This window comes from Capricornis sumatraensis, chromosome 6, assembly GCF_032405125.1.
Source record: "Capricornis sumatraensis isolate serow.1 chromosome 6, serow.2, whole genome shotgun sequence".
NCBI lineage: Eukaryota > Metazoa > Chordata > Mammalia > Artiodactyla > Bovidae > Capricornis > Capricornis sumatraensis.
In genome coordinates this window covers 79,544,510-79,832,867 of record NC_091074.1, presented here as the reverse complement: position 1 = coordinate 79,832,867, position 288,358 = coordinate 79,544,510, and the positions used below count along the sequence as shown (strand labels likewise).

The 288,358-nt window shown below is 46.3% G+C and overlaps 4 protein-coding genes and 1 non-coding gene across 6 annotated transcripts; 2 read left to right on the top strand and 3 right to left on the bottom strand.

The window, feature by feature from the left end:
- The first annotated feature begins 57,483 nt into the window (after positions 1-57,483).
- Positions 57,484-94,408, top strand: ENTPD4 (ectonucleoside triphosphate diphosphohydrolase 4). Its single transcript, XM_068973507.1, has 13 exons — positions 57,484-57,606; positions 66,190-66,285; positions 67,463-67,660; positions 68,172-68,377; positions 74,427-74,577; positions 75,092-75,195; positions 81,317-81,376; positions 81,655-81,785; positions 83,427-83,593; positions 86,193-86,517; positions 88,373-88,458; positions 89,317-89,478; positions 90,579-94,408. Exons 2-13 carry the CDS (start codon positions 66,278-66,280, stop codon positions 90,805-90,807), a joined length of 1,827 nt encoding a protein of 608 aa, XP_068829608.1. The 5' UTR covers positions 57,484-57,606; positions 66,190-66,277; the 3' UTR covers positions 90,808-94,408.
- An 18,857-nt stretch (positions 94,409-113,265) lies between these two features.
- Positions 113,266-230,510, top strand: LOXL2 (lysyl oxidase like 2). Its single transcript, XM_068973883.1, has 14 exons — positions 113,266-113,451; positions 147,789-148,213; positions 157,177-157,352; positions 176,999-177,210; positions 183,120-183,342; positions 188,339-188,522; positions 197,287-197,438; positions 205,391-205,558; positions 207,526-207,691; positions 214,639-214,882; positions 221,772-221,887; positions 223,015-223,151; positions 228,209-228,320; positions 229,559-230,510. Exons 2-14 carry the CDS (start codon positions 147,859-147,861, stop codon positions 229,636-229,638), a joined length of 2,325 nt encoding a protein of 774 aa, XP_068829984.1. The 5' UTR covers positions 113,266-113,451; positions 147,789-147,858; the 3' UTR covers positions 229,639-230,510.
- LOC138081574 (small nucleolar RNA SNORA2/SNORA34 family) lies at positions 160,346-160,481 on the bottom strand. Its single transcript, XR_011145029.1, has one exon. It is a non-coding gene; the product is annotated as a small nucleolar RNA SNORA2/SNORA34 family (small nucleolar RNA).
- Positions 230,511-231,744: 1,234 nt separating the features above from the next.
- R3HCC1 (R3H domain and coiled-coil containing 1) lies at positions 231,745-239,993 on the bottom strand. Its single transcript, XM_068973625.1, has 8 exons — positions 239,867-239,993; positions 239,406-239,691; positions 238,852-238,989; positions 236,769-237,375; positions 235,760-235,932; positions 234,602-234,672; positions 232,973-233,068; positions 231,745-231,999 (listed from the first exon to the last, which is right to left on the bottom strand). Exons 1-8 carry the CDS (start codon positions 239,991-239,993, stop codon positions 231,863-231,865), a joined length of 1,635 nt encoding a protein of 544 aa, XP_068829726.1. The 3' UTR covers positions 231,745-231,862.
- Positions 239,994-256,622: 16,629 nt separating this feature from the next.
- On the bottom strand, positions 256,623-269,998 carry CHMP7 (charged multivesicular body protein 7). 2 transcript variants are annotated; one of them, XM_068974028.1, is made up of 10 exons: positions 269,664-269,998; positions 267,590-267,761; positions 261,742-261,927; positions 261,471-261,604; positions 260,275-260,323; positions 259,915-260,034; positions 259,530-259,628; positions 259,240-259,300; positions 258,300-258,479; positions 257,918-258,086 (listed from the first exon to the last, which is right to left on the bottom strand). In XM_068974028.1, exons 1-10 carry the CDS (start codon positions 269,960-269,962, stop codon positions 258,034-258,036), a joined length of 1,353 nt encoding a protein of 450 aa, XP_068830129.1. In that variant the 5' UTR covers positions 269,963-269,998; the 3' UTR covers positions 257,918-258,033. The 2 variants fall into 2 exon arrangements, with proteins under 2 accessions (XP_068830128.1, XP_068830129.1); XM_068974027.1 differs by lacking the exon at positions 259,240-259,300 and having other exon boundaries at positions 256,623-258,086.
- Between the last annotated feature and the right edge of the window lie 18,360 nt (positions 269,999-288,358).

Below are 288,358 nucleotides of genomic sequence, written 5' to 3'. Positions count from 1 at the left end.
TCTGTTTAATTGATGTGTATTCTGTTGCCAGCGTTATGTTAATTATTGTAATTACAGTGTAGGCAATTCTAGTATTATGGAAAGTTCTCATTTCTTTTCTTTCTTTTTCTTTTTTTGTGTCAAGATTAGTTTGGTTGTCCTTGTGTGCATATTCCTCCAGAATCATTCTGGCAATGCTCCCTTTTTTTTTTTTTTCTTTACTTGTAATATTATGAGCATTAATGATTTTTCTGAAACCCAACACGGCCCTGACCAAAACATGTGGTTGGAGAAGAGAGAAGTATAACAGTTACCAGGTTAGGTAAGATGTTATAGATTTTTCGCTATAACCATTTCCAAGTAACCAGACCTTAAATTCCTCTAATATGTTCCAAAGACCTACCACCCATGGCATAAATGAAAACTTTCTGTGTAAAAGGAGAGATAAAGAGAATGGAAGGACATATGGGTAGAAGTAAAAGAAAGAAAACAGAGTCTGAGAACACAAAGACACAGGAAATCAAAGTGCTGCAAGGAGCCTGAAAAAAATGATCTACGGTTTTCATTTTGGATCATCATTCAGTTTTAATTTCTATAAACAAAAACTCTCTATGTTTTTAAAAAGCCATTGAAATTTTTTATCTGTCCCCTAATTTATGATGTATAGGACTGACTTTTCAGAGAGTTACAAAAGAACAGAATCTTGGTGTTCATTTCCTGCCCAGTGCAGGAATCCCCCTGCAGCACTTCTCCTAGGAGTGGCTGTCCAGCCTCTGCTTGGTTGCTGCCTGACCCGGCCCTGACTCATCGAGCTCATCTCATGTTTAAACAGCCTAATTATTAGAAGGTTCTTGCTGCTAGAAAGTAAAAATCTGTCTTCCAGCATTCCTTTCCCCAACCCTTTGCCCTGATTCTGCCTTTCTGAGCCAACCTTGGCCTTCACTGCTTTGGACTTGACTCTCCTGTCCCCTCCAGTTTTATCTTCCCTGGACTTGTGATTGCTGATCAGTCCTTTTGGAACAGAGTTCTTGATCTCTCCACATCCCGGTCTCTCCTCTGGAAGTATAAAATAGACAGCATTTCTTTTAAAGGTGAAACGCAGAAGTTAACAGAATTCTCCAGATTGCACCTGACCAGTGCAGTAAGTTGGGAGAACTTCATTCCTTACTTGGCATTTTTTTTCAAATGGATACACCTCAGGTTACATTCAGGTTTAAGATAACAAGACTCAAGCTTCAGTTGTTCAGCCTTAATCAGGGAAAAATAAGGTCTTTCCTTGGTCCTTTTTACCTAAGCAAGAGAACAGATTTCACAGGTGAAATGAACTTTTTTCTTTAATTTTTATTGGCGTATAGTTGGTTACAATGTTGTGTAGTTTCTGTGTGTGTGAGTGCTCAGTTGTGTCCGCCTTCTAGACCCCATGGCTTGTAGCCAGCCAGACTCTTCTGTCCATGGGATTTCCCAGGCAAGAATACTGGAGCAGGTTGCCATTCCCTTCTCCAGGGGATCTTCCCGACCCCAGGATCGAATCCACATCTCTTTCGTCCCCTGCATTGGAAGGCAGATTCTTTACCATTGCATCACCTGGAAGCCCGTGTTAGTTTCTACTGCACAACAAAGTGAATCAGCTGTACGTATACATACATCCCCTCTTTTTGGGATTTCCTTCCCATTTAGATCACCACAGAGCACTGAGTAGAGTTCCCTGTGCTACCCAGTTTTATGCAAATTAGTATATATGTCAATCCCAACCTCCCAGTTCATCTCACCACCACCCCTTCCTCCTTGGTATCCCTACATTTGTTCTCTACATCTGCATCTCCAAATGGAGTATTCAGTTCAGTCAGTTCAGTTCAGTCGCTCAGTCTGTCCTACTCAGCCATTAAAAAAAATACATTTGAATCAGTTCTAATGAGGTGGATGAAACTGGAGTCTATTGTACAGAGTGAAGTAAGCCAGAAAGAAAAACAGCATTACAGTATACTAACGCATATATATGGAATTTAGAAAGATGGTAATGATAACCCTGTATGCGAGACAGCAAAAGAGACACAGATGTATAGAACAGTATTTTGGACTCTGTGGGAGAGGGCAAGGGTGGGATGATTTGGGAGAATGGCATTGAAACATGTATAATATCATATATGAAACGAATCGCCAGTCCAGGTTCGATGCATGATACTGGATGCTTGGGGCTGGTGCACTGAGACGACCCAGAGGGATGGTACGGGGAGGGAGGAGGGAGGGGGATTCAGGATGGGGAGCACGTGTATACCTGAGGTAGATTCATGTTAATGTATGGCAAAACCAATACAATATTGTAAAGTAATTAGCCTCCAATTAAAATAAATAAATTTGTATTTTAAAAAATGAACTCTTAACAGACTTTAGTGAAATTGGGAGAAGTCTTTAAAGCCAAGAATAAGGGCGGTAAGGAATGGTCTTCCCATGTAAAAGCGGGAAGAGTCCATGTTGTGGAATTTGGGGAGATATGAAAACTTCAGTGCCCACAGAAAGCCGGTGTTTGCCCACCAATGAAGAAACCCCTGGATGCCTCACTTGTGGGGGTGCCTTACTCCAGGCACAGGTCTCTTCCCAGGCAGTCAGAAAATTGAGTTTTTGCCACCTTTCAGTCTTTCCTCTCAGGACTGACTGGAAGCAAGGAGAGCTTAAATCTCTGCCTTATCTATGCCAACGTGTGTGCCTTTCTGTACAAAATGGAAATTACTACTCGGGACCCCAATTATTCTGAGTCTGGTACCCTTTGAGTCCTGCAGAGCTTCAATCAGGCCCTCCTGGCCACTTCTCATGAATCCACAGAGAACCTGACTCCAGAGATGCCCACCTTGGGCTCACCTTTCCATTTCTCTCCCCCATGGAGCTGTGCCATCAGCATCCCAAGCCAACTGTGCAGGTGTGGGCAGGAAGGCGGCTGTAGTGACCCTGCCATTGAGCTCTGGCCCTGAGGCTCACAAGCCACTGCAGTGGGGGCAAAGCAGGAAACTGGCAGCCTCACTAGCAGGGTGTGATTGGGCCTTGCCTGCTGCCTCCAGACCCGGAAAAATCTGGCATACTCACAAATCAGCCCTACTTGAAATCCAGGAAGAGGTGTAATTACAGTGCTCAGGATCTCAACTTTCTGTGTTGCCCTGAATCCTAGCATACAGCATAGTGAGTGACGTCAGAAAATAAACACTGGCTTTCCAGGCAGGGAGGAGGCCGGATACCCGAGGGAGGAGGGGACGGCGGAACCTCACTGAACTTCCATTGGCGGAACATGAGCATGTGGTCCTGAGACCTAGGATCTTCCCTGAGCAAGAGCGCACAGACGTTTACTCCACTAATTTATTGTCTGTGGGCCGAGTCCATCCCACCTCTGCTTTCTATTAATCTTAGAAGGTAAAATCCAGTTTGGAATATGTTACATACATGTCATACACTGGTAGTCTTCCTGGCAAGTAAAGTCACTGAAAAAACAAACGGCTGCCAGTTTTATCTGAATGTTTGCCACCATATAAGGATAAGAAGTGGTGTTGAATGCTGTGTTTTTTAAAAATTTTAATTGTAGGATAATTGATTTACAATGTTTTGGTCTCTGCTGTACAACAACGTGAACTAGCTGTTAGTATACATATATCCCCTCCCTCTTGAATCTCCCTCCCACCCCCTAGGTTGTCACAGACCAGGGGCGTGAGCTCCCTGTACTATACAGCAAATTCCTACGGGCTATCTGTTCTACATATGGTTATATATATGTTTCGATGCTACTCTCTCACTCCATCCTACTCTCTCCTTACCCCACTGTGTCCAAAGTCTCTTCTCTATGACTGTGTCTCTGTTGAGCAGTGCTTTCTTGTTTTGGTCTGGCTGGCTAGGAAGTAGATCTCTCTTTGCAAAGTGTACCATCTTGAGCCCTGTGTGTAGTCCTGAGCCTCAGGACAGTCAGATGAGAAGGATGTGAGTGACGAAAAAGAGAGCCATCTGGAATCCAGGCTCCAGGCTGGGTCCTCCTTCCTTCAGGAACTCTAAGCCCTTGGTTGGGGGACACACCCATGCTCTCCTCCCTTACCCCTTAGCTTCCACTAAGGTTTGAAACGACATTTGCTAAATGCTTAACTTTTCCTCTGCATATAAGTTAAATAAGCAGGGTGACAATATACAGCCTTGACGTACTCTTATTCCTATTTGGGACCAGTCTGTTGTTCCATGTCCAGTTCTAACTGCTGCTTCCTGAGCTGCACACAGGTTTCTCAAGAGGCAGGTCAAGTGGTCTGGTATTCCCATCTCTTTCAGAATTTTCCACACTTTATTGTGATCCACACAGTCCAAGGCTTTGACATAGTCAATAAAGCAGAAATAGATGTTTTTCTGGAACTCTCTTGCTTTTTCCATGATCCAGCGGATGTTGGCAATTTGATCTCTGGTTCCTCTGCCTTTTCTAAAACCAGCTTGAACATCAGGGAGTTCACGGTTCACGTATTGCTGAAGCCTGGCTTGGAGAATTTTGAGCATTACTTTACTAGTGTGTGAGATGAGTACAACTGTGCAGTAGTTTGAGCATTCTTTTGCATTGCCTTTATTTGGGACTGGAATGAAAACTGACCTTTTCCAGTCCTGTGGCCACTGCTGAGTTTTCCAAATTTGCTGGCATATCGAGTGCAGCACTTTCACAGCATCATCTTTCAGGATTTGAAACAGCTCCACTGGAATTCCATCACCTCCACTAGCTTTGTTTGTAGTGATGCTTTCTAAGGCCCACTTGACTTCACATTCCAAGATGTCTGGCTCTAGATTAGTGATCACACCATCATGATTATCTGGGTCGTGAAGATCTTTTTTGTACAGTTCTTCTGTGTATTCTTGCCACCTCTTCTTAATATCTTCTGCTTCTGTTAGGTCCATACCATTTCTGTCCTTTATTGAGCCCATCTTTGCATGAAGTGTTCCCTTGGTATCTCTAATTTTCTTGAAGAGATCTCTAGTCTTTGCCATTCTGTTCTTTCCCTCTATTTCTTTGCATTGATCACTGAAGAAGGCTTTCTTATCTATTCTTGCTATTCTCTGGAACTCTGCATTCAGATGCCTATATCTTTCCTTTTCTCCTTTGCTTTTCACTTCTCTTCTTTTCACAGCTATTTGTAAGGCCTCCCCAAACAGCCATTTTGCTTTTTTGCATTTCTTTTCCATGGGGATGGTCTTGATCCCTGTCTCCTGTACAATGTCACGAACCTCCATCCATAGTTCATCAGGCACTCTATCTATCAGATCTAGGCCCTTAAATCTATTTCTCACTTCCACTGTATAATCATAAGGAATTTGGTTTAGCTCATACCTGAATGGTCTAGTGGTTTTCCCTATTTTCTTCCATTTGAGTCTGAATTTGGCAATAAGGAGTTCATGATCTGAGCCACAGTCAGCTCCTGGTCTTGTTTTTGTTGACTGTATAGAGCTTCTCCATCTTTGGCTGCAAAGAATAGAATCAATCTGATTTCGGTGTTGACCATCTGGTGATGTCCATGTGTAGAGTCTTCTCTTGTGTTGTTGGAAGAGGGTGTCTGCTATGACCAGTGCATTTTCTTGGCAAAACTCTATTAGTCTTTGCCCTGCTTCATTCCGCATTCCAAGGCTAAATTTGCTTGTTACTCCAGGTGTTTCTTGACTTCCTACTTTTGCATTCCAGTCCCCTAGAATGAAAAGGACATCTTTTTTGGGTGTTAGTTCTAAAAGGTCTTGTAGGTCTTCATAGAACCGTTCAACTTCAGCTTCTTCAGCGTTACTGGTTGGGGCATAGACTTGGATAACTGTGATATTGAATGGTTTGCCTTGGAGACGAACAGAGATCATTCTGTCGTTCTTGAGATTGCATCCAAGTACTGCATTTTGGACTCTTTTGTTGACCATGATGGCTACTCCATTTCTTCTGAGGGATTCCTGTCCACAATAGTAGATATAATGGTCATCTGAGTTAAATTCACCTATTCCAGTTCATTTTAGTTCGCTGATTCCTAGAATGTCGACGTTCACTCTTGCCATCTCGTTTGACCACTTCCAATTTGCCTTGATTTATGGACCTGACAATCCAGGTTCCTATGCAATATTGCTCTTTACAGCATCAGACCTTGCTTCTATCACCAGTCACATACACAGCTGGGTATTGTTTTTGCTTTGGCTTCATTCCTTCATTCTTTCTGGAGTTATTTCTCCACTCATCTCCAGTAGCATATTGGGCACCTACTGACCTGGGGAGTTCCTCTTTCAGTATCCTATCATTTTGCCTTTTCATACTGTTAATGGGGTTGCTTATTTAACTTATATGCAGAGTACATCATGAGAAATGCTGGACTGGAAGAAACACAAGCTAGAATCAAGATTGCCAGGAGAAATATCAATAACCTCAGATATGCAGATGACACCACCCTTATGGCAGAAAGTGAAGAGGAACTAAGCCTCTTGATGAGAGTGAAAATGGAGAGTGAAAAAGTTGGCCTAAAGCTCAACATTCAGAAAATGAAGATCATGGCATCCGGTCCCATCACTTCATGGGAAATAGATAAGGAAACAGTGGAAACAGTGTCAGAGTTTATTTTTGGGGGCTCCAAAATCACTGCAGATGGTGATTGCTGCCATGAAATTAAAAGACGCTTACTCCTGGAAGAAAAGTTATGACCAACCTAGATAGAATATTCAAAAGCAGAGACATTACTTTGCCAACAAAGGTCCATCTAGTCAAGGCTATGGTTTTTCCAGTAGTCATGTATGGATGTGAGAGTTGGACTGTGAAGAAGGCTGAGCGCCAAAGAATTGATGCTTTTGAACTGTGGTGTTGGAGAAGACTCTTGAGAGTCCCTTGGACTGCAAGGAGATCCAACCAGTCCATTCTGAAGGAGATCAGCCCTGGGATCTCTTTGGAAGGAATGATGCTAAAGCTGAAACTCCAGTACTTTGGCCACCTGATGTGAAGAGCTGACTCACTGGAAAAGACTCTGATGCTGGAAGGGATTGAGGGCAGGAGGAGAAGGGGACGACAGAGGATGAGATGGCTGGATGGCATCACTGACTCGATGGACGTGAGTCTGAGTGAACTCCGGGAGTTGGTGATGGACAGGGAGGCCTGGCGTGCTGTGATTCATGGGGTTGCAAAGAGTCAGACATGACTGAGTGACTGAACTGAACTAAACTAACTTTTCCTTCATGTATCTTTTCTTCCAAACTCAGCCATCTCCCTCACAGCCTATCGCTCTGCTCAAGAGGAAAATAACAGTTCTTTTTTTAAAAAAGACATTTATTTTTAAAAAATTTATTTATTTGGCAGTGCTGGGTGTTAATGGTGGTATGTGGGATCCAGTTCCCTGACCAGGAGTCAAACCTGGGCCCCTGCAATGGGAGCTCGGAGTCTTAGCCAATGGACCACCAGGGAAGTTCCAAAAATAAGGGTTCCTGAATGAATGAACAAACCTCTAATGCTCATTTGACAGGTTTTTAATGAGAAGCTGTGCCCTGTGAGAATGTTTCTGTAGACTGAGCAACACTGGGGAAGCTTTTTAGGTCAGAATAGAAATAAATAATATTATTTTCAATTAAGAAGTTAGAAACCCAACAAAGAACTGGATCTTTATATTCTACTCTGAACCTTTATACTCTGGATTAGAATGTCCCTTCAGAGGTCATTCTTGAGCAATCTAATGGTTTGAGATTCTTTTTTTAAAACCTTTTTTTTGATGTGGGCCATTTTAAAAATCTTTTTTATTGAATTTGTTACAGTTGTTGTTGTTCAGTCTCTAAGTCCTGTCCCATTCTATTCCAGCTGGTGAACTGCAGCACTTTGTTACAGTATTGCTACTCTTTAGTGTTTCGATTTTTTGACCATTAAGCATACAGAATCTTAGCTCCCCAATCAGTGATTGAACCTGCACCCCTGCATTGAAAGGCAAGAAGTCTTAAACACTGGACCACCAGGGAAGTCCCTGATTTGAGATTTTTACAAAATAGTTTAGCATGGCAAATTTTCAGCAAATTCAAGAGAAGAAGGAGCCCTCAGAGATCTACCACTCAACTTCAACAAATTCAACTCACAGCTGATTTTGTATCACTTACACCCCACGTTTTCATTGTGCAACCCCACCCTGCTCCCAACCAGGATTATCTGGAAGCAAACATATCACATCATTTTATTCCTAGAGTGTCCCTCTAAAAGGTAACATCTCATTTTTTGTTGTTTTTATTTTTTTAATTTCTTGGCAGTACTAGGTGGCTTATAGGATCTTAGTTCCACCACCAGGGATTGAACCCACAACCCCTGCATTGAAAGTGGCGAATCTTAATCACTGGACCACCAGGCAAGTCCCAGATAACATCTCGTTTTGAATAATTATTTCTGTGCAGACTCCAAAGGCTAATGAGCTCCCTCAAAAATACACATGGGCCAGGTGCCTATTACCCATGATGTGGAACTCTGTGAATGCACTAAAATTATGGTTCATACTTACCCTACCACTATGCTCAGTTTCCCAGTTGCCTGCACTCAGCTGGACTGGCTCCGTGAGACAGAGTTATAGGGACTTTCCTGGTGGTCCAGTGGTTAGCACTTCACCTTTCAACGCAGTGGGTGCAGGCTTGATCCCTGATTGGGGAGCTAAAATCCCACATGTCTTGCAGCCAAAAGACCACAGCCTAAAACAGAAGCAATATTGTAACAAATTCAATAAAGACTTTAAAAATTGATCCACATCAAAAAAATCTTTAAAAAAGAGAGAGAGGGAATTATATGCAGAGACTTGGGAACCAAGTGGTTTAGAATACCAGCTCTACCACTTCCTGTCTCTGTGATCTTAGGCAAAGCACTTAACCTCTCTGTGCCTCAACTTCCTCATCTAAAAGCCAAGCTAATTAAGCCCAGGCATATGCATACTTGCTAAGTTGCTTCAGTCATGTCCAACTTTTTGTGACCCTATGGACTGTAGCCCGCCAGGCTCCTCTGTCCATGGGATTCACCAGGCAAGAATACTGGAGTGGGTTGCCATTTCCTTCTCCAGGGGATCTTCCCAACCCAGGGATCAAACCCATATCTCCTGTAGCTCCTGCATTGCAGGTGGATTCTTTTACTGCTGAGCCACCAGGAAAGCACAATTAACCCCATGCTGCTGCTGCTGCTGCTGCTGCTAAGTCGCTTCAGTCGTGTCCGACTCTGTGCAACTCCATAGACGGCAGCCCACCAGGCTCCCCCATCCCTGGGATTCTCCAGGCAAGAACACTGCAGTGGGTTGCCATTTCCTTCTCCAATGCATGAAACTGAAAAATGAAAGTGAAGTTGCTCAGTCATATCCGACTCTTAGCAACCCCATGGACTGCAGCCCACCAGGCTCCTCCATCCATGGGATTTTCCAGGCAAAAGTACTGGAGTGGGTTGCCATAATTAAACCCATACAACAAAGAAAAAAACAACCCAATTGAAAAATGGGCAGAATATCTAAATAGACATTTCTCCAAAGAAGACATACAGATGGCCAACAAGCACATAAGAAGATGCTTAACATCTCTAATTATTAGAGAAATGCAAATCAAAACTACAATGAGGTGCTACCTTACACCAGTCAGCATGGCCATCATTAAAAAGTCTACAAAGAGCAAATGCTGGAGAGTGTGTGGAGAAAAGGGAACCCTCCTGCATTGTGGGTGGGAATGTAAATTGGTATAGCCACTATGGAAAACAGTATGGAGTTTTCTCAAAAAGCTAAAAATGGAGTTGCTATATAATCCAACAATCTCACTCCCAGACATGTCTGGACAAAACCATAATTTGAAAAGATACACGCACCCCTATGTTCCTAGCAGCACTATTCACAAAAGCCAAGACATGGAAACAAGTTAAAAGTCCATTGACAGATGAATAGATAAAGAAGATGTGGTGCACATATGCAATGGAACGCTACTCATGCTATTTGCAGCAACATGGATGGACCTAGAGATTATCATACTAAGTAGGTCAGAAAGAGAAAGACGAATACCATGTGGTATCACTTACGTGTGAAATCTAAGCTGTTACACAAATGAACTTATCTATGAAACACACACAGACTCACAGGCAGAGAACAGACTTGTGGTTGCCAAGGAGCATGGAGTGGGGAAGGGAAGAATTGCGTGTTTGGATTAGCACAGGTATGGTGTGGCTAAAAAAGTTGAAAAATAAAGTTAAAAAAAAATTTTTTTAAAGACAACGTGAAAATATTACTGCTTGTTATTTCTCAAAGGAGCAATGATAAGTCATTTTTATTCTTTGTGTTTGAATTTTCTGAATGTTGTGCAATGAACATGAATGATTTGTTCATTATGGAAAGATTATCGTTTAAAAACGGGCTTCCCAAGTGGCTCAGTGGTGAAGAATCTGCCTGTTATGCAGGAACACAGGTTGGATCCCTGGATCAGGAAGATCCTCCAGAGAAGGAAATGGCAACCCACTCCAATATTCTTGCCTGGGAAATCCCATGGACAGAGGACTGGTGGGCTACAGTCCATGGAGTCACAAAGAGTCAGACAGACTGACAAAGAGTCAGTCAGACTGTGACTGAACACATTGTTTGAAAGCAGGATACATAATTGTATAGGCAGGGTGTTTCAGTTAATGGGAGAGTTGTGGGTGATTTTTTTCTTTATATTTTTTAGGTTTTTCCAAGTATTCTGCTCTGAGAGCAATAAGTTGTTTGAGGTTGTTGTTCAATCTCTCAATCATGTGACCTCATGGACTCTGTGATCCTAAGGACTGCAGCATACCAGGCTTCCCTGCCCTTCACTATCTCCTGGGGTTTGCTCAAACTCATGTGCACTGAGTTGGTGCCATCCAACCATCTCATCCTCTGTCATTTGAGGACATTGGTTCAAATGGGGAAACTGAGGCACAGAAGACCTAGGGGAAGGCTCTTGGGCTCCATGTACACCTCTGCCTGCCTGGCCCAAGCTAGAGCAGTGTGGTCAGTCCTCCCCAGTGACGCCTCCTTTTGGGTTCATTCCTGACCCCTGACTTAGAGCTTGAGGCTGTAAATGACTGTCACATGATAACAGGGTGCAATCGCCAAGCCTTTCATTCTCGACCAAAGAGCAGCAAAAAGAAGCCTCAGAAGGAGAGAAGAAACAGTCTTCGGGGCTCCACATGTGTGGGCGTGACATGGGGGATGCTTGACACAGCCAAGGTGTCATCCTGACCATCTGCAGGGGCAGGGAGCCAGCCCTCTCAGCTGGACCACTGCAGATTCCAGACTGCAGGCATCTCCCCACTGCAGCTGCCAGCTGCGAGGGAGGGGCGGGCCCTGCAGAGAGACTTGTGCACCAGAGATAGCAGCCCACCCATAGCCCAGAGATTCTGGGCCTCCCCAGTTTACTTCCCCAACCAGTGTATCTGGAACAAAATGAACAAGGAACAAATGAAAACAAATCGCCACAAGGACAGGGGAAAAAAAAAAGGAAGAACAGGAGAATAGTACTTTCTAGAAGAGAAGTTAGATCTGATGATGGCACAAGTGACAGCCAGTGGGGTTAGGGCAGGGTGGCCCTCTGGGCAAAGTTGGGAGTTAGAGCCACAGGCCAAGAGTCCCCCGCTGGCTCCCACTATATGATCCAAGGCATGTGCCCCTCCCAGGGCAGTGCCCTGTCTGTTGTTGTTTAGTCGCTCAGTCGTGCCCGACTCTTTTGTGACCCCATGAACTGTAGTCCCCCAGGCTCCTCTATCCATGGGATTTCCCAGGCAAGAATACTGGAGTGGGTTGTCATGCCCTTCTCCAGGGGATCTCTCTGACTCAGGGATCAAACCCATGCATTTTCTGCATTGGCAGGCAGATTCTTTACCCACTCAGCCACCAGAGAAGCTCCAGTGCCCATCTACAGGAGGCAAATGCCACCAAAGGTTAAAAAGGTGTCCTTGCTTCTGGAAGGGACATTACAGCTACATGTCTGCCCTAATACCCTCAGGAAGGGGCAGGTGGTTTGGTCTTCCCACCTCTGCCTGTTCAGACTTGAATGTCAGAGCAGCTTGCTATGGCTGTCACACTCACTGCTTCCAGGTCTACAGTGGAGGAAATAGCCCCCACCTCAGCAATCCCCACACAGGGAGGCTGCAGCTGGGTGGGCAGTCTCTGCCTTGTCTTGCACTGTGTGTGAGGACAAAGCCAGCCTGGACTGTCTTCCATGTATTCGGCTCTGAGATGCTCAGTTGTCCATGTCCTTGTCCACGTCCAGCAGCCCACATGGCCTGGAGGCCCTTCACATATCTGTCCATTGGCCTCAGAGTAAAGTGAACTTGAGGGATTTTTTTTCCCCACGTGGAATGGAGGCAAAAAAGCAATCAGTGGCTCATGGCCACTGAAACTTCAGATATGGTCCTGGCAGCTTTAGAGACATCCTCAGTCTGCTTGAGGGTAATTACTTACCTATCTTTAGACAAGAAATGTGTCTAGCAGTGATTTCAAGGCAAGTCTATGGAAGGAGAGCAACTCTGACAATGTGAATAGTAGGAAGACTCATTCTCCCTTACTCCCTAGCTTCTCAAGTTCATAGGTTGCTATTAAAATTCCACCAATGGCTTCCCTGGTGGTCCAGTTGTTAAGAATCTGCCTGCCAAAGCAGAGGACATGAGTTTGAGCCCTGATCCGGGAAGATCCCCCATGGCACAGAGCCACTAAGTCCATGCCTCACAGTTCTGAAGCCCAGGTGCATAGAGCCAGGGCTCTGCGACAAGAGAAGCCGCCGCAATAAGAAGCCCGTGCACTACAGCTAGAGACCAGTCCCTACTCACCACAACTAGAGAAAGCTCGCGGGCAGCGATGAAGACCCAGTGCAGCTGTAAAGGAATAAAAAATCAAGTCCCATGAAATCCTTCCACTGGCATCCGTTTAACTGTAATTTGGTTCAGGTCTAGGGTGTAGCCTTCTAGGCCTGTCACTGGGCAAGATAGGGAGGAGGATATAACAGAAGAGTGAGATGTGGTCCTGGGCTCCCCAGTCCAGAGAGGACCCAGCCCAGGAAAAGCTCACTTCATGGACTGAAACTGACCCAGGACAGGTCAGACAACAAGTTCTGAACCACACTATGTGAAACAGTCTTTGAGGACACTCATCCTAAATTACCACGAACCCCAAAGAACCCCCATTCAGGACCAAATCCTAAAATGCACCCCTTGTGTGTGAGTACCAGCCTGGAAAAAGAACATGCTGTAAGGGTGATCCTCTGCCTTGGAAGGAAGGTACTACAGGATGACACTCAGAACCATGTCTGGATTGAAGTAAGCCAGAAAGAAAAACACCGATACAGTATACTAACGCATATATATGGAATTTAGAAAGATGATAACAATAACCTTGTATGCAAGACAGCAAAAGAGACACAGATGTATAGAATAGTCTTTTGGACTCTGTGGGAGAGGGAGAGAGTGGGATGATTTGGGAGAATGGCATTGAAACATGTATAATATCATATGTGAAACGAATTGCCAGTCCAGGCTTGATGAATGATACAGGATGCTCGGGGCTGGTGCACTGGGATGACCGAGAGGGATGGTATGGGGAAGGAGGTGAGAGAGGGGTTCAGGATGGGGAACATGTGTACACCCATGGTGGATTCATGTTGATGTATGGCAAAAGCAATACAATATTGTAAAGTAATTAGCCTCCAATTAAAATAAATAAATTTATATTTAAAAATAAATAAATAATAAATGGTGGGAATCATGGAAAAAAAAAAAGGAACCATGCCTGGGCACTCTAGGTTATCAGTGTCCATCTACAAGCAACAGCAGCTGGGCCTTTAAAAATAGTATCTGGCAGTGTTTATACGTATTCTACCCTGAGGATAGCACAGACGGGATGAGTCAATGGACATGAACTTGGGCAAACTCTGGGAGATAGAGAAGGACAGGGAAGCCTGGTGTGCTGCAATCCATGAGGTCGCAAATGTAGACACGATGTAGACTCTGAATAACAACACCAACTTACTTCAACAGCCTGCAAGCTGCTTGTGGCCGCCACATCCAACCACCGGCCTCAGATACACCCAACGTGTCCACCTCTCATTTGTTGCGTTTATTCTCTTAGATGGCATCATATTTCTCTTTTTCTCATATTAATTTCTATTGGAGTATAGTTGCTCTCCAGTGTTATGTTAGTTTCTACTGTACAGCAGAATGAATCAGCTATACGTATATATACATCCCTTCTTTTTTGGATTTCCTTTCCTTTCAGGTCACCACAGAGCACTGAGTAGAGTGCCCTGTGCTACACAGTAGGTTCTCATTGTTGTCTATTTTAGACATCAGTTCAGTTCAGCTGCTCAGTCATTTGACTCTTTGTGACCCCATGAACTGCAGCACGCCAGGCTTCCTTACTGTTTTAGAAATAGTAGTGTATGTATGTTAATCTTTTCTTTTTGGAGGTCCAGGTCATGCCTTCACTGATGTCTCTGGTTGCTCTTCCAATTCTATGTCAAAATTAGTTAATGAATTTAACTAGCTCATTAACAGAACTGGTTAACGATTTATATTCTGTGTTTCATATTTAGGTTTTTATTGTTGTTCTTTAGGGTAGAACAGATGATACTTCTTTGAGCCCCATCTTGGTACCTCCACAAAGCCAACAGTCCTGTCACCAGGAAATAATGATAAAGGCCATTCTCAGTATCTAGTGATTGTCCATGCTCTGTCATTTGACTCATACAATGAGCTCTAGTAAACATTAACTAGCTGCTTCAGAAAGCAAGTGGGTTAATACTTAATGACAACACTGTTACCACTGAGTCCAGGCTCCTACTGCTCATGGTAAGATAGAACAATAAATCAAGATATGAGTTGTTAGGGCAAGGAATAGTTAGTGACTTTATTCAGAATGTGAAGTCAAGTTGGCCTCAGAAAGCATCGCTACGAACAAAGCTAGTGGAGGTGATGGAATTCCAGTGGAGCTATTTCAAATCCTGAAAGATGATACTGTGAAAGTGCTACACTCAATATGCCAGCAAATTTGGAAAACTCAGCAGTGGCCACAGGACTGGAAAAGGTCAGTTTTCATTCCAATCCCAAAGAAAGGCTATGCCAAAGAATGCTCAAACTACCACACAATTGCACTCATCTCACATGCTAGTAAAGTAATGCTCAAAATTCTCCAAGCCAGGCTTCAGCAATACATGAACTGTGAACTTCCAGATGTTCAAGCTGGTTTTAGAAAAGGAAGAGGAACCAGAGATCAAATTGCCAACATCCGCTGGATCATGGAAGAAGCAAGAGAGTTCCAGAAAAACATCTATTTCTGCTTTATGGACTATGCCAAAGCCTTGGACTGTGTGGATCACAATAAAGTATGGAAAATTCTGAAAGAGATGGGAATACTAGACCACCTGACCTGCCTCTTGAGAAATCTATATGCAGGCCAGGAAGCAACAGTTATAACTGGACATGGAACAACAGACTGGTTCCAAATAGGAAAAGGAGTACGTCAAGGCTGTATATTGTCACCCTGCTTATTTAACTTCTATGCACAGTACATCATGAGAAACGCTGGACTGGAAGAAACACAAGCTAGAATCAAGATTTCCAGGACAAATATCAATAACCTCAGATATGCAAATGACACCACCCTTATGGCAGAAAGTGAAGAGGAACTAAAAAGTCTCTTGATGAAAGTGAAAGAGAGTGAAAAAGTTGGCTTAACGTGCAACATTCAGAAAACGAAGATCATGGCATCTGGTCCCATCACTTCATGGCAAATAGATGGGGAAACAGTGGAAACAGTGTCAGATTTTATTTTGGGGGGCTCCAAAATCACTGCAGATGGTGATTGAAGCCATGAAATTAAAAGACGCTTACTCCTTGGAAGAAAATTATGATCAACCTAGACAGTATATTCAAAAGCAGAGACATTACTTTGCCGACTAAGGTCCGTCTAGTCAAGGCTATGGTTTTTCCTGTGGTCATGTATGGATGTGAGAGTTGGACTGTGAAGAAGGCTGAGTGCCGAAGAATTGATGCTTTTGAACTGTGGTGTTGGAGAAGACTCTTGAGAGTCCCTTGGACTGCAAGGAGATCCAACCAGTCCATTCTGAAGGAGATCAGCCCTGGGATTTCTTTGGAAGGAATGATGCTGAAGCTGAAACTCCAGTACTTTGGCCCCCTCATGTGAAGAGTTGACTCATTGGAAAAGACTCTGATGCTGGGAAGGATTGAGGGCAGGAGGATAAGGGGACGACCGAGGATGAGATGGCTGGATGGCATCACTGACTCGATGGACGTGAGTCTGAGTGAACTCTGGGAGCTGGTGATGGACGAGGAGGCCTGGCGTGCTGTGATTCATGGGGTCGCAAAGAGTAGGACACGACTGAGCGACTGAACTTTTTCACAAAGCCAGCAATTGGAGAAGATGGACTAGCGTCCCAAAAAACACTCTTCTCTTTTTGAATTCAGACTTCTTTTATATTAAAAAGGGAGGAAGTGAAGACCTCCTTTCAGCCAGACTTTGGTGGAAATGTGTTAATTTCTTCCTTCCTATAGCTATTCACAGATGGACCTGGTCAGGATGTTTCCTGTGAGCTAAACAAAAGTATTTTAGCTTAATGCTCATTACCTGGGGGGAAGGGTTCCTTCAGTCTTTGTGTATGACTTAAGTTTATAGGCAACATTCCTTTAGTGATTATCTTATAATAGGATACAAAGTTTCTTTCCTCCTAGAGCATGACTTGCACCTTAGCCTGAGCTGGTTAGATTTTTGTATGCTACTGTTCAAGCCTTTGCTCATCAGCAGAAGAATTACAATCAAAACAGTCATTATTCCAGGTAGTGATTTGTAGAGTCAGTGATAATTCCCATCATGTGTGATAAACATCATGTTTGTGAATAATAATTACATGTAAAGCACAAACATACCCAAGACATACTGCAAAACTGAAATCCACATGCTACCTCCTTCTCAGGGAAGAATGATAAGCAAACCATGCGTTTTGTTTTTATTTACACATCTGGTTCCAAAGCTAATGGTTAGTGTATCTGCCTTGTTAGAAGCCCTAGAATTATGAGCTGTTTATATGATGTATATGAAGTTGATAAGTTCGTGCCAAAGAAAGATACATGTTTCTATGTAGATGCCCCCATTTTGGACAGAATGGAACAAATAATTCTTCACTTGGATGGAAGTAAACACACAGGTAAGAGGAATTAACTTGCTAATTTTTTCTCCTTTCCCAGTAAATATATTAGTCTTTGTGTCCTGTATTCTAAAGCATGCATGCATTTATACTCAATTGCTCAGTCATGTCTGAGTCTTTGCAACTCCATGGACTGTAACCCTGCAGGCTCCTCTGTCCATGGGATTTTCCAGGCAAGGATACTGGAGTGGGTATACTAAAGTATACTTCCTTCCTAGATGCACTGAAGGAGGGGCAGTCTCAATCAGTACATGTCTGATACAGAGGTTTTAAAACTAATTTTCAAATACAAAAGCAAAAGTTTCATATCACCAATATAAAATTAGGCCTTGCCAAGTCTGGCTCCATTATAGTTTTGGCTTTCACCACTAATTTAAAATAATTTTTATTAAAATATTTTTATACTTATTTGGCTGTACCACACTGTATGTGGGATCTTAGCTTCCTGACTAGGATGGAACTTGCATTGTTTGCAATGGAAGCACGGAATCTTAACCACTGGACTGCCAGGGAGGTTCCTTTAAAATGAATTTTTAATCCAGATATCCAAGAACCAGCAAAGAGAAGCAATCATGCTTTCTGCTTACAATGAATTACTGTAAATTATATCTAAAAAGATGTATTTTAAATTGTTGTTTAGTGTCCAACTCTTTGCGACCCCATGGACTGTCGTCCACCAGGGTCCTCTGTCCATGGGATTCTCCAGGCAGGAGTACTGGAGTAGATAGCCATTTTCTTCTCCAGGGGACTTTCCCAACCCAGGGATCGAACCCACATCCTCTGTGTTGACAGGCATCCCCTGAGAAGCCCAGTGGATCTCTTTAGGGAGCCATCACTCAGCCTACCACAATCCTGATCTAACCTTACCTACACTGTGATTTATAGGCACCTTCTTAAAGAGATGGAGCAAAGATAAACCTCTGATGATGGAGCCATAATTACAGTCTGAGTGTCCTGGTCTGGTTCTGAAGACGGGGCTGGATTGGCAGTGGAAAGTTTGGATGACACTCCAACACCTGGAGTAGGTTGCCCGGAGAGCAACCACTGTGGGAGCTGCGTGTATTCCTACCCTGACGCCCTGAAGGAAAGGCAGCCTCCAAGTTGCTTCAGCTCCTCTTCTCCTAACCTGGAAGTGCCTCACTCCCTTCCCTCCTCCACACTCAAGCACTCTTTCTTGTTTCTAAGAGAAAGGCTTAGAAGTGACTCATTTTGTAGCCTCTCTGCTCTCTGGGCACCTTGAGGTCCCCTGGAAATGAAAGGATTGAAAGCAACCAGCTTACTTTTCCTTGAGTGCCCAAACACTAAGGGGAAATGCACACTGGGGAGACACTCTCTCCGGCTTTGTCAGATACAAAAGGACGGAGCAGTAAATGCACCCCTTCTCCCCTCGCTGGGCCCCCACTGGGCTCATTCTTGAGTGTTTGTCCTATTCTTAGCAACAAAGCCAGTTTCTCCAAGGGTCAAATCTTGTGGTTTTATTTTCTGGCTTTGCTCCACTCTTTTCTGGGATGGCCCTAATCCCTGGGCCTCAGCATCCCCACCTTGTAATTAAATGGGTTACACTCAGGTGATCATAGATGGGGAAGATTGTGTACTTGCAGCCTTCCAGTCGACTCCCTTATTGTGCAGATAAGGAGACTGAGGCTCAGAGAAGGGAAGTGGCTTGGCAGGGGTCACCCAGGGGTTGTGTGTTAAGTTTCTGTGTGTCTTTTATTATTTTCTTCTTTTAAGAAAATATTTATTTATTGGTTGCACTGGGTCTTAGTTGGGGCACGTGGCATCTAGTTGCCAGACCCCTGGATTGGGAGCATGGAGTCCTAGCCACTGGACCACAGGGAAGTCCAGTTTCTACGTGTCTTTGTCCTGTCTCCTCAGTAACTCCATGGCAGGGGCTATGTTTTGCCTGCTTTTTGAGTCCCTTCAGGGACTCGGGTCCAGAGCAGGGTTTGTAGACACTGGCTGATTTGGGAGGACTGATGGATGGAACACCAGACTGGTTGGAGAAAAGTTGTCAAGAGTGAGTCATGTGAAGCTGGCCCATGTAGGCAAGTGTGGTGGGGGTGCCAGGGAGCCGCTCACCAGCTAGGTGATGGTGGACAAGTTTCTTGACTTTTCTAAGCCTCCATTTTTTCAACTGTGAAATGCAGATGATAATTCTTACTCCACGTGGTTGGAAGAGTTAATAAGATTTAATAAGCCTGATACACTCAATTGTTGTTGTTTAGTCACACTCAGTTGTTGTGGTTTATTGCTAAGCCAGGAGCTTCCCAGATGATGCTCGTGGTAAAGAATCTGCCTGCCGATGCAGGAGATGTAAGAGATCCAGGTTTGATGGGGTCACAAAGTGATTGAAGAGACTTAGCACAAATGCATCGCTAAGCTATGTTGATTCTCTGTGACCCAGTGGACTGTAGTCTGCCAAGCTCCTCCGTCCATGGGATTCTCCAGGCAAGAATACTGGAGTGGGTTGCCATTTCCACCTCCAGGGGATCTTCCTGACCCAAGGATCGAACCTGTGTCTCCTGCTACAGCAGGCAGATTCTTTATCGCGGAGCCACCAGGGAAGCAGAGAAATGGAATAATTCCTGCTAAATCAGTACATGAAGTATGTCACTGCTGCTGCTGCTGCTAAGTCCCTTCAGTTGTGTCTGACTCTGTGCGACCCCATAGACGGCAGCCTGCTAGGCTCCTCTGTCTCTGGGACTCTCCAGGCAAGAATACTGGAGTGGGTTGCCATTTCCTTCTCCAATGCATGGAAGTGAAAAGCGAAAGTGAAGTCACTCAGTCGTACCCAACTCTTAGCGACCCCATGGACTGCAGCCTACCAGGCTACTCCGTTCATGGGATTTTCCAGGCAAGAGTACAGTCATCAGCAATTGCAGCCACCATGGATGGTGAGCTGGTGAGCCCAGAGGGAACTCAGAAAGGAAAGAATATCTGCCATCTAGCAATCATCAGACTGCAGCCACAGCGAGCCCCAAGGAAACTCAGGATTCTGGCCCCAGATAACTAAGGCACATTTCAAAAGAATGATTTCAGTGAACCCAGACTCTTTCATCTTCCCATACATAAAAAAGCACTAAATTCCTTAACTTGGGTTATCTGGTTTTCTTTAACTAGCAATAATCTTTTGATGTTCAGATTACCTGCCCTTTGTTGTGAAACTTCTATATAACTTGGCTCCCCCTCGCCTTCCCTCCTCCAACTCATCTCCTTGAGCAGTTCTCTCAGGGTTACTTGAGATGCTGTCTCCTGGGCTTAAGTCATAAAAATTCCCACTGAATAAACATAACTCTCAACTTTTAGGTTGTGAGTGTTTTTAAGTTTAAAGTTGTTCACTGGAGCTTTATGAACTTTTATTATGAAGCTTCAGTTTCATCATGTAAGTGCCATTGTGGGGGCTGTAATAGGAAAGAAACTATGATACACACACACACACACACACACACACACACACACAGAGGCTATGAAATTGCTGCCTCTGATCTCAGGAAATTGGAGGAGGAAGGATGACTGGAGAAGGACATAAGAAAAGAAAGCCATCACCAGTGAAAATAGTGGGGTAGCCCTTGCAGGAGGAGGAGAGACAGTATAGCTGAGAGCACCGGCTGGGTGTTCAGCCTGCATAGAGATGTTGGTTAAGGGCACGGACTGGGAGTAGTATTAACAACCAAATGGATCTGCCCCTCAGTAGCTGTGTGACCTTAAGGAGATGGCGTTCTCTCTGAATCTCCTGAGATCAGGAGTGAGGATTTGTTGTTTAGACACTAAGTTGTGTTTGACTCTTTGTGACCCCGTGGACTGTAGCCCGCCAGGCCCCTCTGTGCATGGGATTTCCCAGGCAAGAATACTGGAGTGGGTTGCCTTTTCCTTCTCCAGGGGATCTTCCTGACAGAGATCGAAATCGCGTCTCCTGCTTAGCAGGCAGATTCTTTACTACTGAGCCACCAGGGAACCCCAAAATGAGGGTACCTGTCCACATCTCTCAAGGTGGTACAGACCTTGCTGTGGATTCACTAAAATGTTCTACATGATGTGACTGTTGTGTCGAAGGAACTCGGTAAGATACACCATCCATTAGCATCAACATGGTTCCAGAAAGTGCCCTAGAGGAAGGAGGAAGAGCAGGGGAGGGTGACAATGATGGAAGGGGGATTTTTCTGGTTGGAGCAGGCTGGGGAATGAGTGATAGATGGCACCCTCCCCATCTCTGAGGATTTCAGGCAGTCACGGGAGAGACCCACATCCTGGGCTGAACCTTCATGGCCCAGGCTGTGTGTGGCTGGGAGAGAGTGTGTACCATCTGACAGTGAGAGGCTGGGGCCAGGGAGCCCCTGCTCTAGGGGTGGGGCCTCGGGCTCTTGGAATAAGGACAGCAGATTATTACTTTTGTCTCCACCCAACTCCGGGAGCCACCCAGAAAGAGATACGCTCAGTTGTCAGTCTCCCTCCCCTAGAGCAGATACTTTTTGTTTTAAAATAGTTGGGTTTTTTAATTTTTACAATACTTGCACACATAATACATGCATTTATTTGGAAAGCATATAAAAGTCAAGATAACATTTACCGTTATAGTCTCACCACCCAAAATGATCATCTCCTATATTCTAGATTTTTAGTGCTTTATATTTTGCTTTGTAAAAAATTATCTAGTTGTAATAAGAATATAATTTTATTCTACTTTCTCACTGAATATTACTTCATAATCTTTTGTGATGGTAGACTTTATATACACAATTTAAAAGTCTGCCTTTGACCACATGTATTTAACTTATCCATTGAAAGTTGTTTCATTTGGGGCCATTATGAAATTAGCAGTTAGTTTGGGATTAACACACACACTACTATATATAAAATAAATAATCAACAAAGACCTACTCTATAGCAAGAGAACTATACTAAATATTTTGTAATAACCTATAAGGGAAAATAATCTGAAAAAGAATATGTGTATATATATATATATATATATATATATATATATATATATATATATGAATCACTTTGCTGGACATCTGAAAGTTAATACCACATTGTAAATCAACTATACTCCAATTTTTAAAAAATGCTGTGGGAAAAAAAAGTCTGCTTTTGATTTCCGATAGATGATGAGTTCTTATCTAATGTAGCTAATCATTCCTACATTATTAGGCTGCTTCCAATTTTACACTACTATGAAAAAATCATATAACATGTTTGAATACAGTATATTCTGTAATTTAAATTATTTCCTTAGACTGAATCCCCAAAATGGAATTAGTATAGTTAAAATGCATAAATGGTTATAACTTTTTATATGTATATTAGGCCTATCAAAATGTTTTCTGGTTTTATTCTTCCAGAATATATAATATACACACATATAAAAATGTTAAAATGTAGAGCTAAGTAAAATGAATGGGAAAAATAATAATCTTAACACCCCAAATCACTTCTTTTGACATTTCCATATACTTCCCTCCACATTATTCTGGGATAATTTTGTATACATAAATTATATTTTTTATTTACTTTCACTTATTTCTTTACATCTTTAAAAATGCTTCTAGGGGACTTTCCTGGTGGTTCAGTATTAAGACTCCGTGCTTCCAATGCAGGGGTTGTGGGTTCAATCGCTGGTCAGGGAACTAGGATTCCACATGCTACACAGTGCAGCCAAAAGATTTAAAAATGAAAATAAATAATTAAAATAAAAATCCTTCTAAAACATGATTTTTAGTTACTGCAAAGTGGCCCATTTTTCACAATGGCCCATTGTGTCTGTATCATAGTTTATGTCTTATTGGTGGTTATTGGAATTCCACCCCACCACCCCCAGTGCTTCATTATTATAAATGACACTAGAGCAGATGCCAAAAGGCCACTGCTTTCATGAGGAAGACCCCATCCCAGTGGGAGTCACAGAACTATGAACTGGACAGATCTACTGTACCTCAAGGGGTTCACTCCTCCAGCACCCTGTAACTGGGTCCAGAATCACTCACATCCCCATTTTAAGGTGAGATACAGTACGCTCAAGAGAATTTCAGTGTCTAGTGCAAGTTCATAGACCTAGTAGGTATCAGAGATAAGAATGAAGATATAAAAATCCAAAAGCCTTGATGCTGCTTTCACATGTGATACAACTGGATTGTTTTCCTTCTGAAAACATTCTTATTTTTCGTGTTATTTAAAAACTAGGTGTGCATAAGACACATGGGCTACAGTGCATAGAGTTGCAAAGAGTCAGACATGACAGGAAATAAGCAACAACAAAGTACATATACAGCTGATTCATTGTGCTGTACAGCAGAAACTGATACAACATTATAAAGCAACTATACTCCAATAAAAATTAATTAAAAACAAGAAAAGAGGGTAAGGCAGACTTTATTCAAGGGGAATACTACAATGGGGCTTGATAGTAGGGGAGCAACATTGGGCTCAACTCCAAATAGAACAAGGGCCAGTGGAGATTTACAGCCAAGGAATGGGGTCATCTGATGGAAAATTACTAAGAAGAAACTTTAGGGGTAAGGGGGACTCTGCCTAAACCAACTCGACAGGATTGTTGCTAAAGGCAGGCCAGGGTGGTAAGATACTGAGTGTAGGGGATAAGGAATTTGCTCAGAAATCAAGGAAGTGTGATTTTCACTAAACTGACACAGCAGAATTCTTGCTAAGCCTAGACTAAGCAGAGATGAACACAGAAGTCCAAAAGTCACGGCCTGGCTGAGAAGAGGGTTCACAGAAACCAGACTAGAGTTAGGTCAAGGGGTAAATCTTTGTCAGGGTCCAAACCAATTATGCTTGGGACTTGCCTGGTGGTCCAGTGGTTAAGACTTTGCTTTTCAATGCAGGGGATGCTGGTTTGATCCCTGGTCCCAAGGCCACATGCCTTGTGGCCAAAAAACCAAAGCATGAAACAGAAGCAACATTGTAACAAATTCAATAAAGACTTTAAAAATGGTCCACATTTTTAAAGAATCTTAAAAAAAAGAAAAAAAAAAGTAATTGTGCTCATGTGGGCCTCCAAACTGGGCCACATTTTTAGAGGGATAATGACCAGCTTGAGGGCACAGAGAGAAAGGTGACCTGGATGATAAAAGGTCTGGGAAACATGACATGATTTCTTTCAAAAAACATTCATTTAGTTCCTACTATGTGCCAATTGAAGAGTACAGACAACAAGAATTAAATTCCTGTTCCAAAGCACTTTATATTCTGGTGTGGATATAGAGAAAGACTGAAAATAAGATAGCTTATGAAAAAAATTAGCAAGATAATTACAGTATGACAAACACTGAAATATAGGGGGAATGTGGAGTGTTGCATATAATCTCTAGAGCAATCTATGAGGTCGAGGAAAATCAAGAGTCTGGGGGGACTTCCCTGGCAGTTCTTTGGTGACGACTGTGCTCCCAATGCAGGGGGCAAAAGTTTGATCCCTGGTCGAGGAACTAAGGCCCCACATGCCACACAGTGTTCCCCCCCAGCAAAAAAAAGAGTGTGGCATATCACAGAAATAGAGAAAATTTAGGAAATGAGGGAAAGACTGATTGTGTTGAGTGCTGCTGCTGCTAAGTCGCTTCAGTCGTATCCGACTCTGTGCGACCCCATAGACGGCGGCCCACCAGGCTCTGCCGTCCCTGGGATTCTCCAGGCAAGAACACTGGAGTGGGTTGCCATTTCCTTCTCCAATGCATGAAAGTGAAAAGTGAAAGTGAAAGTGAAGTCGCTCAGTTGTGTCCGACTCTTTGAGACCCCATGGACTGCAGCCTACCAGGCTCCTCCATCCATGGGATTTTCCAGGCAAGAGTACTGGAGTGGGGTGCCATTGTTGAGTGCAGCTGGGAGGAAAGGGAAGATGGGAACAGAGAAGCAACTGCAGAATTCGGCAAGATGGATGTCGTTCGTGACCAGAACACAAGAGCAGCTTTCACTGGAATGCTCAAAAGGGAAACCCAGGTAGGAGAAGCTTTCAGAGAGAATGAGATGTGATAAAGCAGAAACAACTTTCTCCCAAAGTTTGCCCATGAACAGGGAGCAGAGAATGGAATGATATGCATAGGGTCAAGGAAGGATATACAGTTGACCCTTGAACAACATGGGTTTGACTTGTGTGGGTCCAATTACATGGGATACTTTTCAATAGTAAATATTTCAGTACTACACAATCCCCAGTTGGCTGAATCCAATAACATAGAAACACAGATATGAAGGAAGTATGCATACCAAGCACTGATTGTAAATTATACTTGGATTTTTGAATGCAAAGATGGTCCACACCCATAGCCCCCATGCTGTTCGAGGATCAAATATATTTTAAAAGATGGGAAGACACAATTGTATGCTTATGGGAAAGATCCACTGGAGGAAGGGGAAGCGATGATCAGGAGCGAGGGAAGACTGATAAACTCAGGCACATAATCTGTGCGATGGTAAGTGGAGATGGGTCCAGAGCATAGGTGGAGGACTTGGCCTTTGATTCGAGCAGAGAGATTTAGAATACTTATAAGGACAGCATTGTAACTGGAAAGAAACCGGAAAATATGAGTTTAGCTCCCAACAGGTCTGTAGATTTGGTGATAGGAAGATGTTAAATGCTTCCCTTTCCCTAGTGAAGTATGAGACTGAAGTTGAGCGGAACAGAACACAGGTTTGAGAAGAGATAAAATGATGTGGAATAAATTCCTTGGAATATGAGAATATATGTTGGCTGGGGAAAGTTAGCAGGATTGTTGGGCAGAGTGGGGTGCCCATCTGAGGTCTGTGCAAGCCTCAGACATCGGCTCTTACTAAGTTAAGTAAAAAAATCTGTTGGAAGAATGAGAGAGTTCACGTGGTCCTAGAAAAAGAAGGGCTAGAGCACCAGGGACTAGCTTAGCACTGCGGAATCTCAAGAGCAAGAACACATGGACGGCAATTGTAGAATGCAACAATTGGGATAAATAAGTTCCATTCTCCCCACATTGAAATCCCAAGGAGAGAGCATCTAATTGGCCAGATGGAAGCCAAGAACAATGATTTAATAAAAGTCTCATCAAGACTGTTCAGTGAGGGACAGCTACTTTGTCCAGGAAATCTGTGATGTGATTAAACAAAGAAGAGGGAGAGGATGCTGGACAGACAAAAGCCAGGTGACTACTATGTGGTCATGAATTCAAGTGAAACCAGTCAGTAGGACTGTGTGTTTTCTCCAGCAAATATTCAGCATCTCTGGGGCGAGCTCAGAGAAAGTGGGTCATTGGGACTGAGCTAAGTAAACACTGTGGAATAGGAGTTTATTACAGTAATTAGACCTTACACAACCGTAGGAGGAGCTGGGGAAGAAATGTCCAAATTTGGAGCTGCAGGATGAGAGAAAAGCCACTAACCAGCTCTGGCTCTGGTGACATGTAGACACTGGCAGGCTTTCTGTAAGCTAGCCACATCCAGCTTCTGTAGTCAGATTACAAACGGGGCTGAGACAGAAGTCCATACACAACTGTTGGTTCTCTGTGGCTACAGCCTTGGGGTTCACACCAATGTGTCCCAGGTGTCCTGGCGTCACTGTTGGACATCAGGGCCAGCAGTTGGGAAGAAGAGACCCAGAGCGAACCTCTGGCACTCTTGTGTCTGCCTCTAACCGACAACTGCATTCAGGGTGTTGTCACAACTGCTCTTGCACTTTGCCTCTCAATTCTTATACAGCTTTGCTTTTGATCAGCTCTAACCCTGAACTGTTCAAAGGGGTTCTGGGAAACATAGTTTCCAGTGTAAATAATGCAAAAACACATATAAAATAACATAAACGTTCAGTTCAGTTCAGTTCAGTCACTCAGTTGTGTCCGACTCTTTGTGACCCCATGAATCACAGCACGCCAGGCCTCCCTGTCCATCACCAACTCCCGGAGTTCACTCAGACTCACGTCCATCGAGTCAGTGATGCCATCCAGCCATCTCATCCTCTGTCGTCAGTGTCCCCTTCTCCTCCTGCCCTCAATCCCTTCCAGCATCAGAGTCTTTTCCAATGAGTCAACTCTTTGGATGAGGTGGCCAAAGTACTGGAGTTATAAAATATTATTATTAATACTGAATAATGTTATAATGTAATTAAATAATATAATCAATATTATATTAATAAACCTATTTAAACAATATAATTTTATAATGATAAAAATAATATAAAAACCCATATAGACATACAGCATAGTAAGGATAATAGAAAACAAGAGAGACAGAAGATTTAGCGTATTTTCGGGGGAGTTACTAGCATAATGGACCATATAATCCAGAATATGGGGACCACATGAATTGGCAGTGAGAAGCTCAAAGCATTATTGCATTAGAGGTGCTAGAGTATGCTAGCTGTAAGGATAAAAGATGATAGTGGGTTGTGAATTTGAGGTCTGGGATGTGTTCTGATTACTGATGATTGGGAGGTCTGAGGTGACTGAGGTGATGGAGACCAGAGAGTTGGAAGAATCACTCATGTGGAAGTTGAGGTCGCTGAAAATGGTGGCTAGGAGGGGACCAAAGAGAAAGTCCCTGAGCGAGCCTGGAGCTGAAGCCCCTGTGAGTATGTGGCGGTGACGGCAAGCTGCCAGACACAGCAGTTAGGACTGGTGGAGACTGAGCCTGAAAGAACCGGAGAGTTTCAAGTAGAAAAAAAAGAGAAGAGGTTTTAAAATGGCGACAGAAAGCAAGCAGAGCTCCTGTTCAGTTCATGCCTTGAGGTACCTGAAGATGAGGAGGGGTGGAATGGACTGTCTTCTGAGAGCACTGTGGGGGATGGGGAGTGGGGACCAGGGACAGGAGGGAGAGCCACATTTCACCCAATGAAAGGAGGCAGAAGAGGCATTCAGGGGGGAGGTGAGGATACAGAGGACCGTGCGCAGCACTCAACATGTGTTCTAAGAGGGCACAATGAAATGTATCCCCAGAGGGGATGGGTAAGTCGGGTTAGTTGTAACTATATTATAGCTTTTCAGTTGCAAATATCAGAGATCCAACTCAAACCAGATTAATTTAATTAATAAAAATTAATTAATTAATTAAGAGAATTTATTTGCTCCTATACAGGCAGACCTCAGAGATAGTGCGGGCTCAATTTCAGACCACTGCGATAAACTGAATATTGCAATAAAGTAAGTGACATGAACTTTTTTGGTTTCCAGGTATAAAAGTTGTGTTTTTACAACATACAAGCTGTACAGTATACAGTATCTATACACTATACTGTAGGCTATGAAGTGTGCAATAATATCACTGTCAAAGAAAGCAGAGTACACACTCTTAAAAATGTGCGTGTGTTCTCAGTTGCTTCAGTCGTGTCCAACTCTTTGCAACCTCATGGGCTGTAGACTGCCAGGCTCCTCTGTCCATGGAATTCTCCAGGCAATAATACTGGAGTGGGTTGCCATGCCCTTCTCAAGGGGATCTTCACGACCCAGGGAATGAATCTGTGTCTCTTGAATCTCCTGAATTGGAGGCAGATTCTTTACCACTGGGAAACCCTAATTTAAAATACTTTATTGCTAGAAAATGCTAACTATCTGAGTTGCCATTTTGCTGGTAGAGGCCCCGTTGTTAATGGCTGTTGACCGATCAGGGTGGTGGTTGCTGGGGGAGGAGGTGGGGCTAATTGTGACTATTTCTTTAAGAATAAGACCACATGAAGTGTGCCACGTCGACTGATTCTTCTTTCACAAATGATTTTTCTGTAGCATGCAATGCTGTTTGATAGCATTTTCCCACAATTCTTTCAAAATTGGAGTCAATTATCTCAAACCCGGCTGCTGCTTTATCAACCAAGCTTATGTAATGTTCTCAGTCCTTTGTTATCATTTAAAAAATCATGGCATCTTCCCCAGGGGTAGATTCCATATCAAGAAACTACTTTCTTCACACATTGATAAGCAACTTGTTGTCCACTAAAGTTTTCAGTTCAGTTCAGTTCAGTCGCTCAGTCGTGTTCGACTCTTTGCGACCCCATGAATCGCAGCACGCCAGGCCTCCCTGTCCATCACCAACTCCCGGAGTTCACTCAGACTCACGTCCATCGAGTCAGTGATGCCATCCAGCCATCTCATCCTCTGTCATCCCCTTCTCTTGCAGCAATTTAGTCCCATCTTCAGGCTTCATTTCTCATTCTCCTGCTATTCCCACCACCTTGGCAGTTACTTTGCTATGGAAGTCTTGAGCCACTCAAAGTCATCCATGAGGTTTGGAATCAGCTTATTCAAAACTCTTGTTAATGTTGATATTTTGCCCTTGTCTCATGAATCATAATTTCTTTCTTTCTTTCTTTCTTATGTGGACCATTTAAAAAGTCTCCATTGAATTGGTTACACTATTGCTTTGCCTTATGTTTTGGTTTTTGGTCACGAAGCATGTGGGATCTCAGCCTCCCAACCAGGGATTGAACCCACATGCCCTGCATTTTTGAAGGTGAAGTCTGAACCACTGGACAGCAAGGGAAGTCCCCATAATGTCCTGAAGGGCATCTAGAATGGGAAATCCTCTCTAGAAGGTTTTCAGTTGCCTTTGCCCAGATCCATCAGAGGAATCACTCTACAGCAGTGATAGCTTTTCAACATCTATTTCTTAAATAATAAGACTTGAAAGTCAACATGAACCCCTGATTCTTGGGCTACAGAATGAATGCTGTATTAGCAGGACTAGAAGCAACACTAATCTCATTGTTCACCTCCATCACAGCTCTTGAGTGACCAGGTGCGTTGACAGTAAGCAGTAACATTTTCCTGAGCAGTAGGTCTCGACAGTGGGCTTAGAGTTTTCGGTAAACCATGTTGTCCACAGATGTGCTGTCATCCTGGCTTTGTTGTTCCATTTATAGTGCACAGGCGGAGTCAGTTTAGCACTTTTTTTGGAATGGTCAGTGAGCACTGGCTTCAGCTTAATGTCACCAGCTGCGTTAGCCCCTAACAAGAGAGGCAGCTTGTCCTTTGAAGCTTAGGAACCAGGCACTGACTTCTCCTCTCTAGCCTTGAAAATCCCAGATGACATCTTCTTCCCATATGGGCCTGTTTTGTCTACAAGGATAATCTGTTGTTTAGTGGAGCCACCTTCATTAGTCATCTTAGCTAGATCTTCTGGATAACTTGCTGTCGCTTCTACACCAGTCCTAGCTGCGTCAGCTTGTACTTTTGTGCTATAAAAACAGCTTCTTTTCTTAAAACTCATAAGCCAACCTCTGCTACCTTTGAGTTTTTCTTCTGCAGCCTCCTTACCTCTCAACCTTTATAGAACTGAAGAGAACTGGGGCCTTGCTCTGGACTGCTGTTGCTGTTCAGTCGCTAAGTCATATCTGACTCTCCATGACCCCATGGACTGCAGCGCGCCAGGCTTCCCTGTCCTTCACCATCTCCCAGAGTTTGCTGCAACTCATGCTGTAGATTCAGTTCAGTTCAGTCGCTCAGTCGTGTCCGACTCTTTGCAACCCCATGAATCGCAGCACGCCAGGCCTCCCTGTCCATCACCACCTCCCAGAGTTCACCCAGACTCACGTCCATCGAGTCCATGATAACCTCCAACCATCTCATCCTCCATTGTCCCCTTCTCCTCCTGCCCCCAATCCCTCTCAGCATCAGAGTTTTTTCCAATGAGTCAACTCTTCACACCAGGTGGCCAAAGTACTGGAGCTTCAGCTTTAGCATCATTCCTTCCAAAGAAATCCAGGGCTGATCTCCTTCAGAATGGACTGGTTGGATCTCCTTGCAGTCCAAGGGACTCTCAAGAGTCTTCTCCAACACCACAGTTCCAAAGCATCAATTCTTCGGCGCTCAGCCTTCTTCACAGTCCAACTCTCACATCCATACATGACCACAGGAAAAACCATAGCCTTGACTAGACGGACCTTAGTCGGCAAAGTAATGTCTCTGCTTTTGAATATGCTATCTAGGTTGGTCATAACTTTTCTTCCAAGGAGTAAGTGTCTTTTAATTTCATGGCTGCAATCACCATCTGCAGTGATTTTGGAGCCCAAAAAAATAAAGTCTGAGACTGTTTCTACTGTTTCCCCATCTATTTGCCATGAAGTGATGGGACCGGATGCCATGATCTTCATTTTCTGAATGTTGAGCTTAAAGGCCAACTTTTTCTGTAGATTAGACCCTGGTTAAGGGAATGTTGTGGCTGGTTTGATCATCTCTCCAGACTATTGAAACTCTCTCCACACCAGCAGTAAGACTGTTCTGCTCTCCTATCATTCATATATTCAGTGAAATACCAGTTTTAATTTCCTTCAAGAACCTTTCCTTTGCATTCATAGCTTGCCTAAGTGTTTGGCCAAGAGGTCTGGTTTTCATCCTGTCTTAGCTTTCACTATACCTTCCTCACTAAGCTTAATCATTTCTAGCCCTAATTTAAAGAAACATGCAATACTTTTCCCTTGTATGCTTAGAGGCCGTTGTAGGGTTACTGACTGGCCTAATTTCAATATAGTTATGTCTCGGGGAATAGGGAGACTTGAAGAGGGTGGGGTGAGCAAGAGAGGGTGAGAGACAGATGGGGGTGTTGGATAGAGAAGAAGGAAAAAAAAGAAAAGGAGAGAGAGAGATATGAGTGAACAGCCAGCGGTGAAGCAGTTATACCATACTCAACCTTTATCCCTGCTAGCTTGGCAGTAAAGAATCCACTTGCAATGCAGAAGACATGGGTTCAATCCCTGGATTGGGATGATCCCCTAGAGAAGGAAATGGCAACCCACTCCAGTATTCTTGCCTGGGGAATCCCATAGACAGAGGAGCCTGGCGGGCCATGGGGTCGCGAAGAGTCGGACACAACAGAGCAACTGAACACATACACACAACCTTTACTGATTAAGTTCACGGTCTTCTGTGAGTCTGGCGCATCTCTTGTCTCTCAGCTTCTCTGTCCTCTGTGTTGGCTCTATTCTCAGGCAGCCTCGCCCCAACCAGTGAGCAGAGACGGCTGCCCAACATCTCCAGGTGGATGTGGTCCTCACCGCCCGCTTCTTCCCTTCCACACCAGTGAAATCCCAACCTGAGCCATACATGATAGTTAACATGGGGGCGTCTCTAAGTGGCCATGGTCCTGGGTCCGCTGCCCACCCCTGGTAGACAGAACCCACCAGAACCTCATGTTGGTGAGTAATGGAATGGTTCTTCAGAGGACGACTGTGATGCTGTCATCAAGAGGAGAAGGACAGGGTTCAGTTCAGTTCAGTTCAGTCGCTCAGTCGTGTCCGACTCTTTGCAACCCCATGAATCTGGATGGCAAAACATGGGCTGTTCACATGTTGTTGTTTAGTCGCTCAGTCGTGTCTGACTCTTTGTGACCCCACAGACTGTATTCCACCAGGCTCCTCTGTCCATGGGATTACCCAGGCCACAATACTGGAGTGGGTTGCCATTTCCTCCTCCAGGGGATCTTTCTAACCCAGTGATGGAACCCGTGTCTCCTGCATTGGCAGGCAAATTTTTACCACTGAGCTCCCAGGGAACTCAACAGGCTATCTACATGGGTACCTACATAGCAGGATGCAGCTAGGGTCAGGTTGATGCAGAATCACTGCAGAGGCTGGGATTTGGACTTCTCATGACCCCTGAGGAAACCAAGGATATGAGGCATGATGGGGTTGGTACTGATAACTTCTTAGGGGAAGTGGGCAATCTTCATGTTAGCCTGGAGCACTAGAATGGGAACTTGGGCATGGCGCCACCTAGTGCTGTGTCAAGGCATAGCAGGGGAAACCAAGGCACAAAATGGCCTCCCTGTAGTGGCCTGCCGCTTCAACTCCAGGGAGTTTGTGGTCTAGGAGACGTAGAGGGTCATTTGCAAATGTCTGAAAGCAGTGGAGAGAAAAAGTTAAGGGCCATGGGATTGACAGCGGCTCTTGGCAAGTTGCAGAACTCACCTCTGAAAGAGGAGGCAAGGTAATCTACGTGGCTCCAGAGCAAAATGAGCAGCTGTGTGAGAGCTAGAGGAAGGTTTTGAGCTAATAATTACAAGCAGAACTGTCTAATGAAGAAGTGGCTTTCTTCCAAGGCAGCGAGTTCCCTGTGCCTAGAACTGTTTAAGTAGTGATTTGAATGCTTCTAGTCAGACATAGTTTTCTATGATTGTGGTTTCAGTCTGTCTGCCCTCTAATGCCACCTCTCAGCGCCTACCATCTTACTGGGGTTTCTCTGACCTTGGACGTGGGGTATCTCCTCTCGGCCACTCACACAAGAACACAAGAGAAGACTCTACACATGGATAACACCAGATGCCCAACACAGAAATTGGATTGATTATATTCTTTGCAGCCAAAGATGGAGAAGCTCTGTACAGTCAGCAAAAACAAGACTGGGAGCTGACTGTGGCTCAGATCATGAACTCCTTATTGCCAAATTCAGACTTAAATTGAAGAAAGTAGGGAAAACCACTAGACCATTCAGGTATGACCTAAATCAAATCCCTTAGGATTATACAGTGGAAGTGAGAAATAGATTTAAGGGACTAGATCTGATAGACAGAGTGCCTAATGAACTATGGGTGGAGGTTCGAGACATTGTATAGGAGACAGGAATCAAGATCATCCCCAAGAAAAAGAAATGCAAAAAAGCAAAATGGTTGTCTGAGGAGGCCTTACAAATAGCTGTGAAAAGAAGAGAAGCAAAAAGCAAAGGAGAAAAGGGAAGATATACCCATTTCAATGTAGAGTTCCAAAGAATAGCAAGGAGAGATAAGAAAGCCTTCTTCAGTGATCAATGCAAAGAAATGGAGGGAAACAATAGAATGGAAAGAGTAGAGATCTCTCCAAGAAAATTAGAGATACCAAGGGAACATTTCATGCAAAGATGGGCTCAATAAAGGACAGAAATGGCATGGACCTAACAGAAGCAGAAGATATTAAGAAGAGGTGGCAAGAATACACAGAAGAACTGTACAAAAAAGATCTTCACGACCCAGATAATCATGATGGTGTGATCACTCACTTAGAGCCAGACATCGTGGAATGTGAAGTCAAGTGGGCCTTAGGAAGCATCACTACGAACAAAGCTAGTGGAGGTGATGAAATTCCAGTGGAGCTATTTCAAACCCTAAAAGATGATGCTGTGAAAGTGCTGCACTCAATATGTCAGCAAATTTGGAAAACTCAGCAGTGGCCACAGGACTGGAAAAGGTCAGTTTTCATTCCAATTCCAAAGAAAGGCAATGTCAAAGAATGCTCAAACTACCGCACAGTTTCACTCATCTCACACGCTAGTAAAGTAATGCTCAAAATTCTCCAAGTCAGGCTTCAGCAATATGTGAACCGTGAACCTCCAGATGTTCAAGCTGGTTTTAGAAAAGGCAGAGGAACCAGAGATCAAATTGCCAACATCCGCTGGGTCATCAAAAAAGCAAGAGAGTTCCAGATAAACATCTATTTCTGCTTTGTTGACTATGCCAAAGCCTTGGACTGTGTGGATCACAATAAACTGTGGGAAATTCTTCAAGAGATGGGAATACCAGACTGCCTGACCTGCCTCTTGAGAAATCTGTATGCGGGTCAGGAAGCAACAGTTATAACTGGACATGGAACAACAGACTGGTTCCAAATAGGAAAAGGAGTCCGTCAAGGCTGTACATTGTCACCCTGCTTATTTAACTTCTATGCAGAGTACATCATGAGAAACACTGGGGTGGAAGAAGCACAAGCTGGAATCAAGATTGCTGGGAGAAATATCAATAACCTCAGATATGCAGATGACACCACCCTTATGGCAGAGAGTGAAGAAGAACTAAAGAGCTTCTTGATGAAAGTGAAAGAGGAGAGTGAAAAAGTTGGCTTAAAGCTCAACATTCAGAAAACTAAGATCATGGCATCTGGTCCCATCACTTCATGCCAAATAGATGGGGAAACAACAGATACAGTGACAGACTTTATTTTGGGAGGGGAGTTCCATGAATGCAGCCATGAAATTAAAAGACACTTACTCCTTGGAAGAAAAGTTATGACCAACCTAGACAGCATATTCAAAAGCAGAGACATTACTTTGGCAACAAAGGTCCATCTAGTCAAAGCTAAGGTTTTTCCAGTGGTCACGTATGGATGTGAGCGTTGGACCATAAAGAAAGCTGAGCACCAAAGAATTGATACTTTTGAACTGTGGTGTTGGAGGAGACTCTTGAGAGTCCCTTGCACTGCAAGGAGATCCAACCAATCCATCCTAAAGAAGATCAGTCCTAGGTGTTCATTGGAAGGACTGATGCTGAAGCTGAAACTCCAATACTTTGGCCACCTGATGCAAAGAATTGACTCATCTGAAAAGGCTCTGATGTTGGGAAAGATTGAGGGCAGGAGGAGAAGGGGATGACAGAGGAGAAGATGGTTGGATGGCATCACTGACTCAATGAACATGAGTTTGGTGTTCACCTCCGGGAGTTGTTGATGGACAGGAAGGCCTGGCATGCTGCAGCCCTGGAGTCTCAAAGAACTGGACAGGACCAAGCGACTGAACTGAACTGAACTGAACTGAGTCAGAGATATCATATAAACGCTCCTATTGAATCTGAGCTAACTTCGGGAGATAGTGAAGGACAGAGCAGCCTGGTGTACTATAGTCCATGAAGTCACAGAGTGGGACATGATCCCATGGACTGTAGCCCCCCAGGCTCCTCTGTCCATGGGATTCTCCAAGCAAGAATACTAGAATGGGTGGCCATTACCTTCTCCAAGTGATCTTTCCAACCCAGGGATCGAACCCTGGTCTCCCACATTGCACCAGATTCTTTACCACCTGAGCCACCAGGAAGCCCCAACAGTCACTCTGGGACACAGTGGAGGACAGAGGAGCTTGGCATACTACAGCCCATGAGGTTGCAAAGACCTGAACAACAAACACCATTTTGGAAACCAAGCCAGACACTTTTAAGGTAGCTTCCAGATTTAAACTCTGTGACTTGATTCATACTCAGAAGAAATCATCAGTCAAATAGTACAATGGCTAACTGTTGCCTATGACACCCTCTCACTTCCCTTTTCTGACTCCTTTTATCGGTCTCCAGGAACTTCCATCCCATTCCCATGCTGCTGTCATGACATCCACTGGATTCTCAGCTGGGTCGGCTCTCTAGATATCATGTCCCTGCTGCAAAGTAAGTCCTCTTCCTCACCATCAAAATGTTCAGGCTCTGACAAACAGCCTCCTATTCACAAACAGGGAAAATGTAAACTGACAACGTGAACGGCCAAATTTGAGAAACTGAGCCCTATTGGAGGAACTATAAACTTATTTATAACCAGTCTGTATCATACATTCTGAATCATTGTTCATTTATTAGCTTCTGTGTTCACTCTTAAATGTGTTTTGGTTAATTTGGTCTCTTTTAATCAGAGAGTTAGCATCTGCAGGCAGGAGTGCTATGATGTAATCTTCTGAATCCTGCACAAAAACCTTGTATTTCAGTTATAGGAGGCTATTGGATTAAAATCAAGGCAAGTCCTATTCATGAACTAGCTTGTCCACTTGTTCACAATGCCTGCCATCCACACCCCAGGCACTGATATAGCTAGGGGGTATGGTGAAGGGGCTTTCCAGGTGGCTCTGCAGTAAAGAATCCGCCTGCCAATGCAGGAGACACAGGTTTGATCCCTGGGCTGGGATGATCCCCTGGAGAGGAAATGGCAACCAACTCCAGTATTCTGGCCTGGGAAATCCCACGGACAGAGGAGCCTGGTGGGTCACAGTCCTGCTGCTGCTGCTGCTGCTGCTAAGTCGCTTCAGTCATGTCTGACCCTGTGCAACCCCATAGACGGCAGCCCACCAGGCTCTCCTGTCCCTGGGATTCTCCAGGCGAGAACACTGGAGTGGGTCACAGTCCATGGAGTCACAAAAGAGTCAGACACGACTTAGCAACTAAACAACAAGAACAATGAAGGGGAGGAGAATAGGGCCCCTGCTCCCTGAAAAGAAGTGGGATGGAAAATGCCTTCTAAGTGCTAGGCTCTGTGCTTGACATGCTCCATCCTTGTAACACCTGGTGCTTGGACAACCCCATCAGGCAGGGATGGTTCATTTCCTTTTAGCTGGAAAACAAACAAACAAAAAACTGGAGCCCAGAAAAGATTGCCCAGAGTATGAGAGCCAAAGCTCAAACCCATGTCCCTCTGGCTGCCTGTTGTCCATAAGCAAACAAAATATGATTACTAAGCAAATCAGTTTTCAATGAGGACACATTATTTTTTTTTCCTTTCTGGAGCCCAAGGGAACGAAAGGATCATTTTTTTCAAACCTGTGACTGGGGCCAAAGAGTAGAGCAAAAACTGCTTAGGTTAGTCCTGGGGGGGATATTAAGATATAATTCAGTAATCCACGGACAGAAGCGTTTGTGTCTTACCAGGTGGAACTCCGTGAGCTACCGTGAGCCGCCCAGCACCTCAGAGGAACCTAGGATCAATCGGGTTCTGGCCCCGCTTGCGGAGAGTCACGGCTCGCCCGCCATCTAGTGGTGAGTCGGAAGCCTCGCTGTAGGCCTCGAAAAAGGATGTGGGGTCAAAATGCCTTCGCGATCCTTAAAGACCTCAGATTCAGAGTTCCCTGTAATAGGTGGGTCCAGAGCTCATCCCAGCGCCCCCAGAGAAATTCATCTGCTGCTCATTTGCCATCAGATGCGTGTTCCAGAATTCAGTGGCCTCTCTCAACTCCCACCTTCACTTTCAGGCTTTCTGGAAAGTACTTTGAATTTGCTTCCCTCCCTTGTATTTCCAATCATGTTAGTCACCCTGGGCGGGGGGGGGCCGGCGGGGAGCGGAACAACACACCTCTGTTAATCTAGTTCTTCAGCTACACACACACCACCACCACCACTTATTGGTAGGGCCACTAATCAGAGAGCCTCTCCATGGGAACTCTTCCTAAACACAAGATCCAGGTGCAGAGAATCCAGCAGCTTGGGGAGGCAAAAGAATGAGGATCACCAAGGAAGAAAAAGTTGGCTTAAAACTCAACATTCAGAAAACGAAGATCATGGCATCTGGTCCCATCACTTCATGGCAAATAGATGAGGAACAATGGATATGGTGACAGACTTTATTTTTGCGGGGGGGTGGGGGCCTCCAAAATCACTGCAGATGGTGACTGCAGCCATTAAATTAAAAGACGCTTGCTCCTTGGAAGAAAAGCTATGACCAACCTAGGCAGCATATTAAAAAGCAGCGACATTACTTTGCCAAAAAAGGTCTGTCTAGTCAACGCCTTGGTTTTTCCCGTAGTCATATATGGATGTGAGAATTGGACTATGAAGAAAGGTGAGTGCCGAATAATTGATGCTTTTGAACTCTAGTGTTGGAGAAGACTCTTGAGAGTCCCTTGGACTGCAAGGAGATCCAACCAGTCAATCCTAAAGGAGATCAGTCCTGAATATTCATTGGAAGGACTGATGCTGAAGCTGAAACTCCCAATACTTTGGCCACCTGATGTGAAGAACTGACTCCTTGGAAAAGACCCTGATGCTGGGAAGGATTGAAGTTGGGAGAGAAGGGGATGACAGAGGATGAGATGGTTGGATGGCATCACTGACTTGATGGACATGAGTTTGAGCCAGCTCTGGGAGTTGGTGATAGACAGGGAAGCCTGGTGTGCTGCAGTCCACGGGATCACAAAGAGTCGGACATGACTGAGAAACTGAACTGAACTGAGGAGGAAAATGCCATTCTTGAAAAGGAACCCCCATAAACAGAGCCCTGGGAACAGGGGCATCCTCAGCAGACACTCAAGTCACCAGGCTCCCTTCAGAGCCTCCCTTCTGCTGCTCTGCCCCTTCTCCTTGCCTGATACCCTGCTCCTCAACCCCAGTCCCCCTTCCAACAGTGTAGGTGGTTGTGCAGAGCCTGGATGTGGACAGGGAGGGAGACTGGCAGTTTCAATGGTCCAGAGATGCAGGTTTAACCTTGGTGTCAGAGGTGATGGAGAGGCATCCCAGAATATTTCCTCTGAGTATCACTGGCTGATGAAGAGTTCTCCAAGCTAATGCTGACTTTTGTTCTTGATTCACCCTGTTTAGTCATTCCTTATATAAGTGAATGAATAATGTTACATGTTCTGTCAATGCATATTGTTCTTTTAAGATTTTTATTGATGTGGACTGTTTTAACGTATTTATTGAATTTGTTACACTATTGCTTCTCTTGTTTATGTTCTGGTTTTTTGGCTGAGGGGCATGTGGGATCTTAGCTCCTTGATCGGGGATCAGACTCACACCCTCTGCATTGTAAGGCTAAGTCTTTAACCACTGAACCACCAGGAAAGTCCTGTATATAGTTTTAATTTTAAAATATATGTCCAGGTTAGATCTTGTGATTGGCACAATAATCCCTCCCTCCAAAAATACCCACATCTTTTATCCCCCAAACCTGTGAATATATTACCTTTCCGAACCAAAGAGACTTTATAGATGTGATTAAGGTTAAGGACACTGAGATGGTGAGAGTGTCTTGGATTATCCAGGTGGGCCTTATCTAAACACATTAATTCTTTAAAAACAGAGAACCTTTCCAGGCTATGATCAGAGAGACAGAGAGATGACGACACGACAAGGGTCTGGGAGAAATGTGATATTACTGGCTTTGAACATGGAAAAAGGGGTCCATACCCAAACCAAGGAATGTGGGCAGCCTCTAGGAGCTGCCTGGCTTCCCTGATGGCTCTGACAGTAAAGAAACTGTCTGCAGTGCAGGAAACCCAAGTTGAATCCCTGGGGCAGGAATATCCCCTGGAGAAGGAAATGGCAACCCACTGCAGTATTCTTGCCTGGGACATCCCACAGACAGAGGAGCCTGGCAGGCTGCAGTCCATGGGGTCCCAAAGAGACAGACGTGACTTTTCTGTCAAACACTTTCACTTTCTAGATGCTGAGAAAGGCAAGGAAAAGAATTTCCCCTAGAGTCTGCAGACAAGAGTGCAGCCTGTGGATTTTAGCCCAGCGAGGACCATGTCAGACTTCTGCAGAACTGTAAGATAATTTGCATGGTTTTAAGCCACTAACTTTGTGGGGACTTGTTAGAGGAGCAATAAAATTCATACAAACTTTTTTAGGTTTTGAGATCTCAAAGTCTCATTCAGCATCAAAGCAAGGACTGCCTTCCTTTGATGTTGCCTGTAAAGACGTTGCTCTGATCAGAGCCATATTTTTTTGGAGTTTTGTTTCAGGACCTAGGGAAAAGGCGCCATTTCTGTCAATAGACTATTTTATTACTTGGAAACCATAAGATCAACTCTATCACACCAAGTGAGCTTCTGATGAATGTTATTAGACTCGTCAAGGAGTTCTGAATTAAGGGTCTCTTGGGGATGGTTTCTGTGCCCCTCATCAATGACTAGGACACACTCTAGAAATAGAAATATGAATATATATCATACAGAAAGCAGAAATGGATTGTCTCTACCAGGAAGCATTGTCTCCTTAAGAATATTCACTGAGACTTCCCTGGTGGTCCAATGGTGAAGAATCCTCTAGTCAATGCAGGGAACATGGGTTCCATCCCTGGTCTGAGAATATTCCACATGCCTCGGGACAGCTAAGCCTGTGAGCCACAAATACTGAGCCTGTGCACTCTAGAGCCCCTGATCCACAAGAGAAGCCACCACAATGAGAAGCTGGTGCACTGCAACTAGGGAAAGCCCATGCCCAGCAACAAAGCCCCAGTCCTGCCAAAAATAAATAAATATTTTAAAAAAGAAATACTCACTGAATCATGACGTCGTCCAAACCTCTTTAATACAATCATTCTATTAGAATCTTTTACTTGAAGCTAATTCCCAAGAAGCTAAATGAAATGTACATGAAATTTTTTACAAAAAATTAGAACAGTAAAAATGACAGAGTCAAAATTATTTCATGCCATTAGGCAAACCATTAAAAATTACAGTTACTCTTGCTATGACAAATAGGGAGGTCTTATCATGTGAAATGAAAGAAGCATATGATAGAATGTTGTTCATTCAATGATCCTTTATTGACCACATGCTATATGCCAGGGATTGCACCAAGAACCAGGTCATTAAGGGGAGCCAGAGTAGATATGGGCTTCCCAGGTAGCACACTGGTAAAGAACTGGCCTGCTGATGCAGGAGACGAAAGGAAAGTGGGTTTGATCCCAGGTCAGGAAGAGCCTCTGGAGTAGGAAATGGCTACCCACTTCAGTATTATTGCTTGGAGAGAATTCCACGGACAGAAGAATCTGGCGGGCTACAGCCCATGGGGTCTCAAAGAGTAGGACATGACTAAGCATGCACACACATGGCACAAAGTAGATAATACTGCTCTTATGTACTGAGGTGTGCCATGATTACAAAAATGTAAAATGGTCTGTACGTAAGGAAGGAGACAGACCCAAAATAAAGCAAGGGGGAAGTGAAGTGAAGTGAAAGTCATTCAGTTGTGTCCGACTCTGTGACCCCGTGACTATACAGTCCATGGAATTCTCCAGCCCAGATTACTGGAGTGGGTAGCCTTTCCCTTCTCCAGGGGATCTTCCCAACCAGGGGAACAAACCCAGATCTCCTGCATTGCAGGGGGATTCTTTACCAGCTGAGCCACAAGGGAAGCCCAAGAATACTGGGGTGGGTAGCCTATCCCTTCTCCAGAGGATCTTCCCAACCCAGGAATCCAACTGGGGTCCCCTGCATTACAGGGGGGATTCTTTACCTACTGAGCTATGAGGGAAGCAAAGCAATGGCAAGGCATGGTAAATATTCTCCTTAACCTCCTTAAATTATCTTTTCAGGTATAATCATTATATTAAGGGATAGAACAGGAAGAAGCCTAAACCTCTGGACCAAAGTCCTGATGCAGGGTGGGAGAGGTCAGCAGGCTCCTGACTGGGGAAGCAGGGTCAGAACATGCTGTTTAGAAAAATAGCAAGCAACAGCCTGGCAGGTCAGAGGGCCACGGTCTTCCCCAGCAGGAATCCAGCTGTACACACAAGTCCTTTTCAGTGAGGTCAGTTCCAGGGGGCCACCACTGAGCCTGCCTGACCCCCTCTGTGTATCTGGCAGTTTTACCACACTGGGCTGTATCCTGAGGGTTGGCAACACCTGTCGCTCTCTGTCTGCAGGACACTGACAGGTTAACTGGGCAAGCAGATGCTGTATTCATCACTCGTGGTTTCTATGCTGCCGTCTGTGTCAGGTAAGCCACCTCGCCTGGATCTGCCTTGGTTTCCCTGTGTGAACAAGGAAAGTTGTGTGTGTGTGCTAAGTCACTTCAGTTGTGTCCAACTCTGTGCGATGCTATGGACTGTAGCCTGCCAGGTCCTCTGTCCATGGGATTCTCCACACAAGAACACTGGAACGGGTTGCCATGCCCTCCTCCTGGGATCTTGTCAACCTAGGGATCGAACCTGCATCTCTATGTCTCTTGCATTGGCACAGGGGTTCTTTACCCCAACGCCACCCAAGGAAAGTCAGGGCTTGTTAATTTCTAAAGTGCCTCCTAAAGGCTGCAGCCATGGGAGCGGTGCTGGGCTCTAGTCTCAGTGAGCTGAGTCCTAAGAAGGCACAGTCCCTGACCACTAGCTTCCTATCTGAAGACACTTTTGTGATGGTATTAATATGAAGAAAATTACAACAACCAAACAACCACAGAGCCTATGACAAAGTGAAGGAGAGACTCAGGAGCAATGAATATTGATTGTCCAACATGTATGCGTAGGGTAGGGTGTGGTTGGGAAAGGCATTTATAGAGATCTCATCTCTTTCTCTATTTACCTTCTCCTACCAAACTAGAAGTTGCTTTAAAAAGAATTACCAGGGACTTCCCTGGTGGGTCTAGTGGTTAAGAATGGAGATCAGCTATAAGTTACTTCAGTGTTCCTCTCAGTTTGGTTCAGTTCAGTCGCTCAGTCGTGTCCGACTATTTGCAACCCCATGAACCACAGCACACCAGTCCTCCCTGTCCATCACCAACTCCCAGAGTTAACCCAAACCCATGTCCATCGAGTCGGTGATGCCAGCCAACTATCTCATCCTCTGTCGTCCCCTTCTCCGCCTGCCCTCAATCTTTCCCAGCATCAGGGTCTTTGCAAATGAGTCAGCTCTTCGCATCAGGTGGCCAGAGTATTGGAGTTTCAGCTTCAACATCAGTCCTTCCAATGAACACCTAGGACTGATCTCCTTTAAGATGGACTGGTTGGATCTCCTTGCAGTCCAAGGGACTCTCAAGAGTCTTCTCCAACACCACAGTTCAAAAGCATCAATTCTTCAGCACTCAGCTATCTTTATAGTCCAACTCTTGCATCCATACATGACCACAGGAAAAACCATAGCCTTGACTAGATGGACCTTTGTTGCCAAAGTAATGTCTCTGCTTTTCAATATGCTGTCTAGGTTGGTCATAACTTTCCTTCCAAGGAGTAAGCATTTTAATTTCATGGCTGAAATCACCATCTGCAGTGATATTGGAGCTCCCCCAAATAAAGTCAGCCATTGTTTCCACTGTTTCCCCATTTGCCATGAAGTGATGGGACCAGATGCCATGATCTTAGTTTTCTGAATGTTGAGCTTTAAGCCAACTTTTTCACTCTCCTCTTTCACTTTCATCAAGAGGCTCTTTAGTTCTTCTTCACTTTCAGCCATAAGGGTGGTGTCATCTGCATATCTGAGGTTATTGATATTTCTCCCAGCAATCTTGATTCCAGCTTGTGCTTCCTCCAGCCCAGCATTTCTCATGATGTACTCTGCATATAGGTTAAATAAGCAGGGTGACAATATACAGCCTTGACTTACTCCTTTTCCTATTTGGAACCAGTCTGTTGTTCCATGTCCAGTTCTAACTGTTGCTTCCTGACCTGCATACAGGTTTCTCAAGAGGCAGTTTACTTCAAAATATCTCTTCCTTTTCACTCACCCTGCCCTCTTTCCCTCCTATTTCAAAAGGAGTTTTCAAAACCACCATGAGATTCCCCTTCATATCCATCAAGATGGCTATTTTTTTTTTAAATCACAAGTGTTGATGAAGATTTGGAGACAACGAACCTTTGTGCACTGTTGATGGGAATGTAAAATGGTGCCAACCTTACAAAAACCAGTGTGATGGCTCCTCAAATCAATTAAAAATAGAACTACTGTACAATCCAACAATCCAGCTTCTGAGTATATACCCGAAAGAACTGAAAGCAGAGTTTCAAAGAGATATTTGTACACTGCTATCCATTGCAGTAGCTAAGCTGTGGAAGCAACCCAAGTATCCGTCCATCACCAGATAAATGCATAAATAAAATGTGGTATGCGCAAACAAGGGAATATTGTTCAGCCTTAAAAAGAAAGGAAATTCTGACACACACTACAATATGGATGAAACTTGAGGACATGATGCGAAGTGAAATAAGCTGGTCACAAAAGATAAAATACTGTATGATTCCACTTACTTGGAGGTTTAGTGGCCACATTCATAGAGACAGGAAGTACAAGAGTGGCTGCCAGAAGCTGGGGAGAAGGGAAATGAGAATTGTTTAATGGATTGAGTTTCAGTTTGGAGCTTTTTCAGAAGGAAAATTCCAGAGATTGATACACAACAATAGGAAGATATTTAATACTATTGAACTATACACTTAAAACGGTGAAGTTGAAGGACTTCTCTGGTGGTCCAGTGGCTAAGACTACATGCTCCCAACGCAGGGGATCAGGGTGTGATCCCTGGTCAAGGAACTAGATCCCACATGCTGCAACTAAAGGGTCCTGTATGCTGCAACTAAGACCTGGTGCAGCGAAATAAAGAAACAAGTATTTTTAAAATAAAATGTTTTTCATCATTAAGTCATGTCTGACCCCATAGACTGTAAAAATAAATAAAACAGTCAAGTTGGTAAATTTTATATTGTGTTTACTTTGCCACAATAAAAAAAAAGTCTTTGTTGCCTCTCCTCATATTAACTTTTCTTTTCGCATCTGTGATCCTATCTTGTGTCACCCTTTCTGTTGGGCTGGATCTTCTCTTCACTCCCCTTCAGAACTGCCACAAACATCTGTAAGACTGGGGGTAAGACTATGGGCATTGTTTAGACCTGTTCAAGATTGTAAATCCAGATAACATATGAGTGAATAGAATGCGTTCTAACTTGGACATTTATCTTTGCGACAACAAAATGGCAAAGGGTATGAAGCTACAGTTTCTAGAATCCTGAAGGTTGGTAAACTGTCAAGGCCTGGCTCTTTCCCTAAACCACACTCTCCCAGACTTCCCTGGTGGCACAGTGGATAAGAATCTGCCTGCCAATGCAGGAGACACGGGTTCAGTCTCTGGTCTGGGAAGATTCCACTCGCCACTGAGCAAGTAAGCTCATGTGCCACAACTACTGAGTCTGAGTGCCTAGAAGCTGTGCTCCTTATCAAGAGAAGCCTCCACAATCAAGAGAAGCCTGCGCACCCCTGAGTAGAGAAAGCCAATGTACAGCAAAGAAAACCTAGTGCAATCAAAAATAAATTTAAAAAACCATCACAGTCCCCACTCCAGCAGCCTGTTTCTGCACAGCAGAGAGGCCCAGGCCAGTCCACATCCTTAACAGCAGCTTCCACAGATCCCAGCCAACCTGCCCCCTCTGCCAAATTTCTTTGCCACCAGCAGACTACTCAAGCCTGCAGTCACCAGAGAGCTACACAATTACACCGTCAGCCATGGGACCTAACATTCAGACAAGCCCTGCATTGACTGATGTCACGTTCTGCTGCCACTATCTTGAAATGCTTAACTGTGGAACAAGAAGCCTTGCATTTTTGTTTTGCACTGAGTCTGTGTATTATGTGAGGGCTTCCCAGGCAGTGCTAGTGGTAAAGAATCCCGCCTGCCAAGGGCATGAAACAGAAGAGGTGTGGGTTCGGTCCCTGGGTCGGGAAAATCCCCTGGAGGAGGGCACAGCACCCCATTCCAGTATTTTTGCCTGGAGAATCCCATGGACAGAGGAAACTGGCAGACCACAGTCAATAGGGTTGCAAAGAGTCGAACATGACTGAAGTAACTTACCATGTGCGCACTGTGTATTGTGTAGCCAGTATGGGGTAGTCACACACTCCTGAGAGAGGCCTGAACCACAGCCTGGGGATAAGAACAGAAAGTGGCTGGGCACTGTCCCCCCGGGTCCTCAGTTCCTTCCCGTCTACTCCCCGCCCGGCCCAGAGCTACTAGCTGCTTTTTTCATCTGTTTCTTCTGCAGCCCTTCGTGAAACCTCATCTTTTACCTCTTTTAGTAATTAACTGGAGAAGGCAATGGCACCCCACTCCAGTACTCTTGCCTGGAAAATCCCATGGACGGAGTAGCCTGGTGGGCTGCATAGGGTCGCTAAGAGTCGGACACGACTGAGTGACTTCACTTTCACTTTTCACTTTCGTGCATTGGAAAAGGAAATAGCAACCCACTCCAGTGTTCTTGCCTGGAGAATCCCAGGGACAGGGGAGCCTGGTGGGCTGCCGTCTATGGGGTTGCACAGAGTCGGACACGACTGAAGCAACTTAGCAGCAGCAGCAGTAATTAACCACCTTCTACTAGTCAACAGCTCTTTATGTTACATTTTTCTTGTTTCAGTAACCTAAATGCTTTCTGCCTCCTGACTGATACAAGGAGATGAAGAGTAAACTAACAAAATAAGAAAATCTGTAGTATGTCAGATGATGATATGTTCAACAGAGGAAAAAGAAAGCAGGGGATACACGTAGAGGGTGTGAGGTCCAAGGGGGACAGCTTGCCACTGCATTGGGTTGGCCAAAAAGTTCATTTTGGTTTTTCTTTAAGATGTGATGGAAAATCCTAATGAGCTTTCTTGCCAGCCTAACAAACGGGGGTCAGAGAAGGCATCCCAGGGAAGGATGTTGGGCTGAAAACACACATTTGACTCCTTATGTCCGATTCCAACTGAAATGAAAAGGAAATGTAAAAATAGGGTTCAACCTGCATCATACGAGCAAAAAATTCACCATCCAAGTCCAGAAACACTCCCAAATTTCCTGTTAGGCTCACAAGGCAAGTGGAGTCAGCATCTTGCAAAGACAGAGATAGCTCATCTCTGGATTATCCACTGCTTTCTCTCCCTTTTCTGCCCCTTCTCTTCAGGGAACTGGAAGGGTGGTAAACAGGGAAGAGACCTCTCTTGCCAAAATCTGTTAATCTTCATCAGTGTTTCTCTTTGCTCAAGAAGAAAAGTATGTCATTCATTCACTCATTAATCACTTAGAAAACATGTTTTGGGCACCTCGTATGTGCCTCACCCCATACTAAGTACTCCAGAGGGTATGATGTAGAAGACACAGTCTCTGCCTTCAAGGAAATTACAATCTAACAGGAGAAGATAAGAGGGATAAGATATGTCTATGCAAGTAAGTATTATTCAAAGCTAAGAAGCACAGGGCATTCCATGGTGGTGCAGTGGTTAGGACTCCACACTTCCACTGCAGGGGGCCAAAGTTCGACCCCTGGTCGCAAAGCTAGATCCCATAAGTCATGTGGCAAGCACTCAAAAAATAAATAAATAAAATGAATAAAACTCCTTAGGGAGGTGTTGGGAATGAAAGTTAAAAAAAAGCTAAGATGGATAACAAGAGAATTGGATAGCAGAATATGAATTCCAGAGATTCTGGCAGATGAAACTCAGCTTGACTTGAACAAGATGAACTCTTCAATTCAGTCCTAGTAGACATTCCTGAGAAGCTATGTTAAAAAAGCAGACCATGGATTTCAAACAGGGATGGATTTGGAGCTAGGGCAGAAGTCCATCACAGTAGAAAGGGGGTGAAATATACTGGGTTGGCCCAAATTTTCACATGAGTTTTTCTGTAAGATGGTATGGAAAAACTCAAATGAAATTTTAGGCCAACCCAATATTTCTTTCTGTGGAAGGCAAGGTAGCTACAACATTTTCAGTTCTGCTGGGATAGGAGGAATAGGTATGGGCAGATATAGCATGTGTTTTTTTAATTGAATTCATGTTTGCTCCAGGCTAGGAATACACAGAGAGCTTCCCCGACGGCTCAGCAGGTAAGGAATCCGCCTGCAGTGCAGGAGACACACAAGAGGCAGGTTCGATCCTTGGGTGAGGAAGATCCCCTGGAGAAGGAAATGGCAACTCACGCCAGGATTCTTGCCTGGAAAATCCCACAGACAGAGGAGCCTGGCAGGTCACAAAGAGTCGAACATGACTGAACACAAGGCGCAGAAATACACAGAGGAATAAGATGGCAGCAAAGACCAGCAGTGGTTATACCAAACGATGGTGCTGAGCTATAAAGGAGAGAGACTTTCTTGCCAGGGGAGGTTAGCAACCAAACGACTGCACACAATTGCAAGGTGCAGATTGAAGGATGAATAGGAAGGTTTTTTTCCCAGGCAGTCAAGAAAGAGGGAAGTATTCCAGCCATCGAAAATGTGTGTAAAGACACAGAGACATGAAAATAAGAAAGAATCTAGGAGAAGGCAAGTAGATAAGCATGTTAGAACACAGGGAATACATGAAGCAATTTTAGGACAAGAGGTTTAAAAAGCTGGAAGGGATTTAATCATGGCCTTGGGGTGTCATGCTAAGGAGATAGGTATGAGGTCAATCTGTCGATAAAAATCCAATCAGCCTACTGATTCCCAGGGTTGATTTGCTAGGAATTTCAACTCTGACCTAGAGGGGAAGAGGAACTAACAAAGGATGCTGAGAAGGAGAATGATATGGTAGCTGGGGTGAGGAAGGAACACAGAAACGTTGGGATTCAAGGAATTCAGTAAATAACGTGCTGCTTCCTGCATAAGTCTGAGTGGTTTGAGAAATGAAACAAAATCTGCACAAAAATCAAAATACCATCTTTTTTGCAGATGAATCTGATATTGAAGAATGTAGTTTTGGGACTTCTGGTGGTCCAATGGCTAAGACTCTGCACTCCCAATGCAGGGGACCTGGGTTAGAACCCTGGTTGGGGAACTGGATCCCACATACCACAACTAGGAGTTTGCCTGTCACAACTAAAGATCCCACATGCTGCAATGAAGATGGAAGATTCTGCATGCTACAACTAAGACCTGGCACAGCCACATAAATAAATTTTTAAAAAAGAATGTAGCTTATATCTAATCAGGACAGCTTGACTCATGTGCCAGTTATAATGGCCAGGGGATGAAATTACTCTTCTTAACAAGGCCAAGGTCCTGACCCAACTGGACTGAATGAGAGATAGGCCTGCATGCTAAGTGTCTTCAGTCGTGTCTGATCCTTTGTGATTCTAGGGACTCTAGCCCACCAGGTTCTGTCCACGAGATTTTCCAAGCAAGAATACTAGAATGTGTTGGCATGCCCTCCTCCAGGGGATCTTCCCAACCTGGGGATTGAACCCACATCGCTTATATCTCCTGGCCTTGGCAGGCAGGTTCTTTACCACTAGCACCACCTGGAAAGCCCCCAGAGATAGGCATTCTCCTTCGGAAATTCAAGGTACTGTTACCAAAAAAGAGAAAGATGGATTGTAGGCAGCAAAAGCAATCACATTTGTTCTATACTTCATGTGTTTGTTTAAAGATCCATATGCTGCAATGAGAAAAGGTTGAAAGAAACCCTGAATTTTGATGCCACTTTGACCAGATCCCTTTCTCTTTCTGAATCTCAAGTGGTTTCTCTCCATAACAAAGCACTATAAAATAAGACTTCTCCTGGCCCATTCCCTGCCTGAGGAATGCTGGGCTCATAAGTGAGGTCATGTCTGTAACGCTCTATGATCTTCTTGAAGACAAATGCTGTATAAATATATAGGGTTATTAGCCAAGTTGCTCAAAAACAAGTCTGTGCGTGAGTGCATGGAAGGCAAATAGGACCAGGGGAGGGAAATAGTGAAACAGCAGGACACTACAGTACTTGCCCTATGTCCTCTGCCTGCCTTTTGTCTGTGGAAAACTTTACTCAAAGAGTAAGTTTAATCAGAGAACGGATAAAATGCAGAAACAAAGGAAAGCAGTCAAAGGAGACCAAATAGTAATAGTATACTCATTAAGCTTAGGCAAGGACCTTTAGTTCCTTTTCAAGGGCCATAGATAATATTCTGAGTCATATCCTATGAGCTGTCTTATAGATACTGAAATCCTACCAGGTGGAAGATGTTAACTTCATGATGACCAGACTGTAGCCATGACATAAGCTGCCATAATTCCAAGAACTGGCCTCAAGGAAATGCAAACAGAGCAACCCTGAAACTGAAGATTCAGTTCAGTTCAGTTCAGTTCAGTCGCTCAGTCGTGTCTGACTCTTTGCGACCCCATGAACTGCAGCACGCCAGGCCTCCCTGTCCATCACCAACTCCCAGAGTTCACTCAAACTCAGGTCCATCGAGTCGGTGATGCCATCTAGCCGTCTCATCCTCTGTCGTCCCCTTCTCTTCCTGCCCTCAATCTTTCCCAGCATCAGGGTCTTTTCCAATGAGTCAGCTGAAGATAAAACAATCAAGATAACGCTTGTCAGACCACCACATGACCAATTTCAAGATGACTGTCAGAGCTGACTGTGCCGTTTCTGTACGTAGCCCCCTCTCTCTGTCTATAAAATTTCTTATCCCCTATTTGTTGGTGTGTGTGTGTCGGGGCGGGGAGTTGGCCTTTGGACAGATGTCTGACCTCCCCCGCAGTTGCCAGCATCTGAAATAAAGCAAACTTTTCTCTCCACCAACCTGGCATGTTCACTGGCTTTTGAGCGCTGAGCAGCCAGACCCCACCTTTCGATAACAATAGAACTCATTGTTTTCAAGGGCCATTTGATTCTTCTGTTTCTATGATATCCAGTGCCTCACAGTTAACTTCCTCCTCACACCCACAGACTACCAAGAGGGCCAGTTTGCCAATTTAGGCTCCCTGCCATGCGTGGTTGCTTAGTCACTTCAGTTATATCCAACGCCTTGTGACTGTATGGTTTGCAGGCTGCCAGGCTGCTCTGTCCATGGGATTCTCCAGGCAAGAATACTGGAGTGGGTTTCCCTGCCTTCCTCTAGGGGATCTTTCCCACCCAAGAACCAAAGCTGTGTCTCCTGCATTGCAGGCAGATTCTTTACTGCTGAGCCACTGGGGAAACCCAGGCTCCCTGGAATGATGGGTTAAAACATTTGGAAAGCCAATAAAATGCCAAGCTATGGCCATGTTGTAGTTTTGTTTTTTTTTTTTCAGAAAGATAACTAAAAGGAAATCCTGTTTGGGTTCTAAATACTGATGGTTTTTGATCTCCAGCCTGCAATGGCTTGGAGCAGGGCTTGGGTTCCCAGCCAGAGATTGCAGCTGGGTCACAGCAGTGAAAGCACTAGATCCTAGCCACTAGACCAGTGGTCAGTGATGAGGGCCCCGAACCTTTGGTTTTACAGAAAAGGATTTCCACAAAGACAGAAAGTAGTGAAGCAAGTAAAGTGTTTATTAGGAGGGAAAAGTGTACAGTATGTGTGGATAGACACACTGGCAGACTCAGAGGGGACTCCCTGAGTCGAAGCCTCATGGTGGTTTGAATTACTTTTATGGGGTGTTTCCTCTAGGTTTCCTTTGGCCAATCATTATGATTGTCTGGTTCACAGTCCAAATTTGGTATATCTCAGGATCCTCCTATGTGTGCTCATCCATCTCTTAGCCAAGTTGAATTTTACTGAAAAGGCATCTAAGTAGAGCATTCCTTGACATGACTCCCCTTTGGCCTCCAAGGAGCTTTTCTGTGCATGTGTGGTTGGGGAGGTATCCTGACTTCTGAAACAAGAACTATGTTGTCTGAGCAGGGCCCAGTCACCTTTCTTAATTGCCCTGCTATTCTTGAAGTTTCAATCAATAGAGAATGAATCTCCAATTGCTTTACCCTGGGGGGCCAATCTGCCTCCTGCCTCAGCTTTCATTGGCCTTAATCCATTCATCAAGATTCCTACAAGCACAGTTTGGAAAAAAAAAAAAAAAAAAACTCTGGAGTTCAATTTGTTTTAATTTTAATTTTATTATTATTTTTGGCCAGCATGTGGGATCTTAGCTCCTGGACCAGGAATTGAAATCTGCTCCCTGCATTGGTGGCCCAGAGTCTTAACCACTGGGCTGCCAGGGAAGCCCCTGGAGTTCAATTTAACAAGGAATGAGTTCTTCTAGCTTATCTTAGATTTCATAAGAAATCTAAAGGTGGAGGGGAAAGGGGGAAAAAAATCTCATTTGGTTAAGCTATCTTCCTTTTTAAAAATATTGCTGGGTTTGAATTGCCAATATCTTGTTAGAAAAAAGGATATTGATATGCATGTAATCAATATCTCCTCCTTTAGGTAGAGGAGGGAGAAAAGGGAAAGAGGAGGGGAAGACTTTGTTTCTGTTCTTCTCCTCTGCCTCTTAGAAACCATGGATCTCAGATCTTACAGGTCAACCTAGTCATCTCTCCACTCACTTTGTTTAGCTACATATGGATGGTGAAGACTAAGGAAGTAAACTAAATTTTTCGAAGTTTATGTGTTCATTTAGTAGGATAGCAGGGACTGGAATCCAGGTTTCTACGTCACAGTTTAGTACTCTTCATATTCAATCATCCTGTCTCCTTTCCAGTTTTAGGAACTTGAATATGACACATTGCCTCTGAGATCTTAGCTGTCTGATCTATAGAATGTACATGAAACCTAAACTGACTAAAGATGGTTAGGGAATATGATTTCTTGTGGTCCCTTCCAGCTTTTAATCAACCAGTCAACAAATATTTTAAAAGACCTAACGACAAGTAAATGAAGTATCTAGCCAGAAGTAATGTAAACAAAAAAGACTTTATTGTCCTCTCATAACAAAGAGTCAGAGGTACATCCAGTGGCTAGTATTAGTTTAGTGATTTAGTGATGCTATGATGGACCTAGGCAAATCTCTCTTTCTAGCTCCTCATGTGTAGTTTTGACTTCTTAGCTGCACAAATGTTGCCTCATGGTTGCAAGATGGCTTCTGTAATCCGGACATCACATCTCTTTTCATACTTTCACTTCATACTTTCAAAATACAAACATGTGATGACGAACTTAGATTTTGTGACCATGTTATCTGTGGTTCTTTTGTAGATAGGGTATCAAATTAAGGGATATGAAGGGAAGATCCCTTCATAGTTGATTAAAGCTTTTTTGTTTAAAATATGAATAAGTGTGAAACTCTGTCAGAAGTTTTATTCTACATTGATTGAGATCATGTGACTCATATGAATTATCTCTTCTATTGTGTTTATGTAGTCAATACACAGATCATTTTAAAATGTTAAACTAGCCTTGCATTTCTGGGGGAAAAAAATCTCATTTGGTTAAGCTATCTTACTTCTTAAAAATATTGCTGGGTTTGAATTGCCAATATTTTGTTAGAAAAAATGATGTTTATGTGTATGTAACTTTTGTTCTTTTTTAATCTCTTGGAGTGCAGGTTATTCTGACCTTATATTGTGAATTAAGAAGTATTCCCTCCTTTATATTTTTTAAAAAAGTTCATATAAGACTGGTATGATTTCTTTCTAAAATAGTTGATAAAATTTAGTCGTAAAACCATCTAGGAACCATAAAAGATATAGGGCTATTCAGATGATTTTTTTCTCAAGTCGATTTTGATAAATTGTGTTTTTCTAAGTTTTCCCATTCCATCTAAAGTATTGAAATTATCAGTATGAAGTTGTTCATAATGTTTTCTTATTATTAAAAAAATTTTTTGTAGGATCTGTAAGGATGTTTTTCTATTCTTCATTTTGATTATTTGTGTTTTCTTTCTTTTTTTCCTGATCAGTCTCACTAGGAGTTTATTAATATTTCTAAAGAACCAAATTGTGGCTTTGCTAGTTTTAACCTATTTTTAAAAACTTCTTCCTTTCTTCTACTTGCATTGGTTTTAATTTTCTTTTCTTATCTTAAATTCTTAAGATGAAGCTTAATTGATTTCAAATTTTTTCCCTTTACTAAAATAAGCATTTAAAGCTACAAATATCTCATGAGTACTGCTTTAGCTACATTCCATGCATTTTGATGTATTGTATTTTCATTTCCATTCTATTTGAAGTTTCTTTTTTTTAAGTCATTCATTTTTTTTTCCCTTAAATTTTTTTTGGCTGTGCCTCACAGCATGTGAGATCTTAGTTCCCCTACCAAGGATGGAACCCAAGTCCTCTGCATTGCAACCACCGAACCACCGGGAAAGTCTCTGAAACATTTTCTAATGCCCTGAGAACTGTGGCAGGCATAAAGTAGTCAGTAAGAGTTGACTCCTATTAACTTAGTTTTTTGTTTCTCCTATTAATAAGCAAGAATAAGTCCATGGCTCACCTGACAGCTGTGTTTCTCCCTCCTTCAGAACTTCTTTGCTGTATCCATTGCCTGAAGCTACTACTTCACAGAGACCCAGACTTCATCCCTCTTATCATTAATTCCTACTCATCTCGAGGCTGTGACCTCAAACATCATTTCCTCAAAGAAGCCGTCCCAGATAACCAAAACAGGGCTGGTTCTCTCACATACTGGGTTGAATAGTGTCCCCCAAAAGTTCATGTCAACCCGGAACTTATGAACATGACCTTATTTGGAAACAGGATCTTTGCACATATAATCATGTTGAGAAGAGATTATAGGGACTTCCCTGGTGGTCCAGGGGTCAAGACTTTGCCTTCCAGTGCAGGGGGTGTGGGTTCCATTCCTGGTCAGGGAGCTAAGATCCCACATTGCTTTGTGGCCAAAAAGCCAAAAGGTAGAAGCAATGTGGTAACAAATCCAATAAAGACTTAAGAAGAAAACAAATGAGGAGACTATGCTGGATTGGTTGGGGCGGGGGAGGGGAGAGAGGGGCTAAACCCAATATGACTGTGTCCTTTTAAGAAGGGATTTGGAGACACACACAGGAGAACTTCATGTGACAACAAGACAGAGATTGGAGTGATGCTTCTACAAACCGAGAAATGCTGAAGACTGTCAGCAACAACCAGAAGCTAAGAAAGTGCAAGGACAGATCATCTCCTATTCTCTTCACAGAGAGCATGGCCCTGCCAACACCTTGACTTCAGACTGTGAGCCTCCAAAACTGTGAAAGAATACATTTCTACTGTTTAAGCCACCCAAGTTGGGGTAACTTGTTATGATAGTTCTAGGTAACTAGAGTACCATGTTCTATGTTTTCATCCTTTATACTTTTCCTTCCTAGCTCTTCTCAGATTATTGTTGTTTATGAATTATCAAGAAATATTTTTAAATTTTTAATTTTTTTTACTTATTTGGCTGTGTTGGGTTTTAGTTGCAGCCTGTAGAATCTTTGCTGGGGCACATGGGCTTCTCTCTAATTTTGGCATGAGGTCTTAGTTGTCCCCCCAGCACATGAGATCTTAGTTTCCTGACCAGGGATCAAACCTGAGTCCATTACATTGGAAGTCCAACCACTGAACCACCAGGGAAGCCCCATCAATAAGTACTGATGATGTGATAATACTATGCTGGCTTTTCTTAAGAGAGGGTCTACTGTAATAAGAACCAGTATCTCAAATTGTAAGGACTTTGAAAGGTACATAATTTCGAGGGGGACTGGCCCTAAAATCACAGCATGTTTGTGACCAACTACCTCAGCTTCTCAAAACAAATCTTGGGTAGAAGTCACAGATGTTTCTAATGTGTAATCTGTCCAAACTGGTCATTTTTTCAGATAACAACTGACTGCCATAAAAGGGCACGAAGTAGGAGAACAACTGGTTTTGTTTCCCCCTCTGCCTCAGGGCATTTGGGCAGGACATTCAAACTCTCGGGGTTCCAGGTTCCTTAACAGAAAAAGGAGGTTTCGTCTAGACTAGATTCCCTGGTGGCTCAGACGGTAAAGCGTCTGCCTGCAATGCTGGAGACCTGGGTTCAATCCCTGGGTTGGGAAGATCCCCTGGAGAAGGAAATGGCAACCAATCCAGTACTCTTGCCTAGAAAATTCCATGGATGGACCGAGCCTGGTGGGCTACGGTCCATGGGGTCACAAAGAGTCGGACACGACTGAGCGACTTCTGTTGAGGTTGTCTTTCCTTTCGTCTAGACTGTAACTATGGCCCCTTTGTTGGAACATTCTGTGGCTTTATGATTCTAGTATGGAGTAACAATTAATAGATAGTATTACTTCTAAAGCACAAGCCTCCTTGGTCACTGCTAGCCTTCTTCCATGAACAGTATCTGACTCCAAGAATGAAATGTTACCACAAGATTTAACCTAAGCAGGTGTTGGACCAAGGATTCTGCTCAAAATATATAGCTACTAGTTTTGTCTAAGCTTCTTTTACTTGACACAATTAATAAGTAGACATTTCTAGGACTCTCATTTTAAAAAACTATATTAAAGTGGCTGAAGCTCCAATACTTTGGCCACCTGATGCAAAAAGCCGACTCATTAGAAAAGGCCCTGAAGCTGGGAAAGATTGAAGGCAGGAGGAGAAGGGGCTGACAGACGATGAGGTGATTGGATGACATCGGGGATTCAATGGGCTTGAGTTTGAGCAAGTTTCAGGAGATGGTGAAGAATAGGGAAGCCTGGAGTGCTGGAGTCCATGGGGTCACAAAAAGTCGGATGCTACTGAGCGACTGAACAATGACAATAATAACAAATTAAAGTGGCTAGGCTGCCTGGTCACTTCCTATCTCTGGGCAGCAGGGAAACCACTTTTTTTTTTTTTAAGGGGACGAAAGGATAAAAAGCTGCGATTCTCAAGCTTGTCTCCAGCTCTGTGACTTCAAGGCATTGGGTTTTTTTGGAGGGGGGAGAAGTGGGGGTTGGGGCTCGAGCTAGAAAGCTAAACAGTGTGTCCTTGACCTAAGTACCAGGTCTTGGGGTCAATGTAAGAAAATAGTGTTGTTCACTTACTTCACTATTTCTTCTCAAAACCATTACGTGTGTTGAGGGCGCTCTGTTTAACCTAGAATACGCTCTGGTATATGAAACTTCTGGCAACAATGAAATCTTGGTTCTTACTAATTACGTGGACCTTAATTAAGAGAGTCACTGAATGAGTTTGTGCTTCGTTTGTCCACCTGTAAAACAGAGATAGTTACTGGCAAAATTGAGCAAAAGTGAGCAGAAGTGCCCAGTTAAATTTTCAAGTGCTGTTGTCCATAATAATAAAGAGCACAAAGGAAAGATAAATGTGTCATGAGCACACTGATACTTGCTGAAAGCCGAAGGGCTACGATCTGCGGTATCCAAGCCGCCGTACGGGCTACTTTTCGTGTTGCCGCTTTCACTTTTGACATTCTGTGCTCGCAGCGGACTCCTCCTTGTGCTTCCGCGGATGCCAGTCATCACGTACAGGCCCCGCCCCCAGGCACAAGCCCCGCCCCTCGGCGTGCGCGCTCCCGGCGCTCCCAGTGACGTGACTCGGGTGGCGGAGGAGTGGCGGGCTCGCTACCGGAAAGGAGCGGAGCTCCTGGGAGGCTATCCCCCCCGACCTCCCCTGCCCTCCCGGGAAGTCGTGTCGGCGTTGCGTGCACCGCCTCGCCGCGGTGGCCGTGATGCGCTCCACCCGCGAGTCCCCACTCCCGGGAGCCCCGGCCGCCGAGTCGGACGTAGCGGAGCAGGTGAGGCGGCCTTTCTGGCGCGGATGAGGGGGAGGGTGGGTGGCCGAAGTGGGGACGGTTGGAGCGGGGCCCAACGAGGCGGCGAGGCCGCGAACCTGCCGCTCTGCCCCGGGGGCCTTCCCCGCGCCAGTGGCTCCCACCGCCCGGGCCGCTCGGCAGCCTCCGGGCGCCCGCCGTCAGCGCCCGTGACCCTGGGCTGCAGGTGCTTTTCCCCCCAGCCCCTGGCGGGAGAAAGCTGGCAACCGTGCTGTTGCACCCGCTCCAGTGACCGCGTTGATTTCCTCTCCGACAAGTAGTGGGCCCGGGTTGGCCCGCACTAGGGAGGGACCTGGCTGGGGAAAAGGATGCTGCACTCAGGACCCTGCGGGTCTTACCTGCCACCTGGTCATGACATTTACAAGTCAGCATCGTTTTTGCTTTGCTCTGCTTTTACCATGATTCATGCTTTAAATTTCTCTAAAATCTGAATCTAAGTAGCTTTATTGAGAAAATAGAGCTAATTGGGCGATAAAGTGATGGTAAGACCTATGTTTCTCAAACTTGAGTAATGCGTGAACACCTTTAAAAGATGTTCACTCATTCTCTGGAGTTTGTCTCAGAACCCGCAGGGCTCCTCAGACCCCAGTTGGAGGAACACCAGTATGAAGCGTGTTCAGAGAACATTTGGCACTAGTAGCAAAGTAAAGAGATGCCTCTCAATTTAGGAACTTCCATGCTAGAAGATACGCTAGGTTATTAAAGAACTCTAAATGAGAGACTCAAATCCCTAGTTTAATGTCATATTGAAGTCTTTAGTGTGTTCTGTTTTGTGTAATGAAAATAATTTCTAGGCTTGGAGAGGCCGAAGAGAATCATATTCTTTGTGTTATCTTACATTTAATGTTATCATGTCTTGGTATCAGGTCTGTTCATTCTGTTTTGACACATTAGCAGAATTACAAAATGGAGCATTAATTTGTCTAAGTAGTTTGTTGATTTCATTGTCCACCTTAATATTGATTTATCACTTGTATTTGTTGCATTTTGAATCTATGGTTTACATTCTTCCAAGCCTCATAGAACTACGTGATCTCACCCCTGTGTATATAGCCTGGAAAGAAGAAACAAAAGTTGATCTAGGTACTTATATTCTTTACATTTTTATTCAGCATGTTTATTTAAAATAGACTACACATAAATACAGAGAAGATTGAGTGTGGGAAAACAGAAGTATTACAGATCAGATCTTGGCAAAGAAAAATATTGACCTGTGCTTTGAGAAAATTGTAATATTGTGAGCAGGACATAAGAGTTAGTAGGAAGTGACTTAAGTTAAGGCCCAAGGTAAGAATGAGAACAGCTTGTGTGGGAGAGGAGCAACCCGCATCTCTAGAGTAGAGAGATGTTATCTGGAGCAAGAAGAGAACAGATTGGCGAAATAAGATGAGGGAACTCTGCTTAATATTCTATACCACCCTAATTGGGAAAAGAAGTTGAAAAAAGAATAGATAAAGTAAATGTACAAATGAATTATTTTGTTTTACACCTGAAACTAACACAACATTGTTAATCAGCTATACTCTTTTTTTTTTAAGATGAGACTGTTTGATGGATGAAAGTTCTCAGGGATGCCACACAGGGAAGTTGTTGACCCATAAGCACTGGGAGAGTCTTGAGCTGGTCATACTGTGAAGGTAGTGTTTTACAAAGAAGTGTTTCCAAAGAAAGGTCTTCCACATAGAGATCTGTTGTGAGCTAGCAGTGTCTGCTGTGGTCATTTTAGATGTGTGGACTCTTTGAGGAAGAATTGGCAGGACCTGATGACCAACATAAACTTAAAACATACAGATAGTTGGGAATCAGAGTTGAGAACCAGGTAGCCCCAATTCATGGTGATACTCCTCTTAGACCTGGGGAATTTGGAAAGGGGCATTAGTTTGTGTCAAAGGTTTGTGAGCCCAAACTTAGACTAAACGAGTTTGCGATAATAGGGAAACTGAAACTTGAAGGAAGTCAGAGTTGCAGATCCAGGAAGCTACAGAGGTGATGCAGGGAAAAGTGTGACCAGAAAAGAGATCATTTAAAATGGGGACCAGAAGTTGCAAGTGAATGGTGAGAGGTAAGGAAGAGGTTTGATTGCTGCTACTGCTGCTAAGTCACTTCAGTCGTGTCCGACTCTGTGCGACCCCATAGACAGAAGCCCACCAGGCTCCCCCGTCCCTGGGATTCTCCAGGCAAGAGAGGTTTGGTTAGGACTTGCTATTGAAAAATAAAATGTAAAATGTAAAATAAATATGAAGAAAATGTAGATCATAAATGCAACTATGTACATTCTTCCTCCCCTCTCTTATTTTAAAAAAATTGGAGTATAATTGCTCTACAACACTGTGTTGGTTCCAGGTGCACAGCATAGGGAATCCTATATATGTACATTCGATAACCCTGTACATTACAAAAAATGTGTAAAAAACATAAGTCTGGTTACCCTCTGTCACCATACAAATTTGTTACAATATTATTGGCTGAATTGTATATGTAAATTTCATCCCTGTGACTCATTTATTTCGTAACTGTAATTTTTACCTCTTAATCTTCCTCACCTATTTCTCTCCTCCTGCCATTCCCTACCCTTCTTGCAACCACCAGTTTGCTCTCTGTATGTTTGTCTCTGTATTTTGTGATGTTTGTTCATTTGTGTTTTAGATTTCACATGTAAGTTGAATGCCCTCCATGTCCATCCATGTTGTCACAAATGACAAGATTTCATTCTTCTTTGTGGCCAAGTAATATTTCACTATATGCACATACACCGTAGCTGTTTTATCCATCTGTTGGGCACTTTGACTGCTTCCATATCATGGCTATTGCTGATAATCCAGCTGTGAACACAGGTGTACATATATCTCTTCAAATTAGTGTTTTTGTCCTCTACGGAAAAATACCCAGAAATGGGATTGCTGGATCGTGCGGTAGTTCCAGTATTTTTTGAGGAACCTCCATACTGCTTTCCTTAGTGGCTGCATCAATTTACATTCTGCCAACAATGCTCACAGTTCCTCTTTTTCTACATTCTTGCCAACATTTGTTACCATACATTCTTCTTAATGAACAAAGCAAGTTGTTTTGATGTGTTTTTCCCACAACTGAGTGCCACACCGCATCCTTACTTCAGCCTCTCACTCTCACCGACACAGTCATTCCTTACGGAATTCTGCCTGTTGATGATCTTTTGATTTTTCCAAGACCTTTTGTAACCCTTCGCTACTCATATCGTTCTGTTTTGCAGCACTCTCGTGTCATCTTAGCATCTTACTCAGAGGTCTAGCTCTTCCGGAGTCTCATTTGTCTGCAATTTTGTTTGCCTGTGGTTTCAGTATTTGCTAATATCTGTATCACTGCATCCTGCATTTTTCACCATGGGAGCCATTTCACTCTGCAGTTGACTGGTATTGTTTTCACTGTTTCGCGTAGGACTGTCAGGGAGAGACTGACTGAGAAAGATTTTGACTCAGGACCTAATGTACCTCATTCTCTTAAGAAATGTTCTGCTGAATGGGGCCCCATCACCTGAAATCATGCAAGTTAATGCATCTCTTTGGTGATAGGTCTCACACAGCTTAGGCCTTTTAAAATCATGGCAGTTTTACGTAATATTGCTGAGTTTGCCTTCCTAAACTGTGGTGCCAAGATTCTTAGCTGCAAATACAACTGGAGTTTACATTTGAAGATCACATTACCATATTGTTGTCTCCTGGGTAATACTAAATAAATATTGTCCTAAATGAACATAATTATTTCAGCAATTTATAAGCTGTCCTATTTTCTGTCTTTAAACACAAATTTTGTAACTTATAAAAATATCTTTTTATCCTCATGGTCATCACATATTTGAAAAAAAAAAAAGTCCTAAGACAAACACTAGATTAAATAACATTTCCTACGTTTGCTGTGGTGCATCCTTACAGTGCATTTCTCTTTTGAAATGTCCTCTCTTTTCTCCTTCCCTCTGTGTGTCAGCATGTTTAATAGTCACACTGTAGTCCATCGCATACGTGGGCCGTGTTTAATGTAACCCACCGCCAAAAGGCATTTTGGCACTTAGTAACAGTGTTTTGCTATTCTAAATAATACTATGATGAACATCTTTATATGTGTTTTAGTGAATTTATCTTATTATTTCCTGAAGACAAATTGCTATGACGGGTAGAACAGAGGGTAAGCATGTTTAAAATTTTCACATGTGTTACCTGTATGAGTATATATTTAGATTCTCTCCAGGGGTGCTCACAACCTTTTCGCCTCCCACTGGTTAGCATAGTATCATCAGACTTTAGTCTTTGCCAACTGATAGTGATAAAACCTTGTTTTTATTTATATTTCTCAAAATACCAGTGAAGTTAGATTCTGACTTCATTCAGAATTCTTATTCTGTTCATCTCCAATTGTCCTTGCTCATTTTTCTGTTCCAGTGTTTCTCTTTTTTATTTATAAGAAATTTTTTGTATGTAAGGGATATTTACTTTGCGTCATGTATGTTGCATGTAATTTCCCCAAGCTTTGTGTGTTTGAGAAAGGCATATTTTTAACTCTCAGAAGTCTTAAACTCATAAGTAGATGTCTTTTATTTATAGTTTGAGACACTGATGTCACTTGAAGAAAAATCTTCCCTATTCTGGAATTAGATAAATACTACATTTTCATCTTACATTTTTGTGAATTATTTGATATTTAAATCTTTGAGCCATTGGTATTCTAATAAAAGGTATGCTGTAGTAATCTCACCTTATTCAAATACTAAAAGTAGATATAAAAATACATAAAACATATTTATATTGGCATTTTTTCCCATTTCGTGTGATCTCTTAAATCACAAATACTGTTTGTCCTAAGTTTAGGGTACATGGTACAATATAGACACCATATCAAAACCCAAACTAATTACAGTGATTTTACCCTGTAGGGGGTAATAATGCCCCCAGGTAGGCATTATTAATCCTTTTTATTTTATAACATCTTTGTGTGTATGTTTTGTTCCCTCTTCTTCATTGTAAATTCTTCAAGGGCTGGGTCCATATCTGATTCATCTTTATGTCTCGTGGTCCCAGCGACCCATGAAACAAGCAGTAGTTGCTGGTCACTTCTGTGACAGGCACTGGTCACTGTGGAAACAGAGGGATAAGAGGCTGTTCCTGCCATTGAGGGGCTTACCATGTAATGAGAAAGTGAAGCATAAGCGTAGCATTGTAGCTGACTACTGTACAGAGCCAGTACTCTAAGGACATGAGGACTAGGGAAGTCCTCCCAGAGGGATCATGCTGAACCAGCAGCTTGAGAAGCACATAGGAGCACCAACAGACGGACCAGAGCCAGAGCGCCATTCTACAAATGTAGAGGGATGGGAGCATTCCAGGGGCCCTCAGCTCGTGTTTAGTATGGCGGAGTACAGAGTACTGGTCTGGCTAGTCTGTCAGTCAGGGGATAAGACTAGAAAGATAGCCAGGGGCCAGAACAAGCCTTCTGAGGCAGAGGCTGTGTGTGGCTTGTGCAGCTGACAGACTGAACTGATTCCCTCCCTTTTAAATACATTTTATTTCATTCATTAAAAAAGCATCTATACACATAAAGATTGTTACATACAACAGTTATTGTTTACCCAGAATATAATTCTTAAATTGAAAGAGTTGATGTACAATATTATGTAAGTTTCAGGTGTGCAACACAGTGATTCACAATTCTTAAAGACTGTGCTCCATTTATAGTAATTATAAAATACTGGCTATATTCCCTGTGCTGGACAATATATCCTTGTAGCTTGTCTGTTTTATACATAGTAGTTTGTACCTATTAATTCCCTACCCTTCTCTTGCCTCTCCCTCCTTTTCCCTCCCCACTGGTAACTACTTAGTTTATTTTCTATATCTGGAGCCTGGAGAAATTGAATTTTTAATTTTAATTATTTCACCCACACATGGCAGTGGCTGCTGTATGGAATAGCATAAGGCTAGATCAAGTGGGACCTCCTTTACCATCCTAAAGACAGGACATTTTCCTGAGTGAGAGAGAAAAGTTGGGAGGTTATCATTATTCCTGCTTGTTGGAAAGATTATGTGTAAGTTCGTAACCTTTTTGAATCACAGAACTCTGCAGCTTGACTTCTTGCCAGGCTCTTTCCTAGGGGTTGCCATGCTGGGAATGCAGCCACCAGCCAAGCAGACCTAAATCTGACCCCTTGTGGGGCTTGCATTTGGGAAGAGGAGACATATGGGCAAGAGAAATGCAAACATACACACACCCAGTTCGTTAGAAGACTGTGTGGCTAGGTGTATGGATTCACATGCTTGAATCTCAGCTCTTTTATTTAGAATCACTTTTATTAGCAACGTGACCTCAGGCACATTACTTAGCCTCTCTGTTCATCTATAAAATATAATGCAAATAGTACCTACCTTGGAGATTGATAGGAGGAATAGATGAGTATTTGTAAAGCATTTGAACAGGGCCTGGCACTGTATAAGAAGTTAGTAAATACATAAACACTGAGGAGAAAAAATAACTCAGGGTTGGGAGCTGGATGGAGAGCTTGCAGTTTTAGATTGGGTGGCCAGGGCAGGCCTTGAGAAGGTGCCATCACGTAAAAGTCTGAAGGGAGTGAAAAAAAAAAAGCCGTATGGATTATTTATAACCAGAAGGAGCAGCACATTCAGAGACCCTAAGACCAGACAGCACCTGGCGTGGATGAAGACAGCGAGGACGCCAGTGTGGCTGGGGTGGAGTGAGAAAGGAAGAGGATCAGAGCAGTGGCAGGTGGGGGTCCCATTGGACTGGGAGTCAGGGTACAGCCTTTGGCCTTTATTTACATGGGAGGGGAGCCGTTGGAGGAGTCCCAGCACAAGATTACCAGGCTCCTGGACCTGAGCAGGGACAGTGGCTGTCAGTTTATGATGAAGAATCTGCCTGAAGCTATTAGCAAGGGATTGGGTAGCTGCTGGGTTGAGACTGCAGGTGGGAGACAGACTAGTTGGGCTGCTGTCCACATAGGCCGGGTGAAAATAAGAGATAAGAAAGAGACCTCAGGCAAAAGTGTCAAGAAAAGGGACAGACTTTAGAGAAACTGAGGTTAAAGAAATGGAAGGACTCAAAGACTCTGAGACATTAGTCTGCCATCTTCTTGGTCAGCCGGCTTTCCAAATAAAGTCGTATTCCTTGCCTCCAAAAAAAGAGAAAGAAATGGAAGGACTTTGTAAGAAATTGGCTCTGGAGGATGAAGGAGAGGGAGGGGTCAGGCCCAGCTCCTTAGTTTTCTGCTTTGAGTGTTTAGGGGATTGAGATAGCAAGGAGGAGCATGGGAGGAGCAGAATGGGGCCACAGTGAAAGGGTTCAGTTTCAGAAGTGTTTCTCACAGGTCTGCACGATGTTCAGATGGGGTTATCAGTAGGTGCTGGAAGATATGTATCTGTAACTTAGAGAAGAAGCTTGGGGTGGAGAAAGTTAGTTGTCAGCTATCGGGTCATTGAGGCAATAAGTGAAGATGACCAGTAACAGAGATTAGGGTTAGGAGAGATTGGAGCCAAGACAGGAAACCTACAGGAAACAGAACAGATGGGATGTGCAGAGGCACCGAGACGTGGAGAGTCCTGAGAAGGTCTTGATCAAGAGCTAAGAAGCAGACTAGGGGAGACAGCTGTCCTGAGAGCCTGGGAGCAGTGAAGCAGGGCCACAAGACCAAGAAAGAGACCCACTGTCTCTTGTCGTTTGGGTCCAGCAAGTCGGAAGGAAGCCTTTGCTTAGACCCGTGTTCTGTCTGTGATATGAGGTCTCGGGTGGAGGAGTGGCAGCCACTGGGAAGTGACAGAACTCACTAGGAGCGTGGTGCCTTACCTGGGACTTTGTGCATGAAAGAGGGATCTACTAGATGAACCAGATGCATGGATAGCTCAGATTCCCATTCAGTCAGTCATTCTGCCCACCTCCTCCTCCCACCCCTCACCTCCCTTAACATGCAGCACCATTAGGCAGTTTAGACTGTTTGGTGACCTGTATTTTGGGGTCACTGACTTGCTTTTGGGTAGAAAGCATTAACTAGTGCCAGACTGTGATTATCTCTATTGATTTAGGCCTGTATCTCTGACAGCATGAAATTAACTTAATAGTGTGTTGCTTGGAATAAACCCTGCTAAGAGCTCCAGTGCTCGGATCACAGACCAGTTTACGTATGCTTAGATTTAAACACCCTTTTGAGAATTTGAACAGAATTTGTATCCTACTATTGTGCAAAAACTATATGAATCTTAATTATGTTGAATTGGTCCATGGTGTGTTTCAGGTCTCCTGTTTCCTTCTACTTTTCTATTTATTCATTTTATTAATTGTTGGGAGCTTGATATTGAAACTCCAACTGAAAATTTATCTACAATTTATTTTTACTAATTGTAATATATAATGGAGCTGTATGTAACTTTGTTCTGTGTTTTCCAAGTCTCCTGTAAATGTGTTATCATACTTTCATAATTTAAAAAATAAAATAATAAGTTAAGCACCCCTTTGATAAGTAACGTAGACGTTTACTTGGAGTGTGCCATCTTTGTGATTTTTCCCACTTCCTAGAATAGGAGGGCTCTAATGCCAGTAGGACTGCGGTGATGGTGTGTGAGGACTGATTCCCAGAGCCTTGCCTGACCTCTGACCCATCAGCATGGGGAGGTGAGTGATGGTGCCTAATCATGGGCACTGTAAAACCCGAGATTTCAGTGCCACAGAAACAGGTCCCCATGGGGAGGAAAATCTAAATCTCAAGTGAAATGTGTTCAGTTGTGTTACACTTCTGTTGAACACTTTTGTTCTTCCAGGGCCCCAGTGGGGTGCCTGTCACAGAAGGAAAGTGGTCATGCCAGGTGGATTCGACAGGGGTTAGTGTAAGTTATCATAAAGGGCATGCATGCTGGAATCTGGGAGCAGTTGAATTAAGCACAGCAGAGAGGTCTCTAAGCTTCAGAGATATGGGGAGGGGTGATAAACTCCATAGAGTGGCCCAGGAACCCATATGGTAACCAGAAACTACAAATAGAAAATTCCACTGGGTTAGCAGGCTACCTCCCCCTTCTGTGAGATACTTTAGTCCATGAAACACTCTTTAAAGGAAAGAGTGTCGATTAACTGTAAAACAATAGAATTTATCCCAAAGGCAGCAAAAAAAAATTTTAAGCCTGTTCCTGACATAAACTGAGAAGAAAGTTTATTTGGAGAAATGTCTCAGGAATATTTCTAAAAACACAGAGTACACAAAATGTATTTATTGACCATTGCAGGGACTTTCTTAAAGATACTGTTTTATTTTCCATCTTCTTATGCAGTCACCAGGGAGAGATTGGCCTGGAATTCATTGTTAGAGAATCTGCTTCTGCCTGGACTGCTTATGTTTCCACTGTAACGGCAAAGTTTTGGCCGCTAGCATGCTCAGCCACCTTTGCAGGCTTTCCTTATTACATGCTTTTTTGTGCTCTAAATTCATCATCCTTAAACCTGGCTTTATTATACATTTACTTATTTACTTTATTGAACTTAATTCTTATAAACTATCTCTAATTCTATTTTTGGAATGAGGCAAGGTAAAAATAAAAACTACCTAATACTCCCCAGAAAGGGAGGGAATGCAGAAAAGTCATAATCATCAGGGCTTAATTCTCATTCATCTGATTTTATAATTTTGGCTAATTTACTTAGCACAATAGCAATGTGGAAGAAGCTGGTCTTCATAAGGCCTTCTAGCAGGAACATAGGGGCAGCTCCTGGTGAAGGTCTTGTATTTGGATTAGTGGAGGTGAGGGGAGGCCTCTGTGGAGCAAACTGTTTTAGCTAAACCTATCTTTTGGCATTTCAGGATTGGCATCTCCTGTCTTTTTCCTGCTTCCTGGCATTTCAGCATCTCTCCAGTGGGGTGTCCCCGAGTTCTGAACACCAACTTACGCCAGATTATCGTCATCAGCCTTCTGGCTGCTGCTGTCTCACTTTTATACTTTTCTGTCGTCATAATCCGAAATAAGTATGGACGGCTCTCCAAAGACAAGAAGTTTCAAAGGTAGGAGGAAAAAAAATGTGTTTTCTAGATGGTATGCCATACCTTCATCCTATGGCTTCAAGACTTTGGGGATTAGGTTGGAATTTAAGGAGCATGTGGCTGGAGGAAACGGATTTTGTACCCAATACAGCATGGCGTGAAAAACTAAACTGTTTGAAACTGTTTAATTATTAACCACCAAATCCACATCATAGGAGGATTTGAGCATAAGCTTCTCCTGTGATATCATTTAAAGGTGATTTTTCAGTTACTGTTGATAGCTGGAAAATAGAGTTTTGCTTTTCAGAGCTCGTTTGAACTTACCTAAAACAATGAAGAGTATGTATCTGGTTTAGGTTACTTTTATCATCGTCACTTTTTTGTTTCCTTTTGATTTTTTTGATCATTTGACAGTTGTAGAAATGTTCTGGTGGCAGTGCCACATAGCTTAGAGATCACTGACTTGGTATTTGTGTATGGCATTATGGATAGTCACTGTCTCAGTAAAAGTATGTTTGTTTCTCTAAACAAGGTACTTGGCACGAGTTACTGACATTGAAGCTACAGACACCAATAACCCCAACGTGAACTATGGCATCGTGGTGGACTGTGGGAGCAGCGGGTCTCGGATATTTGTCTATTGCTGGCCACGGCACAATGGCAATCCTCACGATCTGTTGGATATCAGGCAAATGAGGGATAAAAACCGAAAGCCTGTGGTCATGAAAATAAAACCCGGTATGTAAACAGTAAATATCTGCTCGGTAACCAGGTTCTTTGTCTTGGAGATGGTCTTGATCACTGCCTCCTGTACAGTGTCATGAACCTCCATCCATAGTTCTTCAGACACTCTGTCTGTCAGATCTAATCCCTTGAATCTATTTGTCACTTCCACTGTATAATGGTAAGGGATTTGATTTAGGTCATACCTGAATAGTCTAGTGGTTTTCCCTACTTTCTTCAATTTAAGTCTGAATTTGGCAATAAGGAGTTCATGATCTGAGCCACAGTCAGCTCCCAGTCTTGTTTTTGCCGACTGTATAGAGCTTCTTCATCTTTGGCTGCAAAGAATATAATCAATCAGATTTTGGTATTGACCGTCTGGTAACGTCCATGTGTAGAGTCTTCTCTTGTGTTGAAAGAGGGTGTTTGCTATGACCAGTGTGTTCTGGCAAAACTCTGTTAGCCTTTGCCCTGCTTCATTTTGTACTACAAGGCCAAATTTGCCTGTTATTCCAGGTAGCTCTTGACTTCCTACTTTCGCATTCCAATCCCCTCTAATGAAGAGGATATCTTTTTTTGAGTGTTCTAGAAAGTCCTGGAGGTCTTCAAAGAACTGTTCAACTTCCAGCTTATTCAGCATTACTGGTCAGGGCATAGACTTGGATTACCATGATATTGAATAATTTGCCTTGGAAACAAACAGAGATCATTCTGTTGTTTTTGAGATTGCATCCAAGTACTGCATTCTGTACTCTTTTATTGACTATGATGGCTACTCCGTTTCTTCTAAGGGATTCCTGCCCACAGTAGTAGGTATAATGGTCATCTGAGTTAAATTCAGACATTCCAGTCCATCTTAGTTCACTGATGCCTAAAATGTCTATGTTCACTCTTGCCTTCTCCTGTTCAACCACTTCCAGTTTGCCTTGATTCATGGACCTAACATTCCCGGTTCCTATGCAATATTGCTCTTTAAAGCATCGGACTTTGCTTCCATCACCCGTCACATCCACAGCTGGGTGTTGTTTTTGCTTTGGCTCCGTCTCTTCTTTCTGGAGTTATTTCTCCACTCTTCTTCAGTAGCATATTGGGCACTTACCAACCTGGCGAGTTCATCTTTAAGTGTCATACCTTTTTGCTTTTTCCTGCTGTTCATGGGGTTCTCAAGGCAAGAATACTGAAGTGGTTAACCATTTCCTTCTCCAGTGGACCATGTTTTGTCAGAACTCTCCGCCATGACCTGTCTGTCTTGGGTGGCCCTACATGGTATGGCTCATAGTTTCATTGAGCTAGACAAGGCTGTGGTCCATGTGATCAGTTTGGTTAGTTTTCTCTGATTGTGATTTTCATTCTGTCTGTCCTCTGATGGATAAGAGGAAGCTTCCTGATGGGAGAGACTGACTGAGGGGGAAACTGGGTCTTGTTCTGATGGGTGGGGCTGTGTTCAGTAAATCTTTAATCCAATTTTCTGTTGATGGGAAGGACTGTGTTCCCTCCCTGTTGCCAAACTATGGTGGAGGTAAAGAAGATAATGGCGACCTCCTTCAAAAGGTCCCGTGCACTTACTGCTGCAACCAGTGCCTCTGACCCTGAAGCAGGCTGCCGTCGACCCACACCTCCACCAGAGACTCCTGGATACTCATGGACATGTCTGGGTCAGTTTTCTGTGGGGTCACTGCTCCTTTCTCCTGGGTCCTTGTGCCTACAAGGTTTTATTCATGCCTTCCAAGAGTCTGTTTCCCCAGTCCTGTGTGTTCTGGTGGTTCTATGGTGGGGTTAATGGTGACCACCTCCAAGAGGGCTTATGCCATACCAGGTCTGCCATACCCATAGCCCCTGCAGCCGGCCACTGCTGACCCATACCTCCAGAGGAGACACTCAGACACAGTTCTGGCTCAGTGTCTGTGGGTTGGGCGTGTGTTTTGTGCCCTTCCCAGGTCTGAGCAGCTCAGGCAGCCAGGTGCTTGGCAAGCACACTGTCCCAGGTGGCCCACGTGTCTTAATCACCTCCCCAGTCCCAGCCGCTTGGTTTCCCCCAGTGTGCCATGAGGATACCGTCTCAGGTGTGCCGTATGTCTCCTCTGGAGAGCTGATCTCGGGCTACGACCCTCCTGGCGAATGTCAACCATCTAGGATCTCAGGAAGACATGGTTAGGCAGCTAGGAGCCTGCTCACAGTTTGGTGGAAGATGCCATCCCTGGGGCTGAGATTGTAGCAGCCCCTTGCCTTCCAGCTCTGACTATTGCAAACCTGCCTCTCTGCCTCTGGGCTGGGAAGGGCTGGTAGGGAGCCTGCTTGCTCTCCTTTGGTATTCCCTCTCCTTTGTTCTGTGAGCAGGCCAGGCTGCCTATTAGATTGTTAGGTTAGAGCCTTTCACAGGAAAGTTCTCCTTTCTGCATTTGTAGTTAGGCATGTATTCTGTGGGGTTTTTTTACCTCCCGGTTATGTTGCTTTCTGATATTCCAGAACTCCCCGCAGACCCACCTGTGAGAAAGTTTCCTACTGTGTGGAAACTTCTCCTCCTTCATGACTCCCTCCCCAGGACAGGTCTCCATCCCTAACTCTTTTGTCTCTCTTTTTGTCTTTTTTATATTTTGTTCTACCTCCTTTCAAAGAGAATGGGCTGCATTTCTGGGTGCCTGGTGTCCTCTGACAGTATTCAGAAGTTGTTTTGTGGAAGTTGCTCAGCATTCAAATGATCTTTTGATAAATATGTAGGGGGAAAGTGGTCTCCCCGTCCTATTCCTCTGCCTTACAAATAGCTGAGAAAAGAAGAGAAGCAAAAAGCAAAGGAAAAAAGAAAGCCATAAGCATCTGAATGCAGAGTTCCAGAGAATAGCAAGGAGAGATAAGAAAGCCTTCGTCAGCGATCAATGCAAAGAAATAGAGGAAAACAACAGAATGGGAAAGACTAGAGATCTCTTCGAGAAAATCAGAGATACCAAGGGAACATTTCATGCAAAGAAGGGCTCAATAAAGGACAGAAATGGTATGGACCTAACAGAAGCAGAAGATATTAAGAAGAGGTGGCTAGAATACACAGAAGAACTATACAAAAAAGATCTTCATGACCCAGATAACTACAATTGTGTGATCATTCACCTAAAGCCAGACATCCTGGAATGAGAAGTCAAATGGGCCTTAAGAAACATAACTATGAACTAAGCTAGTGGAGGTGATGGAATTCCAGTTGAGCTATTTCAAATCCTAAAAGATGATGCTGTGAAAGTGCTGCACTCAATATGCCAGCAAATCTGAAAAACTCAGCAGTGACCACAGGACTGGAAAAGGTCAGTTTTCATTCCAATCCCAAAGAAAGGCAATGCCAAAGAATATTCAAACTACTGCACAGTTGCACTGATCTCACATACTAGCAAAGTAATGCTCAAAATTCTCCAACCCAGGCTTCAACAGTATGTGAACTGTGAACTTCCACATGTTCAAGGTGGATTTAGAAAAGGCAGAGGAACCAGAGATCGAATTGCCAACATCCGCTGGACCATTGAAAAAGCAAGAGAGTTCCAGAAAAACATCTACATTTGCTGTATTGACTATGCCAAAGCCTTTGACTGTGTGGATCACAATAAACTGTGGAAAATTCTGAAAGAGATGGGAATACCAGACCACCTGACCTGCCTCCTCAGAAATCTGTATGCAGGTCAAGAAGCAACAGTTAGAACTGGACGTGGAACAATAGACTGGTTCCAAATCGGAAGTCTGTCAAGACTGTATACTGTCACCCTGCTTGTTTAATTTATATGCAGAGTACATCATGAGAAACGTTGGGCTGGATGAAGCACAAGCTGGAATCAAGATTGCCAGGAGAAATATCAATAACCTCAGATATGCAGATGACACCACCCTTATGGCAGAAAGTGAAGAAGAACTAAAGAGCCTCTTGATGAAAGTAAAAGAGGAGAGTGAAAAAGTTGGCTTAAAGCTCAACATTCAGAAAACTAACATCATGGCCTCTGGTCCCATCAGTTCATGGTAAATAGATGGGGAAACAATGGAAACAGTAACAGACTTTATTTTTTTGGGCTCCAAAATCACTGCAGATGGTGACTGCAGCCATGAAATTAAAAGACATTTGCTCCTTGGAAGAAAAGCTATGACCAACCTAGACAGCATATTAATAAGCAGAGATATTACCTTGCCAACAAAGGTCTGTGTAATGAAAGCTGTGTTTTTTTCCAGTAGTTATGTATGGATGTGAGAGTTGGACCATAAAGAAAGCTGAGTGCCGAAGAATTGATGCTTTTGAACTGTGGTGTTGGAAAAGACTCTCAAGAGTCTCTTGGACTGCCAGGAGATCCAACCAGTCCATCCTAAAGGAGTTCAGTCCTGCATGTTCATTGGAAGGACTGATGTTGAAGCTGAAACTCCAATACTTTGGCCACCTGATGGGAAGAACTAACTCATTGGAAAAGACCCTGATGCTGGGAAAGATGGAAGGCAGGAGGAGAAGGGAATGACAGAGGATGGTTAGATGGCATCGCCGACTTGATGGACATGAGTTTGAGCAAGCTCCAGGAGTTGGTGATGGACATGGAAGCCTGGTGTGCTGCAGTCCATGAGGTCGCAAAAAGTCAGACACGACTGAGTGACTGTACTGAATAATTTTGGGCTTGGTGACCATTGAAAGGTTCTTGTATATGGAATCCAAAAAAATCTGGCTTTCAGTTTGTTTGCTGCTCATTGCTCTGACAGATCACTTAATTTGAGTCCACAGTTTCCTAATTTGTGGAATAAATTTTGGATTTCTAAAATCCCCCTCAGCTTTAATATTATAGGCTAAATGACAGCTGGAACACTTACATACTCATTCAGCAAATATTTGCTGAGCACCTCCTGTTTACCAGGGACTGTGTCAGGTACTGAGACTAACTTTGAACAAAACACAGTTTCTGCCCTCGAGACACTTCCAGTTGAAATGTGACAGACAAGTAAATAGCGAGTTTCAGTGAGGTGGAATGAATATACACTGAGAGGGGAGGGTGAGCATGGAATATAATGAGAGCTCACCTTCAGGGAGGGTTCTGTTAGGGAGGACTTCCAGGGAGGATGTAGCTCAGTGGGTGAGCTGGAGTCAGCCAGGTGAAGAGGGAGAAAGGAGAGGGGTAGTCAAAGAGAAAGTTCTTCCTGGTGGAGGTACAGGGGCCCTCAGGGCAGAATACGAAGCATTACAGAAATGTCATGCAGTGTAGTTGGAGCCAAATGGAAGGAGTGTGGCAGGAGGTGGGATGGGTGAGTGTGCAGCGTCTATTATGCTGTTCTAGAGCTGAGCTTTATTCAGAGGGCTTTGAGCCACCGGAGGATCTCAAAGCAGGAGACACCTTCTAGAGAGTGGTTGGGGATGGCCAGGACTGGAGATTAGGCTGTGCTGCAGCAAGCTGGCCGAGGCTGGTGGTATCCAGAAGAGATGGTGAGAAGTGAAATAATGTGAGCAGAACCAAGGATAGGTGATCAGCGAGATCCAGAATATCTGTTGGGGATGAGGGCCCTCAGCTGGGGCTGCTAAGGTGAGTAGCAGGCAGCAAAAGCAGGATTGCAGTGGAAGTTAAGTTTGGATTTGCATATGTTGCTGTGAGGTCAAGGACATGGCTGTGTCCCGTGGAAAGTTACGGGTACGATCAGTAACTTTCAGTATGATCAGTATAAAGTCAGTATGATCAGAGGTCAGGGAAGAGATCTGGATGGCTGCAATTAAGATTTGGAGATCTATTAGAAATAAAAGTGGTCATCACTGTTGTTTTCATGAACATTAAAGGAATGGTATGAACAATTAAAAAAAAAAAGATTCAGAGATCTGAGACAGAGATGGTGATGGCAGCTGTGAGAGAGAGTGAACTTGCCTGAGGCTAGTGTGGATATATTTCTTAGGGGCAGAGACAAGCTGACATGCAGTTGATCCCAAGTATCAGACACATAGCAATTGCTCAGTTAGGTCTGTGTTTGATGACTGAGAAGAGAGCATGGGACTGAACTTGTAGTATCCCCATCATTTACAGCCAACCCAGTATATGTTGGTTATTAATTTAAAGGACTTCTCCTTTTTCTGTAGGCATTTCAGAGTTTGCGACTTCTCCAGAGAAAGTCAGTGATTACATTTCTCCACTCTTGAACTTTGCTGCAGAGCATGTTCCACGGGCAAAACACAAAGAGACCCCTCTCTACATTCTCTGCACGGCTGGAATGAGAATCCTCCCCGAAAGGTGATCCTCCCCACGAGGGCGGGGCCTGCCAGGCCAGTCGTGTTGGCTGTGATGGATTTTCTCCCTTTTCACCCCTCCTCTCCCGCCTCCTCGTCTTCCTCTTCCATCACCATCGTCATCAAAAGGAAGACATTAAAAATTCTCTGTTCAAATCTGGAACAGTACCAGACCTATAGTCAGAACTCACAAAATACCTTTTAATGTATTTATATATGACTGTGAAGAGTAAACTGTAAAGTTGTCATTAAAAAAAACCTGATTTTTTATTTTCTTAGTTTAAGGATTGTTTGCAGTTGTAATTCTATATCTAGGAATCACATAATTTAAACAACTTCTGAAAATTCCTTCTTAAACAGTCTTTTCAGTGAATTGTTTTGATTTTAAATTTTACTTTTTTCACACAGGATATACCAGAGCCATAGGGTTTGGGTTTTTTGTTTTTGTTTTTTCTTTTTAAAACAGAAAAATTTAGGATTTAATATATTGACATGTAAATTTTGGGATTGTGTTACAGTCAGCAGAAAGCCATTCTGGAAGACCTTCTGACTGACATCCCTGTGCACTTTGACTTCCTGTTTTCTGACTCTCATGCAGAAGTAATTTCAGGGAAACAAGAAGGTTAGTATATTAGTCTTCAACTTGAAATTTGGGAAGCTATTCCTGTAAGTCCTCCCAGTCTTCCACATTATACACTTTATTAAATTATTCTTAACATCTTAAAATTTGGGAAACCATAGCCTTCAAATATAATTTTTAGATGGTAATATTAGTTTTTAACATGACTAGTCTCTATAATCCAAATGTTAAGCCATTAAAAAATAACTAAGTTTGTCTTCACATTTAGGAAACATATTTTGAATTTATTTTGCTAGAAAAGGTTTGTGTTCCTTGCCTAAGTTATACAACTTTCTGAAATTATGATAATTATCGAGGTGTTGGAAGCTTCTACTGATTTATTTACTAGAAAAGGGAAATTATTCTTCACTTTGATACACTGAGAAAAATCTTCTGTTTTCAAAGAAATAATTCTACTTGAGAATGAAATGGCAAGTCAGTGTAATTATTTGGGGAATAGCTTGTTAGAGATGGAGACCAAAAAGAATTTATTTCAAAATCATCTATCATTTCGCCAAAAATTAGGTGAAATTCATATACTGCCATTGAACTGTTTATAGACAAGCGAGGTAAACAGCTGCTTATATAAGGCAGTTTTATATGCCATATAGAAGTAAGGAAATACTATCATGGGAATTGAAAGGAAGGGGACTTTTTTTCCTTAGCTAGAAGCATCATGGAGAAAGTGACATTTGAACTGGGCATCAAGGGATAATTATAAACACAGCATGCCAAAGCCTGGTAAGGCTAGGGCTCTGAGAGAGGGATAGGAAACTCATTCTAGGCAGAAAAAATGATTTAAGTCAACGCAGGTTAGAAAAGCTGCACCCTGGACAGAGGAATAAGAATACTTTAATCTGATGGGATGATGGCCCTTTTGAAAGGTCATGGTAATGTTATAGGTTAGATGGGTCTTGGTGATATCAGCATCATGGTGGCGTGCATGGTTCCTTTTCTCTCTCCCCTTTGATTTGCAACTAATTGGATATCCATAACCGGAAAAAAGTGCCTATGCATAGCACACCAGGACACCCAAGAGATCAGTTCATCTGTGCCCAAGAAAGTGGGTGGATTGGATCCCAGAGGAGTCTGCAGAGCCAGGCAGAGGCAGCAGCAGCAGGAGTGGCCCTGGGCCAGCACGCCCTCTCTGGCAGAGGTGGCGGTGGGTGAAGGTGATGAGTTGGGATGGTGAATTAACCTGACTGAGAGTAGTACAGCTGGAGAGACCACAGCTACTGTGAGCAGAGAAAGAAAGGAGAAGAAGGCAGAAAGAACTGAAAGGACCAGTTTCTTGCTGTCTGCTATGGGATTCTTGCAAGAAGACAGCCCACGGACCTCTGGGGATGTCCTCCCCCACTCAAGGATTCTGTTCTCTTTAGCACACCCAAAACCCCAGGTGCGAAGCATACATCTCCCCAGCTGTGTCACCATCCATTTTTTTTCCCTCGCCACTGGCTTTTTTAATGTTTATGCTCCCAGCCTTAGTGATGAGGCAGCTAAGGTAAGAGAAACCAAAAGCTGTGCTGTAGCGCCACCTTGTAGAAAACAAAGGCTTCGAATTACCAATGTGTTGAATTGTTAGAATGAATGTAAACAAAGCTTTACTTAAATAAGAAAGTCATTCACTACTTCAAATGCTGTGAAGAGACACTTTTCATCAAACACTGTGAAAATCAAGTAATGTGATATCACAAGTGAAAAAAAAAACCAGTTTTCTAGCAACTAAATTTAGAGACATGGACTATTGCAATCTGACTGATAAAGAATTCAAAACAGCTGTTAGGAAGAAATTCAGCGAGCTACAAGAAAACTCAGAAAGACTGTACAGTGACCTCAGGAATAAAATTAACAAAATAATTTACCAAAGAGGTTGAAATTCTGAAAAAGTACCAAACAAATTCTGGAGCTGAAGAACTCAGTCAGTGAGATGAATGCATTAGAAAGCTTGGAAGTCAAGTACATCAGATGGAACAGAGAGCAAATGAACTCATGGGTAAGAATATAGAAATGTTTCAGGTGGAAGAGGAGAGAGAACTAAGATTGTTTTAAAAGGGAAGAACCCCTTAACTGTCAGACTTCATTAGGAAAGCCACCATAAGACTCATGGATATCCTAGAAGGAGAAGAGAGAGAAGGGAGCAGAGAGCATTCAGAGAAATAATAGCTGAGAATTTCCGAAACCTGAGGAAGAAGCTGGATATACAGTCCACAGAGCTAAAGGAAACACTTTGTTATTTCAACACAAAAGACCTTTAAGACACATATTAAAATTGTCAAAAGAGTGATGAAAAAAGTTTTAAAGGCAGCCAGGGAAAAAAGACAGTAATCTACAAAGAAACCTACTTTAGGCTGTCACTGGATTTTTCTGGGAAAACTCTACAGAGGCCAAGGAGTGGAATGACATATTCAAAGTATTGAAAGATAAGCTTGCCAGACAAAAATACTCTATCCAGTAAAATTATTCTTCAGATATGAAGGAGAAGGAAAGGCTTTTCTAGAAATATTCAGGAACACTTTAGGGCTTTCCTGGCGGCTCAGTGGTAAAGAATCAACCTGCCAATGCAGGAGACACGGCTTCCATCCCTTCTCCAGGAAGATCCCACATGTCATGAGATCCCACATGTCTGTGTACCACAACTATTGAGCCTGTGCTCTAGAGCCTGGAAGCTGCAACTGCCAAAGCCCACACGCCCTAGAGCCTGTGCTCTCCAAGCGGAGAAGCCACCACAATGAGAAACCCATGAACCTCAGCTAGAGAGTAGTCCCGACTCACTGCAGCTAAAGAAAAGCCTGTGCAGCAGTGAAGATCCAGCACGGCCAAAAATAAGTAAATGAATAAAACTATGTTTTAAAAAAAGAACCCTTTAGAAGGATTGTACACTATGACCAAGTAGGATTTATCCCTGGGATACAAGTATGATTGAAAATATGCAGATCAATAAATGTAGTACATCAGTAAAATGAAAGATGAAAGTCACTTCATCTCGATAGATGCAGAAAAAGCATTTGACAAAGCATATCCTTTCTGATTTTTTTTTTAAAAAGGACCCTTAATAAATTGGGTATAGAAGGAACAGACCTCAGCATAATAAAGGCCATATATGACAGACTCACAGCTAACATTATACTCAGTGGAGAAAAACTGAAAGCATTTCCTCAAAGATCAAGAATAAGACGAGGATGCCCACTCTTCTTACTCCTGTTTAATATATATTGAAAGTCCGAGCTGGAGCAGTTAGGTAAGGCAAAGAAAAGCATCCTTAAAGGAAGAAGCAAAGGTAATGCACTTTGCTGATGGTGCATTCATATACAAAGCATTCCAAAGACTCAGTCAAAAATACTAATTGTTGCATTTATCAACTATTTCAGTAAAGAGGATGCAAAATGAGCATTAGCATTTCTTTATGCTAATGATGAAGCATCTAAAAAAGAAAACGATCCCACCCACAGAAGCATTAAAAATGTGAAATACTTAGGAATAAATTTAACCAAGGAAGTGAAAGATCTGTACAATGCAAACTGGCAAGACTTAACTGAAAAAAATCAAAGCCATAACCAAATGGAAAGATGTTCCATGTTCATGGATCAGAAGAGTTAATATTACTATTACTACTGAAAGCCATCTACAGATTGAGTGCAGTCCCCATGAAAATACCAAAGACATTATCTACAGAGATAGAACAATCCTAAATTATGGGTGGCACTGCAAAGGACCCCAGATAGCCAAAGCAATCCTGAGAAAAAAGAACAAAGCCAATCAAGTAGTGTTTGAGTTTCAAACTCTACTCCAAAGCCATAGTAATCAAAATAGTGTGGTACTGGCACAGAAATAAACATAGCAACCAATGGAACAGGATAGAGAGCCTGGAATTAAATCCTGGCATATACAGTCAGTTAATACTTGAAAAGAGAGCCAAGAAAACTTAATGGATAAAAAATTGTCTCTTCAACTGATAATGCTCAAAAACCTGGAAAAACACATGCAGAGCAATGAAATTGGACCCCTGTCTCATGGATCAAACACTTAAACATAAGACTTGATGCCATACAGCTCCAAGAAAGGAAGACGTTCATCATGGCAATGATTTTTTTGGATAAGACACTAAAAGCAAAAATCAACAAATAGGCTATGTCAAATTCAAACGCTTCTGCACAGAAAAAGAAATAATTAACAAAATGAAAAGATAGCCTACAGAATAGGAGAAACCTTTTGCAAATCATCTTTCATGTAAGTGGTTAATATCCAAAATATATATAAAGAACTCATAAAACTTTAATAACAACAAAAATATCTGATTTTAAAATGGGCAGAACTAAATAGACATTTTCAAAAGAGGGTGTCAGAGTGGCCAACAGGCACATGAAAAGATGCTCAATATCACTAATAATCAAAAAAACATAAAACCACAGTAAGCTATCACCTCATACCTGCTACAGTGGCTATCCTCAAGAAAACAAGAGATAGCAGGTTCTGATGAGAATTGGATGAAAAGGGAACCCTTATACACGAGTGATGGGAATATAAATTGATTTACTACTATGGAAAATAATACGGAAGTTCCTCAATAAAGTAAGTTCTCAGAAATATAAATGCTGTGTCATATGGTATCCCTAATTTCATTGAAAGTGAAGTGAAAGTGAAGTCACTCAGTTGTGTCTAACTCTTTGCGACCCCATAGACTGTAGCCCACCAGGCTCCTCCATCCATGGCATTTTCTAGGCAAGAGTACTGGAGTGGGTTGCCATTTCCTTCTCCAGGGGATATTCCCTACCTGGGGATCGAACCCGGGTCTCCCACATTGCAGGCAGATGCTTTACCGTCTGAGTCAGGTAGATCCCCTGGAGAAGGAAATGGCAACCCACTCCAGTACTCTTGCCTGGAAAATTCCATGGATGGAGGAGCCTGGTGGGCTACAGTCCACGGGGTCGCAAAGAGTTAGACATGACTGAACGACTTCACTTTCACTTAACTTTCAGTGAAATTAGGGGTATCATGTGACACAGCATTTATATTTCTGGGTATATGCCCAAAGGAAATGAAAATAGAATTCTGACAAGATGCATATACTCCCACGTTTACTGAAGTGTTATTCACAATAGCCAAGATAGAGCAACAACTCAGGTGTTCATCAACAGACAAATTAAAGATGTGGTACATAGACACGGTGGAATCTTATGTCACCATAAGAAAGGAGGAAGGATATCCTGTTATTTTTGACATAGTTGGACTTTGTACATTATACTAAGCGGGGTAAGTAGACAAATACTATGTGATGCCACTTATTTGTAGAATCTGAAAAAGTCAAAACCCAGAGTAAAATGTTGGTTACCAGGGGATGGGGGTAGGAGATAAGATTAATGATGTTTAAGGGTAGAAACTTGTAACACTAGATAAATAAGCCGTAGAGAGTTAATGCATGGCATAGTGAATAGAGACAGTAATACTGTACTGTAATGATGTGATGATAATATTGCTACCAGGGCAATCATATATAAATGTGTCAAAGTAACACAGTGTGTCACTTAAATTTACGGTGTTACACGTCAAATTTATTCAGTTTTGAAAAGTTGGACAGGTCTTGAATTGTTGGACTCTGGAGTTTTGACTTTGTTCTGTAGATCAGTCCAGTAGAGAATAGCGTGAGTTGGAATGGGAGAGTAGGAACAAGAAAGTCAATTAAATCTCTATACCAGATTAAATAAAGGCAATAATGAAAACAGGTGAGGATCAGATATAGAAAATGTTATAAAAAGAGAATCAGACTTGGGAACTGAGTGAGAGCGTGGGATGAAGGAGTGGAAGAATCAGAGTTCACTTGTTTTTTAAAACCTTGCACTTGATAGATTTAGCCTCAAAGTGAAAACTCCGGTATTTCAAAACAATCTCCAACACTAGGGCCTAGGGGATTATATTTTCAACACATGCAAATAGTATGAAACTACAGAATTAGAAGTTGAGAGTTCTTAGAAAACCACTGGAAAAAGATAAAATACACCAGTAAAAGTGCATTTCTTCAGATAATGTTTTCACAGCTTGTTGGGAAAAAATAAATGTCTGCACAGATTGCACTGATCAGAATTACATAAACTGTTTTTAAACTTTACTCTTCTTACAATGTCTTTAGGTGTCTATGCTTGGATTGGCATTAATTTTGTCCTTGGACGATTTGAGCATATTGAAGATGGTAAGTATTGTGTTTCCAGTGAATGTGTCTAACTGAACCTTGTGTCTTTCTCTGTTTCATCCAAAGTGTAGAAAAGGAGCTGAGTCTTGTGACACAGCTGGGTGTGGAGGAGCAGCGTGGGAGGCACTGCTGTCACTGAGTGAACTTGATCTTAGTGGGGAGGAGCGGGTTGTCTCCTAGGTACCCTGGAACCCACCATGAAAGCAGGATGACTGTTTGCAAGATTGTGCTTCCCTGCATTTGTTCCCATTCCAATGGATGTTTCTTGTTCTTTCCAGATGACGAGGCAGTAGTGGAAGTTAACATCCCTGGTAGTGAAAGCAGTGAAGCCATTCTTCGTAAAAGAACAGCTGGTATTCTAGACATGGGAGGCGTGTCAACCCAGATAGCATACGAAGTACCCAAAACTGTAAGCTTTGCCTCCTCACAGCAGGTTATTATCTGTACAAATTTCCTTCCTTTTGGTTTGGTTTTCATTTAACATGTCTCCATCCATTTTTGTTTTGTTTTCTGAGTCTGAACACATCTTTACTGTGCTTGCTGAGGGTCCTGCCTTCTCACCCCAGGCGACAGGAGATGGCAGAAAACCAAGGCAAACCTCCGCTAAGCCGTTTGTGTTTATTCATTGAAGTCAGCTGGTTTGTTTTCTGAACTTACGTAGAATTTTCCTTTGGTGTGTATGTCAGCCACACACCTGAGTTTTTATTTCTGTTTCCAGTCACTTTTTTTCTCAGCAGGTATCGTAAAACTTAATATAATAGCGTCAGATTTCTTAAGTGTAATTGGGAAAAATTACTTTTATGTGGGGGGGCAAGGATGTGTGGTCAGACAGCTTTCCACTTTTCTGGTAAAGACTGAGGTTTGTATCCACTGCTCCGGGTTTCTCAACTCGTGATTCACTCTGTCGTTTATCTGCACCCCTACCTCTGCCTCGAGTTTCCCAGGAGGCTGGGCGGCCTTGTGTAGAGTAGAGGCGGTCCAGATGGGTTCCCGAGTGGCTCTGTGTCTTTCGTTGTTCCATTCAATTGTAGATTAATACGAGCAGAGTGAGTGGTTAGAAAAGAGTGGAGCTGGACAGGCTTGGGCTGCATTGTCACCCTGTCCTCTCTCATTGTGGTACCTTATGCAAGGCACTTCACCTTTTTGAGCAGGGCTCTTCAGCTGTAAATGTGAATGCAAGTGTCTCTGACAGAGGATTATTACAAAACTGATCGAGGTAGCACATATAGTATATTTTGTAATGCCCTGCCAGACACCTTGTGTCAACTCAGTAAACATTATTGATGTGTTTTTGACGTGTTTATTAAGTGCCTTAGAAAAATGCTCTGTAAATTCAAGTATTACAATTTGTGTTTCCTACTTCCCATCCAGGCATGCCTCTAGAAACTATTACACTCTTGGTAAAAAGTCACGTTTTCCCCTCAAAGCAAGAAATTCGGAAAAGCAAATTTGGAAAAAAATACTGAAAAATCAGGAATAAAAATTTCCCATGGATGCATCATCCAAAAAAAAAAAAAAGATAGTGTTTTGGTTTATTTACTTTCATTCTTTTTTTACCTCCTCATAGTTTTTAAAAATATGGTTGTTATAATCTAACTGTTTGTCCAGAGTTTTGTCATTTACTGAACAGTACATCAGCATGTTCCTCCATAAACTGCTACCATAATAACTAACCCCTCCCTGGAATTGTGTATTTCAGTGGCATCTAGTATTTTCTGTCACAGAATTGCAAAGGACATGGTTGTGTATAGAGACTTCAGTGTTGAAGATTATTTTCATAGTGTAGGATTTCCTAAGCAGATTTACTAGATCACATTGTTAACATCCTTTTCACAAAGTCATTTTGGTATCACAGATGTGCAGCCCACCTGAAAGTTTTTAAGTCAGGGTTGTCATGTTGAAGTAGGAAAGATGCTCAGAAGGATCCTTGGGAAATGCAGGAGCAAAATGTTTGCTCCTTTTAGATGAGACTCTTTCAGGATCCCTCTTTTTAGAAGGAAGTAATTATTTTTGCTTAAAATACTTAAGTTTGTGGCCCTTACATCTGCAGGAAGAAGTAGCTAAGAACCTGTTGGCTGAATTTAACTTGGGGTGTGACATTCACCAAACCGAGCATGTGTACCGTGTCTATGTGGCCACGTTTCTTGGGTTTGGTGGCAATGCTGCTCGACAGAGGTATGAAGACAGAATATTTGCCAGCACAGTTCAGAAGAACAGGTAAAGCACCTTCCACTGCTCAGCCATGACTTTGAAATCTAGGTCTGTCCTCATAGAAGACATACCCAGGCGAAGTTAGTCAGCAGAAGAACGTCGGCACTGTTAGCGGTTTACTGCCCAGCCTGCTGAGCTGGGGAAGAGATGCAAGGGCAGCAGGCTCCTGCTTTTAGCCCCAGCCTACCAGGCTCTGAAGGAGGCTTCCTCTCTCAGACCCAGGGCTTCACTGCTGGATTAGAGGTCTCGCTCTCAGGATGTTAAATACTTGTAAGCCCTGGGTGGTGCTATTCCAGAGTGCCAAGCCCTGGGGAAGCTCAGCACCTGGGCCACTCGGATTTCCTGGAGGCCCACAGGATGCAGTGGTGGCGCTGAGTTATGAGACGGCCTAATGTCGTGGGAACCAGCCTGGGCGGTTATGCGGTAAATATGACCGTAAGAAGGAAGTTACTCATAAGAAAGAAATGATCCAGAAGTCAAAGTTTGTCATTTTAAGCATCTTTAGCAGTAACATTTTAAAAAATGAGTTTATGAAGATTTCTGGTATAGAAAATATCAAAAAACACCTTATCAATTTAAATTTATTTTATATGTTTAAGTATATACCAAATATTTATTTAGAGTTAGTCCATTAGAACAAAAAAGCCATCTGGATGAATTAAAAAAACTGAAATCTGGGGTTATGTAAAGAGTTATTAATTACTATGCTTTGTTTTGTTTGTTTTGATGTAACAATTTTGATGGGAAAAATCCTGATTTTAGAGCTAAATGATAGTGTATTTCTTTGATCAGTTTGACCTTTTTGTTGTTGAGGTATAGTTGATGTACAATATTATGTAAGTTTCAGATGTACAACATAGTGATTCGCAGTTTTTAAAGTTTATACTCCATTTATAAAGGTATTATAAAATATTGACTACAATTTAATCTTAATAAACCTGTGGAGGCCTAAACTTTAAGAAAGTCCAAATCAGAGCCATTTAGCTCTTCATTTTCCAGAAACTCACATGTGTGAATAGGAAAAGTAGTAAAAATTTGTTCTTTGTCTGCTCTATATGTTAGTTGAATAGTGTTAGGTAAGAGATAGTAAGTAGTCCCAGTTTCTTTTTAAAAATGGCATATTGTAGCATACTTTGGTAAATTATTTTTAATATTCTTAAAATAGAAATATTTTATAAGTGACATTTAATTTAGAACTTTGGAGAAATACTTTCTTCTGCAGTCCTAATTTTTACTAATTGATTTTAATGTCAAGAAGGTTGTATAGTAGGCTGTGGAGTAGTACTTCTTAATTTAGACATAGAGCAAGTAAAACCTGTAGCATGAGATACACATTTAGCTCATCCTAGATTTATATAGTCATTATAAATATTAGTCATCACTTTTTACATATGTCATGAATTGAGCCTTCAAATGCATATTTATCTCTTTGCCATTAGTAATGATGATTGATTTTTTAAATTACTCAAATATTTTAAATTAATGGCAAAGATCTTAATTTATTACATGCACATCCATTTTGAGTTGCCCTCATCTTATGTCAGTGGAGTGTCAGGTAAAACCTTGACTTAATTTCAGTGACTAAATGTCAAATTCAGGTGCCCTCCTAATAGAAATACCTTTTAGGCCCATGGGATTTCCTGGTGTCAAACACTAACATAACTTGAGCTTTTCTTTAGCGGTGAAGACGCACAGTAGGATGACAGATCTGGACATTTCGTTGGGAGCTAATAAGAATAGAGCATGTCAGTAAACAGTGTGAAGATTTCTACAGGACTTCTCAGAGCCTGCAGTGCAGTAAAATTGTTATCTGCTGCAGCTGAGATCAGTAGTTGGTTACCTTGAAAAATTCAGTTAGAGCAGAGAATCGTAAAAATAGGATCAACCTCCAGCATTTTGTTCTAACTTGTGTACTCAGTTGCCAGTCTTTTGCTCTGGACTAAAAGCTTTTCTTAGGCTGCATCTGTCACTTCTCTGGCAGGCACTGCACCCACTCATTTGATACCATTTTGGCTTTCTTTCAAGAATACCAAGGCCTTAAAGACATCTGTGAAGCAGTTTGATGCTATTTTCTGTCTAGATTTTTACTAATTTTTTCAAACTTAAAAAATCTTGCTAATACCTAATTTGACACCAGTTTTCTAGCATTTTGCCTTTATCATATTTTTCTAAGTTATCTGACCCAGTTTTCACAAGACCAGTGCCTCTTTTTACAGTCACATTTCATCTGTATATAATTAAAATCACAGGCATTTGTGGCCAGAATGGGGCTGGGAATAACACAGTGAGTGGGCGTTGGACTGCAGTGACCAAGAGACACGGAAGAGCTTACTAACTGTACCCTCGACGGTGGGGGACGTCAGACAGAAAGCATCAGTGATCTGACCAGGTCATAGTTTCACTGGCTCGCGTTTAGGTGTCTGCTATGCTCAGGTGTGTGTTATGAATCTCCTGGAAGGGCTCAAGTCTGTGTTTTTCTAGCTTGATTTTTCCTGAAACCCTTTTGTGTTCCACGGGACAGAGTTTGGGAAACACTGACTTGGAGCCACTTTCTTCTTCACAGTTTTCTGTCAGTCTCATGATGAAGTTTCTCTTGGTCCTGTAGACTCCTGGGGAAACAGACCGGACTAACTCCTGACACTCCGCACCTGGACCCCTGCCTACCCCTGGATATCAAAGACAAAATCCAGCAAAACGGACAGATGCTGTACCTGCGGGGGACAGGGGACTTTGACTTGTGCCGGGAGACCATCCAGCCTTTCATGAACAAAACAAACGAGACACAGACCTCCCTCAACGGGGTCTACCAGCCTCCAATTCACTTCCAGAACAGCGAGTTCTACGGCTTCTCTGAGTTCTACTACTGCACAGAAGATGTGTTACGGATGGGCGGAGACTATGACGCCGCAGCATTTACTAGAGCCGCCAAGGTAACTGCCCAGGGAGCTGGTGTAGGCAGCGACAGGCCCAGACTGGAGCAGGACCTGGGAGATGGCAGAAGGCTGTGTGCAGCGCCTTAGCAGCCCTGGCTGGGCCTTGGTTAGGTGAGAGGGACAGTCACAGCAGAAGCCAAAACACCCCCCGTGAGCCAATGGACTGCCCTGCCATCCTGGCTCCCACACGTGATAGTGTAATTCTGGCCCCACAGCTCCTCACAGCTTCCTGCCCTTTGCTGCCAGCACCCCTCTTCTCTTGTTCTCCCTGCCTTCCTGACAGCCCCCTAGGCTCCAAGCCTGGGCAGTCTCCTCCCTTGGTCCTCTGACCTGTAGGTTCTTGGCTGGTCTCATCTGAATGCATGGTTTGCTGCTGCCTTCCAGAAAGAGGCTCCACATGTGACCCCTACGCAGTGCCTGCTAGCCCTCACAACTCCAAATAACCCCTCCTGTCTCCCCATTCTGTTCCGCTGTGTTGTCTCGATCAGAGCATCACAAGCCATCCAGTCCCCCTCCCCTCCCCCTGTCACTCATGCATCCCCTCACGTACACCCCGTTAGAACAGTCATTTAGCATATTATTATGCGTCAGAAATAACTTTTCAGCCCCTGCTCTCCCTGCTTTCTGTCCACTCTCACTGTCCCAGCCCTGGACTCTTGTCACTTGCACTGCTGCAGGAGCCTCCCTCTGGTCCTCCTGCTCTGGTCTCCCTCCCATCATTCATTCTCTGCACCACTCCTTAATGTTCCGTCTGAAACCCAAGTGCAGCACCTTGGTCTCCTTTTCAGAGTCTTCAGCATTTCCTCTTGCTTCCAGGATGAATTTCAAATACCTTAGTGTGTCCACCGCACCCGCCCTCGCCCCGCCTCATCTCCCCACCCAGCACTTTATGCTCTAATTGTATCAGAGATTTATTTGTTTCCCTCCTGTCAGCACTCCCTTCCCTCTTGTCTTTGGCCATGGTGTTTCCTCTGCCTGACAGGTGTCCTAACCCTCTCACCCCAGGCTGAGCACCATATTTTCTGTGTCCCCCCTCTTGAGTTTCACTGCCTCTCTGAGGCTCAGTTTCTTCACCCTTTAAACAGAGGTTAGAATAGCAGCCATGTCAAGGAGCTGTTTTAAGCATTACATTCAGAAAAGGTGCTGACACAGTGTTCAGTAAGTCTTAGATCTTAATAAATACCTCTGTACAAGTGACATCAGGAAAAGGTGGCACCTCTTTCCCATGTCTTGTAATCATCCCAGTGTGCCCAGGGGCTTTCCTAGTGGTTCACATGGCAAAGAATCCGCCTGCCCATGCAAGAGACTCAGGAGATCCAGGTTTAACCCCTAGGGCAGGAAGATCCTCTGGAGTAGGAAATGATTACCCACGCCAGTATTCTTGCCTAGAGAATGCAGGGACAGAGGAGCCTGTAGTCCATGGGGTCGCAAAGAGCTGGACGTGACTGAGCAACTGCACACACACTGAGTTCCCAGAACACCATGTAACCATGGACCTAGGTGTTAAGTCTGAACCAGCTGAGGCACAACTTCACTTTTCCAAAATCTGTGCCCATCACATGCAGTTACAGGGGCAGAAACTCAGCAGCTTTGGAAGAGGTTGGTTGTGGGCAGTGAAACTCTCTGTAACAATGATCTTGACCAAAATTTAAGATGAAAAACAAGCATTGTCTCTCTCATCAGTGAAGCATTCACGGAGTGTGTGTCATGTCCTCGTGGGATATGGACATATATTAAGCTTGTGTTTCCTAATTGGAAGGATATGAATATGAATTTGGTCAACACTTTTTTTTAATGAAAAAAATTTAATAAACTTTTCCTAGGGATATACTTGGGGTGAAATTTCTTTCAGGATTACTGTGCCACGAAGTGGTCGATCCTGCGGGAACGCTTTGACCGAGGACTGTATGCCTCTCACGCCGACCTCCACAGGCTCAAGTAAGTCATGGACAGAGAGCCCAGGGTACGTTGAAGAAACTGTGTGTCCGGGCTTGGCCCCAGTCTACCTTTGCGTCCTCATCGGTCCCTCATCTTCCGCATCTGCCCGGAGTCCTTTCAGTTGGATGGCAAAAACTCACCCAAACATGTCTTGTAGTCTTGGACTCCATTTTGGTCTTCCTTCCACCTGGGACTCTCCTGTGCATCTTTTGCCACTGATGCACTGCCCAGAGGTCAGAGGTCAGAGCTTTTCTCCTCTGTCCACTCAGCCAGGCTCCGTCCCTCTCTCGGAGTCTCCAGAGCCCTCATTATGACTCTGGCACATTTATCATATTCTGTTTTGTTTTATAGGTATTTGTTGCTTTTTAAAAATCCTTTGCTTAACCACATTGGCTATGTTATTATTTATGATGATATCGTATTACTTGCTTAGCCCAGCACTTTGCAAAAAGCAAGCCTCTGATAAATATTTAAAATCATAGACTATCAGAGCCAAAAAGGACCCTCCCATGTTCTCATTATATAAAAAAAGAAACTGAAGTTCAAAGAAGGTGACTCTTGCTCAGTATTTATTCAGAAGGGAGTTAAATGATGGAAAGCCGAAGGGAAAAAGTCTCTCATGTGCACCACGTATTAAATTATATAGAGATCGGATTTCATGGGCGAATCGATTTGACAGGTGAAAGATGTGGGACAAGGAGTATAAACCAAGCGAATCAGCTGGAGATGCTGACTCGGCCCTCAGAGGACCAGCCTCGTGAAGCCTGCACACCTGCGTCGATCACAGAGGGCAAGACCAACCACACAGCTGTGTGTGGACCACTGACTCAGTCCCCTTCATGTCTGTGCCATTTGTAGGTATCAGTGCTTCAAATCTGCCTGGATGTTTGAGGTGTTCCACAGGGGCTTCTCGTTTCCTGTCAACTACAGAAATTTAAAGACAGCCTTGCAGGTTTATGACAAGGAGGTGCAGTGGACTCTCGGAGCAATCCTCTACAGGACCCGCTTCTTACCCTTAAGGTAAGGCTGGGAATCTGGTAACAGAAGTCCAGCCAAAGGTGTTTCTCTGCATCTGAGGGATCCTGGTAGCCGTGGGTGTGGGCATTTGGGGCGTTGTTAATGCTGGCTGTGGGCAGATTGGGAGCGTGGCGGGGTTGGAGGGGTAGCGAGGGGGGGCTTCTCACTTGGTCTTCCACACGGGTGCATCCTCCCCTCCCATTGTCATCAGCTGTCCGTTGCCTGGCCCCAACACATGGGTCTGTTCCAGGGTCCTTAACCCTTATGGCCTTGGACCCCTTCCTGAAATCTTGCTTTTAGTGCATAATATAAATGCATAAATTTATAGAGGAAACTGTTTATTGCAATATATTTACCAAACATTGTGATTTGTAGTGTATGTTCTTCTTTATGGAATTTCAGTGTAGTGATACCTGCTGATGGTATTTTGAGGCATCTGCAGAACACCCCAGTGTGATGTGAAAGGTCTGTGAGTTGCACTAGGAACTCACATGTCCTGCTGACACTGCAGTGGTTTTCGTCTGCACTCACACTCAGTGGAAACACTGCATTGCAGCCAGGGTCCCAAAATAAAGATGTGTTTTCTTCCCCTGTCACATTCAGACCTGGCTGTCAGTTGACCCCCACATCAGAACCCTGGTTCACAAATAAATGGATTAGCTGGTTTGGGTTTTGTTTTTCCCTTCACTTAATTAAGCCTTGCCCAGCAGCACATTTAGCTGGGTTAAGAGCAGAAACTGAGAAGTAGGTATTACTGATCACAAACATGTGCTTTGATTCCACATTGGCTTCTGTGTATTAGTGAAACACAGTTCTAACTTTCTCTGATTTTTGTTACCCAAACCAGAGTGTTGGTAACAGCTACAGACTTATGAATAAACTTTCATGTGTTACCGTGTTCATACTCAGAACCACCCTCTGCTGGGGCACATTATCCTGCATTTTAGAGGTGAGGGAACCGGGTCTGGGAGACAGAGCTGATGGTTTCTGTCTGCAGAGCCGAGTACTAAACCAGGTCCCCCCTGCCCTGTCTCTGGGCACCGCCACCTTGCATCTGCTGCCTGCCTAGTTAGCCGTCTTGCTTGTTCTTGTTTCTGGGGCAGAGACATCCAGCAGGAGGCCTTCCGGGCCAGCCATGCGCACTGGCGGGGCTTCTCCTTTGTGTACAACCACTACCTGTTCTCCGGCTGCTTCCTGGTGGTCCTGCTCGCCATCCTCCTCTACCTACTGCGGCTGCGGCGCATCCACCGGCGGGCCCCACGCAGCGGCTCAGCCGCCGCCGTCTGGCTGGAGGAAGGCCTTCCGTCCCAGAAGATAGCTGGTACCTTATGAACCGGACTCCAAGCCCCCGGAAGACTCTACAGGAAAAGCCATTTTTGCCTCAGGGTTTCTCCTCTTCATTCTCAGTTAGTTTTGTTTTTCCTTTTCCTTTTTGTTCCTTGAAACAAAACCAAACCGCACTGTTCGTAAACTGTGCTGTCCTAGAAGTATTGCGTCCAGCTGTTCTGTGTACAGCTTTGAATGGAGGAGTCGAGAAAAGGGAGCATCACTTCATTTTTGCTGCATAGACTGTCTGACAAAAATTACAAAGATTTTGGGTTGTTCTCTAAGGCATATTCAATTTTAAACAGATGCACTTTGATACTGGAGGAAAACAGCAGGCTGTCCTCTGTCAGGGGAGTTGGAGCCTGAGGGGTGACTCTTTCACAGAACCAGAACACGTTCTCACTGGACCGATCATCCCTGTTTCTGTCTCGAAAGCTCTCACCTAAAGAGGGAGATGCTTAGTTTTATTTATTGTTCAGGGCTCTTACTGTTTATTTTCTCTGCAGGTTTAAAAAACCAGAACCATTTATATCCACAGTAGATAGGTATAGGCGCCAAGAGGTAGCAGTTTTTAAAAATTGATAGGAAGAGACCTGAAAAAATGTGAAAATGACCAGAGTGCTGTGTGTGTGTGTGTGTGCGCGCGCATGCAACACCAGTGGGAGAGGGAGGGAGTGCAGTGCTACCACTTTTAAAAGCACACGCTTCAGGGTCTACTGTTGCATTTCATTTCATTTAGAAAAACATCAGTCCTCGGTACCAACCACAGGCAATTACTTCCTTCATCCCATCTTTCAGCGCCCTTAGAACACTATGTTTTTGACTGAGTTGGAAAAGTCATAGTTTCACTGGTTTTAATGTTAAAACTAGAGCTGGTGTCTGCCAACTGGCATGTCCGTATTTCTCATTCATTTGTGGTTATTTAATTGTGCTCTCGTTTCTTCCTCCTTCAAGTTGGTATCCCTCCTGCCCTCGTATTTCAGAGACTTGGCTTGACTGTTGTGGTTGAGGTGGTGCTGGCAGGGCCACTGTAAAGCCACAGGACTAAGAGAAAGAAGAATCAACTCACATTTTGAGGAAAACAAATTTGACATTTCAAACAAAAACCTAAAAAGGACAGCTGGATTAGTGTCTGTGAGATGGGTGGTTTTTTACCTATTTATTTAGTTCAGAAACTTTGGACATTCTCATACATAGTTTTTTAGATGACGGTGTGTGTGTGTGTGTGTGTGTGTGTGTGTACACATGCATGCACGCCCCTAGACTATTTCTTAACTCCACAACAGGTAAATCCATCTAGTTGGTAACAGATTTATATTTTGAGAGTCATCAGCTGCTTTTTAAAAGAATCACTGATGAGAGAAAGAATTCAGGTTCTTAAGCCCTTATTTAATTTAGAAAAAAAATTGGATATTCATCTTGTCTAGTAATTACTTAAAAACCTGACATACTATATGTTGATAACTTAAAAGATTACACATTTATGAAAGAAATGCAAATCCTCTGATCCTGCTCTTCAAAGTGAATATTCTAAAATGGAAAAATTGTTGGTAGAAAGTTTGCCTCTCAGATATCAAGAAGGTTGGAGGAGCTAGATGGTGTCATAGCATCTCATGTGTAGAGAGACTTATCTCAGAGAGGATGGAGACAGGTATCTCTCAAAAAAAATCCAGCCTCTGAAATGCTGATCTCCAGCTGTTTAATTCCTTGGTTCCTGGTAAACACTGTTTTTTTTCAAGACGCAGCCACACCATGAGCTGTGTCATGAGTACCCCAGGGGTAGAGAGAGCGGGCATGCTTCTCCTTGACTTTTTAGAGGGGTTGCCCTGTGGACTGTAGGTGGCATTGGTGATGAATAAAAAGTAAGTTTACACGTTAGCTTTTCTGCCACGAGCCATGTGGAGTAGTAAGGCCCTAACCTGCAGGATGAAAATTTCCCAGATTTTGCCTTTCAGATCATGACAAAGATAAGCTAGCACAGGTAGGTTTAAATGGGCGTAAATTAAGACCTCCTACAGTAAACAGCCACTTTTTAGATAAAGGGTGCTAATGTGGTCCAGCTCTGTACATTTGGAGAGTGCAGCAGAGACCAGCATGGAAGATGCAAGCTTGACATCTGTCTGCCAGGACCTATCTCAGTCTCCAGAAGGAGTCCCCAGGTTAGGGTCCCAAGGCACAGTGGCCGTGTACTTTGCATAGTTCGGAGCTGTGTACCCCATCAAAGCAGAGGCTTAGCAAGCCATCACCCACAGGGAAAATGTGAGAGACTCGAGCTGAGAAAGTGTTTTCAGTTTTTTTTAAGGTCATTAAAGGAAAAGTAACCGATACACACCAGAGACTACATGTGACCTGTAGAGCCTCAGACACTTACTCAGTGTCCCTTTAGAGAGGACTTTTCAAGATTGGTTTTCTAATAAACCAGATAACATACTCCCCCCTCCCCAAACCCAAATTTAAAACATGCTGTTGGGGGCGGGGAGGGAGGGCACTCACTCTGCCCTGTTGTGACATCTGCAGGCACAGGAGGGGCCTAATTCTGGAAACAAAGAAATAATGTCAATTAAGGGCTGGCCAAGAAGGCAGTAAAGTGTGAACACTTTCAGTGACAGAAAGCAGGAGAAATCAGATGGGTGGGAGGGAACTTGCTGAAAGCCTCGCAAAGAGCAGTGTTCTGTGTTAGCTCTGTTTGGTGGAAAAATTCCTCAAGTAAACGCTTCTGTTCATCGTCCTACCTGTGCTGCTCCTTTTTAAAGCTCCAGAGAATGTTCTTGAAGACTTTACAGTCCCTGCAGCGACATCACAGACTGATCAATCCCAGTGGTTTTTGCACATTCTCACCCTAAACCACTGGCTTTTTGCAGCTCCCCACCCTGGAAGCTGGGGAGACCCCTTGCTCTCCTGTCACCATACCTGTGCACCCAGGCGGGAAAGCTGTAGAGTACCTGGTGTTTAAATCTGAAACTCAGGCCTACGTAGGATACTTCTCCATCTAAGAAGCATGCGCCACTTAGCAAGAAACTCAAACAGGCAACTGCGTTTTCCAAGCTTTTTTTTTTTTTCTTAAATCAGCTTTAGAATTTTGTGTGGTTACGTGCAATGAGTGCAGCAGAACTACCTATAACTAAATTATTTAGTTATTTATTTCTCTTTCAGGGTTATGTTTTTTTACAATTTTTATTGATTGTCCTCTTCCGTAGTGAATGAGGTGACCAACCAAGGAGAATTCTGTGTTCTGTTACTAAGATTTTATTTCAAGGTTAGGAATTATACAAACTAAAGGAGCATCTCTAAATGTTTTTGATTTAAATGATGTTTTCCATTCAAAGAATAATTACCCTTGGGGAATTGTGCTGTTGTATCACTTTCTATGTTTGGCAACCTCACCTTGAGACACTCCACACGGATGGGTGTTGAGAATAAAATGGAAGTTCATCTGGTGGCCCATAGATTCTGTGTGAGCTTGCTTGCTTGTGATTTTTTAAAGAGATTTTCCTCTGATGTTTGAATCTTGTTACCTGTTAGAATGCTTAGTTGAACTTGAATCTCAATTCAGTAAAATAAATTGTCTGAGTCTTGACTACACACTCCATGCGTTTGCTGTATTTGACAGGTGTATAGTGAGGCTCTGCTGTGTGTGGTGGAGGGAGGGGTCCCAGGGTCCTTCAGCTGGAAACCCAAATATTTAATGAGTAGAAACATTCACCACAGTGTAATACTAAGCCATTCATCAACAATAAAGGCCATTGAAAGACTACTGTTTATAAGATTGTCATTTTAAAGGACCCATTAACTATATCTCTGGTGGCTCAGATGGTAAAGAATCTGCCTGCAATGCAGGAGACCTGGGTTCAATCCCTGGGTCAGGAAGATTCCCTGGAGAAGGGAAAGGCAACCCACTCCAGTATTCTTGCCTGGAGAATCCCATGGACCTAGGAGCATGGTGTGCTACAGTCCATGGGGTCGCAAAGAGTCAGATAGGACTGAGCGACTAAAACACATTAACTATGTATATACATAAAAGGAAATGATCAAACTTCATGTATTTTTGTCTTATAAGTAGTAAAATAATTGTTGACCTTATATTACACCATTTTGCAAATAGATCTAAGTTTATAACCATTGGCTTTTTTCCAGAGAAGCATGAATCCCGTTATTAATTCCAGCAACTATTAGAAGCTACCCCTATTTTTCAGCTGTTTGAGAATATCTAAATAGGGCTGCAGGAGGAAGGGCCTGAGCCATAACCTGAAAATAGATGTTAGAGACAGATGGAAAGGAAGGGGACCGGCTGTTAAGAACAACAAAAATAAAAGCAGGGCAGGTTCGGGGGAGGCAGAATCAAGTGGGAATGTGTGGAGGGCAGTGAGTGCGGGGCAAGGAACCAGCCACCGAGCATTGGAAGGAATGGTGACATTAAAACCTGCTTAAATAATTCTTGAGGCAACGCAGTGAATACAGGCCTCTATGCCTGAGGGTAAATAAATTATATCAAAGCCTTCTAGAGACGTCTACATTTTACTCCACTTCTTGGAAGAGAAATAAGTGCCTGTTTCCAGCAGACTGCCCTTGTTAACAGACCTGCAAGGCAACAGTTTTGGGTTTTGGTTTTTCATCTGTTTCCGATCCCCATTGAGTCTGGAATGCACAAGTGGATTCTTTTTTTTTTTACCCTGAGATCACAAAATGCTGATGGATTGCACAGAGGGGTTTGTGGTGCTCTCACTGTCCTGGGAGCCAGGAATGTCCTCTCTGTCTGAGACAGAGTATCTTCTAACCGAAAGTCATCAAAGAGACAGGAGCTTAGGCGCGCCCTTTCTCCCAAAGCCCAGTGTGTATAGACTGGGGCTTTGCCTGGAGCTGAGCCTCCCACCCGGAGGAAATCCTACACCCCAAGGGTCCTCCCCAGCCCCGTCCTGTCTGGGAGCCTGCTGGCCCCAGCCCCTGATCTGCTGCCTGTTAACAGGAGAGTTGATTGAGCTGTCACGTTTCCCTTTGTCCTCAGCAAGCTCAACTCTCCCTCCTGCTCTCTGTTAGTGCATCCATTAAGGCTGACAAGAAGCTGGCTGGAGGTCGAACTTCTTGGCCTTCTATCTGCGCCAATCACCTTTGATCCTGTCTGGCAGGTGGATTGCATCCGGGCTCCAGACTTCACGGCCACTTAAACATTTCTGTCAACAGCCCATTGTGTGTCCGAGAGCCAGACAAGAAGGCCCAACCTTAAGACTTGCACCCTGAGGAAAACCGCTGAAACCCCCTCACCAAACAAGATGGACTTCTTGTTTAAACACAGAAATGCTATGAAGAGAAAAGGATTATATTTGAGAAAAGGAGAAGAGGGAAAAGTTGGTCTGTGGCCAGGTTCACTGGAAGACCAAGCACCCCCCTAATGCCCAGTGTGGGATGAACTCTTTGACTATTATTTCTAGAAAGCCCCAGACTGGCTTTTCTCACTGTCCTCCTGGGTTTATAATTGATAATTTTGATGCCATCTTCCACCCTTTTCGTGATAATCAGAGTTTGAAAGAGGCAACTTCAGAAGGATTAATCCTTGTGCCTGTGATAACACGTGACTTAAACTGCAGGGACCAAACACAGCACTTTTCTCCTGAGAGTCCATCTCCACCTGGCACAAGCTTAATTCATTACCTAGATTTTAGATTCAAAAAGACTGAGACACTTAAACATTTAATGGGCTCTACCCAACCTTGTAAAGTTTGTTATTTAGATCATGGCAGCAAAACAGAATTTTTTGGAAGTTTCTGGCCGTTGTCCATAATGTTCAAATGACACTATCTTCTTTAGCCTTCTGTGGCCTTGTTGTCTACCAGTCTATCTGCTCCGTCCTTAAATCCCCTTGAATGTGGATCATGAAGGGTCTTGTGTTTACTTTCTATGTTTATGTCTAATCCAACAAAGACAATCCAACACAGCACCTACTATTTCATAAATATTTGTAGTATAAGAAAAAAAATCTGGTTTCTTTGTCAAGGCAGTAGTAACTCTAGGTTCTAGGATTTGCAATATACATATTTTATAAATCTTTTATTGTCTTCTTTCTGGATGACAGAATTCTATGCAAATTTAAAGTCAGGTACAGTTTTACATTTTAAAGCTTTATGTAGAAAAACTTAGAAATAAATTCAAATGGTTTCCTTCCTTCTTTACCATGTAGTCTTGGAAAAAAAGGAAAAAGAATCCCTAAATTAGGTATTGATAAGTAGAGGTAAATTAAGATGGGTGTTTTACAAATTACAGCTTGGAGAACATTTCTGTATGTGATCATATTCTAAGCATATCTTCATAATTTTTTTCCTTTTAAAATTGTCCTAAAGTTAATCATCTTTTAAACCCCACCCCCATCACCAAATGCAAGGGGAGAATAAGGATGGATTTAGCTCTATCAAAGATAAGAATTTCTGTTCAACAGCCATCACAGTCAAAACTAACAGGTGGCAAACCCAGAGGGTATTTGTAGTGACTAAAACTGGGAAGGGATTAATAATATATATTATAAAAGGTTTTTTTGGAAATCAGCAAGAAAAAGGAAAGCTCAAAGAAAATTGGGCCGTGGGAAGAGTTTCCTGGTGGTGCAGTGGTTAGGACTTGGTACTTTCACTGCTGTGGCCCTGGGTTCAATCCCTGGTCAGGGAACTAAGATCTCCCAAGCCACGCGGCATGGCCAAAAAAGGAGAAAAGAAAAATAGGCTATGAATGACCCACAGAAAGGGGAGCTGAATGACTAACAAGAAGGGAGAAACTAGACCAGGAGTCAGCAGAATTGTTCTCCAAAGGGCCAGATAGGAAATATTTTCAGTTCACAGCCCATATGAATTCTATCCAAAACTTACTTCACTGTGCTTTTGTAGTGTGAAATGAGTCATAGACAACATGTAAATGAGCTTTTTGTCTTTACAGAAGGTGGATGGCAGGCCAGTTCCACCCATGGACAGTATTTGCCAGCCCCTGCTCTAGACACTGCACTCTACTGGGTGTAATATTAGAGAAGGTCATCCCACCTCTACATACCGTCCTCTGCCTTTAATTTCCTTCCACTTGAGAATTACCCTTATTTCTGCTTCCAACCAACTGGTACTTAGGTGTCCCACAGAACATACCCCCTCCCCCATACCTTTTTCCTCTGAGCACTTTCTGCTAACTCAGACCAGAAACCTGCATGTCATTCTAGAGTTCTTTCTTATGACCCCCTTTCTGCATGTGTGAAAGTGGAAATGTTAGTCACTCAGTTATGTCTGACTCTTTGAAACCCTATGGATTATGGCCCACCAGGCTCCTCTGTCCTTGGAATCCTCCAGGCGGGAATACTGGAGTAGATTCTCATTTCCTTCTCCAGGGGATCTTCCCCCACCCAGGGATCTAACTTGGGTCTCCTGTATTGCAGGCAGACTCTTTACCATTTGAGCCACCAGGGCAGTCCCTCTGCATGTAATAATCACCAGTCAAGTATCAGAGTCACCATCTTTTTGGATGAAAGTTTCTAGGTGCAGCCTCAGCCTGCCTATCCGTAGCATCCTCTGAGAACCCCGTGGCAGGGCTTGCAGTCCACCTGCTATCCAGCTGCAGAAAGAGATTTCGCCACCTAGTGGCTGCTCTAACCCTTGTCTTTTTCTTTCTCTGAGAAACTGAACAGCTTGCCTTCTGAAGAAGCAGCGTATCCTTTGCAACGGAATCACAAACTAAAAGTCCATTTTATCACTGTAAGTCTGGAAATGTCCCGTGAATCGTACAAAGTGAGGGAGATCTAAGTCCACCATTAGTGGGAAACCAGAGGTGTGATAATGCGGCCAGCTGGCTCCCTGTGTCTCCCTGGCCCCTCCTCTGGGTGTTTCCACTGCTTGCTCATTAGAGCAGAGGGTGTCCTGAGGCCTGTAGAGCCAAGGTCTGTCCTGAAAAGAAGGACAGACTCACTGTCACACATGGGTCCTAACGGGGTGGTAAGAAGTGAGCAGCAGGTAGGGAAAAATTCACTTCAGATCAACCCACTGGAATAGCAGGTAGTTTCCTGTGGCAGCCATTGGGTTTCCCAACGGCTCAGCAGTAAAGAATCTGCCTATCAAGAGACAGAGGAGACTCAGGTTCAATCCCTAGGCCAGGAAGATTCCCCTGGAAAAGTAAATGGCAACCCATTCTGAGTCTTCTTGCCTGGAAAATCCCATGGACAGGGGAGCCTGATGGGCTATGGTCCATAGGGATCACAGAGTCAGACACTACTGACCACCAGCATGGTGCTCTTTCCAGCTTTCCACGATCTCTCCTATAGCTGCCGTAGCAAATTACCACACATTTGGGTGGCTTAAAACAACAGAAATGTATTCTCTCAAGTGTTGGGAGCCCAGGGGTCCAAAAGAGTCAGTAGGGCCAGACTCCTCACTAGAGAAGAGCCTTAGTGGGGAGCCTCCCTGCTTGAGCATCCGAGTCCCTGGGTCCATCCAGGCTTCCAATCAGTCTATTCTTGAATCTCCTCCTTGCCCCTGCTTCCCCTGTTTCAGGAGGCAGTATGCTTCCTTTTGCGCCTAAGAAAGCTCAAGTTCGTAAGCCTGCAATTTCCACTTGCAATTAAAAGACCACTGATGACCACAGGAGGCTCCCCTTGCCATGCGATTCTGAGGTCACCTCCCCATTGTTAGGCCACATTTCACAGGCTGAGGGCACAGTCCCCCTCACAAGACTACCCTCACTTCAGATACTAGCTGCAGGTTCCAGGGTCCCCAGGCTTCTACATTTCTGACCAACTGGGTACAAATTTAACGGTTCTCATGATACCCTCAGGTTTGAGAATTCTCTAGAATGACTCACAGAACTCCTTAGTTACAGTTTCATTATAAAGGATACAAATCAGGACCAGCCCAATGAAGAAACATATGAAACAAGGAAGGTCTGGGAGGGTCCAAAGTGAGCAGTTTTCATGTCTTCAGGACCGATCACCCTCCAGGCATGAAGCCTTGCTGCCCAAAGTTTTTATTGGGGTTTCATTACATAAGCCGGAGAAGGCAATGGTACCCCACTCCAGTACTCTTGCCTGGAAAATCCCATGGACGGAGGAGCCTAGTGGGCTGCCGTCCATGGAGTTGCTAAGAGTCGGACACGACTAAGCGACTTCACTTTCATTTTTCACTTTCATGCATTGGAGAAGGAAATGGCAACCCACTCCAGTGTTCTTGCCTGGAGAATCCCAGGGATCGAGGAGCCTGGTGGGCTGCCATCTATGGGATCGCACAGAGTCGGACACCCCTGAAGAGACTTAGCAGCAGCAGCAGCAGCATTATATAAGCATGATTGATTGAGTCCTTGGTTACATAACGATTCAATTTCTAGGCCTCTTCTCCAGAGGTTGGGAAGTCAGATTGATGTCACACAGCCTAAAATCCCAACTCTTTAATCACATAATTGGTCTTTCTGGCATGGAAAGCCCGCATCCTGAAACTATCCAGGGGCCACCATGAGTCACCTCAGCATAAACTCAGGCGTGGCTCCAGGGACCCACCATGAATAACAAAGACACCCCTATCACTGGGGAAATGCCAAGAGTTTAGAAGCTTTCTGTCCAGGCCGAGGGATGAAAACCAGACAAATTCTTTTTTTTAAGTGAGTAGTTTTTTTTTTTTTTTTGTAATTTATGTGGGCTGCACAGGATCTTCATTGTGGACCTCATGCTTCTCCAGTCACAGTACATGAGCTGTACAGCCATGTACATGTAGTTGCAGTGTGCCTGCTTAGTTGAGGCATATGCGATCTTAGTTCCCTGACCAGGAATCGAACTCAGGTCCCCTGCGCTGAGAGTGTGGAGGGAAGCTTCACACTGGTCCAGGGAACATTCTTTTTGCACTTAAGAGAGCTCAAACTGGTGAGTCTGCAATTTCCACTTGCAATTAAAAGAACATTGATGACTCTAGACCCCCAGAAAATCCCCAGACATATTCTTTATTAAACAATCCCCAACACACATGCGCACACACGCTCTGGAAAAAATCTGCAGTTAACACAATGCAGCTAATCACTGAAAAGCATCCGTACTCTCTCTGCTCCTCAACCAAACCGAAAGAACTTGCTTTGTCCTGACTTTGCAGGGAACCAGTGAATGTGTCTGTAAAAACACAAACGCTGAGAGAGGTATGAACTTCTGATTTTCCGAAAGGAGAGAAGTCAGGAGGTGACAGCAAGTGAGAGGCTGGGTAGGGAAGCCATGCAGAGAGCAAGGCCAGCTTTGTGCCTGCCCCTCAGGACTTCCTGGCCTCCGAGAAATCCAGCCGCTCATTCCACAAGTATTTATTAAACAACGGTACTTGAAATAGCAGTGGAAAAAATAAGGGAAATAAGAAAGCAAGCCCTGCCACTGTGGAGCTTGCATTCCAGCAGAGAAGAAAACAAATAAATAATGTACAGTGTATGGCCCAAGGCTTAAAGGCTAAATGGAGAAGTAGCATAGTGGAGAAGGTGAATAGGAAATGCCAGAGAAGTGGAGAGTGGGGAGGGAAAGGATTACAGTCAAGAAAGTCCTCCCAGGGAAGATGGCACTGGAACAAAGTCTATTTTTGTTGTTTTTTTTTACTGTTGTCCAGTTCCAACACCACAGTAAAAACGGGCCTGCAAGTTCCATGTTACCACAGCAAAAACAGGCCCCTGTATTCCTGTCCCCACCCTACCCCAGACCTGTGTGCTTGCATGCTAATTTCCTTCAGTCATGTCTGACTCTTTTCAACCCCATGGACTATATAGTACACCAGGCTCCTCTATCCATGGGATTCTCCAGGCAAGAATACTGGAATGGATTGCCATGCCCTCTTCCAGGGAATCTTCCCAGCCCAGGGATTGAACTGGTGTCTCTTATGCCTCCTGCATTTGCAAGCAGGTTCTTTACCACCTGGGAAGCCCCCCTCCCCAGACCTTCTCACAGGATAAATACACATTACAAATTTTTTTTAACAAAGCAGAACTAATAACAAGTGATTAGGCAGCAACAATATTTGGAAAATTAAGTGTCAATTTTAAATGGTGAGTGAGTGAATGTTGCTCAGTCATGTCCAACTCTTTGTGGCCCCATGGACTGTAGCCTGCCAGGTTCCTCTGCCCATGGAGTTCTCCAGGCAAGAATACTGGATTGGGTAGCCATTCCCTTCTCCAGGGGATCTTCTCAACCCAGGGATCAGACCCAGGTCTCCCGCATTGCAGGAGGATTCTTTACTGACTGAGCCCGACTGGACTGGATAGCCTATCCCTTCTCCAGGAGGTCTTCCTGACCTAGGAATCAAATCGAGGTCTCCTGCATTGCAGGTGGATTCTTTACCATCTGAGCTACCAGGGAAGCCCTTGTAAATGGTAAAAGGGTCAGAAACCTAAGACCAACAAAGTGAAGATTCTGTGCACAATGGTCCTAAATTTTAAGACACATGTCACCGATCAACACATAAGAACATGCACCACCAGATATCACATGACAGCCTGGATCTCCAGTGGGAACTCCACCCCCCAACAGCAGGAAGTCCACCTGGCCCCAAAGGGCTTGGTGAGTTTCAGAAGGAGGGGGCTTTAGGAGCCGCCTTGGTGGCCTAGTGGTTAAGACTTTGCCTTCCAATGCAGAGGGTGTGGGTTCAATCCCTGGTCAGGGAGCTAAGATCCCACTCACATCGTGACCACAAAACCAAAACATAGAACAGAAGCAACATTGTAACAAATTCAATAAAGACTTTTAAATGGTCCTCATCAAAAATCTTAAAAAAAAAAAAAAAAAGGAAGCCTTAGAGCTCCCATGCCTACCTCCTTCTTCTACATTCTGCAGAACGACCAGAGAAAAGAAGGATGTGCAATTGCCCTCCTGCCCTCCTCTCTCAAAGGGGTGGGTGTGTGTGGAAGGAGGTGGGTTGGCCACAGATGGGGCTGAGGCCTTTGCCCTGTGGCAGGTGAATCACTTAAGAATGGTTGTGCTTCTGTCCTTGGAATGGGACATATTTGAATGGTTTCCAATGTAGAAGTTACTGGAATCAATCACGAGAGGGGACTGGGGATTGGCCAATGCTTTGGGTGCCCATCTCCAAACACCAACACACTGAGGATTAGGACTTCAACATATGAATTTAGTGGGATGCAATTCAGTCCACAGCAGCGTTCCTGCCCTTGGGGTTTGGGCCTTTTTGCGGAGCCATGACTTCCTTGGAAACTCCCACCCTCCCAAATATTTAAAATAAGCCAACTGCCTTTGCGAGCTCTTGGGGGCCTTCTCTTTGGGAGTGGGAGGCTGGTGACAGATGGATTCTTGCTTCCTCTCTCTCCCCCAGAGTGCTGAACTGGCTCTGGGCACGTAGGAACCGCATAAATGCCAGCAGTTGGGATGGACCAGAGTCAGGCTATGTCCTCAGCCAACCCTGAGCAACCTGGGCAGGCATACAGAGCACCGGGAACCCACAGGGCTTTGCTGGACTGTGGCCAGAGCGGGGACCCTGCCAGATGCCAGCCCATCGCTAGGCAGAAAACCTCTCATTTTTGTCTGGCACGCTCTCTCCCTGCTCTAGCTGCATCTTCGAGACAAGGTGGTCAGAGCTGGCAGAAGCCAGGTGTCTGGGAATGAGATTTAGACTGATTTTTTTTTTTTTAACTTTTTTTTCCCTCTAAATGACTGTGCAAGGTGAAAGTCTCCATCTTCTCTCAGTGGGAGACTTTCTGGGGGAGGGGCTGTGTGGGGAGTGAGGGGAACAGCAAAATTATAATGTGGGCGAAGTTGGTCTTCGGAACCTGCTATCCCATGCTCTATGGCTTTGCCAAATTTCCAGGGTTCACTCGGTGTCCAACCCCATCCCGCCTGTTCCCAGATGTCCTAGGGCAACTCCTTGAACAAGTATTAAGCTGGTTTCCCAGGTCTGGGTCTTTCTCTCAGCACCACCACCTGGCCCAGCCCGGACCACCCTCCCACTTCCTCCCTCCCTGTCTATCCTTACCCTCCTCTCTCCCTCTTCCCCCCATCATGCATAAGCCCTCCCCAGACTCCATGTGCTCCCCTCATTCCCCAGGACTCTCCAATCCCTCTGATCTCTGCTCATTGCCTGGTGCCAGGCATTTTGACCCGAATCTCACACTGCTTTGTCTGGTTATTTAATGTCTATGTGGTTTTCTTTCCCAGATCACAATATAAGCCCTAAGGCACAACATAAGCCTAGACAAGAACTGCATCAAATTTTAGTTATTCCTTGTACCTATCCCTCTTCCAAATCCTGGCCATTTTACACACACACACACACACACACACACACACACACACACACACGCAAACACATACACGGAGACAAGAAGATATGATAGAACTCTAGTTGCTTTATGCAAACTGTTCAGAAAATAAAAAGACAAGCTGTAGACTGGGAGAAAAATCTTTTCAAAATACATATCTGACAAAAGATTGTTTCCAGAATACACAAAACCCTCAAAACTCAACAATAAGAAAACAAACAACCCAATTAAAAAGTGGAGGAAATACTTGAAAAGATGACTCAAAGGACAACCCAAAAAAGATGGGCAGATGGCAAATAACCATATGAAAAGATGCTCCACATCATAAGTCACTAGAGAAATAAAAATTAAAATGACAATGAGATACCACTGTGTACTTATTAAAATGGACAAGATCTGGAACACTGACACCACCAAATACCAGTAAGACTGAAGCAACAGGAACTCTCATTCATCAATGCCTGATGGGATATGAAATAGTATGGCCACCTTGGAAGACAGTTTGGCAGTTTCTTATAAAACTGAATGTATTCATTTCCCCCCACAGTTACTCTGTTTTATGTGACTTTTCCCTCCAATTGTTTTTACTGTAGTAAAACACACATCACACCAAATGTACTGTCTTAAACTTTGACGTGCACATGTATGTGTGCTAAGCTGCTTCAGTTGTGTCTGACTCTTTGCGACCCTGTGGACTGTAGCCCTCCAGACTCCTCCGTCCATGGAATTCTCCAGCCAAGAATACTGGAGTGAGTTGCCATGCCCTCCTCCAGGGGATCTTCTGGATGTACAGTCCAGTGATACTAAATAGATTGACAATATTGTCCAACCATCATCATCCATCTTCATAACCGCCTTATACCATCTCATAACTCCACCTCCTTCATCTTATAAAACTGAAACTCTATACCGTTTATTAATGAATTTCTGATTCCCCTCCCCCTAGCCCCTGTCAATCATCATTCTACATTCTCTTTCTATGATTTTAACCCCATAAGTATCTCATAAAAGTAGAATCATATATATTTTTCTTTTTGTGACTGACATTCATTTAGCATAATGTCCTCAAGATTCACCTAAGTTGTAGCATATGGAAGAATTCTTTTGAAGGCAGCATAATATTCCATCCAAAGTATAAGCCATTTAAACTAAACTTATTATTACCACGTGATTCAGCAATTGTGCTGAATTTATTTATCCAAATGAGTTGAAAACTTATGTCCACACAAAAACCCACACACACATATTTATGGCAGCTTTATGCAGAATTGTCAAAACTTGGAAGTAGGCAAGATGTCCTTCAATAGGTGAATGGATAAATAAACTGTGATACATCCAGACAATGGAATATTATTCAGCAATAAAAAGGAATGAGCTGTCAAGTCATGAAAAGACATGAAGAAACATTCAATGCATATTACTACATGGAAGAAGCTGATCTCAAGAAGTTACATACTATCTGATTCCAATTGTATTGTTACTGAAAGGTGTAGGGTCCGGCTGTTTGGTGCTCAAAAGCCAGTGAACAGGCAGGGTTGGTGGAAAGTTTGCTTTGCTTCAGATGCTGGCAGCTGGGGAGGAAGGGCAGACGTCTGTCCAAAGGCTACCTGCCCGCCACCGACAAGCAGGGGGGTAAGAACTTTTCCAGGCGGAGAGAGGGAGCTATCTGCAGAAACAGCAGAGTCAGCTCTGACAGTTGTCTTGAAGTTGGCCATGTGGTGGTCTGACAAGTGTCATCTTGATTGTCTTAGGTTCGGTGAATCTTCAGCTCCAGGGTCAGTTTCTTTTCGTTTCCTTGAGGCCACTTCTGAGAATTGTGGCGGCTTATGTCATGGCTGCCGTCTAGTCATCATGTAGTTAACTTCTTTGACCTGATGGGAGTTTCAGTATCTATAAGACAGCTCTCAGGCAATGGCTCAAAATATTATCTATGGCCCTTGAGAAGGAACTAAAGGTCCTTGGCTATGCTTAATGACTGCATTAGTATTATTATTTGATCTCCTTTGACTGTTTTCCTTTGTTTCTGCATTTTCTCATTTCTCTGATTACACTTATCCTTTGACTAAAGTTTTCCACAGACAAAAGGCAGGCAGAGGACATGGGGGAGGGGGAAGTCCCGTAGTGTCCTGCTGTGTTTCAATATGACACACTGAAGAGGCAAAACCATGGAGACAGTAAAAGGATCAGTGGTTTCCAGGAGGGAGGGTGGGGAGTGATTAACCCAGAGTGGGGGACAAAGAATGAATAGTCATCCTAGAAAATAGACTGTATGAATGAAATTATATTTTTAAAATATAAAACCAGTATATGGATAGAACACTGCAGATGTCTGGATCTAAGAATGCCAGATAGAAGGGCCTGATAGATATTCAGCCAACACAGGACCACTGGAATATGTGAATATTCTGCCTGGGGAATCCTCTGCCTGGGGAAAAGGCAAAGGCATCCTAACCACTTGTGACAATTGTGCTTTCTGAGCAGATTTGTGACTCTCCAGGGTGAAGACCTCAATCTGGATCCGTTTTCAGAGCTGCTGCTAACCTGCCAAGGGACAATGATCCCGTCAACAGCTCTATGGGTTTCTAGTTTCACGTGGGAAATCAGATGATTGGCCCAGATGTTCTCTAAACAGTGCTGTGCAAGACCACTAGGGGGCACTGCCTCCTAGGAGGAAGCAGAAGTTGCTCCCTAACATCTTGCCTGTAGTGTACACATTCATTAAAAGTAGTTGTGATATATCATAGATCAATGGAACAGAATAGAGAGCCCAGAAATAAACCTACCCATTTATGGTTAACTAACCTATGACAAAGGAAGCTAGAATATACAACGGATAAAATACAGTTTTTTCAATAAATGATGCTGGGAACATTAGACAGCTCCATGTAAAAGAATGAAATTGAAACATTTTCTCACACCTATATACAAAAGTAAACTCCAAATGGATTAAAGACCTGAGTGTAGGACTTCCCTGGCGGTCCAGCGGCTAAGACCCCTGGCTGTCAATGCAGGGGCTCTGGGTTTGATCCCTGGTCAGGGAACTAGGTCCCACATGCTACAGCCAAGACCTGGCTGCTGCTGCTGCTGCTAAGTCGCTTCAGTCGTGTCCGACTCTGTGCGAACCCATAGATGGCAGCCCACCAGGCTCTGCTGTCCCTGGGATTCTCCAGGCAAGAGCGCTGGATCGGGTTGCCATTTCCTTCTCCAATGCATGAAAGTGAAAAGTGAAAGTGAAGTCACTCAGTCGTGTCCGACTCTTAGTGATCCCATGGACTGCAGCCCACCAGGCTCCTCCGTCCATGGGATTTTCCAGCCAAGAGTACTGGAGTGGGTTGCCATTGCCTTCTCCGAAGACCTGGCACAGCCAACTAAATAAAATAAATATCTCTTTTTAAAAAGATCTGAATGTAAGACTGGAAACCATTAAACCCATATAATAAAACATAGGTGGAACACTCTTTGACATAAATCAGTGCAATCTTTTTTGGATCTGTCTCCTAAAACAAAGGGAAAAGGCCAAAAAATAAACAAATGGGGTCCAATTAAGCTTAAAAACTTTTGCATAGCAAAGGAAACCATTGACAAAACTGAAAGACAGCCTATTGAATGGGAGAAAATATTTGCAAATAATAAGACTGATAAGGAATTGTTATCCAAAATGTATATAAAGCTCATACAACTCAACATCAAAAAAAGAGAAACAATCCAATTAAAAAATGGTCAGAAGATTTGAAGAGATATTCTCCCAAAGAAGACATGCATACAAATGGCCAACAGGCACATGAAAAGATGCTCAACATCCCTATTCACTAGGAAAATACAAATCAAAACCACAATGAGAGTGTCAGAATGGCTATCATCAAAGAGAACACAAATAACAAATGTTGGTGAGGATGTGGAGAAGAGGGAGCCCTTGTACACTGTCGATGAGAATATAAATTGGTTCAGCCACTGTGGAAAACAATATGAAGTTTCTGTAAAAAACTAAAAATAGAACTACCATATGACCCAGCAATTCCATTCCTGAGTATCCAAAGAAAACAGAAACACTAATTTGAGAAGATATTGTGTTGACCAAAATGTTTGTTTGGATTTTCCCATAAGATGTTACAAAAACCTGAACGAACTTTTTGGCCAGTCCAATACATGTATGGAATTCCCTGGCGGTCCAGGGGTTAGGACTCCTGTGCTTCCATTGCAAGGGCACAGGTTTGATCCCTGGTTGAGGAACAAAGATCCCGAAAGCCATGAAGCGTGGCCAAAAAAAAAAGATCCCCACGCACCCTAATGTTTATAGCAGTACTATTTACAATAGCCAAGATATGGAAGCAACCTAAGCGCCTGTCAACAGGTGAACAGATTAAAAAGATGTTATATACAGATACATATATTCATTCTAAAGAATCTACCTGCAATGTGGGAGACCTGGGTTCAATTACTGAGTTGGGAAGATTCCTTGGAGAAAGGCATGGCAACCCACTCCAGTATTCTTGCCTGGAGAATCCCCCCATGGACAGAGGAACCTAGCGGGCTACAGTCCATTGCGTCACAAAGAGTTGGACACGACTGAGCAACTAAACACAGCATAATAATTGTAAGTGGAGTATAATCTAAAAATTGTAAATCACTATGCTGTACACATGATACTTATAAAATATTGTAAATCAACCATACCTTAATTTTAAAAAATAAAAGCAGTTGCAATAATGAATCTGAGAAAACCAGATTCAAGGCCTAAATAGATATCTGGCCAACATAGGACCACTGGGATATATGAAATATTTGACCAACCTGCCTCCTTTAACCATAATCCCCTCCAGATCCATACCCTGGCCCCTTCACCCACATTTCAAATCACTTTCGCAACTGGCTGGACCAATGTTTGCATGATTGGTTGCTGGTTCCCTTTTGACTTAACAGGCAAGTTGGAGCCGTTTCAATTCCATAGATTCAATCTACTGGTTTCTCCATTCTTACTAGTATGAGTGATCACGAATAACATCCACTAAAAGTATTTCTGTTTTAATCATGCCTTATAGGCTTTCCAGTGGTTTCGGTTCAATCTGCTTCACTTCAACAAACACTGATCAGTGACATGTGCCGCTGACCACAGAGTTTAACAGCACATGGACCCATGGTTTCTGTGCACAAGGAGCTCATAGGAGTCCCACAAGAGAGAGAAACTGAATGTACAGGTAACTGTTAACATAAATAGGAAATGATGCATAGCGAAGGAATGATGCAAGTGCTGTGGAGCCTGGAGGAATGTGGATTTTCCACTTCACACCGATTGCTCTGAATTTCTGTCTGTGCCCCTTGGAGGTTAGGGTCTTCCCAGACCCCCGGCCCCTTCTCCCCCGAGCCTGGGTTGAAAGAGCATCCACGCTTCTCTCACTTCTCTCCTCCTAACTCAGCTTTGATTTTCCCCGTAGCCTGACCCCCCCACTTCACTGTTTCTGTGTGCCACTGTCTGTCCTGCCAGCCTCCCTGCAGTGGCCAGCACACCAGACTCATTCACTGAGTCTCAGGCTGTGCTGCCAGGATGGGACATGCCCAGACCGTTAGGAAGGTGATTTTGGCAACAGAACTCAAGAGCCAAGAAAAAGAGAGTGCAGTCCACACCCTTGAACTCGTCCTGTGGGAATGTGACTCCTGTGGCCCCTGGGGGTGGGGCGGGGCAGGAGGGCACTGCCTCTGCTTTGGAAGCCCTGCGTGGGACCCACAGCTCGGCTCACATGGTGAGTCTGTGCAGTTCAGTGCCCTCTACTCCCTGCGGCCTTGCAGCCTGGTGGGAGCTCATGTCAAAGAGCAACTTGTGGAGCCCTCTCACAGGGCAGGAACCATGCTGCATCCTCCATGGATCCAGCCCTTTATTCCTCTGAGAGGTTTTTGAATGAGCTTGTTTCCTACAGACGAGACAAGTGAAGTGAAGGAGTCACCTGTCTAGGACAGTAAGTAGCTGAGTCAGGATTGGAACCCAGGTCCTCTGATGGCAGAAACGCATTCAGAATACATTGTGTGGGTGTGCCTCTGGGGCAGCACAGAGCCTGGGACAGGAGGGTGACAGATATGGCCTTAGAGACATACAGCCATCGTATTGTCGACAGTCCTAGAAACATGCCCATCATGTTGTTTCACCTAGAACAAGGGTGTACGGTTTTCCTGAAGCGGCCTCCCAAGTCCTTGATTCAATTCAACAGAAGTGCATCAGTGAACTACTCTGTGCAACCGTCTGACACTCATTTTCTCTTGAGAATGGGGGATGGTGAGTGAAGCCCAAGTGGATGCCCTGAAGCCTCCAGTGTGGGGCCACTTAGAACTTGCAGGAGGGATCAGGTACCCTTTAGAGATCCCAACCTGATCGCTTATCACCTCTGTGATTCTGAGGAAATCACCTTGCCTCTCTGAGTGTCAGCTGTCTCATTCATAACAATTATCAGGAAACACGTAATAGCTGCTCAAGATTGTCTTGGTGTGACTTACATTAGTAACAGTTGTAAGCACCTTGATGTCTAAAACTAAGAAATGACACTATGGACCATGGTCATTTTAGAGCCTAGAATAGTCTAAAGCTGTTTAAAAGGACATGGAAAATGTGCCCCCAAATAATATAGTTTGAAAAAAAAATCTAGATACAAAAACTCTATTGATAATTTGATTTTAGAAGTATCATGAAGGAAATAGTCCAAAATGTTAAATGTTTGTCTACAAGTGATAGGATACCAGGATGAATGTTTTTTTCATTATACTTTCTTATATTTTCTGAATGTTCCACTAGGAGTTTTCATTGTTTTCACAATCAGACAAAACAGTGTTTATGAATGTGTTTATAAATAAAGGTATAAATTTTATACCTTATTGGTGAATTCTTTAACAGGATGAGTAGGGTTAGAAGAGGGGGAAATCAGAGAAAAAGGAGAGGGGAGAAGAGAGAGCTCTCTTCCTGCTGGCAATTATTGAGCATCTGCTGTGTGCAGGCACTGTGTAGGGTGTGGATTGTGACAGTTGAGTGAGATCTCAAAGAACAAGGTGTTGCTGGGCAGATAGGATGGCATGTGCAAAGGCCCTGGGGTATGAAATAGGCATGGAGAACAGCTAGTAAGGCCTTTGATGGGGAGGAGAGAGCATGGTTGGGAGATGGGCAGGCTGAAAATGCCCCTGAGAGGGCCCTTTCAGCTGTATCAAGGGGTTCAGGCTGCATTCTGGGGGCCCTGGAGTCACTGTGGGCTTTTTTGTTTCGGTTGAAATTTTTCTTGAGATAATTGTAGATTCACGTGCAGTTGTAAGAAGCAATACAGAGAGAGCCCTCACTCACTTTGCTCAGTTTTCCCCAAGGGTGACATTTTGCAAAACTATACAATAATATCACAACCAGATGTTGATGCAATCCACTGAAATTCAGATTTCCTCACTCACACTGTGTGTGTATGTGGTATGTAGTATGTGTATGTGCTTGTGCATAGTAAGTTCTACACAATTTTACCACCTGTGTAGCTTCTGATACCCACCACCAGTCAGGACTCTGAACGTTCCCTACACCCCAGGGATCCCTCACGCTGCCTTTTTAGAAATACACCACCTCCTTCCTGGCCCTTTCCTGTACCATCCACCAGACCTCATGATTGCTTCATTGTTCAGGGTGAGGAGGAGGGCTGTGAGAAGAGCTCACAGGACGTGGGGTGGGCTGTGAGTCAGGGTGCCAAGTTTGAGGCTTGCTACGTACATACAGTCAAAGCTATGGTTTTCCCAGTGTATGGTTTTTCATGTATGGATGTGGTAGTTGGACCATAAAGAAGGCTGAGAGCTGAAGAACTGATGCTTTCGAATTGTGGTGCTGGAGAAGATTCTTGAGAATCTCTTGGGCAGCAGCGAGATCAAACCAGTCAATCCTAAAGGAAATCAACCCTGAATGTTCATGGGACTGATGCTAAAGCTGAAGCTCCAGTAGTTTGGCCACCTGATGCAAAGAGCCGACTCATTGGAAAAGACTCTGATGCTGGGAAAGATTGAGGGCAAGAGGAGAAGAGGGCAACAGAGGATGAGGTGCTTGCATGACATCACCGACTCAATGGACATGAGTTTGAGCAAACTCCGGGAGATGGGGAAGGACAGGGAAACCTGGCGTGCTGCAGTCCATGGGGTCGCAAAGAGTTGGACGGGACTGAGCAATCAAACGACAGGTTAGCTGTGGCAGACGGAATGTCCTAGAGAACAACGGGCTTACAAACCCAGGGATGAGGAGACAAGTCTGAGCTGGAGGCTGAGATTGGGAGTCCCCACCTACCCTGGGTGAAGCTTAGAGTTTACTGGGGAGGCAGAGGAGTGGGAAGAGGAAACAGAGGAAGAACCAAGAAGAGGAGCCCCATCCTTAATGTAAATCCCTGTTTTGGGTTTCTCCCCACCGCCAAAGGCCCACAGACTGGGTACCTTGTTTTCCAGCAGCTACCTCCTGCCCCGGCCAAACCTGGCTCTTGCATAGGAAGCCCCGGGGAATCTCCTCAGGGCTCCCTCAGCCCACATAACCCCCTTCCTTTGTCTTCAGTGTGAGCCTCCGAGCCAGGCAAGGAATGTCCTGCGCCATAGACATCCTTAGCTGCGTCGGGTTCAGGCTCCTGATCGCATTGCTAAACCCGGCCCTGCACTGTGGAAGGACCTTAAAGATAACTGAATCCAAAGCCTTTAATTTACAAAAGAGGGAAGGGATTCTCAGAGGAGAGAGGCGATCTGCCGGAAGGGGGCTGTGCGTAGTCACCTCCAGAAACTGCTTTGCCCATCAGGAAAACCCCAGGAGAGGCAGATGAATGTTTCTGAACTCTTTCAATCATCAGTTTTCATTGAGCATCTATTAGGTACCAGGCAGCGCTAGGCTCTCTGCATACGGGGAGGGATTCGGCGCGGACTCTACTGGGGACGGATAAAGACACCGAAGGGTTAAATTCCAGGAGTTCTGCGTGGGGGCGGGGGCGGGAGTGGGGAGTGTAGAGGAATCTCCCAGAGGAAAAGCCCGCTCCCCAGCTTCTCGGGCTCCGGAAACCTGGGCGAGAATAGTCTAGGAAGGGCTGCCCCGTTGGCGCGCAGCCTCCTCGGCACAGCCCCTCTAGCCCCGGGAGCGGTCGCTCTCGAATTACAACAAAAGGGGCCGGAGGCCGGGCCTGCTGCGGTGGCCGCCTTCAGGGAAGGGGGTGGGTCCGGGGAGGGATTTGCCGTCCGACGCTGGTTAAAAGTACCGGGAAAAGGGTTCAGGAGCCACTCCAGCCCACGGCTTCCTAAACTTGGGAGTTCGCTTTCTTCAACCACCGGAGAAGTCGTCGGCTCGCCCCCATCTGCTCGGGAAAGGGGCTCCGCGGCGACGGGCACAGAGAGGAGCCACCAGTGGAGAGCCTGGCCCAGCCGAGCAGTGCGCACCACTTCTGCCAAGTAAGCGCGCTGCCTGCGCCTCCCCCTCCCCGGGGCGGTTCGCGGGAAAGCGGAGGTCTGGGTGGGGTCTTCAGGATCCGCTCCCCACGGGCCGCCTCTCAGCAGTGCGTGGAGCTCCCGAGACCTACGAGGGGGGCACACAGAGAGAAAGCTTGTTGCTCGGAGATGCGAGGACTTGCAGGCTAACGGGACCCACCCAGTCCCACCTCGCCTGAACCCGGTTACCCCACGCAGCAGGCGCGCCCCCGGGAGCTGGCCGCTAGGTTCGTGGCTCGCCAGGGGCGCCTGCAACCAGGAAGGACAGAGCCAGTCGAGACCCGGTGCGGACTAGGTGCCTAGGAGCGCGCAGCGTAGGGCCACGACACTGAGGGCTGCGCTGGTGCCTGGAATTCTGGCTTTTGAGGATGTGGAGCGCGCGAGAGACTGGGGGCGCACTGGGGCGTCCCCTGAGCTGTGGCTTTGGGTATGTGGAGCACACTGGGTTGGGATGGGGGTGTGCGAAGGTCGGGGGCTAGGGCGCAGCCTGAGAGCCCTAGCGTCGAATGCCTGGAATTGGTTTTCTCGTCAGCCTGCCAGAAAGGCTAGGCTGAGCTCTGGAGTGCGCGCTGAGTCCCTTGGGCAGAGAGGACCGCTCCGCGCCCCAGGTAGCCATTCCTGGAGTGTCTGGGTACCAGGAAACCCCTCCCGCCGTTATCACAAGGAGGCTCTGGAGCGAAAAGCGCAGCACAGACGAACCCATGGATGGTACACGCAGGATCGCCTTGGGGCTAATTCTGGTTTTATGCTGAAACTCCATCCGTCTTCAGTGCCCGCAACTTTTACGCAGGCGCTTTGGACACCTTCCTTCCCTCTACTCCCCCAACTCCTCGTCCCCCCCACCCCCCCAACCCCACCTCTCCTTACCCGACCCGCCAAACCCTCATCTGGAGCGCTCTGGAGTAGCTGCCTGCAAGAGCAGTCGCTGTAAATCAGCGCCGGGATAGAAATGATTGGAAAAAACGGAGGAATTCCTTCCTCCTAGTTATCTCTCACCCGCCCCAGGAAAGACCACCGAAACACAGCGGGGGTGGGGTGAAGGGAGACGGTTGAACACCACCCGGGAGGGCGCTGAACTTCTTCAGGCTAGGAAGCCTCAAGTCCGCGTGAGAAGAGAGATAAGTATGAGAGTCAGAAACACGCCCCACGTTAATTTCGTCCACTGAAATCTTGGAACTGCGGAGATCTTCAAATCGGTCCAGTGGATTCTTCTCTGTGCAAGAGAAAAGTGCTGAAGCTCAAGGCTACACACTGGGTTAGTGGGTGTGGAGACGAATCCAAAATCCCCGCTCCAGGCTCCTCGCCTACCTCACGCTAGCCGGTCTGTCCGGGACCCTAAAAGACCATTTGTCACCCTTGGTGGAATTACTTAGTTATTTATGGTGCATTATGTACTTAATGGTCAGGACTGGGGCTTAGGACGGAGATGAAGTGCTCACTTCCCTGGTCAGTTTCCAGATGAACGACGGACCCCCTGGACTCTTCCTTAGCTAAGTTGTTCCTTTCCCTCTGTCTTTTGTTCTGTTCCCCTTCCTGGTGCCTAGAATCCATCTCTGGACTAGCCATCAAATCCATAGTAAATTGGGCTTCCCCGGTGGCTCAGCGGTAAAGCATTTTCCTGCAGTGCAGGAGTGGCAGGAGAAGTGAGCTTGATCCCTCTGTTGGGAAGATCCCCTGGAGGAGGGCATGGCAACCCACTCCAGTACTCTTGCCTGGTGAATCCCATGGTGCATGTGTGCACATGCGCACCAGCGTTTTTCTGTCTCTGATTTTTGTATTAAAAAAGTGATTTGGTCCAAGGCCGTTTAGTCGTTAAGTGGCAGAGTTGAATAGGAAACTTAGGTCTGAAGAGGAAGCCTCCCCTTGTCGTTACAGTCGGCTGACATCTCGTTGCATGGCAGATGGGAAACTGTGGAGATGTTTTCATATGTCTCCTGTACTGCTGGCCTCTCCACCTGGCCTCTCCTGGCCTTTTCCTAAGGTCTGCCCTCTAACAGCTGTATGACCACTGTACAAGGGCCTTGTACATGAGACAGATTTTCTGTGCTTTGGGAGATGACCATTAGTGAAGCTGTCTAGTATCCTAGAACATTCTACACTGTTTATTTAAAAATCATGTTTTTATTCTGAAAAATTCCAAATATAGACAATAATAGGGAAAGGGCCCCCATATACTTCTCACTCAGCTTCGACAGTTATCCACATTTTGCCATACTTACTTGTCTATCCCTTTCCAATTTCTATTTCACAGAAGTATTTTTTAAGATTTATTTGGCTGTGCCAGGTCTTAGCTGCAACATAGAAACTCTTAATTAGGGCTTCTCAAGTGGCCCTAGTGGTAAAGAACCTGCCTGCCAGTGCAGGCGATGTAAAAGACATGGGTCAGTTCCTGGGTCAGGAAGATCCCCTTGTGGAGAGCATAGCAATCCACTCCAGTATTCTCGCCTGGAGAATCCCATGGACAGAGGAGCCTGGCAGGCTACAGTCCATGGGGTCACAAATAGACATGACTGAAGCAACTTAACACGCACTCCTGAATGCATAAATGAGGCCTGTAGGATCTAATTCCCTGACCAGGGACTGAACCTAGGCCCCCTACTTTGGGAGCATGGAGTCTTAGCCACTGGACCACCAGGGAAGTCTATAGTGGAAGTATTTTAAAGCAAATCTCAGACATTAAATCCTGTCATCCCTGTGCATTTCAGTGTGACCTCTAAAAATATTAAATAACCAAGATAGGTAAGAATAATTCGTTGATATAATCTAATACCCAGTCCGTCTAGTCTAGTCAAGGCTATGGTTTTTCCTGTGGTCACGTATGGATGTGAGAGTTGGACTGTGAAGAAGGCTGAGCACCGAAGAATTGATGCTTTTGAACTGTGGTGTGGGAGAAGACTCTTGAGAGTCCCTTGGACTGCAAGGAGATCCAACCAGTCCATTCTGAAGGAGATCAGCCCTGGGATTTCTTTGGAAGGAATGATGCTAAAGCTGAAACTCCAGTACTTTGGCCCCCTCATGCGAAGAGTTGACTCATTGGAAAAGACTCTGATGCTGGGAGGGATTGGGGGCAGGAGGAGAAGGGGACGACCGAGGATGAGATGGCTGGATGGCATCACTGACTCGATGGACATGAGTCTGAGTGAACTCTGGGAGTTGGTGATGGACAGGGAGGCCTGGCGTGCTGCGATTCATGGGGTCGCAAAGAGTCGGACACGACTGAGCGACTGAACTGAACTGAATACCCAGTCCATGTTCAATTTTCCCCCTAATTTCCACCCAAATGTCTTTTTACAGTTGATCTATGTTCTGTTGATTTCTATGATTTATGTTCAAATTGTGTATTATTCCTTTCAAACCACTTTTCTACCCCCTGTGTTATTTGATTCACACAACTTCCCACTAAAGAATGAGGTGGGTTTTGTTGAATTCATTTTACAGTTGAGTGAGCTGGTCAGCAGATAAGCTGTCCCGATGGCACGGTTGGCAACTGGCAGAGCCAAGACCTGACCCAGCGTCCTCCTTCCTGGGCAGCGGTGGTTCTGCTTCTCTGTGCTGCTCATGCAATATCAGCTGTTCTCTGACTCATTTATCCTGGCTCTTGCTTTATCCTGGGCTTATCGCTTTCTATTCACCTGGTATCAGAAATCCCAGTGTAAACATTTAGTATTTGGCCATTTGGTGCTAGAGATAAATCTACGGCAAAGTCAGGAAGCCTGGGCTTATTTTCCAGCTTATGGAAAAGCAACTCACCTCTGGAAAACTCAGGGTGGCCCCCTCTGAATTAAGAGCCATCATCCTTCCCCTTCTCAGGCTCCTAGTTCCGAAAGCAGGATGAGTGAAATGACTGGAGCTGCAATTCCTGGAAGAGATAAACAGCCCATGAAGAAATTTCACTGAGAGCAATTACCTCTCACTGACCATTGCCCAATTATTTTGGCCGCTGGCATCTTTAGCTGGAGATGGCTAAATTCTATGGCAACAAAGAGGCTCCCCTCTGAAGTCCTTCATTTATGGACAACTTTGTTTATTCTGCCATTGTCTGATGAGGCTAGAGGACACCAAAACTTTGTACTTTTAGCATTTTCACTACTTGTGTTTATTTGCTTTGGAAAGGGGTAATGGGGAAGTCATGTTTACATCTTATTAATGAGATTCATGAGTTGTAATTCTCCCTCCTTGGCTGGCTGTGTGGGAAAATGGGATCTCTTATTTCTTGATGCCTCGATTTTCTGCTGTCATATTCTTTGCCCTGAAATAGACATCGAATGAATAGACCTTCCACAAAACAGCCCATTAGGGACCGAGAAACTGGTTGCTCCAGTCCCATTATTCAACATAAGAGCTCCAAAGGGACAGAGCATTACCTTTTAACCATGCTGTCTTCTGGCAGCTATGAATTCTCTTCCCTGTCAGCTAACAGACTGTCTCTGTAGGGACAGTAAGATTTCTAGGTGATTCCTTGTCAGCAGCTGCTGTAGCTTTCTTCCTTTTACAGTTTTGGGAGCTTTAGGAGGTACAGGTGTCCTCTCCTGGGGCTGCTTGAGTTTAGGACAGTTTGCAATGACTATCGTTCATCTCCCTCTTGGAGAAGGGGATTATGATCAGTCTGCCTAGGAGTGTCACACAGGCCCATCTGGACCCCGGGGGTCCTGAGGCCTTGGATGAAGTAGCTGTAGCCTGTCCTGCTCCAGACCCAGAGAGCCAGCAGGACTAACCATCATGAGCCAACAAAGGGAGAGCCAAGTGGATACCCAGAGTCACAGATCCGCAGCAATGCACTACTTACCTTCTAAGTCTCTGCCCTGTCTCAGTCGAGGTGAGTCTTCAGACCGTCTCATCCCAGTCATTCCAGCTGTCCTTTTGCAGGAGATGCATGTGATGGGCAGGGAGCACAGTCCAGCCAGGTGTGCTGGCCAGTCTTCCCCTGCCACCTGTATCAGAGACATCTTTAGGCATCAGAACCAGCCTTTCAGAACAGGTTCTTGTTCCAGGGTGATAAAGCATGATGGTGACAGTTTGGATATGATGTCTGTCTGAGATGAATGGATAAAGAAGTGGTACATATACTCAATGGAATATGAAGTGAAGTGAAGTGAAGTCGCTCAGTCGTGTCCGACTCTTTGTGACCCCATAGACTGTAGCCTATCAGGCTCCTCTGTCCATGGGATTTTTCAGGCAAGAGTGCTGGAGTGGATTGCCATTTCCTTCTCCAAGGGATCTTCCCGACCCAAGAATCGAACCCGGGTCTCCCGCATTGCAGGCAGATGCTTTACCATCTGAGCCACCAGGGAGGCTTACATACCCATAAAAAGGAGTGAAAATTTCCTTTTAAAAGGTACTTTTTACCCATAAAAAGTCTGTTGGTTCTAGTGAGCTAGAACCTGTGTCGGAGAGTGAAGTAAGGCAGGAAACACACCTATGAATACACCTCTATTGTATATATTAGGGCTTCCCAAGTGGCACTAGTGATAAAGAGCCTGGTTGTCAATGCTGGAGATATAAGAGACACAGATTCGATCCCTGGGTTGGGAAGATCCCCTGGAGAAGGTAATGGCAATGGATTCCATTATTCTGACCTGGAGTATCCCATGGACAGAGGAGCCTTGTTGGCTAGAGTCCATAGGGTCACAAAGAGTTGGACATGACTAAAGCAACTTGGCACTCAAGCTTTGTATATTAATACATTAACATACCAGAGGTTCCTTGCAGAGGACCCAGGCTCCAGCTATAGCCACCACATAGATTTATGTGAGAAAAATAACATGAATGAAGTCTGTTTAACAAAAAAAGTCTCTCCAGGGTTTTAAAAACTGTCACTTTTCTTGACAAAAACAATATACCCAGATAAGTGTGTACAGCAAATAAGGGTATAGAGTGAGAATGAACTCAGCAGAGGTGAGGATGTAATTAGGATCACAGTTAATAAGTTCTCCTGGCCCAAGGCTTTTTGATCCATTCACTTGAAATACCTTTAATATTATATTATAATGGCTTCCCTGGTGACTCCATCAATAAAGAATATGCCTGCAATGCAGGAGACCTGGTTCAATCCCCAGGTTGGGAAAATCCTCTGATGAAGGAAATGGCAACCCACTCAAGTATTCTTGCCTGGGAAATCCCATGGACAGAGGAACCTGGTGGGCTCTGGAATGGAACCCATGGAGTCCGTGGAGTGGAAGAGTTGGACATGACTTAGCAACTAAACCACCATGACATTATAATATCACACACGAGTGATGATACATTTCTTTTTAGTTTTTCCTGTTGGGATCTGTCAGACGAGCAGATGCAGCTGGCCTGGGGCTGACCCATGTCAGTGGTTCCCAGATGTCTTCCTTGATGCATTGCCAACACAATGCTGAGAGCATCTTCTGAGAAAATACTGCTGCTTTCCTATAAAGCTTGTGCTTTATGAGACGGAGAAGGCAATGGCATCCCACTCCAGTCCTCTTGCCTGGAGAATCCCAGGGACGGAGGAGCCTGGTAGGCTGCAGTCCATGGGGTGCTAAAATTTGGACACGACTGAGCAACTTCACTTTCACTTTTCACTTTCCTCCTTTGGAGAAGGAAATGGCAAAGCACTCCAGTGTTCTTGCCTGGAGAATCCCAGGGATGGGGAACCTGGTGGGCTGCTGTCTATGGGGTCACACAGAGTCGGACGCGACTGAAGCGACTTAGTAGCAGCAGCAGCTTTATGAGAAGTTAACTTCTGTTGATGACTTGCAAACAGCTTACTTTTGCTCAGACAGTTTCTTTATACTGTCTTCTTGAACTTGGATCCATGAGCTTCCCCCATCCCCAGCCCTGTCCCTGGACATGCATGTCCTGGGATAAACACAGCACAGCTTTCCAGATGCCTGCGTGACTCACGACCTAGTGAGAAAGATGTTTCTCTAAATATAAAGCTCTTCTGAAACAAACATGAATATAAATCTGAGTAAAGTACCTTTTAAAAGTACCTCTTCCAGAAGAGTAGTGAATGTAAGTGAAATGGCACCAAGCCGAAGTATACAAATGGATGAGCATTCATTTTCATTTTTATTCTGGTAAAATATACATAACATAAAACTCACCATTGTAACCATTTTTAAGTGTACCGTTCAGTGGTATTGCATACATTCACATTGTTGTACAAACATCACCACCATCTGTTCCAGAATTTTTTTCATCTTCCAAAAACGAAAGCCTGTATGCATTAAACACCGACTCCCCGCTTCTCTCATCACCCTGGCAAGCACATCCTACTTTCTGTCTCTATGATTTTAATTACTCTTTGTTGTTGTTGTTCCCTATGTCTTGTCCAACACTTTGCGACTCCGTGGACTGCAGCATGCCAGCCTCCTCTGTCCTTCACTATCTCTTGGAGTTTGTGCAAACTCATGTCCATTGGATTAATTAATTAAGTACTCTAAATACCTCATATAAACGGAATCATACACTATTTGTCTTTTTGTGACTCACTTATTTCACTTAACACAGCTGTGGTCCCCAACCTTTTTGGCACGAGGGACCAGTTTCATGGAAGACCATTTTTCCCATGGTCCAGTGGAGGAGAGGGATGGTTTGGGGATGACTCAAGCACATTACACTAAGCACATTACATTTATTGGGCAATTTATTTCATTATTATTACCTTGTGACACATAATGAAATAATTATACAACTCACCATAATGTGGAATCAGTGGGAGCTCTGAGCTAGTTTTCCTGCAACCGGCTGGTCCTATCTGGGGGTGATGGGAGATGGTGGCAACCACTCCCCAGCAGCGCTAGCATCACCACTTCAGCTCCACCTCAGATCATCAGACATTAGATTCTCATAAGGAGCATTTAGCCTAGATCCCTCACATGCTGAGTTCACAGTAGGATACAGGCTTCTATGAGAATCTAATGGCGCCGCTGATCTGACAGGAGGCGGAGCTTAGGTGGTAACGTGAGCACTGGCGAGTGGCTATAAATACAGATGAAGCTTTGCTTGCTTCTCCACTACTCATCTCCTGCTCTGTTGCTGGGAGAGCAGGGGTGAGGGGGTTGGGGTGGTGGACCCCTTACTTAACATATCGTCTTCAACTTTTATCTGTGTTGTAACATGTGCCTGAATTTCCTTCCTTGTTAAGACTGAATGAAATTCCATTGTGTGTATATGCTATATTAGGTTTATCCATTCATTTGTCCACTTGGGTGGCTTCCATTTTTGGTTATTGGGAATCTGCTGCTACAGGGGTTTCCCAGGTGTGCTAGTGGTAAAGAACCTGCCTGCCAATGGAGGAGACGTAAGAGATGTGGGTTCAATCCCTGGGTCAGGAAGATCCCCTGGAGGAAGGCATGGCAACCCACTCCAGTATTCTTGCCTGAAGAATCCTATGGACAGAGAAGCCTGGTAGGCTACAGTCCATGGGGACGCCAAAAGTTGGACCCAACTGAAGCAATACATGCATGCATGCTAATACATGCATGCTGCTATGAATGTAGGTGTACAAATACCTGTCCTGGATGAATTTTACAAGATGAACATACCCTTGTAATGACCACCTAGATCAAGAATAGGACATTACCCAGAGTGTATGGATTTAAAGATAAAGTAGGAGATATCAATACATTTCATGTCTGCGTGTTGCTGCTTCCACTGCACCTCATTTTGTCTACCGTGAGACTGTTAAGAAGAGATGTTTGAAAACACAGTTTATAATCTGAGAGGCAGCAAGATTAGTTGTGAGATTTAAGCAACTTCCTTCCTTTAAATGTCTGCAGAAGATGATACAACATATTTGGGCTTTGCAGTTACAGCTGTATTAGGGCATCACCAGTAAACATCATTCTTCCAGGCTCTCCCTGGGCCAAGGGGGTTTGCATTCACCTGGAAAACTCCTGGGGCTTCCCTGGTGACTCAGACAGTAAAGAGTGTGCCTGCAATGCAAGAGAGCTGGGTTCGATCCCTGGGGTGGGAAGATCCCTTAAAGAAAGGAATGGCAACGCTCCAGTATTCTTTTGGGGCTTCTCTGGTGGCTCACACAGTAAAGAATCTGCCTGCAATGTGGCAGTGTGCTGTGGTTAGTCGCTCAGTCCGACTCTTGGCGACCCCATGGGACTGTAGCCCACTAGGCTCCTCTGTCCATGGGATTCTCCAGGCAAGAATACTGGAGTGGGTTGCCAGTTCCTTCTCCAGCAATGTGGCAGACCCAGTTTCAATTCCTGGGTCGGGATGATCCCCTGGAGAAGGAACTGGCAACACACTCCAGTACTCTTGCTTGGAGAATCCCATGGACAGAGAATCTTGTGGGCTACAGTCCATGGGATCACAAAGAGTTGGACATGACTGAGAACTCCTGCTTTTTAATCACCTTCTGTTAGACCATGAGTTTTCAGCCTTGAGTGAAAAATTCTCAAGGGAAAAATTCCTGCCTTCCTTCCTCCTTCCATTCCCACCTGGTCCCCTCCTGATTTCTTTCTACATTTTTGGCTGTGCTAGGTCTTCACTGCAGGGCACAGGCTTCTCTAGTTGGAGCACTCAAGCTTTGTTGCCCTGAGGACATGGGATCTTAGTTCCTCGACCAGGCATCGAATCCTCATCCCCTGTGTTGGAAGACAGATTCCTTACCCCTGGACCACCAGGGAAGTCTCTGGTCCCCTCTGTTATTAACTAAAATGATTTAGGAGTGACATCCTAGTTGCCAGAGACTCTGCCAGTCTCTGTAAGATTCAAATATGAGTAAGACATGATATTTGACCTGTGCATTTAAAAATAAGTCATCAGTCAAGAATGATATTCTGAATCCTGGCAGCTGACTCCATGGTGCCCACCTGATGCCAACAGCAGCCTCAGAGCAGAGCCAGAGAATGTGTGGAGTTTGGGCTTGTTGCATCTCACAAAGAGGGTAAGATTACCTGTCAGGTGATCTGGAATTGCTCTAGCATGCCTGTAACCAAATTGTAAGAATAATTTTAAAAAGCAAACTTTTGAGCTGCCTTGAATTCAGATGCACTGTCTGAGAGCACTCTGCTAACCTTGAGGTTTAGGGACCATTTTAATGATTTAAAAAGAAAAAAAAAAATTGGACATCAGTGAACCCCATGAGGTCTCTAATCCTTTCCAGTGGCACTGTTAATATTCTCAAATTGATGTTCTCCAGGCTCTCAAAGCCACACCCACCTCCCACCCCACTATCAACCCCCTGTATAATCTGTTACCCCATCATCATAATGTTGCATTCTGATGGTACCCTGTGCGCGCATACGAAGTCACTTGGGTTGTGTCTGACTCTGCGACCCTATGGACCATAGCCCGCCAGGCTCCTCTGTCCATGGGATTCTTTGGCAAGAATGTTCGAGTGGGTTGCCATGCTCTCCTCTAGGGGACCTTCCCCGTCCAGGGATCGAACCCTCAGCTCTTAGGTCTCCTGCATTGGCAGGGGGGCACTAGCTCTACCTGGGAAACCCCTAGCTTCTTCTTTGCCTGGAGAGTTGCTAGTTTCCCAGCTGGCCTCCTTTCCCTTGCTCTTAACCCATGGGAAGTCATTCTTTATGCAATAGGCACAGTGATCTTTCTAGGGCAGAGGTGGGTAAACATTTTCTCTAAGAGTCAGATACCAAATTTTTCAGACTTAACAGGTCCATTCGATCTTTGTCGCAACTGGTCAACTTGGCTGTTTTCGTGGGAAAGCAGCCATATAAACAAGAAATGAGAGCATGGCTGTGTTCCAAGACTTTTATTTCCAAAAACGTCACAGATTTGGCCCACACGCTGTTGTTTGCTGACTCTGCTTTTAATCACAGATCCACCCTCCCTCACCCTCCTGCTTACATTTTGTTGGCTTCTGATCCCCCAAAGGAAAACTCAGCTTGTTAGTATGACATTCAGGTTTCCTCATGGTCCTCTGCTTGTTTCTCCAAACTCACCTCTTCTACATCCCCTCACCCTACCCACTATCCCAGCCCTTCCACTTTTCATCTTGCAATTCTGAACCCCACACGGCTGTCAGAACCCCCTGTGTTATTTCACACCTGCCTGGAATGATCTCCCTTCCCCACCATCAACCTGTCAAAAACTCCCTCTTCCCTTCAAAACCTGCCTGGATGTCAACTGTTGAAATCTTTGCCTGTTCCTCATCTCCAGCTGTAATCACTGTCTTTTCAGTTCTATTTCTGTGCTTGCTTCTCTAAATATACTGTGAACTCCTTGAAAGCAGAACCCACATCAAAGATTCATCTTTGAATCTCAGTGTCTAATACAATGCCTGCCAGGTAACAGATGCTTAGTAGATAGATATTACTAAACTGACATGTCAGTTAAGTAGATTCTTTTTTAAAGAGTTTAATTGAGATGCAATTCACATGCTATAAAGTTCACCCATTTAAAGTGTTCAAGTCAGTGGAGCTTGGCATATTCACAGATATACACAACCATCACAAAGAGAAAACTGTATGTATTAGCCATATCCTGTTCCTCCCATCCCCTTACATCAACCCCTGAATAGCCACTAATCTATTTTCTGTCTCTCTATTACCAATTCTGGATATTTCACTTAAAGGATTCATGTAATATATGGTATTGTCTAGCTTCTTTTAGTTCATGTGATGTTTTGAAGTTTCATTCATGTAATGGCATGCATCCATACTTTGTTCCTTTTTCTGACCCAATAATAATATTCCACTGTGAGGATACACCCTTATTTTGTTTATCCATTTACTGTTGATGGACATTTGGGTTGTTTCTACCTTTTGGTGATAATGAACAGCACTGCTTTAAATATTTGTGTGCAAATTTCTGTGTTAACATCTGTTTTCAATCCTCTTGGGTATATAAGTAGGCGTGGAAATGCTGGGTCATATGGTAATACTTTGTTAAACTTTCTGAGGAATTGTCAATCTCTTTTCCACAGTGGATGCACCATTTTATATCTGTACAGCAATGAGGCTGCTGGTTTCTCCATATCTTCACCAGCACCTACTTTTCTCCACTTAAAAAAAATTATAGCCATCCTAGTGGGTGTGAAATGGTACTTCATTGTGGTTTTCGTTTGCATTTCCCTAGTGACTAATGATATTGAGCGTCTTTCCATGTGCTTGTCAGTTCTTTGTATGTCTCTTCAGGGAAATGCCTAGTCAAGTCCTGGGTCCATTTTTAAATCAGATTGCTTGTCTTTTTGTTATTGAATTTTAGGAGTTTATATATCCTGGATACTAGATCTTTCTCAGATACGTGATTTACAAATATTTTGTCCTATTTGTGGATTTTCTTTTCACTTTGTTGATATTTCTTTTTCTCAATTCACATCACATTTACTCAGTGTTTATTCTGTGCTGGACACAGAGGACCGGGGGATGTATCTACCCTCCAAGGGGTTCACAGTCTTAGGAGGGAAACAGATAATCAATTAGTACCCCCTTTTTTCTGGCCTTCCCAGGTGTCACTAGTGGTAAAGAACCTGCCTGCCAATGCAGGGGACATAAAAGATGCAGGTTTGATCCCTGGCTCGGGAAGATCCCCTGGAGGAGGGCACAGCAAACCAATATAGTATTCTTGTCTGGAGAATCCCATGGACAGAGGAGACTAGAGGGTTATGGTCCATAGGCTTACAAAGAGATGTGACTCAGCACACACGCACACCCTTTTTTCTACCCCCATTGTTGCTGCTCTGGTTCATGAAGCATCATGATAGCGTCTTTTTTAAAAAATATTATTGATTTATTTATGGCTGCACTGGGTCTTTGTTGTGGCATACAGACTCCTCTGTGCTGCGTGTGGGTTTCTTCTAGTTGCGTCGAGCATGGCTAATCTCTAGTTGTGGTGCACAGGCTTCGCATTGCAGCGGCTTCTCTTGTTGCAGAGCACAGGGTGCATGGGCTTCAGCAGCTGTGGCACAGGGGCGTAGTTGCCCCACGGCCTATGGAATCTCAGTTCCCAGACGAGGGACTGGCAGGTAAATTCTTAACTGGACCACCAGGGAAGTCCCCTTGATAGTGTCTTTTGATGCACCGACATTAGAAATTGATCAGTTCTAAAAATAGCTGAGAAAGTGAGCCTCCCTCAGTAAGAGCAAGAACTTGTAACTCTCTGTGTAAATACTCTGTGGATGTCAGTTTCTTGACACAGTGCCAGCTGGCGCTGTGAGCTGAGCCTGGCCGGTTTTGGTGAGGTGGCAGTTGGTACCTGCTGCTATTACTCACTGGACTTCTGGAAGGGAGCCAGTGTTTCTATGGACGGGAGGATCCCAGATCATGGGCTCTTGACAAACTTGAGCACAGCACTCGTGCGCCCTCCCCTGAGCCACTAGACATTTCTAGACAGGCCAAAGATGTGGCCCTGGCCTCTATATCAGCTGTTCCTTCCTTCCCTGGGCCCTGGGGTCTATTTCTCATCTAAGGGACTCAGGCGTGACGAAGTGACTGTTGGATCAGGTTGCATTGCTTGGAAGGGAGCTTGACCTGGAAGCTTCTGGAGACACAGAAGGTGTCTAAAGCCACAGTTGAGTCCTGCTGTGACTGTCACTCCCTGAAGCATGCGCGTGTGAGGCATGCGTGTGAAGCTACTTAGCTTCACTTGTATCTGACTCTGTGCGACCCCATGGACTGTAGCCCGTCAGGCTTCTCTGTCCATGGGCTTCTCCAAGCAAGAATACTGGAGTGGGTGGCCATGTCCTCCTCCAGGGGATCTTCCCGATCCAGGGATCGAACCTGCATCTCTTATGTCTTCTGCATTTGCAGGCGGGTTCTTTAATACTAGCGTCATCTGGGAAGCCCCCCAAGGCATGGGCTAAATAGAGAGGGCTTGGGGAGTATGTCACTTAAGACCTGAGCTCCTTAGCTGTTTTTAAAAAGTTATTTATTTTTGACTGCACTGAGTCTTCATTGGTATGTGAGGGCCTTCTCTAGTTGTGGCAAGTGGGGGCTACTCTAGTTCTGGTGTGTGGGCTTCTCCTTGCAGTGGCTTCTCTTGTTGCAGAACACAGCTCTAGGGCACTAGGGTCCAGCAGTTGTGGCTCATGGCCTTACTTGCTCTGCAGTGTGTCCGAATCTTCCTGGAGCAAGGATCGAACTCAAATCCCCTGCATTAGCAGGTAGATTCTTAACCACCAGACCACCAGAGAAGTCCCTCCTTAGCCATTTTGAGGGTCCATCTCTTAGAAAAACTAGTTTGAGGACTTCCCTGGTGGTGCAGTGGTTAGAACTCTGTGCTTCCTCTGCTGGGGGCCTGAGTTCCATCCTTGGCTGGGGAACTAAAATCCCACAAGCTGTTCAGTGTGGCCAAAATAAAAAGATTTAAAGAAAAGCTGGTGTGTACACTCCCTCCATGCCAGGACTCCCCCTACTCACCTACCCCTCACCCCAGTGGGCTCTTCTTACTCCCAGCTGTCCGAGCCCCTCTCGACCATAGTGTCTGTGCCCAGACCAGTTCTCCAGAGATTTGCATGCAGTCGCCCCATCCCCCACTACACTTCCTCCCCTGGAAAAATACTTATTTGCAGTGATTGAATTACTTGCCAAATTTGCACCCTATCCTGGCCTGACCTCTGTTCTCTCTTGCCTACCTTTTATGGATCTTAATACCTCCTTCAAAGTGGCACGGAAATTCAGACCACTTTGGCTACTTGACTGTTAGCTCTGAGAAAGGGTGTCTGAGAGTATGTCTGTGTTGGAAGTCGGGGGGAGGTGGGAAGATGGTTAAAACCTATTACCCAAGTGCTGTGTTAAGAGTGTTCAGAGGGTGGGAATTCCCTGGTCTGGGTTTGATCCCTGGTTGGGGAACTAACAGCCTGCAAGCCCAAGCCTCATGGTGTGACCAAAAACAGAAATAGAATAAAGAGTGGTCGACGGGTGAAGTGACGGCCCTCCTAGAATTTTTCCAGGTTGTCGCTGATTTTGTAACTGTAATAGTGACCACTCATTTAGCACTGGCTCTGAGCCAGTCACTGACTGTCCTGGGCACTTGATACTTCTTATGGAACCCACTGAAACCCTGAGACCCTTCTGTATTTGCAGAAGCCAGATGTGAATCTGGGATGACTCTCAGGTGCCAGCACCGTGCTCTTTGCATCACTATATGTTATACAGTGGGCTTCCCAGGTGGTGCTAGTGCTAAAGAATCCACCTGCCAATGCAGGAAACACCAGAAATGTGGGTTCGATCCCTAAGTTGGGAAGATCCCCTGGAAAAGGAAATGGCAACCCCTTCCAGTATTTTTGCCTGGAGAATCCCATGGACAGGTGAGCCTGGTGGGCTACAGTCCATGCAGTCACAAAGAGTAGGACATGACTGAACACACATGGGAAAAAAAAAAAAATTATCCTGTGGTCAAATGGCAACCCACTCCAGTATTCTTGCCTAGAGAATCCTATGGACGGAGGAGACTGGTGGGCTGCTGTGCATAGGATCGCACAGTCGGACATGACTGAAACAACTTAGCATGCTTGCGTGCATTGGAGGAGGAAATGGCAACCCACTCCAGTATTCTTGCCTGGAGAATCACGAGGATGGAGGAGCCTGGTAGGCTGCTGTCTATGGGGTTGCACAGGGTCGGACACGACTGAAGTGACGTAGCAGCAGCAACAGCAGTCAAATCATATCTCCATTTTTTTAGGGGCTGATGGGGGATGGCTAACTTGAATTTGATGGTCATCCTCGCCTTACCCCGCTTCCTCTGCCTTCAAGCAGCAGCACTGATTTTGGATCTCCTCTGCCCCTTCGTAGGGGGAGGGAAACAATGGAAACAGTGACAGACTTTATTTTCTTGGGCTCAAAAATCACTGCAGATGGTGACTGCAGCCATGAAATTAAAAGATGCTTGCTCCTTCTAAGTAAAGCTATGACAGACCTAGACAGCATATTGAAACGCAAAGACGTTACTTTGCCAGCAAAGGTCCATCTAGTCAAAGCTATGGTTTTTTCCAGTAGTCATGTATGGATGTGAGGGTTGGACCATAGAGAAGGCTGAGTGCCAAAGAATTGATGCTTTTGGACTGTGGTGTTGGAGAAGACTCTTGAGTGTCCCTTGGACTGCAAGGAGATCCAATCAGTCCATTCTAAAGGAAATCAGTCCTTAATATTCATTAGAAGGACTGATGCTGAAGCTGAAGACCTGATACTTTGGCCACCTGATGGGAAGAACCAACTCATTAGAAAAGACCCTGATGATGGGACAGATTGAAGGCAGGAGGAGAAGGGGATGACGGAGGACGAGTGTTTGAATGGCATCACGAACTCAATGGACAAATTTGAGCAAACTCCAGGCGATGGTAAAAGACAGGGAACTCTGGCATGCTGCAGTCCATGGAGTCGCAAAGAGTCAGACACAACTGAGAGACTGACCAACAGCAACTGCCCCTTCTTTATGGGCTACAATCTGTAGAGAGAAGATGTGTCTCTTAGGGCTTCCCTGGTAGTCCAGTGGTTAAGAATCTGCCTGCCAATGCAGGGGACATGGGTTCGACCCCTGGTCCAGGAAGATCCCATATACCTCAGGGCAACTAAGCCTGTATGCCAGAACTACTGAGCCAGTACTCTAGAGCCTGTGCTCTGCAACAAAAGAAGCCACTGCAAGGAAAAGCCCACTTGCTGCAACTAAAGAAAGCCAGCCATGAAGACCCAGCACAGCCCAAAATAAATAAATTAATTAAAAGATGTATCTCTTACAGACACTATATATTTGGCTTTCCTTTTCTGATTCCATCTGACAGTCTCCAGTGGTTCATTTTAAAGTGTTTGAAATTGTACCTTCATCCCCCCCAGGAAGCAGCCTGGTCAGAATGAGATTCCACCCAGGGCCAGAGACGGACTGTGGGGCACCCCAATCGGTCACAACAAATTATGCCAGACAAAGGCCTCTTTCTGAGTGGACAGAAATTCAGCTCTGGATGCCTACCTTCTGGCCATTTCACTGGGCCCTGAACATTCCCACCCTGTGGCCAGAAATAGACAGGACGGAGGTGGATTCTTTAGCCAGGAGCCAGATGGACCAGCCCTGGCCAAGCCTGGTGTCAGAGTCTGCATTCTTGTCTGAGGTGGTTCAAAAGGGCCCCCTTGTCCCCTCCCGCTTCCCTGATTCTCTGATCACTCACTGTCCACCCAAGACAGCCCTCCTCCAGAGAGGAATGTGTTCCGTGTGGGGCCAGGAGCAGCAAGCGACCACAGCTGGGGTAGCCTCTCCGGTGTGCTCTGGGCCATGAAAGAGGACCATTCATCACTTCTGCTACTACAGCAGGAATCTCCTGGTGGGTGTCAGGGGGAGGGTCTGATGGAGGAGACAGCCCTCATCCCACCTCTGACCCCAGATCTGAGTGCCGATGTCTGGCAGAGACATCAAGCAGAGAATTATGTCTGGGTGAAAAAAACCAGCTGAGCTCCTTGCTCTATTGTTCAGAGACACTAAGCAAGTGGCCTTTGCATCAAGGGCCACTGCTCCCGACTGGGGAGCCCCATGCTTGCTGATGCAGTGCTTCCCAATGGGGACAGTGGGCCCATTACTGAGGGGCCAGAACACAAGATGCAGAGCAAGTGCTGGGAGCAAGGAGCCATTTACCTACCATGGCTCAGAGAAGGTGAGGCCCATCACGCAAAGCCGGAGCCCAAGGGAGGCCAGTTGTAGAAGGTTCTGGCCCCAGATGGTCATGTTGGTAGGTAGAAGGAGTTAAGAAGATCAGTTTGTTAAGAACAGTCCTTTTTTTTTGCTAAATGCACTATCCACAAATAGTGTATAATGATGTTTTCTTGTTTGGCCACACTGTGCAGAGTGTGGGATCTTAGTTCTCTGACCAGGGATGGAACCCACACCCCATGCAGGGCAACCTCAGAGTCTTAACCACTGGACAGTCAGGGAAATCCCACGTGTAGAAGTTTTACAGTGTGTTTCCCTTCCTTATCTATGCATATCTTTGTTTAGTTGTTTAGTCACTAAATTTGCGACCCCATGGACTGTAGTCCACCAGGCTCCTCTGTCCATGGGACTCTCTAGTCAAGAATACTGGAGTGGGTTGTCATTTCCTACTCCAGGGAATCTTGCTAAACCAGGGATCAAACTCACATCTCCTTCATTGGCAGGTGGATTCTTTACTGCTGTACACCAGGGAAAGCCCACATGTCTTTGTTATAGACTAGGAAATAGTTGGTTATATTGGGTATCTTTTGACAGTTGGGTGTCAGTGGTAAGAGGCTGAGGTCTGTTGTATCATTTAAGACTGCATTGGGGAAGTCCAAAGTGACTCAACTTTTCAGAAAATACTATTGCTGCCGCAAGTTCTACACTATAGAATGCCTTTTCTCAGGTAGATGATGATGTCATTCAGACGGGATTACTTTTAGGGGAAAAGAAACAAATATTTGAGTAGTCCCAAGGAAATCTTGAGACTCAGAGGTTTTTTTTTTTTTTTGGAGTATGCCTTTGATGTTCCTTCCTAAGTGGAAAAATTCAGCTATCAAAAGAACAGCCTAAGAAAAGGACCCTGGAAATTCCAGTTTTACATCTCCTTTTCTTCTTGAAGCCCCTTTGGGTCCAAATTAAGTATAAGACTTTCAAATAGTCATCCATTATCAGTACAGTGCCATGCCTGGAATCATAGAAATCAGTGTTTCTAGACTTTCAGTTGCCAAAGGAGGGGGATATGGAGGAGTCATGAAGTGGGAGTTTGAGGTCAGCTGATACAAACTGTTACATATAGAATGGATAAACAAGAAAGTCCTACTGTACAGCACAGGGAACTATGTTCAATGTCTGGGATAAACCATAATGGAAAAGAATATTTGAAAGAATGTGTATATAACTGAGTCACTTTTCCATACAGCAGAAGTTAACACAACATTGTAAATTCACTAAGCTTCAATAAAATATAAAAATCAGCATTTCTAGAATGTACTGGAAAGTTCCAGGGGTGATACATGTTTTGGACTCCAACAGATGATGTGAATCAATTGAAGGAGCACTGTTCACAATGAACTGAGAAATCTCAGCAAGATCCAGGCTTAGAACATTTTTCTCTCCTTCTGACCACATCCTGAGCCCCAACTCCCAGCAAGACCATGAAGCATTGGTTGACTTCAGGCCTGTTTGACAGTCTTGTTTGTAGGCATTGAAGATGCCATTCCCATGGAATTTGGCACAATTTAGCACCTACACAGTTTACACAGAACATGTGAACAGACCTTTTGTTTTGGTACCTAAGCTTTTCTCTAATATTGTGTATTCTTTGGAAAAATGTCTGTCTCTAGTTTTCAAGTATTTTCTTGCAAGAGCTGAATCCAGGAGGAACTACCTAAGCTCATCCTTGAGGGTTCCTAAATATTAATAACACTTGGGGAAATCTGAAGCACAAAATTAAATACAACCACTTACATTATACAGTTTGGTGGTGGTGGTTTAGTCCTCAGGTCGTGTCCGACTTTTTGTGACCCCGTGAACTAGCTGGCTGGGCTCCTCTGTCCATGGGATTTCCCAGGCAAGGATACTGGAGTAGGTTGCCATTTCCTTCTCCAGGGGATCTTCCCAACCCAGGGATCAAACCCAGGTCTCCTACATTGCAAGTGGTCTCCCACATTGCAGGCAGGCTCTTGCATTGCAGGTTAATTCTTTACTGACCAGGGAAAAGCATTTAGCATCAACCAAAATGGTAGTTAGCACTTGAACAACTTGAGTCAGCTCTAGCAGGAAGGGATCTTCCCTCGTGGTCCAGTGGCTAAGAATCCACCTTGCAATGCAGGGGACCTGGGATCCAGGTTCAATCCCTGTTTGGGAAACTAAGATCCCACTTGCCTTGGAGCAACTAAACCCACACACTCTGGAGCCTGTGTGCCACAACTAGAGAGTCTGTGTGCCACAACAAAGATCCCTGATGATGCAACGAAGACCTGATGCAGCCAAATAAATGTAAAAAAAAAAAAAGGTTAAAAAAAAATCTATCAGGCAATACCTGTTTGAACCAAAATATTTTACCTCATTTTGGGGGACCACCTACCATGGGTCAGAAACTTAAGAAACATGATCTTTGTCTTTTGTGAGAGGCCTGAAATGACAATATTGCTTGTTTTTTTTTCCTTCAAAAAGCTGCTTTTAAGTACATATTGTTTCTGTGGCTTCCCAGGAGGCATAGTGGTGAAGAATCCACCTGCCAATACAGGTGATATAAGACATGCGGGTCCCATCCCTAGTTCAAGAAGGTCCCCTGCGGTAGGAAACGGCAATCCACTCCAGTATTCTTCCTGGAGAATCCCATGGACAGAAGAGCTTGCTGGGCTGCAGTCCGTGGGGTTGCATAGAGTCGGAACTGACTCAGTGACTGATCACACACATGCATATCATTTCCATTTTATAGATGAAATTTTGAGACTTAGAAAATCTGAGTGTGCCTGAGGTCTCAGAGCTAACGTGTGATAGAAGAGGGATTTGAACCCAGTTCTGTGTGGCTCTACACCACTGGGCTGTGCTGCTTAGCGGCGATACGGAGGTGCTGTTATGAGCACCCCATTCTCCACAGAGGATGAATATGCAGGCTGCCTGAAGGGGTGGCTGCATGCAGGGGGTGCTCTAGGCTCTTGGGGAAGGTGAGCTGATTCCGGCTGATGTTTATCAGGAATGTCTGGGATTTAAAGTCCTGGGTCTGTCAAGGAATTCTTTCCCCATCTCTCCCAGACACCCCCTGGGGGCTACAGGGCTTCTTGTCTGCAATGCTTAAAGTATCAACTGTGTGAACTTGTATCCTTAAATGGATTGAATTGAATGGAAGAATGTCCTCAACTACTTAGCCAACAACCCAGGGAGAGATAACTTACTACTTTCTGATAAGGCACAGTCACAGTCAATTTCTGGCTGGCTCTTATTCATGTTAGTCAAATACTGAGGTCCTTGGGCACCTTGCCTTTAAAAATTTTTTTAATTTATTTTTATTTTTGGTTGTCCTGTGTCTTCGTTGCTTTGCAAAGGCTGTGTCTAATTGCGGTGAGTGGGGGCTACACTTCCCTGTGGTATGCAGGCTTCTCATTGAGGTGGCTTTTCTTGTTGCGGAGCACAGGCTCAACAGTTATGGCTCGTGGGTTCTGGAGCGCTGGCTCAGTAGTTGTGGTGCTGGGACTTAGTTGCCCTGCGGCAAGTGAAATTTTCTAGGACCATGTCCCCTGTGTTGGCAGGTGGATTCTTATCAACTGTACCACCAGGGAATCCCAGGCATCTTGCCCTGACCCCCTGACAATGACACCTCTTCAGCCAAAGAATTAAGTGTGAAGAATTAAGTCCATCTGCTGCAGCAGTTCCTGGACTTTACTCAGATGAAGTTTTAACAGGAGACTCTGCAAGGTGGATCTTCCTCTTGTGAAATTTTCCTCTGCATACCTGGAGAGGGTTGGTGAAATCTGGGCCTTGTTTGGTACGTGTGAATCAGCTACAGAAATGTTCTGCTGACCCAGTTGGCTTGCGTTCAGGGTAGAAGCTATTCCTAGAGTTTCTATTATGGATGGTGATGCAACCTCACTGGCGTAGATTCTTGGGCTGTTGATGACCTTGGAGGTGTTCATAGGTGAAGCTGAGAATAGACTTTTCTATTGTCTAAAAGCTCTCTGAACTGTGGTATCAGATACATCTCGGTCACGCGAGTGTATGTTCCTCGATTCTTTGTCTCGTTACAACAAAGATTTGGAGTGACGGACATTAAAGCCCTTCGGCGTGTCACAGCTCTCCGGTCTTGGATAGACCGTGTTATATCTCTCAGGTCTCGAATGGACCATGTTATAGCTCTTAGACAAATCAGTGTTACAGCTCTATTTTATTTAGAAGACAGCAGGAAAATCCATCTTCGAGGTGTGAGGGCACGTCGATCTAAAGACACGAGAAGAGCGCCGCAGCGCGCGCGCGGGGGAGAGAGAGAGAGCTGGCTCTGGCTCCTCTGCTTATATGTTTATCTCTCCCTGGGCCTGTCCTGTGTAAACTGGGCCAGCCAGGAGTGTTGTCTGTTTTACCTGAGGTCCTCACTCCGGTCCTCGGACCCTCTTTTGTTTCATTTTCGCGGGCTTTTCCCTTCCTTTTCTGTAGCCACCGCCATTTTGGACTCCTTTTCCCTGTTCTACCTACCTAACATCTCCACGCAGCTTTTTTATTTCTTTAGTGAAATCAGAATTTCTGACTGAGGACTGATAGAACAGGTGTGAAGAGGGGAAGTGTGACTTCCATCAGTCCAAACGTCTGCAAATGTCCAAAAGGCCCAGACTTCCCCTCCAAAGGTCAAGCACATTTGCCTCTCAACACTGTCTCAGATACTGTCCTGCTAAAAGATGGAGCCTCTTGAATTGCTCCGAAAGCCTCCCTTCTGCCCCACTGTGGCCAGTGTCTATTTGGAAATGGCCTCAGGAGACAGTGGAGCGAGCTGGGGCTGCCTGGTACTCTTGCAGGAGGAGGAGACACCCAGACCCCGTAGCCTCTGAGCACAGCTGTGGGCGTTGTTGGAGGGGAGCAGAGAGGGCAGAAGTCACCAGATCAGGCTTCTCAGAGGAAGTGGGACTTGAGGAATCCCTGCTCCCTGAGGGTCGGCCTGTCGTTCTCCCCTCCGAGCAGCAGCAGCAGCGCTCACTGCCTCCTGCATTCATGGGCCCTTAGGGCCTCAGTGTCCAGCACAGGTTTACAGGCTCATCCTTTTGGGGCCAAACCGGTGTGTCTCAAAATGATTCATTTCCCTGAAAATCATCTGTGTTGGGTTGTGGTGAGATCATGCCTCACTCTGCCTCTTCTATCCAAGTTTGTAACCCATGACTCTCAACTAGACACAAGCCTTGACTATATGCTGGGATAAGATGTTAGGAGCCCAGGGGATCTTCACTTCCCATAAATTACCCCAGTGTCTGTCTACCCCCTTTCCCACACAAAATGCATTCAGAGGCACCCACGTCAGCAGATTTGCAGGGCATGGGGAAGGTCCACCTACTCATGAGTAACCCTATTGCCCTTATTTCCAACATTACACAATATGAAAAATTTAGCTATTAAAATTCATAGGGACTTCCCCAGCAGTCCAGTGGTTAAGACTTGCGCTTCCAATGTGGTGGGTGTGGGTTCAGTGCTTGGTCGGGGAACTAAAACCCACATGCCACATAGTGGGGCCAGAAATCAAACAAACAAAAACAAACAAAAAAAACAGAGGGAAAACCCATAAAATTCACATCTAGGAGTTTCTTATTAAAACATAAAAGTTCCCTATTCATAGAAAAATCACTAATTCATTCCTTAATGTGTTAAATGTCTTAATTCAATAAATTCATAAGGAATGGATTTATCAATTTGCTTTCCTATGCAGTTAGGTCAGAAGGAAAAGGCAGTTTTTATAAGGCATAATGATTTAAATAGAAATTTATATTTATTCATTCATTAATATTTGAGTGCCTACTGAGTACCAGGCTCAGGGGTTCAGAGATGGCAGGCAGGCAGGAAGAAACTGCATGTAAATGAAGCTATGCTCTGTGCTAGGGATTTCCACATGTTATCTCATTTAATCATCACACACACCTGAAAGGAAGGCTGTTTCCACAACCAAAAGAGAAAATCAAGGCTCCAAAAGTACCCCCAAATCTGTTGAGCCTGTAAGTGATAAAGTCAGAATTCAGACCCTTATGTTCTGATTCCAAGATGCCCAACATCCTCTTCCCTGGGAACCAGTGGTGCCAATAAATACCAGAAGGAAGGGTTGCCGAGAGGTCAGAGGACCCATACAATGGAAGATGAGAAAGTCAGGAACCCCCTCCATTCAATTCACTTTTTAAAAAAATATTTATTTATTCAGCTGCTATTGGGTTTTAGTGGCAGTTCAGGGGATCTTTGATGGGGTACCCAGCCTTCTGTCTAGTTGTGGGTCAGGGGCTCAGTAGTAGAGGTGGGTGGTCTTAGTTGCCTCCAGGGCATGTGGGATCTTAGTTCCCAGGCCAGGGATGGAACCACCCTCCTCCCCTGAACTGGAAGGTGGATTCTTAACCACTGGACCACAAAGGACGTCTTCACTTCACTTTCAATAGGCCTTTAACCTGTGATCAAGAATTAGAGCTTATTTTAAAAGCATCATGAGAATGGGTCTGCTTTGAGCTATCCTACACTGTTATTGCCCAATTGAGTTTTAATAAGTGTCCAACAGGTGCTGGAGAAGGCAATGGCAACCCACTCCAGTACTCTTGCCTGGAGAATCCCATGGATGGAGGAGCCTGGTGGGCTATAGTCCATGGGGTTGCGAAGAGTTGGGCACGACTGAGCAATCTCTCTTTCACTTTTCACTTTCATGCGTTGGAGAAGGAAATGGCAACCCACTCCAGTATCCCTGCCTGGAGAATCCCAGGGACGGAGGAGCCTGGTGTGCTGCCGTCTATGGGGTCGCACAGAGTCGGACATGACTGACGCGACTTAGCAGCAGCAACAGGTGCCAGGCACCATGGTAGGTCCCGGGGCCAGTGAGACCCCCACCTATCACCAACAGCACCGCCTCCGTGTGAGCGATTTGAGCAGAGAGGGGGACATCCGCCCCCAGGGCTCCTGGTACAGCCTGGGCAACCACAAACTGACCAGTCCTGATTCGCCAGCGGAGGCTGCGGAGCCCCCAGCACTGCTGCAGCAGGGCCGGAAGCTAAGGCCGCAGAGTCAGCCTGTGGTCTCCGCTCGGGACCCTGGTCACCTGAAACGCCCCCATGGGGTCACGTGTGCCGGTCACCCTGGACCACATGCTGTCACCTCCTGGACTCGAGGACTCCCTCCCCCAGGGGCCCCAGGCGCTAGGAGGGGAGGGGACCCGGGGTGCAGAGCGCAGAGGCTGGAGGATGAAGGGCTACTAGCCCTGGCCACTTGTCTGCTTTGAGACTCCAGTTCCCATCCCCGCACCTGGGGATGCCCGGTGGGTCCCGGTTCTAAACGGTCATCAGCCTGCCAACAACCTTGTCACTGGACTTACACTGCAGCCGGGACCACAAGCAGGGGGACCACCCTGAACAGATTCCCTTATAGGCCACCCTCACCCCCAGTAGCTGGGGACTCCCCCAAGAAGGGGCTAAACCCCAGTTCAAGTAAAGAACAGAAAATGGCACCTGGGAGCAGCAGGTAAGGCCTCTGGTCTGCAGAGGACGGCAGAATGGAGCCCACCACAGGGCAGAGGGAGGGCTGCGGCGGTAGCCTTGGGGCATTTTGCTCTCCATCCTCCCAAGCTCTTCTTTGGACTTTGGCAGTGTTTTCCTCCTGTGGGTTGGATGGATACCAACGTGAAAAATGAATTTTGTGAAGTAGTAAGGAAAAGACATACAACAGAAAAGGGAATTTTAAAAAGACATGTAGAGATAATTTCCAGGAAAAAAAAAGAAATGCAAGTGGACAATAAAACCTGAAGAAGAAAAGGTCAGGCTCACTAGTAAAGGAAATGCTGGTTAAAACAGAATACCTTTTTCCTCCCTGCTTATCAGATGGAGAAAGTTTTGAAAGCATGGTCATAGCTGGAATTTTGAGATTGTGGGGAAACCTACCTACTGCAAGCTGAGTGTACCCTAGCAGTCTTTCTGGAGGCAGTTAATATTGTTTTGCAGAAGAGTTCCCTTTTTACCAGCACTTTGACCTAGCAATTTTGCTTTTAGGGATTTATCCCAAGATTGTGGGAAGTTTTAGCTACAAGGATATTGATTTCAATGATATGAATAGCAGTAAAATATTTACTGGGAAGATTATTCACTCTTATGGCACATCCATAATACTGAATGTAAAAGGCATTGTAAATCTTGTAAAAGTCAGTGAGGCATAGTATTTGCAGTAGACTGGTAAATGTGAAAAGCAGTTTACAAAGCAGTATGTAGAAAATTCTTCGAAGTTTTAAGAGGAAATATATATTTGCAGATGGAGAAGGAAATGGCAACCCACTCCAGTATTCTTGCCTGGAAAATCCCATGGACAGAGGAGCCTGGGGTCTACAGTCCATGGGGTTGCAAAGAGTTGGACACAGCTCAGCAACTGAGCACATACAGCACATAGATGTACAGAAAAAAGGCTGGAAGGGGCGGACACAACCGTGTTGATAATAATTCTCTCCAGTGCAAATTCTTTTCCACTTTTTACTTGTTTGCCTTCTCCAGATTTTTATTACCAGCTTGTATAACTTTCGCAATAAGGAAGTGAACAAAAAAAAAAGAAAGAAAGAAAAAATTAAAGCTATTTTTAAAAGAAAAGAGAAGCATCTGGGTCTAATTTTTCACAATCCCCCAGAGCAGGGAGTAGGAGAAGGCCCCAAAAAAGAAGCAACAAATTCAGGAGCACTTTTCAAAGAAAGAATTAGGAGTTGAACCCTGGCCATTTCCACAGATTGGAGACTCCGTGAATATGGGTGGACAAGTTTATGGATAGGCAAATCCGAAGATTACAATTTCTTAAAAAAAATTGCAGACCACAAATTTTTTCCATTTCTTTTTGAGATATGAATAGACAAGCTGCAAGCCTCTGTAGCTCTTGTGTGGGAGGAAGCTCAGGGGATGGTACAGGTGTTGGACTTGGGGCCATGGAGCAGAGAGATGAAGGACACAGGTCACCCTTCTGGCCCTTGTTCAGAGCCTGCCTTGTCACTTAACCAACAGTGAAAACGAGGCAACTTGCCAAAACTCTCTGAGCCTTGATAATAATGGTGTTCACTCCATTAAGTGAATTAATACAGCAGAATGTTGAGAGGCATGCATTTAAACATTTAATTGTGTGTACAACCTCAGATAGGCAGATGATACCACTCTAATGGCAGAAAGCTAACAGAAACTAAAGAACCTCTTGATGAGAGTGAAAGAAGAGAGTGAAAAAGCTGGCTTAAAACTCAACATTTTTATTCAGTATGGAGTATCTTAGTTCCCTGACCAGGGATCGAACCAGTGCACCCTGCGATGGAAGTGGGGTCCAGGGAATTCCCAGTGACACATACATTTTAAACCCCATGAGACATTATTATTTTACACAGTTGATCTTCATTCAGATTTACCTACACAGCCTCCCCTTCCATTTCCTTTATTCTGCATCTAGGATGGTTGGGCCTGTGCTCTAAGGAACTCCCTTTAGTATTTCCATCTCGTGGATTCTCTGAAGACACAGTCTCGCCACTTCTGTGAAAACCTTTATCCTCTCCAAGCAGTACAGGATTCTAGGTTGACTTATTTTTTTCAACCCTCTGAAAATGTCATGTGATTATCTTCTTTGTTTTCCTGTTTATTGGTGAGAGTCCAGCTGTTAACCTTATTGTTGCTCCTTTGAAGATAACCCTTTTATACTCCAGCTGCTTGTTAGCGTTTCTCTTTGTCTTAGATTTTCCATGGTCTGATTTTGATGTGCCCCAGGATGGTTTTCTTTGTAAACTATACTTCCTGGGCTTGATAGCTTTCATCAGCTTCATATAATTCTTGACAATTATCTTCTCAAATATTTCTCCCAGACGCCCTTTGTCTCCTCTTTTGAAATTCCAATTATACAGATGTTAGATCTTTCTAACATGGAAAACATACTGCTACTGCTAAGTCGCTTCAGTCGTGTCCGACTCTGTGCGACCCCATAGATGGCAGCCTACCAGGCTCCCCCATCCCTGGGATTCTCCAGGCAAGAACACTGGAGTGGGTTGCCATTTCCTTCTCCAGTGCATAACCCTGTCCTAATTTCTAGAGTTTAGCTCTTTAAGAAGCCCTATCTGAAAGTCTGAGGCTGTTTAACAGGACTGTTCCTCCTTGGCAGGCTCTGAACCCCAGTGTCTGTGCCCTTAGTCCTGGGAGGATGCCTGAAGTTTTACTTAACTTCCCAGCCTGTTGGCCACTGCCTTGTAATTGGCAAGTGGCTTAAGGGGAAAAGCAGACACAAGTGTCAGGTTCACCTCGCTGTGCTTTTCATCTCTTGGATTCTTGGCTTCTTGAGTCCTTGCTGCCTCGATAGCTCTCTAGTGACTTCAAATACATGCCTTTTGCATTTTATCTACCTTTTCCAGTTGTCCTTGGCAGGAAACGTTATCTGTTACAAGCTAGTCTGCTGCAGCCAGAAACACAGGGTACTGTGTGGAAATGACAGAGATGTCTTCTGCCCCTGGGACTTGAGCAGGCGGTAGAGTCTGACATGACAATGTGGTAAAGCACAAGCAGGATCCTATTTTAAAGGGAATCCGAGAAGACACTGATTCTGATTAGGAACATCTGGGAAGGATGTTGAAGAACAGGAAGGATTGTGACATACACTTTTTAGAGGGAAGGATGGATGGAGCACATTGATTGAGGTGGAAAAACTTAAGCCAGTCTAGGCTGGTATGATCAGATGGGTGACACGTGAAGGGCTGGAGTGAGGGCAAGGAGAGAAGCATCATTGGAATACTGAAGTCAGGAATGTTGGTATGATCATGGCATCCGGTCCCATCACTTAATGGCAAATAGATGGGGAACCAGTGGAAACAGTGGCTAACTTCATTTTTTTGGCTCCAAAATCACTGCAGATGGTGACTGCAGCCATGGAATTAAAAGACGCTTACTCCTTGGAAGGAAAGTTATGACCAACCTAGACAGCATATTAAAAAGCAGAGATATTACTTTGCCAACAAAGGTCCATCTAGTCAAGGCTATGGTTTTTCCAGTAGTCATGTATGGATGTGAGAGTTTGACTATAAAGAAAGCTGAGTGCAGAAGAATCGATGCTTTTGAACTGTGATGTTGGAGAAGACTTTTGAGAGTTCCTTGGGACTGCAAGGAGATCCAACCAGTCCATCCTAAAGGAGATCAGTCCTGGGTGTTCATTGGAAGGACTGATGTTGAAGCTGAAACTCCAATACTTTGGCCACCTGATGCAAAGAGCTGGCTCATTTGCAAAGACCCTGATGCTGGGAAAGATTGAGGGCAGGAGGAGAAGGGGACGACAGAGAATGAGATGGTTGGATGGCATCACCGACTCAATGGACATGAGTTTGTCCCAGAGTTGGTGATGGACAAGGAGGCCTAGCGTGCTGCAGTTCATGGGGTCGCAAAGAGTTGGACACGACTGAGTGACTGAACTGACTGACTGAAAGACATCTGTGTCCCAGGTGGAATTGGACAGCTTTTATATGTGATCGTGGATTGTTGATGTTTTGGTACTTGGGGTTGATTACTTCTGGTTTTGCCTGCATGAACTGAGCAACTTTGGTGAAGTCTAATAAGAAAAGTCCTCTCTCTCTGGTTCCTGATTTTCTCCCTTGTAGAATAAGAATCCCCATCATTTCACCCAATGCCTCAAGGTTCTAGTGAGGCATAGATGAACTCGTGGATTGCAGCATGCTGGGAATGAAGTGTGGATGGGGAGATGAGGCATCCTGTCAGAGCCTCATACCAGCCTGTCAGCCTGTGGTTGCAAGTGGCCATTACAGGAACCCCACAACTTTCTAGCCTTGTCTGTGAGTCACAGGATGAGGACACTGGACCTCCAGTGAACCAGAGGGCCTCCCAAGTCCTTGGTCCTGACTGTCTGACATCTCCACCCTAGCAGGCACAATAGGACCAGGCCATCCCAACAAACATGGAACTACCTCTCTCCAAGTTATATCATCCCCCCTGGGCTGCTCTTGGGAAGTTATCTGGTCTTCCCTTGATGGTGATGTGCCATGAACTGAGAAATATGATTGGCCCTAACCTGGTTAATGGCTTTCCAAGTGGTGCAGTAGTAAAGAATCTCCTGCAATGCAGGAGACAAGAAATGCGGATTCGATCCCTGGGCCAAGACAGTTTCTTGGAGGATGAAATGGCAACCTGTTCCAGTATTCTTTTTTTTTTTTTTTTTTAAATTTTAAAATCTTTAATTCTTACATGTGTTCCCAAACATGAACCCCCCTCCCACCTCCCTCCCCATAACGTCTCTGTGGGTCAACCCCATGCACCAGCCCCAAGCATGCTGTATCCTGCGTCAGACATAGACTGGCGATTCAATTCTTACATGATAGTATACATGATAGACTGCCATTCCCCCAAATCATCCCACCCTCTCCCTCTCCCTCTGAGTCCAAAAGTCCGTTATACACTGCTGTGTCTTTTTTCCTGTCTTGCATACAGGGTCGTCATTGCTATCTTTCTAAATTCCATATATATGTGTTAGTATACTGTATTGGTGTTTTTCTTTCTGGCTTACTTCACTCTGTATAATCAGCTCCAGTTTCATCCATCTCATCAGAACTGATTCAAATGAATTCTTTTTAACGGCTGTGTAATACTCCATTGTGTACGTGTACCACAGCTTTCTTATCCATTCATCTGCTGATGGACATCTAGGTTGTTTCCATGTCCTGGCTATTATAAACAGTGCTGCGATGAACATTGGGGTACATGTGTCTCTTTCAATTCTGGTTTCCTCGGTGTGTATGCCCAGCAGTGGGATTGCTGGGTCATAAGGTAGTTCTATTTGCAATTTTTTAAGGAATCTCCACACTGTTCTCCATAGTGGCTGTACTAGTTTGCATTCCCACCAATGGTGTAGGAGGGTTCCCTTTTCTCCACACCCTCTCCAGCATTTATTGCTTGCAGATTTTTGGATCGCAGCCATTCTGACTGGTGTGAAGTGGTACCTCATTGTGGTTTTGATTTGCATTTCTCTGATAATGAGTGATGTTGAGCATCTTTTCATGTGTTTGTTAGCCATCCATATGTCATCTTTGGAGAAATGTCTCTTTAGTTCTTTGGCCCATTTTTTGATTGGGTCGTTTATTTTTCTGGAATTGAGCTGCATAAGTTGCTTGTATATTTTTGAGATTAGTTGTTTGTCAGTTGCTTCATTTGCTATTATTTTCTCCCATTCAGAAGGCTGTCTTTTCACCTTGCTTATAGTTTCCTTTGTTGTGCAGAAGCTTTTAATTTTAATTAGATCTCATTTGTTTATTTTTGCTTTTATTTCCAGAATTCTGGGAGGTGGATCATAGAGGATCCTGCTGTGATTTATGTCAGAGAGTGTTTTGCCTATATTCTCCTCTAGGAGTTTTATAGTTTCTGGTCTTACATTTAGATCTTTAATCCATTTTGAGTTTATTTTTGTGTGCGGTGTTAGAAAGTGATCTAGTTTCATTCTTTTACAAGTGGTTGACCAGTTTTCCCAGCACCACTTGTTAAAGAGATTGTCTTTACTCCATTGTATATTCTTGCCTCCTTTGTCAAAGATAAGGTGTCCATATGTGTGTGGATTTATCTCTGGGCTTTCTATTTTGTTCCATTGATCTATATGTCTGTCTTTGTGCCAGTACCATGCTGTTTTGATGACTGTGGCTTTGTAGTAGAGCCTGAAGTCAGGCAAGTTGATTCCTCCAGTTCCATTCTTCTTTCTCAAGATTGCTTTGGCAATTCGAGGTTTTTTGTATTTCCATACAAATCTTGAAATTATTTGTTCTAGTTCTGTGAAAAATATGGCTGGTAGCTTGATAGGGATTGCATTGAATTTGTAAATTGCTTTGGGTAGTATACTCATTTTCACTATATTGATTCTTCCGATCCATGAACATGGTATATTTCTCCATCTATTAGTGTCCTCTTTGATTTCTTTCATCAGTGTTTTATAGTTTTCTATATATAGGTCTTTAGTTTCTTTAGGTAGATATATTCCTAAGTATTTTATTCTTTTCATTGCAATGGTGAATGGAATTGTTTCCTTAATTTCTTTTTCTACTTTCTCATTATTAGTGTATAGGAATGCAAGTGTTCCAGTATTCTTGTCTGGAAAATTCCATGATGGAGGAACCTGGCAGGCTACAGTCCATGGGGTCACAGAGTCGGACACAACTGAGCATACACACAACCTGTTCAACTGATAATGTATGATGCTCCCCTGTAGCTTTTACCTGCTGGCCCTGGTTTCCTTTGGAAACCCTATCTTCCAACTCTACTTCCTCTTCCATGAAAGAAAGTACCTGTGGCCCTTTAAAACTGTCTTCCTATCTCTCTGAATTAAGAAAGGATCAAGGTATATGAGCTAAGGCTTTATTTTCTGCTCTAGGACCTCATTTTGGAATTGGAAGTAGGCTCCACCTGGGTATGGTGACCACAATCTTAAAAATACAAAAATTAAAAATGTTCATTCAGCACATGCTCCTCCAAGGCTTATTATGTGCCATTCAGTCAATCCTCATAACAATTCTAGAAGCTAGATACAATTATTATTCCCATTTTATAGATAAGGAACATTGATAAGCACAGAGAGGGTAAGTGTTTTGCCCAATGTCACACAGCTAGTTGGGATCAGAAAGATGATCAGCCAAACTGCTTGGCTCCAGAATCCGTGCTCCCCTCAACTCTGCTGTCCTATCCTCCCTTGCTGCCTGATGACGGGCCACTCAACCTTTCTTTCTCCTGTTCACCACAAAGGCCTTTTTGTCTGCCCTCTGTGTACAGAGCAGGCTGCACTCAGTCCCCAGCAACCCTCAGGGATGGAAACTTAAAAACAGACGGAATTGTTGCCTAGGCCTCCTTGGCTTCCCCAAGGGCAGGAGAAGTGCCTCAGGACTGCTATCTGGGGCTATACTTCAGTTAGAACTGAAATTCAGTTAGAACTTCAGTTACACTGTGTTAGAACTGTTTAAGGAGTTTTGCCTCCTATCTCCTCATTCAGTGACCTCAACCACCTTGAGATCCAGAATATAAAACATGATGAGATCTGGGGGTTGTGTGGGCAGCATATTGGGGTGTCTGGACACCTGGAGCCATAGGAGGGTTCAGATACGTGCAGAGGGTACAGCATCCCGTGAACAAGTAGAGGCGGAGACGCGATGTCTTGTAGTGTTATCTCAGCACGCGGAAGAGGCCGTTTCTATTCAGGGCAGCTAACATCCAGAGGGAGAAGGCTGCCTTACCTGGGAGTCCCCCCGAGCCCTCTTCACAGACACTCTCACGTCTTCATTTTTCCAGCCACTCAGTCCCTGGGAGCAAATCACCTTTTCATTCCATAGACATGTCCTTGAACCTATCATGCTTACTCTGGAGGAGCCAAAGAAGGAGGAGATACAAGTCCTGCCCTTAAGCAGTTTGTAGGCTCTTTGGGCATATGAAGGTGTCTGGGGATAGGGGTGAGGAGAAGGTCTAGATAACAAGCCCTGTTGGAAGGAAGATCCTGGGGGGCTGCTTCAGTAGGAGTGCTGCCCCCAAGAAGGCGAGCTCTGAGCTGGGCCCCAGAGAGCGAGATGCACAGAGGTCAGAAGGGGGAAGAGGGCTGAAGACCCTATGCCTCCCTTCAGCCTGCTTCCCTCCCTCTTCACCCTCCCTGTGCCCAGGAGGCAGATCTGCAGAGACTCCGCCAAGAGACAAGCTTGTCTTCAGCAGCTTGGGTTTGCCCACTGGGGAGCATCAGAAGGAGGTTAGAAGCCCGAGGACAGTGAAGTCAAGAACTTGTTCCCCTTGCCCCTGTTGCTGTGATTTGGCTCTGAGACCCTTCACTGAAGCCTCAGCTCCAACAGCCACCTTCTGGGTTTAGCTATTCTCTCCAGCGCCCCCAAGACTGCAGTGATAACAGCCACCCCTTCTGGCTAGCTTGGTTATTACATGGTCCTTTGTTTGAACTCTGTCCACATCTCTGTCTAGGGTCTTTTTTTCTCTTTTGTCAATTTTTATTGGAGTATAATTGATTTACAATGTTGTGTTAGTTTCAGGGGTACAGCGAAGTGAATCAGTTATACATAAGTATACGTCCACTTTTCTTAGATTCTATTCCCATATAGATCATTACAGAGTATTGAATAGAGTTCCCTGTGCTATACAATAAGTCCTTATTAGTTATCTGTTATATATATAATATCTATACATATATATGTATGTGTATAATATGTCAATCCCAATCTCCCAATTTATTCCTGCTCTTCCTTCCCCCTTGGTAACCATTCATTTGTTTTCTACATCTGTGACTGTATTTCTGTTTTGTAAGTAGGTTTATTTGTACCACTTTTTGAAGATTCTACATATAAGCGATATCATATAATATTTGTCTTTCTCTGTCAGATTTACTTCACTCAGTATGATCATCTCTAGCTCCATCCATGTTGCCACAAATGGCATTATTTCATTCTTTTTTATGGCTGAGTAATATTCCATTGTGATATCACCTCTTTTTTATCAATTCCTGTAAATATTCTTTTTAAAAACTCACCTCAAATGAAGTCTGAGTGTGCTCTGTTTCCTGCCAGAAGCTGTGCTGATAAAAAGCATTTCAGAGATCTTGGAGGGTGGAGGGCAAAGAGGTAGGACTTCCTAGACCTGCCTGGCTGAAGCGCAATGGGAGGAGAGAAGCTGGAATCTATATGAGCTTTCAATCCTAAGCGAAGGAGAATGAAATCACTGGCCATTTCCTAGACGTCTGTAACCCGAACCTCTCCCCTCTTCCAGGAAACTCCTGCCCGTCGGTCCTGAGTGCCAAGTGCCAGCCTGCATTTGGTCCCCCAGCCCCAGGACAGGGATGGAGCGGCGCGGCAGCTCCTGCCTCTGCCGCTGTCTGACCCTGCTCACCCTCCTGCCCGCACTAAGCCTGGCGCAGTACGAGAGCTGGCCCCACTACCCCGAGTACTTCCAGGAGCCTGCCCCCGAGTACCACCGGCCTCAGGTGCCCTCCGATGTGGTCAAGATCCAGCTGCGCCTGGCGGGCCAGAAGCGGAAGCACAGCGAGGGCCGGGTGGAGGTGTACTACGACGGCCAGTGGGGCACCGTGTGTGATGACGACTTCACCATCCACGCCGCACACGTCGTCTGCCGGGAGCTGGGCTACGTGGAGGCCAAGTCCTGGACCGCCAGTTCCTCCTACGGCAAAGGGGAAGGTAAACCGCTCTGCACCGGGGAACTGAGTTCTGGGGTCCACGGGAGAGAGCGGCAACAGGCTTCCAGGGGGGTCGCCTCGTAAACGAAGCTGCGGTTACCGTCAAGTAGGAATCCCTGATAATACTCCATCTGGGCAGCCTGCGTGTCTATGCTGGAAGGCGGGAATGCAGGGGCGTGGGGGAGGGGGACAGTGACCCTTCCCCAAGTCCTGCTTTGCCCACGACTTTCCTGGTTTGGGGCTTCCCTGGTGGCTCAGATGGTAAAGAATCTGCCTGAGAGGCAGGAGACCCAGATTCCATTCCTGGATCAGGAAGGTCCCCTGGAGAAGGAAATGGCCGCCCACTCCAGTATTTTCACCTGGGAAATTCCACGGACAGAGGAGCCTGGTGGACCATAGTCCATGGGGTGGCAAACAGAGGGACACGACTGAGTGACTTTCACTTTTACTTTCCTGGTTTAAGGGCACAAAAGTTTGGGAGCCTGGTCCTGAGCCAACTAGGCTGGGAAGTGACCCTAGGTAGTGACCAAGGTCCGTCTGTGGTCATCTCTCAAGCCTTGTGCACTGCCTGGGGTTGCATCAGCCAGGGGCACACGATGCCTTTCTCCTAACCATCCCCTCAAAAGAGCCTGTTGCTCTTTGCTTCCCATAGGCTAGCATCCCTGACTCTACCACCCTCCTGAAGGGGTAGAGTATTAGCATGAAGGGCTTTTAGTATTAGCATGCTGGGCTTGGCCAGGATGAGAACAGAGTTGCTCTCTGTTTTCCATTTTGTGGGGTTTTTTTTCTTAATATTTATTTATTTATTTGCCTGTGCCAGGTCTTGGTTGCGGCATGTAGGATCTTTAGTTGGCAGCATTCAAACTCTTAGTTGTAGCTTGTGGGGTTTAGTTCCCTGACCAGCAGTTGAACTCAGTCCCCCTGCACTGAGAGCCAGAAGGCTTACTTAGCCACTGGACCACCAGGGAAGTGTCAGGTTTTTCACTTTGATTGGCTTCTTTCCACTCATGATAAGGTCAGTAAATACACTGAAAAAAAATGGGGGGAGATAATTTTGAGGGAGGGCAGGTGGTGGAGCCCAGAACCTGGGGCTCCATCCTGTATTGACTGAACTAACTGTAGGCTTTACAGGAAGATGCTTATCCTCCTTGGATAACTAGGAAGTTGGGCTAAGAACTCTTGAAACTGTCATAGTCTGTGGTCCTAAGTGGGAAAGTAGATAAGGACCAAAGGCATTATTTAAAAATAAAATCTCGGGATTTCCCTGGTGGTCCAGTGGTTAAGAATCCGCCATGCAATGCAAGGGAAGCAGGTTTGATCCCTGGTTGGGGAACTAAGATCCTACATTCCACTGAGCAACAAAGCTGATGCCCTATACCTACTGAGCCCACACATCGCAATGAAAGATCTCACACAATGCAATGAAGATTCTGAGTGCCTCAACTAAGACCCAATGCAACCAACTAAATAAATAAATATTAAAGATAAAATCAAATCTCCAGGGACTTCCCTGGTGATGTAGTGGTTAGGACTCCATGCTCCCAATGCGGAGGCATGGGTTCCATGTCTGGTCAAGGAACTAATATCCTGCATGCTACATGGTGCAGCCAAAAAATAAATAAAATCTCCAGGTAGAGGACCCCTCCTAGCTGGAGGTTAGTAAAGCAAAGCACCTTGTCCACTTGGCTGAGCGGCTTCCCAGGTGTTAGCATGGCTGCTGGACTCAAGTAGAGGTCCCCAAACTCTTGTTGGGTAAATTGGTGAAAAGTGAAAGTCGATCAGTCATATACGACTCTTTGCGACCCTGTGGACCGTGGCCCACCAGGCTCCGCTGTCCATGGAATTCTCCAGGCAAGAATACTGGAATAGGTTGCCATTTCCTACTCCAGGGGATCTTCCAGACCCAGGGATCAAACCTGGGTCTCCTGCTTTGCAGGAAGATTCTTTATCTTCTGAGCCACCAGCCACACTGATGGCATTAGACTCTTCCAGGGAGCTAACCCCCCATATTCTGGGTTAAAGTCTAGATGGAGTCTTGGACTCTGTGACTTTTGAATGTGCTTGAATGTGTAGCCAAGTTTGGGAGTCCCTGAAATTGATCACTGTTCTAGTCCCTCCTAACCCTGGCTTTCAGTTATTCTAGAAATTCTAGGAGAGAGGAAATCTCATCTCATACATGTTTCACTTCTGTGTCATTAAATATGACCTTTTGGGATAACTGGATCAAGAGACTGCAGTTAGTGTAAACCGTTCTCTAAAGCTGATTCTGCATTCCTTACTGTGTTTCAAGAAAAAGCAGCAAAGATGTATTTGCACCTTTTTGGCGTTGCTGTTTAGTTGCTAAGTCATGTCTGACTCTTTTTCGACCCCATGGACTGTCATGCTAGGCTTTTAAAACTCATTTCCTGTATTCTTTACAAAAACTCTGGATAACTTCTCCATCCTTTCACATCTCTCTTTTTTTTCTGCTTGCTGAGTGATCTAGAGATAACATCAGATTTATGTTTTCTATTCCAGGCTCTCTAAGCCTGATTATTTTATAACACATATTTTTCAATGACTTTGGGGTTCTTCTAGTGGCATCTTTATTTTCTTTCTACCTAAACTTAAAATTCACCTGTCATCAGGTAAGATGGGCATAATTTTTTCCCCCATCCCCCACTCACCTGCTCAGGAGCAGGTATGGGGTAGCTAGAGAAGTGAGTTAGCATGGCTCAGACTTTGCCATCCAAGGATGATGAATGGAGAAGTTCACAGGAGTAGAAGGACTTTTCAAGGGAATGATTAAAATCAAGGTCCATGGAGTCCAAGTTGAGTAGTAACAAGGTACTCCAGGAAGCCATTGAAAGACTGGGGAAAGCTGGTAGGATCAACAGATTGTGAGCTGAGATTGCAGTAGTAGAAGGAATGTGCTAGAAAGGTGGGCTCATGGACGCAGATACACACTAGAAGTCTTGAAATGGAGATTGGGGAAGGGGTGAGATAGTTTGTAATTCAAGGTCTAAGCTATGACCATGGGATACTAGCTGATGTAGGATGAGGAGAGTCATTGGAGAGAGAAGGTGTCAAACTAAGAGTACTGAAGGGTCCTCTCTGGGGATATTGAGACCATCAAGACTTAGGAAAGAATAGGTATCAAAGAGAGGAAGGGAGAAAGAGATGCTAAATAATTTTTTAACTGTCCTGTCTCTAGGACTTTAAGCATTATCCTGTCTATGTAAAGTGGTAGTTGGTTTATCCCAAGAGACCCTTTAGATATAAAATATTTTTGAATCTCATCAGCATCAGTTTAGGATTTTTAACATTGGGTGCATGGTGAACATTCAGTCAATATTAATTAATCATGATTCAGTTTGATTTGGAAGTCAGCTTTGCTCACCATTATACCACCAGTGCTGATTCAGTTTGATTTTGAAAAATATTAAAAACAGTTGGCAAGGGACTTCCGTGGCAGTCCAGTGGTTGGGGCTTTGTGCTTCCAGTGCAGGGGGTACAGATTTGATCTCTAGTTGGGGAACTAAGATCCCACATGCTGTGCAATGTGGCCAAAACAAAACAGAAAATAGTTGGCAAGGAGTACTTGACATAGTGACCCGTGCCCTGGGATGCGCTCTGATGGCGTTTAGACAGCTCTTTGGATGAATCAGAAACACTGTAGGTGAACTTCTCAAGTTCAGGCTGTAGTAATGAAGCCAGGGAGAGTACCAGAGATATTCCAGGTTTCCAGCCCAGCCTGTCAATAGATCTTTTCTTCCAAAGCATCTCTGAGCTTGGAGACCTCATAGGCCTTTAGAGAGTTCTGGAGGGGACAGCTGCCCCATTTCTCACTCTCTGGATGGAATCACAGCCTCCTGAACCTCAGATGTTTGCTCTCCTTTGCGTGTCTTCAGATCTGAGGTTTAATGTAATCCCCCCTCACTGCATCATTCTTCAGATCAGAGTGATGAAGCCAGCAGATGACTGCAATGCGGCCCTGAAGCGCCTAGCTTGAAGCATCTCCATTGCCCCGACAGCCAGGGGAATGCTGGACTTCAAATAGAATTATATTTATGATCTTTTCTCTCCAAATGATCTGTTAACTTGTTGATACATCTCTTCTCCTTTCATCAGGAGAAGCATCTTCTTAGGGTAAATGAGTGGAAGGAGTAAATTGAAATTTTGCTTCTGATTATCTGGCATTTTAAAAAATTAATTAATTAATTAGACCACATTGGGTCTTAGTTGCAACACACAGAATCTTCGTTGCATCATGAGGGGTCTTTTGTTGCGGCACACAGACTCTCTAGTTTTGGTATGTGGGCTCATTAGTTGTGAGCCATGGGCTCAGTTGCCCTGTAGTGTGTGAGATCTTAGTTCTCCTATCAGGGATCGAACCCACATCCCCTGCATTGCAGGCAGATTCTTAACCCCTGGAGCACCAGGGAAGTCCACGACTGGCATTTTACGTCCACAGTTTGGGCCCCATCTGTGTCCGTATGGCACTTTCCTAGCAGCTCTCAGATGGCATGTACTGAACTGTTCCCAAACCACCGGGCATTCCAGCAGCAGAACTGGAGTTGGTTGCTTTGGAATCAGAACAATTTAGTTGTTAGGCATTGAGCACACACCAGGGAAAAAAAATGTCATGAAATTAGGCCAAATTAGTTTACCTGGCATGGTGATGTCATCTTGGGCCACGTAGAAATGAACATTCCCACTGTCTAAGAAGGTAACTGGTGGGATTGTGTAGAAGGTAGACTTACTGGGGATGAGTCGAAGCTTCTTAAGAAGGCAGCTCTTTGGGGTAATAGTTAGCATTAATGCTCCAGGGTGCTAATTTCAAATGAAAGTGAAAGTCACTCAGTTGCGTCAACTCTTTGCAACCCCATGGACTGTAGTCCGCCAGGTTTGTTTGTCCATGGGGTTCTCCAGGTAAGAATACTGAAGTGGGTTGCCTTTTCCTTCTCCAGGAGATCTTCTGGACCCAGGGATCAAACCTGGGTCTCCTGCACTGCAGGCAGATTCTTTACCTTCTGAGCCAACAGGGTGCTAATTTCAAATGCTCCTTATCAAAAAATGAAACACGCCCTGGGGCATCTGTTTTGCAGCTCCTACTGGTACTTTTAGCTAAATGTTGTCCTATTTTCCATCCCCTTAGTCAGGGTGGTTTCTCTGTCTGTTTCTTTTCACCGTCTCTGTCCACTCAGCAGATTTTCAGAAGACTGTTCCATAGAAGAGGCCCCGCTTCAAACGTGGAGGGTCTTTTCCGTTGCTAGTACTTAGCAAGACAAACAGTGGTTTGTTGTTGAAACAGCAATCGATTAGGGAGCATGTGTTTCAATGGAGCTTGATGGCTTGGAAACGAAGCCAAATTGAGAAAGTAGTTGGAAAACCTCCGCCCAGATGTTTTCAATAAGCCTTTTGTTTCCCCTCAATGCATCTGAGGTTCTCTCGTTTGAGCCCTGAGCTGCCATCTGTCATAGCAGACGCATTTCATCTGGGGCCTCAAAGTCCAGAGGCTGACCCGAGGTTCCCTCTGACCTTGAAGAACCTCAGATTTTCCTTGGTTTTCTCATCTTTACAATGGGAGTGTTTTTATCTGCTTTTTCATTGCAGTGTGGAAGCAGCAGAATTCCTTTTTTTCTGACTTACTGGGAGGAGGAAGGAGAAAGGGAAGGTGTACAGATACTAGGCGCATTCATAATCTAATTGAATCTCCATGGCGACCTGTTTGTTAGTATCATTGTTTTCACTTGAGGAATGGGCTTGGTGAAGTAGTTGACCTAGTCACATGGTAACCATGCCGGAGGCAGAGGGAATTTGTTTTTTGTTTTGTTTTTGTGGCTGTACCACATCATGCGGGGTGTTTATTTCCTGACCAGGAATGAAACCCATGCCCTCTTCCCTGGAAGTGCGGAGTCAACCTTTGGACTACCAGGGAAGTCCTGATGCAGAGAGAATTGGAACCTAGGTTTTCTGACTCCACTCTACTGTAGAGTCCTTCTGGAGTCATGAGAAAAAGGAGAATTTTCATTCTGTTTTCCTTCATTGTGTAGTGATGCTTATAAAAATCACTACTTGAAACCACTCTAGCACTTAAAATTTTTTTTTATTTTAATGGTGATAAAGTACATATAACATAAAAGGTGCCATCTTAACCATTTTTTAGGGTACAGTTCAGTACTGTTAAGTACATTCATGACGTTGTGGACCCACTTTTCGTCTTGCAGAATTAAAACTCTATACCCATTAAATAACCACTCCTCAACACCCCCTAACCCAACCCGTGGTAAACACCATTCTACTCTCTGTCTCTGTGATTTTGACAACTCTCAGTACCTTGTATCAGAGAAGGTAATGGCACCCCACTCCAGTACTCTTGCCTGGAAAATCCCATGGATGGAGGAGCCTGGAAGGCTGCAGTCCATGGGGTCGCTGAGGGTCAGACACGACTGAATGACTTCACTTTCACTTTCACTTTTCACTTTCATGCATTGGAGAAGGAAATGGCAACCCACTCCAGTGTTCTTGCCTGGAGAATCCCAGGGATGGGGCAGCCTGGTGGGCTGCCATCTATGGGGTCACACAGAGTTGGACACGACTGAAGCGACTTAGCAGCAGCAGTACCTTATATATATGGAATCATACAGTATTTGCCTTTTCCCGACTGATTTATTTCACCTAATATAAGGAATTCAAGGTTCATCCATGTTGTCGCAAGTGACAGAATGCCTTTCCTTTTTAAGGCCGAGTAATATTCCAGTGTACAGTTTGTCAGCGGACACTTAGGTTGCTTCTACATTTGGGCTGTTGTGAAAGATGTTGTGATGTACATGGGTGTGCAAATATCTCTTTTCTGCCTTCCTTTCAATTCTTTTGAATATATATATTCCCAGAAGTGGGAATTGCTAGATATATGGTAATTCTATTTTTAATTTGAGGAACCACCCTGTGTTCCTGTAAGGGCTGCATCAGTCTGATAGGGATAAGGTAAGATAATCAAATAGTTTAAAAATCCCACTAAGAGCTCATAGATAGAAAGGGAACTTTGGAAGACCCCTGTAAGTTAATGATCACTCAAGAAAGCAGATTTGCTTAGCAACAAAACTGTGCAATAGAAGCATGAGCCAGCCCTCAAGACAATAAAACAATGGCAGAAAAATGAAACCTGCATCCTGCCATTGGGGTCAATAAGTTAATGATCCCTAGGTCATGCTCCTCTGTGCACACTAAAAACAAAAATATAGGAGACGGAAGACATTCTGAAATAAAAGACACGCATTATACTGAAACCTGACATGGTTTACCATATTTTAGCTTATGCTACTACCTTTTTGCTAATTAACATAGTACCATGATAGATTGGGCCACAATGAGACAAAAATCTCCCCCACTTGATGTGGAAGAGGAGCTGATGATAGAAGCCTGACATCTACTCAAGAATGAGGAAGAAGGTGGTCTTCTCCCAACCCCATTTTTCCTTTGACTATAAAAATGTAGCCTGTCCAGCTCTTGGGTCATTGCTCCGTTGCCTGCCTGCTTGTGTCTCTCACAAGCATCTGATATTAGTTTTTTTTTTTTTTTTTTGAGGGAGGCAGGCACACAGTCCAGCATGCTGGATCTGGATCTTAGTACCCCACCCAGGGATCAAACCTGTGCCCCCTGCAGTGGGAGGTAGAGTCTTAACCACTGGATCACCAAAGAATCCTATATTTTAAAATCTGTCTCTTACCTATCACTTTGCCTCTCACTGAATTCTTTCTGCACCAACATGCAAAGAACCTGAGCTCCTCTGTTTCAATGTTACATTTCTGCCAACAGTTCACAAGGGTTCCAGTTTCTCCACATTCTTGCCAACACTTGTTATTTTCTGTTTTAGTTTTTGTTTTGGCAGTAGCCATCCTAGCGGGTGTGAGATTGTGTCTCGTTGTGGTTAACCCTCTAGCATTTTGCACTTGGAATTCCCTACTTGCTATAAGTCAGGTAAATATGCACAGGAGGTGAGCAGAGACCCACTAGGGACTCCCAGACAGATTGCCTGGCTACAAACCAGCCCTGCCTTCGCCTGACTTCTGAAACACGAGGAGGAGGCTCTGTGCTTGCTGGACCATCTCTGAATCAGTGGATGGGAAACATCAGGAAGTAGGAAGAGCCCTGAAAGCACCAGGATTTGGGGTTTAGGGAGATGACCTCACATTGTGAGTTGCCTTCTCTGAGCATAACTAATACCATCACCATCATCATCACTGTTTTAAAAACAGTGTTTTATTTTTGGCTGCTCTGGGTCTTCCTTGGTGCCCATGGGCTTTCTCTGGTTGTGAAGAGTAGGGGCTACTCTCTAGTTGTGGTTTGCCAGCTCAGTAGTTGTGGCACACGAGCTTAGTTGCCCCATGGCCTGTGGGATCTTCCTAGACCAGGAATTGAACCGGTGTCCCTGCATTGGCAGATGGATTCTCAACTTCTAGACCACCAGGGAAATTCATCATTACCATTTTTTAAAGTAACTCTGGACTAACAATAAACGAGGCATGTGTCATGTATTATCTCTAATCTGCACATGGCCCTGCCATTCAAGTGTCATTATTATCCCCACTTTACCAATGAGAAAAGGAAGCTTTGACTAGTGTTATAGAGCTAAGTGGCTGAGCTGGAATTAGTATCAAACAGCTTAGGGTCCAAAGTCCCTGTTCTTTCCATTATACCTTGTTACTTCGGGTTTAAATCTGATTTCTACTCCAATCATTTTCAATCCACCACATCCCTATATCACATCCCTCTGCCAGGGGAATCCAGGAGGGTCTTGAACTGTATGAAGTATTTCAACACACTGAAAACCAATTGATGACCCCACATAGCTGCCAAAATTAGGGAAAATTCCTGTTTTTGTGTACATCATTGGTGCCCAAATGAGCCCAAAGACTGAACCCAAAGACTCAGACCTACTCTGATGTGGATCTTGGCTTCTCTCTTCTCTGCTTCCTTCAGGGCCCATCTGGTTGGACAATGTCTACTGCACCGGCGGCGAGGCAACCCTTGCAGCCTGTTCCTCCAATGGCTGGGGTGTCACCGACTGTAAGCACACAGAAGATGTGGGTGTGGTGTGCAGTGAGAAAAGAATTCCTGGGTTCAAGTTTGACAATTCGCTGATCAACAACATAGAGGCAAGTCATGTGCTTTTTGTTTTTTTCAACTGAAGCATAGTTGACTTACTGTGTTGTGTTAGTTTCTGCTGTATGGCAAAGTGATTGTTTTATATATATATATATATACAACACACATATATATATATTCTTTTTCATACTCTTTTCCATTATAGTTTGTCACAGGATGAATATAATTCCCTGTCTATGTAATAAAATCTTTTTAAAAATTTTATTTATTTTTTAAATTAAATTAAAAGCAATTTAATTTAAATTGCTTCACCATTTTGTGTTGATTTCTGCCACACAACAATGTGAATCAGTTACAATTAAGTACATATATTCCTTCCCTCTGAGCCTGCCTCCCCTCCCCCCATCCCACCCCTCTAGGTCATCACAGAGTGCCAAGCTGGGCTCCATGTTACACAATGTGGCCTTGTTGTTTATCTATCCCAAGTGTAATAGTTTGCATTTGATAATCCCAGCCTCCCATTCCATCCCTCCCCCACCCTCCCCTCCCTTGGCAACCACAAATCTGTGAGTCTGTTTCTGTTTCAGAGACAGATTCATTTTTGCGTCATATTTTACATTCCACATATAGGTGATATCATATGGTGTTTCTCTTTCTGCTAAGTTCATGTGCTCTTGATGACTCTTTCAGGTGAATGTCTCCCTTCTTCCATTTAACTCACTTTTCACCTATGATTCTAAGAAGTGTGTGTGTTCACTTGGAGGGGAGGGGACCTAAACTCATCATTTGGTGCCAGGACAGTTGAGGAAGCATTTCTGAAGAAAGGGATGCCATCAGAAACAGAGAACAGCTTAGACAAAGACACAGAGGCATAGAGTTCTCTGTGAACTGGGCCTAAGCAGGTCAATACCACTCAAGACTGTGGATCCTGAATCTGGAAATAGTGTGAAATGAAGGTAGAAAGGTGGTCATGGGAAGACTGTGCTCTACTCAGGAGCTTGCCCTTTGGGCTAGGGAAATGAATCAGCTAGCAACTGCAGTGTAACAGATTACCTCCCTGCTCCTTATATTTTGCAGCTTCAGACAACAATCATGGATTATCTCGAATAGTTTCTAAGGGTCAGGAAGCCAGGAGTGGTCAGTCAGTTGATTTTTCTCAGAACACCTCGTGAGTTTGCAGTCATGTTGTCAACTAGGACTGGGGACTCTGCTCCCAAGGTGACTCCGGTGGTTGTTGGCAGGCCTTAGCTTCCTCTGGCTGTCAGCTGGAGCCCTCTGGTCCTCTCCATACAATTGCCCTATAGGCTGCTTGAACATCCTTAAGATATGGTGGTTGTCTTTCTTGAGAGTGAATGACTCAAAAGAGAAAGAGAGAGAGAGGACAAAACATGGACGCCATGTCTTTCATAACCTCATCTCAGAAGTGATGGTCCATCATTTCTGCTGTATTTTATTGGTCATTCACACCAACAGTATGCCTTGTGGGTGGAGATTACCCAAAGATATGACTCCAGAAAGTAGAGGTCATTGGGGATCATATTGGATGGAGGCTGGCTGTCACAGGACAATTGTCCTCTAACTAGCAGGGGATCAGAATCACTTTTAAAATGCACTGGAACCTCACATCAGACCTCCTAAGTGAGGGTCTCCCACTAAGAGAACAGCTTACTTTTTTTTTAACTCTCTCAGATGATTCTGATGCTGCCAGCCCAAGTCAACATTTGGGGATGGCAAAAGAGCCTGTGATCCTTCTTATATTTATGGCTAAATTTCAGATTTATCTTTTTTCCAAGTGCTCCAGCCAAAGAATAGAATGAACAAACATTTAATGCTCTCCTCTGTGTGGGGCTTAGGGCAGGAGGAGGAGGCAGCCAAGACTCCTTCCTCAAGGAACGTGCTGGATGTCACCCCCAAGGCACTACGGGATCGTCTATGAATCCAGGACAAGGAGCCTTTTCTGTGCTGGCCCCAGACTAATGCAGAAGAGAGTTGATTCTTGAAATTGCCCTATTTGGGCTTCAGAGGAAGTTCTCCCCAGACTGTGGTCTTTACATTTTCCTCCCATGACTCACTCTGCCCCACTCTTTCTCATATGCTCTGAGAGTGCACTGAGATGCTGGGAACTGGTCCAAACCTGCATGACAGTGTGGAAAAGGATTTCCAGCCTTCTCTCAGCCGGCAGCTTTGAGACCACTTCTGGTTGACAGTCTTCAAATGCTGCTGTTTTATTTGGGATAACCAGAAGAGACGGTTACAGAGTTGATGTTGTGTATCTAGTGCTTTGGTTCCTGATGATAATCTTGCTTTATCATGAAGGTTATAGTTTGGAAGGTGGGCTTATCCAACCCAGTTTCATACTTTTCATCACCACTCTTTATATAACTTCATATGAAGTAAGTAGCCACCCCCTCACATAATGCATCTCATCTTGCCAATGAGATTGGAAGCTCCCAAAGGCAGGGGTCCATCTAGTTTACCATTGTATCCAATAAAAATAATGCTAGGTACCTATAATTTTCTTCTCAGAAATGAAAACCAACATTATCCTTTTAAGTGAAGAATTCATCATTGTTGTTTAGTCACTGAGTTGTGTCTGACTCTTTTGCGACCCCATGGACTGTAGACCACCAGGCTCCTCTGTCCATGGGATTTCCCAGGCATGGATACTAGACTGAGTTGCCATTTCCTTCTCCAGGGGATTAAAACTGTCTCCTGCTTGGCAGGCAGATTCTTCACCACTGAGCCACCTGGGAAGGCAGGTGAAGAAGATCCTAGGATAAAATATCAAGCTAAATAGCAATGAGAAATTCACAGAAGCAAATCATTCCTTCATAGTATCGCCTTGCCTAATAGGACTATGAATTTATGTGTGACAATTTTTGGGGGGGGTCCACAGCATTTTTTGTGTTTTTTTTTTGTAGTAATTAGATTTAGCAATATTATAATTCTAATGAGCAAGTTAAATCAGGGATCTCTGAATTTTGGAATCCCAATATTAATCAACTACAAATAAGTATTAGCCCATATCTATCATCAGTGACTGAAATGTTTCTTTCTAATGAGTTGACCATTCCATTATGAAAGTTCTAAAGTGGCCAACAGATCATAGATAGAGATTTTTTCAGGCTTCTGCTTGAAACAATCACTTTAGCAAACTGCTGGCCTTGATTCAAGATCAAATGTGTGACATCTTTAATGGGCTTTTGTTCATTCTACATCCTTGGGATAATCCACTTGGATTGTCAAACGAAGATCTAGGCTTCCAGGCATGAGAAAGTCACTGCTAGCATGAATCAAATGTGGATAGGCCAAAATGCCAGTGGATTTTGGGCTGGAAAAATGAGAAGACTCATCTGCCACTAGGGGAAAAAAAAAAGTAATGAAAAAGAACTCTGTGAAGGGCACTTCAACAGAGAAGTGTTTATGAAAATACCTCTAGGATCCAATTTTAATGCTTAGCCTTTAAACGGGAAATAAGGGATTTCCCTGGTGGTCCAGTGGCTAAGACTCCATGCTCCCAATGCAGGAGGCCCGGGTTCAACCCTTGGTCAGGGAACTACATCCCATATGTCACAACTGAGAGTTCACATGCCACAGCTAAGGATCCTTCATGCTGCAATGAAGATCAAAGATAGACTCAGCCCAATAAATAAATATTGTTTAAAATAAAGAGGAAATAAGATGGGTCACAGAGAAACTAAAACCTTCATTGTCTGGCAAAGGCAGAGAAATGACCGGGGAAAAAATATTTTAGAGAGAACTTTCTTGTTGTGGAAGGGCTGAGAGTCCATGATAGGAAAGCTTAGCACCTATCTCTATTCTGGACGTTTATTTGTTGGGGGTCTGCTGTGTACACATCGCAGTCTGGGACACCATTGGGGTAAGTAAATGTGACCCTTGTTCTCAAGCCCTTATAACCCTAGAAGACAAGATGCATGTCTTGGGGAAAGTTGGAAGATCATTCCAGGGCAAGTAACCTATATCCTAAGTGAGTTTACAGTAACTCAGAGAGGGTTAGCTTGGAGGAGTCTGGTTTCAAGGGCTAGATGACTTCCACAGCCTCTAAACTTTGCATTCTCCAAGAAGACCTCCCTCTTGCTGTCATATGAATCAGATTGGTTACCAGGGGCCAAACTAGGAGCTTTCCTGTCTAGCCAGGGATGCTGTGAAAATTTTCAGTTGATGAGCAGTCCACTGTAACCTCTTCCCTTTGGTATCTGCTTAAAGTAGGTCAGGAATGGGCCTAGATCTCAGGGTGTCTGACCAGAACCTCGGAGAGCTGCCAGAAAATTCTTCTATCCAGGACTTTGTGGCTAAGCTTATGCTTATGGGCAGGGTTGGCCTGATGAGTAGGGAGCCACCCAGGCTACCTACAAGGGATATTTGTGGGATGTGACAAGTTTCTCCGAAACACCTCATATAATAGCTGTGTCAGTAGCTGAAGTCATGGAATCACTCCTCTTGGCTAGAGAAATGTCTCCTGTTAGATGTGTGTGGACCAGGGAAGTTTTGTTGTTGTTCAGTTGCTAAGTTGTTTCTGACTCTTTGTGATCCTACGGACTACAGCATGTCAGCCCTCCCTGACTTTCACTGTCTCCCGGAGCTTGCCTAAGTTCATGTCTGTTGAGTTGGTGATGCTGTCTAACCACTTCATCCTCTGCCGTCCCTTCTCCTTTTGCTTTCAATCTTTCCCAGCATCAAGGTCTTTTCCACTGAGTCGGCTCTTCACATCATGTGGCCAAAGTATTGGAGCTTCAGCTTCAGCATCAGTCTTTCTAATGAATATTTAGGACTGATTTCCTTTAGGATTGACTGGCTTGATCTCCTTGCTGACTAAGGGACTCTCAAGAGTATTCTCCAGTGCCACAATTTGAAAGCATCAGTTTTTTGGCACTCAGCCTTCTTTATGGTCCAACTCTCACATCCATACATGACTACTGGAAAAATCATAGCTTTGACTAGATGAACCTTTGTCAGCAAAGTGATGTCTCTGCTTTTTAATACACTGTCTAGGTTTGTCATAGCTTTTCTTCCAAGGAGCAAGTGTCTTTTAATTTCATGGCTGCAATCACCATCTGCAGTGATTTTGCAGCCCAAGAAAATGAAATTTGTCACTGTTTCCACTTTTTACCCATCTATTTGCTATGAAGTGATGGGACCAGATGCCATAATCTTAGCTTTTTGAATGTTGAGTTTTACGCCAGCTTTTCACTCTCCTCTATCACCCTCATCAAGAGACTCTTTAGTTCCTATTTGCTTTCTGCTATTATTATCTGTGGCTATTCATATTTCTCCCAGCAATCTTGATTCCAGCTTGTGAGTCATCCAGTCAGACATTTTACATGATGTACTCTGCACATAAGTTAAATAAGCAGGGTGGATTGAGAGCATGGAGTCTTAGACGCTGAACCATCAGGGAAGTCTTGGAATGTGTTCGGGATGAATAGAAGGTTCTATATCAAGGTTCATGAGGAAAAAAAAAAAAGAAAAAACAACTACAGAGCAAAAGCCAGGAAAAGAGACTGAAAGTGTTGATTGTATTTAAAAGATCCCTGAAAGTGATTGGTTGCCTAAAAGCTCAGTATAAGCCAACAGTATGGTATGGCTGATAAGAAAAGTGCGTGTAAACTGATACACTTGGTTGAGGGGAAGGGGACATTTTTCCTAAACTCTTTGCTTTTTGGACCAAGAAGTGAGTGAAGTTCCAGGGCCATCTCTTAACTAGGTCATCCAGAGTAAGGACCAGCCAGGTGGAGACAGGTCTGGAAACCACATCACATGAGGAAATGAAGACATTGTGTCAAGAAAAGAGATAAGATGGAAGAGATGTTGGTTCTCTTCAAATATTGAAGTGCTACCGTGCACAAGAGCATTTATAATTTGGCTTAACTCCCAAAACTAAGATGAATGGTGATGGATTGGGGTGTAGATTTCAGCTGAATATGAAAACTCTTTAAGGCTGAGTGATGGGGCTACACATTTCAACACTGTGCAAGGACTCTGTAACATAGGAGACAGGCTGCCCTGTGAGTGGTAAGCTCCTTGTCCCCAGTGTAGTTTAAGCAGGAACTGGATGAGCTCCTGCAAGGAATATGGCAGCCAAATCCCTACATGGGAAGGACATGGTATAAGGTGATTACCAGAGTTTCAAAGAATAGCAAGAAGAGATAAGAAAGCCTTCTTCAGCGATCAATGCAAAGAAATAGAGGAAAACAACAGAATGGGAAAGACTAGAGATCTCTTCAAGAAAATTAGAGATACCAAGGGAACATTTCATGCAAAGATGGGCTCCATCAAGGACAGAAATGGTATGGACCTAACAGAAGCAGAAGATATTAAGAAGAGGTGGCAACAATACACAGAAGAACTATACAAAAAAGATCTTCGTGACCCAGATAATCATGATGATGTGATCACTAATCTAGAGCCAGACATCTTGGAAAGTGAAGTCAAATGGGCCTTAGAAAACATCACTATGAACAAAGCTAGTGGAGGTGATGGAATTCCAGTTGAGCTGTTTCAAATCCTGAACATGATGCTGTGAAAGTGCTGCACTCAATATGTCAGCAAATTTGGAAAACTCAGCAGTGGCCACAGGACTGGAAAAGGTCAGTTTTCATTCCAATTCCAAAGAAAAGAAATGCAAAAGAATGCTCAAACTACCATACAATTGCACTCATCTCACATGCTAGTAAAGTAATGCTCAAAATTCTCCAAGCCAGGCTTCAGCAATACGTGAACCGTGAACTCCCTGATGTTCAAGCTGGTTTTAGAAAAGGCAGAGGAACCAGAGATCAAATTGCCAACATCCGCTGGGTCATCAAAAAAGCAAGAGAGTTCCAGATAAACATCTACTTCTGCTTTATTGACTATGCCAAAGCCGTTGACTGTGTGGATCATGATAAACTGTGGACAATTCTGAAAGAGGTGGGAATACCAGACCACCTAACCTGCCTCTTGAGAAATCTGTATGCATGTCGGGAAGCAACAGTTAGAACTGGACATGGAACAACAGACTGGTTCCAAATAGGAAAAGGAGTCTGTCAAGGCTGTGTATTGTCACCCTGCTTATTTAACTTCTATGAAGAGTACATCATGAGAAACGCTGGACTGGAAGAAACACAAGCTGGAATCAAGATTGCCGGGAGAAATATCAATAACCTCAGATATGCAGATGACACCACCCTTATGGCAGAAAGTGAAGAGGAACTAAAGAGCCTCTTGATGAAAGTGAAAGAGGAGAGCGAAAAAGTTGGCTTAAAGCTCAACATTCAGAAAACGAAGATCATGGCATCCGGTCCCATCACTTCATGGGAAATAGATGGGGAAACAGTAGAAACAGTGTCAGACTTTATTTTGGGGGGCTCCAAAATCACTGCAGATGGTGACTGTAGCCATGAAATTAAAAGACGCTTACTCCTTGGAAGAAAGTTATGATCAACCTAGACAGTATATTCAAAAGCAGAGAGATTACTTTGCCGACTAAGGTCCATCTAGTCAAGGCTATGGTTTTTCCTGTGGTCATGTATGGATGTGAGAGTTGGACTGTGAAGAAGGCTGAGCGCCGAAGAACTGATGCTTTTGAACTGTGGTGTTGGAGAAGACTCTTGAGAGTCCCTTGGACTGCAAGGAGATCCAATCAGTCCATTCTGAAGGAGATCAGCCCTGGGATTTCTTTGGAAGGAATGACGCTAAAGCTGAAACTCCAGTACTTTGGCCACCTCATGCGAAGAGTTGACTCATTGGAAAAGACTCTGATGCTGGGAGGGACTGGGGGCAGGAGGAGAAGGGGACAACCGAGGATGAGATGGCTGGATGGCATCACGGACTCGATGGACGTGAGTCTGAGTGAACTCCGTGAGATGGTGATGAACAGGGAGGCCTGGCGTGCTGCCATTCATAGGGTTGCAAAGAGTCGGACACGACTGAGCGACTGAACTGAACTGAAGACCCCATGTTTATCTGCACCTCTGAAAGTGCCCCCAGCCAGCCCACACAGGGGGTGCACACTAGCTTACTATGGCAGTGACCACCATTGTGTGTCAGACTCCCCCCACGGCTCAGTGGTAAAGAATCTGCTTGCAGTGCAGGAACACCGGGAGATGCGGGTTCCATCCCTGGGTCAGGAAGATCTCCTGGAGGAGGAAACGGCAACCTACTCCAGTATTCTTACCTGGGAAATCCAATGGACAGAGAGGCCTGGGGGCTACAGTCCATACGGTTGCAAAGAGTTGGACTCAACTGAGTACACACACACACACACACACACACACACATATGACCATTGTGTGAATTGGGGTCATGCCTGTTACAGACACACACACACATACAGACACATGCAGAGAAGGGTTGTCTGCTAGTGTGTGTTCTCATGTTCTCTCTCGACCTCTGGCACATCATGACTTTGGCCTTGAAAGCAGACACTTTCCACCCTCACTGTTGTGCATCACAGTGAAAATTAAAGCCCCACCTCCCCTCGATGTCCCCCAGGTAGGGCTCATAAATTCAAAAGTGGCCAAGAGTGAAGAGTCAAGTTAATGACTTCTCTGTGTCTTGTGATCCCCGGCACAAATGATCAGTCTAGGGAAGATCACAAAGACACTCCCATCTCCTCTCACCCTTATTTTGAAAGGGCGTGACCAGGTTCTAGCATATCCACCCTCGTAGATGCCTGGAGGTTGAAGACAGATCACAGACCTTTAGAGATGACCCTCACAGGCTTGTGCCTTCTCCAGAGCACATTGAAATTTCCCCAAGCAGCCAGTGGAAGAAAACGGCATCCGTCTAGACCAAGTTCATCCCACTCTGGGATGCCAGAGGCGTGAGTCACTAAGCCCTGGGGCCTGGAGGATGGAATTTCACTCCATGAGCTAACTGTGCTTCCGTGGAGTCCTACATCTGCCTGGGGCATCCTCAGGGGCCCCTGACACTTCATAAATTCCCTTTTAGAGGAGGGAAAAAGTGCTTCTTCTTCAGAGGGATGACCCCACCCAGGGAGAGTTTGGCCAGAGCACAGAGCAAGTCTACTCCCTTCTTTAAGATGAGTTGGTTGATTTCGATCCCTTCCAGCTATGACAGTTTGTAATCCGGAGTGGCAGTGGTTACTCCTTCAGAATGGCATGGCGTGCACTCATCGTTTACAACGGGGTTTAAACAATCTGTAGGGGGGAAAACCAGATGATTTCTGGAAAAGTGCATGCAGACTATAAAATGTTATAAGAGATTTGCCTTACTGCTGATTCACCAGCCTGGGTTCATTTCTTCCAGAAAATTAACCAAGCAGGATCTCCATTCTCCCCTTTACTGTGGTCTGAGTTTTAGACCCCAGAGTCGGAGGCAGGACCCCTAAGTTCTGGCCCCTTTGGAGCCTGAGACTTGCAACTATATGTCCAGAGGAACTGACCCTTCTTGGGTCCCTGGACACCAAACAGCATTTTATACAGGGGGAAAAAAATGAGTCTCAGGCCAATTCTCAAAACCTTCTTCAAAAGAGGAAAGCAGGAGCAAATAATAAATGTTCAATACTGTTGGTTTAAAGTGCACAGATCTTTTCTAAACCTATAACACAGAGCTCCAAGCAAATCTCCCAGGAGTTCAGAGGCTCTTAAATCAAGAGGCTTTGTTTCCTGTCTGTGGCTGTGGACAAGTTGGAAAAAGCATTAGATAAGGGGAGATTACAAATCCAGATGCTCTGTGAGCAGCCGTCCCTGCTCTGGCCCGTCTGCACATTGCTAAGTCATGTGCTCATAGAGAGGCTCGTGGCTGGGGCCGGGTGCTGTTAGGTCAGGGAACATAACGGGGCTTTTCCTTTTCTTCAGCCTCCCCACCTCACTTTCTTCTCTACTCATTTTTTTAAACTTATTTTTATTTTTGGCCTCTCTGGGTCTTTGTTGCTGCATGTGGACTTTCTCTAGTTGTGGTACGGGGGGCTTCCCATCGTGGTGGCTTCTCCTGTTGCGGAGCACAGGTTCTAGGGTGCATGGGCTTCAGTAGTTACGGCGCATAAGCTTGGTTGCCCTGCAACATGTGGGATCATCCCAAACCAGGGATCAATGTCTTCTGCATTGGCAGATGAATTCCCAGCCCCTGGACCATCAGGGAAGCCCTCTACCATTTTTGAAAGGCTCTTTTTGCCATAGCAGTTAGGTTCCCAGAACTGATTAGAAATCCTCCAGCTGTGAGATTTTAAGGGTGGCCTATGGGCTTTCCTGGTGGCTCAGATGATAAAGAATCCGCCTCCAATGCTAGAGATCTGAGTTCGATTCCTGGGTCAGGAAGATCCCCTGGAGAAGGGAATGGCTTCTCATCCCAGTATTCTTGCCTGGAAAATTCCATGGACAGAGAAGCCTGGTGGGCTACAGTCCACAGGGTTGCAAAGAGTTAGTTAGTGACTAACACACATATCCTCTGAGTGGCCTCAGAGCCCCAATTTCTCTTTTGTGACAGCAGGCAGCCCAGGAGGTCTGGAGGGGCCAGGAGGATGGAGGTGGGAGGAGAATATTCACTTCCAACGGTGGGGGCATCTGGTACCCCTCCCCTCCACACTCTCACCTCCTACTGGAGGGACCTGGAGACCTGAAAAACCTCTTTCTTTTGCTCTTAACCACAGGGATGGAGGCTGTTGCGCATTTTTTAAATTCCAAGAGTCCAGGTTTTTATTAGTCACAGTTAACTGCCAAATGCTTCAGGGCTTTCCCCCTAGCAGCAGCCATATCTCCCCAGCATCTGGGGGCTCTTGAGGGTGGAAGCCTGAAGACAGGAAAGGGGTAATTAACTCTGTGTACTAAGTCACTACAGTCATGTTCGACTCTGTGCGACCCCATGGCCTGCAGCCTGCCAGGCTCCTCTGTCCACGGGATTCTCCAGGCAGGGATTCTCCCCTACAGGGAGCTTGGGGAAGAAGAGGTATTATATATACCCTGTCTGGTGCTAACATTCCATAATTCTGTTTATCGAGAGCCTCGGAGTGGGTTGTTGTTTCTTACTCCAAGGGATCTTCTCAACCCAGGGATCGAACCCAGGTTTCCTGCACTGCAGGCAGATTCTTTACCATCAGAGCCACTAGGGAAGCCCATAATTAACTCTGCTGCTGCTGCTGCTAAGTCGCTTCAGTCGTGTCCGACTCTGTGTGACCCCATAGATGGCAGCCCACTGGGCTGCCTCGTCCCTGGGATTCTCCAGGCAAGAACACTGGAGTGGGTTGCCATTTCCTTCTCCAATAATTAACTCTAGAAAGGTCCAAACACTTCCCAGCCAGGAATTTAACCCCCTACTCCCCATCAGAGAGGAGACGCAGCAGATTGTATTGGGTGGTTTAGGAAAGAAAGGGGGGTCTGTTTTCCTCTCCTTGCAGTTTAGAAGGTGGTGGTCCCTCCAAGCTAAATATAGCCCTACTTCCCCAGATGGCTGCTGTGTAGCTGGCCAGCTTCCCTATATGGCAGAAGGAATGGTAGCAAGTGGGCAGTTTGTGTTGGACCCTTCAGTAAGTGGGTAGAGGACCACGGTGGGAGCCCACAGCATCTGCCCAACTGTCAAGCTGGACCATCACATGTCACTCTCCTGGGTTTTCTCTCCCTGCCTACAGGGAGCTTGGCAAGAAGAGGTATTATATATACCCTGTCTGGTGCTAACATTCCATAATTCTGTTTATCGAGAGCCTCAACATGGTCTGGGCTCACCAGCCACCACAAGGGGCACAAGAGGAGTTCGAGGGTGACCTATTTTTCACCACATCCAAGAAGTAAAAAGGCATTTATGCAACAGAACAGACTATTTGAAACTGGACACATCCTGGCAGATTTGGGAACCCTGACTCCTGACCACTGTGCTGTACCCACAACCCTTTGAAAATCATAAACACCATTATAATTGCTTGTAAGCTGAAAGAAATAGGTAATGTTTTACTTACTCATTAGATGAAATCAGTGACTAAGTAGCCTTATAATTGGTTTTAGATGAAATAAATGAATGGTAATATGTACTCCAACTGTAAATTTTTTTTAATTAATTAATTAATTTTTGGCTGCTCTGAGTCTTTGCTGCTCTGAGCAGGCTTTTTCTAGTTGCGGCAAGGAGGGGCCTGTTCCCCCGTCGTGGTGCATAGGCTTCTCATTGCGGGGATTTCTCTTGTTGTAGAGCACAGGCTCCAGGGGCTTGGGCTTCACTAATTGAGTCCCTAGAGCTCAGATTCAGCACTTGTGGCACAGGGGCTTAGAGGCCCCATGGCATGTGAGATCTTCCTGGACCAGGGATTGGACTGGTGTCCCTGGACTCTTAACCACTGGACCACCAGGGAAGTCCTGTACTCCAACTTTGAACAGTGTGGTTGGGATGGTAAATTGTGCAGCTGTTTCAAAAGGGAGAGGTTCATGGGGAGAGATTTGTGGGATGGATTCTCTATGGAAGAAGTAGGGGCTTGAGGTGGGCTCGAGAAAGCCTCTCTCTGCCCTGGCTGGGAAGGTCTTTTCTGTAGGGTGGGGCTTCTGATATGACTAGGGTAAAGGGTAGTGACAAAGAGACCAGGTGGCCCATTAGAGTTGGCCACGCCAGAGGGGTCAGTGACAATGACTGCCCGTACCCCATCTCCATGCGGCTCTTGCTAAGGCAGCTGGAGGCTGTCTGTTCATTCATTCACTCAGTACATTTTAATTGAGCACCAGATTCTATGCTGGGTACTGGGAATCACTAATGATATTCAAGGACAGTCTCACCATCCTGAAGTTTGCTGTCCAGTAGTGGAGAAAGGGGCTTCCCTGGTGGCTCAAATGGTAAAGAATCCACCTGCAATGCAGAAGACCAGGGTTAGATCCCTGGGTTAGGAAGATCCCCTGGAGAAGGGAATAACTACCCACTCCAGTATTTTTGCCTGGAGAATCCCATGGACAGAGGAGCCTGGTGGGTTATAGTCCATGGGGTCGCAAAGAGTCAGACACAACTGAGCGACTAACACGTACAAACAGTGAAGTCATTACTTTGCCACCATGGTGATGGTTGCTAGGAGGAGAGGCATCAGGTACCCCACCTGGGAGTGTGCTGGGCGGTTTGGCCAGGTCCACAGACTTACTTGATCTGTGGCCTCAGCACTCCCGCTGGCTTAGAGGGACCATTGCAGGCACAGGGGTCGTGCCAGCTTCCTGTGGTCAGCAGCCCTTGCCTGGTCTCCAAGGAAGCAACCTCTGTTACCTGCTCCACTGCTTTCAGGTTGGAAAATGAAACAGAGCATTTGATTCTCCAGCAGCGCTGCAAAGCTCTTGATTTAGAGGAGAACAGCCCAGACTGCCAGCGTTCTCCTCTGGTGGTTCGGCATGACCTCAGCTCTGGTGCCACTCCCATCCCGACCCCCTCCACCCAGGCAGGTCTCCATCACACAGAGCTGAGCAACAGAAATCACCACACTGCCTTCCCTCTTCCCTTTCATCCATCTGGCCCAGTTGGAATCACTGGCTCGAAAATGTTCCCAGGAACTTCTTAGGCTGTGAATTTCAGATTTGATCATCAAACAGGGATAATTACAGTGTAGCCAGCCTCTTCCAGTACAACATGTCTCACGCTGTTTACAGATGTTACCCATTTGGATAAACTGACTGAACACGTGCTGATGGTCAGATCAGCTTTTAATTCCATTCAATAACTATTTATTAGCCTCAGATTTCTAGGGGGAAGAGGGGAGGGTGTTAAATAGCTCAGATGGCAAGAGATTGCATGGATAAAAGTGCAGCTATCTCCTTGTCCATTGGTAAGTCACACAAGAAGTGCTTATGCTGTGAACAGAGGCAAGCCTCGATGTTTGTTTTGCATTAAACAAAGAATAAAGAGGGCCTTTATTACACTTCTGGCTTGAGAACTCAGCATTTCTAGTTAAGCTGAATTCCTGTGATTGGATTTTTTAAAATGATTATTATTAGTAGTTTATTACAAAAATATGTGAGGACCCACTATGTGTTGTGTCTGGTGCTAGTTGCCATGGGGAATACAGGAATGAATAAAAAACAAGTCTGTCCTTGAGCGACTCACAGTCTGAGGTGGCAAAACTCGTGGAAACATCAATACTACAAGATGGTCAATATAAGCCAAGGATAAACTGAGGGACTCAGAAAGCAAATGCTAGAGAATAAAGAAGTCAAATCTGTGTGGATGAGATATTTGAGGGAGGAGGTGCCTCATGGAAGAGAGGATCCTAGCTAGCTTTCCCCCTCTGCCATGAGTGACAACAAGTGACTTGCTGATCTGCTTGACTAATGTCATCCTCACACAGTTCCTGGGACTGGTATCCTTCAGCTGGTGTTCTTCAAATGACTGAATGAGTGAGATTATTTCTAAGGGTCAGGAGGATGCTTACTGGTAGAGAGAAAGCAAAAAATGATTGCAGGAAGCAGCTTGATGCTGGCATTAAGAGTGGCGCCAGCCTGGCAACAAGGGATGCTCAAGGCTGGAGAAAGAACAGGGAGGGGATGAGGTGGGTCTGATCAGGAAGGCTCTTGACCTGGAGTGTAAGACCTCGGGGAGCCATGGGAAGACTTTGAGCTAAACGCACAAGTGCACAGTAGTCAGCTGGATGGATATCCCAGCCACCTTTGAGGAGGACTGGGTCAGTCATTCATCTGCCCCAAAGAAACAGAATTGTGATGTTCTTCTCTTACTTCCACAATTCTCACTGCACACCTGCCTGGACAACAGAAATGGGAAGGAGATGGAAGGGTAGGAAAAGCATGGCTGGGGCAGAACGAGCCACAGGAGCAAGGAAGAGAGAGGGAGCAAGAGGCTTGCAGGCTGCAAACTGGGAGGGCATTGCCTCACTCAGTGAGAACAGGGAAGACCAAGGGCATCCTGGGTGCGTTTAGTGTGAGGTGCTGACGAAGTTGCCAAGGTGGCACCTGGGAAGATGGATCTCTATCTGGAAGCCCATTTTTTAACGATAGCCGAATAGGGCTTCCCTGGTGGCTCAGTGGTAAAGAATCTGCCTGCCAGTGCAGGAGACACAGGTTTGATCCCTGGTCTGGGAAGATCCCACATGCCACAGAGCAACTAAGCCCATTCACCACAACTATTGAGGCTGTGCTCTAGAGCCCAGGAGCCACAACTACTGAGCCCACCTGCTGCAGCTACTGAAACCCCACTCTCCAGAGCCCATGCTCCTTAACAAGAGAAGCCACCGCAGTGAGAAGCCCGAACACTTTAACTACAGAGTAGCCCCACTCACGGCAACTAGAGAAACGCCCATGCAGCAGTGAAAACCAGCACAGCCAAAAATTAAATAAATAAGTAATTTAGAAAATAGCCGAATAAATAAAGGGCTTTGAGAGCAAGATGCAGGAACCTGTTAGCTGTAGAGGGAAGGGGCTTACTAAGTGAGCAGCAGTCATGCAGAATGAACCAGTCGTCTGTCCTGGTGGGATGCTGGTGGACCACTACCTCTCCATCCTCCCACCTGACACCACTTCTCAGGTGGGAAGGCTTGGTCTGATACATTAAGTAACTAATTGCATAGTTAAATGACAACTTCTAGAGGGAGGGAGGGGAAGGACTGGACTAAGATCTGGCTCTTGGAAACAGGCCCTCCACAGGAGGCGATGAGCTGAGTGCCGACTCTCAGCAGTGAAGCGCGTCCTTAGAGGGTTGCTTGCCTTGCCTCCCCCTGAATCTTTCCCTGATGCAATCCCCAACTAGACTTTCAAAACTGGTGATTTTTCCTCCTTGGCAATAGCCCCAGACTGTCACACTGTGGAATCTGCAAGTCATTCACAGATGCTGCAAATGTGAAATGTCATTCAAGCACAAGACTGGGAGACCAGCCCTGGTGATCATTCACCAGCCCTTCTTTCCACCACCCAGCTAGGTACAGCAGGGCAGGTTATGGCCTCAGGGCACCCTGATTTTCCCCTTTGGAAGCCAGTGATAGTCACTCCCAGGGCTCAGACCCTCCCTGGAGATGTGCTGAGTTTTGAGTAGGACAAGTCCAGAAGGTTCTGTGAATTCCTTGGAGGGAAGCCTTTTGGAGAGTTTGGTGAACTCTGGCCGGAGGGCTAGCCTTCAGACTTTCGAGTTTTAAAAGGGGTCAGATATATTGATGGCTTCTGGGCTCTTGGGCTAAATGTGAAACATGCAAGTCTAAAGAGACATCTGTTAGAGAAGAAAAATGTGTATAGGTTTTAGTGTTTCAAATCTTCACTGCTCTTTTGAAGTTGAACTTCTAGGGGAAAAAAGAATTCTACTGCTTGCGGTTATGGAAAGGATTCCAAGGCGGTGAGGTCAGGAGGGCCGTTGTGTGTGTACGTGTGTTTTCCTACACAGAACTCTCTGAACAGCCCCTGTGAGCTCGTTAGACAGCAGCAAGCCCTGACTGCATGCCGCTGAGGGTTTCCCTGCTGCCCCCTGGACTGAGTCCAAGAGCAGCTGGGAGGCAGCCTTCTCTTCTCACGTACACTCTGGCCTGACTCATAGCTTCTCTGGGCGGGGCGCAGGGTGGACTTCAAATGTGGGCTTTTATTGGGCGGACCCCCAAAGGATGCCTCAGAAGGCTGAGTCCCAGGCGCAGGTGTGTCCTCTCAGTAGCTGGCAGAAGGGTGAAGACCCAGAGGCCCATTGTGGCGAGCCTGGGCAGGGACTTGGAGTCAAAACTCAGTCTTCACCCTTGTTTCTCTGCTTACTGGCTGTGTGAACTTGGGGAAGATGCCAAACCTCGCCAAGTTTTCTTGCTTTTCGCCTGTAGTCAGGGTATACCGTTAGCCCTCTCACTGGTTGTTATGGGAACTGAGGAAGGGGATTGACTCAAAGTTCTGAGTGCAGAGCCTGACACGTAATGAATTGGCTGGCATTTGATGAATGAGGGCCCACATAATCGTTATGATTTGGAGAAGAACCAGGGCCCCAGGGTTGGACAGTAGGGAGGAGGCTGGCAGGGTCCTTGGAGGGAGAGACTGTGTTTTATGGGATGAATGAATGACTGACTGACTGAGGTGGATTTGAGCCCAAGATGGTGGGAAGAAATTAGTTCTGTGGAGAGAGAAGAGGAGAAGGAACTTGCCTGACTGCTCTCCCGGGGCTTTGCAAGGAAGCCCTCTGCATCTTCCTCTACCGCACGCACAGACACACACTCCACACAACACACAGACATGTGCACATCCGCCTGCACACAGGCACACAGGAGCAGCGAGCTCCCCGAGAGACACATACATGGGCGCACAAACACGTGCAGAGACACAAACCCAGAGAGACACATTTGTGACGCCAGACATACACTCTAGTGCCCACACACACACATGCAGTGGGTCAGTGGGAACACAAGAACAGTGATGGCAGTTCTAGCACTTTCTCTCCTCTGAGCCTCATTTCCTGCATCTGGGACCCTACCTAGCTTGCCCACCAGTCATTATTCTGCTGAGGGGACATGGCCCTGCCTAAAGACAAGGGTCTGTTGAGCTCCCCTACCCTGGCCTTCCTCCCTCTGGGTTCACACTCTGTACCTCAGCTGAGCTGATGCTCCATAGGCCGAGATGGGGGAAAGGGGTGGGGGAGGGGAGGAGGGGGATGGGAGGAAGGGAAGGATCTGTGAATTTAATCAAGTCTGCCCAGCCTGCCTGCCCTGTGCAGCTCTCAGGTCCAATGCCACAGTGGGTAACTTTCCTTCTGGGCATCACACATTCCTTATATGCTGGAATTCCAGCCTGGCCTACCGAGGTGGTAAGTCGGAGGAGGGGGCTGGCCCATGAGCCGGTCTAGACATCCAGCCCTTTCTTGCTCACTCCTGTCCATGTGTCTTGGTGGCGCGAGCCCTGTGGCCTGACTGGGAGCTGTAACAGATCCAAGGATCCAGGCTGGCAAACATAATCCTGCCACTGGCGGCTTTCCTTCCGCTCTGCATGGAAAGGAACCAGAGCTAGATGCCACCCCCGCTACCACCACCCCGGCCAACATACTTTCCACCTCCTCGCAGGACTGGGGAAATGGGGCCTGGCTTTGCACCCTGAAGCCAGTGGCAAGGAGACCTGAATCCCTGGGCACCCAAATAATGGTTCTGTTCAAACTCCCAGTTCATTTGCATCCTGGCTGGACGGGGGTGTGGGCATCCAGGTCGTTGGCTTCCTCTCTGCCAGTGCCCCTGCCCAGTCCCACCAAATCTCAGGTGCTCTCTGCCTCTCTGTGGTCCTGGGAGATCACTGGAGTCACCCAGTATTCTTACCTGGAAAATGGAGATGACACTAACTATAAAGACCTCTACTGTTTGAGGATTAAGTGAGAAAATGCCCAGAAAGTAGTGGTACTTGTTATTGTCCTATTATTGTTATTCAGTCACTCAGTTGTGTCTGACTCTTTGCGACCCCATAGGCTGCAGCATGCCAGGCTTCCCTGTCGTTCACTCTCTCCCAGATCTTGTTCAAACTCATGTTCATTGAGTCAGTGATAACCATCCAACCATCTCATCCTCTGTTGTCCCCTTCTTCTCCACCTTCAATCTTTCCCAGCATCATCCTAGCTGGCTATAGATTTGGGGCTGAGGTATAGGTGTGGTCAGCCAAGGGAAAAGGTTAGTTGTGGTTTAGAAGGAGTCCTCTGGGGGCTGGCCCTGTGCCAGGTGGATGGAGGAGGGCAGGGAGGCAGGGACTCAGCTGGGGAGCCTTGTGAGAGCTAGTGGTGGCCCCATTGGGCAGGGACAGAAAGAAGACGGGCTGGAAGTGCGAGATTCTGGAGCGTCCTTAGTGTTTGGGGCAGATTTGTGAGAACCTTGGAAAAACATAAAAGATAACATCCTGGAAAATTCCAGGTAGGCCTCTGTTCCTCCATCCAGCTTGGCCTCTTGAGGCCCCCTGTCTGACCAAATCCCTGGGGGCTCAAGTATGGGCTAGGGGCAGGGACAGAGCAGCCCGGTGTCAGGGGCTGGGAAAGGAGCCCACCTTCAACCCCCAGCCTTCTCCACAGCCTCCTAGCAGTCTCCTGCCTTTTGGCTCATTGCCACAGAAATGGGAAGAGGAAAGGGGTGAACAGGGGCTTTCAAGACAAGGGCCTCAAGACATTCAGAATCTTTCCTTTCTTCTCCTTACATAGTTGCATGACTATGTGCATCCCTACCTCCTGGGCCCCAGGCTTGCCCCTCCTACTTGGCTGGCCTGCGTCCAGGCACATACCTCCTTCCCTCCCCCTTCTCTCCAAACCCTCCCCCTTCTCTTCGGCTTTTCACCCTGAAGACTGCTGACATGAGGGGAGTACATGAGGCGGTGTGCAACATGGCCCCACCAGCTCAGGGTATCTGGGGCTCATCTGCCCAAAATTTCAGTTTTACAGGAAGATTGCTGGGAAGGCACACACACTCACTCCCAGGCCTGCAAACAGATGCTTTGGAGTAAAATACAAGCATCCGAATGATTTTGCCTCTAGAATACAGCATTCAAGGAACATGATTCTCTCCTCTGCTCTTTGAGACCGCTGCATGAGGAGGCTGCTGCCCTCTGGTGTTTTTGATAGGACAGAGGAGGAGCGCTGGGGTCCCCTAAGTCTCTGATTGCCTGGGTCACCCTGCTCCTTCTCTTCTGGTTCCTGCAGCCCCACTGCATGTGCTGTGTGCTCTTGGGGAGCACCCACAGCCCTCCAAGAGCCTGAAGGGAGAGGCAGGCAGACTCTCAGGATAAGCCCAGTCTGCCATCACCTCCCCAGAGCCAGACCAGGAAGGTCACCCATCTCCTTCCACCCCCTTCGCTCCCAGAACATGAACATCCAAGTGGAGGACATCCGGATCCGAGCCATCCTCTCCGCCTTCCGCAAGCGTACCCCAGTGACAGAGGGCTACGTGGAGGTAAAGGAGGGCAAGACGTGGAAGCAGATCTGTGACAAGCACTGGACGGCTAAGAACTCCCGCGTGGTCTGCGGCATGTTCGGCTTCCCTGGGGAGAAGACCTACAACACCAAAGTGTACAAGTAAGGAGTCTGGGCAGGGACTCTGAGTGGTGGGACTCTGGCCCCACCTTGTCCTAAGGCAGCTTTGCAGTAGCTCAGTGTGCATGTGTGTGTGCTCAGTAGCCTCTTTGTGACCCTACAGGCTGTAGCTTGCCAGGCTCCTCTGTTCATAGGATTCTCCAGGCAAGAATACTGGAGTGGGTTGCCATGCCCTCCTCCAGAGGATCTTCTGACCCAGGGATCAAACCTGTGTCTCCCGCATTGCAACCAGATTCTTTACCACTGAGCCACCAGAGAAGCCTGCTTTGCCGTACCGAATATTCACCCATATATATGCAATCTAGAAAGATGCAATGGCACCCCACTCCAGTACTCTTGCCTGGAAAATCCCATGGACGGAGGAGCCTGGTAGGCTGCAGTCCATGGGGTCGCTAAGAGTTGGACAAGACTGAGCGACTTCACTTTCACTTTTCACTTTCATGCATTGGAGAAGGAAATGGCAACCCACTCCAGTGTTCTTGCCTGGAGAATCCCAGAGATGGGGGAGCCTGGTGGGCTGCCGTCTATGGGGTCGCACAGAGTCGGACACGACTGAAGTGACTTAGCATAGCATAGAAAGATAGTGCTGATGAACCTATCTGCAGCAATGGAGATGCAGACATAGAATGCAGTGGCTGGGGCCACCTCTGTCCTCTGCCCCCTTGAAGTGATTATTATGAGAAATCTGCAACTGTTAGGAAAATGAGAAACAGATCTAGTGGATTCAGTTACACTCATCCTGAGTAAATCTTGTGCTGCTGTTATAGTTTCCAAAGTTAATATCTCCCCAGGCAGGGAAAGGGTAGATGACAAGGAGACTTAGAGTAATTTGCCCAGAGAGGTGTCCGGTGAAGGGTTTTCAGTCCATGACAGGCTGTTGTATTGACTGGTCATGGGGTCTTCTTATCTCCTCTAATAAGGATAATAATCTGCTTTACTGAGGGCTGACTACATGGCAGGTGGCTCTGTTCTTAGTCTCTTAAGTGTTAGTCGCTCAGTCGTGTCCGAGTCTTTGTGACCCAATGGCAAGAATACTGGAGTGGGTAGCTGTTCCTTTCTCTAGGGGATCTTACTGACTCAGGGATCGAACCTGGATCTTATGCATTGCAGGTGGATTCTTTACGATCTGAGCCACCAAGGAAGCCCTCTTAGCCGCTTAAGCTCCACAATTCTAGAAAGAGGTTTATGTTACAGCTAAAGGAATGAAGCCAGAGAGAGGCGATAAAACTAGGAAGTGGCAGATTCAAGATCCAAACCCGGGTCTCCAGCAGCAGGGTCCACCCTCCTCAAGAGTGCAGACTTACTACCTCTTCCCTTTCAAGCCAAGGAGAGAGGTGGCTTCCAGCCAGGAAACAGGGATCCCTCCCCCAACTCTTCCTCCCAATCCCTGGGGTCAGTGCAGGCTTCTTTCCTTCCTGGGCTCAGCCTGGCTCCTTCGATCAGAGCCTCTGGTCCCCCATGAGGGTGAGTGCTGGCAGCTGAGCTGCCTGGTGCTGATTCCTGCCCCCAGCCGCCCCAGACATGCCCCAGATCTTCCTGTTTGCACAGGGTGGGATGGGGGCAGGCAGGGTGGTCCCGTTCTCTAAATAGTTTACAGAATTCCCGCTGGCTGGCTGGCTCCTTCCCTGGAGACACCTTTCTCAGCCTTTCCTTCCAATTGGAGCCAAGAAAAGTAGATCCCTTCCCCTGACAGGCTTCCTACCTGCTGGCCCCACTGGAGTCCCCAGCCTGGCACAGGTCTTTGCCCAGTCCTGGGAGCGGGAAGGCTGCCATCAGTCCTGCTCTGCAGCAGGACGGAGTGCTTGAGGCCAGGCAACATGTGGCTTGTTCAGAGGGCTTCCTCAACTGTGGGTGGACCAGAGTCATCTTCTGGCTTTTGAAGGGAGATCAGGATCTCCGACCTCAGGTCCGTTTTGGCAGCTGGGCTCCACATGATCCTCTCACGAACTGGGAAGTAGTACATGTACCTGGAAATTGATCAAACTGAAGCCACAGGGCCCCATCTCCCAGACCAGGAATATTGTGTAGTCATTTTCCTTTTCTTAAAGCAAGATCCCATTATTGTTATTGATTTATTGATACAAGATTACTGAATAGAGACTGCCTCTCATGTTGCATCTCGGGAGTTAGGACTCTAAGGCTTTGGTGAGCTGGCTGAAACAGAGACCAAAAGGAGGCCCACCAGACCAAATTAGAAATGCTGGATCCCCTTGGTTTCATGTAGAGAAAGGGGTTCAGAACCTTGGGGAGACTAGAATGTTGCCATGGATTTGTCGTCTAAGACCCTGGGAGGGTCCAAAAGGCAGATGTTTCACCATGACAGAGAGGAATAAATCTGTAAGGGGAGCCCTGACTCCCTCTCTGGCTCTTTTATTTATTTACCTTAATATTTATTTAGTTATTTGTCTGCATCGGTCTTGGCTGTGGCATGTGAGATCTTTCATTACGGTGCACAAGCTCTCTAGTTGTGGCACACACTCTCCAGTGCTTGAAGGCTCAGTTGCTCCGCAGCTTATGGGGTCTTAGGTTCCCTGACCAGGGATCAAACCGTGTCCCCTGCATTGCAAGGAGGATTCTTAACCACTGGACCTCCAAGGAATCCCCCCCTCCCTGGTTCGTTCTTAAGAGTTCCCTGAGGACTCTTCTCTGTAAGCCAGACCTCAGGGTGGGGGCTGCAGTCACTGCAGGTCAGGGAACCTAAATGCAGTGGGGGTAATTAGATCGCGGGTGGCAGGGACCAGGTGACAGCACCCAAGGCCAAAGGCAAGATGGGCGTGGCTACTGAGTGGCCAACAAAGTCAAAGCAGCAATCAGAACAGACTGGCCCCTGCAGACTTGTGGGGTTGACCAGTTGATCTAGCTGGCTGTCTCATGGTATTCCCAGAAGTGAAATAGGAAGCCTGTCTGATTCTTACTCAATCTGAAAAAGCAGAAAAGTTCTACGTTAAGAGAACAGAAATCTGATCTGAATCATAAAAACAGGTCCAGCCCCTCAATGTCCAGAGTTGAGAAAGTTTACAGACCTATAAGCCCTTGAATGAAGAGGAGGCCAGGTCTCCTTTAAGAAGGACTGTGGCACACTGTGGCACACTGCCAGAAGTGTACACTGTTAGTCATTTACCCAAAGGGACCTATGATCTTTTACCCAAGGTCATTGTATTGTACACTGGAGAAAAGGAAATGATCAGAACTTTCAGGAACCACTGGACATGGGCTCTGAACGGACCCTGATTCCAGGGACCCAAACATCCTTGTGGCCCACAGTCAGTATGGACGTCAGGTGATCAGTGGAGTTTTGGTGCAGGTCCATATCACAGTGGGCTCAGTGGGTCCCAGAACCCACACTGTGGTTATTTCCCTAGTCCCTAGAATGCATAATTGAAGTAGACAGTCTCACAGAGCTGGCAGAATCCCTACCAAGTCTGGTTTGCTCCTTGGCTGGAGGAGAGCAAGGAGGACTTTTCATTTTCAGTTGAATCAGTTCAGCTCAATGTTACCCAGCCATCAGCCTAGATACCTCTTTCTCAAGCAAGCTTCCCACTTGGCCAGTGGCTGTCCTGTAACTCCAGTCACCCACCATCAGGCCTAGAGTGGGTTGTCCATGTGTGCTTGTGCATGCTAAGCCACTTCAGTCATGTCCGACTCTTTGCGACCCCACGGACTGCAGCCCACCAGGCTCCTCTGTCCATGGGGTTCTCCAGGCAAGAAAACTGGAGTGGGTTGCCATGCAGTTCTCCAGGGGATCTTCCCAACCCAGGGAGAGAACCCATGTCTCTAATGTCTCCTCCACTGGCAGGCAGGTTCTTTACCTCTAGAGCCCCCTAGGAAGCCCATACATCCTCCCCACTGCCTCCTGTCTGCATCCCCATGTCTGCATCCGGCGGGGGGGAGGGGTGGCCTGTGAGAGTGACTCATGGGGGCGGGGTGGGCTGCCCTGGTGGAGGCCTGTGGAGGATTGCATTCCTGTGATCTGATGTCAGAGGACAGAGGGGCTCTCTGGGGAAGCAAGAGCAGTTCTGTCTGCTGAGGGAGCCTCACTCTGTGTTGAGAGCTCAGTACATCTGTTCCTGGGAGAGCCTGGTGGTCACTGAAAACTGGGAGCTAGATGTTCCGATCCAAGGAGACCTGACCACTCCCTGTGCGCCTGATGTCCCCTGGGTGTGTTTGCTTGCCCGACTGTGGGAGTGTCGTAACAAGCTATAATATCCTACCCGCCACCTCAAGTGTGTTCTGTCCCATGTGTGTCATGGGAAACAAACTGGAGGCTGTGTTTCCAAGTGCAGGGGCCTTCCAGGGAATGGGGAGGGCCAATGGCTCTTGGAACTCTTTCTTACTTCTTATTTATTTTGGCTACACTGGGTCTTCATTGCTTTGCACAGGCTTTCTCTAGTTGCAGCGAGCAGGGGCGACTCTGTTGCGGTGCAAACGTTTCTTATTGCAGTGGCTTCTCTTGTTGTAAAGTACAGGCTCTAGGCTGCGTGGGCTCCGTAGTTGCAGCTCCCAGGCTCTAGAGCACAGGCTCAGTAGTGATGGTGCGTGGGCTTAGGTGCTCCGTAACATGTTGAATCCTCCCAGACCAGGGAGCGAACTTGTGTCCCCTGCATTGGCAGGTGGACTCCCATCGACTGTGCCACCAGGGAAGCCCCGGCTCTTGGGATTATTAACAGTCTTCCTGTGTAGTTCCGTGCTCTGGCTCTAGCTATGTCGAGCACAAACCCTGAGCTTTCCAAGACAGTCCTTTTCCTTTCAAGGATTCTGTGCTGTTGCATGCGTAGAATAGAATTACTACCAGTTGCAGCTCTTGGTAAGGAGAGATATCAGTGGCATCTGTCAGGTCTACCCTTCCTCTCTGTTCACATCCTATTCACTCTGAGGCAAAGCAGAAAGCTCCAGGCCTGCTAGACCAATAGGGACAGGACTCCACTTCTGTTCCTCTGGAGCCAACCTGCCCTGGGCAGCCCCTCCTCTGGGCAGTCCAGCAGCAGTGCGTCTCACTGGATTCTGCCAATCACCCATGAGTACACAGACTTCAAAGACCCAGGACAGGAGAGAGGGCAGGGCGGCTTCCCCCCTTCGCTGCTTTGGCAGCCACAAGTTTGTTTCCTATGTCTGTTGAGTCTGTCTGTGTTTTGTATATATTTCGTAATATTTGTTTTAGATTCCACACATAAGTGATATCCTATGATATTTGTCTTTTTCTGTCTGACTTACTTCACTTAGTATAATCATCTCCAGGTCCATCCATGTTGCTGCAAATGGCATTATTTCTTTTTTTTTTTTTTTGGCTGAGGGATATCACATTGTATTTGTCTCTCCAAGATCCCTTTTTATACTTTGCATCTATAGGCACTAGTATCATATGTCACTACACTGAGTTAGGGGCTTCCCAGGTGGCACTATTGGTAGAGAACCTGCCTGCCAACGCAGGAGATATAAGAGACTTGGGTTCAGTCCCTGGGTTGGGAAGATCCCCTGGAGGAGGGCATGGCAACCCACTACAGTGTTCTTTCCTGGAGAATCCTATGGACAGACAAGCCTGGTGGGCCATGGTCCATAGGGTCACAGAGTCAGACATGACTGAAGCGACTTAGCATGCACACACACTGAGTTAGACCCTTGTCTCCTAGAATGTGAGCTCCCTGGAGGTAGCAAGCCATGGCTGCCCTTCCAGGTCTGGCTCCCCACTGCCCAGCATGACCAGTGAGTGCTGGCAGACATGCCCTGCAGAGCCCTGTCTGGAGCAAGACTGAACTGCAGGAGCAGGGACCAGGTCTATCTGGTTCCACTACCTCAGTGACCGGCCCTGGGCAGGGGTCAGTGGCCCAGCTGTGAAAGAGGGAGGGTTGGGCACCGTGATGTCTTGGTCACCTGCCCTGTCTCGTCTTCCGCAGGATGTTTGCCGCCCGTAAGAAGCAGCGCTACTGGCCGTACTCCATGGACTGCACAGGCACGGAGGCCCACATCTCCAGCTGCAAGCTGGGCCCTCAGGTGTCGCTGGACCCCGTCAAGAACGTCACCTGTGAGAATGGGCTTCCGGCTGTAGTCAGCTGCGTGCCTGGCCAGGTCTTCAGTCCTGATGGACCATCAAGATTCCGGAAAGCCTATAAGCCAGAGGTGAGGATGGGGTGGCAGATTTGGTACCTGGAGGGGTGGGCTGGTGGTTAAAGGATCAGACAGGGAGCCCCCTCTCCCCCAGCCAAAAGAACCAGCAGCAACTCGGACCACTTTTCTAGAGTGCAGGAAGATGCAGGATACTTGTCAGGGCCAGCCTCACTGATAGATGCCGCTGCTGGGGTGTGACAAGCGGCTGGGAGCCTGCCCCCAGTCCTTAGCACCTCTACCTGTCCTTCTGGCACTGCTGCTCAACTCTGAGACTAGTGTCCCCCCTGTGGCGGACAAACACCCACAAGAGGGGTATGCCTCACTCCTGACCCTCACAGGTTCTGTGTGCTGTCTGTGGACCGGCACAAAGGGTCGGGGTGAGAACTAGGGGCTCCTGGGCGATTCCCGGAGAAATCAAGCATCCTAGAGCCCTCGGCAGGCTTCCCCAGTGTCTCAGATGGAAAAGCAATCTGCCTGCAATGCAGGAGACATGAGTTCAGTCCCTAAGTTGGGAAGATCCCCTGGAGAAAGGAATGGCCATCCACTCCAGTATTCTTGCCTGGAGAATTCCATGGACAGAGGAGCCTGGCAGGCTATAGTCCATGGGGTCACAAAGAGTCAGACACAACTGAGAGACTAACATTCACTTTCAGAGCCATTGGAAACGTGATCCATCTCTCAAAAGCACAAGAAATCAACTACAATGGTTTTCAAACAGGTTTTACTTATTCTGCATCAGAAAGAATAACAACTTTTAAAAGCTTTCAGAGTTAGTACAGTAAGTCCCTACATATGGATGACTTTTGTTCCAAGAGTCAGTTAAAAATCCAGTTTGTGCATAAGTCCAGCAAAATTAGCCTAGGTACCCAACTAACACAATCAGCTATGTACCACTGCTTTTACATTTGCTTCCGGACATCCTAGGCTTGAAATAAAAATATCGTACTGCTATATTCTATGGGGTTCCCTGGTGGCTCAGTTGTAAAGAATCCACCTGCCATTGCAGGAGACAAGGGTTTGATCCCTGGGTCAGGAAGATCCACTTGAGAAGGAAATGGCAACCTACTCCAGTATTCTTGCCTGGGAAATGCCATGGACAGAGGAGCCTGGTGGACTACAGTCTATGGGGTCGCAAAGAGTCGGATACGACTGAGCGACTAAACAACAGCTACTACTGTTTAGCGTCTAGTGCTGTATAGGAAGGTACAGAAAAGCGCACCTGCAGAGGATGCAGCCACGTGACAACGGACGCTGGACACTTGAACTAACTTATGTAACTGGGCATGCAAACACAAGTTCACACCTTTGACGGTTCACAACTTGAAGGTCCATACAGAGGGGACTTCCTGTAAGTGGAGACATGTCCTCACCACATCTGTGTCATCTGTGCCTGTTATCACACTGGATGTTTGTGAATCAGTACCTGCATGTGGGGGGAGGTGTGTTAGAGAGGTGTGGATGCACATCTGAATTCTCATCCCCATCTCAGCTGACGGATTCCTCAGGACCGGTGAGCTGTCCCAGCCAAGGCAGGCTTGATGACTCCTCTGAAGAAGAAAAGTGAAAGAAAGTGAAAATGTTAGTCACTCAGTATTGCCCGACTCTTTGAGACTCCATGGACGGTAGCCCACCAGGCTCCTCTGTCTGTGGGAATTCTCCAGGCAAGAATACTGGAGTGGGTTGTCATGCCCTCCTCCAGGGGATCTGCCCAACCCAGGGATCGAACCCAGGTCTCCTGCATTGCAGCGGTATTCTTTACTACCATTTGAGCTACCTGGGAAGCCCCCCTGAAGAAGAGCAAGCGAACTATTCTCTCTTCCCTCGGAAATCACTAGTTGGCTCATCTTTTTCCCACTCTCTTTTCGCACATATCCCTAAAGGTTCTCTGTGACATGCATGTTCTGGAAACTACTAATCCAGGCCAGTGGGTGGGAACAGTAGAGGGACAGTGTGGGAAAGAGAGCTAATCATTTATTAAGGAATGATGCCCTGTGCCAGATGAAACTTGGGAATTGGTACTGGGGGGAGGATAGTAACAGCCCCTCCCCAAGTCGAGGCAGCCCCACTCTGCGTCTGCTGTCCCCTCCCCCATTTCTCCCCCATGCGTGGGTTTGTGCTAAGTCCCTTTAGTCATGTCTGACTCTGTACCACCCTATGGACTATAGCCTGCCAAGCTCCTCTGTTCATGGGATTCTCCAGGCAAGAATACTAGAGTGGGTTGTCATACCCTCCTCCAGGGGATCTTCCTGACCCGAGGATCGAACCCACGTCTCTTGTGTCTCCTGCATTGGCAGGCAGGTTCTTTACCACTAGTGCCACCTGGGAAGTCCCTCACGCCATCTCCCTCTCCAATCTCTCCTCTCTGTCAACATCTATCAACCTGCTCGTGGATGGGGAGTGATCCTCTATCTACTTATCCAGTAGAAACAGGAAACTGATGCAGAAAGCAGATGAACAGCTTTTGGTGCTGTATTTGGAAAGGCTGGGGTGGTGTATTTGGACAAAAGAATAAGCCTTAAATAAAAGGCATGAAGTGAATGCAGCAAGTCCAGGCATCGACCAGAGGGTGTGGGAACTCTTTGGGGTGTCTTCCAGACACTTCTGGCCAGCAACCAGCCCTCCCCCACCCTCAGCCCTGCCCCACACACATCTCACGTGTGCAGGCAGGCCACACAGGCACACCTGGACAGTGGCGGCCCCCATGGCCCCTCGCTTCCCCCCCCACCCCAGCCACATGATTTGATGGCCACATCCTTTCCACAGTCTCAGCCTGAGCCTCTGAGCTTGCCTCATGTGTCATCCAGAATACTAGGTCCTACTGTTTTGGAATTCCTCTTACTGTGTGGTTGAAAGCAGAGGAATCAAGTTATACCAAACCAATTTAAAAAAAAAAAGATCAAGCGAGGCTTACATCACATTTTCCCTTCTTTGTTTTCCTCCAGGGCCAGCTGACTCTGCCTGGCCACTGCTAGATGGGGTGAGGTTGCTTGGAACTCTGCCTCCCACAAGCTTGAGTCACGGATGGTCTGCTCCATGGGAAGGGGACCCTGGAATCTGGCTAGGCAGCTTGGGAAGGGAAGTGGGGGAAGGGAAAGGTCATGATTCTACAGCCATCTGGCTGGATCCAGCAGCTGTATTTGTCGTGTCCTGCTAAAGCTAGAATAAAGATTCCTGAAGCCAGTGAGGGGTTTTGCAGCCCCTCCCTGTCCCTCTTTTCTTCTCCCTCTAGTGCCAGGGTCATTACCAAGGTCAGTAAATTGGGGTGCAGACCTTGACCGGAAGATGGAGACACAGGCTCTTGTTCAATGTCTTGGCTTTCAAAGTGACCGGTGATGGTTTTCTTAGAGGTGGTGGTGGTTTTAGTTGCTAAGTCATGTCTGACACGTTCAACCCTGTAGACTGTAGCCTGCCAGGCTCCTCTGTCCATGGGATTCTCCAAGCAAGAATACTGGAGGGGGTTACCATTCCCTTCCCCAGGGGATCTTCCCAACCCAAGGACTGAACCCACATCTCATGCATTGCAGTCTCCCGCACTGCAGGTAGATTCTTCCCCCACGAGGGAAGCTCAAGGTGACTGGTGTATGTTAATGTTTGAAAGACACTACCACCAACCAGGCCTGCCTCATTCAGGGGTGGGATGAAAGTGGGATGCCTCCGTCAGTGAGTGGGATGGAGTCCGGGGCTGTGAACTGCAGAGGCCAAAGTAGAACAGTGACTCTGGTCTGATCCCACACACGCAGAAGGGCTGCACAGTTACCCCATACTCCCTTTGTATTGAATCAAATAGAATCAATAGTTCAGAGCCTCACAGCCTTCTGAGTTGCCCACCCCAACATGCGCGCATGCACACACACACACAGAAACTGATGCAAAGCAGGGTATGTGGGCAGATGGGAGTCAAATGACCTGTCTCCTATCTTGTAAGGTATGATCCAGTGGGATTACTATGCTTGTGAAGAGTGGATCTTACTCCTGTGCAATTATAAATAAATCCCATAAGACTATTAAAGCTTCATGGCCGATGGTGAGCAATTAGGGGCAATTAAACTATAACTGGGGCTTCCCAGGTGGCACGGTGGTAAAGAATCCACCTGCTAATGCAGGAGACACAGGAGATGGGGGTTCAACCCTTGATTTGGGAAGACCCCCTGGAGAAGGAAATGGCAACCCACTCCAGTATTCTTGCTGGGAAATCCCATGGACAGAGGAACCCAGCATGCTGCAGTCCATGGGGTCACAAAATAGAGGGACACCACTTAGTGACTGAACAACAAACTGTAACCACCTACTCTCTCTGAATATCTGGTGGGGCTGTATCTCCTGAAGGGCTGGCCTGGTCTGGGCTTGGAGTAGAGTCAGGGGTGGCAGAAGCAGGAGTGGTGACCAGGCAAAGGTCCAGCTGCAGGACAGATGTTGGTCTTATCCAGTGGGAGGCTCCCCATCCCCTTGTCTGGGCAGAACTCCAAGTCTTGGCTGCCTTGCTGCTGCCTTGGTCAGGCCCCGCCCTCTCACCCTCTGTCTTCTTTCTCCTGCCTCTCATGGGCCTGAAGGTCAGTATTCTTGCAGTGTGATCACCTTAGTGCCCTGGAATCTCCCCTAGGGTTGGACAAGCACTCTGTTACACGTCTGATAGAATTAGGATCCGTTTGGAATCTGCAGACTTTGTGGGTAGGAGTGTCTTTTGATAGTGCTGAAGCTTCAGGTTCTGGAGTGAAGGAGTGGAGGGAAGTACTAGTGGTTAGGCCCTAGAACAAGTATGGAGTGGGATGAGGGGTTGATGAGAGTCCCTGAGGGGCTGCCCAGTGGTCCAGGACAAAGACTGCAAAGGGAGCATGCAACAGAGCTGAACACACAGAGAGCTGCACGCTTTCCATCCCCTCCACAGACGCTCACACAGATGGAGCACTGTCAGCTCCTAGTCTGCTGCCTGGGTTTGGAGAGGAGAGCCAGGGGGCATCATGAAGAGAGGGGAGTAGGCTGTGCTCAGCAAAACGGTGTGTCTCTTCAGCAACCACTGGTGCGGTTGAGAGGTGGTGCCAACGTCGGGGAGGGCCGCGTGGAGGTGCTCAAGAATGGAGAATGGGGTACCGTCTGTGACGACAAGTGGGACCTGGTGTCTGCCAGCGTGGTCTGCAGAGAGCTGGGCTTCGGGAGTGCCAAAGAGGCCATCACAGGCTCCCGGCTGGGGCAAGGTAAGGCATGGGGAGAGTGTTCCTTGGCCTCTCTTCACAGAAAGCATCATGTGGGAGCCCAGCCTGGGCTGGCTTTGTCCTTTCCAGTCCCTTCTGGCTTTGCCTCCTCCCTCCAGCACCTGCTTCCCAGGTGGCACTAGTGATAAAGAACCCGCCTGCCAATGCAGGAGACATAAGAGACGTGGGTTCTATCCCTGGGTTGAGAAGATCCCCTGGTGTAGGAAATGGAAATCCACTCCAGTTATTCTTGCCTGGAGAATTCCATGGACAGAGGAGCCTGGTGGGCTACAGTCCATGGGATCGCAGAGTCAGACACGACAGAGCGCACACCCACATATCCAGCACCCCTGCTCTGTTAGACAGTCCTACACTTCTCTCCAGGTAGTTCAAGCTGGAAGGGTGTTAGAGAATGTTGTCCCCATTTTATGGATTTGGAAGCTGAGGCCCGGAGAAGGAGGTAAACAACCAAGATAAGACAACATATTAGCAACCATTGGATATTCTAACAGAGGTTTCCCAGCTCCTAACCCAATGCTCCCCATGGCCCCACTGAGAAAGCTGGAATTTCCAGGCCCTTTCTCCAGGAGAAGAACTCAGAATTCATGAGGCTGTGGACCACCCTAGGCACAGAATTCCAAATCTTACTTTCCCCGCTAGGGTAGCGCTATGAACATTCCCTCCCTGCCACCAGAGGTTGGGAAGAGTTTGCCCTTCTGCCAGTGTCTTGAGCTGCTAAGGAAAAAAGGGGCCTGGTTTTTGTTAAGTGTCCCAAACAAGTCTTTCTTCTGAGCAAGGAGCAAAAGTATAGAAGGCTTTCAAGCCCGTCAGCCTGTTGTGAGGAATGTTGTAAACGTGACACGAGAGCACAGTAGGTAACTTCCTCTCCCGAGCCCTGTAAAGGCCATTGCTCGGTGTCAACCCCTGCCCCGCAGAGAATGGAATCTTCACTCCAGACTCTGCAGCCCAGAGAGTGTCCAGCCTTCCCCCCAGAGAACTGTGTTGAGCAGAAGAGACCAGTCATCTGAAATCTTCTCGCCACTGACCCCCCGGCAGGCTGCTGCAGCCCGGGGACTGCTATGGTTTCAAGAGGGTGGGGAGGAAGGAGAGTGAGCTGCTGGCGAGAGTGGGCTGTCCTGTCCTGTGGGGAGAGGATGTTTCCACACTGTCAGACATAGGGCCGTCGCCCTGCAGAGAGGAATGTGGTTAGGTCATTGATCACAGCCTGAAGGAAATAATAGCCAGTGGACCCGAGAGAGTCTTAGAATCATAGATGGCATTGCTGCAGAAGAGCTCAGAGGTCATCTGGTCCAAGAGATGAGAAATCTGAGGCTCCAGAGAGCAAGTCTGAGGCCACACCCATGGTTAGTAGCAGAGAAGAGTGGAAACCTACATCTTCTAACTCTCAGGTGTAGGTTTCTCCCTTGTCCCCACCTTGTCTCATCCTGCTACCTTCAGAGCATCTCTTACCTCCGTTCTCCAACACCCCCTGGGTGTTTCCACTGAAGTTTGAGGGTCTTGGATGGACTTGAACTTTGAGTGCCAGCTGGCAGTGACCCCGCATGACACTCCTCCTCCTCCCCTGTCATGGTGAGCTCCTTGTGGCTCCCTTGGGTCTCAAATAGCCCCGGGGTCCATTGTACTCATTGCCTAGTGCATTGGTCTGTGGTCTGCCTAGCCCCCAGGACAGAGACCACTCACTCCGAGGAGTGGACAAGCACTGGATGACATAAACATTCCGCTGTTCATGGGTGTGTGCTGTTTGACCTAATTATTTCACTGCCCGGAGCAGCCAAGCGTTTCCAAGGGCCCACAGAACTCTTGGAGAAAGAGACAGCTGGCATTTGCAGTGCTGTCCTTGAAAGAACCATTGGGTGATTTACCACCTGCTGCCACGCTGGACAGATCACCTCTGGTAGGCAGGAAGGGAAAAGTCCACATTCGATGTCAATTCACAGAGGAGCAGACAGGGTCTGTCCTCAGCTCAGGCTGTGGCTTGTGGACCAAATGACCACACCTACAGCGACGATGGTGAAAGGGCAAGGGCTGAGGGTTAGACAATCTGAGTCCTGGTCCTGGCCCTGCCACCTACATGCTTGGTGACCTTGAGCAACCTTCTGGGCCTCAGATTCTTCACTGGGTTCAGGGTGTCTTACGTTCTGTCTGGCTCCAGCCTCCTGTTCTCACCAGTGTGGATGTTAGGTCAGAGTCAGGCACTGCGCTTTGTTTTCTGAGATCCCCTGAAAACATCTGGATTCCAGCTATCTGTTTACATACCCGCCTCCCCCACCTTGCCATGCCCAGCTTATAGCACTCTGTGTGTGCTGTGTATGTGTGTGCTAAGTTGCTTCAGTCGTGTCCAACTCTTTGTGACCCTATGGACTGTAGCCCGCCAGGCTCCTGTGTCCATGGGATTCTCCAGGCAAAAATGCTAGGGCGTGGGTTGCCATGCCCTCCTCCAGGGTATCTTCCCCACCCAGGAATCAAACCCACTTCTGTCTCCTGCATTGGCAGGCAGGTTCTTTACCACTAGTGCAGCCTGGGAAGCCCTATAGTGCTCTGGGGATATTCATTTTATCAAGAATGAATGAATGAGTTCCAGTTGCACAAGCAGGATCAGCTGAACAACCACTTGGTCAAGAATTTCCAACTCTCCCAGACATCCCTAGTGGTCCAGTGGTTAAGACTTTGTGCTTCCATTGTAGGGGGCCCAGGTTTGATCCCTGGCTGGGGACCTAAGATCCTGCATGCCAAGTGGTGCAGCCAAAAGAAAATTCTAACACTCCAGACCCACACTATCCAATAGACATAAAACGGAAAGTGTTAGTCACTTGGTCATGTCCAACTCTTTGAAGCCACATATATAATGTTATTTTCTAGTAGCCATGCAAAGAACAAATAAAAAGGAACAGGTGAAATTCTTTTAAGTAATCTATTTTCTTTAATAATATATATATTTCCAAAATATTATGATTTCAACATTTGATCAATATAAATGCTCTTGATGCGATAGTTCACAGGTGGGGTACTGACTCTCTGAAATGCAGGATGCGTTTTGCGCTTGCAGCCCATCTCAGTCTGGACTGGCCACATTCCAGGGGCTCAGTGAGGCAGCAGCCACTGCGCTGGATGGAGCAGCTCGAGATCAGTCCCTTTCAGACCCTGAAAGGCCTGAAATTCAGGCCTGATTTCAGGCCTGAAATCTCTGATCAGAAATACTGACAGCATGTGCCACGCCCGTAAAGCCTAAACAAAAGTCTCCAGAAACAGTGCTAACATGCAAAACAGATTGCATTGTCCTCGTCTATTCTACTGTGATCCTCAAAAACTAATGGCAACCTGCAGTTGATTGTGGGTTCAAAGTCCATAACATTGTTCTGAGAGGTTGGCCGTGGCTTCTGTCTCACATCCTTCTCCTGCCCCAGGCCTGTGGTCAGAGGGTTCAAGTCGGGGAAAAGCAAGGCCAAGGTGGAGGTGGGGGAGGCATAGAGAGTGGAAGGACAGTCCAGAACCCAGGATGAGGGGAAAGCTGGGGTTCACAATGCAGCGGATGAAACCCAGATCAACAAAAGGAGCTAGGAGCTCACAGACACTGCTGGGCGAGCTCGGCTGGACATCCAGGCTGGTATTCTTCAGTAACACCTCATACCCTGCTTGACTCACAGCAAAACTGGGTGGTATAGGGAAGAATGTCAGAAATCCTTGCTCTTCCATCTCTGCACTCTGCCTTGGTGCACCATGAATGTGCAGGCTTCAGGAAAGTGGGTCCCCAGATGTCTAGAGACAGCCTTCTGGCCTTACATCAGTTAGGCCAGAAGGAGACTAAGCAGTTGTTTAATCTTTAAGCCATGTCCAACTCTTTGCAACCCCATGGACTATAGCCCACCAGGCTCCTCTGTCCGTGGGATTTCCCAGGCAAGAATACTAGAGTGGGTTTCATTTCCTTTTCTGGGGGATCTTCCTGATCCAGGGATCGAACCCGGGTCTCCTCCATTGCAGGCAGATTCTTTACCACTGAGCCACTTGGGAAGCCCCAAGCAGTTGTTAGCTGGAGTCTAAACTGTTAAGGCTCTTGCTTAATCTCTTCTCTCCTGTCCAGTCTCAGAGTTTAGCAATCCATACACATTTATTGAGTACTGTTTGGGCTGGAGCCTGGAACAGAGAATTCATTTCTTCCACAGACATTTCTAGTAATGGTTTCTGCTCTCTAGGAAGTTAGCTCAAATGGATGAAATAAGAAATAGCACCAAAGGTATTTTACACTAACAAATAAGATGATGATATATAAGAAATTATCCTGATAATATTAGGAAAAACTCGAATGAACTTTTTGACCAATCCAGTAATTCTTATCATTTATTGAGTTCCTGGTAACTTGACACAATTGGTTTCATTCAATATTCAAAAGCCCAGTCCTGCAAGAGAGACATTGTTATTGCCTTTTACAGATGGGGAAAGTGGAGTTCAGAAAGGTCCTGTCACTTCCCAAGGAGATGCAGGCTGAATCTACTCTAAGGCTGAAGCTGCAGCTTACTGCCTTGTAAGCAAGAGAGAAAGATGTAAAAAGTAAATGCTGCAGATGAGAGTGAGGCTGTTCAAGCTGAGCCACACAGGAGAAAGGACTCACAGTGCTCCCCGAAGGCAGACATCTACTTAGATGGGCAGAAAGCAGGAGGTGTTCCAGGAGGGAGGAGGCAGAGGGAGCACCCCTAGATGATGGAGAATATAGGCACTTCAACGGCTCAGCTCTCTCCAGAGCAATCTGCCGCTCCTTCCAGCAAAGGGTTTCCTCCCCTGACTCTCCTGAAAGAACTTCAGAAACTCAGCAAAATCATGCTGTGAGTCAGACTGCCTGGTTTGAGTCCTGGTTCCTCTGTTGGGCCGTTACTTTATCTTCGGTCCCCAGTAGGGTCCACTCTGTTGAGTTGTTGGGGTGATGAAATGAGTTAATATAAACAGTGTGTTTAGGACAGAATCCAAAACATAGTGAGTGCTCAGTAAATATTAGTATCATCTACCACCATCATCACCATCACCACAACCACCACCACCATCCTCATCACCACTACCATCACCACCACCATCACCACCACTATCATTCTCATCACCACCATTATCACCACCATCCTCATCACCACCACCATCACCACCACCATCACCATCACCATCATTATCATCACCACCATTATCACCACCATCCTCATCACCACCACCATCACCACCACCATCACCACCACCATCATTATCATCACCACCATTATCACCACCATCCTCATCACCACCACCATCACCACCACCATCATTCTCATCACCACCATTATCACCACCATCCTCATCACCACCACCATCACCACCACCATCATTATCATCACCACCATTATCACCACCATCCTCATCACCATCATCACCACCACCACCACCACCACACCATCACCATCACCACCAGCACCATCACCATCACCATCACCACCACTATCATTATCATCACCACCATTATCACCACCACCATCACCACCACCACCACCACCACCACCATCACCATCACCACCACCACCATCACCATCACCACCACCATCACCACCACTGTCATTATCATCACCACCATTATCACCACCATCCTCATCACCACCACCATCACCACCACCATCACCACCACCATCATTCTCATCACCACCATTATCACCACCATCCTCATCACCACCACCATCACCACCACCATCATTCTCATCACCACCATTATCACTACCATCCTCATCACCATCATCACCACCACCACCACCACCACCACCATCACCATCACCACCAGCACCATCATCATCACCACTATTGCCTCCATTTTCATCACCATCACCACCATTATCATCACCACCGCCATCACCATCATCCTCATAATCATCTAACAAGCCTCTGCTCTAACTGCACATCCAAGTCCTAGGTTACCACCTGTTTCTGAGCCCATCCTAGTTCATGAGCCATGGCCCTGCTTGCTTCAGTCTCTGTTTGGAATCTATTTTGCACAGCGTTTCTGCTCTGAGTCCTTGGGTGTTTCTCGCCATAGTGACTGATGTGTTTGTTGGGGTTTTTTTGGAGGGAGGGGAGCTGCACTGTGTGCCATATGGAATCTTAGTTCCCCGACGAGAGATCGAACCCATGCGTCCTGCAGTGGAAGCACAGACTCTCAACCACTGGAACATCAGGAAAGTCCTGATTGATGTGATTTTATAAATTTTATAAAATTCCAAGGAATTGGAAGCTTCTTCATTTGTGAATTTCCAAGGAAATGGAAACTTGGCTCTTACCCATTACAGATGGTTGCTCCTAGAAGTTAATTTTTGGCCTTAGAGTCTAGATTCTCCAGAACCCAGAGCCACTTGGGGCTCCAAAGTGCAGAGAGTTACCTCCATCTTTATCATGTACCACATTATGTTACAAGTCTGTCTACGTGTCTACATCCCCCAGGTACGTCCTGTGAGCTTGTCATGACAGGGACTGCTGTATTCCTCTGTGAGTCCCCAACACTGGTACGGAGGCTGACAATCAACAGGCGCTTACTTAAGTCAAGGGTGTCCATTCAGATACTGTTTGCAGCACCTCCTACTTGCTAGTCTCTGGTTGGTAATCCCCAAGGAACATAGATGTAATGCCTGCCCTTGTGGGACCTGCAGCCCAGTGTGGAATCAGACAGACATTGAATGGAGAGCCACCAGAATACAGCCTGAAGTGGAGTGCTCAGTGGAGGTGACCTGAGGGGACCCAGCTTAGATGAGGCTTAGAAAGGTTGTGCCATTGAAGTGACATCAGACCTGAGCCCTGAGGGTTGAGCAGGAGTTCACTGCTGAGGAGAAGGAGGAAGAGGGTCCAGGCAGAGGGAATAGCCAAAGGAGAGACATGTGGCCAAGCTGGGGAGGAGCAAGCATAGCTGGGACGCTTTGTGGAGTCTGGTCCCTGTTTGGACCATTTGGGAACTACTTGTACCCTGAACTGCAGTGAGATACTATTACAGGGATTAAGACAGGGGAGTGACATGATTAAACATGCATTAAAAAGCCTCTTGGGTTGTGCGTGGGGAATATTTTGGAATAAGCAAGCAGGAGGGAGACTAGAAGCTATGTCATTTGTCCAAATGGGACGTGACAGAGTTAGATGAGTGGCAGAAATGAAAAGCACTGAGGGGGAGTGAATCTGGGGGGGTGAATAGCACACGATTATGGATTGCTTGTCTGTGGATAAAAGAGGAGGAGGTGATGCCTCTGGGTTCTGGCAAGAACCAGGAGGATGGAGGTGCTGCTTCCTGAGTTAGGAAGACGCTGTGGAGAAGCAGATTAGGAAAGGTCCTCCTGCTGAAAGCAGAGAGAACAAAAGCAGATGACTCTTTCAAGTTCATTCTGAAGGGGGGAAAGTGACAGGGCAGAAGGAAGTATGGGGTCAGGGGAGGGTCGTCATAAAGATGGGAGATTTTATGGGATCAGATGAGTGCTGAGGGATAGACCCAAACCAGAGAATGATGGTGAAGATCAAGAGAGAGAGGAGATCACAGAGCAGGGCAAGGTCCAAGGTGGGGGTCGAAGCAGCCCAGAGCTCCCAGGAAGAACTAGACTTGGATCCATCTTTATGAGCTAGACAGAGGAGAGGTGGTTTTGTGAGGTGAGTTGAGTTGAATACTGACAAACTGGGAATTCCCTCTCCCCAGCAGTGGGGAATTCCCTCTCCCCAGCAGTGGGGAATTCCCCCTTGCCATCCCAGTGCCTGTACGGAAAGCTTCCCACATGTGCATTAGGGGTCACTGTGGGATGTCTTCTGTCTGCCCCTGCAGCTCCACGCTCCTCCTTGTCCACATGGTTCAGGGCCCTGGAAGGCAGGTTTGGATGTGGCCAGCAGGGAACACTGGGGGAGACTGGAGGTGGCGAGGAGCTGGGTCTTTATTCTCCCGTGGGCCGCTGTGTCCCTTCACTGAGGGTGACAGCTATTAACAGGTGACCTCCCCACAAGGCTCTTTTGTTCTCCTGGACCAGATATTAACATCCTTCCCTCATCCCTGGTGGCTCAGATGGTAAAAAATCTGCCTGCAATGTGGGAGACCTGAGTTCGAGCCCTGATTTGGGAAGATCCCTGGAGAAGGGAGCAGCTTCCCACTCCAGTATTCTTGCCTGGAGAACTCCATGGTCAAAGGAACCAGGAACCTGGTGGGCTACAGTCAATGGGGTCGCAGAGTCAGACATGACTGAGTGACAGACACTTTTCTTTCTTGAGGGCCTGAGGGTGGTATTAGTCCACACAATGGACTATCCATTGCAATTTTGTGATTTCCTCATGCTTTGTTCATATTTTTATTTTTAAAATTCCTTTCTGTAACTCAGATCATCCAATCTGAGAATGCCATCTCTTTCCTGCAGGGAGTCCAACTACCCTGTGAGAGTTGCCCCTTTAAGATTCATCAATACACAGAGTGTACAAGTTGAGAAGGGAACTTAAATGCCCTCTAGACCAGCTCCTCTATTTCAGTGAGAAAACCAATATTCAGAGAGGCTGAGTGAGTTGGTTAAGGTCACATAAATTAGTAGCAACCTTTGTTCTTGTGGGAGAAGTGACTCCCAAGACAACATTCTCTCCAGGTAGAAGAGGCCTGGGTCATTGAGCTATTGTGGGAGGCAGTTGGGAGCATTCTGAGGATGGGAGAGGCATGTTCTTACTGTCTGGGACTTCCTTTCCCATTGCAGAAACTTTCTTGTGGAAGCTTTCATAGTGCATGTTCATCTTCCATTCCCAGGGATAGGACCCATTCACCTCAATGAAATCGAGTGCACGGGGAATGAGAAGTCCATCATAGACTGCAAGTTCAATGCTGAGTCTCAGGGCTGCAATCATGAGGAAGATGCTGCTGTGAGATGTAACATCCCCGCCATGGGCTTCCAGAAAAAGGTGAGGAGCCTGGATGCCCAGAGGGGACTGTGTTGTGTTTTGGTCATTGAATCCACAGAAAGGGTAGACCAGATGGTCTCAGGCTGAAGCTTGCCAACAGGTACTTTGATGATGAGCTCAGAAAGTTGTTGGGCTCTACTGCTGTCACCTTCAGTGGCTGTCACCTGGCTTTGGTGGAGGTGCAAAATGAAAAGACACATGGATAAGCTCCACTGTCCCCAGATGTTGGGGATCCTCTGTGTGCCCCACCATACTCTTTGGCTGACATACAGTGTGATTGCAACTCAGTGCTTCCTGCAAAGGATTCAAGGACTGCAGCACCTGTGGTCCCCTTGGCAAGGGCCCTTTCCAGAGACCCAGGGGAACCACAGTTGGTCAGTAAAGCACACAGATGTAAGCACGATGTAGACAGTATTTGGAGACTAAAGACTGTACTTTGGTTTCCAGAGGGAAAGGAAAGGAAACCTTAACAGCATTATGTCTGAAATAGACCCCTCCCTTCCTGAGACAGGATTTCTCAAAACCTGCATCGTGTACCCTCACATGGATGACTTTTCCTACAGGGGTAACCAACAAGATTTTGCTAGGAAGTCTAGCCCATCCTCCAAAAAGGCCCAGTAAATCCTATCTAATGCTTTGTGCTAAACCATGAATTTGGTCATCAGGGTGGCATATTGGAAGAGCTTCCTGAGGGCTTATTTTTTAAAAATGAGCAAATGCAGACACGTTTGGGTACAGGATGGCTCTCTAGCCAGGCTCTGACACTGCTTCTAGACCTTGGCATCATCATGTCAGAGGCACTACTGAACTAGTCAGCCACAACAGCTTATTGCCCCATGGGCTAAAAATGTGAACTCGACAGCTCTCCGCTGAGCCAAGCATTTGCTTGTAAGTGAAGCAGGGGCGTGCCACAGCCCCACAGCTGTGGGAAAGGCTTGCCATCTCTAATTGCTGAGCAGCATTCCAAGAAAGCCATACTAGAGCTCCAAAAGCTGACGTGCCAAGAGTCCCCGTGTGCTGGGGTACCATTCACTTCAGACAGATTGGACTTGGGTGGAATGGGGTTTTCAACCCAAATGAAAGGGCTAGGCCAAAGAAAATGAGGTTTTCCACAAGGGCTTTATGGTGGGTGGAGCTGAGCCAGGCTGTGTGCCCAGTCATGCCAGTGGGGGCACCACACTGCTAGCACAAAACACCTTCATCCTTTCAGGGGCCCTTCAGGCTCTAGAAGGTGAGCCCTGTGCTCAAGGGTGGGGTGTGGGAAAGCTTTATGCCTGAATCTTGCCATTTCAATCCCCTAGAAGGGCTTTCTTCCCCGGTGGTAAAAGATCTGCAGTGGTAAAGAATCTGTCTGCCAATGCAGGAGACATAGATTTGATCCCTGGGTAAGAAGATTCCCTGGAGGAAGAAATGGCAACCTGCTCCAGTATTCTTGCCTGGAGAATCCCGTGGACAGAGGAGCCTGGCAGGCTACAGTCCATGGGGTCACAAAGAGTTGGACACAACTGAGCAACTAAGCATGCACGCACAAGTCAGCTCATAACTATCATTCACTGGCTGATTCCTTAATTAATCTCTTTCAGGTTTCAGTTTCCTCCTTGGAAAACAAGGAGGTGAGAGAGGTGATTCCTAGCTTCCCTTCCAACCCCCAGTTCTTTAAGAAATTGACTTTTTATTGAATGACTAATAAATAAAACTCACAGACATGAAACTGGGAGGTTTCATCCATTCAGCCACAGCCAAGCTGTGTTTCTTTTATTGCTGGGGAGACATGCCAAGGTGGGAAGGCCCTGGGGGCAGCAAGTGGGTTTAGCAGGTGAGCTAGTCCACACAGGGTCCCCTGGCAGCCTTGCTGATCTCCGATTCCCTTCTGAACTGTGGGCCTGGCCCTGTCTGGATGGCAGGACCACGCCCACGTGTGGAATGTGAGTTGGAGAGTGCCACTGCTTGCTTGCCTGTTAACATCTGGGTCCTGTTACCTCACTTCCTACCTGCCACCTCCAAAAACAGGTGAGGGACTGGTGAACTGCAACCTTATCAAAATATAGGGCGGCCTCGCCATGCCCCACTGGCTGGAGGTAGGTGTTTTGTTTTCTCTATTCATGCTCAGAAAAATTCAGTTTCCTGCACATCACTCCCTTCTTTCAAACCGCATACTACTGCCACCAAGAACCAAAGGAATAGGAAAAGAGAAATGCCTGAGGTTGTTTTAAGAAATTTGGAGAAGGATGGGCCTCCTCTGGCATCCTTGAGGGGTAATGAGGTGGAGAGGATGTGGGCCAGAGGCTCCTGGCTGACCCCGAGACCTCTTGGGGTTCCATGGATATTGGAACCTCAAGCCAGGCCACTTTTGGAATGTGGCACCCAGGAGGGGAGCCCTGGGAATGGAGAGCTATGTATTGGGCTGAGTTTGAACTTCATGGCCAGCCTCTCTTGCAACCCCCAGTCTCCTCTAGGAAACAAGAAAAGGCCCCCAGTACATCTTGAGGTGCCTGGATTCTTCCAGGGCAATGAAACCCTGCTCCCTGCTACAGAGGTGGTTCCAGGCCTGCTCAGCCTAGGAGGCATGGCCACAGCTTGGAGCTTTAGGAAGTGTCTCAACGAGAGGCCCCAGCTCCCACTGAAGGCCTTATGTTTTCCTTGCCCCAGAGTCAGTGTGCAGCCACATTCTTCAGCCAGAGCTTCTCAGATTCCTGTTGGCTCTAGATCCTAGGGCAAGAACACCCTGGGCTGCACAGACAGTGAGGGACAAAGGACAGGAATCCTCCCAAAAAGAGTCCTAGAGACAGGAGCCTTCATATTGATTCTCAGTATAAGTGAGTCTCATATAAGACTCAAATCTTCATTTTGAGACTCAGACTTGGGAGCCCCACTGCCCCCTGGTAGTGGGAAAAACTTTGGACTCGGAATTCTTCAGGCTCCCCAATCCTAATTTTTGCAAACTTTAGGGTAACAAAATGAAGTCTGTTTTTTGGGGGGGAAGTGCCTAGGAGAGGGGCAACAGAGGGAGCTAGCTGACCCCAGTGCAATCAATAAGGCAGGGTACAGTCCATAGCGAAATAAAAAATAATAATAAACCCAATTATCCATCAGCACCGCCCACTGGCATTCTGAGTGAAGTGAAAGTTGCTCAGTCATGTCCGACTCTTTGTGACCCCATGGACTGTCCATGGAATTCTCCAGCCCAAATACTGGAGCGCTCCAGGGGATCTTCCCAGCCCAGGGATCGAACCCAGGTCTCCTGCATTGCAGGTGGACTCTTTACCACCTAAGCTATCAGGACATTCTGAACTTCAGTGCTAACCTAGCCCCCAGGAGGGGTCCCTGCCCACGGCTTCCAGTGCCCCAGGGTGCACCTCTGTGCAGGCCTGCAGCTCCACCAGCCTTGGTGCTGGGACTAGGAAACCACGAGGAGGGGAAGGGGAGAGGATCTGGACTTCCCAGAGAGAGGGAAGGCTCCAGACTCCCTAAATCAGGATGCAAGCCATTAGAGGGCTCAGCCTGTGGCCTAGAGGTCAGTCCTGTGGTCGCTATCACAGTCCCAGCTGTCGTTTGTCCTGGACAGTGTCCTCCAGGCCATAATCAGCCCAGGAGGCCGCAGACACAGAAGACCAGGTGGGTGGGGAGGGGGTGTGTATGAGGGACTGGCACACCACTCCTTGCCAAAGATGCTTGGAGGCAACTGGAGATGGTTTTCACAAGGCACAAAGTTACGTGCTTTAGTGATTCATGGAGAAGGGAATGGCAACCCACTCCAGTATTCTTGCCTGAAGAATTCCATGGACAGAGGAGCCTGTCAGGCTATAGTCCATGAGGTCACAAAGAGTCAGACACAACTGAGTGACTAACACTTTCGTGATTAAAGCTTTAGTATCCTAGGCCTCAGGACCCAGTCTGACTCCAGTGGACAATACAGTAAGTCCCCTACATATGAACCAGTTCTATTCCCAGAGTGGGTCTGTAAGTTCAATTTGTTTGTAAGTCCAACAAATTTAGCCTGGGTACCCAAGCTAGCGTAATTGGCTATTTATTAGTACCGTAGTGTAATTGGTTTATGATACTTTTCACTCAAATGATACATAAAAAACAAACAAAAAATAAAGAAAACATTTTTACTCTTGTAGTACAGTACCTTGAAAAGTACAGTAGTACAGTACAACAGCTGGCATGCATGGGCATATTCGCATCCTTGAAAATCTGCAACTTGAAGGGGATTTACTTCCTATGTAGGGGACTTACTATAAAGGCCTCAAAACATGGGGCCCAAGGTTCAGGACCCCAACCTCCCAGCAGGAGGAGTTCTCTATCGTGACTGTAAGGCACCAATTTGGTCCTCCGTTCTGACTCAACGATTCCTGTTTGGGGACAAAAGCACCCTTGAAGAAGCGGGCTTAGGTGGATGGTTTGCAGGTGGTCTAGTAGGGTAATGAAGAGATGCTTACTCCATCTGAGGCTCCCCTCATCCGTGAAATGGGGATGACATGGTACCACTGCCTCCTAGGGATGCTGTGAGGACCAGATGTCCATAAAGGGCTTACATAGGGTGGGGGACAAGGTAAGCCCTCTGAAAGTTTGCCTGTGAATTTCCTAGCACTCCTCCTGTCTCATGCGTGCCTGCTAAGTCAGTTCAGTCCTGTCTGACTCTTTGCGACCTCATAGCTGTAACCTGCCAGGCTCCTCTGTCAATGGGATTCTCCAGGCAAGAATACTGGAGTGGGTGGCCATTCTCTCCTCCAGGGGATCTTCCCAACCCAGGGATCAAACCTGCATCTCTTGAGTCTCCTGCATTGCAGGTGGATACTTTACCGCTGAGCCACCTGGGAAACCCGCTCCTGTCACATAATAAAAGCCAAATAAATACTGGATGAATGAATGGATCTGGTGAATTACACACAGTTCATTTCATTTCTGAGGAGGTGCCAACATTACCGGCAGAGTTCAGTAAGTACATAAAGGATGAAATACAGGTGTTCATTAGATCTCAAATGAGCAGAGAGGATGGCTTGAAGTTACTTGGAGACATCCTGATGGATTGAAGGTGTCACTCTTGTGACCCAGTGGATTGGTACACCCTCCCCAAGGGCTGCTGGCCTTCCTGTGGATGTTGGAGCTGGCTGGTTTGCCTCCCACTGAGGCTCAGGCCTTTCTAGGACTTTCTCCATGGCTCTGCCTGCTTATTTGTTTTTATATAGATCCAGCTTCCCTGGCGGCTCAGCGGTAAAGAATCCGCCTACCAATGCAGAAGATGCGGGTTCAATCCCTGGGTTAGGAAGATCACTTGGAGAAGGAAACAGCAACCCACTCTGCTCTCCTTGCCTGGAAAACTCCATGGACAAAGGAGCCTGGCGGGCTACAGTCCATTGGTCACAAGAGTGACTAAACAACAACAACAAAGATATGTTAGTCGCAGATGATGTGCAATCCATAGCCGAAGTCCAGCGCCGGGACTGGGGTTTCCTCCAGCCCAGACAGAGGCACTCGGGAAGACGAATGTCAGTCTTCCGAGGGCCAGCCTTCTTCCTACCTGCTCTGACCTCTTCTAGGTCCTCTGAAGAAAGGTTGCTTTCTGCTGGGACTCCCACCCTAATGATAATCATTGCTGTGATGATGTCTGAGATTTCTCAGCACTCACTGAGTGCCAGGCCCTGTTTGAGCACTTTACAGGAACCATATATGCCATTTATGCGTTGGCTCAGCTCTGGTAGATACATCTAAGGTCAGGACTGCCCTCGGCTTGTCTGTTTGCCGGCTGACCTCCGTGACCCTCCCAGCCCCCAAGTCAATAAGAATTAAGACCTATGACTTAAGGGTCGTGCTGTTGCTAAGGACTGGCAAACAAACAGTTGAAGATTCCTGGAGTATTAGGTCTTATCTCAAAAGGATGAATTGTTAGAACCATAAAGGGAAGCAGGATAAGGTATGTGGATTAAGGACTGCATTTTCAGAGCCCTTCCCCCAAATTCCAGTCCTTAATCCAAATACCTTATCCTGCTTCCCTTTATGGGCTTGGGCTCATGTGTTGGTCCGTGCTTTCATTCTGTAAGCCTGGTGTTGTATTCATCCATTCCAAAAGGAATTGTGGCATGTACTTAACATCTGAGAGGTGCTGTCTTAGTTATCGATCCTCCAGTAAACCAGGCCAATACAGCTCTGCTCTGTGGCTCTTATATATCATCAGAGAGACAGCCAGTAAATTGTAAAATTATAAATTAGCTTAATTATAATTGCCAAGAATGGATGTAGAGAGAGACTGAGTAAGTGGGCACTGACCTCCATTGGAGAGAAGTGCCACTGGGTATAGAATTGGAAAGATGAGTGGGACCAGCCAAAAGCAAAGGGGCCTCTGTATGTAACAGACTTCAGTGTGAAATGAGACGTACTGTGTAACTTGGTCAGGAGAGTTAGGTCGCCATGGAAACTGAAAGAAGGCCGTGTGCCTGGAGGTAGGGGAACAGGGAGGAGAGAGACATGCGATGAGGGTGAGGAGGGAAGTAGTGGAGCAAAGGGAAACCATGGGTGTGTTCTAGGGGAGGAACACGATCGGGTGTTTTTCAGAAGTGACTCTGGCTTCTGCATGGAGAATAGGTCAGTGAAGGCAAGAGGAAAGGCAATGGGAGGGAGGTGAGGAGGGCTGTTTCAGGCGAGAGGTGAAGGTGCCTGGGAAGAGGGGTAAGGATGGAGCTGGAGGGAGGAGCGTGAGTGGGAGGGACTTGGGAGATAAAATCCATGGAGGAAGATTCTGATGGGATGTAGGGCATCAGTCCCCAACCTTTTTGACACCAGGGACCAGTTTTATGGAAGTTTTTCCACCCACCAGGATGGGTTGGTGGGGGAGGGATGGTTTCTGGATGATTCAAGTGGATTACCTCTATTGTGCACTTTATTTCATTATTATTAGCTTGTGATATATAATGAATTATACACTTCACCATAATGCAGAATCAGTGGGAGCCCTAAACTTGTTTTCCTGCGACCAGACGGTCCATCTGGGGGTGATGGGAGAGCGATGGGGAGCGGATATAGATGTGAAGCTTCGCTTGCTCTCCCGCTGCTCATCTCCTGCTGTGCAGTCCGGTTCCTAACAGCCAGGGGTGGAGGGGCTTGTTTGGGAGCTCCTGATGTAAGATAAGAAAGAGAGTGATGCTGATGCTCGCTCCTAGATTTCTGGCTTGTCTAACAGAATGGACTCAGGATCAGCAAACTATCTCTTGCAGTCCAAATCCAACCCTCTGCCTATATTTGTAAATATGGTTTCTTGGGCACACAGCTGTGCCCCACTATTTACATATTGTGGTCCCTGCATTCACCCTACACGGTTTGCTGCCCCTGGGGCAGGTGGTAGTGCCTTCCACTGAAATGGAGAATGAGGGGAGGTAGAGCACAGGTTTAGGTGTAGAGAGAAAAAGAGGACTAGTTAGATTTGGGGTCTCCGAGGTGCCAGGTGGGACTGTCGGGTAAGAGTTCTTCTGGAAAGGGCAGCAGGGGTTGTTGTGGGAAAAGATGCAATCAGGAGCTGGAACCGGGGTACAGGAGAGGGTGTGAGGAGGAGAAAATGGTCCCAGAAAGAGTCGGGGGATTCTATCATTTTAAGGCTCCTTATTGCATCTTTCCAAGTATCTGATCTGAGACCCACCCACATGGTGGGCTCATGGGCAGCGGAGGCAGATTCTACTGTGAGGTCAGCGGGTCTATAGTGGGGTCAGTGGATCTGCCTGGCTGTATTGGCATCTAGGGTCCTCGGATGGCTGCAGTAGGGCAGGGGAGGGACACCTAATGGAGAAGACCATGCTGGGCACGATGCCTCACATACAGCAGGTTCTCAGTGATGCCAGGGTTCTGTGTTGCAGGCAGGACCCCCTGCCTTGGGGAAATTGAGACTGGAAGGAAGTACCATAGTGGGGCATCAACCTGTCTTCCCCTCCCAGTGATCATGCCTTCCCTTCCCTCCACAGCTGCGCCTGAACGGGGGCCGAAACCCCTACGAGGGCCGAGTGGAGGTGCTGGTGGAGAGGAACGGGTCCCTCGTGTGGGGCATGGTGTGCGGCGAGAACTGGGGCATTGTGGAGGCCATGGTCGTCTGCCGGCAGCTAGGCCTGGGGTTTGCCAGCAATGCCTTCCAGGTGAGAAGCCCCGACCCCCACCCTGCGTCCAGTCCAATCCTGCCCATCTCTCATCAGCCCCCACCTTCTGTGACTCCCAGGAGGTAGAGAGCCATGGACTTGGAGAAAAACCTCATCCTGTCCTCCACTGCTCTGCCCCCTGCAGCCCCGAGTCCTTGCATGGGTCACTGGACTCTGGTTTCGGGTCTCAGCTCTGTGCACTGGGCTTGACCATGCCAGGGGCTCATTCTGGGATGTCCCGACCTGCCTTTGCAGGGGGAAGCCACTCAGCCCTATCGGGGGGCATGTGGAGACCACCCAACCCAACACCCTTGACGCCTTAGTTCTGCGGTCCCCAGCCTTTCTGGCATCAGAGACTGGTTTTGTGGAAGACAGCTTTTCCACAGATGGGGTAGGGGCAGGGTGGATGCTTCAGGCAGTAATGTGAGTGATGGACAGCAATGGGGAGAGGCAGATGAAGCTTTGCTTACTCACTCATCACTCACCTCCTGCTGAGTGGCCTAGTTCCTAACAGGTCTCGGACCAGTACCAGGAGGGTGGAGACCCCTGTCATAGCTCGCTCCCTTGCTGGCCCTTTTCCCACAACATGCTTCCTCGCTGTGTCCACATCCATGCATCCTCTCCTTGGTTGGCTGGCAGTTCCCCAAGCCCTGCTTCAGAACCCTTTCACAGCCGCTGCACACTCCTCCTGCCTCCAGCTCAGAAGGGACTCAGCCAAAGGTAGCTAAGCTCCCCACCCCGCCATCAGAAAGGAACAGAAGAAAGACAGGTAGTGCTTTGGATTAAAAAATCAGTGGCCTCTGGACCCCATCCTGGGATGTAACATTGTCAGAAAGAGGCCAGGGGCAAGAGGAGTGGGAGCCAGAAGGCTGGAGGTCACTTCGCAATTGGACACCCTCCCAGCTGGCTACATAATGACCTGCCACCTTTCCCAGCCTCTCTGTGAACATGGAACAAATAGTCCGGGTCCTCAGTATCCAGGCTCTATAAACACCTTTCTTAAGCTTCTCCCAGAACAGGAAAATGTCCAGAGCACCCCCATCTCACTTTGCTAACCCTGACTTCAGCCCCTGTGCCCTGGGTGGCTGCTTGAGGAAGGTGTTTGTTAGTAGCAACATGGGAGAACTCATCCAGGCAGCCCTGTGGCAACTCCCCAAACCATCCAGAAGGAAGGGGCAGGCCTCTGGTACCTGGGGCCCTCTGGAAGCCTGGCTTCACACAGCCACATCATGTTTCTGCTGATCCTGCTTATGACCAGCCAAGGCACTTGCTGATTCTCCATGGAGTGTAGAACAGTGCTGATTGCGACAGAGTAGCGGTCCAGCTATTTTTGTTCCTAGTCAGCTCTTTCCTAAGACACCTGATTCTCACAGCAGAAGCTGTGAGATGGGCCTACCCTTGACTTCAGTACTCTGATTGCAGGCCTTATCCCTTCCCGAGGCCCCAGTTTTCTCTCTAGGGGATGAGGGGTGTGTAGGTTCTCTAGAAAATCAGAACCAATGAGATGTATGAAGATGGACCTGTTGACAAATGTGACTAGATTTCTTCTCTCCTGCCAACCCTGATCAGTTGGTGGTGTCTCCCTGGAGCACGGTGTTGAGAAGGATTCTGAGAGCACAGTAGGCTTAGAGGAGAGTGCTGTGATAGATTGGTAATGTCTGCCCAGGGCTCAGGAGGAGGGAGTAGGCAGTATGGCTGCTGTTTCTGATACACAGCTTTGAGCACACTCTTAGCTGTGCTTTCCAAAAGGGGAGAGGGGCAGAATCCAAGTGTGGGGGGCGGGCCTCATTTGCGCTGCCACCAACAAACTGCATGACTTGGGTAAGTGACTGTGTCTTGGTTGTCTCCATCTGAAAAATGGGATCATAAAGCCTTGGGTGTTTTGGTGAGGCTGAAATTTGATAGAATGTGGGAAAGTGACAATTCAAGGTAACGTGCTGGCTGTTTGTTGTTGTTGGTTCATGCAGGAGACCTGGTACTGGCATGGAGATATCAACGCCAACAAGGTGGTCATGAGTGGTGTGAAGTGCTCAGGAACGGAGCTGTCCCTGGCGCACTGCCGACACGACGGGGAGGACGTGGCCTGCCCCGAGGGAGGGGTGCGGTACGGGGCTGGAGTCGCCTGCTCAGAAAGTGAGAGCTCCTGGGGGTCGTAGACAACTGACTGTCCTGCCAGGCTCCGGGAGGGGCACAGAGTCTCACTGGTTATTCCCCTGCCCGGGGTCTCTGCTATGAGCTGAGCAAAATGGAAAGCAGGGATGGATTCTTGCTAAGTGAGAAGAGTCAGGGGCAAGAGGAACTATCCCCATAGGCAACCCTGGAATTTTGCCTGATAACAGTGGAGAAGGCTGGAAGGAGGAGTTGGGAGTCTGGAAGCCTTGGGTTCAAAGGCAGGGTCACTGCAGATTATTTAAGTGGTCTTAGGAGAATTAAGTGACTAAGAACTTGGTCTCCTGGGAGCTGGCTTCTGGGTTAGCAGTGAAACACATACTGCTTGGTGGGTCAGCTTCCTTCCTTCTGCCCTGCCCCACAGATCATTTCCTGGGACTTCCCTGGGGATCCAATGGTTAAGACGCTGTGCTTCCAATACAGAGGATATAGGTTCAATCCCTGGTCAGGAAACTAAGATCCACATGCTGTGTGGAATGGTCACACACAAAAAAAGGACATAGATCATTTTTTGTTGTCACACACACAGGGTGATTTAACCTCCTAGTGACTCCCTGGGAATGCTAGAGAGCCTGACAGTATAGAGGGGAGCCCCCAGGCCCACCTCCATCCCCACCCTGGCCAGAATTCAGAATGGCCATCTCAGCAGGTTCCCTTCCAAGCTGAAAGGACCAGCTGACAGCCTTGTGGGTGTGTTATCCTCTGGATCTCACCCTCCTCGCCTTATCAAAGATTTCCTTGTGGATCTGGGAGGTGGGAGAGGCCCTGAGTCTGGCCAAAGGACTCCAGACCAGGCATTGCCTGCCATTTATTAGCTGATCTTGGCAAAGTCAGTTCACGGCTATGATCCACAGTCTTTGTTGTTTTTCCTGGAGACTGGAAATTCAATGTGACAACGACACACGCAAGCGCTTAAAAAACAGCGGTGCGCTGTCATTTACCATCATGCAGAACTAGGGAGGTTAGACTCGAACTCAGTCACTTCTCCCCCTTTTAGACCCATTCAGCATTTCGTAACCCTTGTAAGGCAGGACTCTCAACCCCAGCGTGAGCTTCTCTGGGGAGACATTATTATTGTTGCATCCTTTCTGAGAGGAAAGAGTGAGAGTACCACTCTTACCAGACCCCCAGGCAGAGAGACGTGGTCTCACCCTCATCGGGGGTCTTCTCTCAGCTTAATAATTTATTTATATTTTTAATATACCATTTATCAAAAAAGAAACTAAGAGAATATAAACCTAAATAAAATTCAAGGTAGCATAAGATAAAACCAGGTTTAGAAAAAAGTACGCAGACTTCTCTGATGGTCCAGTGCCTAAGACTCCGTGCTCCCAATGCTAGTATCCTGCATTTGATCCCTGGTCAGGAAACTAGGTCCTACATGCTGCAACTGAAGATTTGCATGCTGCAACTAAGACCTGGTACAGCCAAATAAATCAATATTTTAAAATTATATATATATATATATATTTTAAAAGTACATATTGGCAGAATGAGAGTGGCTCAAACTGGAACTGATAGAGATTAATAAAAAATTATATACTATAGAGACCTATACATTTATTGGGCTTCCCTGGTGGTGCTAGTGATTAAAAAAAAAAAAACAAAAAACCTGCCTTTCAATGCAGGACATGTAAAAGACGTGTGTGATCCCTGGGCTGGGAAGATCCCATGGACAAGGGCATGGCATTTCACTCCAATATTCTTGCCAGAAGAATCCCATGGACAGAGGAGCCTGGTGGGCTGCAGTCCATGGGGTCACAGAGAATTGAACACAACTGAAGCAACTTAGGCTAGCACAGCAGATACATTTACTGTCATAGAGTCATATACATTTACTGTTGTCATTATACAGCGAGCTTCCTACCAGCCAAAGGAAAGAGAGAAATGTGGTCTTTAATATAATTCACAGTATGCCTGGGCTTCCCTCATAACTCAGTTGGTAAATCATCTGCCTGCAGTGCAGGAGACCTGGGTTCAATTCCTGGATCGGGAAGATCCCCTGGAGAAGGAAATGGCAACCCTCTCCAGTATTCTTGCTTGGAGATTCCCGTGGACAGAGGAGCCTGACAGGCTACAGTCCATAGGATTGCAAGAGTCAGACATGACTTAGCAACTAAACCACCACCACCACCATGCATGAGGTAGAAACAAACCCATGAGTCAAAAGAAGCTCACTATCCTAGATACTGAGATCAAAGGGGAATTTTTTATTATGAGGACCAAGAATTATGAGATCAACAGGGCCCTCCACATGCTCACGGCAGACCAAAAATGACCTTCATGGGGCTATTGCTCAAAGAACCCCTCTGCCTGGGCTGAAGGCATCAGTCAGAGTCTGCAGGGGAAGCAAGAGCCTCTGGGGCCAGGAACGCTTACCTGGCTTCATATTTTATTCATAAAGAGAAAACATATTCTTCTAGTAACTTTTTGCTTGCCTAGTGGCTCAGACAGTAAAGAATCTGCCTGCAATGCAGGAGACCCGGGTTTGATCCTTGCATTGGGAAGATCCTCTGGAGAAGGGCATGGCAACGCACTCCAGTATTCTTGCCTGGAAAATCCCATGGACAGAGAAACCTGGTGGGTTACAGGGCATAGGGTCGCACAGAGTTGGGGATGCTTACTGACTAGTGTACAGATCATGAAAAGAGGCCACAAAACCCTCATTAAACTGTGCACTCAACACTCAGCACCAGCAGTTGTGCATCCTGAAAACCTACTGGGCTCCACGCACAGCCAGGGAGGGGACCCAGACAGGGCAGAATTGCTCCAGGCAGTGGTGAACATGAGGGAAGCAAAGCTCATAGAGGACACTCACCTCAGAAATTTGCAAGCATCAGAAAATAAAAGATGGATGGGTCTTAGGTTTGAAGGTTTGTTTGCTTGTTTTGAGATTTTTTTTTTTAATGTGGATCATTTTTTTTAAGCCTTTATTAATTTCGTTACAATATTGCTTTTGTTTTACGTTTTGTTTTTGTTTTTGACTGCAAGGCATGTGGGGTCTTTGGGTCTTTGTTCCTCAACCAAGGATCGAACCCACAACCCCTGCATCGGAAGGCAAGGTGTTAGCCACTGGACCACCAGGGAAGTCTCTGGGCCTTGTCATAAATGATTCATATACTACATTCCTGTGAATTGAGGTATACTAGAAATGTTCAGTAGAATCTCACTTTTAAAGAGAGACACAATTAATCCTTTGGTGAAGAAGTTAATCCTTCTATTATAACTGTTTAGTAAACATAGATTGTAACCACTGGTGATTATTTTTTTTAACACCTGCTATGTACATTGTACTAACTGAATAAGTCAAGTTTGTTTTAAAAGAGGTAACTGGGTGAAAACTCTCACTTGGAGCAACAGTGCAAGGGGAAACTGGTAGAACCGGATATATATCAGAATCTTGGAAGCGTGAAACCTGCCCCTCAGCAGTTTATAGAAATATATTCTGAAGAAATGATTAAAGTTACACACAGAGATTTACTACAGGATGTTTATTGCCACTTTATCTTTAACTGTGGTCCAGTGGTTAAGAATCTGCCTGCCAATGCAGGGGACATGGGTTCAGTCCCTGCTCCAGAAAGATCCCACATGCCACCAGACCACTAAGCCCTCTCGCCTAGAGCCCATTCTCTGCAAATGGAGAAGCCACTTTAGTGAGCAGCCTGAGAACCGCAACCAGGGAACAGACCCCGCTCTCCGCAACTAGAGAAAGCCCCACACAGCAACAAAGATACAGTGCAATCAAAAGTTAACAAGTAATATTAATTAAGTAGTTTAAAAATAAATAAAGTGTAGGTTAGGGTTATAAATTAAATATTGTAATGGATATTTATTAACAAGTGAATACGTCAAGATATGTTTTAAGAGAGACAGCATTAACAGACTAATACAATATAAGTAGTATTTTATGTAGTACAGATCTTCATACAATATTACACATGGTGGGAAACACATTTGTAATTCCCAGAAGAATCAGACCAAAGTATTAAGAGTGTTCTCTCTATGGTAGCATGATTTCATTGTTAGAAGTTAGAAGTGTTAGTCACTGTTGTGTGGCATTCCGCAGGCAAGAATAATGCAGTGGGTTGCCATTCCCTTCTCCAGGGGATCTTCACAACCCAGGGATTGAACCCAGGTCTGCATTGCAGGCAGATTCTTTGCCATCTGAGCTACGAGGGAAGCTCCTATTCATTGTTATTGTCTGCTTTTTATTATGGAAACTCTCAAGCCACTCTGAAGGAGATTCAGTTCAGATCAGTGCAGTCGCTCAGTCATGTCCAACTCTTTGCTACCCCATGGAGTGCAGCATGCCAGGCCTCCCTGTCCATTACCGACTCCCGGAGTTTACTAAAATTCAAGTCCATTGAGTTGGTGATGCCATCCAACCATCTCATCCTCTCTTGTCCCCTTCTTCTCTTGCCTTCAATCTGTCCCAACATCAAGGTATTTTCAAATGAGTCAGCTCTTCGCATCAGGTGGCCAAAGTATTGGAGTTTCAGCTTAACATCAGTCCTTCCAATGAACACCCAGGACTGATTTCCTTTAGGATGACTAGTTGGATCTCCTTGCAGTCCAAGGGTCTCTCAGGAGTCTTCTCCAACACCACAGTTCAAAAGCATCAATTCTTCGGCACTCGGCCTTGACTAGATGGACCTTTGTTGGCAAAGTAATGTCTCTGCTTTTTAATATGCTGTCTAGGTTGGTCATAACTTTTCTTCCAAGAAGTAAGTGCCCTTTTATTTCATGGCTGCAGTCACCATCTGCAGTGATTTTGGAGTCCCAAAAAATAAAGTTAGCCACTGTTTCCACTGTTTCTCCATCTATTTGCCATGAAGTAATGGGACTGGATGCCATGATCTTAGTTTTCTGAATGTTGAGCTTTAAGTCAACTTTTTCACTCTTCTGTTTCATTTTCATCAAGAGGCTCTTTAGTTCTTGTTCCCTTTCTGCCATAAGGGTGGTGTCATCTGCATATCTGAGGTTATTGATATTTCTCCCGGCAATCTTGATTCCAACTTGTGCTTTTTCCAGCCCAGCATTTCTCATGATGTACTCTGCATATAAGTTAAATAAGTAGGGTGACAATATACAGCCTTGACATACTTCTTTTCCTATTTGGAACCAGTCTGTTGTTCCATGTCCAGTTCTAACTGTTGCTTCCTGACCTGCACACAGATTTCTCAAGAGGCAGGTCAGGTGGTCTGGTATTCCCACCTCTTTCAGAATTTTCCACAGTTTATTGTGATCCACAAAGTCAAAGGCTTTGGCATAGTCAATAAAGCATAAGTTGATGTTTTTCTGGAACTCTCTTGCTTTTTTGATGATCCAGCTGATGTTGGCAATTTGACCTCTGGTTCCTCTGCCTTTTCTAAAACCAGCTTGAACATCTGGAAGTTCATGGTTCATGTATTGTTGGAGAATTTTGAGTATTACTTTGCTCACGTGTGAGATGAGTGCAATTGTGTGGTAGTTTGAGCATTCTTTGGCATTGCCTTTCTTTGGGATTGGAATGAAAACTGACCTTTTCAAGACCTGTGGCCACTGCTGAGTTTTCTAAATTTGCTGGCATCTTAAGTGCAGCACTTTCACAGCATCATCTTCCAGGATTTGAAATAGCTCAACTGGAATTCTATCACCTCCACTAGCTTTGTTCATAGTGATGCTTTCTAAAGCCCACTTGACTTCACATTCTAGGATGTCTGGCTTTAGGTGAGTGATCACACCATCGTGATTATCTGGGTCATGAAGATCTCTTTTGTATAGTTCTTCTGTGTATTCTTGCCACCTTTTCTTAATACCTTCTGCTTCTGTTAGGTCCATACCATTTCTGTCCTTTATCGAGCCCATCTTTGCATGAAATGTTCCCTTGGTATCTCTAATTTTCTTAAAGAGATCTCTAGTCTTTCCCATTCTATTTCTTTGCACTGATCACTGAAGAAGGCGTTCTTATTTCTCCTTGCTATTCTTTGGAACTCTGCATTGAAATGGGTATATCTTTCCTTTTCTCCTTTGCTTTTGGCTTCTCTTCTTTTCACAGCTATTTGTAAGGCCTCCTCAGACAGCCAGTTTGCTTTTTTTCATTTCTTTCTCTTGGGGATGGTCTTGCTCCCTGTCTCCAGTACAATGTCATGAACCTCTGTCCATAGTTCATCAGGCACTCTGCCTATCAGGTCTAGTCCCTTAAATCTATTTCTCACTTCCACTGTGTAATCGTTAGGGATTTGATTTAGGTCATACCTGAATGGTCTAGTGGTTTTCCCTACTTTCTTCAATTTAAGTCTGAATTTGGCAATAAGCAGTTCATGATCTGAGCCACAGTCACCTCCTGGTCTTGTTTTTGCTGACTGTATAGAGCTTCTCCATCTTTGGCTGCAAAAAATATAATCAATCTGATTTCGGTGTTGTCCATCTGGTGATGTCCATGTGTAGAGTCTTCTCTTATGTTGTTGGAAGAGGGTGTTTGCTATGACCAATGCATTCTCTTGGCAAACTCTATTAGCCTTTGCTCTGCTTCATTCTGTACTCCAAGGCCAAATTTGCCTGTTACTCCAGGAGATTATTCTAAAGGCGATAGAATAATATTAATATAATGAAGCCTCATGGACCCATTACCCAGATTGAACTACTGGGTAGTTCAACATTTTGCAAACATGAGAAAGAGTTGCACACAACTGAACCACTAAGCGTGCATGCGCACACAGATCCGCAGAGGTGTCTAGCAGGGCTCTCAGAGAAGGGGGAAAGAGTTGAGGGTAGTAATCCCTGACCCGGATAGGAGAGACCACGAGAGCCAGTTCCAGATGCTCGGCAGGGATGCAGGCCAGTCACTGCTCGGGAATCAGAGGAAACCTAGGCAGGAAGGGGCGTGGAGTCTCTGGCCTGTCTGAAGCCTGTGTCTGCCCTGCTCCCAGCTGCCCCTGACCTGGTGCTCAACGCAGAGATCGTGCAGCAGACCACGTACCTGGAGGACCGGCCCATGTTCATGCTGCAGTGCGCCATGGAGGAGAACTGCCTCTCGGCCTCGGCCGCCCAGACCAACCCCACCTCGGGCTACCGGCGGCTCCTGCGCTTCTCCTCCCAGATCCACAACAACGGCCAGTCCGACTTCCGACCCAAGAACGGGCGCCACGCCTGGATCTGGCATGACTGCCACAGGTGAGCCATCCCTCCCTACCCCAGCCCGCCAACCCACGGGCCCCAGATGTCACAGGGCCACTTAGACGCAGCCGAGCGGCCACATGGTCCTGGGGGCAGGGCTCCCTCTAGCTGGAGGGCTCCTTTACATTTGCAGACAGCGTTCTCCCCTCCCAGAGGCCCTGGCCCACCTCACCCTCTCCAAGCCTGCTCTCTTTCTTGCCCCTGACACCTCTAGCGTTCAGAAACAAACTTCATTTTGAGAACCCAGCACCCCTCCATTGACCTTCAGTCAATGGTTTCAGGTGTGTTCTCAGCAAATTCATGCTCTGCAGGGAGCTTGGGGTGCTGCAGGTGTTGGATGCTGAGTTCATGTAGAAATATATTTTATTCTAGTCTGTTCTACTTTATTTTTAGCTGTACTGGGTCTGTGTTGTGGTGCCCAGGCTGCTCTAGTTGCAGCATGCAATCTCTCTACTTGTGGCATGTGGGTTATTTTAAATACCAGTATGCTGTACATGTTGAAGATCTCTAGGAAGATGGTGAGTGTGGAGACACAAGTTCTAGGCCCAGGAGTCATGAGATGTGGTCTCTCGACCCAGCCATGCCTCTCACCAGCTGTGTGATGTCAGGCCATCTGGGCCACATCAGCTGGGACCTCCGCTGTCCCTTCCCACCCTCAGTCTGTGGCTCTGTTCCCAGTTATAAATTCCTGGGTGAGAGCAGAGCACAGCCCCAGAGCCGGCCCAAGCTGGACCAACAGAAGCCTTGCTGTTCATCTCCCTGTGCTCCCCAGCCTCCTTCTTTTTGTTCCTTTGCTTGATTCCCACCCTAACCAGAGCCCTCTGTCTGTTGCTGCTGGCTCTCATTTTGCTGCTCAGACCTGAGCTGGGAGAGTAGAGGGAACAGAGTGAGCAGTTTTGAAAATGAACAGAGGGAGGCCCCTGCCATTCAACACGGCAGCCACCTTCTCACCCCTTCCCCGAAGGACCACAGACTTGGGCCCGGCGGGAGGGCACGGTCCCCGTGCTCAAAATCCCAGCCCTACAAGAGTTTTGCATCAGGTCCCCGAGAGGGCTGGCGGCATCTGCAGTCAGTGTCAAATCCAGGGCCCATGGGAGACTGACAATTGCTTAAGAATCTGCATGTTAACAGGTACCCAAAGGACTGTGTGCCATCAGTCTGAGAGGCCCCAGTCTGGCTGACCTCTAGGTGTTCTTCCAGCTCTGAAGTGTGATGATCATTATTAGGGACACAAGAACTAAAGTTGGTAGAAAAAGGTACCAGGCAGGGTACCCTCCTTTTTCTGAATCAGGAAACCGTGGCTCTGCATTCACATGACTTGTCCAGGATGAAGTTGGGGAATGAGGGTCCTGACTGGGGCCTGCCTGACTCCCAGTATGTGCCCTTCCTGGTTCCTCCCCCAATCTTCAGAAGGGCTTCCCTGGCAGCTCAGACAGTAAAAAAATCAGCCTGTGATGCAGGAGACCTGGGTTCTATCCTGGGTCGGGAAGATCGCCTGGAGACTGGAGTGGCCACCTACTCCAGTATTCTTGTCTGGAGAGTCCCATGCACAGAGGAGCCTGGTGGGTTACAGTCCATGGGGTTGCAAAGAATCAGACATGACTAAGCGACTAACCCTTTCCTGTCTTTCCCCTAGTCTTCATCACAAATCTGTAGGGCTGCTTTTTCATGTAATTTATGGCCTAGTCACATTTGAAACTGTTTAGGGATAGAGTTGTTCAATCCATTTCAAAAGAAAGAACAATTTGAACTTCCTGGTGGCCCAGTGGTGAAGACTTCACCTTCCAATGCAGGGGGTTGCAGGTTCAATCCCTGGTCAGGGAGCTAAGACCTTACATGCCTTATGGCCAGAAAACCAAAACATAAAAGAGAAGCATTATTGTAACAGATTTAATAATCTGGTCAAAAATGGTCCATATCAAAAAAAAAAAAAGGACTATGATAGAACTCGGGGGTGCTGATATTCCTTTATGTAGTTGACCCTTGAACAACACAGATTTGAAATGCCTGGGTCCCTTTGTACTTGGATTTTTCTTTTCCAATTAACGTAGTACCTCTACACATTTTCATTTTATAGCTTTTAAATTAACTCAGTGTGGGGAAAAGTTTGTGTTCGATTAGAGATCACAATACATGGAATCAAAAGAATTAGGGCTGCAGTGTCCCGATTCTATCCAAGCAGTTTCAGTTTCCTGCCCTCGGATGAGTCATTTCTGAGCTCCTTTGTTTCTGAGGCTGAGATAACAGTTCTTGGAGTTTCAACTGTGTGGAGGTCAGTGCCCCTAACCTCTGCGTTGTTCAAAGGTCAACTGCAATTACTCTTGGTATGTCCTGAAAGCCCTCTTTAGCCAAAGAAGTTTGGGTCTTTATATAGAAGCATGGAGGTCTTCTGCAGGGAGGGAGTTAGAGAGTAAAATTAAAGCCCTGACGTATGGGTGCCTGATTTCCTTCCGAGAATACATGGTGGAAGTGCTGCCCTTTTGGATCCATAAGTAGAAGGTAATTGCGTCTCCGCCCCATATATGGTGCTCCACCCAGACACCACACGGTAGGGCGCTCCCTTTGACATAGGCTTGATCTCCAAGGAATGGTTTCTTCTCTAAGAATACACATGGCGACCTCATGGAACTGTTTCTTCTGATCTGGAGCTCCAAGCCACCCTGACCTCCCCGCCCCAAACCCTGCTTTTCCTGTGGTCTATTTCCTTTCTTTGTTTACAGATGTTGCAATCAATGGTTTGGAAGGAATGGGTGGGAAAGATCATACTGGCTAAGCATATGTCCCTTCAGCCTTGCCCTCCTGGACTATGGCTGAGAACCTCTGACCACAAGACCCCAGGGAGTGTAAGAAACTCCCCACCCCTGGCCTCCAGAGCTCCAGGGGAGCTTCTCCAGGCCCTATGGGAGGACCTTCAACAGGACTCCTGGCCCTGAATTTCTCTGTTGGGTCCCTTTGGGAGCATGATGAGAGCTGACCCATCCTCCACTCAAAGAAATTATTTCTGGATTTTACACCCTGTTTCAGCAGATTTACAGATGCTAAAGCCCGTCTGTGAAGTCAAAGTTGAGAACCCTGGCTCAAGTTAGCCTGAATCTGCAAAATGGTCACTCCCAATTTAGCTGATGCTATGATGAGGAACACAGGTATAGTCTTTGAAAGTGCTAAGATGAAATACCACAGGGGCTTCCGGGTGGCAAAGCCGTAAAGAACCCACCTGCCAGTGCAGGAACTGCAGGAGATGTGGGCTTGATCCCTGGGTCAGAAAGATCCCCTGAAGAAGGAAATGGCAGTCCACTCCAGTGTTCTTGCCTGGAGAGCCCATGGACAGAGGAGCCTAGCAGGCTACAGTTCATAGGGTCACGAAGAGTTGGACACAACTTAGCAACTGGGCACTCACACACAAGGTGAAGCTCAGAGACTGAGCCCTCTCAGAGCCTCCTCATGAGCCAGCCTAAAGGGAAGTGCCCTGAGCCATTCTCTCTCATCATCATGGCCCTTGACTGATGATACTGATGGGGGTTCCCTTCCTGCTTCTTGCGCCCCAGGTATGGGCCACACTGCTCACCTGGGACATGATGTCACAGAGCAGCCTTGCCGCTCCTGGTTCTCAGCCCCTGCTGTGTTCCAGGGTGCAGCATCCTGCCTTGCCCCCTACCTCAGGAAAGCCCTGGAGGGGAGCTGGGAGCTGGAGATGCAGGGGGATGGGTATCCAACACAGGGGCCAGACCCTCTGATCACGGGTGGCCCGGCTACAAAAGGCGGGACTTTCGTTCATTCCGCCCCCACCATGTGCAGAGCAGCCCCCTGCAGATTCAGTGCGGCCTCAGTGAGCCGAATTGAGGCCTTCATCCCATCCAGGAGGGCTTTGTTCCACCCAAGGACTGCCTAGCAGGTGGGGAAGGGCAAGGCTGAGCGAGCAGAAGGGCTCCTGCCCTTTGTGGCAGCACCTCCTGAGGTTGGAACACGCCCCCACATTCTCTGAAATAGTAATGGGAGCATCTTCCAATCCACAACTGAGTGCCAGCCAGGATGGGCGCCGGGGGACACATGGCTGGTGTGAGAAAGGAAGAAGAGTGAAGCATCTCTGTAATATGCACTGATGCTCAAATGGAAAGTCTTATCTGGGCCCGAGATGACCTAGGGGACAAAGAACATACCCAGCCTCCCTTCTTGTTCTGGACTGGCTTTGCCTGTCATCCACGTGTCCACCCAGAGCCCTGTGCCTCTGCTGGTGCCATGCCCTAGTGTACCTCGCTCTCTAGTTCCCCAGTGGAAGATCACCCTTCTTCTCTGCCAAGTTACAACGACCTCCACCGGCCACCAGTGATCTAGTGTCTGGTGTTCTCTCCTGCCTAGACTTCCTGAATCTCTTTCCAAACTGACATTTCCCTGTCTTTATCCCATAGATCAGGCTACCTCTTAGACTTCTGAAGATCAGGACACTCAGCCTCAAAGGAGAAAATGTCCCTGGATCACCAGATGCTTCCTCCCTCCTTCCCAGCAGCCTCGATCTGAATCTCCTGGGGTGCGAGTGTGGGTGGTGAAGGGTGGGTGCCCCTGGGCTCTCTAACCAGCCCGCTGGAGGAGAGGTGGCCTGGGAGGTGATGTCCACACACGCCCCAGCAGTAAAGCACAGAGGCTCCTGGACCACAGCTAGCTAGCATCATGAATCTCCAGCCAGCTGCTTCCCTCCCCATGTCCACAGGGGAAAAAACGAAGAGTCGGGGAAGACTCTTAAATCAAGTCTGCAGGAAGCAGGGGCAGCAGGAGAAGGTCAGCCTTACAAGAGTCTGTCTGTGGGCTCCGTCTGCATTTTGTTTAGACAGCGGAACATAAACCTATTCCTCTTCAGTCTTTCCAGCCAGTAAACATAGCAACATAAACCCCTCTCTGAAAGAGGTAGACATGTTTTAGGCAGTGAGTCAGACCTCGTGTCCCATCTTGCTCCTTCAAGAAGCCAAAATAGACTCTCAAAGTCTTTCCTTCAACTGCCACAGAATGCATCCTTGTAACTGTTCCCCATGGGCCCCTGGCTCAGCATCCTTTTACCCAGGAACCCGAGTGACCTGGGAAAAGCCCAAGTTAGGAACTTCTGACGTTATTTATAGCACCAGCCCAATGCAGGAAGAAGGGAAAAGAGCCTCTCATTTCCTCTCTGAAAAGTTGTCCTTTTAATTTTCCTCTCCTCTCTGTCCTCTTCTGTTCCCATCCAGCCAAGAGAGCCTGAGGGCAAACATTTAAGGCTGGGGGTGGGGTGGGGGGCAGTGAGGAAGCTGCTGTGGCCAGGAAATAATCATAGCAATGGGTCCCCTGGAGAAGGCAATGGAAGCCCTCTCCAGTATTCTGGCCTGGAGAATCCCATGGACAGAGGCCTGGCAGGCTACAGTCCATAGGGTCACAGAGTCAGACATGACTGGGTGACTAATACACACAATCATAGCAATGGTAGCGGTGTTGATAGTAATAAAGCAGGACTCCATCCCTCACGGGAGTAGTAGCGGTAAGGAGAGGGTGGACAGGTTCTGAGTGTTCCTCTGTCTCAAGCCCCGTGGTAGGCATTTCTGTGACTTCTCCTAATCCATGTTTTTCTCCCCCATTAATAGTTTACTTTTATTTATTTTTTTAAAGTCTTTATTGAATTTGTTATCATATTGCTTCTGTTTTACGTTTTGGTTTTTTGGCTGCTAGGCCTGTGGGATCTTAGCTTCCTAACCAGGGAACTGCATTGGAAGGTGGAATCTTAGCCTCTGGACCCAACCAGGGAAGTCCATCTCCTAGTTCATCTTTACAGAACCCCTGATGGGGGTCATGCTATCATTCCCTCTTTCCTGCGGAGGGAACTCAGGTCACAGGGAAACAAAACTCATGATTCTGTTCCCCAAACCTTGGTAGCTTGTGCCTTCCGCCATTTTCCAAATGTTCCTGGAATGACAGACAAGCGAGTGTGAATACTTGCAGCCACTTGTGATAAGATGTGTAGCAGCTCAGGATGGGCTTGGCACCAAGCCCCTCAGGAAGGCCCCTCGGAAGCCATGTTTCCCATGTTATTCTGCACCAAACACAGGCCTTTCCAAGAACCTGCATCTGTTCTCAATTCTTCCCGAGGGATGAAATGGGACCCCGTTAGGTAAATGTTCATCTGGGACAAGAGCCACGGGGGTGCACAATCTCTCTTCCCTCTCTGCTCCCTTCTACAGGATGTGCCAGTCACGCTCTCCCTCCTGTGGGGTCTCAAAGCCCCTTTTCCCCCCCTCTTTTTAAAAAAGAATGTTCTTGATGCCAGGAGCACGAGTTTCTGCCTCTATCACCTAGTTTGGGACACGTGTGTGCCCTGCTCATCAGCGCCTGCTCTTCCCACCCCTTCTTCCCCTCTTCATTCTGTCTCCCTCCCGACCATACTCCCACTTTAAACGTTTTCTAAAGACATCGAAGAGTGACTTGTATTCATCTGAAGAAGGTGCCCAAGTAGAAATGAGCTGTGACAGCCACTTTAGGTCTCTGGAGGGTGCTACATCCTTTTACTAAATATATCCTAATTTATTGAGCTTATTGATGCTGAGCCCCTGTTCATCAGTTTATCTGATTAATTCCCATAGCACCCCATGCATTACATTATTATTCCCATCTAGCAGATGAAAAAACTGAGGCTCTCGAAGGTAGTGGGTTGTCCCCCTCCAGAGCCCATGGAAGCGCCACGATTCCTGACTTCTGTCCCATCCCCCATCTCATAATGCCCTGTCCACTGCACACTTTTCTCCCTCCACCACCACTTTGGACCACGCTGCTCTGCTCGAGATGTCCCTGGAGGGGAATGGCCAGCTGGGCCATCGCTTGCAGGCGGCAATCCCTCTAGAAACTGACATCCAGACCTCCCTCTCGCCCCCAGGCACTACCACAGCATGGAGGTGTTCACCCACTACGACCTGCTGAACCTCAATGGCACCAAGGTGGCAGAGGGCCACAAAGCTAGCTTCTGCTTGGAGGACACAGAATGTGAAGGAGGTATTCGGGGGACAGGGCGGGCTGGGGAGATTCTGAGGGACTCAGATGCTGCTGCGTGTGGTCATTTGGCCAGGATCTCAGGCCTGGCTAGGGACTCAGTGTCACCCTGCTGACTCCCCACAGGACCTTCCTCACTGGGGACCTCATGACTACCATCTGGGGCTGGAGGGGTGGGGTGGGCAAGGCCTGGCTATAAAGGCACCTGGGTCCCCAGAATCATGCTGACGGGCACTGGTGGATCCAGTGGGTCCACTGGTGGGTCTCCCCTGTAAGGCTCAAACCCTTGAACCTGACACGCAGTCCCCTCCCACTCTGGCTACCACACTTTCTGTCTGTATCCAACATAGATACACAAGCCCCACAGGTTCTCACCTTCCAGTTCAAGCTCAAAGCCCCACTTTGAGGTTCCCAGACTCTCTTGACTGCCCCAGGCAGAGGCAGCACCCCACCCACACCCCCAGTCACTTCCATACCTGCATGGTGACCGCTGTGGGCGCATCTGCCATCCTGGCCTGACCGAGCTTTCTTAAGAGGAGACACGTGACTCTTCTCAGGGTAGCTGGGGTTTAGAGCAGTGCCCAGACTTGGCAGGCTCTCAGTAAATGGGTGCTAATTGTTAGTGGTTGATGTGGCCCTTGGCATGTCATGAAATCACCCAGCAGATGGGTTTTGAGCACCTACTGTGTGCCACACAAGGGGCTGACCCAGGACAGGTCAGAGAGATGGGTCAGACCGAGACCACATCCAAGAGCAGATGCCCTCGGGGAGACCAGATGACCCCGCATCGGGCTCAACAATAAACACCATAACTTACCCAGAATAGCACATGCTTCATTCCCAGGCTGCAGAACGGCCAGGGTGGGCCAGAGTGGCCCAGGAAGGCTTCGTGGAGGAGGACGCAGTGGGATGTGGATAGGGAATTGAGGGAGGATTCTACCAAAAGCAGAGCAGAGCAGGGATGGGCCGCCGAGCCCAGAGGCAGCCAAGGCTGTGGGCCTGGAGAAGGGAGAGATGCTGAAGGTGGGGTCTGGGGATGCCCCCCCACACTTAGCAGGGCCTTCATGAGGAGCACGGTGGAGGAACCGTGGGTGCCTGGTGACTTGGCTTCCCTCTGTCTCCACATGCAGACATCCAGAAGAGTTATGAGTGCGCCAACTTTGGTGAGCAGGGCATCACCATGGGCTGCTGGGACATGTACCGTCATGACATTGACTGCCAGTGGGTCGACATCACTGACGTGCCTCCTGGAGACTACCTGTTCCAGGTGAGCCGCGTAAGGGGCTCCAGGCCCCCTGCTGATGGGAGGAGGGGTCTCTGCCTGAGCAAATGGGTAGGCAGCTTCCTGCTGATGGTGCCCAGGCATGGAGGCTGGGCTGTCTAAAGGGCACAGAGTCCTGGACCTGGTACTTGCAAATCGAAGGGCATCTGCAGGCCAGATTGGTGCTCAGGCTAGGAATCTGTGCAGCCTCTAAGGCAGCCCACACTCCTTGTCTCTGGAGCGTTACTTGCACCTCCACCCCGGCTTCTCCCAGTGCCCTCCCTCAGGCTCTCTTGGCCTGTGCCGCCAGGGCTAAAAGCAGTCACACAAAGAGCCATTCACTCACAAATGTCTGTGACTTGCCTCTCCCAGAAATGTTTGCCTCATAGAAGAGGATCTGCAGAGGGGGCAGTGTTCAATGCAAAGAAATAAACCTATAATGGTAGATTGTTAGGTACTAGAGGCAGCCTGTCCAGTGACTATTTGTGCAATGACTTCCCAGGGCTTCTACGTACTCTGTCCAGGGGAAGGGCCACCCTGAGACAGGAACTAAGACGCATTGGCCTCCCACCTTTCTGCAAATAGCTGCAGGCCCCAGCCAGGGCCCAGGCTGGTGGGGGAACCCAGGGTCACCATATCCCCAGCGTCTCCCCTTCAGGCACACAGGCGCACTCCTGCCTGCGGACACTTCACCTTATTTTTCCCACATCTCCACCCATCTTGCTTTCAAGCTAGATCCTTGGGTGACCAGAAATGTGTCATTTTGTCTTGAAAGCTTTCCTAGACTAGGGCATTCAGCCAGCCCAGGGCCTGGCCACGGTCCCCACCTTATAGACAATCCTGGGAGGAACCAACACCTGCAGGGAAGTGACCACAGAGGGGTTCTGAAAGTTTCCCTGGTCAGTTTCAGAGACTGGTAATCAGACAGCCAAGCACTTTTCCACCCACAAGCCCAGAACCGCAGACTTGGAGAGGCCCAAGCGAAGAGCAGAGTGCTCTTTATTTAAAGAATCGGATATCCATGTCTCTGTACACGTACTTCAGTTTATGTTTGAGGTCTGCTATCCCTTTGCAAGGGGAATGTGTAGCGTCATGTATTTTGATAATGTCTTTTTAATAACTGTGACTCATTAAAGTCTTCCCAGATGGCCCAGTGGTAAAGAATCTGCCTGCCAATGCAAGAGATACAAGAGATGTGGGTTCAATCCCTGGGTTGGAAGATCCCCTGGAGTAGGAAATGGCAACCTACTCCAGTATTCTTGCCTGGAGAATCCCATGGACAGGGGAGCCTGGCGGGCTACAGTCTAGGAGGTCACAAAGAGACGGACATGACTGAGCATGCATGTACTTGTACACTGAAGATCAGTGGTGGGCCAGACCCTGGGATGGGCATAATCATTACCCACACTTCACAGCCAGCAGGGCCAGGTCATCTTCCCTTGGGATGGATGTGGAGCTTTCGACTTTCGAGAGTCCTGGCCTGGGAGTATTGGCCCTCTCCATTCCCATGTGGACCCAGGTGCAGGCCCCAGAAATGCTGCAGAAACAGGAGAAAGCTGGGTTGAGGAGGGGTTGGTGTTCCAGCCCAAGAGGCCAGTGCACAGAGGCTCAGAGGCAGGGTTCCCAGGGTTATTAGATCCCTAATTCCCACCATTGCCTGGATCCACAGCAGATCTTTTTGTTTTTCAACACAAAGCTGCCACTGTCACTTTATTTATTTTCTGTGTGTGTTTTTTAAGGTTTTAAAAATTGCGATATAACTGATTTGACCTATTAAACATAGGTGTCCAACGAGGTATAATTGATTTACAGTATTAGTTTCAGGTATCCAACACAGCAATTCAAAATTTTCCTAGATGATGCCCCATTTATAGTTATCAGAAAACTTTGGCTTAATTCTCTGTGCTTGCAGTAGTGTGCCCTTATAGTTTATTTCATACGTAGTGGTCTGTACCCCAGTCTGGCCTCTCCCCATTCCCCTCTCCCCACTGGTGACCACTAGCTTATGCTCTGTATCTGTGAGTCTGCTTCTTTTTTGTCACATTCACTGGTTTGTTGTGTTTTTTAGATTGCATAAATACGTGATAATATGCAGTATTTTTCTTTCCCTGACTTATTCCACTAAGCATAATACCCTCAAGTCCATCCATGTTATTGCAAATGGCAAAAATTCATTTTTTTTTTTTCTGGCTGAGTATTCCATTGTGTGTCTACATACATATACATCACATCTTTACCCATTCATCTGTTGATGGGCAGGTTGCTTCCACATGTTGGCTGTTGTAAATCACAGCAGGTCTCCTGCCTAAGGAACTAAAGCCACTGCCCACAGATCCCCAAGAGACTGAGGACCCCACATATGAGTCTGATGGAATTGTGGAGACCATTCATTTCCACTCTCACCCTTGCACCTGAGTGGGTCAAAAGGGCCCTAATAGTCCCCACTGCCCTCATGGTCACCCTGCAGGGACCCATGCTGGGGGCATGACTATCTGTGAGCAAAGGGCTGCCTGGGTCTTGGTGCAGGGGGTTTGTCTGTCCTTGGCTATGAGCCATGCATGGGCTGGTACATGGCACAACTAAGGTTGTCAGGCAGAAAACAGATCAAAGTAAGGCCACCCCAGAGCAGGACATTTTCCAGCCTTAGCTAGAGAAACAGAGTCACCATGGGACATAACCTAGAGCCCCCAGAATGCTCTGCACCGGCTAGGACTCAGGGCTGGAGACCCCCACTGACCTGTTTCCCATAGCATCTCTGGCAGGCCCAGCCAGCTTGCTAAAGGGTCACTGTTGTTACTGTTTAGTCACTAAGTCATGTCCAACTCTTTGTGACCCCATGGACTACAGCACACCAGACTTCCCTGTCCTTCACTATCTCCCAGAGTTTGCTCAAACTCATGTCCATTGAGTTGGTGATGCCATCCAACCATCTCATCCTCTGTCATCCCTTTTTCCTGCCCTCAGTCTTTCCCAGCATCAGGGACTTTTCCAATGAGTTGGTTCTTTGCATCTGGCGGCCAAGGTATTGGAGCTTCAGCTTCAGCATCAGTCCTTCCAATGAATATTCAGGGTTGATTTCCTTTAGGACTGACTGGTTTTATCCCCTTGCTGTCCAAGGGACTCTCAAGAGTCTTCTCCAGCACCACAGTTCAAAGCATCAATTCTTCAGCCCTCAACCTTCTTTATGGTCTGACTCTCAGCCCTGGAGGGAGAGGTCCTGAGGGCCCCAAGCCTATAGAATGCACCTTAACGAGCAGGCTGTCCCTCCCCCATCATATTGACCATGGGCGGCCCTGTCCCCCTTGCCTCCTTGGGGTCTTCCAGATGTGACAGGACCCTCGGAGAAAGCCTCATCTGTGTCCTCTGCACTTTCACCCACAGCCCCAGGCTCAGCTTCTGTCTCCTTACTTTCCTATTCCTTTATTTCCTCCTCTGGGCTCCTCACCACTAAATATCCCTTTTCTGTCTGCTCCCAGTTGTTTTTGTTGTTCAGTTGCCAAGTCGTGTCCAACTATTTGCTACCCAAAGAGCTGTAGCATGCCAGGCCTCCCAGTCCCTCACTATCTCCTGGAGTTTGCCCAAGTTGATGTCCATTGATTCGGTGATGCCATTCAACCATCTCATCCTCTGGCATCCCCTTCTCCCCCTGCCTTCAGGGTCTTTTCTAATGAGTCAGCCCTTTGAGTCAGGTGGCCAAAGTATTGGAGCTTCAGCATCAGTCCTTCCAATGAATATTCAGAGTTGATCTCCTTTAGGACTGACTGGTTTGATTTCCTTTTGGACTGACTGATTGATCTCCTTTAGGACTGACCAATCCCAGAAGCCCCCTCAAAAGAATTGTCCCTCCTGCTCCTGCTCCCCTGAGTGCCACCCTCTTACCTGGGATGACGCAGAGGAAGGGAGTACAAGGGGGAAATCTGCCCTGGTGAGGAGAAAGGGCTTGGGGACCCCCTAGAGCAGACCCGGACCCAGAGAACAGAAGGGCTGTGCCTAACGTCGCGCTGCCAGGAACAGTGTCATCTGCGGCGCCTGGGGCAGCCCTCTGCTGACTCCCCACAGTGTCCAGTCCTGGTCCCCATGCCCTCCCAGCAAGTCCTGCTCCCCGCTCCCTTCTGGCTCTCTCAGCAGCTGTTTCATGGTCTCCTCAGGCCTCAGCTCCTGCTTCTCTACTAACCTCAAACCTCTCTGGCACCCAGGAGAGGGTAACCCCTTTTTGAAGGCCTGCCTGGGTTGGGAAAATCCCCTGGAAAAGGAAATGGCTCCCTACTCCAGTATTTTTGCCTGGAGAATCCCATGGACAGAGGAACCTGGTGGGCTTCAATCCATGGGGTCACAAAGAGTCGGACAAAAGATTGATTAACAATCTTTTTTTTTTAAATACTTTTTATTCTGTATTAGGGTATGTGCTATGCGTTGGTTAGTTGCTTGGTCATGTCCAACTCTTTGCGACCCCATGGATTGTAGCCCGCCAGTCTCCTGTGACCACGGGGATTCTCCAGGCAAGAATACTAGAGTGGATTGTCATGCCCTCCTTGTACTGGAGTATAGCCAATTAGCAAACAGTGTAGTGATAGTTTCAGCTGAACAGTGAAGAGATTCAACCACACATATACATGTATCCATTCACCCGCAAACCCCCCTCCCAGCCAGGCTGCCACATACCATGGAGCACAGCTCACCGTGCTGTACAGTAGGTCCTTGTTGGTTATGCATTTTAAGTATATACATGTCCATCCCAAACTCGCTAACTATCCCTTGCCCACACCTGAAGGCTTACTCTTGGTAGGAGTGTGTGTGTGTGTGTGTGTGTGTGTGTGTGTGTGTGTGTGTGAGTGAGTGAGGTGCATGGAGGTCTCCTCCAGGTCTCCCCTCTGCCTCCCTGGCCTCGCCTCTGGCCAGTCCTGCACCCTTCCCTCTGCTCTGGGAACAAAACACCGGCCATGCTGTGCTCTGTCCCGTTAGCTCAGCCCGGCTCTGGAGGCAGGCCTGGTCTCAGCATCGCAGCCAGGCCTAGGATGAAGGGTGGCCGAGGCAGGACCCCCTCTGACCTGACTCTCCCCCAGGTTGTCATCAATCCCAACTACGAGGTGGCGGAGTCTGACTACACCAACAACATCATGAAGTGCAGGACCCGGTACGACGGCCACCGCATCTGGATGTACAATTGTCACATAGGTAAGGCCCGGGGCCCTGCTGGGGAGCACTGCGCCCCTGGGCCGCCCTCCTCAGCCCTCCTCCAGGATGGGGAGCACTGTGCCCCCGACTGTGCCCCCGGGCCGCCCTCCTCAGCCCTCCTCCAGGATGGGGAGCACTGCACCCCCGGGCCGCCCTCCTCAGCCCACCTCCAGGATGGGGAGCACTGCGCCCCCGGGCCGCCCTCCTCAGCCCTCCTCCAGGATGGGGAGCACTGCGCCCCCAGGCTGCCCCTCCTCAGCCCACCTCCAGGATGGGGAGCACTGTGCCCCCAGGCCGCCCTCCTCAGCCCTCCTCCAGGATGGGGAGCACTGCGCCCCCAGGCTGCCCCTCCTCAGCCCACCTCCAGGATGGGGAGCACTGTGCCCCCAGGCCGCCCTCCTCAGCCCTCCTCCAGGATGGGGAGACTGCGCCCCCGGGCCGCCCTCCTCAGCCCTCCTCCAGGATGGGGAGCACTGCGCCCCCAGGCTGCCCCTCCTCAGCCCACCTCCAGGATGGGGAGCACTGTGCCCCCAGGCCGCCCTCCTCAGCCCTCCTCCAGGAGACAGGCGGGAGCTGCCCCACTTTCTCCAGGAAACAGCGCACCTTCCTAAGCTGGGTAAAGACCTTGGGGGTGGGGGGAGCCAGTCTCGCGTTTCCACACACGGGAAGGACATGGTGAACACACAGGCCTGGATGAAGATGGGGTTTTCACTGCCAGCACTGGCTGAGGCAAGAGAATGGGACAGAAATGGGCCGGCCCAGCACAGACCCCAAAGCTATTTAAGGGCTGGTGAAGCTGAGGCCACCACCTCATTATACGTGAGACCACAAAAACGTGGGCGTCGGCAGTTTGTGGGCTGTGTGTGTCGTTTTCCTGTCGAGCTCTAGCCGCCACCATGGCTTCTGGCCACCAATGAAGAAGCTTTTCCCTGCATTATACAACCTGGGTTCCAAAAGGGGAGGCTGGGCTTTCTCCTCCACTGGCAAAGTGATGGCCTTGCTTTCGGCGGAGGTAAAAACTAACAGCATTAGATTAAGTCACTCCTTCAGCCGACTCTGCCAGGGCAGCTGACATGAGCCTGGCCCTACAGATGGCCAGCACCTGTCACTGCCCTGCTGGCATCACACACAGGTGGCCCTGCAGGCCGCCTGGGGAGGATGGGGTGGCTCCAGCTCTGGGGGGGAGACTTGTGCATCTGGTTTGCCCAACACTATCTCTCTGATGCCTGTTCCCCCAGGTGGTTCCTTCAGTGAAGAGACGGAAAAAAAGTTTGAGCACTTCAGTGGACTCATAAATAACCAGGTCTCCACGCGGTAAAGTGGCAACATGGTCACCTCCTGCCTTCGGGCCACGGGCATCTTCCCCAACAACTGCAGTCTGACCGGATATCACCCTGCTCCCCCTCATCCAGCCCGGCCCTGCCCGTCTCGGCCCCCTGCAGCCCTCGGCCAAGCTCAGGAGGAAGGCAAGGAAGGCGTGTTCCTGACACCCGCAGCCTGGGACAGCTTCCAGGGCTGGGGCTCGTCCATGGGTCTGTGGGGAGCAGCGCCAACCAAGAGCCATCCTAGCTGGGACCATGAGTGCACAGGTGGTTGGCTGCTTGTCCCATCCAAGGCATGGTCCACTTCGAGCCTCACCACCTGCCCAGCTCACCACAGATAACATGGGACCATTTTCTTCTCAAGTTACATGTTGGCAACGTGGGTTAGCAACCCAAGGAGGTCAGGCTGAATCCCACTTCCCCTCCTCTTAGGTTGTTTCCAGCCACCCTGAATATCTAGACTTCTCTTCCAATTAAATGACCTGCCTCTACTCTGTTTATTCTATTCACACGTATAAGTAATGCTGCCAACCGTCTTCTGATCCAGTGAGCTCAGAGATGGTGCTTCTCTTGCCCCCAGACACCTACACCCCTGTGCCCTCCTATTTTTCAAGATACTATAATTATATTCTATTTTCACAGACTTTGAAACACAAAGTAATTTAGTGGCATTTCATATCGGGCATCTGGGCCTTTGAACGTAGAGCTCAAAAGAAAAACCAGCCCACCTGTGTAAGTGACGCCTCTGTCTGTCCTTCTAATTCTGTGGGTAACTGATTCAACGGTGCTAGAACCAGGGTTCTGGGTGAGGAGGACGCTCACCGATCGCCATGTGTCATCACGGACACTTACACATACTTGAAACTCCGAATAAAAGATTTATGACCTGCAGGTGTGTTTCATTTGGGCCTCTGCATGCAGCCCCTAAGCCACAGGGCTCCTTTCCCCAGTCGCAGCCAGGGAGCTGCACACCCTTACAGGTTCTCTCTTGTAGGGACGTGGGTTCGACACCTCCCGTCCGGCATTGGCTACAGGTTGGTGTTTAGTCCCTAAGTTGTGTCTGACTCTTTCGCAACCCCAGGGGCTGTAGCCCACCAGGCTCCTCTGTCCATGGGATTTCCCAGGCAAGAATACTGGAGTGGGTTGCCATTTCCTCTTCCAGGAGATCTTCCTGACCCAGGGATCAAACCTGCATCTGCTGGGCTGCAGGCAAGTTCTTTACCACTGAACCATCACAGAGGCCTCCTTCAGTTCACACCACAGAGGACGGGCCTCAGCCTTTCTTCGGCTCTTGTCTTTTAGGGAAATGTGTTAGGGGCACCATGGTTGCGTGAGGATCAGATGGGACATCCAGCCTTCAGCCTCAGGAAATTTCCTCAAAGGGCAGCACCTGGGCTGGTCTCTGGTGGAAGGACGATGAAGCAGATCAGGGCCCCACGCTCTTCCCCGAGGTGCAGTGAGGGTGGACCCTGAGTCCCCGGGGCACAGTGAGAGTGAACCCCAATCCAGCCAGGCCTGGGGCTCCCTCTGCGTCACAGTGGGCTGCGGCCCAGCAAACCGAGGGGTCCATGATGACCTCAGAGGGCCAGGATCGTCACCAGCTCCACTCAAACCAGAAAGACCAGTGTACTGGGACCCTGTCCTCACAAAGCTGCCCTCCCACCCATTCCTGTGAGGGGAAGGGACTCAGAGGGCATTTCAGATTTCACCTCGAGGCGAGTTCATGTTTATTTCTACAGGGACCCCTGTGTAACCCACACCACTGGTAACACTAGGGCCAGTACCCGGCAGAGGCAGGGGGTGTCTCAGCATGGCCAATAGCCCAGAGTTGCTCTGGGGGAGACTGGGCATATGTCACACAACAGGTGCAACCTACCCCCACAAACTGGGCAGGCTCTGCTCAAAAATGCCTTGGAGGCCCAGCTGGTTTGAGGTCAGTCACTTAAAGCAACCAGCGTCTTCAGCAGCCCTAGGTCTCCAATGGGAGGCGAACAGCGCCCCCTAGTGTTCCACTGCAGACCATTACATTTTGAAGCAATCATGTTACAATTCTTTAATTTTTATTTTTTACTCAGCTTCAGAAACTAGACCAAACTAAAGCCCACCACGCCGCATAGCGATGCTCCAAGGATGGCTCAGGGCTGTCCCGGTGTGTGTAAAGGCTTGTGGTGTTGGGGCCCGAGCTGGGTTGGGGAGCTCGATTCAGGCGGGCTGGGCCTCTCAGGGCCTCAGAACAGCAGGAGGCTCCACTGTAGGCCGCTCCTTCTTTCTGTGTTGGAGCCCCAGGGCCCGGGCCACCAGCCTCCGGGCCACAGCTGTATTTGTCTGTGGTCTCTCCTTTGCCAGATGCAGGAGCTCTGAAAGGAAAGCCCCATGGGGTGCGGACTTGAATTCAAGGCCGTGGCCTCTCCTCCCAGCGACACAGCAGCCTCGGAGGCAGTTAGAGCCCACCCCTGAGGCCTGGCTGCACCCCACTGTGGCCTGATGCTGGTGAGAGGGGCCACCGAGGGCTCCTGGCCCTGACGTGGGGTCCTGACTTACTCTGCCACCTCTCCGCGCCCTCCCTGTTTCTCCTTCTGTCGGGGGTGGGGGGTGGCGTTAATCCTGTCCACCTCCCTCCCTTGCAGGGGCCCTTTGAGAGGGCAGGCAGACCAGAAAGGAACAGCTGGAGCTCTTGGATCAACAGACAGGATGTTTATCATCCCTAAGAAGTCTGGGACAAAGACCATGTAATCCACAAGAACGTGGATGGCCTCAGCAGGCTTCTCCAAGCCAGTTCTGCCAGCCAGCCACTGCTCTACAGCCGTGGGAAACTGGCCCCTAAAGACCCTCGTGCTCCCTGGAAGGAGGAGAGTAAAGGGGAGGAGCCATCATTTACGTGGCACCTTCTGTGTGCCTCTCACCACTGCGGGGGCCCGTCCGCCAGGCTCTCTCATTCACTCTAACGCTTATCTCACAGAGAAAGGGACCGACTCACATACATCCAGGGACTTGCTCAAGGCCAGTGTAAGGAAGTGCCAGTGCCAGGGTCACACCAAAGCCCAAGCTCTGTATACCTTACAGCAAAGCATGGCTTCCCCGGCTGGACACAAAGACCAAGCTTCCCCTCTGCACCCCAAACCAGACTCCCAAGAGGTGTGAATGGAGGGCAAGCCTGGGACAGGGCAGCTGGAAGACAGCTCTCCTGATAGGCCCCCTGGGTTGGGCGAGGACCACCCCATGGGTCCCTGCAGCCCAGGGGCCAGAAAGCAGAGAACTTTAGAGGGAAGTGAATCAGAGGGCAGACCCACACTCGAGCCGCCCACCCACCCAGACCACCGGCTCCCTTACTTGGCCTCTGCAGGGCCTTCAGCTTGGACTGCCTGGCTCCCTGCGTCAGGGGCCGGATCTTCAGTGTGGAGAAATCCCTGGTCAGGGCCTCAGCAGCTAAGGAAAGAAAGCAGGTCTGGAGCCATCCACATTTCCTGCTGAGGCCTCAGGACCCAGGAACACACATGTCACCCCAAAGCCCAAGCAGCCGCTTCTGACACCCATCCAAACCACCCATCTAAAGCTCAGGGACCGGACTGCCCCATCAGCTCGCCCCTCGACTGGAGCTCGCAGGTCTGCACAGGGCTGCCATGCTCTCAGATGGAGGGCCCATGCCCCAACTTCTACCCTCCTGCCCTGGGGGGGTGGGGGGGGGGGGTAGGCAGGAGCCACATGGTGAGCCTGTGGTTCTGACATCAGCAGAGGTAGGCCCCAGCCTTCCAAAGCCCGGGAGCTTAAAACAAATACCACCACCACCATCACCACCCTGCCCCGACTCAAGACCCTCCCAGGGTGCATGCTCTCATTGCCTCAGGCTGTGCTGGGCCCTGGGGCACTCGGGCCACTTACAGCTGGGAGGGACCTCAGACCCAAACCATCATACAGATGAGGCCAGGACATGAGGAAGCTGAGCAGGCCTACCCCTGGCTCCTGGCCAGCTTGGCAGAGCCCAGAAGGCGGCCATGGTCATGCCAAGCCCACTGCTAATCCCTTCCAAGGGCCGGGAGGGCCTCCCCCAGCCCCCACCTTCAGTGGCTCCCTCTCTGGGGCTGAAGCCCCCACCTGGCCCCAATCCTCTTGCTGCCCGGACACTGCCCCCCGTCCCTAAAAGCTCAGGCTCTCCTGAAGACTGGGCCACACCAGCCATGGTCACTCCCCACTCTGTGTTCAGAGCCCGTGGTTGTGAGAAGCCCAGTCAAGGGGGGGCCGGGGACTGACTCTTTATAAATATACACAAACTGTGCAGTGGTGCGGCAGGGGAAGTACAGGAAAGTGCTGAGAGGGAAGTCCAGCACTGGAATGACAGCCAGGAGACTACCTGGCCTCCCCAGCCTTGACGACTGATGAGAGGCTTCATAACCTTGATCGGAAACTGACATCGGGGAACTCAGTCTCTCCATCTGTAAAATGGAGTCATCTCACCTATCTCCTGAAGCTCTAATCTAAACGGAATGAGAACACATCTGCTCAAACCATAGGAACCTGTCAGTACTTTAATGCTTTTTTTTTTTCTGGCTGTGCCACATGGCATGTGGGATCTTAGTTCCCTGATCAGGGATTGAACCCATGCCCTATGCATTAAAGCCTGGAGTCTTAACCACTCAACTACCAGGAAAGTCCCACCAGTATCTGAATGTTTTTGACCTGTAAAAATGGCACCTTCACATGCTTTCATTTAGGATGTGGAGGTCACCCAAATCTGAAACCTATGAACTCAAGAAGCAACGATGAAGAGGTGTGAGCTTCCTGGCCCAGTGCCCACTCCGCCCCTCTGGACTTCCCGATTAGGTGGCTGGGAGCCACTCTGCCAGTCCATCAGCTTAGGGCAGCCTACACCCTGATCTGGGGGATCCTCACCCCAGAAAACGAGGCTCCCTCCCTTCCAAACAGCAGTGAGAGGAGGAGCCAGGCCACCATGCACTGCCTTACCTGAAGCTGGGCAGGGGAAGACGCCGAGTGCATGCGTGTCGTCCACCCACTGGATCTTGAACCCCTTCTCTCTGTGCCGGGGACAAGACAGAGTGACGGGGAGAGTGAACGCGGAAAACCCCTCCTGCTGCAGGAAGACCCTCCCCCCTCCAGTCCTCAAATACTCCAAGCCCAAGACAAGTTCATCTCCTCTAGGAAGGAGACGACCATCGGGGACAGATTTTCCCTGAAGACCATACGACAACTTCAGAAAGGCAGGCCCCACCTCTGAGATCTGGTGGGCCCCCAACTCCTAGAACTGAGGAAGTCAGGACTCAAAGCTTGTAGAGCACAAGGCCAAGGGCGAAGAGGGCCCCTCACAGACGTGGTCACCCCAGGCCAAGGGCGTAGGATTTGAGGCTGGAGACAAAGGGCTTCATGCTGAGGACAGGACTTGATACGACAAGCATGTCAGTGAAACTGCCCTGACTTTCTTCCTGACACTTGGGAAGGCACTCCTGAGTCTGGGGCCTGTGGGAGACCAAAGCAGTCTTGGAGCCTGGGGCTCCTCTGTGGATGAGGAAGCCTCCAATGGCCCTGGTCTGGCCCAGCCCTAGAAGGGGGACCGGAGGAAAGAAAACAAGCATGGAGAAAAAGAAAGAAAGGAGAAAAGACTGGATTTGGATCCAAGGAATCTGGGGATACGGGAGAAGTCTTTTTTCACTTTTTCTCACTTTTTCTCCCCTCTCCAGCAGACTCTGTCCCAGAGCTACTTAAGCCCCGTTCATCCAGGAAAGAGCTCCTCTATGGAGGTGGCCCTCCATCTGTCGACTCTCCAACTGGGCGGCAGGCCGTGAAGCAGGGGGAGGCAGTGGGCCCACAGGGTCGTGGCTGGCATGTGGGCGTGCTGGGAGCCAGGCTGGAGGTCTTGAGCCTCCAAAAGCTGTCCACAACTGAAAACTCAGCTGTCTTCCTCCTCCGCACAGTCACGGCCAGCAAGCTGAATTGCCCGGGAGCATGGCACCCAGAGCAACCACACCTACTTTCTGCCTTTCTTTCTAGGCACTGAAGGAGGGGCAGGCAAGCGTCCCCCACACAAAGCCCGGTCCTAGCTCCTCTCCAGAAAGAAAGCACTCTGCCCACCCACCATCCCCACCCCAAAGCCTCTCCAGCACTCACTGGAACTCAGAGAAGGTAGCCAGCAGGTCCTCAGTCTTGAGCACCGGCTCAAAGTCATAGATCTCCACCACGTGCGCAAAATCCTTCTCTCCAGGCAGCTCGTCTACAAAGGATGATGTGTCCACGTGGATCTTCTCTACCTGAATCTCCTTCTGGGTCAGATTGTTCGTTATCTGGGAGAGATCAGACCCTTTAGTGAGGGGAGCTTGGATACACCAGACTGAGTGAGTGCTCTCAAAACCCACGCTGAGTCCCACAGGCTTCTGCATTGACACGGAGGTGAGCACCCCAGACAGGAGTCTGGGAAAGATAGCAGTATGGCAGACTGGGCCACGAGATGGAGGAGTATGTTTTAGGGGAGTCCCCGCTGGGTGACTGACACTAACGCACTTTGTGTTTCACAAAATCCCCAAAACTCTATTCCGTAGGCCCACTTTACAGATGGATAAACTAAGCCAAAGAATTAAGTAATTCCTCCTCAAGTTACTGTCAGTAAGAGGTGGAGCTAGGCAAGCCCAGGATCTTTCCTTTTCTCATTAACAAAGTGATGATGAGCAAGGCTTTCTGTTGTCCTTCATCTGTAAAATAGCGATACAGGCTGCCTGCCCTCCTAACTGACACCGCAGCCAGGCTCAGGGACAGACACACGGTTCTAAGGACAAGAGATTTGTAAGACAAAGCTTCAGGCAGAAGAGTGATTTTCATGACCAGTGTCTGTAGTGTGTTCTGAAGCACTGTGTTCCCTTGGGAAGTGTGTATTAGCACCTGCTCTTTTTTTCAGAAGAAGAAACTGAAACTTAGAAAAGCCAAATAACCTGGTTGAGGTGGGATCCAATCCACACCACTGACCCCAGATCCTGAGCCTCCTGCCCTCTGAGTACTGGTCTCCTAAGGGACCGCTATCACTCAACACCCGCACCCCCATACACCTTGACCCTCCGCCCCATCCACCCTCGACTACACCCACCTCACTTCCACCCTCCCTTTTCCGGCTTAAGAGCCTCATCACCTCCTGCAGCAATTCACTGAAATCGTCCTCAGGGCAGCTGCCTGGCCCCTCCTCTTCCACCTCTTCCTCTTCTACTTCCTCCTCTGCTGCCAGGCTCCTCTCCAGCTCAGTCCCATTTCCCTCCTCCAAGTCCAGCTGCAGCACGTGCTCCAGCTGTGCAGCTAACTCCGACCTGTCTCCAGTCCCTGCGTGGCTCTCATGCCCTGAGGGTTCAGCAGCCAATGGGTCTGGCAGCGACTCTTTCTCACAGCCTTGACCAGGGCCTTTTTGGTCCTCTGTTGCCTGAGTCACCGACACGGGAAGTTCCTGATCGGCAGTGGGGTTCCCAGCACCAGTATCTCCTGGTTCTTCCGAGAGCCCGCCAGCTGGAGCATCTCCCTGGAGCTCTGCAGGAGCGGGCAGCACTCCTTCTTCCTGCTGGCGCAGCACCCGGGGCACATACAAGGCCTGGTCCGGCTTGCGTCCACGATGCCACCGGCCGGCCCTCACCCCTCGGGGACCAGCAGCCGCTCCCTGACTTGCGGTGGGCTTCCGAGGACCTCGGTACTTGCTAGGGTGGGAGGCAGGAGGGCGGCAGGGGCCAGAGAATCCGTCTGAACTGGGTAACCTGGAGTAGGAGCAGGCACTGATCAGAGCGGTGATTGAGCCCCAGGGAGAATGGTTTATTGGAGTTATCTGCCATTCAGGCCTGAGGCTCTTGAGTCAGCCTCAGGCAAAAACCGAAGCCACAATGACCCTGGAAAACAACTTAATGAGCCATCAGAGGGGATGCCCTGAACAAGCACAAAGCGCCAACTCTTCCTCTAGTGTTGCAAACCAACTGTGAGACAGCTGAGTCCACTTGCTACAGGGTGTGGTAATTAGCATTCAGAAACTATGTTATTAGAAAAGTATGTAACTTTAAGTCTGTGTGTCTGTTTTGTAAGTAAGTTCATTTGTATCATTTCTTTTTAGATTCCACATATAAGGGCTATCACATGACATTTCTCCTTCTCTGCCTTACTTCCCTCTGTAGGACAATCTGTGTGTGTGTGTTAGTAGCTCAGCTGTGACTGACTCTTTGCGGCCCCATGGACTGTGGCCCACCAGGCTCCTCTGTCCATGAGATTTTCCAGGCAAGAATACTGGAGTGGGTTGCCGTTTCCTACTCCAGGGGATCCTCCCGACTCAAGGGTCGGACCCACTTCTGTATTGCAGACAGATCATGTCCCACTCTTTGCGACCCCATCCCATTATCAGCCATTCAAAACAATGAAGCAACACCATTCGCAGTAATGTGGATGACAATCTCTAGGCCCATCTATGTGGCTGCAAATGGCATTATTTCATTCTTTTGAATGGCTGATAACGGGATGGGGTCACAGAGTCTGACATGACTGAAGGGACTTAGCACACATACACACACACACACAATGGGATGAGTGGAAGGGATAGTTAGGAAGCTTGGAATGGACATGTACACACTGCTATATTTTAAATGGATAACCAACAAGGACCTACTGTATAGCATGCACCACTCCACTCAGTGTTATGTGTTAGCCTGGATGGGAGAGGAGTTTAGGGGAGAATGGATACATGTATATGTGTGGTTGAGTCCCTTTGCTGTTCACCTGAAACTATCACAATATTGTTAATTGGCTGCACCCCAACACAAAACAAAAAGTTTAAAACAGATCAAAAAAAAGAGAAAAGCATGTAACTTTAAAGGCTAGGATTATAGACATTATGATAAGATCCTTCGAGATGTGCATGGAGACAGGTGAGCGAATTGCTAGATGAGCTTTCACGTTCATGGCCTCTGCAGGGCCCAAGCTCCCTGAGAGCAATGCTGAGTGGACATCCCCACTATTTAAACAGCCCTCTCTCTTTTGGCCCAACGTGCATAAGCTGAGTTTGCTAAAGGAACTCCATCAACAATGCACCTCTACTCCCCTGCTGAGCAGAAGGCAGCACTGACTCTAAGCAACTGAGGCTGAGGAGAGAAGGGGTCACCCAGCCCTGATTCCCTCCGAGGCTGACCAGCTCACCAGACCACCCCCAGGGGAAAACCAACGAGGGGCCTCCCAGGCGGCAGGAAACACACCTGATGTCCAGGTGACAGATGACTGTCCTCCTTCTCCAGCCCTCTCCAACAGAGAAGCTGCTCAAAAGGTCAAAATTCTCTGCTGTCCTGTGGATCAGGTACCGGAGCCGACTGGAGAGTGGGGGAAAGAGGAGGACCCTGGGGAGGGATGGGAAGGAGAGCAGAGCAGGAGCTCCAGGAGCAGCCCCCAGGCCTGACCCCCACGGAGTCCACTCCTGGTTTAACGGTGGCTTGAACCTAGGCTCGCTCTGCCCCCTGGGGTCCCAGGTTGACTGCAGTGGACCTGCCCATAGAGGGTATGACGGGGAACTACTTGGCCCCATCCTCCTTCCAGGGATGGGCTGTTCCATCTCAGGCGATGCTTGGTGTCACCCAGGAAAGATGCAGCGGGGAGAGGCCTGACAGCAGATTATGAGACCTAAAGGCCAAGATCAGAGCGAGTAGCGAGCCTAGTTACTTTAGATGCACCATTGGACAAAAACGGGCAAGGAGGCTAGGGGCGGAACACTGCTCTTCCCAGCGGCAGAACGAGCACCACCCTCACAACGGCTTACTTTGACAGCTGCTTCTGCAGCAGGAAGCGGTCCAGTTCCTCCCGGATGCGCTGCACGAAGTCATTCTCGGCTGTGGAGAGGAAGACGCCGTCCAAGCAGAGAAGGGCCAGGGTGACAGGTGGGAGAGCCTGCGGGGCAACCGACACCGCCGCGATCAGAGCACAGAACCCGGGCCCTTCCACGACCGAGGACACGGTCTCTCCTCCGATCGGAGACGGGCCGGGCTCCGAGGAGGGTAAGGCTCGTGCCCAGGGCCCCCGGCAGGGCCGTGGTGGGGCAGGGAGGGGTCACCCGGCCCCCGATGCGGTCGCTCTCGCCGTCCCCAGGTCCGCGCCCTGCTGCCTCCGGCCCGATCCGCGGGCGCGATCGATCGTTCCCGGCCCGGGAGCGAAAGGCCAGGGAGGAGCACAGGCTGACCGTGAGCGATCAGAGCGACCTGCCCTGAGGTCCGCCCGCCGCACTCTCCGCGGCCGCCCCGCGCGTCGCCGCCGCAGCTCTTGGGTCCCCAGAAGCCTGCGCGCCCCTGAGCCCCGGAACCACCCGGGCCTCGCGGAGCTGCAGCGCCACCGCGCGGCCCGGGGGAGGCATCACCCCCAATGGCAAAGGGGCGTTCTTTCTTGCTTCTTTTTGCCACTGAGACCACAGGTCACCTGAGCAGGGATATTCCCCACCCAGGGATCGAACCGTGTGTCCTGAGTCTCCTGCATTGGCAGGCGGATTCCTTACCACTGAGTCACCTGGGAAACCCTACACTGTCTCCTAGGATCAATTAAATTTGGGAAATCGTTTGGAGTGGCTCCTACATGCTAGGTCATGGGGATACCAGGTTTTACAGTTCATTGATCCCCTCCCTAGGGACGTCAAAGAGGGATACATAGAAAGTTTCTGGACACCAAGAATTTCATCGCCCTTTGGCCCTTATCGATGGAAGCTGCAAAGAGGTCCAACTCACAGCACAGCGTCCCTGACAAAGTATACTAGCCTATGGATAACAGGGCTGGGTAGCCACTAGAATGGTGGTTTGCAGAACTTGTTACATCTAAAAGTAACTCCAGCACTTGCCTTAAATAGGGCTTGAAATTCATGTCATCAGACAGCCATGAGATGGCTTATTATAATCAAGGGGACCAGGGCTGAAATCCTCCTCTTCCCTGGAAGGTGCTGAAATGTAAGCCTTCGATCATCTGGAAACAAGCAGGGCCCTGAGTTATTAAAAACCCAGGTTTTAGTACAGGGGTGGGACAGTCTGAGTGGGCCCTGCAATAGGATACAAGAAAGGTCACAAGGAGGCTGACCCTTAAAAGGCCGGCTGGGAGAAGTTGGGAACAGGACAATGAAGAAAAACAAAGATGCATTTTGCTCTCTTGCAGTTTTTCCCAGAGTATTTCTTTTAACAGATGGTGGGATTATATCTTTTTATATATTACATTTACAAAAACTATTGGGATATATTATATTTACAAAAACTATCTTTCCAGATAGTTTTTCAAGAATAAAAAGAATCGAGACTTCCCTGGTTGTCCAGTGGTTAAGAATTTGCCTGCCAATGCAGGGGATACGGTTTTGATCTCTGGTCCAGGAAGATTCACATGCCTTGAGGCAGCTAAGCCAGTGGGCCACAACTCTCACACCTGTGCCCTAGAACCTGTGCTTGGCAATAAGACAAGTCACTGAAACGAGAAGCCCTCAGACTGCAACAAACAGTAGCCCCACTTGACACAATTAGAGAAAAACCTGTGCACAGCAATGAAGACCCCGTGTAACTAAAAATAAATAAAAATTTTTTAAAAGAATAAAAAGGATATAAAATAGAGACAACACCAAGTGCAAAGAGAACTCAAGGAGGTGAGTCATGAGTATCCTTTGGGGGCCTGGTTGTTAAGAGGAGATTCTGAAGGCCTGCCCCTGCCCCAGTCTCAGGCCTGGAGGGGCATCCAGTCCCTGGGGGGTGGAGGGCAAAAATACAGCAAGAAGAACAGGGACACCCATTTGGACTCTGACTCCACCAGCCCCACCCACACTCCACACTGGCTTAACTGAAGTGGAATCAGACAGGCCTGAGAGAACACTGAGGGGCCACACAACGGTCCCGTTTATCCGACCAGGCTTCCATGATGGGAAGTGTGAGGCTGGGAGGCACGCCCATTTTGCACACATGACCCAGAAGGAATATGCATGCTAACTTAGAAAACAAAGGCTCAGCGTTCCCTGTTGGCTCAGTGGTAAAAAAATCCGCCTGCTAATGCCAGAGACATGGGTTCTATCCCTGACCCTGGAAGATGCCACATACCATGGAGCAACCATGCCCGTGCACCACAGCTACTGAGCCTGTGCTCTAGAGCCCGTGCTCCTGAATGAGAAGCCCATGACTCACCTCCTTGAGTTCTCTTTGCACTTGCTTTTGTCTTGATGCTATAATTAGAGAGTAGCACCACTCTCCGCAACTAGAGAAAAACCCACGCAGCAACAAAGACTCAGCACAGCCAAAAATTAAAAAAAAAAAAAGAAAGAAAAGGACTAACCTTCTCAATAAAGTGGCCATCTCTCCCCCACAATGAAGGAACCAACCAAAACCCCAAGATACAGGCTATACCCCTACCTCTTTAGAGCTGGTCCGTGACAGAGGATTTCAACACATTCAGAGAGACTCAAACAAGGAGACTCTCAGAGGAGGCTGCCCGTGAATGCAGTTTTCACTACACACTCTTCAGATAAGTTGGAAGCTGAAAAGAAAAAAAAGAATTAGCACAAAGGCCTCCACTTGCGGGTGGAGGTTACCAAAAGATGCCAAGATAAATGGGGAAGGGAATCAAAGTGCATCTACCCACAGGACTGGGGGACAAATACCAGATGAGCACTGAATGGTCCCCAGTCAGAGACAAACAGAACAAAAAGCAGCAGGGTATGCAAATTTTCTACAGCAAAAACAAAAAGTTAAAAAAGCATCATAGAAAAAAGAGGATAACAGTACATGGGAAAGTTCTCTTGTAAAAAAAAGAGAAGACATTTCCGTTAGTAACTACTGCATGTTCTCAAGGAACTCAAAGAAAGTCTGATTTTCATGTCACGATGGAAAAACCAACAGAATGTCAGGAGTGTGGACTGTCAGAGGCATGGAAAGATAAAAGAGGCAATCATGTTCATCACAGAGGCAACAAAAAATGCAGTCAACAAAGCTGAAAATAAATCTGTGACACAAAGGCTTGTGAAAATGAAGATAACTGCTATTTACACAAAGGTTGCCATAAAAATGGCATAAACTGAATCTTCACAGTGGCCCATTCAGTTGGAGATTGTTCAGAGGAATAACCTGGTGGTTCAGACGGTAAAGAATCCACCTGCAATGCAGGAGACCTGGGTCAGGAAGATACACTGGAGAAGGGAATGGCAACCTACTCTAGTATTCTTGCCTGGAAAATTCTGTGGAGAGAGGACCTTGGTGGGCTACAGTCTATGGAGTCACAGAGTTAGACATGACTGAGCAACTAACATTTTCACTTTCAACCTGAGGTTTAGCCAAGGAACCAGCTACCACAGGCAGAGTTGGAACTTGCTCTAATCCAGATCTAGCCTGTGACATCCATGTTCTGGAACATCACCTGGTTCAGAGTTTCCATCTTTAGAATGTTGTTAGAATTGATGCTGTGGTCAATAACCAGACACAGAAGTCAGGCATTAAATAAACTAGATGAATTCGATCAACCAGAGAAGCCTGTTAGGTGTGTACTGTAGAGTTTTACCTGAAACAAGAGGTATGATTGAAAGATGATGAAAGGATTGCATGCAGATGACATGGGGTTGCAAGCAGCCCTATCTGAAGGGATGAATCTAGAGTTCCCTACTATCATAGCAATCCTAAATTATAATCCAGCGCCCCTTCTCTTGCCACTGGGGTCACCTGCAGCACTGGAATCTATGTCCCAATTTCCCATCTCCTTACTCTAAGCAAACTGAGACAGTATTAACCTCAGCTTACATGAGCTAACCAACTGTTCTCTCCATGTTTAAGATGAAGTTTAAGAATATCCAGTTAATGTTTGCTATTGAAAGTCTTTGTATTGTCTACATAGTTTTAACATGTGTATCAGAGAACCTAATACATTAGGTGGTGAAACTTAAAATTTTTCAGTGGGCAGATATAAGAGCATTTGACTAGGTTAGTAAACAGTATTATAATATTAAAGAGAAATGGAGTCACAACATTTAAAGATCAACAAGAGTTGTTTAGACACAGCATACATAACAATGTTTGGCTTCATACATAGCCTGCTGGAACATCCATTTGATGTATGTAAGAAGAAAATTAGGACTTCCAGGAAAATGGAGTAAACATACTTTGCCAATTCCTTGCACTAAATATAATTAAAATCCCCAGACATTATATATAAAACAAACATAAAAGGTGGAGAAAACAAAGAAGACCAGCTATGGGTCTCTGGTTCCAAGGAACAACAAAGAGCTGGATTTTCTTTATGCCTCAAATTTTTAGACTTGGAGCTGGAAGAAGCCAGCAAGCCGGAAGTACCAATGGACACAGAACAAAACAGACACACCAAAACAACAGCAAAACTCACCCTAACGAAAGGGAGTGTTTTCTCTCTAGCCAAATGTGCAGGCCAGCCAGACAGAGCACTCTGAGATAATAATTTCTCAACCTCAGCCAAACACCACTCCCACTCAGACCGGCTAAGGCCATGTTGGAGCCCAGATTGTCACCCTTACCAGGCTGTAATGAAGTGTCACAACCTTGCCACCAAGATGATGTGAAAGAAAGTCAGGTGGGGGGAGCTTGGACTTTCATGCCCTTCAGGCAGTAAGGAGCCCTGGGCCCCACCTGCAGTGTCAGTAGAGACCACCAGAGAACATGACTTCCACCCCCACTCAGCAGTAAAAAGGCACCCTCCCCACTGGAGTACTGTCAGAGGACTTTCACTGCCACCCAGAGATCAAGAGGAAACCTCACTGCCCGTGGTGTCAGCGGAGGCCGTGTGGGAAACAGCAGCACCCGTTCCAGCCAGGAAAGCATCCATGGGGGCCTTGTGGGAAGCCAGACCTTCACCCATCAGTGATGAGGACCATACATCTTAGTATCAAAGGAGGCTAAATGGGAGACCTGCACTTTAACCCTCACCTGGTGGTAACAATGCAATGCCCCTCATCCCCATTCTGGAGTGCTGGCAAAGAAAGGTAAAGCAGAAGCTAAAAAGATCCAGGGGACTTCCCTGATGGTTCAGTGGTTAAGAATCTGTCTGCCAATGCAGGGGACACAGGTGTAACCCCTGGTCGGGGAACATCCTACATGTGGCAGGGCAACTAAGCCTGTGTGCCACCACCACTGAGCCTGTGCGCCACAACCACTGAGGTGCTTGCACCTAGAGCCCACGCTCTGCAACAGGAGAAGCCACTGCAATGAGAAGCCCATACAATCCCAGTGAGGAGTAGTAGCCCCCACTCAGTGCAACTAGATAAAGCCCAGGTGCAGCAACAAAGATCTAGCACAGCCAAAAATTATTTAGTTAAGAGATATTGAAAAAAAAGATTCAGAATCTCATAATACCCAAGATGCCCAGGATTCAATTAAAAAATAATTTGTGGTACCAAGAATTAAGAAGATCTCAAATTCAATGAAAAAAAGGCAGTCAATAGACTCAAATTTGCATTGAGATGTCAGAAATGTTAAACTATCTGAGATTTTGGAGCAACCATGATAGAAATACTTCAACAAGCAACTATGAACACATTTGAAAAAAAAATGGAAAAAGAAAAAAGTCTCAGCAAAGACACAGACGATATAAAGAAGAACCAAAAGGAAAGTTTAGAATTGAAAGCTACAGTAACCAAAAGAAAAAGCTCAGTAGCAGAATAGAAGAAAAGGAAAGACTCTGTGAACTAGAAGATAAGACAGCAGACCTAACGTGAACAACATGAGAGAAAATAGACTGGACACAAAAATGAACAGAGACCAAGGGATTGGGGACTACAGGAAGAAGATTTAACACTTGCGCCATCAGAGTCCCAGAAACATAGGAGAAAGGGTAAGGCTGAAAAAGTGCTTGGAGAAATGATAACTGAAAACTTCCCAGATTTGAAAAGAGATATAAACCAACAGATTCAAAAAGTAAAAACCAGAACAAAACCACAGAAATCCAAGCCAAGACACATCGTTATTAAATATCTGAAAACTTAAAACAAAGGACTTTATAAAATCAGCCAGAAAAATAATCTTATCTTACCTAAGGGAGAAAATTATTTGAACGACGGTGGATTTCTTGCCAGAAACCAGAAAACAAAAAGAAGATCTTTTTTCAAATGCTGAGAGAAAAAACAGTGAGTCCAGAGTCATATATCTAGTGAAAACCTGTTTCAGGAATAAAGAAGATATTAGCACACTCTTAGATGAAGGAAGATTAAGAGAATTTGCTGCCAGGAGACCTAGCCTGAAACAATGGCTAAAAGAAGTTCTCTGCACGAAAAGGTAACAATGAAAGGAAGAATTCTGGAACACCAGGAAGGAAGAAAGAACAGTGAGCAAGCATGTAAGTAACATGATAGACTTTTCTTCCTTGTATCTTCTGCATTATGTTCGATAGTTGAAGCACGTTCCAAAATGTTCTAAATGTACGTAGAGAAAATATTTTGGCCAATTACATTATAAATTTTTGTTTTTTAGTCACTAAATAGTGTCCAACTCTAAAACATGAAAAAAAAAAAAAAACTACTATAGGTAAGAAAATACATGCCAACCAAATTCAAGAGATTGGCCTTTGTATATCTAGATTCAAATAAACCAAATAACTATTGGACATGTTTGATAAAGTCAGAGAAATTGGAAGACAGGTTGGGTACTAGATGATATGAAGGATTGTTCTTACTTTTCCAGTGTGTTTATTGCTGCTGAAGTTATGCTTTTTAATATGTTTCTTCATACTAACGTGTTCATGAATAAAATGGTATGATGCCTCAGATTTGCTTTAAAATACATTGGGGTGGGGGAGAAGTGAGGAATTATAAGTGAGACAAGATTGGCAAAATGCTGATCATTATTGAAACTGGCAGTGTGTACACTATTCTCCTTCTTATTGTGTGTGGCGGACATTTTCCATAATAAAACATTAATTGTTTTCAAGCCAAACTAATGTCAACAATAAGATGACGGGCAGGGGGTGATGTTCAATGCACGGCTAGAATATCTTTAAATTCTTGAAAGTGAAAAGAGAGATAAGGAAGAATTTTATAATTTGTTAGAAAAATATATAGTTAAATCTATATGCTAAAAATTTGAAGGTAACCATTGAAAGGCTAGAAAGATAATCTATAGGTTTCAAATAATAATAATAATATATAAGAATGATATAAAAACTTTATCCAACATAAAGTTGTTGTTAGCTTCACTGAGTTACACAGGCCCATTTGCCATGACAAGGCTGTGACCCATGAAGGGGCCAACATAAAATACAAATGCAGAACAAGAGGTGAAAGTGAAAGTGAAGTCGCTCAGTCGTGTCCGACTCCTTTCGACCCAGTACACCGTAGCCCACCAGGCTCCTCCATCCATGGGATTCTCCAGGCAAGAATACTGGAGTGGGGTGCCATTTCCTTCACCAAGAGGTAAATGATACCAATACTTTGGCCACCTGATGAGAACTGACTCACTGAAAAGACCCTGATGCTGGGAAAGACTGAAGGCAGGAGGAGAAAGGAACGACAGAGGATGAGATGGAGGATGAGATGGTTGGGTGGCATCACCGACTCAATGGACATAAGTTTGAGCAAGCTCCAGGAGTTGGTGATGGACAAGGAAGCCTGGCATGCTGCAGTCCATAGGGTTGCAAAGAGTTGCTTTGAGAGACTGAACTGAACCGAAAAGTTACCAAAAGAAAAACTGCATCTCTTTTGCCCTAACAGAGATATGAAGAATAAAAAAAGGGGGAAAAAAAGACAGGAAAAGAGACTTCCCTGACTTCCAGCGGTTAAGACTTCATGCTTCCAATGTAGGGGATGTGGGTTGGATCCCTGGTCAGGAATGAAGATCCCATATACTGTGTGGTGCAGGCAAAAAAAATATATGTATATATATATATAAAGAAAACAGGAAAAATGTATAATTTTTTTTTAATGACGATCACATGATCTAGCCTAGCCAACACTTAGAAGTGAATTCGCAATAGACTCTAGATGATCTGTCCTAAGAGAACTGGGTGAAATGAAGAATTTCTAATGTAAAATTTAGACTCTTATTTGCTTAATCCTTTAAAATGTCTTTACATTATTTGTCAATATTTGACTATGAGGATTTTAATGTTTATTTTTAATCTAATGTCTCTCAGTAGCACACTGCAGAGGGCACAGACTCAGAGAGGTATAGAAAAGCATGTGATGGTTCATCCAGATTCAGACACTATCTAAAACAAAATGCAAAAAAAAAAATAATAAAAAAATAAAACAAAATGCAAACTCCGCTTTACCCGTCTCTTAGAACGTCCCACACAGTCACCCACTGGCAAGAGAGGAGGGTTCCACAATGAACTCAGAGGGTCCCTGGATGGACCAGTCTGGAGGGCAACAAGGCCCTTATGAGTCTGAGAGCAAACACATGTTGAATTGGCTTACTCTGTACTAGGCCAATGCTTCTCTGGTGGCTCAGTGGTAAAGAATCCCCCTGCAATGCAGGAGATACAGGAGACATGGGTTTGATCAGGAAGATCCCTAGGTCAGGAAGATCCCTTGAGGAGGGCATGGCAACCCACTGCAGCATTACTGCCATCTTAGCTTCTTCATCTGTGAAATGGGGCTGAGAGTGCTGGCCTCACTGAGTTAATCAATGATGAATTAATCCATAATGAGATAACCCATGTAAAACACCTAGCATGATATAACACTGGTGGAGATGGGGCTCCCTGCATATAGGTGAGGCATTCTGGGTGCTCTAGTTCTAAAAGAACCAGATCACAGGTTCTCCCAATCTCCTCTAGCCACAGACCAGGGGCCAGGGCCACAGAATCACAAATCCAGCTGCCAACCTTAGATGGTGACATCTCTCTACCACCCAGTTACAATCTGTAGAACAAAAATCAGAAAAGGCTACTCCATCCTGCTTGCTCAACCTCCACCCTGTGAAGGAGAGGAAGAATGTTACAATGTTAATCTAGTGACCTTGGGTCCTGGCTGAGCTGGGGCCCCTGCTGTCCACACAGAGCCTGGCTTTGGCGGCCCTCAGCCTACTCCCCACTTAGCATTAAGGAGTTACTCCCTATGCAGAGCGTGTCTCCAAAATGTGACTTCCACCCACCTCTCAGGTCCCCTAAGCCCACCAGCACTCACTCCAAGCCTACTGCCTTAGCATCCGCATGTGCTATGGTCCTCTTATCTCACCACCTCGAAACTTACCTGCTATTGACTCATTTCCACAAGTCCCCCAGAAGACAAGCTGGTTAATCTGCCAACTAAACTATGTGCCAACAAACAAGTTAACAATAATAGCTTGGGACTTCCCTGGCAGTCCAGTGATTAAGACTCTGCTCCCAATGCAGGAGGCATGGGTTCCATCCCTGGTCTGTGATCAGGGAACTAAGATCTTGTGTGCTGCATAGTGTGGCCAAACAAACAAACAAACAAAAAATTACGGCTTAACCAAGTAGGCTTCAAGACTGGTTTCTGCAGCCCCTACCTATGTGGACAGGGTGCCACTGACCAGGGATAGACCTTGGGACACTGGGGCTGCCTTTAGTCCAAATGACTTCCAACAGGAATATGAATCATGGCACTAGATTCCTGGTTTCTTCTGTCCCTCACAAACAGGGTGATCTTACGAAAGTGACTCCCCTTCTAAGCCTCATCCCGGAACTCTGGTCTCTGAGGTTAATTCCCTCTAAAGTTCTGACTATCATGCCTAGCCTGAGAGGGTTCCACCTTTACGTTCACTCTCCTCATCATCCTTTCTCCATCACCACCATCATCGCAACCACTACAACCACCATCAGGCAGGCCACCGCAGAGATGCAGCTAAGGCTGAATGGTACATCTTTGAACCCAGATAGGGAGCTCTGCACTGCTGGGCTGGACTCTGTCCTGGGCCACCTGCCCCATTTGCCTGATGTCAGAGAGGGATAAAGGACAGGAAAACTAAAGACAGCCAGGTCACCACAGTGGCCACTAGAACAACTCTGGGGGGCCCCATGCTGCTGGTAGTGGAAGGGGCTGACCTGCTGAGGCCCAAGTATAAGGTGGAGGAGGGCAAGGTGGACGCACATGATGCCAAAGGGCACTGAGATGTCACATAAGTCCCCAAAGGGCTAGTTGCCGGCTGCCCGGTTGCCACTTTCCAAGGCGTCACCAGCAGAGCCACCAGGAGAAACGGAGGACACTGGTGACCCTGGAGTGCACGGAGGTGGCACAGTGCAAGATGCCAGCACACACCACGAAGGTTCCCAGCAGCGTGCAGGTGAGGAGTCAGAGGAGCTCTGCACCAACGCCAACGCCGCATAGCAGGCCTGCTGCGCCCCTGCCCCTGCCCTCTGGACCAGGGCATCTGCCACCTCTGGTACCTCCATGAAGGCCTCCTGGCTAGGAGTTCTAGAGCTTTCCGCAGGGCCGAGAGGAGGGACAAGAGTCAGGCCGTGAGGTCAGGATGGAGGAACCAGTGTGTGTTCAGTCTCTCAATCACGTCCGACACGTTGTGACCCCACGGACCGCAACACGCCAGGCCTCCCTGTCCCTCACCATCTCCCGAAGTTTGCCAAGTTCTTGTCCACTGCTTCAGCGATGCCAGCCAGCCATCTCATCCTCTGAGATGCACCAGTCCCCTCCCTAAAATCAGCCAGGTCCTTCCCCCACCCCGCCCGGCTTCCTGCGGGCTCCTTCTCCCTACGCAGAAGAGGTGCTCCAGGCAGAATCCTGCTGTGAGAGAAGGTCCCTGCACAGCGAAAAGAACAGGGCACCCCGGAATTTACACGGTGAAGGGAGCGGGGAAGTCATGGTGCGTGACTCCCGGTCTCCTCCCAATGTGGAGGGCGGTAGGCGCCAGTACCGGCGGCAAACAGTGAGTAAGGGCCCAGAGTCTGCGCCGGGGAACAATGTGGAAGCACCAAAGACGCGGGCGCAAGAAACGGCTGGAGAGGGAAGCGATAACTGGGACAGGCAGGGACCCGATCAGGGATCCAATCTTATTGAACTTTCCGTTCTCCTCGGTCGCCTTCCCCCGGGACCCTACACCCGGGATCCGACTCCGGAGACTCCTGATTGACGATTCCCCGCGCCTGGCATCCAGCGTTGGTAAAGACGCCCGCCCCGCTCCAGAGCCCTGCGGCCCGGCAGCCACCCGCCCACTTCCCCCGGAGCACAAGGCGCAGGAGTCGCTCTCACCTTCTTCCCTGGAGGCCCGGGGACCCGAGCTGAGCTCCGTCCCGCCTAAGTTCCAGAAGTGCCAGAGGCGCTGGAGCTGCTCTGAGGGCGAACTGCGCGCAATCCCCGCCCCTCCGCGACCCCTCCCGGGGTCCCCACCCCTCCGTGCCGCCTCCCCGAGTTCCTGTCCCTCTGTGATCCCTCTCCGAGGCCCCCTCCCAGTCCCCGCCCCTCCGTGCCCCAGCCCCATCTCCCCAAGTCCCAGCCCCTTCCAAGCCTCAATAGTAGCCAACCGTGTTGAGACTGGACAAGTGCGACTTTGAACAAGAACCCTGACTTTAAAGCCTTTTTTTTCATCTAGAAAGATTACCTCTTCCCACCACGGCCCCTCGCTGGACTCGGGAGGACCAGAAGAGGTCCTCTGGGGCGAGGGAGGGGTCTGGGGAAGCCTGACAGCAGAGAAGCCTCAGGCAGAGTCAGTGAGACAGCATTAGAACAGGATGCCACGGAAGCTCACCTCTTCCCCTGTCACCCTCTCATTAGTGACCAGGACAAGGCCTCCAGCTCGCTTGTAATCCTGGAAATTGGTAAAGACAGCTGAAATTTGGGTCCATTCTAGAAAGGGCCCCACTCCCAGAAGCTCTGGTTCTCCTGGTAAACAAAAGCAAATTCGGTTCTGGTTTCTGGAAGTTTCTTTTCCAATCCTCTCCTATAATCAAAGAGAATTCTTCATAGAAAACTTGCAGAAAAACTACAATTTACAAGAAACAGCATGTCATGTATGTGCACTTCATAAATCTGGTAGGGTGATCAGAATCGCAACTCTTGCCCTTGTTGGGATTCGAACAGAGAAAAAGTACTGTGATTGCATTATAGTAGGAGCCAGAGTCCAAGACTGGGGATTTTCTTGCTGACCCAGCCACCCACTGCCCTGTAGATGCCTAGTGCTGTACTAATCCGTCATTGTGCAAATATCTTGGAATTACCCTTTACCATAGGCTGAACGTTTGTGTCTCCCCAAAGTTCATATGTTGAAATCCTAACCCCCAATGTAACGGCATTAGGAGGTAAGGCTTTTGGGAGCTGTAATCAGGCCCTAAGTGTGGAGCCCTCATGAATGAGATTAACACCTTTATAAGGAGATGCCACACATTGATTGCCCTTGTCCTCTTTCTACCATGTATGGATGTGAGAAGGGCCTATTTGCAACCCAGAAGAGAGATGACCCTCACCAGAACTAGACCATGCTGGTACTCTGATATCCAACTTCCAGACTCCAGAACTATAAGAAATGAATTGCTACTGTGTGTAGTCACTCAAGGGCTTCCCTGGTGGCTGAGAGGTTAAAGCGTCTGACTCCAATGCAGGAGACCCGGGTTCGATCCCTGGGTTGGGAAGATCCTAGTCACTCAATCTGTGGTGTTTGTTATAGCAGCCTAAACTAAGACACACTTCCTCTGACTTTAAGTTCCTGGAACGCAGGGACCCAGTCTAAAACTTTCTTCTTGGACTCTCCAGGTGGTCCAGTGGTTAAGAATCAATCTGCCAATGCAGGGACATAGGTTCTATCCCTTGCCCTGGAAAATCCCACATGCTATGGAGCAACTAAGCTCATGCGCCACAACTACAGAGACTTTGCTTAAGAGCGTGTGCTCTGCAATAAGAGAACCAACACAGCGAGAAGCCCGCTCACTGCAACTACAGAGTAGCCCCCGATCGCTGCAGCTAGAGAAAACCTGCATGCAGCAGTGAAGACCCAGCGCAGCCATCAATAAATAAATAAAATTAAATTTTCTTCTTTCCTCCACTGCTGTGTTAGTTCATATAGCACAGGCACAAAAAACCTGGATTTGTTCATTTTTAACTTTACTGGGTTTAGAACTGCAGCACGATATTTTGCACGCCTGAATTCTCTTCCAACATGTATAATCTAAATATGTTTCTATTATTCCAGGCTAGCCTATCATGTGATCACCCAGTAAGCCAGCCAACATTCATCACACATGCAGAGCAATGGGAATCTACTAGCTGAGGTGTGCTCATGCTGCAGTATGAGGTGGTAAAGAATCTGCCTGCCAATGCAGGAGTCGTAGGAATCACGGGTTCCATATCTGGCTTGGGAAGATCACTTGGAAGAGGAAATGGCAACCCACTACAGTATTCTTGCCTAGAAAATCCCATGGACAGAGGAGCCTGGCGGGCTACAGACCATAGGGTCACAAAAGAGTTGGATATGACTTAGTGACTAAACAGTAAGCAACAGGAGTTCACGACATGCTTTGGGGGTCCCTTGGGGGAATGGTTGGTGTCATCTAATCACCCACTGGTTATTTCATGAGGGCCCTGAGTCTGACTCCTTCAGGAACTGGTGTGCAGCCCAGAGCTGCAAATTTTACGCTGTTGATGTGCCTGCTACAAAATACAAATAAAAAAGATTCAAGTTGTAGTGACTATCAGCAAAGGAACCATGCGAAGACTGTCCTTGGTTTTCCTCGAAATTGGAAACTGGTCAGCCAGTTAGGAGGCGGTTTTCTACCCACAGAAATCTAGGTAATCACAGCACTGACAGCCAGAGGAAGCTGCTCTGCCAGCTCAAAGCACGGACACAACTGACCACCAACCACCCATGTACCCAACACCAATCTTGGAGTGATGTGGTTTGGACAGTTGGCCTTAGGAAGAGCCTATGTAACACAGAGAATAGCCTGGAAGTTAGCAGCCTCGAATTCCCCCGTGAACTCTATGCTTTGGGCCAGTCGCCTAAGCTTCTGTGTCCTTGGCTATGAAAACATGGTTTTGCCTCCAATTGTTAAGGCTCCTTCAGACTCTCATCCTTGGGTATTGGGTACCTATTTTTTCCATGTAGGAGGATAAAAGGAACCCCATTTCTCCCAAAGAGTAGTTGCAACTTGAGTCAAAATGAGACAGTGGTAGAGAAAACAGTAAAATACTTCAAAAGAAAAGAGGGTTGCCAAACTCCCCCATCAACCCCAAGGCCAAGTTGTGTTTGGATTCCTTTTGCATCAGCAGCTCTGCCAGTGGCCACATCCTTCTAAATGGCTCCTTTCCGATGGCCTTGATGACTTTCCAGCAGATTGAACCAGAACATCCTGATCTCTTTCTGGGGGTCTGCTCAACATTGGATGCTCTCTCCACCCTTCAAGCAACAGTTATTATCACATAAGCTTCACTCTTCCTGGGCCCTCCCACGACTGGGTGACCAACCTCAGAGCCCACCCAGCCACAGGCCTCTGGCCAAGAGCTGCTTTCTGGGAGGCCCAGAAGGTTCTGAGGCTGTGCCCCCCGACCTTTGCTCCCAGCAACACATCCTCACCCAACACCCTCCAAACACATCAATGTTCCCAGCTGGCAGGGGCTAGGGACTCCCCAGCCAATTTTGCAGGTATTTCTGTGGCACTTCCCCAATTCTTGTCACAAGACAGCAAGGATTCAAGAGAAGGGAGAAGCAGGCCACCCAGAGGGACCTTAGGAGAATCAGAATTTCCAGAGTCACCTTGTCTGCTCCTCTTTACAGCTAAGAAGGGAGAGGCCGGTTTCCAAAGCTACTAGTTAGTGGCTAAGGTGGAAATGACAACCCACTCCAGTATTCTTGCCTGGGGGGGAATCCCATGGACAGAGGTGCCTGGCGGGCTACAGTCCATGGGGTCGCAAAAGAGTCAGACATGACTGAGCGACTGAGCGCTCACAAACAAGGTGAGAACTGAAAACAGATTTCCTGATACCCAGTCAGGACCAGTCCCCACCTGATTCGTTACATTTTCTCAATGTGATCTCAGTGGAATCACGGATAGATGGTATTCTAAAACTTATAGATTACTTGACAAGATTCTAAAAACCCAAGGAAGTATTCAAGGGAAACGAGAATAGGGCTGTAGCCTCTTTAAATGAAGCCTCCCTGAGCCCTTAAGTCCATGCTGTGTGTCTGGACCCCACAGGGCAGTGTCTGAACCTGATTCAGCTCCACGGATGTGATTTCTCTCCACACAGAGGAAAACTCACGAATTCCCTTAGTAAACTGAGTCAGCTCCAAGAGGAGACTCCTGAGGCCAGACCCAGGTCCCCCATTGGGATCCCATGCTGAAAATGCAGTCCCCACCAGCAGGTGGCTTCCTGTCTTCAGTCTGATCCAGCCTAGACTCAAACCTCTTCTTTTAATTTCCTGTCCCATAGTGAAGAACCAGGCTGAAACACTGAAACCAGGACTCCTTAGCAGCTCAGGTCAGCAGGAGAAAGTAACAGGAGAACAGATAAGAGGCTCATAGTCGGGGCACTCGACTGCTTTGGGAGGTGGAGTGGGTTCCCTACCTCAGCTCCATGCCGGAGAACTTGGCCCACCTTCACTCTGTGTTCAGTCTATCGGTTGTGTCCCACTCTGGCCCCGTGGACTGTAGCCCGCCAGGCTCCTGTCCGAGATTTTTCAGACAAGAATACTGGAGTGGGTTGCCATTCTCCTCCTCCTGGGGATCTTCTCCACCCAGGATCTTCACTCTATTCGGTTCCAACTGCCTCTGCTCCAGGCTCCTCGTGACTCCTTTCCCTGTTTGGTTCACCTGCTGATGTACCTAGTGCTGCGGCAGAACTTCCAGTCTGTTCTAGCTCTGCTCTCAGGTTCAAAGCCTGTCTCCCCTCAAGGATGACAAACCCCACAGGTGTAACGTGCTGAATAAATACTGGTGCCAGGCTAAAATATGGTCATACAGGCAGAGGAAAGAGAGCTGGGAAGAGAGTAAGGAAAATGATGGCACACTCTTAAATAAAGGAGGTCATTGAATAACAGTGTCAGCCTGAGAGAGCAATAGGGTAGGCTGACCACTTTCACAGTAACTCAGGACACCTGCTTGGGAGCCAGCCAGCCTTCTCCTGTGGCACCAGTGTGTGTACGCTGCAGGGGAGGATCGGGGAGCAGGAACAGGGCGCTTGGACAACCTAAAGAACAGACATCTTGAACTTATGGTTGCCGGGGTAGGGGGGGCGGGGGGAAAGAGGGGTGGAAGGGATAGCTAGGGAGTTTGGGATGGACAGGTATGTACTGCTATATTTAAAGTGGATAACCAAGGACCTACCTTCTGTATAGCACATGCTGCTGCTGCTACTGCTAAGTTGCTTCAGTTGCGTCCAACTCCGTGCGACCCCATAGATGGCAGCCCACTAGGCTCCACTGTCCCTGGGATTCTCCAGGCAAGAACACTGGAGTGGGTTGCCATTTCCTTCTCCAATGCATGAAAGTAAAAAGTGAAAGTGCAGTCGCTTAGTCATGTCCGACTCTTCACAACCCCATGGACTGCAGCCCACCAAGCTCCTCCATCCATGGGATTTTCCAGGCAAGAGTACTGGAGTGGGGTGCCATTGCCTTTTCCGGTATAGCACATGGAATGCTGCCAAATGTTGTGTGGCAGCCTGGATTGGAGGGGAGTTTGGGGGAGAATGGATGTACATCTAAGGCTGAGTCCATTTGCTGTTCAGCTGAAACTATCACATTGTTTGTTAATCGGGTATGGTGGTGGTGGTTTGAGTTGCTAAGCTGGGTCTAACTCTTGTGCCCCAAAGGACTGTAGGCTGCCAGGCTCCTGTGTCCATGGGATTCTCCAGTCAAGAATACTGGAATGGGTAGCCATTCCCTTCTCCAGGAGAACTTCCCACCCAGGGATCAAACCTGGGTCTCCTACATTGTAAGGCAGACTTTTTACCAACTGAGCCACCAAGGAAGCCCATATACCCCAATACAAAATAAACAGTTCAAAGGAGAAAAAAATGAAAGACAGAGGAAAACAAAGCGCTCGGGCTTTTTCTTTTAATTATTTACCAGATAAAAAAAGAAAAAATAGTGATTGTTTCTTTTTATCCCCAACATATCAGTTTCCCAAGGCCGAGTGGGAGAGAAATTTGTGGAACAGTGATCGTGCTCCTGGCCTGGAGCAGATGCCTCCCCTCACTCTCCGCCACCCCCAGCAGGAGGGGCAGGGCCAGGGGCCAGGCAGGCGTCTGGGACCGTGGCAGGGCAGCAGTGTGGCTGGTGTTTTTTCTTCTCCCTGCTGCCAGCAAATTCAGACCCTCTCCTGCCTGTCCCCCCACCACCCTCCCCTACTCGTCAAAGGAAGTAGGAAGATGGGCCTCCAGGAGGCGGGGCTGGGTGCAGAGCAGGACCGGGGAAGCACACAGCTGACGTGGTCAAGGCCACCGTCTTCTGCTTCTATTGCACATCCTGGCTCAGATGCCCTGCCCTGAGTGTTGGGCCACAACATAAGATGCTTTTGAAATTCAAACAAAAGAACCTGTGTTTTTCTGCCAGGCTCACGAAGGGGAGGTGTGCTGTTGTGTGGATTCTTCTGATTTGTGTTAAAGTTATATTTAAGTTATTCACCATGGGGGCAAGGCAAAGATACCTTTTTTAAGAAAGCAGATGGGGTTCGGATTCCTGGGGCTCTGTAGTCACCTGGGCTTCTGTCAAGTTCAAAAGACCCAGAGTAACCCTTTCTCCAGTCAACAGATGTTCTTTTGCATAACATGGAAGAGGCAGCTGGGTCCATCAACCCCACGAGACCCCTCTCCAACTATCACAACTCTGAGCCACTTGGGGGTGACCTCTCTTTCTGAACACCTGGAGAATCTGACAATGGACCCCAGGGAGCCCTAGTGCAGGCAGGGCTCTTCCCCACTCCTCTCTCTCCCGGGCTTCTCCACAGGAGCAATGGGAAGGAACTGGCGTTTCCCACCTTGTTTTACACTGTGTGTTTCTCCCTAAAGTGGCAGCTGTTTGAGTCTCCTCCTTCTCATTACCAGAGGGAACAGAGAGGGGCTGGGAGCTGTGTACCGGACCAACAGACAGAATAAACTCCTCTAAACACGTGGGGCGCGGGGAGGGGCCATGAGGACAGACTCTGATTTGGCAAACCTGCACAAACTCTTTCGTCTTCGCTGGCCAGAATGAGGCTGGTGGGGGAAGACAGACCTAACTGAGCCCGTGGCAGGACTGCAGGCTATGAGAGACGACAGGGCACACACAGAACCGGATAAACTGTGGCACTAGAAAGATGGGCAGGCAGGGCCATGACCCCGGCTGGCAGCACGCCTTGGGCGCACGCTTCCAGAAACTCTAAGTGTCCCGTGGTAAGTGGCGACATCCAGATGCAGGAGCGCTTGTCCTTCCTCCTCTTCCCAACACATTCCGAGTTTCTCGTTTAAATAACTATGTACACACACACACATACACGCAAGCCTGGTCTCTCTCTGACGTGAGGGTCCTTCACTTGAGGGTCCTACAATGGCTTTAGAGAGTTGGTTCCAATTGTCTTTTTGGAGATTTTCTGCTTGGGACCAAACCTGCAGGGAGACGAAATGGCTGAACTCTACGGCAGATCTCTGAGATGAAAGCACCCCAGTGTTTAAGGGACTGAGTCTTAATATAAATAAGGAGCCCAGGACTCCCTTCCCCCATTTGGTACCCTGGCAGAGGGAGCAAGCGTGTTGGGACCCATTAACCGTGAGCCAGAGGGTCACAAGCCCACCAGCCACCCTGGGATCACAGCTCCCTACCTCCCTCTGATAAGGACAGTTTCTCAAGTTCAGCTTCAAGTTCGGCATCTGAGATCCTAGTGTTAGGCACACTGTTGATATAAAACGTCTCCTGGGGGTTGTCGGGCAGATCCGAAGGTTCTTTGGTGGTGTCCTGAAGCAGGATGTCCAACTCCTTCTCCAGCTCCTCACTGTCAAAGTCTGGCGAGAAGAGACGACATAAGGACACATGGAAGTCCAGGGAGGAAATGCATTAATGATCAAGGACTGTGAACAGCAAACCCAGCTCAGCTTTACAAAAGATGCCCAGGTCTTCTTGAAGGATTATTTTAAAAAGCTGTGTGATGGGCTTCCCTGGTGGTCAAGTGGTTAAGAGTCTGCCTGCCAATGTAGGGAACACAGGTTCAATCCCTGGTCTAGGAAGATCCCATAAGCCGTGGGGCAACTAAGCCCATGTGCCACAGCTACTGAGCCTGCACTGTAGAGAGCCTGTGCTCCATGACAAGAGGAGCCTGAACCCCGCAACTAGAGAGCAGCCCTCGCTTATTGCAACTAGAGAAAGCCCATGTGCAGCAACAAAGACTCAGCATAGCCAATCAATCAATAAATCAATCATGTGAGTTGGGAGGCAAAGGGCACCTTCGAGCAGATACTCTTTGTCCACACACAGAGCTAAGTCATTGAGGAGGTTTATTTTGTTTACACCAAGGAACTGACCCTGCTTCTCCTTGCCCTAGGAAGATGCCCAGGGAGTAAGGGGCCCTGGAGTGCTGAAGGGTTGGTCAACAGCCTGTCAAGGAGGAAAGGCCAATTCCTTCCCATTACTCCTGCAGAGAAGCCCTGGAGATGGGGGAGAGCCCTGCCTGCATTAGGAGAACTGATCCTGGCCAGACCTATCCCTGCACAGAGAGGCGAAGTCTGCTTAGAAAGGAAAGACGACAAAATCATCTTGTCAACTCACCTAAGCCATTGGTTACCCCGCCAGCCAGTGTCTGAGAAACTTCGTCCTGGGTGTCACACAGCTGCAAGAGAAAAGCGCCAGACCGTGAACTCTGAATGCATCTCTGGAGATCTCAGTCTTTGGGTTTCAATGTTCAGGGTTACAAAGTAGTGCTGCCTCATCTGAGAATTGGGGGAAGTTTCCTCTAGTTCACAAGGTCAACAGTTGGGGAAAGAAGTATCAATACAACAAAGTCACTTCTGTCCTCAGAACTGTCTGGTGTAGGTACATGCCCTGCCCAGCCCGCATACCTCCTGGATCTGATCCACAAGGCTCTCCGCCTTCTCCACTGTGACATCCTTCATGGAGAGTTTCAGCGCTCCCACCCCGGCCTGATAGGCATTGAAAACCTAAAGAGAAAGCAGTGGTCAGTGCAGATGAAGAACACTGGGCAAAATACAGACTACATTGTTCTGTCTCCAGAAGACAGCTTTGGGTTTTTTTTCCCCTTACCCATGCACGATTCACCCCATGTCAACTGAGCCCAAAACTTCCCAACAGGAGGGGCAAAGGCAGTCCCAACCATATCCTGAAAGAACCCCAGCCTTCTCCAGACAGCAAAGCCTCAGTGGAAGGGAGAAGGGGCGGACACCGCATAGAACTGGCCAAACACTGGGGCAAAGGGGTGGTGGCTACCATCTGATCTGTCTGTGAGGCATAGATCCGGTCCAGGATGCCTTGAACTGTGTCCAGCTTGGCATGCAGGGCCTCGATGCGCTTCTCTGTCCGCTGCTTGGCCTTGAGAGACCTCAGGGCCTAGTGGGGCATGGAGACATGGTTAAGGACAAACGAGGTAGGCCAAAGGGCCCAAGGAAGAGTCCTTCCCAGAAGGTAAGACCCACCCCGGGTTTGTAAAGCAAGCCATCATGATGCCTGGGCCACCCACAGACGTTCTGCTAGCCTTGGGAAGGCTGCTTTCTGAACTGGGCTCCTCTCACTGCCATCCTAGGGCACCAGGACACAGCTGGGGGTGGGGAGTGGGGAGACAAAACTCACCAGCTGCTTCTTCCCTGCTCGGCATGCCCGGCGGGCTTCTTCTTTATACCTACAAAGGGACAGCTAAAAATGATGAGGCCATAGGAGGGGGATGGCAGGGTCCTCAAGTGTCCCCACAAGTAGCACTTTTGGTGAAGGTACTTTTCAAATCTGAAAAGCAAATTCATTTCACCCAAGGGCCAGAAAAACGATGCCCAACCGCCCATGGCCAAACCCCTGCAGCAGGTTGAAATATGAGCTGGGAGGGGAGGTCTGCATGTGGGGAAGGTAAACGACCAAGGAAAAGTTATTTCAGTTCATAGAGAGGGAAAACAGATCGACAAGGTGCCTTAAAGACAGACTGCCATCCTGGGAGCTGGCATGTAGGGTGTGCTAAGTTGCTTCAGTCGTGTCTGACTCTTTGTGACCGCACAGACTATAGCCTGCCAGGCTCTTCTGTACATGGGATTTTCCCAGGCAAGAACACTGGAGGGGGCTGACATGCTCCCCTTCAGGGGATCTTCCCGACCCAGGGATCGAACCCTAGTCTCTTATGTCTCCTGCACTGGTAGGCAGACTCTTTACCACTAGCAACACCTGGAAAGCCAGCAGGCAGGGAATGACTTCCTAACACCTCCAATGACCTTGGCGTTCCCACAAGGTGGGGATTCTCCCGCTGTAAGAGGGTGTGAACAAGCACATTCTGATTCCACGTCTATACAGCCTACCTTTCGGGGAAGTGCTTACATGTCTTCAGCAGGGATGTCTTGCCTGGTCATCCGAGGGGAAGGGCAGGGGTCCCTTACCAAGACCCCCAGAAGGCTGTATATACCTGGCGCATTCACTACTATTGGGCTGGCTAAGAGTTCATTCAGGTTTTTCTGTAAGATCTTACCAAAAAACCTGAATGAACTCTTCGGCCAACTCAATACATCCCCAAGATAAGGCCTGGCTCAGTAAACACTGGTTAAATGGATGATGGCTTAGAAGAATATAAACACAGTGCTAACAGCTGCACCCACAGGAGGAAGAATTCATTTTGTTTTCCTTTGTGATAATTGGTGCTTTCTGTGACTGTTGCACTGAGCAGTTAGTACTTTCCTAATCAGCAAAATATAACCTTAATTCTTTTTACAGAGCCCACGGTCGCCAGTGCTTTGCCAGCTCTGAGGGCCGGCCAGGGTGGGGTCTGGGGCACTCAGCTCAGGGGGAGTTACCTCTCGGCTTCTTGCGACAAGGACTCCACCTTGCGGGACAGCAGCTGTTCACTCTGCATCAGCTGGTAGACCCCAACATCCACGTCGTTGACAGGAGAGACCTTGGCGTGGGGGCCTCGGGCAAACTTCACGATCTGAACGGACAGGGACAAATTACTGCTGCTCTGACCCCGAATGCTGAGAAACCCCTGGGCAGGGGTGCTGGCGGCTATGTCAGCACACAGTGGACAAGGTCTCGGGGAGTGAGGCGAGAAGGAACGTGTTCCTGTACCTTCTCCCCATTCTGCTCCAGGACGGTGACCCGCTTTTCTTTCTGTAGCTGCAGCAACACCAGGTAGAAGGTCCTCTCGTCCGGACAGGAGCCTGCACACAGGGTGCTGAGCTCTGACAGGGCCACCACGGGGTGCGAGGAGAGCGGGGAGTTCTGATACAGACGGTACACCTCCTCAGCCTTCTCCTGCAGGGGAAGTGCAAAGTGCTTGCGGGGAGGGATCGCTGCCCCCAGAAACCAGAGAGCCCTGAGCCGTGTTTCAGATCCACGATCACACAAGGTAAGAGGAGGGGAGCACCCAACCTGTCCTCAGCTTTGGAAAAGGAAAAAGGATTCATGTTTTTTTTAAACCTTGGAGGAATGTCTGGTGAGCATGGGTGAAATAAGGCACATGGTATGTTGGGAGCCAACTCGGCTTGCCCTTCCATTTGGGACTCCATGTTCCTGCATCTCTCTTACCTATGGGCCCCCAAGAGGAGAATGAAACACTGTGGTGTGGTGGCATGGCCACAGATGGAGAGCCGAAGCTGGTGGTCAGGCCAGCCTGTGTGACCCTGAACCAGTCACTCTCACTGGTCCTTGGCAAGCTGGAGAAGGTGGATGGAGATGACGTCTATAAACTCCCGGCCAGTCCCGGTCTCTCCATTTTTATGCCAAATGGGAATCCTGCAAACTGGAACAGTACTGAGTCTAGAAAGAGCCCCAAGAGGGAAGTATTGGGATGGAATTTTCATGAGAATTTAGGAATCTTTAGACTTAGATGAGAAGTCTAAGAAACACAGGTTCCCAGAAACAATGCCACTGTCTTCCTCCTTCGTGGAAATTACTCTTTCAGTCTTCTGCAAATAAGAAATATGTACTGAAGTATGCACAGGATGCTATGAAAATACAGAGAAGGACTACCCAGGAGTTCAGCAATTGCTCAGAAAATAATAGTTGTTGAGCAGAATCCCATAGGTAAGTCATTATGTGGGATGTTGGTAGGAAGGTCATCTCAGGAAGAGGATAGTCACAAGCAGCAGCATGAAGTCTGAGTCTTCTTCACCACATATACAAAAATACCTACTACATTATTACCATTAAATTGAGAAAATGAAAGCATAAAATATTTGAAGAAAATGCTTAAAAGAAAAATCTTATTAACCTTTGAAGTAGAGGGTTATGTCTTTCTAAGCAAGAGCAGAAAAGTTACGCCTTTCTAAGTAAGAGCAGAAATTCAGTAGCCAAAAAGGAAAATTTGAAAAATCTATAGAAATATAAAAACTTTTACATGTAGAAGACATCATAAGTAAAAATGAAAACAAGAAACTGAAAGACAATATTAAACTCTTAATACTAAATATATCTTTTATATATATACATATATGAAAGTGTAGTTTTTCTGTCATGTCCAGTTCTTCGTGACCCCATGGACTGTAGCCAGCCAGGCTCCTCTGTCCATGGTATTCTCTAGACAAGAATACTGGAGTGAGTTGCCATGCCCTCTTGCAGGGCATCTTCCCAACCTAGGGATTGAACCTGAGTCTCCTATGCAGACTACAGTCTGTGGGGTGCAAAGAGTCAGACATGACTGAGTGACTAAGCCCACACACACATGCACACACACACACACCCTTAATAAACAGAAAACTCCCACCAATAATATAAAAGACAAAGAATCCAAAATAAAAACAGGCAAAGGCTATAAAAAGGCAATTCACAGAAGAGAATATGTAAATGGCCAGTGGATAGGTGAAAAGATGCTCAAATTCCAAAAAGGAAGTATTTTTATTCATCAAACTGACAAAATTTAAAAGACTTATGTTATCCAGTGCTGGCGAGGATGTGAGGAGACTGGTACTTTAATGTAATCTTCATGAAAGCGTAAATTAGTACAAAGTTCTGAAAAGTAATTTGGTAATTTCTGTTAAAACTTAAAATGTACATATACATTTCTAGAAAATAAAAGTGAAGAGTATACATGTAGGCACAAGGCTGTCAAAGAAGTATTTCTTTGTAACAGAGAGAAATTGGAATGACTTAAATATCCATTTGTGTGGTAACTATTGGATAAATTGTGGCGAGTCCATAGATTATTATGCAGCCATCCAAAAGAATGGAGTAGATCTGTATCACGTAGGAGGGACCTAGAAGGGTGTTCATGATGTATTAAGGCGGGAAAAAAAAAGGCTGGCTGTAGACCAATAGGTAAAATAAGGTAACATTTCTAGATAAATATGTACATACATATCTATGTATATGGGCTTCCCTGGTGGCTCAGTGGTGAAGAATCCACGGGCCAATGCGGAAGACACAGGTTCCATCCCTGGGTTGGTAAGATCCCCTGGAAATGGCTACCCACTCCAGTATTTTCGCCTAGAGAATCCCACGGACGGAGGCCCACCAGGCGGTGGGCTACAGTCCATGGGGTCGCCAAGAGTCAAACATGACGGAGTGACTGAACAACAACAAATTGTGTATGTGTATACTCACTTACTGTGTTAACCAATATTTCCTGACTCTCTACTATGTACCAGGCACCGTTCCCAGGGCCCATGAAACTTCTCCCTTCTGGTGGGGGAGAAAGATAAAATACAAGTAAATAAGAATTTCAGGAAGTACTAAACGCCAACAAGAAGATAAAATGGAAAGTAACATAATAAGGTCAATAAGAAGGGATGTGTGCTTCTGCAAACAGAACTGGGAAGGGAATGTACCCAAAGAGGTGGAGATGGGATGAAAAGAAAGGCAACTTTCTTTGTACAATTTTTGCAAATCACAATCTCGATGGGCAGTTTTTACTGTTTTGTATTTCTTTCAAATAAGATTAACACTTGCTGGCTGCTTTCTGCATTTAGACTTGGGAAAGCCAGTTAATCTCAGAAACAGGCTTTCTTTGTTTTATAAAAATATCCAGATAAGACCCTTTATTTTTCATACATGAAAACAAGTCTCCTTCCCAGGAGAAAACCATGTATCTGAAGTCATCATATATTTGGTAGCAGATGTCACTGAATGAGATTAAGCATCAAAGTGTTCCGTGTAGTGATGTAAGCTGAAAGTGAGGTCGTTCAGTTGTGTCTGACTCTGCGACCCCATGGACTGTAGCCTATCAGCCTCCTCCATCCATGGGATTTTCCAGGCAAGAGTGCTGAAGTGGATTGCCATTTCCTTCTCCAGGGGAATCTTCCCGACCCAGGAATCAAACCCGGGTCTTCCGCATTGCAGGCAGATGCTTTACTGTCTGAGCCACACAGAGTTAACAGTCCATGCCTCTGAAGAGCCAGATTTATTTTTCTACCTAAAGAGGATTAGACTACTCTGCTGTCAAAAATTGTTGGTTCTTAGAAGATTTCTGTGATTCCACTCCCATCTACCCCCATCTCTGCCTTTGCTCTCAAAACACTGAGTCCAAAACTACAACTGTGAGGATAAATGGAAGGACCCCCTGTTGCTTCAGGTTGGAGAACACCTGAGGGAAAAGACCACAAGGAGGGAAAGGGCTGGCCCAGAACCACTTAAGCCACCAAGCAGTTTCTGTGTGTCCCTGGCCGAGCCCTGGAGGCTGAGAGGGAGGGTAGTGCAGAGGGGGAGAGGTGATTTCCTGAAGAAAATGCATGCTGCTTAGTCAAAAATCCCAGGGCACAGGGACAGCAGGTAGGTTTTGGAGACTTGATCCCTAGGGTGAGGTGGCAGAGAGGAGGGCTGTCTGTCAGGGTGAGGAGAAACTGGAGCTTCTCATGGTGGGGGGCTGGGCGGGGGGGAGGTTGCGACCTGGCCCCCGCTGTGTGGAAGCCTCCAGGGCTCTGAGGCTGGACTTCAAGTGATTATGCCATTCAAATGTTAGTCACTCAGTTGTGTCCGACTCTTGGCAACCCCATGGACTGCAATCCACCAGGCTCCTCTGTCCTTGGGATTCTCTAGGCAAGAATACTGGAGTGGGTAGCCATTCTTTTCTCCAGGGGGTCTTCTCAACCCAGGGGTCAAACCCAGGTCTACTGCATTGCAGGTGGATTCTTTACCACTGAGCCACCAGGGAAGGTTGGGCTTTTGAGTTTCAAAAATAACCACTGTCTGCAAGTCTACTTTATAGACACTGTGTTCAGTCAGCTTTATAAACACACACACACACACACACACACACACACACTTAAGGTTACTATAACCTTGCCCACCACAGTCAGGTGGAGCGGTGGGGGTGATGCAGGTCTGCCCTGGGTTAGAGAGTAGGTGGAGGGCTTCCCTGGGGGTCCAGTGGTTAAGAATCTGCCTTGCAATGCAGGGGGACACAGGTTCCATCCCCGGTCAAGGAAGATCTCACATGCCACAGAACAACTACGCCCATGTGCCACAACTACTGAGCCCATTTGCCTATAGCCTGTGCTCCGCAGCAGGAGAAGCCACCACAACGTAAGCCCGTGCACCAGAACTAGAGAATAGCCCCTGCTGGCTGCAACGAGATAAAGCCCTCTCACAGCCATGAAGATCCAGCACAGCCAAAAATAAAATCAAATAATCTTTTTTAAAAAAGTGTGTGTGGAAGTAAAGATGTGGGGACAGCAAAGCTTGCCTAAGGAGACACAGCAGTGACTAGTCGGGGCCTCAGGTCCCACAAGGAGTCATCCTGAGATGGGAAAACTGGGGTGGGTTTACAGGCTGAAGGAGAGCATGAAAGAGCAGAAGGAATATACAGATTGCGAGGGTCACTGATGCCACTAAGGGCTGGGACAGACTTGAGAGCACATAGGGGACAGAGGAAGGACACTTCATCCTCTGAGCTTGGGGAGGAAGCAAGGCTGAGAGGAGGTCAAATTGGAAGCGGTAAGACAGAAAGTTGAAGTGCAACTAAGGGGATTCTTTCTATGTTCTCAGTGCAGTATCTGCAGAGAACATGAAGCACATGTGTGTGGGGGGGATGGGGGGTGGGGGGTGGTGGGACAGGAACACTAGGCAGCAGAGTGGCTCCGAGGGCCCTTCCTAAAGCTGGGACTTTGGAAGGGGCCCCACTCCTGGTGACAGAGCAATTTTTTCTGGCAGAAATGAAGGACCATGGGGCTGATCTAAGGTGGTTGATTTGCTGGTATCTCTCTGGTGTGGCCTGAGAGCTGCAGAGGAGCCAAGGGTGTAGATAAAAGAAGAAGTCAAGCATCAGTGGCATGCTCTGGGCTTTGGACAGAAGGCAGGCTGGGAGGAAGCTGAATGGCCAGAAGAGCATGAAAGGAAAAGAGCCTGGTGGTTTCTTTGACAGTGGTAAGCAAGGGAGAAAGAAGGACATCCGAGCCTAGCTTGCTTATTTGTTGTTGCGGTTTGGTCACTCAGTTGTGCCCAACTCTTTTTCAACCCATGGACTGTAGGGACCCATGGACTTTTTTCGACCCAGGCTCCTCTGTCCATGGGATTTCCCAGGCAAGAATACTGGAGTGGTTTGCCACCTCCTTCTCCAGGGGATCTTCCTCATCCAGGTATCGAACCTGCATCTCCTGCACTGGCAGGCAGGTTCTTTACCACCGAGCCACCAAGGAAGCCCAGTTTACTGACTTAGGGGAGGGCAAAGCTGAAAGAGGAAATGGCAACCAAGTTTTCTAAACTTTAGTTTATCATTAATCCCTACAAATATAGAAATTACTCAACTGTGTGTAACTGACAATTTCTAGATAGAGGTTCACCCTTGAAATGTACAAGTCCAACCAACAACTCATTGCTACAAAGTATAGCAAAAGGAAGGTCGGATAAACTCAGTTATCAGCTCTGTCAACCCGTAAGAAAGATCGGTTCTTTTTCTAATGTTTCACCCAAGCCACCCAAGAAACGTGGAGGGCCCTGTCATCACCCCAGATGACACCCAGACCTCTCACTCCTGAGCACCCACCTTAAGAAGCTCCACAGCCACGAGCACCTCCTCGGCAGGAACCTTATGATCCCCTAGCATGTTGGAAAGAGTCCACTTGAGGGGCTTCAGCAGGAAGACTCCGACCCCCCAGGAGATCCAGCTGCTGTCTACACTGGCCATGAAGTCAGACTCCCGCTGCAGCTCCCCTCGACTGCCGGTGAAGAAAGAAAAGGGCAGGTGGCAGGCTTTACTGCAATGGCCCCACCTCCCTCCTTAGCCCAAAGAGGAATGTGATCATCATCTTCATAAGCACCATTTACCAGGCACCTTCATGTCAGCTACTGTGAGCAGTGCTGTTTACGCTTCAGCTCCAAGCCTCACAACAATTTTTGGCAAGAGAAAACTGAGGGACTGAGAAGACAACAGAGGCCAAAGCTAAACTATAATTTGGCTCCAAAATGCAAGCTCTCTGATAAGGCTCCAGAGACACAGGAGGCCACAGGGCCTGTGTTGAGACTTCCCTTGACGAATAGAGCTCAAAACAATAACGGATTAGTGTCAAGGGCAAGATATGAGGATGAAGACAAAGCAGTTCAGAGAAAGGGTTTTCTGCTAGGCCTAAGCTTGGGTGTAGATAAGGCACAAGCATTTCAAAGTCCTAGTAATAAGTAGCTAGTTTTACTGAATGCTTCCCATGGGCCAGTCACTGTGCTAAGGGGTGCTAAGGAGTATCTCTTCAAATACACAAAATAAATATAAGTACAATCATGTTTTATAACTGATCAAACTGAGGCTTATGGGAGAGGTACATATTTTTCCCTCGGTCACATAATTTAGCATATGGCAGAGCCAGGATTTGCACCCAGGCCATCTGGCCCTCAATCAAAGCTGTTAACTACTCTGCTATGCTGCTTCTATGGAAAAATGTCTCCCTCAGAAATTCTTCAGGTCCCAGACCCTGTCAAACATCAGGAGGCCTCAGTGGGGTGCCAGCAGTCAGGAGAGGAGAAAAAGAGGTACTACAGGTCTCTGGGTAGGAAGTGGGAGAGGACGGTCCTGTTGTAATAAGGAAGCTCAGATTCTTCCTGCCCCTCATTGACTTTTTCAGCTACTGTCTACCCTGTGCCCCATGTGGGAGAAGTTCCAGAAGCGGCTTGCCCCATCAATGTCAGTCAAGGGAAGGGGGCTGGGAGGAAGGAAGATCTCTTAATTTGGAAGAGGGTTGAGCTAAAAGCAACATATCAAAGTTGACCTTCGTCAGTCTCCGACCCCGACGAAGTCACTGTGCTAGAGAGGCCGCTCAGTATATGACATATACAACCTGAGTGCAAATGCTCGAGACTCAGAAGACCCCGGGTCCAGCCCTGCCATAACCTCTAACCATCTGTGTAACCCCCACTAAGTTGCTGCACCTCTCTCAGACTCAGCTTCTGTCTGAGAGGATAATTCCGTCACCGCAGGACTGCTGAAGGAGCCAGATGAAATGATGTAGGCAAAATACCTGCACACAGCAAAGTGCGGTGTATCTGTTAGATGTTCATGCTACCCGCCTCAGGAACCTAGAAAAACCCTGCACCTGTCGCACAGGTAGCACCTACAGGACCTTCTCGGATCACCAAGATACTCAGTCATGTCCTCCGCTCTAAACAGCCTGTGCCAAGGACAAGCCAAGACAGGCCAGACACAATACCTGTGCCGGGGGGCTGTTGGCAAGGTCCCTACACACCTCTCCCCCACCACTACTTTCTTCTTAGCTCCGCCCTTCCTTAGTTCAATAAATCCTGTCTCGCAGACCTCCTGTTGTGGGGTTATTCACATTTGGAAGCCCCTACATAACGGGATTCCAGTCCAGATCACTGTCACCTCCGCCAGGCTGGCTTCTCCTCTTACCGTCTGGATCCCATCTAATCAGGCTATCCTGGCTCCTCAATTTCCTCCATACCCCACCTCCCATTCCCTCCAAACACCCCTAAACTGGCCTCCTTAGCCCACTGAGCAAACACAGATGGCTCCTGGAAGCCAGACCCAGGACTGGGCGCGGTGCGCCCGGGAGAACTGCCTGGGTCGCTGCCCGCGGGGAGCCGCCCCGCCCCCCGGCCGGGCCCGCCCTCACCGCAGCAGGTCCTGCAGCACGGTGGCCAGCCCCAACGGGACGCTGCCCTTGCGTTGAAAGGCCTCCTGCAAGTCCCGCAGACGCAGGCGCACCACCCCCTGGCGGCGGCTGTGGCTCAGCACCAACGGCGCCCAGAAGCCCATCTTGCTGTCCCAGTCGGTGCTGTTCACCTCGCGACTCCTTTTGAAGGCTGAGAACAGGAAGGACATGCGCTCCTCATCCTCCTCCCACTCCGGAGGCAGTAGGCCCGCCGGGTCTCCCCCGGCCGGGGCCTCGGCCTCCCGTTCCGGGGACCACATCGGAACCCCAGCCCCGCCAAGGAACCGAACACAAGCCTGGCCCTAGTCCCCTTCCGCCCTGGTTCCTTCCCGGCTTCCGTTCCTGGGCCACCTCCTCCTCTGTCATTACGTCACCACCGCGTGAAATAAGTCTCTCACGTCCTCACGGCGCATGCGTCTCTATACCCGGCCTGCGCCAAGAGGCGAGATAATAACCCTATTTTCTAAGAAGCTCAGAGCGCTTGCGCCGACCCCTCCTCCCGCAGTCTTTGTGCGGAAAGGAGGACGTCGCGCGTGCGCGGCGGATAGGTGAGCGTCGCGCCCCCTCGAGAATCATAGAGTTTGGCCGAGCGTTGTAGAGAGGCGAATGATTATGCCTCAAACTTGTGGTGGTTTCAGGTACTAGGACTCGAGAGTGTCGCTAAGGGGCCTCAGAGGCACCAGGATCGCCGCGTGGATTACCGTTCATCGCTGCTTGACCCGGCGGTCTTACTTCGGACATTTAAACTTCCAAGTTAGCCTTCGTTTACAGTAATGTCAACGGATGAACAAAACTGTCACTCAATCTCTGTGACAATGTATACACCGATTTTCAGGAATACACACGCTTCTACTTTTCTTGCTCCCCACCTTCTACCCTGGAGTGACCCTTCTGTTTACTTCTCAGAATCAGTATCCAACAGATCCCTTAAGATCGAGCCCAATTCTAATCTTCCTTGAGGGACTTGCCTGGCAGTCCGGTGGTTAACACTCCCCGCTTGCACTGTAGGAGGCATGGGTTTAATGCCTGGTTGGGCTGCCGGCTATGGGGTCGCACAGAGTCGGACACGACTGAGGCTACGCAGCAGCAGCAGCAGCAGCAGCAGCAGGGCAGCAAAGATCCCACAAGCCTCGTGGCGAGGCCCCCAAACAAACAAATAAGAACAACAAAACCTTTCTTGAAACCATTTCAGACTGCATGATTGTTGATTTCTTTTCTGGAGTGGACGGTTTAGCATTTACCAATCTGTGTCCTGATCCCTGCGGGCAGGTGCAATTTCCTTAAATATCTACGTCGCATAGTGGTGCCATTGCTTGCTTGTTGCTACGTCGCTTCAGTCGTGTCCGACTCTGTGCGACCCCATAGACGGCAGCCCACCAGGCACCCCCGTCCCTGGGAGTCTCCAGGCAAGAACACTGGAGTGGGTTGCCATTTCCTTCTCCAATGCATGAAAGTGAAAAGTGAAAGTGAAATCGCTTGGAAATGTTGCCATAGAAATGTTTCAGAAACTGAAAGCTACATAACTTGACTCTTGCCCTTCTAATATCTTAGAATATTGTTAGTCTCAAAAAAAAAAAAAAAAGAGAGAGAGAGAGAAAGAACACCTCATGAGTGTTTGAGGAGTGTGTCTGGTCTCTTAAGAATCAATTAGTTTTCTTTTTAACTGAACCATTAAAAAGGCAAAAGGAGTTTCTTTAATGGAACCAGGTAACAATCATCAGAGTTGGATGTAAACTTGGCCTCTGCCCCTCACTGGCTGTGTGACCTTGATTAAATACCTAAACTTTCTGAGCTGCTTTTGTAAAATTTTATTTCCTAATGGGGTTGTTTGAAGGAAATGTTATGTAAAATAACTGGCATATAATGTAGTAGGTGTTATCACTGAGTGGCAGGCTGTTTAGTAGTTGGGACCCAGTTTAAGGAAGAATTTTAATAAGCATTTTGAAGAAGGAGAAGCGATATGATTGGTTACATGAATGAATGTATCCACTGTTATTAAGAGGTTATGTTATATTCTTCCAAGAGTGTTCACAGTCAATATCTCAATTAATACTCATAACAACTGACAAAAATTTTCCTTGACGACACTCTGGACAGGTTCTTCTGAAGCCTCTTCTTAACTATACTTGTCAACCTTGGCCTATAAAGATGTAAACAAAGACTAACATAGCTTCTAACAGCTGAAGGCATATTCACAGGATGACCCTAGCCACCTCTTAAAGTGCCTACCTGAAAACACTCAAGGTTGTCAAAAACTTTACTGCTTGTTTGCATCCAACACCTGAAGACAGGGCCCCTGTCTCTTGGCCTCTGTGGCAGGGGAGGATTCTAACCTGATAAGCCCTAGTTAGCAAACCTATACGAGTTTACAGGGATCAACCTCCTTTTTTTTTTTTGTAATTTCTCACTGCCCTAACCCTGCTGAGACAACCTCATCCTCTTACCCATTCCCTCATTCTCCCTTTAAAGAGCCCCATCATCTCTGTACAAATGAAAGTTGAGTTCAGTTCACCCTGGACTTTTTCCTATTGTAATAGTATATTACTGATTAAAATCTGTCCTGACTACTTTAACTAATGTCTGGCTTTATAAACAAAGAACAAATTTTGATCCAACCTGTGAGATGTTTTGGTACTTCTTCCATTTTACAGAAGGGAAAATTGTATCGTGACTACTATGAGCCTGGTGGAAAACATTCCAGAAAAGAATACTATATAATGTGAGTTGTACCCTGAGAAACATATTTCAGCTATGCTGTCATACCCTATAAAGCGACCCATTGGTCTATGTCATGAAAGAGTCCAGGTTATTTTTTCTACCCTAGTCCCTGAATCTGATAAAATAGTCCTGCTTCTAACCATTTTCCTTGGTGGTCAGATGGTAAAGAATCTGCCTGCAATGCGGGAGACCTGGGTTTGATCCTTGGGTTGGGAAGATCCCCTGGAGGAGGACATGGCAACCCACTCAAGGACTCTGGCCTGGAGAATCCCCATGGGCAGAGGAGTCCATGGGGTTGCAAAGAGTCAGACACAACTGAGCGACTAAGCACACACACCACCTAAGCATTTTCAGGAGAGCAAAGTTGTGGCCACCTGTATCTTAAAAGTACCACTGGGTTCCTGACACCTCTGGGTGCATAGTCCTCTACTTCCACCTTTTGGAGATTGAAGAGGTACTTTGAGTAGTGGAAATGGAAAGAAAGCTCTGCTGATCCTGAGAGGGGTGATTGGACACACAGCAAACTTTCACACTGCTGAGTTTTCAGGGTCCATGCTCTTCCTCTGCTCTGGGGGACTGGCTATTTTTCATCTTGTTGTTGCTGTTGTTTAGTCACTCTGTCATGTCCAACTCTTTTGCGACCCCATGGACTGTAGCCTGTCAAGCTTCTCTGTCCATGGGATTCTCCTGGCAAGAATACTGGAGTGGGTTGCCATGCTTTCCTCCAGGGGATCTTCCCGGACCAGGGATCGAGCTCACATCTCCAGCATTGCAGGTGGATTCTTTAACACCGGGCCACTGGGAAAGCCCAACATGAAAGGATATACATGTATATTTAATCTGATGGACTGCAGCTCTAAAAGTCACCAAATCTGTACCCTTAGGAACATACAACACATCCTGATACTTATTCAGCCAGAGGCTGATTATAGGTGACAAAGGGAGCATTAGTAGGGAAAACAGAAAAAAAGAAGACTCCTACAGCCCCATCAGCACCATCCTCCAGGCCCTATCTCCTGCCTCCAGAACCTTCCTGCTACTTCTCCATACAAAAGAATTCAGTGAAGGGTATTTAAGAGGGAATAATATGCTATGATGGTATATGTTGGCTCTGCATTCATTCAAAAGTAATGATTGAGAACCAGCTATATTTCCAGTATACATACTAATTTATATAAATTTATTTATATTTAAAAATTTTTATGGACACACAGACATAGTGAACAGACTAGTGTATACAAGGGGGGAAGGAGAGGATAGGGACGAATTGGGAGAGTAGAGTTAAACATTTCCATTACCATATAGAAAATAGATAGCCAGTGGGAATTTGCTATATGTCTCAGGGAGCTTAAATTCCATGCTCTGTGACAACCTAGAGGGGTGGGATTGGGGGTGGGAGGGAGCTTCAAAAGGGAGGGGACATATATATACCTATGGCTAATTACTGTTGATATATGCAGAAACCAATACAATATTGTAAAGCAATTATTCTCCAGTTAAAAATAAACAAGTTAAAAAAATTTATTGGAGAATAGTTGATTTATAGTTTCATGTTAGTTTCAGGTGTGTGCAGCAGGGTGAATCAGGTATGCATACACATATATCCTCTCCTTTTTTAAGATTCTTTTCTCATATAGGCCATTACAGAGTACTGAGTACAGTTTTCTGTGCTATACAGTAGGTTCTTATTGGTTATTTTATATATAGTAGTGTGTATATGGAGAAGACGATGGCATCCCAATCCAGTACTCTTGCCTGGAAAATCCCATGGACGGAAAAGCCTGGTAGGCTACAGTCCATGGGGTCGCGAAGAGTCAGACACGACTGAGTGACTTCACTTTCACTTTTCACTTTCATGCATTGGAGAAGGAAAAGGCAACCCACTTCAGTGTTCTTGCCTGGCAGAGCCTGGTGGGCTGTCGTCTATGGGGTCGCACAGAGTCGGACACGACTGAAGCGACTTAGCAGCAGCAGTGTGTATATGTCCATCACAATCTACAATTTATCCCTACCCCCTATAAATTTTATTTTATTGTGATTATTTTTACTATTTACTTATTTATTTTTGGTTGCACTGGGTCTTTGTCGCTGTGCACAGGCTTTTACTAGCTGTGGAGCGCAGGGGCTATTCTACCTTGTAACTACCTTCTAACTCGCAGCAGCGGCTATTGTACCTCGCGTTGTTCCAGAGCACAGGCTCTAGGCACACAGGCTTCGGTACCTGCAGCATGTGGGCTCAGTAGTCCTGGCTCCCGGGCTCCAGAGCGCTGGCCCAATAGTTGTAGTGCACGGACTTAGTTGCTCTGCTGCGTGTGGGATCTTCCTGTATCCAAGAATGAACCTACGTCTCCTGCATTGGCAGGCAAATTCTTTACCACTGAGCCAAGTAAATGAATAGTTAGATCTTTTCCTAAAAATGTCTTAAGAGATATTGACTTTAAAAATCACTAAAATATTTTAAGTTTAAAAAATGAGGTTGAAACATTAAAAATGTAGGTCTAAAACCAGAATACTGCAATTCATAATTTTTAGGATATTTTGATATTTGGTTAATTATATATTTTTCCAACTTTCATATTAAGATATAAAAATTTTAGAAAATGTATAATAATAAAAGTTGATTCTGACTCTATTCAGAGAATGCTTTATTCTGCTTAGTATTTTTAGATTTTCATTTTGATGTTTACTAGAAAAATGTTTCCTCTTAAACTATGTGAATAAATGTTAAAAAATTTAGAAACTTCTGCCTGTAACATAGAAATAAATATATTTTGTTTAGATATCTTTAAGTAGAATAAATTTTCAGAATTTTTTTATTTATGAATCATACTTGACTTTTTTTCACTGTTATTCATTATTTTAATTACCACATCACGAATGACAATATTCCATGAAGTTTCAAGTTGGATAAATACTTGAATTCCTTAGGAACTGAGAATATTATGGCCAAACTTTTCTCTTAGATAAAGCATAATAAAATCCAAGGGAAACCTGAACACAAGATCACATCTCAAAATCTTTAAAAGAGAGGTGTCTATTTAACTGACTCTAAAGTAGGGAAAACCACTAGACCATTCAGGTATGAACTAAATCAAATCCCTTATGATTATACAGTGGAAGTGAGAAATAGATTTAAGGGCCTAGATCTGATAGATAGAGTGCCTGACGAACTATGGAATGAGGTTCGTGACGTTGTACAGGAGACAGGGATCAAGACAATCCCCATGGAAAACAAATGCAAAAAAGCAAAATGGCTGTCTGGGGAGGTCTTACAAATAGCTGTGAAAAGAGGAGAAGTGAAAAGCAAAGGAGAAAAGGAAAGATATAAGCATCTGAATGCAGAGTTCCAAAGAATAGCAAAAAGAGATAAGAAAGCCTTCCTCAGTGATCAATGCAAAGAAATAGAGGAAACAACAGAATGGGAAAGACTAGAGATCTCTTCAAGAAAATCAGAGATACCAAGGGAACATTTCATGCAAAGATGGGCTTGATAAAGGACAGAAATGGTATGGACCTAACAGAAGCAGAAGATATTAAGAAGAGGTGGCAATAATACATGGAAGAACTGTACAAAAAAGATCTTCACGACCAAGATAATCACGATGGCATGATCACTCACCTAGAGCCAGACATCCTGGACTGTGAAGTCAAGTGGGCCTTAGAAAGCATCACTACGAACAAAGCTAGTGGAGGTGATGGAATTCCAGTTGAGCTATTTCAAATCCTGAAATATGATGCTGTGAAAGTGCTGCACTCAATATACCAGCAAATTTGGAAAATTCAGCAGTGGCCATAGGACTGGAAAAGGTCAGTTTTCATTCCAATCCCAAAGATAGGCAATGCCAAAGAATGCTCAAACTACTGCACAATTGCACACATCTCACACGCTAGTAAAGTAATGCTCAAAATTCTCCAAGCCAGGCTTCAGCAATATGTGAACCGTGAACTTCCAGATGTTCAAGCTGGTTTTAGAAAAGGCAGAGGAACCAGAGATCAAATTGCCAACATCCGCTGGATCATGGAAAAAGCAAGAGAGTTCCAGAAAAACATCTATTTCTGCTTTATTGACTATGTCAAAGCCTTTGACTGTGTGGATCACAATAAACTGTGGAAAATTCTGAAAGAGATGGGAATACCAAATCACCTGACCTGCCTCTTGAGAAATGTGTATGCAGGTCAGGAAGCAACAGTTAGAACTGGACATGGAACAACAGACTGGTTCCAAATAGGAAAAGGAGTACATCAAGGCTGTATATCGTCACCTTGCTTATTTAACTTCTATGCAGAGTACATCATGAGAAATGCTGGGCTGGAGGAAGGACAGGCTGGAATCAAGATTGCTGGGAGAAATATCAATAACCTCAGATATGCAGATGACACCACCCTTGTGGCAGAAAGTGAAGAGGAACTAAAAAGCCTCTTGATGAACATGAAAGAGGAGAGTGAAAAGGTTGACTTTAAGCTCAACATTCAGAAAACTAACATCATGGCATCTGATCTCATCACTTCATGGGAAATAGATGGGGAAACAGTGGAAACAGTGTCAGACTTTATTTTGGGGGGCTCCAAAATCACTGCAGGTGGTGACTGCAGCCATGAAATTAAAAGATGCTTACTCCTTGGAAGGAAAGTTATGACCAACCTAGATAGCATATTCAAAAGCAGAGAGATTACTTTGCCGACTAAGGTCCGTCTACTCAAGGCTATGGTTTTTCCAGTGGTCATGTATGGATGTGAGAGTTGGAGTATAAAGAGCTGAGCAACAAAGAATTGATGCTTTTGAACTGTGGTGTTAGAGAAGACTCTTGAGAGTCCCTTGGACTGCAAGGAGATCCAACCAGTCCATTCTAAAGGAGATCAGCCCTGGGTGTTGTTTGGAAGGAATGATGCTAAAGCTGAAACTCCAGTACTTTGGCCACCTCATGTGAAGAGTTGACTCATTGGAAAAGACTCTGATGCTGGGATGGATTGGGGGGCAGGAGGACAAGGGTACTACAGAGGATGAGATGGCTGGATGGCATCACCGACTCAATGGACGTAAGTTTGAGTGAACTCCGGGAGTTGGTGATGGACAGGGAGGCCTGGCGTGCTGTGATTCATGGGGTCGCAGAGAGTTGGACACGACTGAGCAACTGAACTGAACCGAACAAGACTGTTATCTCTACATTGTACAAAATACAACTTCCATGTCATGTAATTAATAGTTAATAGTGACATAACAATTTTTTTTAACCTCAGTTACAAATAGTTGCCAATTTCATGCTTTGGTTCATGGTTCACTGTCTTTGTAGGAGCCTGCCGGAGTACAGTCCATAGGGTCCCAAAGAATCTGACATGACTGTAGTGACTTAGCATGCACGCATGCACACTGTCATTACTCAAGGCACAACTCTTCTCCTGTTTGGCTTTGTCTTAATTTTATTTCCTCTTCAGGTCCCACTCCAGCTCATATCTACACCCCTTCCCCACAGTATATGGTGATGTATTTTACAACTAAGAAAAATTCTGTATCCCTAAAACACGTAGTGTTTCTTTTGTGGAAAAAATCTTTATATATGAGTAAGATTGTATGATATTGTGGCAGGAGGTTGGGTGGAGGACAGTGGAGAAGTATCAGTGAGTATAAATTTCATGTTTTGTACCCAGCACATAGCTCAACACTTAGATATTATTCAATTAAAAAAGAAAGAAAGAAATCACCTAGACCTGCACTCTGGTTTCATCTCTAGTAGTAAAGAGCTGCATGCACTTAGAGAGGCAGGTTTCCTCTCGGATTCCTCCTCTGTGAATTAAAGGTTTCTACATTATGATCTTGAGTTTTTTCCTAGCTCCTGCTTTCTGATTTTAAACGTAGTATTTACTGTAAATGTGTGATTGCAGAAAACCTTTGGTTCTGGGGAGTCTGAAGAACAGTGTCACCTAAACATCAGTGTGTCATGGCTATGATATTTATGTACTGATGCCCCAATATGTTTTTGGCCAGATACTGAAGCAGCCTAACTTCAGCCATAAGGTACAAACAATGCAGATATTTCATACAGTGCAATGCCTCTATGATGCACAATGCCCCATGTCATTTCTCCTGTTTATTGGCAATGCCTCATCATTGTTGTATAAATATGCTCACCCTGTTGCATTCCCCATTTATTTCTAGTCCTCATCCCTATGATTTACAGCCATTAGGACTTGACAAAAAGAGGAATGAGAAGGAAAATACATTATTCTTAGCTTGTGAGGTTTACTAAAATACACTTACTCCTTCGAAGGAAAGTTATGACCAACCTAGACAGCATATTAAAAAGCAGAGACATTACTTTGCCAACAAAGGTCCGTCTACTCAAGGCTATGGTTTTTCCAGTGGTCATGTATGGATGTGAGAGTTGGACTGTGAAGAAAGCTGAGCGCTGAAGAATTGTTGCTTTTGAACTATGGTGTTGGAGAAGACTCTTGAGAGTCCCATGGACTGCAAGGAGATCCAACCAGTCCATCCTAAAGGAGATCAATCCTTGGTGTTCATTGGAAGGACTGATGTTGAAGCTGAAACTCCAATACTTTGGCCACCTGATGCGAAGAGCTGACTCATTTGCAAAGACCCTGATGCTGGGAAAGATTGAGGGCAGGAGGAGAAGGGGACAACAGAGGATGAGATGGCTGGATGGCATCACCGACTTGATGGACATGGGTTTGAGTGAACTCCGGGAGTTGGTGATGGACAGGGAGACCTGGCGTGCTGCAGTTCATGGGGTCACAAAGAGTCAGACACGACTGAGCAACTGAACTGAACTGAACTGAACTGTGAGGTTTACAGGGGGAGAAGCCAGGCTTGTTAATATTCTGTTCAGGCACTGCTGTGTTATGGGAGACTTTCCCAATCTTTCTTTCCTCTTCCTTCCTTCCTGCTCTAGGCTGGATTAGGTGTTGCTCCTTATCCTTCTATAACCTTGTGTTCCTTTCTATCATTTAATGTGCCACATTGTTTCCTTTTATTTGTATTTTTATTATTATTGGCTGCACTAGATCTTTGTTGCTGGGCGGGTCGGGGGATTTTCTGTAGTTGTGGCAAGTGGGGGCTACTCTGCGTTGCAGAGCATGAGCTTCTCACTGAGGTTAGGTGGCTTCTCTTGTTGCAGGGCACAGGCTGTAGGTGCATGGGCTTCAGTAGTTGCGGCTCCTGGGCTCTAGAGTGTAGGCTAAGCAATTGTGGAATACGGGTTTCGTTGCTTAGAGGCACTTAGGATCTTCCCAGACCAGGGAGCAAACTCATGTCCCCTGCATTGGCAGGCGGATTCTTATCCACTGTACCACCAGTGAAGTCCCCCACATTGTTTTCTAAGTTTCTGTTTTTGTGCCTGTATCTCTGACTAGCTAAGTGCCCTCCTGTTAGGGACTGTATTCTTAATTATGTTTGTTTCTAGCACAGTGCCTGGCACATCTGGAGGACTTTGTTGAATGAATAAATGAATGAATTTAATTGATCAAACTCTGAATAAAGAAACAATTTAATCAAAGCCTATCCTTTATAGCATAACAATATTTACCTGAATACAATGTATTAATACAATAGTTGAATCTTTTATCTATTTGAATGACTGTTTGTTTCTTAGCTGTTTGGGGCTGAAATACCTCTAAATTTAATTGCCTCCATGTTCAGACTGAGGAGTTTGAGCAAAGCACAGGTGTAGGAAATCCCTTTTATTTCTTCAAAGCACCCAGACCACAGAGGCTGTTGCTATCTACCTATTAACACCAAGACTTTTTAGAATGACTCAGTGACCATTTGCGATTCTGTTCAATTTCACGCCAAAGAATTTATCCCTATTTTTTAAAAATATTTATTTAGTTGGCAGCATTGGATCTTAGTTGTGGCATGCAGGATCTTTTGCTGTGGCACCTGGGCTCAGTAGCTGGGGCTTAGTCACATGTGGGATCTTAGTTCTTTGATCAGGGATGAAACCCATATCCCCTGCATTGGAAGGCAGATTCTTAACCACTGGATCACCAGGCAAGTCCAAGTTCATCACTTTTTCATCTCACTGTCTTCTCTTCCACTCTTTCCCTCTAAATTGTTCTATATTTCCAGTCCAGCATATAAGTAACTTGGAAGCCATCATTTTGTCCTAACAAAGATCTGAAAAAGCAATAAATGAACAACTCTTAGACCCATCAGAGAACTAAGGTCAAAGGGCAAACTTCTATCACAAAAACTGGGGAAACAGATAAGCTACAGAGAATCACATTTACTAAAGCAGACACCTGCAAGAAAAATCCTCCTTTGAAACCAGCATCAAAGTATCAAAAAACTATATGTGTGGATAAGTCTGAAAATTAAAAACACCAAGAAGGCCAGTCTTAGAAGCAATCCCTCTAAGTGAGGAGTTTTACTTCCAGGAGCTCTACCAGATTCTCACAGTGAAGATTAAAAAAAACAAAGTCCTATTGCTTCCCGCAGGGAGGAAGGGGACACTAGAAATTTGAAACAGGGTTTAGGAGAAGCTTTTTTTTTTGGTGTTCTTTGGAAGGAATGATGCTAAAGGTGAAACTCCAGTACTTTGGCCACCTCATGCGAAGAGTTGACTCATTGGAAAAGACTCTGATGCTGGGAGGGATTGGGGGCAGGAGGAGAAAGGGACGACAGAGGATGAGATGGCTGGATGGCATCACTGACTCGATGGACGTAAGTTTGAGTGAACTCTGGGAGTTGGTGAGGACAGGGAGGGCTGGCATGCTGCAATTCATGGGGTCGAAAAGAGTTGGACACGACTGAGCGACTGAACTGAACTGAACTGTGGTTTTATTAACCATTCAAGTACAGTAGGATCTGGGAGTGTTAGTCTCAGTTGTATCCGACACTTTGCGACCCCCATGGTCTGTAGACCACCAGGCTCCTCTGTCCATGGGATTTCCTAGGCAAGAACCCTGGATTAGTTTACTATGCCCTCCTCCAGAGGTTCTTCCCGACCTGGTGATCAAAACTGGGTTTCCCACATTGCTGGCAGATATTTTACTGTCAGAGCCACCAGGGAAGTAGCATCCAGGAAGATGTGGGCAAAATCAGGATTTAAAGTTTCAGCATCTCAACAGTATGAAGGAAGTAGCTACGTGCTCTCCTCAAAAATGCTTTTCTGCATCTTTTGATATGAGCAAACCATTTTCTTCTTTAGCTGTTGATGTGGTGGATTACGCTGAATGATTTTCCGATATTAAACCAGTCTTGCATACCTGGGATAAATCCCACTTGGTTATGGTGTATGATTCTTCTTATGCTTGATTAGATGTGCTAATGTTTGTTGAGGGTTTTTGTGTGGGCATTTGAAAGATATTAGTCTGTAGTTGTCTTTTCTTGTAATGTCTTTCGTTTTGATATGAGGGTAATGCAGGCCTTATAGAATGAGTTAGGAAGTATTCCCTCCGCTTCTATTTTCTGGAAGAGACTATGGAAAATTGGTAGAATTTCTTCTTTAAATGTTTGGTATAACTCACCAGTGAACCCACCTGGGCCTGGTACTTTCTGTTTGGGTATTTGATCCATTACTGATTTGATTTTTTTTTACCAGATATAGGCCTATTCAGATTGTCTGTTTCTTCTTGTTAAAGTTTTGGTAGATTTTCAATCTACCAAATGGAATTGGTCCATTTTATCAGGATTATCAAATTTATAGAGATAGTAGTAGTTGATAATATTACTTTATTATTCTGTCAACATCCCTGGGATTAGTTGTTATGGTCTCTGCTTCTTCCTCGAAATTTGTAATTTCTCTCTCTCTCTCCACCACCTCCCCCCACTTCTCTCTATCCCATGAACCTCATGGGAGATTTCTCAATTTTACTGATCTTTTCAAACATCCAGCTTTGGTCTGGTGGATATTCTTTATTAATTTCCTGTTTTCAATTGTGTTGATTTTTGCTCTGGTTTTTATTTGTTCTTTTCTTCCTCTTACTTTGAATTTAACTTGCTCTTTTTTCTAGTTTTCTAAGATGAAATCTTAGATTATTGATTTTAGATCTTCCTTCCTTTCTAACGTGTATTCATTGCTACAAACTTCCCTCCATGCACTGCTTGTGCTGCAGCCCACAAAGTCTAATAAATTTTATTTTTACTTCCATTTAGTTCAAAATATTTCATTTCTCTAAATCCTTTTTCATTTGACCATATGTGATTTAGAAATTATTATTTAATTTCCAAGTATTTTAGGATTTTTGAGTTGTTTCTGTTATAGATTTCTATAGTTTTATTCCACTGTGGTTTGAGAGCAGACATTCTAAGATTTTTATTCTTTAAAACTTGGTAAGGAGTGTTTTATGGCCCAGACTGTGATCTATCTTGGTGAATATTCCATGTCAGCTTAAAAAGAACATGTATTCTGTTGCTGTTGGATAAAGTAGACTATAGATGTCACAGGTGCAGTTGACTGATGGTGTTGTTGAGCTCAGCTACGATCTTACTGATTTTCTGCCTGATGGATCTATCTGTTACTGATGGAGGCTAACGAAGTCTTTAGCTATAATAGTGGATTCTTTTACTTCTCCTTGCCTTTCCATCAATTTTTTGCCTCATGTATATTTTGACACTCTGTTGTTAGGTGCATTCACATTAAGGATTGTTATGTCTTTGGAAAAATTATAGAGAATTGACTTTTTTTTTTTCATTGCATGTTGCCCCTCTGTAATCCTGATAATTTTCCTTACTTTGAAGTCTGCTTTGTCTGAAATTAATATAAGCATTCCACCTTTCTAGTTTTAGTGTTAGCATATTTTTCTCTACACTTTTACTGTTTGTCTGTATCTACATTGCCTTTTTTTTTTTTTTTAAACATCATGCAGTTGAGTGTTGTTTATTTTTATCCACTTTGATAGTCCCTGCCTTTCAGTTGGGGTATTTCAACCACTGATGTTGTAATTATTATTTATATAGTTGAGTTATAAATCTAAGATATTTGTTACTATTCTGTATTCATTACCTTGTTCTTTGTTTCTTGTATTGACTTCCACTTTTTCTGGCTTCTATGGGTTTAATTGAACATTTTATGTGATTTCATTTTTAACCTCTGTTAGCATATAAGTTGTACCACTTCTTTTTCTTTTTTTACTTTCTAAGTAGCTGTCCTTTGGTTTACAAAGGGCAGTTAAGCCCGCACACCAAAACTACTGAACCCACCTGCTGCAACAAAGACAATGCAGCCAAGTAAATAAATAACAAGTATTTAAAAAACAAAACTAATCCAAGTCCTTTTTCTAATAACACTATATCACTTCACAGGTAGTACAAATACTCAATAGCAATGCCATCCCAATCCCTCCCTCCTATCCTTCCTAATACTGTTTTCATTCATTTCACTTATCAAGAAGTTATCATCACTACATACATTTTGGCTAGTATCATTTTGAACAAATTGTTATCTGTCACATCAAATAGGCTTCTCTGTGGCTCAGACGATAAAGACACCTGCAATGTAGGAGACCTGGGTTTGATTCCTGGGTCAGGAAGATTCCCTGGAGAGGGGAATGGCTACCCACTCCAGTATTTTTGCCTGGAGAATTCCATGGACAGAGGAGCCTGGTGGGTTACAGTCCATGGGGTCACAAAGAGTCACACACGACTGAATGACTTCATTCAAGAGTTTTTGTTGGACCAAACGAGAATAAATAATCTTAGAATATCGTTTGTCTCTAATCTGAATGAAATAGTTAAACTTCATAGCAATATAATTAATATAGTTGTCATGTAATGCTCAAAATTCTCCAAGCCAGGCTTCAGCAATATGTGAACCGTGAACTTCCAAATGTTCAAGCTGGTTTTAGAAAAGGCAGAGGAACCAGAGATCAAATTGTCAACATCCGCTGGATCATCGAAAAAGCAAGAGAGTTCTAGAAAAACATCTGTTTCTGCTTTATTGACTATGCCAAAGCCTTTGACTGTGTGGATCACAAGAAAGTGTGGAAAATTCTGAAAGAGATGGGAATACTAGACCACCTGACCTGCCTCTTGAGAAAGCTATATGCAGGTCAGGAAACAACAGTTAGAACTGGACATGGAACAACAGACTGGTTCCAAATAGGAAAAGGAGTACATCAAGGCTGTATGTATATCGTCACCCTGCTTATTTAACTTCTATGCAGACTACATCATGAGAAATGCTGGGCTGGAAGAAGCACAAGCTGGAATCAAGATTGCTGGGAGAAATATCAATCACCTCAGATATGCAGATGACACCACCCTTATGGCAGAAAGTGAAGAGGAACTCAAAAGCCTCTTGATGAACATGAAAGAGGAGAGTGAAAAAGTTGGCCTAAAGCTCAACATTCAGAAAACTAACATCATGGCATCTGGTCCCATCACTTCATGGGAAATAGATGGGGAAACAGTGGAAACAGTGTCAGACTTTATTTTGGGGGGGCTCCAAAATCACTGCAGGTGGTGACTGCAACCACAAAATTAAAAGACACTTACTTCTTGGAAGGAAAGTTATGACCAACCTAGATAGCATATTCAAAAGCAGAGAGATTACTTTGCCAACAAAAGTCCGTCTAGTCAAGGCTATGGTTTTTCCAGTAGTCATGTATGGATGTGAGAATTGGAATGTGAAGAAAGCTGAGCACTGAAGAATTGATGCCTTTGAACTGAGGTGTTGGAGAAGACTCTTGAGAGTCCCTTGGATTGCAAGGAGATCCAACCAGTCCATTCTAAAGGAGATCAGTCCTGGGTGTTGTTTGGAAGGAATGATGCTAAAGCTGAAGCTCCAGTACTTTGGCCACCTCATGCAAAGAGTTGACTCATTGGAAAAGACTCTGATGCTGGGAGGGATTGGGGGCAGGAGAAGGGGACGACCGAGGATGAGATGGCTAGATGGCATCACTGACCCGATGGACATGAGTTTGAGTGAACTCTGGGAGTTGGTGAAGGCCAGGGAGGCCAGGAGTGCTGCAATTCAAGGGGTCACAAAGAGTCGGACACAACTGAGCGACTGAACTGAACTGAACTGAAGAATCAGAAAGTGGTTTGTGGTTCTATTTACTAGTGGATAAGCTCTAGGATGACATTCTGGCTGTCCAGATTCTAAATAGTTACTGGTCCATAGTTGGTGTTCAATAAAGAACTGTTGAATATATTAGACTTTCTTTCAAAAAAATAAGTAAAAGATTTAAATTTGCCTTTAAAAAATTTTTGTTTTATTTTATTCCTTCTCTAAAGCTATTTTCTTTATGCAAATCTTAGTCTCTGACCTCTATCATTTCCTTTCTTTCTGGAAAAAAAAAAAAAACCCACCCTTCTTAAAAGCTTATCTTGCAAGGCCCACATTTCCTCAATTTTTGTTTGTCTGAGAAAGTTGTTACTTCTCTTTTACTTCTGAAGAATAATTTTCTTCCACAAAGAACCCTGGGATGGTGGGATTTTCTTTTCTTTCACACTTTAAGTATTTTACCTCACTTTCTTCTTGTTTTTTTTTTTTTTTTACAATTCTTATTCTTCATCCTCTGCAGGTAAAATGCTTTTTCCTTCAGGATTCTTCTTTTTTAGAATTGTAATTCAGTTTATTCACAATCAATCATGAAACCATGTAATTTAAAAAAAATTTTACATTGGAGAATAATTGCTTTACAATGTTGTGTTAGTTTCTGCTGTATAACATCTTGAATCAGCTATCTATATATACACATATATCCCCTCCCTCTTGAGCCTCAGGCCTCTTTTAAGATTTTCTTTCTTTTTACTTTGGTATTTTGTAGCTTGGCTATAATATGCCTATGCATAAATTTTTTTTTTTTTTAATTTTTCCTGCTTGGTGTTCTGCTAGTTTCCTACATATGTGGTTTGGTGTCTATCATTTATTTTTGAAAATTTGAAGTCATTATTTCCTCGAATACTTCTTTTTCTTCTCTTTTCCTTTTCTTTCTGGTATTCCCCTTATGTTTATGTTACTTCCTTTTTAAATCCTCCCACAGTTCTTGAATATTCTGTTCTGCCCTTTTAATTCTTTTGTTTTCCCTTTTGTAAGTTTCTAAGTTTCTGTTGACATTGATTCAAGCTCAGTGATACTTCCCCTTCTGCAATTCTATTCATGAGCACATGAAAAGCATCCTTTATTTCTGTTACATTGTGGGGTTTTTTGTTACTAGAATTTCTTTTTAATTTTTTCTTGAAGTGCCATCTCCCTGCTTACATTTCCTATCTGTTCTTGCATGTTGCCCACTTTTCCATTAGAATCATTAGCATATTATTCCTAGTTGTTTTAAATTCCTGATATGATAATTCCAACATCTCCACCATATCTGTGTCTCATTCTGGTGCTGGCTCTATCTCTTAAAACTCAATGAGTGTTTTTGGTTTTGGTCTTTTAGTATGCCATATAATTTTTTGCTTAAAGTTAGACATAATGTACCTGTTAAAGGAACTGAGCTAAGTAGATGTTTAGGGTGAGGTTTTATTTTTGTCCAGCTAGGAGAAGGTGTTTACTGTAGCGGTTGCTGTCAGAGACTAAAATTCTCTTGTTGTGCTTGTTTATCTATTCTCTGTTGTCTTTGGGTTTCCCTTTAGACTTCTTTGTAAATAAAGTATAATACCTTCTCTGTTGACTTTCCTGGTGGTTCAGACAGTAAAGAATCTGCCTGCAATGCAGAAGACCCAGGTTCAATCCCTGGGTTGGGAAGATCCCCTACAGAAGGAATGGTAACCCATTCCAGTATGTTTGTTCAGAGAATCCCATAGACAGAGGGATTTTAACATTTTCTGCTATTGATACTCCCCATTACATATCTCTTCATTCCGGGTAAAGTTTATATCTTTTTACTGGTTCTCACCTCTAATTCATAATAGAATCTCTTTCGGGGAGCTTTTAAATATATGTTTGGTTTGTAGAAAATTATTAAAATGAACAGAAGTTAGGATATCTCAGGATAGAAGTGATAACTATAAAACAAGAAACAAAAGGAAATTTTAGAACTGAAAATCCCATTATCTGAAATTAAAAATTCTCTTGAATGTTATTAACACAGTTTGAACACTGCAGAAGACATAATGAGTGAACTTGAAGAGAGACTTGATAGATCTAAAGAGCATTCAATCTGAAGAGCAGAGGTTAAAAAAACTGAAAGAAAACAGGGAACAGAGTCTTGGTGACCTTCAGGACACCACCATGGAATATATTTGGCATTGAAGACTGAAAAGAAATAACTGAACAAATGAGAAAAAAATGGCTGTAATTTTCTCAAATGTAGTACAAAACACCAATTTACAAATTCAAAAAGCCTGGAAAGCCCCAGAGAAAGATAAATATAAAGAAGACACCACCTGGGCACATTATAGTAACAAAGAGAAAATTTTGTGCATAAAAATTTTTTTTTTGCATTCAAAGGACCGATGAATGACAACTGACTTAAACAATGGAGCTGAGAATTAAAGTGGTGAAAGAAACCTGTTGACTCATTACTCATTTATACCCAGTGAAAATATTTTTAAAAAACAAAGGCAAAATGAAGAAATTGTGGCAAATCATATATTTGGAATAAAGCTACAACAATGAATGTAACTAGAATAAACATGTCAATTATAAGGCTGAGATTCTCCAACTGGAAAAAGCAAGGTGAAATTATAAGCTGTCTAAAACATGCTCAGTCAATCACGTCCCACTCTCTGGGACCCATGGACTGGAAATAAAAACCAATAATCTAAACCATTCCATTGAAGCAGCATCAAAAACATTTAGGAATGCATTTATAAAAGATGTATACAATCTGTATACAGAAAGCTTACAAAATGTTGCCAAGATTAAGTAAGAACAGTCTAAAATAAAACCATCTCATTGATTGCAAGACTCAATATTGTTAAAATGTCAATTTTTGTCAGTCATCACTTTCAATGCAATATCGACTAAAATACCAGCAGGATTTTTTAAATTAAATATTTTAATTTATATAAAACTTATATGAAAACACAAACAATT

Bases quoted from the DNA above. Each gene is read 5' to 3' on its own strand.
- R3HCC1 (XM_068973625.1), bottom strand. From the start codon at position 239,993: ATGCCTCCCCCGGGCCGCGCGGTGGCGCTGCAGCTCCGCGAGGCCCGG. The intron at 238,990-239,405 runs GTAAGCCGTTGT...ATCCCTCCCCAG, and splicing joins CTGCAGAAGCAGCTGTCAAA to GGTCCTCCTCTTTCCCCCAC. The intron at 232,000-232,972 runs GTAAGGGAGCCG...CTTTCCTTTCAG, and splicing joins GAAGGCCCTGCAGAGGCCAA to AGCTCCTGCATCTGGCAAAG.
- ENTPD4 (XM_068973507.1), top strand. The intron at 68,378-74,426 runs GTATGTAAACAG...CTTTTTCTGTAG, and splicing joins GGTCATGAAAATAAAACCCG to GCATTTCAGAGTTTGCGACT. The intron at 81,377-81,654 runs GTAAGTATTGTG...TGTTCTTTCCAG, and splicing joins ATTTGAGCATATTGAAGATG to ATGACGAGGCAGTAGTGGAA.
- CHMP7 (XM_068974027.1), bottom strand. From the start codon at position 269,962: ATGTGGTCCCCGGAACGGGAGGCCGAGGCCCCGGCCGGGGGAGACCCG. The intron at 261,605-261,741 runs GTACAGGAACAC...CTGTCCGTTCAG, and splicing joins TGGAGCAGAATGGGGAGAAG to ATCGTGAAGTTTGCCCGAGG. The intron at 258,480-259,529 runs GTATGCGGGCTG...TCTTCTCGCCAG, and splicing joins TTGTGGATCAGATCCAGGAG to ACTTTGACAGTGAGGAGCTG.
- LOXL2 (XM_068973883.1), top strand. From the start codon at position 147,859: ATGGAGCGGCGCGGCAGCTCCTGCCTCTGCCGCTGTCTGACCCTGCTC. The intron at 183,343-188,338 runs GTGAGGATGGGG...GTGTCTCTTCAG, and splicing joins GGAAAGCCTATAAGCCAGAG to CAACCACTGGTGCGGTTGAG. The intron at 207,692-214,638 runs GTGAGAGCTCCT...CCCTGCTCCCAG, and splicing joins TGGAGTCGCCTGCTCAGAAA to CTGCCCCTGACCTGGTGCTC.